This window comes from Notechis scutatus, chromosome 3, assembly GCF_049901735.1.
Source record: "Notechis scutatus isolate UNSWTSFEM ecotype Mainland chromosome 3, rNotScu1.2, whole genome shotgun sequence".
NCBI lineage: Eukaryota > Metazoa > Chordata > Lepidosauria > Squamata > Elapidae > Notechis > Notechis scutatus.
This window is the reverse complement of record NC_142011.1, coordinates 86,029,402-86,317,759: the sequence shown is the minus strand read 5'-3', so window position 1 is coordinate 86,317,759 and position 288,358 is coordinate 86,029,402. Positions and strand designations below refer to the sequence as shown.

The following is a 288,358-nucleotide window of genomic DNA, read 5'->3' as shown; positions in this document are numbered from 1 at the left end:
CAAAGCCTCAGACAAAAGCCCAAGTTCCCCCTGAAATCCAATTAGGTCCATATTAGGCTCCTGGTATAGACAAGATCAAATAGACCCATCCTCTCTGTGTTGGAGGAGTATAAAGGTAAATTATGGGGTGGGATGGCTCAGTGGTTAAATGGGAGCTGAGCTTGTCAGTTGAAAAGCTGATGGCCCAGATTTGAGTCCTAAGCCCGCACAATGGAGTGAGCTCCCATTATTTGCCCCCTCCTGCTCACCTAGCAGTTTCAAACCCTACAAATGTGAGTAGGTAAATAGGTACCACTTTGGTGGGAAGGTTACAGCATTCCATGTGCCTTGGCATATAATCATGCTGGCCACATGACCATGAAAAAATTATTTGGACAACTCTGGTTCCCTTAGGTAAAAAACAGAGATGAGCCTTTTGGACATGACTGGACAAGGAAAACCTTTACTTTCACCTTTAAATGTAAATTCTTGAGTCACCATCTGTCCATGACAAGGCACTGATGGTAATAGCCCAATTCCAGATGATGTCACCAGAGTGTTGAGTTTGCAACAAACCATTTAGGTCCATGGTTGGAATACTGAGTCTTTTGCCATATTTATTTATTTATTTTGTCAATTGCTTACAAGATAATAGGTATAAGTATAAACATAGTTATGAATACATGGATACATATAAGAAAAATAAAAGAAACAACAGGACAGGGACGATAGGCACGTTGGTACGCTTATGCACGCCCCCTACTATTTATTTATATTTCTACAGCTTCAGATTGTAATTTGCCTTTATTTTCATTCTGCATTGGGTGCTGCCCTTTGTTCTTTTATTCTTTTAAGATTTTGTGTTAAAGATTGTTATCCAGAAAAAGGTTGCCGCATATGAAGGTAATCTATTACGAAAAAAAGTAGTATTACCATAGCTAAGAAATAGTGACCAGATTTAAACAGCTTTTGTTATGATCATTATTTTTCAAAGCTCTTGCTGAATTAATTTTCAAGTAGAATAATTTTTCACATGATCATATAACATTGATCCATTGAAAATGTATCTTATTTTTCCAGCTTTTTCTGATAATAAATCAGGCAGTTTACAATTGGACTTGAATCAATTTTTTATATTCAACTTATGTACCCTACAAAATGTTGAAGAAAAAATCAACAGCAGGATTCTGTGTGAAATTTTGGAGATTTTTCCTAGTTTCTCCAAAATGTTCAATGAAAAGCACTAACAAGTTGAACACCATCAATACAAATGGGAGTATGTACTAGTTTGCTTACAGTCCTACCAAGGAAAAAAAATTAAAATATTGTGAAACAAATGGATTCTCACTGAAATTCAGAACTGGAGAATATTCTGCTGAATATTGTAGATAAACATCAGCATTCAGACACTGTTAAATTCACTGGTCTTTCATAAGTTGTGGAGCCCATAATAATGAAAACAAGCAACAGGAAATTGTTTAGGTTTTCTTGTCCATGGGGCCAAATCACGAATGTGTCATCGATGTATCTTAACCATAGTTTGGGTTTGAGGATGGCATTGGCCAGGGCTCTGGATTCGAATTCTTCCATGAACAGGTTTGCAATGACAGGTGACAGTGGTGATCCCATGGGGGCTCCTTCTATTTGTTTGTATCTTTGTCCTTTGTATATGAAATATGTGTTGGTTAAGCAGTGTTCTGTTAGTTCCATGAGGTGTTTAGCTGGTTGGTATTTATTTTTGATGATTTCAAGGGTCTCTTTTATCGGGACTTGAGTGAATAGTGAAACCACGTCAAAACTTACAAGCAGATCTTCTTGCTCCACGTGTAGATCTTTGATCATTTCCAAGAAGTGGTATGAGTTTTGTACATGAGAAGCTGCTGTTTCAGCATGGGGCTGTAGCTCTTTTGCTAGGTGTTTAGCTAGGTTTTGTAGTGGTGCTCCTCTGGAGCTGACTATGGGTCTGAGAGGTATGCCTTCTTTGTGTATTTTTGGGAGGCCGTATAGTTTGGGGCATCTGGAAGATTTCTCTCTGGGTATGATCGTGTGTTGGATCTCTTTGCTTATGTGGCTGGTTATAATTTTCTTCTTGGTTAATTTTTCCAGATATGTGGTTGGGTCTGTGTTTATGGGTTTGTATGTGGAGTCTTGGAGTAGGTCTGTCAATTTTGTTTCATAGTCTTTTCTGTCCATTACTACAGTGGCATTCCCTTTACCTGCTGGGAGGATGATTATGCTGCTGTCTCTTTTCAGGGTTTGTAGCGCTTTAATTTCATTTTGCTGCAAGTTGCTTTTGGGTGGTTTGCTTGTGCATAGGATGTTGGTAACTTGGTGTCTTATTTTATCAGCTTCATCTGTATTTAGTTTAGTTAGGCTGGATTCTACTGCACATATGATGGATTCTGTGGGGATTTTTTGGGGTGCTATAGCATAGTTGAATCCTTTGGTTAGGACTTCTGTTTCTGTTTTGGTGAGTTCTCTGTTGGAAACATTGTACACTAATTGTTTCAGGTGTTGTTGTGAGTTGTTGGGGGTTTTCTTGTCATGTTCTAATTTCTTTAATTTTTTCAAGAGCTTTTCCTGTTTGTTAGTGCTTGCAGATTCAGCTCTCCAAGTTGTGAGTTGTTTTATCTTGTCCCAAAGTAGAGGGTGGATTTTGCTGCTCAATTCCAGGTGTAGTGCTAGCAAATCTTTGTTTAACTGATCTAATTGGAATCTCTTACTGTGGAGCTCGTTCCTTAGTAGATTTGGCCCCATGGACAAGAAAACCTAAACAATTTCCTAACACACCTAAACAGCGCACACCCCAAAATCAAGTTCACCATGGAAACAGAAACAAACAAACAACTACCATTCCTAGATGTACTAATCTACAAAAAACAGATGGCACACTAGGACACACCATATACCAGAAGAAAACACACACCAACCGCTACCTCAACGCCCAATCCCACCACCACCCAGCAAGATAAACTCCGTGGCTAAAACACTAATTACTAGAACCAAACGCCTGGCAGACAAGACACACATTAAGACTGAACTATGCACCCTGACTAAAATATTGACAGCCAACGGCTTCCACAAAAGCAAAATCACCAACTTGATCCACAAAAACACACTGAGACATAATAGAGACCCAGAAGATGAACAGACCCATGGAACAGCTGTCCTGCCCTACATAAGAGGCACTACAGACAAAATTAGTAAGATACTATACAGACACCACATCAAGACTGCGTTCAAAACAGACAGAAAAATAGCAGCCATCCTCAGAAACCCCAAAGACAAAATTGACCTGGAAAACCAAGGCATATACGAAGTCCCCTGTGCATCATGCCCGGCCACATACATTGGACAGACCAATAGAAGAATAAGCACCCGCTTGATGAACACAAAAATGCAGTCAAAAAGCTGGAACACACTTCCTCACTAGTCCAACACATGGAAGCCACAGGTCATAGCATCAACTTCAATGGCACCAAAACCTTAGCCACCATAGAAAATTCCAGCCACAGAATCATCAGAGAAGCCATAGAGATTGAAAAAGACCAGAAAGCATGAACAGAAGAGATGATTCCACCAGGCTGTCAATCATTTGGAAGCCTGCACTCACAAACAAAAAATCTCCACACCACAAGCCAGGCAAACACCTGGGCACAAACAGATCCCCCTGATACCTCCAGCTCAAACACACCCCAACCAGGCACCCAGATGAAACCCAGCTTCCTAACTAATGATAGCCGTCCATTTACCCGAAGCCAAGCTGCACTAAAGGCCTCCAATAAAGTAACACAATGTTGCCAGCCAATCAAGATACAAAAAGAGCCAAAAAAACCAGACAGAAGATATTAGAAGCAGAACACAGCAAACTCCAAGACCTATAAACACAGACCAAGACTCTCAACCAATCAGGATGAAGAAAAAACCATTCTGGCACAGCAATATGCTGCCCCAAATTTAAATCTGAAACCACTGTAAAAGTCTAACTCACAGACGAACACAATACAAAAAGCCTGATGATGGCAGATGAGATTCTGCTGAAACGTTGCTACAACTTTAAAAGCACCACTACTATGACGTGGGAAAATACCTGAACAAAGCTGAAGGCCATACATGTAAGTACCCGCGAAAACTTAAGAATGTATGTATGTATGTATGTATGTATGTATGTATGTATGTATGTTGTGGTTCCGGGCTTGGATTCTGCTTCTGTGGAAGATTGGAGTTCAAGTGAGGAGGACATGGCAGAACTATATGAGCCGGCATTGCTCAGTGAAGGGAATAGTAACCAGGATGAGGAGATGGATGTGACAAAGGATGACAGACCTGACGTATTGGAATTGTCAGGACCTTTGACCTCCTCTGGTTCCTTATCTGATCATCAGCCGGGAATGGCTGACAGGGAAGTTTTGAGGGAGTCTTCCAGTGGAGATGAGAACTTGGAAGACTTATGGTTAAACGTCAGGAACAGACAACGTAAGAGGAGGCAAATCCAGCTGGAACGAAGGAGGAGGGCGAGCCAGTAATTAAGGAAATTAGCTCGTTACCTCAATGACTATAAAAGGACACAGCTGGGCTAGTACAATTTGCCAGGAACAAAGTGACTTATTGAGTGAGGACGTTACAGCAAGAAGCTCTGAGGCTTGAGATTATTTACCAGGACTGGTTTGCCGGACAGAGTAAAGATTTATTGCTGTGGACCGTGGATTAAAAGCAGCCGTTATCTTGTGAGACTTCATTCTGTTTGAACTCCTTTTGAAATGGCTGCTTTCTGTTTTGTTCGCTTTAATTTGAAGGGGAGTCATAACATTTTGGTTCCTGGCCACAAACAAACCATCTTTAAAGCAAGATGGATTCAAACCAACTGCAGCGTTTGGTAGAGCAACAACAACAGCAGATAAACCAGTTACTACAAAGCAATGTAACGCTTCAGAACCAGGTAACACAACTGCTGAATTATGTTTCCAGCTTACAAAGCCCTGCTGCTGCTCCCCTGCCCCTCCCTTGAGGAAAAGCCCAGTATCCATGCCGGAGAAATTTTCTGGGCAAACGGACATGTTCCCAGCATTTATGGGTCAGTGCCAATTGTTTATCTCTCTGAGGCCTGAAGACTTCCCAACTGACCGGGCTAAGGTAGGATTTATGATCAATTTATTAACTGGGCAGGCTGCCAAATGGGCTACTCCCTTGTTAGTTCAAGATAGCCCATTGTTGGACAATTTCCAGGGTTTTCTCCAACAAATGAGAGTAATGTTTGAGAACCCAGTTAAAATACAAACTGTGGCTAGAAGGTTATGGGACATTAATCAGGGGAAACGTCCCCTGCAGGAATACGTTGCAGAATTTCATTTGCTGTGTATGGACTCTAACTGGAACGAACTGCTCATATGGCTGCATTCCAGGAAGGCTTGTCTGATGCCATCAAGGATGAGCAGTCCATGCAGAGCGGGCTTCAACTTTGGATGCATTGATAATCCAGTGCTTACGTATTGAAGCTCGTTTACAGCAATGTGGGAGAAAACGCCCGTTGTGGAACCACCTGTGTTTTCTCGCGCACGCATCACGCCACCGAGAGTTTTCCAACCCACAGTTCAGGCTGAGGAGCCGATGGAGATAGGTGCACTCCGCCCGCTTAACGGCGCGAGAACGTTCGAGAAGGTTCCAGGAAGGCTTGTGCCTTTATTGCGGGGGTCCGGGACATTTTGCAAATTCCTGCACTCGGAGAGGGACTGCAGACCTGTGCCCGAAACCACTCCTGGCCCGTCGGAACGGAGTAGGCCCGACCTCGGGAAACCCTAGGTCGGGCACATCCTACACCCCATCCCAAATTGCCGAAGTAAATCCTGGCCCTCCTCGGCATTTACTTTTGGACACTCGTATATTTCTGCAGTCCCAGAAGGAGGGAATTCCCCGCTGCGCTGGTGGATTCAGGGGCTACAACCAGCTTTATGGACTGTGCTTTTGTTAAATATTTTGGAATTCCTTTGATTCCTGTGAATCCCCATTAAGGTGGAAACTGTAGATGGGTGTGAACTCAAGTCGGGACCCATTCGCTTCGCCACTCAGCCAGTGCGTATGCTTATTGGGGATCATGAGGAGGCGATAAGTTTTTATGTCACCTCGAACCTCCATCTCCCTTTGGTGCTCGGAGTATCCTGGCTGCGTTTGCACGATCTGTTGGTGGCTTGGGTGCAGAACGCCATTTCTTTTCCAAGCTTACAATGTGTGGACCACCTGAGGCATGTCTGCGCTGGCCAAGATATCGCCGCTCCTGCTGTCTCCATTCCTTCGGAGCTGTCGGACTTCTCCGATGTTTTCAGTGAACAGGAGGCAGACCGATTACCGCCACATCGTGCCTATGATTGTCCCGTGGACCTGATACCGACGCCCATTGCCAAAGGGGAGGTTATACTCCATGTCGGAGCCCGAGTTGGTTGCACTCCGAGAGTTTTTAGATAAAAACTTAGCTCGGGATTTATTTGACCCTCCTTGTCCCCTCTTTCGGCGCCCGTTCTTTTTGTTAAGAAGAAGTCAGGAGAACTTCGTCTCTGTTGTGATTATCAACGCCTGAACTCTATCACCGTGAGGAATAGCTATCCTTGCCGCTCATTCCGGAATTGGTTGCGGGAGGCTACTATCTTCACTAAACTCGATGTGCGTGGGGCCTACAACCTGGTTCGGATGCGCAAGGGGATGAGTGGAAGATGGCGTTTGGCACTCGTTATGGTCATTTCGAGTACACCGTCATGCCATTTGGTCTGACCAACGCTCCTGCTGTATTCCAGCATTTGATGAACGATATTTTCCGGGACATGCTGGATAGGTTTGTCGTGGTGTATTTGGACGACATTTTAATTTACTCTCGGTCCAGAGATCACCACCTTCAGCAGGTTCGCCAAGTGCTTCAGCGCCTTCGGGAGCATAAACTCTACGCTAAACTGGAGAAGTGTTTCTTTTTTCAGTCGCGATAGAGTTTTTAGGGCACATCATTTCTCCCAAGGGCATTGCTATGGACCCTAAAAAGGTTGAAGCATTATGTAGTTGGGAAGCCCTCGTCGAGTCAAGGACGTACAACGCCTGTTGGGATTCGCCAACTACTATCGGACTTTTTATCCCGGACTTTGCTAAAGTAATGGACCCCATAACTCAGCTCCTCCGTAAGAAGGTCCCGCTTGTGTGTGGGGCCCCGCAACAACAGGCTTTTGACATTTTAAAGAAAGCGTTTGTAGCTGAGCCGATATTGAGGCATCCTGATCCGAATCATCCATTTGTGGTCGAGACCGATGCCTCTAATGTCGCTATCAGAGCGGTACTGTTACAAGCTTCAAAGATGGCGCGCCTTTTCCCATGCGCATAGTATTCTAGGAAACTCACAGCTTCAGAGCGCAACTACACCATCCGGGAAAAGGAGTTGTTGGCCATTAAGGCTGCCTTTGAGACCTGGAGACATCATTTAGAGGGGGCTCGGCACAAGGTAGAGGTTCGGACGGATCATCGAAACTTGGAACATTTAACCACAGCTGAGAAATTGAATCAACGCCAGATTCGGTGGTCGTTGTTTTTCGCCAGGTTCAATTTCTCCGCACTTATGTTCCAAGTGGACAGAACCGGAGGGCAGATGCGTTGTCTCGGAAGCCTGAGTATATCTGTCCCGAGGATCCTCTTCCTCTACGAACGGTGTTATCACCAGAATCCTTGGCCGTACTGCAAGATCCAGTAGATTTGCGGGCTCGCCTACGGGAGGCGCAACGACTGGATGCGTGGACGCAGCAGAGACGGGGGGACGTTGGACCTGATTCTCCATGGTCCTTTGAAGAGGGCCTGCTCCGACATCGGGTTTATTATATGTACCTACCAGGTCGTTGAGAGCTCTCATCATGACACAATGTCATGATAACCCCGCTGCTGGCCATTTTGGATTTCATAAAACCTTGCATTTGGTCACCCGGACTTTTTGGTGGCCTCGGGTTCGTCACAATGTGTTCTCTTACATCGCTTCTTGCGTTCAGTGTAGGCAAGCGAAAGCGGCGTTGGGTGCACCCCTGACCTCCAACCATTGTCGACTCCGAGCAGACCATGGGGAGCGATCTCCATGGACTTTCTCATGCATTTACCATTCTCGTCGGGCTTCATGATGGTGCTCATGGTAGTTGATATGCTGACTAAAATGGCTCATTTCATCCCCTGTCGGAGATTGCCATCGTCCCGCACTACGGCCCAGCTATTTTTGCAGCATATCTTTCGTCTGCATGGACTGCTGGATAGAGTGGTTTCTGATCGTGGGGTTCAGTTTACTGCGCAATTTTGGAAACAGTTAATGGCGGCGCTACAAGTTCAGGTGTGCTTAGCGTCAGTGCACCATCCGGAAACTGATGGCCAGACTGAGAAGGTGATTGGTATTCTTACCCAATATTTGAGGTGTTTCGTTAATCAGCGACAAAGCGATTGGGCAAAATATCTCCCATTGGCAGAATTCGCTTTTAATAACTCGCAGCACACCTCCACTAGTGTCACGCCATTTTTCGCGAATGTGGGTTATCATCCACGCTTCTTCCCATTAATGATGATGGATTCCCCGGTTCCTGAGACCCAAGATTTTCTGGAGGAACTACAAGTGGTCCACCGTTTAGTAGTACAACAACTCGACAGGGCGAAAGACGACTATAAACGGTTTGCGAACCGATCACGTCGCGCAACGCCTCCGTTAGCTGTGGGTGACAAGGTGTGGTTATCCACAAAACACCTTGGATCGATCGCCCAATTAGGAAGTTGGACCATCGTTTCATCGGTCCCTTCCCGATTGAGGCGGTTATCAACCCTGTGGCATACCGTCTCACCTTACCACGCTCTATGCGTATTCACCCTGTTTTCCATCGCTCTCTTTTTGGTTCCTGACTCCCGGAGTGTCCTCTGTGTGCCCCCGCCGTACGACTTCCCCATCGACGCCCCATGAGGAGGCTGCTGTTGATGACACGGTGGTCAGCGTTACTGATTCGCGTTGGCTCAAGGGTCGCTTTTCAGTATTTAGTCGGGAGGAGAGTGGATGACTCGGAGATTTGCTCATGGACGGATGCATCTGCGGTTCATGCTCCAGACATGATTCGGGACTTTCATGAACGTTTCCTTCGAAACCGCATCCGGATCGTCAGACCCGGGGAAGGGCCCTGCGGTGAGGGATAGTGTTGTGGTTCTGGGCTTGGATTCTGCTTCTGTGGAAGATCGGAGTTCAAGTGAGGAGGACATGGCAGAACTATATGAGCCGGCATTGCTCAGTGAAGGGAATAGTAACCAGGATGAGGAGATGGATGTGACAAAGGATGACAAACCTGACGTATTGGAATTGTCAGGACCTTTGACCTCCTCTGGTTCCTTATCTGATCATCAGCTGGGAATGGCTGACAGGGAAGTTTTGAGGGAGTCTTCCAGTGGAGATGAGAACTTGGAAGACTTATGGTTAAACGTCAGGAACAGACGACGTATGAGGAGGCAAATCCAGCTGGAACGAAGGAGGAGGGCGAGCCAGTAATTAAGGAAATTAGCTCGTTACCTCAATGACTATAAAAGGACACAGCTGGGCTAGTACAATTTGCCAGGAACAAAGTGACTTATTGAGTGAGGACGTTACAGCAAGAAGCTCTGAGGCTTGAGATTATTTACCAGGACTGGTTTGCCGGACAGAGTAAAGATTTATTGCTGTGGACCGTGGATTAAAAGCAGCCGTTATCTTGTGAGACTTCATTCTGTTTGAACTCCTTTTGAAACAGCTGCTTTCTGTTTTGTTCGCTTTAATTTGAAGGGGAGTCATCATATATATATATATATATTATATAAACTTTATTATATAAACTTTTATTCTTTGCAATAAGTACATATTTATCAAGAAGATGCCAAGATCTGTTTCAGTGCTTATGTGAGTATAGGGACAGCTCTTGGCATAACCAGGGCTCTAAAAATGCTGTACCTTGGATTATTTGGAAAACTGTATTCACATTCAGCCAAGGTTAGTGCAGCTCCTCTTCATACCTCCTATGTGGAATTGAAGAAAGGAGAGAGCCGAGCATGCTTTGTTATATGTTGTGTGTTAAAAGTTGCCTGCAGAGGACAGCTATCTGATGCCTACTTTCAGCAAGAAGTCAATATAATAAAATGAGACTTATTTCCAAGCAAAGTTACTGTAAGGAATGGAGGTAACAAGGTACCAGGGAACCAATGTTTCTCAGACTAGGCAAAAACATTATGTAAACACTAAGCAGGTGATCCCCAATTTCAAGCCCTGTGAAAAACTGGTAGTCAAGTACCTATTGACTTGAAAAAGAGTGGGTGGAGAAAGGCCTAGGATTTGATTTGAAGTGTGCTTTCTTTCTCTTTCTTCATTATCCATCTTTCATTATCCATCATTATCCATTATCCATTATCCATCTTCATTATCCATCATTATCCAGCTTTGAGTTCTGTGTTCTGCAATAGGTAGAGCTTCTGTATACGTCCAATTTGTTTCTGCTTTTGATAAAGCAACTTATTTAGCTGTGTCATATTTGTGAGGTTGTGCTATCAGTATGGTCCTAAATATAGGGTTAAGTGGCTAGAAGGTTGAAATGTATTACAGTGCAATAACAGCAAAAGCCAGTGTCCTCAAATTCTCAGCATTGAGATTGCAGTAGGATTGCTTGGGCCTTGACATCAGAGTTAAATAACCCATCCCAGAGCCCATTCCAAATTGGGTTGCAGTCCAGATTTACCAGTTAGTGCAATATATGAACTCTCAATTCCTGGATAATATAGGGGGAAGAAATGGAGGTAGTGACAGATTTTATTTTCCTGGGCTCCAAGATCACCGCAGATGGGGATTGCAGCCAAGAAATTAAAAGACGCTTGCTCCTGAGGAGGAAAGCTATGGCAAATCTAGACAGCATACTAAAAAGCAGAGACATCACCTTGCCAACAAAATTGTGTATAGTCAAGGCTATGGTTTTCCCAGTTGCAATGTATGTCTGTGAACGTTGGACCATAAGAAAGGCTGAGTGCCAAAGAATTGAGGCCTTTGAACTGTGGTACTGGAGAAGACTCTTCCTTGGACTGCAAGGCAATCAAACTGGTCAGTCCTAGAGGAGATCAACCCTGAGTGCTCTTTAGAAGGCCAGATCCTGAAGATGTAACTCAAATACTTTGGTCACCTAATAAGAAAGAAGGACTCACTGGAGAAAAGCCTAATGCTGGGAAAGCAGGGGGGGGGATTCTACTTGGTTGGTCTGGTTCTATAGAACTGGTTGTTATGATTGTACCCAGTTCAGAGAACATGCAAATCACGCCACTGGCTGGCCCCACCCCTCCCCTCCTTGCCTACTCACTCCTTACCTGGCATATGCGCATCATCAAACTTGCCTGCGTTTGGTAAGTTGCTATTTTTCCTTTTTTTTCTCTGACCATCAGCTGTTCTGCTGTGCCGGGAGATTTAGATTAGCTAGAAAGCAGGAAATTGTTGGATTTCTTGCTTTCTAGTTAATCTAAAAGCAGAGCTGAACCTTCCTTAGGACTGAAGCTTCTTTTTTTTTAGTGCAGACTCAGGTAGCAGATTGCAGAATCATAGATCTCTAAGTGAATCTGTGATTCTGTGAGCAACTCAATCTGCCTGCCTGCTTTGCCTGATTTGGGGTAAAAGTTGCTCTTTTTTTATAAAAAATCAATATTTACATAAATATCTATAATATTTACATACCAGCCACACCCAAGCCATGCCTAGTCAGCAAGCCACACCCACCCAGTCACATGACCACCAAGCCACACCCACAAATTAGGCCATTTCCACAGGGTTGTTACCATGCCCTCAAAGGAAAAAGGAAAGGGGAGTGTAAAATGAAGCGCGTTCCGTATGAACTGTTGTTTTTCTCAAGTAGACTTCAAATGAGGGAGTATGCCCACATAACCGGTTGTTAAGAAATTTGAATCCCACCCCTGTGGGAAAGATTGAGGGCAATCTCACACATGTGAATGCACTCTGATTTTTGTGTTCTGCAGTAGGCAAAACATTTGCATATACAGGTGTTCTGTCTCCCCTTCCCTTTCCCCCAAAAAGTAAGGGATTATACACACACACAAACACAGACAGGCAAGCTGGCTCGAACTTTTCAAAGCAAATCCTCTGTAACTGATAACATTCTTGGCATCCCACTACGTCCTGCTTGTCCGAGCTGGCAGCAATTGTAAATCAAAGTCTTACTCACACAGAGGGAAATGGTTCTTTTACTTCACAAAGCACAAGGCAATCCACAAAACAATCGTTCTTCCAACATAGTCACGAATAAAGTCTAAAGTAAGTTAAACTTTGTCCCGTATAAAGTTTAAGGAGAAAGTACACCCACTTTTATCCCCTGTGGGGTGTGGCTCAGTGACTCAGCTCACTCTCTGACCCTCCCACACTTCCTACGTTGCTGCTCATGTTTCTCCCTACGACGCTGCTTGGGGTCGAGCCAAGACTCCTCCTCTTCACTCCCTGTCAGGGGCTGCTCCAACATGCCTTCCTCCTGATTCATCTCAGACTGTTTCTCTCGGTTTTCTGATGGAACCTGAGGCATTACCAGGGAGGAAGGCATTGGCAGGGAGGAAGGTCCTGGGGAGGAAGGCATTGCCAGTTCCTCCCCCTCATCTTCCAGGTCCTCTTCCTCTGACAGCATAGGCTCGGGAGTCGGGGCCACAACATACAGGTATATGACTTCTTTCTTGTCTGCAATAAACTAAGTTAACTAGCTATGCCTTGTTTGTGTCTTTTTGCTGTAAGCAAGTTCTAGAGAGTTGAGATTTATTGTCAACCCTGGTATGAATGCATACTGAGTTGTAAAACTATTATTCCTGAATTCTTGAGAATTAGCCTAATTGAACTCAATGAATTAACATAGAAAGCATTCTCAAATAGTTTCTGACGACCAGTTATTTCATTCTATGGCACCCAAAATGTTGTACACCTATCAGTGGAAGTATTTTTACCAGAATATGTATAAACTTAAGTAGAGGACCACATACTGATTTTAACATTTGCATTCAGATGCAATAGCACATCCTTGATTATGTAAGGAACAGACTATTCTACTCCCTGTGGGGCAAAATAAACAAAATGCAAAACCTCCCCCTCAGTTTTTCTAGAAATAAAGATGAACTGAATTCCTGTTTCACACTATGGAATCCAGATTAGATTATATTCAGGCATGGTGTGGAGAATAAATTGTGTGGTTTTTTTTTACTGTTCAGTTTTTTAAAGACTGAGAAAAATATGGCTGTCACCACCTATTTGTTATTATTTGCAAAACTCATATGCTGCTTCAGTCATGGTCTCTAAGTAGCTTATAGCTAGTACAATAATACTACCATAATAGGATAATAGCTAACAATGATCAAATCAGATAAGTTATCAATATCAAAAGATAAATATTTAACACAAATCTCTCAATAAAAACTTACCAGATAGCCAACATTTAATTCAAATGTCATTTATTCCCTGTAGCATCTTCAGAAGAACAATATTTTGACTGTTTATATAAATATTAATCGACGGGAAGCCAGACTAATTTGTGGAGGCATTTTCTGGCTCCATATCTATTTTCCAACGATGGGGACTCACAACATGCCTTCTCTACTGGCTTAAATCAAATGGCGAGATTCTATAGGGAGCAAGTAGTCTCATGATATTCAGGACTAAGCCATATAGAGCTTTTTAGGTAATAACATTGAATTGCAGTTGGAAGCAAATTAGCAGCTCCCATAATAAAACTGGCTAAAAGGGCTCTTACACATTAATAATCAGACACCTGCATTTTGTGCCAACTATAGTTTGCAAGCAGTCTTTAGATGGACAACAGATTGCAGTAATCCAGTTACGGGGAAAGAAAGGTATGAATAATCATTACTCCCAAATTTCATTTAAAGAGCATCTGTTGGGGGGGAAATTGGGGGATGGGAAGAGACACTTATCATGTTTTCTCTCTCCAAGTCCTGCCATAGATCATTTACAAAGATGACCAGTGAGGTTTTAATTCCTTATACAGGCTGTATAAGCTGAATCTTAGAGGAGCGTGGTGGCTCACAAGTTTAAAATGCTGGGTGATAATTGGCTTGCTCATGTTTGAGACCCATTGCTGCCATGGAGCAGGGTGAGCTCCCATCACACACTCCAGCTCCTGCCAACCCAGCAGTTTGAAAGTAGGGGAGCACAAGCAGATAAATAGGTACCACTTCCGTGGACAATTTCACAGAGACACAGAAGGACCCCTCAACTGGGCATCTCCCAGGCAACGGTGAGATCACCAACAAATCTTTTCACCACAGAAACCCTTCGATGCTTCCAACATGGAAGTATTAGTATTAGCTGAATCTTGTCTGAAAAGAGATCTAGATAATCTGTTTCATCTATAACAGGGTTAGCTTCACAGGCTGTGTTGTGTCTATGCAGGTTCGGACACATAGCAGCCCATCACAACCAGTGTGGGAAGAATATGTCATGCCCTTGGTAGAGTCGGACTCAGAGGGAGAGGAGGAACAGCCGACAGGGAGTGGAGGTGTGGCTCCGGAGGTTGTGGAGGAGGCTGGGGAAGGGCAGAGGCCGGATGGGCAGTCAGAGGAAGAACCAGACCCATCCCTTCTGCATCCTAGGACACGCAGGGAGGAATGGAGAAGGCAACAACTTGGCTTACGAGAGAGGAAGTGGCCATGATCCTCCTCATTGGTTGCAACTGGGAAGACTAGTATATAAGAGAGATGATTACAACACAGTGTTGCCAGAAGCAAAGTGTGTTTTATTTTGGTCTGAAGTTATTTTGGTTGGCATCCTTCCAACACAATGTGACTTGTTATCTCCTTGAATTTGATAAATACTTATCCTGTTCCGTTGTGGAAATTTCATCATTATAGTTTGTTTGGTTTTTTATTTCACCTCTATCTGCTCATTAAGTTTGGACTGCATTGCTTTCTTTTGAAGACTATTTTTGAGTACGTTTTATCTCCAACTGAGAATTATTGAACAGAGTGGGACCAAGTTGGAGGCATTAAAGGACATTTATTTATGTTTTGGATTTTGTTACATTTGTGTTACACTCCAGGTCATCACAGAATACTTTAAAGTGATTGGATACTGGAGTGGCAGGCAGCCGCTATATAAAGGCTGCCCGCCAGCCGTTATCGTTGTTGAGTTACTTAGTTGCTGAATTTACCTAATAAATGAATGTTGCGGATCCGTGGCTCAGGGTGCTTATTCTGATCTCGAACCCAACAGGCTGGCCACGCCCACTCCCAGTTTAGCAAAGGGAAAACAGTCTTGATATGTCAGCTGATGCTGCTGTGACGACCTGAGTTTGACTCCCCTGATCTATAGCATTTTGTAATGATTGTCCTCCCACAACTTTGTCCATTTCTTTCCTTAAAAGGAAAGTTGTCCATGTTAGCTAGTTCAAGCTGCTTGAAAAAAAGTCTTAAAAGCAATTTCATGCTTTTGAAAATCCGTAAGTGCTTTACTTGGGTAAGAAATAAAGTGCTTCTGAATCATTAAGGCAGTAGTTATAGTTAAAGTAAGCGTTTTATTTATTTATTGCCAAATTCTATCCCAATGAATTTGTTAGTTAGATTCATGTGGGGATTGGCATAAAGCAATTGAGCATTTTAGGAGATCATGGTATCGCAAAATTTGACATTTCCCAAATTAATATACATTTAGAAAGATTAATCATAGCATGAACCACCTGTTTTCAAACATCTGAATAGAATTTGGGGTTGAAATATTTAATTAAGATAAAAATACCAAGAACATAAACCAATTTATAGATAGGGTTCATTTCATTATTTTTATATTATCTTATCGCAGAAAGATATGATCACCGATCCATTCATAATATAAAAAACAAAGCCCTAGAAGATGCTGGCATGAATTGGCCATTAGTAAATAGAAATATTATTCTAAAGGGAGAGGATTCTTCTGAAAAAAGTAACCGAAGTAGTAGAGTTGGCTAGAATACGCTATTCAAAGGGCACCATGCAGTAAGGAAAGAGATCTTGTAAGCCTCTGACAAAATACAGAATGAAGTTATCAGCTTTTGATGGGTAAAGATAAAAACAATAACTTCACTTGGGATCCACACAGCAGCATTCACCTTTGACATTCTCACTCACTCTCTGTGAATGACAGTCTACTGATATCAACAGGAGTTCTTGACTCTGATATACTTTTGTCCTGATAACAACTGCAAAAGATCTCCCTAGTTTTGAAGAAAAAAAAAATTGGGCCGATAGTATCTTTTTTAAAAATTACTTCATAACTCTCTTAAAAATGAATACCGCTGTTCACTGAGTTTTTGTTTTTACATTTTTAAAACTGCGGTGAATATAGGCAAAAAGGTAGAATTGTCATCCTTTTTTTTACCTTAGTGGCATTTTATCTCATGAAACATATGCTCCTATTAAGTTGTTACCATAAGCATCTGACAGAAACCACAATTATGTAATGATAATATCATGAACCCAATGTGTCCTGTCCAGTGGTGGTATTCATTTTTTTTTTTTACTACCGGTTCTGTGGGCATGTCTTGGTGGGCATGGTGTGGCTTGGTGGGTGTGGTGTGGCTTGGTGAGCATGGCAGGAGGAGGATACTGTAAAATCCCCTCCCCACTCCTGAAGGAAGGTTACTGCAAAATCCCATTCCCTCCCCACCCCACTAACCTGCTTTCCAGCTCCGTTCTCCTGTGCAGGGCAACAAAAGAAGACCCAGCCAATCAGCTGGGACTCAGGAGGCAGAGAATAGATGGGGGTGGGGCCAATCAGAGGTGGTATTTGCCAGTTCTCCAAACTACTCAAAATTTCCGCTACCGGTTCATCAAAACTGATCAGAACTTGCTGAATACCACCTCTGGTCCTGTCTCACTGCTTGCAGAACTTCATGCTAGTTATTAGAATAATGTTATTGATGGAAGAGCATATTTGCAGTTCAGGGTTGAACTGTGCACTGATAATGTTACCTAGTTTGATAATAAACATTTTCAAGTTTGAGAGTAATATTAATTAACACCATTTCTCAATCCCACACTACCAATACTTTCACACAGAAAATGACATAAAAAAGGTGAATCATATAGGAAATAATATATAGGAAATAATGTACCCTATACTAAAGGAAAACTACAAATTCTTGAAGGCCCTATATTATTTGTTTCATATATCTAAGAGTCAAGTTGTTCATATAACTTTCAGTGGTGCTAATACTTACTTATGGATAAGTTGAGAATTTTAGGTGCCAAAATACAGCCCCAAATCAGGTTCAGCTTACCCTTGAATGGGCAAGTATAAGGCAATTTTTTTACCCAAGTATATGGTAATTTTTAATGTATCTGTATCTTCCAAATATACTTGTGGATAAGCCCATTACAGATAAGCCAACCTTTCATTTATTAATCAAAATACCATGAAAAATGTGGTTGGCTTATCTGTGGGTGGCTCATTTTTCATGGTATTTTTGTTAATAATTCAAGATTTGACTTATCTGCCAATGGGCTTATTTATAAGAATGTAAGATGTTTTAGTTACCATATCTATCCAATTTTCCCTATGTTCAAAGAATGTAAAGTGCAATATGCTAAACCTAAATTATAGCTCACTACTATTCAACAATTTCTTTTGCAGTCCTGCTTTTGTTCTATCTCTTTCTTTGAGTATAAGGTGATCTAAGAGTTATGATTGAAAAATGATTCACAATGATTCCAGAAATGTTCTGAGGAAAAAAAATATCCTCATGCAGAAAAAAATGGAATATTGTATTTGTAATAAATTTATTACATTTTATGTAAATATAAAATTTAATAAACATTAATACATTAAAATTCACAATCTCAATAGCCTTATAATAAAATTTCCTTCTGCTTAATTTGCCATGATTGGTTGGGAGTGATGGATACTGTAGTCCCACATATTAGAAGGACTAAGATTAGGAAAAATATTCAGTCTTATTGATTAATCTAAGGTTATCCATCAATCAAATGAGATATAATTTTGATATAACAAGGTAAATAGGTATGCACTATTACATATTTTACTTGCATAATAAACATAATAATGATATGCTTATAATAAGCCTAGTTCAAATGTTATATAAAATAGTTATATAAAAGGTTATTTTTGAATAACTTCCTATTTGGTGAAGAAATAAACCCACGTCAGTAAAAGAAGAAAAAGTAGATATATTTGAAATATTGATTATAAATAGCTTCTGAAAAAATGGTAATAAGGAATTCCTGGTTTTTGTATACATTATTCTCCTCCACATGAAAAGTTTGATTAATGTATACCTAAACTTTATTTCATGCTAATAGACTATAAAGTGCACCCTTTAAAAAAAAAAAAAAGACCAGTAATACAAGCGGTTTTAAAGAAATCCATTTATAATGTTGCATCTTCAGCAAGTAATTCTTGACCTGGAAAATCATTTTTGCTAAAAATGACTAATTTTGCCAATTTGATATTTTTGCTTTGAATGTGTTTTTACACCAGCAGGCTAATCTGTTCTAAAGCATGTGTACCAGATGGAGAATAGAAGTGTCAAATGTATAACAGTCTTGAAATCCTTCTGCAAAACATGTTTCAGCATTAGATTTTGTCTGTGTCTTCTGAAAATCATATCAACAATCTTGTGTTTAGAACTCAGAAACAAATCTCACCAAAAGTACCTCTATGTGTTCAATAACGTAAGTTGACTCTTTCTTCCTTCTTTTTCTTTCCTCTTAGTGCTTTTATATAGAGATTTGTGCAAACATTTTTTATTTATGCAATCTGTATGGATTAGAACATAACTTATCTTTTGGATTTGGCACTTTGAATTGTGCAGTGTAGATCAGGTTAAAAAGGAAATGTAAATTTAACATACAATGCAGGTAGAGATTTAGACTTTGAAACAAAACATATAATGAATTATGAGTATCCATGGAGAATGAATTCACAGATTGATGTGGAAATAGGAGAAAATAAAATTCTGAATGCATGAATACAAAATTGGCCCAGACTAATATCTATTGATTCATCTGAACTTCACCAATAACGCAATGCAATGCCTAAGACAATATTCAGCAAAATTAAAGCAATTCCTGTGCAATTACTAATTACTGGTAGGCCAGCGCAAAACTTTCAATTCCTTAATAACTGTTAATTCACTGGGGAAAATAAACACCACCCCATTTCTGTAATTAGCTATTTCTATATACCTCCAGCCACAACAATCTCTTGCATGCATAAAGGAACACATAGCCTTTTCCATAGATAGGCAGTCCCATATTAAGCATAAGTTTGGTTCCTAACTGTGTTTAGCCAAAATTTGTATGTAAGTTGGAACTTGTACTTACTGTACAAACAGATTGCCTATTACTAAAATTGGCAGATGGCGTTGTCCTTCCTCGAGCCAACAAACTGCTCAAGCCACGCAATGCTTTCAGGAAGCATTGAAAACTGCTGCAAACAGTTTTCATAGCTATATTAAGAACCACTTGTTCCGCAACCATTCAAAGTACTAATGGTGCTGTGCTGAATGAGGACAACTGATCCTCAAGGTTGTGGCCATCGCAATGTCCTATGGTCATGTGATTGCAATTCAGGAGCTTGCCAACTGGCTCACATTTATGACAATGACAGCTTCTCACAGTCATGTGATCATCATTTGTCACCTTTTCTGCTGATTCACCCACAAGCAAGGTCAACAGGGAAGCTGGAAGGAAGTTGCAAGTTGCTCCTGCTCCCAATGCTTTTTCTTCTGAGGAGCCTGTGGGTGACCTGGGGGTCTTGGACTCTGCCTGATTGGTTGTATTCTGTAGCATCCACCTGTGACACCTGCCTGCCTATACTCCATAGTGCCCGCCCACCCACCAGCCGCCCACTCCATCATGCTTTCCCATGGCACCCTTTCACTCTGCATCCCACAATACTTGCCTGCCCATTCTCCATAACGCCTGCCCACAGCACTCACTTGCCCATATTTTGTAGTGCTCACTCATGGCACCTACCTGGCCATATTCCATAGTGCCTGCTTATGGTGCTAGCCCACTGGCCGCCATTCTGTACTGCCCACATGACCGTATTCCATAGCACCTGTCAATGGCACATGTCCATCTGCATTCCATAGCAAATGCTTGTAGCATCTACCTGCCCTCAGTCTATAGCATCCGCCCATGGCACCTGCCTGCCTGCATAAATCCTGCCTGTGGCATCCACCCTGCCACACTTGTCTAGGTCTTCACTTAACAACTGTGCTGTTCTTACCTAATGACGACAAGCAAAACTGCCAGGACTGTCATCACTAAGTAGTGTGGTCACATGATGCTTTGCTTTATTTAGCAATAAGCATTCCAGTCCCAATGCCCATCATAACTTAAGGTCTATCTGTATATAGAAATGCACGTAACTGAATCGCAATGCAGCTTGGAGAGTTCATTTGGATAATTTGGATAAATGTGGGTTAATTGGGAAACTTGCTTAATCCATTCCTCACCCATCGTCTTCTGCAATATCCACCAACATTTAAGCTTCAAACACAGTTCATTGCATTCCCTGGTGAATGGAGAAAGAATTAAAAGGCAGATCCATAGTTTCTTTTGGGGTCTTTGCCTGTATAGGCCACTCACTACTTCCTGAGTGCAGGAATGGATGATGTTGTCACCTTCCCATTTCCATTCCACTGTAAATGAATCTAACACCATGTTTTCCAGCTCCTATTCACAATTGCTCCTTTCCAATCCAAAGTGAAAGTAAAAGATTTCCAGGTTTTTGTTCCACTCTAGTTGCAGCCCCAGCTTCCATTGGCTACTATGCTGTATCGTCTGCTCCCTTGCAACACCTAATTGCTGCCCTGGTCAATATTTTGGAGTCAACATTTGCTGTGTTTTTATAATCTTGCAGTTGATACAGTGATGGCCCATAATGTTAATGAATCACCATCAACTCTGGTAAGCTTGTGCTCCATTCAAACATTTCTTCTCCCAGTGGGGAACTATCCAGAGTACCAGTAGGTGAAGCATGTTCTCCTTGCTTTCTCATATCCTGCCCAAAATATTGCACAATATTCCATTTTTAAAAATATTTAAATTGCAATACTCTGTTTCTTTGAACTTTGTCTGAACTATTAGTTTTTCTTTATAAAAGTTTCTATGGTCCTATGGAGGGACGTAGGACTAAATGAACAACTGGTTCCCTATTGCGTTGATTACACACAGCAACATTGGCGCGATAAAGAAGGGGGGAGGAAAATAGAAAGGATCTGTATCAGGGCAAGTCTTTATTACCACCACAGATCAGCTTATACAGAATGAAATAACATTTTGTAAAGTAAAATTAGCACCTAACTGAGTCAATAACTGTTATTGGTCATTTGTGGGCAGAATCTACCCACAATGTAACAAAATAAGAGAGACAATGGCTTTTAGCCACCTGGACTTGACTAACAATGAGACTGCATTGTTCATGAATGTCCAGGGCTGCCCATGGACTATACTGTACTATTGTTAAAGAAATAAAATGGAAAGAAGGGTTGATGGCATCCATTTGTGCAAACCTCTGGGAAAGGTCTGTACAATGCAAAGGCACAGGTGTAGTGAGGAGGACACAATGCCTAAAAGGAAAGAGCAGGCACTGCTTCGGAAGGACCCAACCTATGAGACTTGCCTTTTCTACATAGATGGAAAGACTGTGCACCCAACTCCACTGCTTACCTATTGCAATCCAGGGTGAAATTTCTGAAGTTGCCTTAAGAAACAGCTAGGAAAAACATAGAAGACAATCAGTTTGACCAGCAGGGCAAAACTGCCTTAAGACATCTGGGCTATTTTGAAGAAAACCAAAACAACAATTTAACAATTGTTTTTTGGGAGAAGGAAAGGTGTCAGTGGGAGAATTATGACTAATTATGACTAACATAGAACTAGTTCCTTTGGGATTTTTTTTTCTCCTCACTTTTCTTTAATTTCAAAGACACCAAATCTTATGTGCAAAAGAACAAGCAGCAGCTCCTGTTTAAAGCCCCGTTTCTTTGTTTTTAAATGTTGTTCTCTGCCACAGAGCAAAGGAAAAGATAATAAAATAGCATTCATTAGCATATTTAACAATGACAATAAATCTATAAAATCGCTTGACACAATCTCTGGACAACTGCTGGAAATAACGATTTAAATAATTTAGGAATAAATTAAAAGACTAACAGACATTGTTGCTTCATATACACACTTTCCATAATGTTATCTTGCCTTGAATATATCTAAGAACTGGTTTAAATTGCCTTGTGGGTGTTGGCAGGGTATTTTTTCCTGTTTTTGTTTTTTGTAAAATCAACTTTTTCTCCCTTGTTTTATTGTTTAAATTAGTATTGTGAATTTGCTACAGTTTCTTCAATTCTTTTGGAGGAAAAGTTAAGACATCAATTTTATCTATCTATATAGAATTTTTTTTTCAAAAGTATATCTCACAAGTACAAAAAAACCCCAAACAAATGCAAACTATTAGAAAAAGTAAGAAAGTTATTGACAAAGATTCAGATGTTTTTGTACACTTTCAGCCACAGAAATCTATGCAGAACTCAAAGGAAAGAAATCTTGCAAATTACAATGTGAGAAAATAGAGGACAGAAGGACAAAGGCAATCCATGATCTGGACATATATTGGTTATTTGTAAGAACTATTTTCACTAAATCTACTGAAGTGTAAATCTTTTTGTAAAAAAAATCAATTATTTCAAAGATAGTTAACACATTTCACATTTGCAACTTTCAAAACAATTCAAACCATAGTTGTACATAGTTCATGAAAAAGTCAGAGTGCAGCAAGACAATATTCTTAGTTTATAGCTTCGATTATATACACTGCTCAAAAAAATAAAAGGAACACAAAAATAAGACATCCTAGATCTGAATGAATGAAGTATTCTTATTAAATACTTTGTTCATTACATAGTTGAATGTGCTGACAACAAAATCACACAAAAATTATCAATGGAAATCAAATATAGCAACCCATCGAGGTCTGGATTTGGAGTTACACTCAAAATTAAAGTGGAATAAAACACTACAGGCTGATCCAACTTTGATGTAATGTCCTTAAAACAGGTCAAAATGAGGCTCAGTAGAGTGTGTGGCCTCCATGTGCCTGTATGACCTCCCTACAACGCCTGGGCATGCTCCTGATGAGGTGGCGGATGGTCTCCTGAGAGATGTCCTCCCACATCTGGACTAAAGCATCCCCCAACTCCTGGACAGTCTGTGGTGCAATGTGGCATTGGTGGATGGAGCGAGACATGATGTCCCAGATGTGCTCAATTGGATTCAGGTCTGAGGAATGGGCGGGCCAGTCCATAGCATCAATGCCTTCGTCTTGCAGGAATTGCTGACAAACTCCAGCCACATGAGGTCTAGCATTGTCTTGCATTAGGAGGAACCCAGGGCCAACCGCACCAGCATATGGTCTCACAAGGGGTCTGAGGATCTCATCTCGGGACCTAATGGCAGTCAGGCTACCTCTGGCGAGCACATGGAGGGCTGTGTGGCCCCCTAAAATATGCCACCCCACACCATTACTGACCCACTGCCAAACCGGTCATGCTGGAGGATGTTGCAGGCAGCAGAACATTCTCCACGGTGTCTCCAGACCCTGTCACGTCTGTCACATGTGCTCAGTGTGAACCTGCTTTCATCTGTGAAGAGCACAGGACACCAATGGTGAATTTGCCAATCTTGGTGTTCTCTGGCAAATGCCAAACATCCTGCATGGTGTTGGGCTGTAAGCACAACCCCCACCTGTGGATGTCGGGCCCTCATACCACCCTCATGGAATCTGTTTCTAACCGTTTGAGCAGCCACATGCACATTTGTGGCCCGCTGGAGGTCATTTTGCATCATTTATTTAGTGTCTGTTCAAAGCTACAATAGCACTGAAAAATGTGACTTACAACCATTCTTCACACTTACAACTAATGCAACATCCTGATGGTTGGGTGATCAAAATTTGGGCACGTGGCAACAGACATGTATTTGTGACAATTGTGGTGCCCTGGAGTCACATTATCTCCAATGGCAACCTTCCCATCTGGCTACCAACAAACAATGTGGAAAGCCATCATACTATTCATTTAACAACTGGAGGGATTCCCTTAACAACTGTGCAGGGGTGGGATTTTACTGGTTCGGACTGGTTCAGGCAAACCCCCTATTCCGATGTTCAGCTCGCTCCGAACCGGTTCGCTGCAATGAGAAAGTGGGCTCGCCCGCCCACCCACCCCTGCTCTTTCCTGTGCTTTATGCCCTTTGTTTGCCGCACCTCAGCTGTTTTCTTCACAGATGCTGCAGTTGAATGTAAGTATGGGCTTGCCTTTTTAAAATGCAGAGTACGTGCGCGGAGCTTGCATTTGGTGCGAACGCACACGAAGCACGCATTCATGCACAAAGTGCATGATCACCGAACCAGTTGTTATACCGGTGAAATCCCACCCCTGCAACTGTGGCAAAAAAGGGCACAAAATTGTGCATGACTCACATAACAATGGTCTCACTTAGAAATTGAAGTGCTGATCCCAATTGTGGCTCTGTTTTGATGCACATAAACACCTGGAGGTTCCCTGGGTTCATGGGTCTTACCGCTAATGGAGAAACTGGAGTTGCATTTTGCATGGCTCTTCTTTACCACAATATGAATACAGGTTAAATTTTAAGTCAGGGATCACCAACCTTTTGGACCTCAGGGACCACCAAACTCATAATTTTAAATCCCGCGGACCAGAGACCCTGGGAAAATCCCCAAAAAAGTCTGCAGGAAAATTCCCCACCCCGTTTTCCTACCGATCAATCATTCTTTATTTGGGTTGGCAGGATACCATCTCCAGCTCCGTTCTTGGGGGGAGGGAGAGGGAGAGAGACTTTTGGCTTCATGCAAGGAAAGCAGCAGAAGCAGCAGAAGTCTTTCTTTCTCTCCCCCAAACTTCACCAGAAATGAGTCTTTGTGAGACTTGTTGTGCCAGCGCCGCCTCTTGGAACATGATGTCTTACAGGGTCCCAAAGACTCGTTACTGGCGGAGTTTAGGGGAGAGAAAGAAGACTTTTGTTGCTTTCCTTGTGTGCAGCCAAAAGCAGAAGAAGAAAGAAGCAGAAAGAAGCAGTCTGGTGGCCAGGCCAGGTGAGTAGGGCAAGTTCCCCCGCTCTGCCCTCCGCCCTTTCCCCCTTCCCCTCACTACCTCATGTTGTTTGCAATGCAAGCAATGCAAGCTTTGTGTTCCCGTGGGCTATGTGGGCAGTGCAGCCTTGTGTTCCCATGCAGCCTGGATTAATTGCTCGGGGGGTGACATTTCTCTGCAGACCACCAAAATGTTCTCACGGACCACCACTGGTCCCCAGCCCACTGGTTAGCGACCACTGTTTTAGGTGCCTTTCCACACATTGAGTGAATGATCCCCACTGGAGATTTTTATACTGTTTTTTTAAAGTTTATGTCACCTTAATTGATATCTCCAATGTATATGTACACATGAATGCAATTTTGTAAAGTGCCCAGAAACAACCTTCTTTTAATGATAATACATAAAATATTAAATAATAAAAATAGAATTGGACGCAAACATAGTCATGTTTACAATAGCCCCAGTGAAAGGAATGAAGTTCCTCTTGATTATATGGATCATGCACTGATTTAAATGGTTTAATCATAAGCATTACTCAGTCTGAATACAATAAATAATAATTTGATTTTCATATGACTAGGATAGCAACTAGAAATGGAAACTTCTTTCCTCTAGGAATAAAACCAAAATGGATATGTGAAAGGAGATCTTAAGTGATATTCATTTTCCTGAACCTAGATATGTGGCCATTCAAGATAGTCTCTTGTAAAGCTAGATGGCTAGACAGCTTTTATTTGGAAATTGCCTTTTGAATTGAAGGCAGTGGTTGCTTTTCTTTTTTTTTAATCCACTGGTAAGCAAGCCTGTCTGTATGCTGATCACAGTAATTGACAGCATTCAGGGGACAAAAGGATATTGGTTGCTGAACTTCTACTGTTATTCTTCCATCATAGCTAAAGAATGCATTTATGATATACCAATAACTCTGGCATTTTTCTCAGTCAAGGGTATAACTATAAAGGTACACTCTGTCAAGCAGGCTAGTAAAAGTTAAAGCTACAAATGTTTGCTTGGAACTACGCTCTAAAAGCATATGATACAAGAAACGTGTATCCCATTGCTCATTTCTGGGGTATTATTTTATCTGATATGAGCATGCAGTGACTTAATCCAGACTGGGATCACTGAGGATCAGAAGACTAATGCTTTCCTTTCCTTTGTTTTGTTTTGAATCAACCCACTTGGCAGAGACCTGGGTTTTTAAAAACTTTAGTGGCACCAAAAACAAACACATAAACACACATATATTTGGGGTGTGTGGATGCGATTGCTTTCTTTAAAGGGTAAGACTGGAGGCAAATATTTTGCCTTTTCTCATATATATCTTTTTTTTTTTCTAGATTGGGTCAGTGTTCATAATGAAGCAGAATGGAAAGTTACCAGAAAAGTATTCTTATAATTTGCAGAAGTTTCTTAGCTTATATTGCAAATATTATAGAAGTTGCTTAATATGATATTGTGAAAACCAGAAAATTGCTGAATCTAAGTCTAAGAATAATGACCTATGAACTAGATAGGTTCCTGTAAACAGCTAAATGGCAAGGGTGAGTATGGAAAATAACAGATGGTGTAAGATAAGTATTTATATGCTGAATTGTGCAAAATGGCTAATTAGACTTACTTCCCCCTTTTGTAGTACGCTGGGACTGGGAGCTGCATAAAAGTAACCCCTCAGGAATAGCTGGGGGTTCAGAATTTGCCATGCTAATGCTCTGAACCTTTTGCGCAAATAAACCTGTACTCTCCTACCCTTCGTGGTCTTGTGTCCTGATTTGGAAACAGGATCTGCTGCAACAATAACACAGGAAGTAAAAGCAATAATTAGGACTGTTAGGTTTGGAGAAAAATGGAGACCAGACATCTGACCAGTGACTTCAACTCTTTAATAACAGTAGATAGAACAGAACAGAGCAAGGCTATGGGCAGCAGCAACCCTTTTATAGGGTTGGCTGCTACCTTATTAACCAATAATATGTGCAACAAGTTCAACTAAAACCCCCAAACCCCCCCCCCCCCCCCACCCCCCCCCCCCCCAAAAACCAACCACAACCCCCCCAAAAAAACCAAAACACCCCCCGAAAAAACCCCCCACAACCAAAACCCACCCCCCCCCCCAAAACCCCCCAAAAAAAAAACCCAAAAAAACCCCCACCACCAAAAAAAAAAGACCCAAAAAACACCCCAAATACCCAATAAGAAGTGTCCTAATATGGGCCAATCAGGGATTTGTTATGGACCAATCCTTGTTCGTTTGTTTAAGGACCAATCAGGTGTGCAGGCTTTCAAAACCCGCTTTGCATTTGGGCTTAGTTACTTTTTTATTGATTCACAACAAGGACAACAAAGAATGAAAGTCTATATGACCACATTTAGCTCTAAGTTCCAGTGATTTCAGAAGGGATTGTTCCCAATAAATGCCTATTCCATGATTCCTACACTTTCAACTACATTTCAGTTATATTTTAGACTCAGAAGATCTATCTGCTAAGTACTGTACATGCATAATGCAGTTAAAGTGTTAATCAGTCCCAGAGAAATAAGAGACTTGTGTTCTAGGAAGGATACTCTGGCTACTTCTGTAATCTTTGAGGAATTTATTTATTTATTTAATATTTAGATTTTTATCTTGCCTTTATTACTTTATAAGTAATTTAATGCAGTGAACATATACAATTCTCCTTCCTCCTATTTTCCCCCATAACAACAATTGTGTTGGGTGCATTGGGCTGAGAGAGAGTGTCTGGCCCAAGGTCATCAACTTCCTCAAGCAGCAGTAGAATTCACAATCTCCTGATTTCTGGGCCAGCATCTTAACCACAACACGCAGAATTCAGCAGCTGTAAAATCGGGTCTCATGTTGCTAGGTGAATATAATGTAGCCTTGCTCACATTGAATAGAGTGGATATGCAGAAATAATCAGGAGATTATTATGTCAGAATAGAACCTCTGCATATAAAAATCATCAGAATCACCATAAACATTTGGTGACTTTTAAGAGAAACTTATAGGTATTTCTATAGATTTCTGTTCCAGACATTGAAGTTCATACATCTTCAAGCTACCAAAGTTGAGAAACACTGGTTTATAGGATGCATTTCCATTTTGGTCATTATGCCTCACCTATTTCTACTTTACCCCGCAACATGTATTGTATGTTTCATACACAAACATACAGGTAGTTCTCAACTTACAACCATTCATTGTGTGACTGTTCAAAGTCTCAGCAGTAAGAAAAGTGTCTTACAACTGGTTATCACTCTTATGGCCATTGCCGTATCCCACGGTCATGTGATCAAAATTTGGGCACTTGGCAACCGGCCTGTATTTACAATAGTAGCAGCATCCCAGGGTCACCATTTGTGACCTTCCCAACTGGCTTTTGACATAACAAAGTCAATGGGGAAAGCCAGGTTTGCTTAACAATCACATGATTCACTTAACAACTGAAATGATTCACTTAACATCTGTGGCAAAAAAAAAAAAGGTTATAAAATCAGGTACAATTCACTTAACAATCACCTTGCTTAGCGATGGAAATTCCATGGTCCAGTGGTGGTATTCTACCGGTTCATCTCAGTTCACTTGAACCGGTTGCTCCAAGGATCATCTGTGAGTGAACTGCTTCGCTCCGATGATCAGCTGATGGGTCCTCCCACTCTCTATACTGACCTCTCCTGCTTTTCAATCTCAGCTGCTTCAAGTGGCACAGCCGATTGTAAGCATTTCATTTAAACTCTTTTGCAGCAGAAGGTAAGTTGGAAATGCTGTGCACATGCTCACACCGAACCGGTAGGAAAAATTGTGGAAACCCACCACTGCCGTGGTCCCAACTTTGGTCATAAGTCAAGGACTATCTGTATGATGAACACCTATGAGAGAGAGAGCGCACGCGCAAAAGAGTTTAAATGAAATGCTTACAAGTTCTCATTAAGGACAATAGCATTTCTTTCTCCTTCAGCGTTACCAAATACTAATTATGGAGCATCATATTTATTCTGATGAGGGAATAAAATGGGCACATTCAAGGATGTCTCTTTACACTCAGCTTTTGACTAATGGCAGCATGTTTCCATTAGCAAAGGGACTTCTTGAGTGCAAGGAAACGAGTGCTGGGAATGGCTTTATAAAGTTGATTTATTTTGCACGGTGGCCTAAAATCCTCACGGCTGTTCATCAGTGATTCATAAACGCTGACTGATAATTGGTCTGGCAATAGTATTTAGCAAGCCATGGCATAGCTTATGTTGTGAACTGGAAAGATGACAAATAAGTGACCTTTCATAGGCTGTTACTGGTTGCTTTCTAGTGCAGTAACTCAAGGACAGAACACATGTTCTGCATGCACAGTCCCTGAGATCTCCAGAAGGCAGGGAAAGATTTCTGTTTAAAAGCCTGGTGAAGTTTTGTGAGTCAGTATCGGAAATAATAAAGTCTTGTATTCTGGCTTGAGGTAAAGCTGTGGCCTGCACTTTAATTGTAAGGCTTGGCCTAAGTATATTGGCAAAAGAGCAGATTTCTGCCCTCTATGGGGCTGTCTCGGAAGGAGCACACACATGTACACACACAAACACACCAAATTGCCACTCGGGCAGGGGTGGGATTCAAAATTTTTAACAAGTTCTGTGGCCGTGGCTTAGTTGGTGGGCCTGGCTTGGTGGTCATGTGACTGGCTGGGCGTGGCCAACTCAACATCACTCACATTGAAGCACGCATCTCCTCACCTGGCCTCTCATGACTGTGGAGATGCTGCAACAGTCGTAAGTGTGAAAAATGGTCCTAAGTCACTTTTTTCAGTGCCATTGTAACTTTGAATGGTCACTCCACACAAAGCAAAGTACCAGCAAAAAAGGAAAAACAACTCCAGAGAAGTTCCAGAGACAGGAAGTCTAGTCCTGCCAAGAATGTAATAAGGGTTAACAGAGAGGCAGTTTCTGTAAGCACCAGAATGTTTTCTACCTGCCTTCCTTACAGGATTAGACCAGTAATTTCTTCTAACAACTGGTTCTCCAAACTGCTCAGAATGTTAACAACCGGTTCTAGTGAATAGGAGCGAACTGGTAGAATCCCAGCCCTGCACTTGGGTGTCCCCCTTATAGTGACCAGCAGTCCCAATTAAGTTCATTGTAGCTATGAATAGGGCTGCCATTCTAGCCATTCCTCCTATTTGCCTAAAATGACAAGGTAAAAGAGCTTTTTATAAACCATCAAAAGCGGCATCAATTTAAACATTCTCATTTTGAAAACGTGAACCTATTTCATATTCTGCTCCTTTATTTTAATACATGAAAAACACCCACCTCTGGTAGTTGTCATCTGTGCTGAACTGCGGTAAGCTGCTTGACGTGTTAATATTCACTCACAGCCAGCCATACAGAGATCCTGGGAAGATGTCCAGAACACAGCATGTTTCTTGTATGATTGTGTGGCGAATTTGAGCTACTGGGCAGGGTTGAGCAGGACGGCCAAGCTCAGGGGCAGCTCCTTGAACACATGGGGCGTTTCCATCAGCCCTATGAATAGGGCAATGATGGCAAAACCTTTGACATGCATGTCAAAAGTGACATGTCTTGGCATTTTGAGTGACACACCAGTGTTCATCAATACCCAACAACAACAATTCTCAAAAGCACACCCTATTGTCGCACAATCTCCTGAAAATGAGGGGTTTTTTTTACTTTTTTTTGTAATTATCCAATGCTTCTTTACATAATACATAGAATCATACATGATTGGAATGTATTTTTTAAAATAAAGGAATATGTAAATATTTATTTCTCTTTTGTTTGGGGACAGGGCAGTGCCACACCGGCAGTGTCGAGTTAGGCACTCTGAATTTTTGACACAGTGAGCCCATAAAGTTCACCATGACTAAATGAAGATTTGGGAACCCTTTAGTGACTTCAAGGGAAGAATTGTGAATCCCTCAGATGTGCAAAACCTTTCCTCATAACAATTTGCAAGAGCTCTTCATTTCCAGCTGATGACTGGCATTTGAAGGCTTGTGTTTGCTGGAAGAACATAGTTGAGGGCTTACCTCATTGCTGGGTGACCATCCCTATTTATGAAGCGGTATGTCCCAAGCATTTGGGTCAGCGTCTATTTATTCTTGCTTATTGGTCAAGCTGGTGGGCAGTTGACTTTCTCCTCGCAGAGAAATAGGCCAATAAATAAAATGTTGTCCTTCTGCACAGATTAAAAAAAAAAAGCTAGCTGAAGAGCATGAGGTGAATTATTTGAATGATAAATGGTTTTCATTATTTAGGTGGAATGGCTGTTACATCTTATCACATTATGTACATTTATTACAAGTCATTATCTTAACAAGTTTTTTTTTAACCTAGTCTCCCATCATATTTAGAGGATCCTGGGCTAGTGAAATGGGCCTAATTAGGCAGATCATTTCTGACAATTCAGGAAGCAGCAAAAATGCATTTTTGTTGCAGATGGTGAGGCTGCAATCATCTACATTTATATTAAAATAACACATTGAACTCAGTCTGGCTTTCTCTCAAGGAAAGACAGACAGAGAGATCAAGGCATTGTTAAGAATTAAAGGCCACGCACATTTGGTGATTTATTAATTTGGAATTTAACTCTCCAATCTCATACTTTCTCAACATACTCTATTGTTAAAGGCATTGATTGCCCAATTAATTATTCTACAATGAAGACTCGTTTGATATTTTTCTTCAACCTTACTGTCTTCCTTCAGTGTGCTTCTTCCATTCATATTGCCTCAAATCACTTTGTTTCTCAGGCTTTGGCCTTTTGTTGACATTTTGTTTTTAAGCTGTTAACAACTGATTCTTTAGATTCATTCTTTGCCCCCTGTGACAGCCACTTGCATATGTTTTGCTGGAATCTGCAGCTTTCCTTCTAATTTTCTTCAGCTGGATCTCTACATTTTAAAGGAAACCTTCTTTAATATTTTATTGACTTTGTTATTTAACCATGCAAATATCCTCTTGGATTCGTTCATTTTCCCACATTCTATAAAAATCATTTTATTCAACCTAATTATTACATTTGTAAATAACTTCAGGACTATGAAAGGTTTTGAACTTCATGACTCTGTCCTTACACATTTTAAAAAATATTCTTATTTTTCAAAAATTCCTTCTTCTTATATTAAATACTAGTTTGCACTTCAAATTCTTGGTAATTTTCCACTCAAGTTTTGCTAAAAAAGTTTTTCAAAAGAGGGTTGATATAAACCACATGCCAATGAAAATAAAAATAAATGCAACAAAAGTGAAAACTAAAGAAGGAAAGCTGAAGGAAGTCAATTTTGCTTGTTTGTTACATACAATAATAAAGCTGAACTTGCTTTTTATTCATTTTTAGGCAATTCCACACCAGTACCATTTCTGCTCCCCAGAAGCTGTTTGGAAATGAATCACAATTATCTTTGTGTTTGCAAACCCATAAATGATGAAGACAGAAAATGCTCTAAATTACTGATGGTAATAATAGCATCGCCCTCTTCTCCATAGAAAGGTATAAGAAAGCAATCTAGTGCTTGGAAGAAACTGCTAGAATCTTCTTGTTACTTCTACTTGCTTACCTGAGCAGATAAAGGGGAACTGCAAAGCTTTCAAGCCAAAATTTTCCTTCTAAAACTGGCAGGAAGGCTGAAATCAGGGTAGAGGAGAAAGCCTCCTGCCCCAGCAGGGATAATGGCTCATTCCCAAATTCCATTAAGCTCCAGTAAGCTTTATGTCCTGGTTTAAGACTGAGCAGGCAACTGGCTCAGTTTACAAGTGGTTTATTGCCAAGTAATATTGCAATCAATTATTAAGGCGGACAGAGATTTGGCTGTGCTGTGCGGATGCGCAGACCCTCTGGGGGAATATTGGGAGCATACCTTGCTTGGTAGCTAGACATGGAGCACAGGGTTTAGTGTTCTGTCAATCTGTAGGATATAAATGGAGCACAAGTTCAGGGAAATAAGACACATTGCAAACACAGCCACAATAATCCAATAATCAAATGCCAAAGAACTTAGTCAGCCGATCTTATTTGAAGACATGAGGATCAAGAAGCAGAACAGGAAATAAGGAACCCAAATCTGCCAAGTAGTTTCCAATAGAAAGGTCATTGGCAATGGCTGTTCTTAAACAGCTCAGATGCAGGTATGAATCAGTTCCAGCCTTTGGCATCTTTCCTTCTTGAGCAGCTGAGCAGATCACTTTTTCTCAACTCTTAGAAATTGCTGGGGCTTGATACCTGGCCAAGATTTAGCCTCTCAACACCTGATTCCTCCTGCACATGTTGCTGCCGATTTATCTACAAAATGGGGGTGATAGAGTCTTGCAAGTCTGAAAGCACAATTCGTTCTCCCCCACTCCATTGCCTTTACTGCCTGAAAAGGAGGGCCTCTTCTGAGCCTCTTATTTTACCACTTTGCAACTGCAGTCTATATACTGTCTATTATCTGTTTTGGTGCAGTGGTTAGAGTGCAGTACAGCAGGCTACTTCTGCTGACTGCTGGCTGCGGACAATTTGGCAGTTCAATTCTCACAGTCTCAAGGTTGACTCAGCCTTCCCTCCTTCCGAGGTGGGTAAAATGGGGATCCAGATTGTTGGGGGCAATATGCTGACTTTGTAAACCGCTTAGAGAGCACTGTAAAGCACTGTAAAGCAGTATATAAGTCTAAGTGCTATTGTAATTCCTTGGAAGTGCCTCTTTGCCCATTTCTCAAAGCACCAAATGATCCATGTCATTACCCTAAGGACAGGGGTGTGATTCAACCGGTGTAACAACTAGTTTGGTGAGCACACACGCAAAGCATTTGCTACTGACCTCCTGCAATCCCTATGTGTTAAGCAGCTGACACGTGGCAGCTGAACTTGAAAACCAGGATATAAAGTACAGACTAGAGCCAGGGTGGGTCAGTGGGGCCAACCGCTGATCATTGGAGTGAACCAGTTCATTCCCAACTGATCCTCGGAACTACTGGTTCAGGTGAACCGGGGTGAATCGGTAGAATCCTACCTCTGCCTAAGAACCTCCTTCCATTCATGGCAGTGAGAGACCCTGTTAGTGGGTAGTTATAAGATTATCAGGGGAAGGGGAGAGGAAGACAAAGCAGTTATTACAGCATTATATTTCCTGACCTGTGTTGACATGTGTTGTGACTAATTCAACAGGATATGAATGCCATTCCTTACACTGCATTACTCTAGTTGCAGCGCAGGTCAGTTTAACTCAAATTGCCTCTATAAATATCTCAAGGTGAAATAAACTCAGAGTGAATCAGGACGAGCATTAAAAAAACAGAGTGATCTCTTTAGTGGCTCTCCTCTTTTACAAGGAATCATTTTAGAGCCAAGGAAACCTTTGCCAGCTTAGTTGCTTCCCTAATTGAACCAGTCCATGATGGTTATTTTCATGAATGCCCTACTGGAAAGTGTCATTATATGGCAGTATTTCAGCCCATAGAATAGAGCAAATGTTGGTGTGAAATACTGTTTATGGCTTCTGCCAGTACTTCAAAGTACACCAGTCAGGAGCATAAAGTCATAAAATAAAGATGTATGCTTTAATTTCCAGCCAGGATCTTGGTAGTCTATAAAATTGAAATACTCCACCATTATTGGAGTTTGCTTTACATCATTATCGTGTTCCCCTAATCCTGCCTGTGAAGTCTGAAGCCATGCTGATTTTTTAAAAATGGGGCAGGGGAGTGAAAAGTGCCTCCATGAAAAATGCCAAAATGATAGATAGTAATAGTTTGCCTGGAAGTAGACTCCTGAGTAGAAACTGGCCATTTTATTTTATTTTTTAATTTTTTTTTTGTAAAGGTAGCATTAGGGGTGGAAGAATTTATCTTGCAGTTCCAGAGAACAACATTTTAAGCCCTACGCACATTTCTCCATTAGATATGATGTAAGCAGTTAAGCAGTAGATGTAATAAGAGGCAGATTCTAACCCACTTTTAGTCACTGAAGCCCGCTGGATGACTTTGGGCCACTCATTTTCTGTTGCCATTCCACCTTTCTCATTAGGCCATTGTTGAGGAGAAAATAGGAGGCAGGAGTTCTATGCTTGTTGCTTTGAATTCTGAATGAAATCATGTGCATTCATTAGGTTAAGGAGAACTTTTTACTGGGGTTATAGTTCCCCCAACCTCACCAAGTAACTTCTGGTGCTCATTCATAGAATCACAGGACCTTGGAGGTTTTCAAGGCAGGAGATCTTATATCATCTCACACAAATGGCTGTCCAGTCTATTCTTTTTTTTTTTTTTTTTTGCAATTTTTTTTTATTTTAGTCTATTCTTCAAGACTTCCAGCAATGAAGCACCCACAACTCCAGGAGGCGAGCGGTTCCATTGATAGTTTCTTCTCACTGTCAGGAAATTTCTCCTTAGTTCTAGGTTGGATCTCTCTAACTAGCTTCCACCCATTGCTTCTTGTCCTGCCCTGATATGTTTTGGAGATTAATTACGATAACAATGATAACAGTGCTACATAAACTATATCTACTCCTAACCTGTCTATACCACCAGGGGTGGGATTCTACCAGTTCAGCCTGGTTCGGGCAAACCGGTAGCTCCGAGGATCATCTGTGAGTGAACCGCCCGCCCACCCCAGCTCTATTCTGACCTTTATTTCCTGGTTTTCAAGCTCAGCTACTTTGTATGACACAGCGATTGTCACACGTCAACTGTTTAACACACAGGGAGATTGCAGGATTGCAGGAGAAAGTCAGTAGCAAACCCTCTGCACCGAACCAGTTGTTACACCGGTTGAATCACATCCCTGTATACCACCAATAATGGATGGCATGTTGTTAAGGTCTCAATGAAGCAAAACAATATTGGAAGATCATACAGATTCAAGCAGGGTCCCTCAAGCAGGTGCTGAGAATTGAACCAAAAACATCTCAATTACTCATTCCAAATGCTGAAACCCAGAAAGGAAGTTTCCATACCCTGTCCGCTGTCACCAAGTCAACAAGAGCTACATTTAATGCTATAATTTTTGGCTATTGAATGACATGTGGGCAATATAATTTGCTTTTCTTTGCTAGGCATCAGGACAAGAAACTACAAAGCTGTTGGAAGCAAAAATGTGGACTCTTTCAGTGACAATCAAGAAATCATGAAATGCTATTATGTCATATTTCTTAATGCATGAAATTTAGAAAATAAAATTTGTGAAACCAAATATCACCAAACAGCAATCTATAGACCATAGATGTTTCATATACAGAAAAAGTCTCTACAGACATTGAATGAATTATATAGTTATATAATAATAAATAAATAAATTAATTAATTAATTTAATAGCGTCCTATCAAATTCTGTACCTGTCAACAGTGGTTTCCGCCAAGGCAGTGTTCTAGGACCAACTCTCTTCATACTCTACATAAATGACCTCTATGATCATATTAAGAGCAACTGCGTTCTCTTCGCTGACGATGTAAAGCTATTCAACACCACAGACAATACTGCTACCCTTCAAAAGGACCTCGACTATGCATCAGAATAGTCAAACAAATGGCAACTTCAAATCTCAACAAATAAATGCTCTGTCTTACATATTGGCAAAAAAAATCAGAAAATAAAATACAAGCTGAATAGTCAAGACCTTGTTGATGGTCCAAACTCTGTCAAGGATCTTGGAGTACTCATCTCTAATGATTTAAGTGCTAGAGCCCACTGTAACTACATAGCCAAAAAGGCATTAAGAGTTGTTAACCTAATCTTATGTAGCTTTTTCTCTGGTAATATTACACTAATAACTAGAGCATACAAAACATTTACTAGACCAATACTCGAATACAGCTTATCAGTCTGGAACCCACATTATGTATCTGATATTAACACAGTTGAGAAAATCCAGAAATATTTCACAAGAAGAGTTCTCCACGCCTCTACTCGTTGCAGAATACCTTATGCCACCAGACTCGAAATTTTAGACCTAGAAAACCTAGAACTATGCCGCCTTCGGTCCGATCTAAGTATAGTATATAAAATCATACATTGCAATGTCCTACCAGTCAATGAATATTTCAGCTTCAACCATAACAATACCAAATAATACATACAAACCCAAGGTAAACCGCACCCAACTTGATTGCAGGAAATACGACTTCAGCAACAGAGTGGTCAATGTCTGGAATACTCTACCCGACTCTGTGGTTTCTTCCCCAAACCCCAAAAACTTTAACTTTGGACTGTCTACTATTGACCTCACCCCTTTCCTAAGAGGTTTGTAGGGCGGCATAAGCGCACCAACGTGCCTACTGTCTCTGTCCTATGGTTTCTTTTATTTTTCTTATATGTATCCATGTATTCATAACTATGTTTTTACTTATACCTATTATCTTGTAAGCAATTGACAAACCAAATAAAATAAAAAATGAATTGCAACAACAGTTAAAAAATAATGAAAACAGATTTGAAACTAAAAAAGAAAATGTGCTACAAAAGCAGTAGAACAAGTTAACATAAACAACCATTTGGAACAAGTTAGCATAAACATCTATTTGGGTGCTGCCAAGGAACATTCTGAACAGTTCATTCAAAATAATGAAGTAGAACTACAGTTGTCTGAATACCAAAAAGTTAGAGAAATTGCATTAAAGAAATTGCATGACAAAGATTGCCTCCTTGGAAATTTACTCACAGAAATGATATTTTACATGATGTATGTATGATTGCTCAATCAATTATGGTAAAAACACCAAAGCAGACTAATCAGCTTATGTACAGCCTGATAAATGTAACAATGATAGAACTGGGTTATAATTTAAAAGCAATTCACCCAACCCAAAATCAATTTTGAAAATAAATTAGGAAACATTTATATGATTTGGATTGGCCACATAGTTGGATTAAAAATGTTTGGAAATTTGGGGAATTAATAGAAAATTGTAACAGAAAAAGATAAAAAAATAACACTGTCTGCAAACACATAAGAGCCTGGAAAAATCAAAACGAAAAGAATATTTTTTCAAGCAGACTTTTCAGTCCGACCACTATTTTTTTAATGTAGTTCTGATTCCATGGATGATAATTTTGAATAAAATGTCATTTGGAAATGAATTATCCAAAGAATGGACAAAAGTTTCACTTTTTCTCTACATGGTTAATTTGAAACTATAGGCAGAATTACCTAGAAAAAATACAGTTGCTTTTTTGATACAATTCAAATCTTTAGTGATGCATTAAAATGGAATTTGGATTAGATAAGTGTGTAGTGCTGGCAATAAAAAAGTAAAAAAATTGAATACTTAGGTGGAATTCAATATAGAATGGCAGAATCACATCCGATACCTGTACAATCAGCACAGGGGGCCCCCAAGGCTGTGTGCTTTCTCCACTCCTCTTCTTCCTATATACCAGTGACTGCATCTCAAACGATCCATCTGTTAAAATACTGAAGTTTGCTGATGACACAACAGTGATTGGTCTCATTTGAGACAACGATGAATCGGCATACAGACAGGAAGCTATAAAACTTGCCTCGTGGTGTAACTGGAACAATCTGGAACTGAACACACTCAAAACCGTAGAAATGGTGGTAGATTTTAGAAGAAACCCTCCCATCCTACCACCTCTTACAATACTAGACAACAAAGTATCAACAGTAGAGACCTTCAAATTTCTAAATTCTACTATATCACATGACCTAAAATGGACACCTAACATCAAAAAATGTCATCAAAAAAGCACAACAAAGAATGTTCTTTCTTTGCCAACTCAGAAAGCTCAAACTGCCCAAGAAGCTGCTGATATAGTTCTACAGAGGAATTACTGAGTCTATCATCTGCACCTCTATAACTGTCTGGTTTGGTTCTGCAACCTAACAAGACAGACACAGACTTCAGAAAGTAATTAGGACTGCAGAAAAAACAATTACTACCCACCTGCCTTCAATCGAGGACCTGTATACTGCATGAGTCAAAAAGAGGGCTGTGGAAATATTTACAGACACCTCACATCCTGGATATAAAACTGTTTCAACTCCTACCCTCAAAATGACACTATAGAGCACTGCACACCAGAACAACTAGACACAAGAACAGTTTTTTCCCTAAAACCATCACTCTGCTAAACAAATAATTCCCTCAACACTATTCAACTATTTACAAAGTGTGCACTACTATTACTGTTAACCTTCTCATCACTTCTTATCACCCATCCCCTCCCACTTGTGATTGCAGGACTGTAACTTTGTCGCTTGTATCTTTACAATTTATATTGACTATTTCCTAGTATGATTTGATTGCTGATTGTACCCTATGACTATCATACCTTATGATTCTTGATTCTTAACGAATGTATCTTTTATGTATATTGAGAGCATTTACACCAAGACAAATTCCTTGTGTGTCCAATCACACTTGGCCAATAAAGCTATTCTATTCTATTCTATTCTATTCTATTCTATTCTATTCTATTCTATTCTATTCTATTCTATTCTATTCTATTCTATTCTAAAATCCAAACATTGACAACGGAGCAAAGTACTGGGGTATTCTAGAAGCATACTCTATATTGCATGCCGAAGTGAAAAAAGCAAACCAACTGCAAATATGTAAAATTAGTTAGAAAATTTCCAAAATTGAAGATGACTGGCAGTAATACATTCAAAGCCATTAATATTTGGGCTATCCCAGTAATATGCTAGACAGCAGGTATTGTTGACAGGGCACAAGCTGAACTAGATGCTTTAGATTACAAGAATAAAAAAATGTATGAAAACACATCATGCAGTACACCCCATAAAATGGCAGAGAACATGCATATTTACTATGGAAGATTTGTGGACATACTTCGTTGCAAGTGAAGCAAACAGTGGAGGATGAAATCTGAGGACTAAACGATTACCTAAAAGCAAGCAAAGAGATTATGTTAATAAATGTCTGTAAAGAGAACATTATGAGTGTGACAGAATCAAGGGTGGCATACAAAACTGAACAGTTATCAACAGTGAGTGAAAATTGAGAAGATTAATCTCTACATGGTCAATACCTGAAAAAAATGAAGGCAAGGTGACTAGTAATAGAACTTGGGAATGGCTTCAGATTGCATCCATCAAGAAAGAAATGGAAGGATTGCTATTAGCAGCACAAGAGGAAAAAAAAACAGAAAGAAATGTGATTAAAATAAAAATTTAAAAATCCTGAAAACGATAGCAAAAATATGCAAAGAGAAAGTAATAATTGCTAAACATCTAATAAGATGCTAAAGCAAAATTACCAGGTAATAAGACATGATGGAATGGCAGAAATAATACACTGGAATTTATGTATGGATTTGATTGGTGTGATCATAATGTTAAAAAGGTGCTTCAGAATGTAAATATAGGATTTCTAAATCCATAAGGACTGATTGAGTCTGCAATACTCCACTTATTGAAGAAAAGCAAGTTTTATTTATAAACATGGCAATGCATGCATCTATATGTATTGCAGAGTAAGTCAAAAGGAACTAGGGAAGATTATAAAATATTGAGACTTAACAAATAAAATGCAGTGATTGTTAACAATTATGTAATTATTAGGAGCACTAAAAGCTAGCAATAAAATTGACAAAACAATTTAAAAATAATTATCACCTTACAACATTTAGTTTGCTCAGAACCATGTGAAGATTATGGTTATATTAGGACAATATTAAGGCTTTGGGATAAAACTTAAATCTACTCTAAATTAATAGCATTTGCTGAGTATTCTTCAAAAATAATAATTATCGGAACACTGGGTGTTACACCAAAAAATCTTGGATGGCACTTAGAAAATCTGCACATTTACAAAATTTCCATCTGAGAATTACAAAATCTCACAGTGCTTGGATCCATACATAAACTACAGGAATACATTATAATATCCTAGGTTTTTGGGAAGAACTTGATACGCATGAAGGCCAACACCAATAAAGAACTGGCAGCTGTGACTTCACATTGTTGTGAATAGATAATAATAAATAGTCTGGAGAGTGGACATTGCAGTTTTTCTGTATCTTGTACAGAGGTGGATTCATAAACTCTACAGATGCAGAGAGATAACTCAACAAGACGTCCATAACAAAGAACATTTATTGATTCATCAGGTGTCCTCATAACTCACCTTTGTGATGTTCTCTTTTTATGATCAATCCTTTGTATATCTGCCTTGTAGGTAAAAGATGGTTATCTCCTAACCCATCTCATAGCTGTAGAAAAGGCTACTATCAGTTCATGAGTCCAGGCAAGAATGGAGGGAAACATCCCCTAACCCAGGGGTCCCCAACCACCGGTGCGCGGACCGGTGCCGTCCGTGGAACAAGTCCTACCGGGCAGCTGGTTTGCTGGGCGCCGCCATCTTTTTGATGAAAAGTGCTTCCAGTGAGCTTTCCGGGTAGAAAGCTCACCGGAAGCACTTTTTCATCAAAAAGGATGGCGGCGCCAGCGCTCGATGAGCTTTCCGGGTAGAAATGGCTTTCTACCCGGAAAGCTCACGGAGGCGCGCCGCCATCTTTTTGATGAAAAAGTGCTTCCGGTGAGGTCACCGAAGCACTTTTTCATCAAAAAGATGGCGGCGCCAGCTAATGCCGGTACCGGGCCGCGCCATTAAAAGGTTAGGGATACCGGGCGGCATAAGAAAGGTTGGGGATCACTGCCCTAACCCATCTAGGGTCGATTTAGTGACCAATCAAGATTACAGATGTGGCCACGTGACATGAACTACATTTCCCAGGATACCTTTAACTACATTTACCATGATGCATTCCCTTAAGGGGACAGCTCATAATTCCTAAGTAACTATCCAATTCCCATAGACTGGCTGGGACAGCACAGCAGTACTTGGAAATAGTAGAAGAGAAGAGAAAGAACTGGAGAAAATCCAAAATCCAAACACCTGAAGACAGAAAAGGAAATATCAATACCTTCAAATAGAGATTGAAAGAATATGAAAAAAGAAAGAAATAGTGGTTGGTGCCATTGGTTCCTTACCAAAAGATCTGGAAAAGTACACAATAGAAATTGAAAGAATCTAAATTTATAACTTACAGAATGGTGTGTTATTTGAGACAGCACTTTTATCTTTAACCTGCCTAGATTCTTATGAAGAATCCATTTGCTGAAAATACCAAATTCTATCATAACTATGTGAAGAGCAATAACATTGATGATAATGGTGTGAGATAATTATACTACCCCACCAGCCTACATCTAATTGATTGATTAATACATCTCATTAATTAAAACCTCAGGAGTTTTGTACACTAATGCTACAAATTTACTCACAGTGTATGCTATATAGTATATTTAATAAGAGATACTAAACATAATATTAATCAGTACATCCAATAAATGCCTCGAGTAGGGATTCCACTAGAAAGTTTCTAATCTCTCTCTAAAACTTATAATATGCATGAAGAAGTCAATGGCCTCTGAACTAAATTGTCAAACCCTTTCAGAATCTTCCTAAATCTGCCTTGAGGATCCCAAGATGAAAGTCTTCAACCTTAGGTGACTTGAAAAATGGCAAAATTCTGGACTTATTTTAGGAAGGGAAGGGGGGAAAAAGCAGAAGAGCAAAACTGTCTCCTCCAGAAAGTTCCTAATTAAAACAAACAAGCAAGCAGACAGGCCTGCTGGGTTTCAGATGGGTCACTGCCTCTCTACCAAGTGAAGATTTTAACCACACCATTGTTGTTGTTTTTTTTATTTTAATGTTGGTAAGGGGAAGTATAGAAATTATTAGAAGACATGCTAGAAAGAAGGATTTTTTAAAAATCTGGTTTTTTAAATCTGATCCTTCCTTGTTACTATTGTGTTTTCCCCAGATGGCTGCATAGTCCACTTGTTTTTACACTGTGCTGTGTGCAAATCTATCAATGGAGGATGCCATGGCAGCCTTTGTTTGTCAGAAGGCTGTTGCAGAACCTGAAGATGATTAGGGCTAAAAGGAAGAGACTGGCTTTAAACTGTTAGCCCTTTGAGGAAGTCCAGATAAGAAGCGTATCAATAAATACTACCTCTACCTTTATGGTAAGGTTCTGTTAATGTAATCTTGCAAGTCAGTATTTCTCCCCTTCTTTCCATTTATTCTACAAAAAAAATAGGGAGGCTTGCTTCTGAAACGTTTCCCATGTTCCCTTTGGTTCTATGGACTGATATCACTGTTGCATGATGACTGTCTAATCTGCGCTTCTTCCTCCTGTCTCCCCAAAGTCATTCCACATGCTATTACAAAGATTACCCAACTGGCTTCCTGGTTATATTAATAAATTGGATATTTGTACTTTAATCAAGGATTGACATCACAGCAATGTTCCAAAATCTAAGGGGTCACCACAAAGAAGAGGGAGTCAACCTATTCTCTAAAACATCTGAGGCAGAGGCGGTATTCAACAGGTTCTAACCAGTTCTGGAGAATCGGTAGCAGAAATTTTGAGTAGTTCAGAGAACCAGCAAATACCACCTCTGACTGGCTCCGTGCCTATCTATTCTCTGCCTCCCGAGTCCCAGCTGATCGGCTGGGTCTTCTTTCGTTGCCCTGCACAGGAAAACAGAGCTGGAAAGCAGATTAGTGGGGTGGGGAGGGAATGGAGATTTTACAGTATTCTTCCCCTGCCATGCCCACCAAGCCACGCCCACAAAACTGGTAGTAAATATTTTTGAATCCCACTATTGATCTGAAGGCAGGACAAGAAGCAATGGATGGAAACTAAGGAGAGAACCAACCTAGAACTAAGGAGACATTTCCTAACAAAGCAATTAATCAGTGGAACAACTTGCCTCCAGAAGTTGTGGGAGCTGCAACACTGGAAGTTTTTAAGAAGAGATTGGACAACCATTTGTTTGAAATGCTATAGAGCTTCCTGCTTGAGTAGCAGGTAGGACTAGAAAACTTCCAGGGTCCCTTCCATCTGTTATTCTGTTAAATGAAATAAACATGAGAGCTAGGGGAGAAAACAGGACCCTTGCAGAAGAGATTATTGAGCAGGGAAAATCACGCAAACAGACCTACACTAAGAACATTAGGCATAAGTCCTGTGAGAGAATTATTTTGCTAGGCTTTCAAAATTCTTACTTTATTCTACTAGCAATAAAGATTTTTCCAGAAATTCAGGTTGTTCTGGTTTCCCAAGCTTGGCAAAGGCTTTACAAGGCTTGGCAACTACTTTTTAAGTGGCACTATCTCCTACCTCCTCATTCAAGGATAAATTCACAACTGCCTGAATACAACCACACATCACCTCCTGACAAGTCTTGACCAACCAGGAAAGATGTAGATAATAAAATAAACAGATGGTTGCATTTACAGCTCTGAGGGCTCTGTCCATTTTCTCAGGACCAACAGGCTCAAATTCTTCCCAGACAATTATGCCAAGTCATGCCTTAATCAGTATGTGTTATGTCTCACCTGTACCAACAAGGTGAGAAGTCCAAATTTCCAACTGAACACAAACAAGCAAGCAAGTCCAGTAATTACAGGGTTAAATTCCTTGAGCCGATAAAGTTCTTGGCAGTCTCACACAAGCTGTCTGCCAAGTCCAACAAGAAAGCAGGAATATAAATCAAAAACTGTCACCGCACACAGGATACTCCGAAGCTTCTCTCACTAAGTAACACGTTGTCCCGAACAAGTTCCCAGAGCGAACACACCCACTTTTATTCCCTGTGGGGCTTGTCAGTCCCTCATCTCAGTCCCCGATTCGTCCTTTCTTTCTGCATTGCAGCTCACACTTTTGCCTGCGCTGTTGCCTCGTATCAAGCCAGCATTCCTCAGCTTGATCCTCAGTCAGAGGCTCTGATACGCCCCCCTGGTTATCTGCCGACACCTGAGGCACAATCAGGGAGGAAGGTCTTGCTGAAGAGGAAAGTCCTGGGGAGGAAGGCAACTCCAAATCCTCTAACAAAGCAGGCTCAAACCTCAGAGCCTAATCCTCCTCTTCCTCATTGTCCAAGTCTTCGTCCTCTAACAGAGCAGGCTCAAACCTCTGAGCTACAACAAGTATGTATGTATATATGTGAAAATGTATACATCCAAATTTGTTCACAGGAAAGAAAGCCATTGGAATTTTGTTTCTGGTACAGAAATATGGAAAGAGCAAAGAATTCTCCAATAAGAGGAACCCCAAAGCCAGACGGAATAACTTGTAACTGTTGCCAAAGCATATAGGATTTTCTTGAGATGGCTAAAGGCAATTATACACTTCAGGCTAAGCAGCTGGTCTCCCATGCTTACCTCTGGCTCTTTCTTAAGTGAACTTCAAAAATTCCAGTCTAAATTGCAGTGGGTTGGCAACAGAACTGGGCTGGCACTAAGTATGGACAAGGGCCACTACAAGATATGATTGGTAATCCCTCTGCTTCCTGCCCTTCTTACTGATGCGGGGAATGGAAGCCTTGCTGCTGCTCTACTTATGCCTGTCACATGTATCTGTCTGTCTGTCTGTCTATCTGTCTGTATATGTATGTATGTGTGTACACACACACACACATTATATATATATATATATATATATATATATATATATATATATATATATATATATATATATATATATATATATATATATATATATATATATATATATGTTTTCTTAAGTTTTCGGGTACTTACATGTATGGTGTTCGGCTTGGTTGGGTATTTTCCCACGTCATTGTAGTTGTTCTTTTAAAGTTGTAGCAACGTTTCAGCAGAATCTCATCTGCCATCATCAGGCTTCTGTATTGTGTCCGTCTGTGAGTCAGACTTTTACAGTGGTTTCAGATTTGAATTTGGGGCAGCCTATTGCTGTGCCAGAATGGTTTTTCTTCATCCTGATTGGTTGGGAGTCTTGGTCTGTGTTTATTGGTCTCGGAGTTTGCTGTGTTCTGCTTGATTGGTGTCTCTAATATCTTCTGTCTGTTTTTTGGCTCTTTTTGTATCTTGATTGGCTGGCAGCATTGTGTTGCTTTAATGGAGGCCTTTAGTGCAGCTTGGCTTCGGTAAATGGACGGCTATCATTAGTTAGGAAGCTGGGTTTCATCTGGGTGCCTGGTTGGGATGTGTTTGAGCTGGAGGTATCAGGGGATCTGTTTGTGCCCAGGTGTTTGCCTGGCTTGTGGTGTGGAGATTTTTTGTTTGTGAGTGCAGGCTTCCAAATGATTGACAGCCTGGTGGAATCATCTCTTCTATTCATGCTTTCTGGTCTTTTTCAATCTCTATGGCTTCTCTGATGATTCTGTGATTAGGGTTTTCTATAGTGGCCAGGGTTTTGGTGCCATTGAAGTTGATGCTATGACCTGTGGCTTCCATGTGTTGGACTAGTGAGGAAGTGTGTTCCAGCTTTTTGACTGCATTTTTGTGTTCATCCAGGCGGGTGCTTATTCTTCTATTGGTCTGTCCAATGTATGTGGCCGGGCATGATGCACAGGGGACTTCGTATATGCCTTGGTTTTCCAGGTCAATTTTATCTTTGGGGTTGCTAAGGATGGCTGCTATTTTTCTGTCTGTTTTGAAGGCAGTCCTGATGTGATGTCTGTGTAGTACCTTACTAATTTTGTCTGTAGTACCTCTTATGTAGGGCAGGACAGCTGTTCCATAGGTCTGTTCATCTTCTGGGTCTCTATTATGTTTCAGTGTGTTTTTGTGGATCAAGCTGGTGATTTTGCTTTTGTGGAAGCCGTTGGCTGTCAGTACTTTAGTCAGGGTGCATAGTTCAGTCTTAATGTGTGTCTTGTCTGCCAGGCGTTTGGTTCTGGTAATTAGTGTTTTAGCCACGGAGTTTATCTGTGCTGGGTGGTGGTGGGATTGGGCGTTGAGGTAGCGGTTGGTGTGGGTTTTCTTCTGGTATATGGTGTGTCCTAGTGTGCCATCTGTTTTTTTGTAGATTAGTACATCTAGGAATGGTAGTTGTTTGTTTGTTTCTGTTTCCATGGTGAACTTGATTTTGGGGTGTGCGCTGTTTAGGTGTGTTAGGAAATTGTTTAGGTTTTCTTGTCCATGGGGCCAAATCACGAATGTGTCATCGATGTATCTTAACCATAGTTTGGGTTTGAGGATGGCATTGGCCAGGGCTCTGGATTCGAATTCTTCCATGAACAGGTTTGCAATGACAGGTGACAGTGGTGATCCCATGGGAGCTCCTTCTATTTGTTTGTATCTTTGTCCTTTGTATATGAAATATATGTATATATGTATGGTGTTTGGCTTGGTTCGGTATTTACAAGCGAACACCATACATGTAAATACCAGAAAACCTAAGAAAACAAATATATATATATATATATATATATATATATATATATATATATATATATATATATATATATATATATTTAAGTTTTAGTACTTACATGTATGGCATTCGGCTTTGTTCGGGTATTTTCCCACGTCATTGTAGTTGTTCTTTTAAAGTTGTAGCAACGTTTCAGCAGAATCTCATCTGCCATCATCAGGCTTCTGTATAGTGTTAGTCTGTGAGTCAGACTTTTACAGTGGTTTCAGATTTAAATTTGGGGCAGCCTATTGCTGTGCCAGAAGGGTTTTTTCTTCATCCTGATTGGTTGGGAGTCTTGGTCTGTGTTTATTGGTCTCGGAGTTTGCTGTGTTCTGCTTGATTGGTGTCTCTAATATCTTCTGTCTTTTTTTTGGCTCTTTTTGTATCTTGATTGGCTGGTTCCTATTTAATAGAAGATCTTTCCTTTTTAAATTAAATACTTAAAACTAACATTTCTTTCACATGACTACTTCTTGAAAGATGAAGATTAAACAGAGGCCCAGAATCAAATAGTCTCTATGAAAGAAATTCAGAGACGATGGTAAAAATGCAAGAAGATCAGGTCCCTCCCTCCCTCCCACAACAGCTAAAGACATGGGCCTTGGAGCTCAGTAAATCACAAAGAATTAGGGAGGGAAAGAGCTAATTAGAACATGTGTCACTCATGCAGTGACTAGCTGCTCCAGAGTCCCCTTGGCTACTTACTCTATTTGAAGGAAAGTGACTCTCTGTGCAAAGGGAATCAGCCACTTAGTTTATTCTTAAAAGGGGAAGAAGCTGGAATATACCTGGAAGAAAATCTAAATAATGTTGGCATGGTTTCATTTACCTCTGAAGGAAGATATGAGATGGAGCTCATCAATTCTTCTTAAGTGCATTGTGGATTTGCCATTCACGGAAATCAATTCTATGTTTTTAGAATTCTTGAACAGTAAGACTGTTTCATTGGCCCTGCAATACCGGTAGTTGCTTTCCTTGTGGATTATGATAATTCATCCCACATCATTGTCTGCAGCTGTGTCATTCTTGTCTAGAGTCTGTTGCTGGATGTGCTTCCCAACATGCATCTGCTCAGGGGTGGGATTCAATTTTTCAAACAACTGGTTCTGTGGGCATGGCTTAGTTGGTGGGTGTGGCTTGGTGATCATGTGACTGGGTGGGTGTGGCCAACTTGGCATCACTCATGTCAAGGGGTGCTTCTCCTAAATACCAATCATTAGATTTAGCTGCCCTAAATACCAATCATTAGATTAAAAATACCTGCAAGGCGGAGTTACAAATCAGGCAGGGTGCCAGAGCACCTTGAGTAATTAAAATAGTTAAAATGCAGTGATAACTATCAGCAGCCAACTCTTCTTATAAAATGAAACCCTTTAGCAGAGAGGTCATTTAAGATCTCCAGAAAAAGCACACTCAGGAAAGCAATTCTTAGATCCATTTGCACTACTTAAAGATATCAGCTGGTCTTACTCACCTCTCAAGATATCCTAAGGAAATCATCGAGATTTAAGGAAAGGTCATATGACCCCCAGAAAGGCAGTAAAAAAAATCAGTGCCAAGCTTGCATCCTGCCTCTTGGAAGTATACCCCAAAGGACAGTGCCAGATACCACTAAAGCAGTGAAGGAAGACCTCCTCCCCAGATAGAAAAAGAAACCATGAGGCAGGAAAAAATTCAAACACAATACAAATAATTAAATCACAACACTAGCTCTTGCTTGTTGAAGGTGAATAGGAAAATTATCCCATCAATAAACACAGGATTAAACCTTTACCAAAAAACAGTTTTAGACCAAAACTCAGAAAGGGTATGTAAACTGACGTTTGAATGTCAATCTTTCTAGCTAGCCTTGCTGAATGTCACTCATCTTGGTTCCCTGTCATTAAAAGCTTCTTTCTGACAGCTTTGCTTCATTATTCAATTATTTCTTCAAAGTACTGATTGTCCAGGGAAGTATTTCCTCCCAACAGCAGTGTAAAAATCTTAAAACAACCCTTCCCCTTTAAGAAAGTCAAGCCCCAGAAGCTCCGGAGACAGGAAGTCTAGACTTTCTGCCAAGAATGTAATAAGGGTGGGGAAAAAAAGGAGATTGCTTCTAAGGTTCTCCGAACTGCTTAGAAAGTTAACAAGGGGTTCTATAGAACTGGTCAGAACCGGTAGAATCCCACCCCTGCATCTGCTCCAGGTTATGTTTTATCTACCAGGAGACCCTCACATATGTGAAGTACAGTGTGTTTCTGACGGCGACGGTCCTCACAGGTTTTTCAGGGCCTTGTAAAATCCAGGTAGGATATCAATAAGATGACAATTGTTTGAGAGTAATGATAATGTAATCCATGTTCTAAATCATGTAATATCTCATTCCAAATATATCCATAATTCTACCTGTCATTCTGAGTATCTTAAAGAGCAACCAGTTCTAGTGTGTGTTCATCAACTCTTCTAGTACAGGCCTACCGGCAATGCTGAGAAAAGGTCTGGAATCAAAACCATAGATTAGAAAAGCTACTTACTATATGCTGATGATGGTGGTGAGATGTTCCTTCACTTTTCTGCCTGTTATTAACCAGAATATAATTTCCACAAATGCAGGTGAAATCTGTAATTTCCTCAAATGCATGTAAAATAAGCTTCCTGGATTCCTTCTTCCTGTTGTCCAAAGCTCTCCAAGACCATTATTTTATTTGACTGTGAGTGTGATTCTTATGGAAAGGAATTAATCAAATCAATATTCCCCTTTGGAGAAAGCTTTTCACATGGGTTGCTCTGAGCATCTCATATTCAGGCTTTGCATGGCATTGCTTTGTATCCTATTATTATTGATTAAATAAATAGATCCAGAGATTATCCAAAGTATACAACTTTTAAAGGATCAAAACATCTGCCCTCGGAAATATTTGGATTTTAGACTTTTGTTTGGAAGGTTGTCATAAACACCAACAAATGCAAAGCAGGGCTTTTAAAATGACTTTTGTTAGAGGCATATTCGCGAACTATTCATCTGTGCTAAATGCATTTTGCTTGAATTGTATGTCATGTTGCCAGAAAAGAGTTGTTTCCATGCCAACTCATTTGCAGCATGGGAAAAACAAGGGGAGGGGGAGAACAGGAGGGGGATAAAATCAAAGCTACTAACATCTGGAAGATGTCAGAACTGATAGAAGCTACTTTCCATGAAAGGCAAAAGACTGCAGGAAGCTTTGCCAAATAAATGCTGTGTATAGGCTAGCATACTGTACTGTAAACTTACCGCTCAACAGTGTATTACTGTTCCATTTTTGGCAATATATTAGCCCTAATCCTTGTGCCAAAGATAGATTTGCAATGAAAGGAATATAAATACCATCCATAATTCTCTCTCTCTCTCTCTCTCTCCCCTCCCTCTCATATTTTTACCTTAACATTATTGCCATAGTCACTGTATATAATGCTAAGTGATCTAGTAAAAGTGTTAAATGTCTCTCTTCCCACAGTATTTCTCCCTGTTCTCAATATTGCTTTTGTAAAGACCCATTTTTTCAACAAGTTTAAAGAGCAACAGAGCTTGAAACAATAAAACTTGGTTTCAGTCCAATATATTTTCTTCTCTTCGTTCTGCTCCTTTTCTGAGAACTCTCCCTGCATTTCTTGCTTATTTTCTTTCTTTCTTTCATCCAAGCAAGAAAATAGAGATTATGTAGCTATACCTAAATATTATGAAATACCCAAGACTGGAATTCTGTTACTTGTAAAGTTCACATATTTAATTTTAAGACTATTCAGGAGCCGTTGTACTCTTATGCTAATGGAAAGGAGTAGAAATTATCTCTCTTTTTTTTTTTTTTTGCTTCGGGGCACTAAAAGAGTTCTAATTTTCTCCACAACAATCTTACAACTTCATTTAATTTATATTTGTACCGGCACTGTTACTGCAAGAGAAAATGTTTTATAGTAGATGGCTGGATTCGGTGGCTGCATCTTCTCTCTTATTTTCCAATTGTAATAAATATACCCAATAAGCTGCAAATATATAGATTTATTTTCATTTTCTTAAACTTTTATAAAACATTCATCCTGTAGCCTGAGGGGAATTTTCCTAAAAGGAAATTAGATTTCTGGCATCTTGGATGGCAGAAAAACAAGCAAAAAAGAATTGAGACTTCTAAGTGCAACTACCTCTTTTTGTTGTTTAATACATTTGGAATAATATGTTCACCCATAACCCACTGGATAATGAGTATTACTCTATCCAATAAGCATTGAACTACACCAATCTTTGGTAGTGTTTTATTATTTGCTCCCATACATTAGCCCTTCAAAATAGTCCAGACAAGAAGCACAATTTTGAATCCTATCTTACGGTAAGTTTTAATTAAAAGAATCTTGCAAGAGTAAAAATATTTCTTCCCTGCTCTTCTTTTACTCTCTGGAAAACTAGGAAGGGTTCTCTGAGAAATGTTCCCCATTTCCCTTTTCCTTCTATGGGCTGAGATACCTTTTGCATGATGGTTTTCTAGGCTACAGTTCTTCTTCCTGTTTACCAAAGGCTTTCCCACATACCATAACAAATAGGAAGCCAAAGGAGCATATTAGATAAATTCAAAAGTATTTATGATGTAAGTGATAAGACTTACTATTACCAGATTTATATTAAACAAAATTGTATACATATATTCCTTCTTTGCATTTTTCCTATAACAACAATCCTGTGATGGGATGGGATGAGAAAGTGTAAATGGCCCAAAGTAATCCATGCTTCCATGCTTAAAAGAGACCCACAACTCATGGTCTTTGGTTTCTCATCCAGCATCTTAGCTACAGACATCAAATGGGCACAGCAAGTTCTAGATTCAGAATTCCAAGCATATTTATGCAGAATGACTCATGTGAAGGTATAACTCTGGGAGCTCCTGGCCTAAAATAAATGGCAATATTTGAGGATTTTCATATTAAAGATTTTTGCTTTCACCCTGCTTGACACTTTGGCAATTTAACTTCAGGCCAACCTAATCCTCCATTGTCCTCATGGAGACTTACATATAGCGTTTTGCAGGGGTGGGATTCAAATTTTTAACAACTGGTTCTGTGGGCGCAGCTTAGTTGGCAGGTGTGGCTTGGTGGTCATGTGACTGGGTGGATGTGGCTTCGTGGTCATGTTATTGGCTGGGCGTGGCCAACTCAATATCACTCACATCAAGGCACGCATCTCCTCACCTGGCCTCTCATGACTGTTGGGATGCTGCAACAGTCGCAAGTGTGAAAAATGGTCATAAGTCACTTTTTTCAGTGCCATTGTAACTTTGAATGGTCATTCCACACAAGCAAAGTACCAGCAAAGGAGGGGGGGGAAACTCCAGAGAAGTTCCAGAGACAGAAAGTCTAGTCCTGCCAAGAAGGTAATAAGGGTTAACGGAGAGGCAGTTTCTGTAAGCAACACCAGAATGTTTCCTTCCTGCCTTCCTTACAGGATTAGGCCAGTAATTTCTTCTAACAACCGGTTCTCTGAACTGCTTAGAATGTTAACAACCGGTTCTACCGAATAGGTACGAACTGGTAGAATCCTACCCCTGGTGTTTTGGCAGCAGTATAGCAGCGGCTCATATTTTCTTTTTTTCAGGATGCTTTGTCAACTTCTCAATGTAATCTACAGTGCTGGGATCTCTTTCTGGCCCAGTATTAATGAAATCTGATCCTGCTTACTGTTTTGAGGTCAGCTGAAGTCAGTGGTGTGCTATCACTTAGGTGTCTGGTGATGTAACATATGTCTGTATTATTGATAATTACATGCTGATGTGGCTGAGCAACCCAGCATTCCAATATTCTGAAAGGCTTCAGGAAACCATATGTGATCTAGTGACATCTCCTACACAATACAGATGAAGTCTGGCATTGGGGAAAGGTTAGGGCACATAGTTTCTACAAGCAGAAGGCATTGGGAGAGCAGAGGAGAGAAATCAGTACTATTATCAACCCTAAACTCCTTTCTGCAAATCCTAAAGTAGCCCAAAAATTATGATCCAACAATTGGCTCCATTTGCCATGAAAAATTGGAAGTACAGACAAATTCCACCCAAATAGTATTGTGGGTACAAATGGCACACATATAAGGGGCTGATTATTTCTGCTTGTACAGATAGTGACAAACTCTGAATGTAAAGATATAGTACAATCATTTGTATTTATGTACAAATGCAAATAGGATGAAAATTACTGAAAATTATTGAAGACATGGTATACTTTAATTAATCTAATGAATCTCTTTCTAATATCTCAGAACAGATCTATCCATAGGTACATACATCCTCAACCATAACAAGACATATTAAAGCCACAACACATGTCATTGAATTGTTCTGCAAATGACTTGATTATAAATTGCATCATGACATATGATGAAAATATATAAATCAGTTGACTGATGATATCATGATGGATGCATATTTTACTGTCCTTGCTGGAAATGCTTATCTGCTTACCTGTCCATCCCTCCCTCTCTCTTTCTGGAAAAACAAAGCAAAACAAATCAAAACTGCACTTGCAGTTTTAATTCAGAAGATGTGGGGAAAACAGTCCCAAAATTTTATGTTCCTTTTTTGCAGTATATATGTATTTACAGACAATAAAAATGACCATTTATGGAATCTGGAATAACACTTGCAAGTACCAATTTTTCATTGCATTTGGATACACACTATTAAACATTGATGCCCGAGTCAATTTTTCTATGTTATTATATTTTTTTACACTGTGGCAAAAATGGCATTTGCTTCTGTGAACAGGTGCATTTTATGTGTACCTTTTATTGCTAAAAATCAGCAGTACTTGAAAATCATGCTGCTGTTTGGATGTATGCATGCCTTTTTCCTCTTGTCCTAGTCAAAGATCAGTGTGTGCCAAGATAAGAGTCAATATTTCATATATTAAGGTCACTTATGCTTAATCTAGATTAATGCACACTGGCAGCATTGACTTTAGAAGTGATGTTGGCTTGGGCGCCCTTCCCAATGTACGCCACACGGGAAAAATACAGGATGAAAATTCTCTCTCATTACAATTCTAACATGCCAACACATATAAACAGAGACTAAAATAACACAAGGCTTTAACAAATTAACTGATGGATTATGTCCTTAGAAAGTGATTGACCAAATGAGATATGTCATTTTGAAGTGTGGCGTTGCCAAGAGACAACCTTACTCGATCAGCTCAATATGCCGCTGATTCTTCTCCTACAGACACCGAGTTAGAACAGGGCACCAACCCTTTCATCTATATTTTGGGGGCTGTAATGATGAACAATGTGATTGAGGCAAACCTTGTTTCAGCCCCAAAGATCATGAGATCCACCTTCATACTTTTATTGAATGAGGCCAGTTAAAAGTCAATCGTTAATAATACTGGGTAAATCTTAATCTTGGAAAGATATTGTTTTGCATCTGAGCCAAGATATGATAAAATGAGCTCTCAAGGTACCTTAATTCATGGTAATGTTAAGTATGTGCTAACAAATAGATTCTGAATCAGGATGTGCTTGCAATATTCCTTCTGGGATCTTCTCACCCATACCCCAGGATGAGGTTTCCAACATAAGGGAAAAAGAAATGGACACTACATTAAGGACTGTGCGGGGAAAGTACCACCTTCATGGTTCTGATTCAGGACTTGTTGGTTCCATCTCTTCTATAGAGGACCACAGATATGACCTTGGAGGAGTTAGCAAAACATGACTTAGGCTGGGGAAGGGAAAAGGCACTAGGAAGAAATTTAAAGTGAGGAAGGGAAGAGAATGCATGATCGGGACTTCAATATTCTGTTACAAGAAAAAGTTAAAGTAAAGGAGTCCCTGTAGATCCATTAGTCCAAGGGTCTTCAAACTTGGAAAGTTTAAAACATGTGGACTTCAACTCCCAGAATTCCTGAGCTAACATGACTGGAGGAGGAAAGCTGGGAGCTGAAGTCCACAAGTCTTAAAGCTGTCAAGTTTGAAGACCCCTGTGTTAGTCGTTGCAAACTGTAGGGGGCAGTGCTCATCTCTGTTTCAAGGCCGTTGAGCCAGCACTGTCCAAAGACATTTCTGCAGTTGTATGGCTAGCATGACATTATGGAGTGCTATTAGCTTCCCACCGAAGTGGTACCTATTTATTTACTTGCAGTTCCATGTTTTCTAACTGCTAGGTTGGCAGGAGGTGAGATGAGGATGGGAGCTCATCCCATCGTGTGGTGGTCAGGTCTCAAATCTGGGCTGCTGGCTTTCCAGCCAACAAGCCCAGTGTCTTAACTGCTGAGCCACCACACTGCCCCCTCTGTTACAAGAATCTATATCAAATTCAGTAGAGCTCTGACAGTTTTTGTGGAAGCTATTTCTTCACCTGGCCTCTGCCAAAGGGCTGGCATTTTCACTTTGAACAGATAATATGAATAGATAACCCTAACCCCATCACAGAAAATCCTTGATAATCTTTCCACTACACAGGCAAGAAAAATCAAGGGTAAGACCCAGGGATGGGATCTGACTGGTATAATTATTGGTTCTGTTGCTCTGCATTGCGTGCGCATGCACGCTTTGTGTGCGCAAATCATGCGAGTGCAATTTATGACCTGCTGAGCTGCCCGGACAGCTGAACATTTCCTGCTTTTTCAACTACAGCTGTGTCGCGCAAAGCAGCTGCGGTTGAAAAAGCAGGAAATAAAAGTCAGGTAAGAGCCTGGGCGGGCAGGTGCGCCAAAACAGTAGCAGACATAGAACCAGTTCTATGTATGCTCTCTGTCTGCTGCTCTTCAGAACTACCGGTTCTACAGAGGTGGACAGAACCGGTAGAATCCCACCCCTGGTAAGACCTAGTACTGCTACTTTGGTATTGTTCTTAAGATGAGATGATGTTTTAGTTTTAAAAACTAATCTTAAAACTTTATTGACTCAGAGGAATAGGAGTACTGCTCTGATTGGGAAGTTATGGCTTCTGAAATGGCCTTGGTGACAGGCCTCCCTGGCTTTTATGTTGTACGTTGTTCCACTTGACACTAATTAGTTATATATCATTAGTAGGTTTTGTATGGTCTGCTTTATTTACTCTTTTTTAAAAAAGAATTGTAAATACCTCACTGGTATCCCAGTAGTTCTTTAGAGTTAGAGTTGCTAAGTTTATAATATAAAATAGTCTACTGTTTTATGGTTTTGTATCTTTTAATCAGCTGATATCTTATTTTAAATTCATATTAATATTTTACAACTGAAAATAACAATAATGTGCCATGCTATGGCGAGGCAAGGCAAAATATTACATGGCTAGTAATTTAAAAACAAACAGGCAAAGCATATAACAACAAGACCTAGCAATTGCTAACAGCAGGGAAATTGAAGAAAGTGACAGAAGGGCAAATTCTGGCTGCACAAGATCAAACTCTAAGAATAAATGTGGGCAAAGCAAGAATTCAGAAGACAGCAATGGATAGAAAATGCTGCCTCTGCAAAACAAACAACAAACAAAACAAAACAAAAATCTGAAGAAGTAGTGGATCACCTGCAAGCAACCATTGTTGCTACTTTCTTATGCTGCTATTTCTAGTCAATCTATGTTGATTGGCTAGAAGTAGCAGCATAAGAAAGTAGCAACAATGGTGCATTGGAATAGCTGCAAGAAATATCATTTGCCTACAAGCAAGAACTGTTGAGACCACAAAATAAACGCAGCAATGGAAAATAAAAAATAAAAACCTAAAGTGCTGTTCAACTTTAGAATTCAGACAAGCAAGCATCTGCCACATGACATCCTAGTCTTAACAATTACATTGATAAGAAAGACAAAAAAAAGTCTGCATAGTGGATGTTGGAGACCGCAGACAACAGACTAGAAGGACTGAAGAAAATCACATAATACAAAGACCTGCAAATAGAAGTAGAACAACTGTGGCAAAGAAAGCAAAGACAGAACCAAAAGTAACCAAAATGGTCCACTAAAAAAAAAAATATCTAAAAAGTATAATTAGAGAAGTAATAGATGCTTTGAGTGCAATCCCACAATACCATTGGGATTGACAAAATCACCATCAGTCAATTGTTAAAGGCAACTTTACTTGGAACAGCTTACATCCTGCAATGATACTTTTAACACCATCAAATAATCACATCTGCTTCTCTCCAAGAACTTGATATGTGGATTAAAATGCCAAATCCAGCCTATACATCTGTGTTACCAGCCATAGTAATAATAACCAGATCTAGGAGTCCATGATTTCCTTGCATTGACTGGAATCTGGACATCTATTCTTAAAAGTTTGCCCCAGAACTTTTGAACGGAAATTGAACCAAAATAGTTAGTTTTACTATTAGTAAAAGAAGAAGTCTGCATTTGTTGAAGATGTCTGCATTTGTTGGATCACGAGATTAAAAAACACTATAAGCGTACTTTCTACAAACTTCTCAGGTATTTTTTTTACCAGGTAAAGGGATCTTTTTAACATATAAGTTCTTATGGTCTTTAATATATGATATAGTTAATAACGTTCCCGGAAATTTTAAAGGGTCCACTAAAAAAAAATCTGAAAAATATAATAGCGAAGTAATGTAAAATACTAGAATAATTATTATTCAAACGAGGAAAAGCTCTATGAGGTTCACAGGCACCATTCCTATTCTTCTCTGGATTATTATCTGGACCTAAGATAGTTAATATAGCTATGTGTCATGGAAATTATGATGATCTAGACCTTTGTTTCCACAGGACATATGCTTCAGGCATATCAAGTAGCATATAAGCTCCAACAAATACTAACTTTTTTTTTCTATCGTGAAGAGATGTCTGTTTTCTGATTTCCTTGCATGATAGCTTTCTGGTTAGCTGGACGTCCATTCAAACTGTCTGGGTGAGATCAGTATCTGTCTTTTTCCATTATTTTTGTGATCGGTGCAATGGAACTGCACTAATCCCTAGTGAAGTTAAGGAAAAACCAGGCTGTTGAGTGTAATCCTATACACATCAGGGTTTTTTTTTTTCCCCTGTGAGATGGACTATGTATCTTGGTTGTGTCATAAAAACATGCCAACAGGAAACAGACAACAACACAAGCAAAAATTCTTACTTTAAGATCCGAGGTTTATTGTTTCTAATAATTTGGAACATCAGAAATGAATAGATATAAAAGATATAATAGCAGATATATACTTAATAAGCCATTGCAATGGGGGTCCAATGGCATATAGCAGGTCCTGCAAGGACTGCCATAAATCAAAGGGCCAAAAGCAGTGGTGGGATTCAAATATTGCTGCCAACGGTTCAGTGGGCGTGGCTTGGTGGGCGCGCTTTGCATGCACGCATGTGCCAAATGCGCACTTTGCACAGGCGCAGAGGTGTTTGCACAGGCGCAGAGGCGTTCTAACTCATCTCCTGCAAGCCTGCACTATCCCGGTCGCTTCAGCAGCTGCTGCACGGCACTCTTCTCTGCCGTGCAAAGCAGCTGTGCTTAAATTCAGCAGATAAACATGAGTATGGGAGCCCAGGCGGGCAGGTGGGCCCAACAGCAGAGCGGTGAAGAGAACCGGTTCTGTCTCCGCTGCTTATCGCTCCTACCAGCTCTCCAGAACCAGGCAGAACCGGTCGAATACCACCACTGGCCCCAAGCTGATCTCCAACCCTATCCTTCATACTTTTCTTCTAACCACATATACACGCTTCACAACTTCACTAACTGTCCCTTTCTGTAAACACCATTACTTTCAGTTTCTCATTTCCAACAGTTTCATTCTTCCTGTTTTAAACTTATCCATCCAAGTGCATTGTTAAGTATGGAGAATAACGGAGACCAGACATCTGACCAGTGACTTCAACTCTTTAATAAAGTAATAGAACATAACAGAGCAACTCTATGGGTAGCAGTAACCCTTTTATAGGGTTAGCTGCTGCCTTATTAACCAATGAAAATGTGCAACGTTCAAACTACTAACCAATAAGAAAGGTCCCAAAAGTGGCCAATCAGGGACTAGTTCTGGCCCAATCCCAAGTTGTTGTATAAGGACCAATCAAGTGTGCAGGTTTTCAACCCCTAATTTGCATTTAGGTTATTCACTTTTATTGATTCACAACACCCCTCCCCCTTGGGTTCCGTTTGAGGAGCTGTAATAAAATCCTCAAGATAGGCAGGCCGTTTGGTCTGCCTGGATGATTCGAGGCTCCACGGGTTTTGTCTAATGTCCGGTTCGGTGGAGCGTTTGGATGACCTTTGTTAAATTCTCTTTCGCTGCACGCGATTCCGTGCTGCATTCACTGTGGTTGTCTCTGCTACTCCGTGTTTCTTCGGGGTTTTGCAGTTCGTTTTCCCCGTATTAAAGTTCCCTGAAAATGTCAACTCCCTCCCGCTTCACGTTCGGTGCTTCGCTGGGCTGTAGGGCTCCCGTTGACCTGCTATTAGTTGTATCCAAGTCAATTCCCTCGATACTTCCTCCCCTTGAGTTGGTGAACCGGGAAGTCATGGCCGCTGGGTGGTAATCTCGATCAGAGCTGGTCTATGTGGCGTTCCACACCCTCCCATCGTTTGTTAGCAGGCGGTAAGATCTAGGCCCGGTGAGGTGGGTAACGGTTGCGGGTATCCATAACGGGTCGCCGGAAAAGTTTTTGGCAAAGACTAAATACGCCTACCTTAAATTCCCGGCATTTGCTGCTGGAGCGAAAGGTTTTTCGGTGCGAAGCGGGGTGGAGCCGGTCAAGGTGCGATCGTATCTTCCGCCCCATAAGAAGTTCAGCGGGTGTTTTGTTGGTCACTCTGTGGGCGTGAAGTGCTGCAACAAGAGAATTCGATTGATTTTCTCGTCGATGTTGCCAAATTCCATTTTGTGGAGGGTCTTTTTACAAATTGTACCATGCGTTCTGCACGTCCATTCGCCGCAGGGTGCGCGGGCGAGGTTAGCGCATGGCGGATGCCCCGATCAGCAAGATATTGTTCAAAGGGCAATGCAGTGAACTGTGGGCCGTTGTCCGAGACCAACACGTCCGAAACCCGTGTGTGGCAAATAGTCTGTTTAATTTATTAATAACTGAGTCTGTCGTAGTTGTGTGCATTCGATGAATCTCGAGCCAGTTAGAATAGGTGTCGACAGTAATCAGGAAAGTGTGACCTTTGGTAGGCCCCGCAAAGTCAATATGAATACGGGACCACGGTCCCCTCAGCGTTCCCATTCGGTTGGGCTTGCTTTAGGTGGGCGTTGCTGGCGTCCTGGCAACGTTGGCACGTAGCGACCCAGGCCTCGATTCTTTTGTCGATTCCCGGCCACCAAGCATAGCTGCGTGCGAGTGATTTCATCCGCACAATACCGGATGTCCTTCATGCAATACCGCCAAAACAGTCTGTTGCAATTTGCCAGGGATTACGACTCGATCGCCCCACAAGATACAGCCTTTTTGGGAAAACAGCTCGGTTTGGCGGGCTTTGAAGAGCGCCCATTCAGGTGCTATTTGGTCCGTCGGCCACCCCGTTCAACCCAGCGTAGTATGTGTTGCAGAACTGGGTCACGTTTCGTTTCAAAAGCAATGTCTCTAGCCGTCAAGGGTGGTGCATGTAGAGCTTCGATCTGTAGTGTTGAGAGGGTTGGAGCTGGATCCACAACAGCGTCTGGGAGCGGTGTTCTGCTCAATGCATCGGCATGGAGAATCGATTTCCCGGGCGGTGTTGCAAGGTGTAGTTGTAGGCCGCCAGGAATTCAGACCAACGGGTCATTCTGGGGGACAATATATACGGGGTTGGTTTATTACCCACAATGATCCCCAGTAGCGGTTTATGATCAGTGATTATTGTAAACACACGGCCATAAACATATTCATGAAATCTTTTAACTGCAGCAACAATAGCTAAAGCTTCTTTGTCCAGCTGACTATAATTTCGTTCAGCTTTAGCTAAGGTTCGCGAAAAAACGCGATGGGGGCCTCCGCTCCATTTGGTAACACGTGGGCCAGAATTGCCCCAACCCCAAAGGTGATGCATCACACGTGATAGTGAGCGGCAGAGTCTCGTTGTACTGCATAAGTACTGAATCAGAAGTTAGCAATTTCTTTACTTGTTGGAAAGCATGTTGTTCCGTTGCCCCCAAACCCACGTTGCTTTTTTGTCTAATAGTCTATGCAATGGTTCAGCTACCGTTGCTTTGTGGGAGTAAAAGACATTATAGAAATTGATAAGTCCAAGGAACGCCTGTAGGTCTGCCTTGTTCCTTGGGTGGGTGCCTTTTTAATTGCTCGTAATTTGTCTTCGGTGGGATGAATTCCTTGGCTGTCCAGGAGGTATCCCAAAAATTCTACTTTTTCGGTACATAACTGGCATTTATCTTTTTTACTCTGAGGCCTGCATTTTGGAATCTTCGTAAAACCTCTCTGAGTCGTTTTTCTAGGATGTCTTTGTTAGGTGCGGCGATGAGTACATCGTCGAAATATGGGATAACGCCTTTTATCCCTTGTAACAACCTTTCCATTAAACTCTGGAAGATTCCAGGGCGGCGCTTACCCAATTGGAGCCGGTTGCATTTAAATGCGCCCCTATGTGTTACGATCGTTTGCGCCTCGGCTGTGGTTGGGTCTACAGGCAATTGTTGATACGCCTGGGCTAGATCTAGTTTGGCGAAAACTTTCCGCCGCCCAGGGAATGGAGTAAATGTTGCACTACCGGTACTGGATAAGCACTTTGCTGCAGTGCGTGGTTTAATGTGGCCCGGTAGTCTCCGCAAATTCTTAGAGACCCATCAGGCTTGATAGGCGTCACTATCGGGTTTCCCAACGGGCGTGGTCGGTGGGTTCCAGTACACCCTGCGCTATTAGTTTATCGAGTTGTTCGTCGATTTTAGGCTTCAAGGTGAACGGCACCCGGCGCGGCTTAAGGCGGATGGGTGCTATCTCAGGGTTCAAGTTAAACGAGATTGGGGTCCCCTTATACTTGCCTAGTCCGTTCGCAAAACGTCTTGGAATTCTTGCACGAGTGCTTCCTCCCAATCGGCGCTCTCGGCCTTGTGGACTCCGGCTACAGTGATCCCGAGCGGCCTGAACCATTGAAGGCCTAGAAGACTAGGCCTGTCTCGATCCACGACCGTTAGTGGTAGTGCGACGGTGCGGTCTTTGAATGAGACCTGGAATTTGCGGACCCGACAACGGGAATTCTGTTACCCTGATAGTCTTTGAGTATAACCCTTTGAGGGTTAAGGTCTTGGCGGCGGATCGTGGGAATGAGCTGTTGGAGCGTTTTCCACGACACCATCGAGAGGAAGATCCCGAGTCTACCTCCATCACGCAAGGTTTGTTTTCGATGGCGACCTTTACTCGGATTTTCCCGGCATCAAGGGATGTGCGTGGCCTATGGTGATTGTTTGGTGGGTCTCTTCCCGCCGGGTTTCTTCACGCCTGGTGGAAGTGGTGGGCGGTTTGTTTCTGTAGGAGTGGTTCAATTTTTCTCGGTGTGTGCGAAGAATCCGGAAGACTGGTATTCGGCCTGTCGGGGTTTGGAGTTCTGTTTGCTTCTGCAAACCTTTGCGATGTGACCTCGTCTCCCGCAATGGCGGCAGAGTGCGTCAAGGAATTTGCAGCCGGATCGTGGGTGATTGGCTCCACAGCCGGCACACGGTCGCAATGAGTGTTGTGTGGACTGGTCTCTCTCCGTTCAAGTCGGTTGACCTCTTCCTCATCGCTGTCGGACGGGGACTCTAGGTCTTCGTGGTGAGTTGATACCAGGTGTCTCTCCGAGCGGCGAAGTATCAGTGGCGAGTTTACATAGCGGTGCGTTGGTGCGGCGCATTTGGGCTGCCGACTTCTTGGTCGCCTCCGCTGCCGAGGCTTCTTTAAGGGCATCGGTGAGGCTGATGTCCCCCTTAGCCATAATTTTGCTCTGGATCACGCCGTCTTCTAGGCCCAGAACCAGGCGGTCCCGGAGGGCTTCTTCTAAGTCTGCGAACCCGCAGAGGCCTCCTAGGTTCCGGAGGTCCGCGATGTAATTGGCAAGGCTTTCGCCCTTCCGTTGGTCTCTCTGGTAATATTCGTGTCTTCTTACTAAGGTTGGCACGGTGGGCGCGTAGTGAGCCCGTAGTAGCGGCTCGAGGGCGTCCCAGTCCATTTCTTTTACCTCTGCTGGCTTGGCAAGCGACTTTGCCATTTTAAACACGGTTGGCCCACAATGAGTTAGAAAGATAGCTCTTTTTTGCCGGTTGTCGCATCTTTCAAATTGTTGGTCTCCAGAAACATCTGGAACCGATCCATGTAGGCCTCCCAGTCTTCGGTCTCTGGGTTGAATGGAGCGGGTGGTACGGCACCGCTGGCCATGTTGCCGTTGATGGTGCGTGTTCGACCACGTGCTCTGTTAGTTGCTCTGTAGGTTAGTCAGCTCTTCGGTCTCCGGATCCCATCCTCGTCGCCAGTGTTAAGTATGGAGAATAACGGAGACCAGACATCTGACCAGTGACTTCAACTCTTTAATAAAGTAATAAAACATAACAGAGCAACTCTATGGGCAGCAGTAACCCTTTTATAGGGTGAGCTGCTGCCCTATTAACCAATGAAAATGTGCAACAAGTTCAAACTACTAACCAATAAGAAAGGTCCCAAAAGTGGCCAATCAGGGACTAGTTCTGGCCCAATCCCAAGTTGTTGTATAAGGACCAATCAAGTGTGCAGGTTTTCAACCCCTAATTTGCATTTAGGTTATTCACTTTTATTGATTCACAACATGCATACTTTGCAAAAACATGTTTCATGGTTAGCAACGGCTCAGCAGGATTACAAATAGTTCTGGTACATTTTGAAACCATCCTAGCTGAAAACTTTGGTTCATATGTCTTTCTTCTGGGGCCTGCTATCATCCGTAGGACTTATTGAATCTAATAGATCAATAAGCCATATCTTTCATTCCCACAATTGTTGGATGCTGGCTCTTATTGTCGCACATTTTGTACCCCAGAAAAACAATCTGCAACAGTCATGTGCCCATTTACTTCTTTCTGTATTTCTTACTTTCTGTGTACTGATGGAGGCACAGGGAGAGACTTGGAAAACAGCTCGCTTTTCATTCACAGTATGTATTATTTTTGAAATATGAATATACTGCCTTGGCTAGGCAGGATATAGCAAATACTTGATAAGACTTGGGGATTGGGGGGGGGCACAGTAAAAGTGAGATGAGAAACTTTCCTCAGTTAAAAAAAATCAGTACTCTTAAGGTTGTTGCTAAAACAACTTAATGGATATCGTGGGAGTGTGGAAAACTTCACACACAAGCCCCAAGTAATTTATCTTTAAACAAGTGGAATATTTGTTGATGCCAAATCATGTTCCTATTGTTATAAAGACTTGATCACAATGCCAAATAGTATTGTTCAGCAAGGATTCAACAAGCAACAGCTTTGCTTCTGTTATGTAAAATAGGCATTATATAATTAGGATGCCTCGTCTTACAAAGTCTCTAAATCAACAGTAAATGCCGTGCACTCTCTAGCTGTAAATATGAACATATTGGCTCTGATTTCTCCAGAATGTTACATAATTACTTTGATCTTTATCATGAATTACTCTTCAGCTGAGTTTCATGTCCTGTGTTGTCTGGGTAGAGGTATTAGAGACCAAAATGAGAGGAGACAAGGGTTTTGTTTTCTGCGGGAACAGCTGCTCTGAATACCAAGCTTTTGTGGAAGAGATTGGAGCTCTTCAGCTCAGACCAGTGATGGGTGAGTGGAAGATATGTTAGAGGTATATAAAATCACTAATGGCTTGGAAAAGGCCCTTAGGAAACACCTGTTTACCCTTTTAAATAGCAAAAACAAATAAATAAAAAATACAAGCACCTGATGGTTTTCTCTAGCTACAATTTTTTTTAAAAAAATGGAATGATTTCCTATACATTCAAATTTGAAATTTTACACGTATAATTTTTGCCCCTGGGTGTTGTAATGGTCAAGCATGGAATAAAAGGTGTTTCAGACTATTTGTGACATATTTGTTTCTCATGGTTGAAAATTCCTACAAGATATGGAATCGTACAGTGGAACTGACGGTTTTTGGTCTGGTAAATAGAATAGCAATAGCACTTAGACTTATATCATGCTCCATAGTGCTTTACAACACTCACTGATTGGTTTACGATTTCAGCATATTGCTCCCAACAGTCTGGGTCCTCATTTTATTGACCTCAGAAGGATGGAAAGTTGAGTCAATCCTGAGCCCATCAGGATTGAACTCCAAATTGTGGGGAGAATTAGCCTGTAATACTGCATTCTAACCACTGTACCACCACGGCTCCAACTCTTTTTTTCTAGGTATAGCTTCTGTGCATATTATTTAATCTTTCAGAAGCCTGAGGGAATGGCAGGAATGGGGAAATCAGAAAATGATCGCCTCCCATTCAATTTGCGGGAGCCTAGGTTAGTACCTTTCCCTTTTCTCAAAAAGGTCTTCTCGTGAATGGAAGGTGAACTTTAAACCCCAGACTTCAAGGTTCTCCAAACCTCTATCTATCCCTTTCCTTCAAGACATAATTAAATGAAATCAAAATAGATTTTCCCTTTTCAGACCTGTGATATTCATAGAATTATGATAATCAGCATGTATATATATTCTTAGAACTCTAGATGTCGCTGACAAAAATCACCACAATTAGTGTCTACAAACAGGACCCATCTCCCTGTATATTGAGATATGAATTAATAAAACTCCATCCCTTTCTAATATACATATATATATATATATATATATATATATATATATATATATATATATATATATATATATATATATATATATATATATATATATAAAATAACCTGTCATCAAGCTGTCTTCTCCATTTGTCTTCATGATTCATCTATACACATTGGGCAACTGTCTATTTTGTCTATCTTGGTGATTTGAAAAATAGAAATGAAGGCACTAAAAGGAAGTGGCAAAAGAAGGCCAACCATGAAAGTCTATACAAGGACATTTTCCTCAACCTGGTGCTATCAGATTTGTTGGACTTTTACCTCCCTAACCTTGAGCTGTCATTGTCACATTGGGCATTACAAGCAGGGATTGTGGGAATAGATGTTCAACGCCTATGGGGAAGACTGATTCTAGAATCCATAAAGAACTGTGAAAAATTGACTGCAATCCTGCACCAGGATTCTGTGGGGAACCAGAATGTTTCAAAGGCGAATTTCATCATCTTGGTAGGAGACAATCCATCGATTGCCACAGATATAAAGCTTTAAAAGCAAGCTGAGATAAGATCATTGTATGATTAAACTTCAAATTGCTGAAAAGGGAATGATTATACCAAGGGTGTCAAACTTGTGGGCTGGATGCATCTATGCCCTGGCCCTGCCCACCCTTGTTTTAGCGAAGGGGGCAAAAATCACACTACGTCACATAATGATGACATGACAACGCAAGTTTGACACCCCTGGAATATACCAAACTTCCCTTGCATAAGTTTTTTTTTTTAAACTTGAAACAACTAATGTACTTTGAACCTTAGAAGGCTATTGTTTTGATGTACACTTATTTTACTATTGCTTGGCCCCAATTGCATTGCTTTGTGTTTTTAAATGGAAATGTAAATCCTAGAACAAGAGTCTTACAATACTACAATTCAAGAGCCAGAATTCTTAATCTGGAGTCCATGGATAGATTTCAAAGGATCTGTGAACTTGGATGGGAAAAAATTACGACTTTATTTTCACTAATCTCTAACTGAAATTTAGCTTTTCATTTAATACTGAAATAGGCTACATAGTAATTCATGGCCTCTAGCCTCAAAAATATTTGTTAACTTCAATAAATCTCACTATCTAAAATTATTGTATCTCAGAAAGAGCTATTGCCTTGATATAGATTTAATGGATTAGTAAAGAGTAATAAACATATATTTTAAAATTATTTTTTAAAATATTTTAATAAGTATATCAAATTTTATATTGCTACATAACTGGTTTCCTTTTGTAATAGAATCTATGCCTACATACTTTATTTTATGACAATAGAAAAAGAAATTGTAGTTCAAGGTTGAATTATTGGATCCTTGTGCTCTCTGAACCTGGTTGTTTTCTTGCAGACTTTTCATTACCCAACTAGATAACAATATCAATGCTACACCTGACTAGCATTGATGATGTTACCATTGGGTAATGAAACATCTGCAAGAAAACAACCAAGCTCAGAGAACACCAAGGATTCAGAGTTTATTTTATGTATATAGAAACTTTTTTTTTTCTGAGAAGGGATCTTGGGATTTCACCAGATTCTTAAAGGGGTCCATGGCATTGAAAGATTAGGAATCCCGGCTCTAGAGTAATCTAAACTTCTATGAGAATTTGTAATGTTGATTTCACTCCAGTGAGAAGATACAAGAATTATGTTCATACAGCACTGAAAGGATGTTCTGTTCTTGTTTTCTGGCAGTCAATGCTGGACATTGGTTTCACATTAGAGTCAAATCTTGGTACCAGTCATAGATCAGCATAGAGTAAAGGTACTTGAGTCTTTAAAAAAAAAAACTCTGTGCATGCTTGCTTGCAAAATTTGATCTGGCCATCAAGAACTATATATGGGGCCATTAACACTACGAAACAAAATCTACCACCAAGACACTGCAATAAAGAACTAAATGGAAAGTAGAATGGGAGAGTCATATTGCTACACTGTGCCAATTATATTACCACATTGTTTCTTTGCTACAAGACTGCTAAGAATCTACAAAAGCCTAGAGCCCAAGGGACCTGAACGTGTCTGGTGAAAATTGGAAATCAATAGGAGTCTATAATTGCAAGCAAACTGCATCATTTTCATGGAGGTGAAAGATGAGAGACATCATTGCATTACCAGAGATGTTGTTACACAAAAGTGAAATCTTCTTTATTCCTCATGAGCAGTACATCAGGATGATGTAAAAGAGAAAGGATGTGGGGTTTTTTTTTCCCCCTTTAAAGGACATCTTTAGCTAAATACACCAGTGCTCGTATTTACCATTGCAGAACAGAAAAGCGTAAAACAAATGTGCTAGCTTTGTGATTTTTTTTCCTAATGGATGTTTTGTATTTTTAAGAAACTAGATTCTACATGAGATGTGTTCTGGCTGATAGCATACCATCACAAATTCATCTGGTCACCTCCAATGAAATAACCAATGTCCACAGATAAAACACATACTTTTGGTGCACAAAGCTGACCTGAAAGCTGGATGTAAATTAAACAAAAGCTCCCAGGCAGGTTTATTGGATTTAGTTTCAGTACATTTTTAATCTGGATTTGAGGAAATGCTGTTCTTCTGAGAAGCTTATCAAAGTTTCACCATGAGAAAAATCAGTAAAGGCAAAGAAAAAAAATCACTCCCCAAATGCTGCCTGTCCCTCTGAAGCTACCCTTATCAACAAAAGGGGTAACAGAGAAAGGAAGGATATCCATTTTAGGGAGGAGGAGGAGGAGGAGGAGGAGGAGGAGGAGGAGGAGGAGGAGGAGGAGGAGGAGGAGGAGGAGGAGGAGGAGGAGGAGGAGGAGGAAGAGAAGGAGGAGGAGAGGAAGAAGAAGAAGGAGAAGGAGAAGGAGAAGGAGAAGGAGAAGGAGAAGGAGAAGGAGAAGGAAGAAGAAGAAGAAGAAGAAGAAGAAGAAGAAGAAGAAGAAGAAGAAGAAGAAGAAGAAGAAGAAGAAGAAGAAGAAGAAGAAGAAGAAGAAGAAGAAGAAGAAGAAGAAGAAGAAGAAGAAGAAGAAGAAGAGATTATGTAAAATGAAATTGAGGCATTTTCTAAAATGATTTCCATCATCACAGTTAACTCTCATTTCTTTTCCCTTGTGAGCCCAACTAATGTTCTGTATTATTTTGGAAATCGTTGCAGTGAACTTTGAGGAGCCCTTACTGCAGAAAGCTGTGAAATGGTAAACATACAGTACAATGTAAATAATAGAAAGGTTATGAATAGTTCTATCATTGCATTTTTTTCAAGTTTAAAACCTATGTTCTTCATAGCTGTCCTGATTATTTGCAGGGTCCACTCTTGCTCACTTTTTTTAATCTGTAGTGTTTTCCTGCAAGGGCAGGACCTGCTTTGTTGTTGCTGTTGTTGCTGTTGTTATTCAGCTCAACCAAGTTGTTCACCCACTGGTTGCAACAAGAATTGACCAACCGACTTGTCAACTGAGCCAGACATCGAGGGCTGAGAGAGAGAGAGAGTCATCTAGCTGGCTTGTCTCTTAACCACTAGATCAAACTGGCTCTTTTTTTTTTTTTTTACTGCCCTTGCTTAATTCTTATAATTACAGACAGTCAATGCCTGAAGCACAATGGGCTTTATTTTTTAGATGTGCAACCTGTTAAATACTACCAAGTCAGGGAAGTCTGATTTAAATCACTGACACATCTCCTGCGTCTTGAAGATTGCCACGAGATGCTTTCAATTGAAAGGTTACTTATTTATCCTTACCTTTGGACTTTCAGTCTATAGGAGCTCTCAAAAATTCTTCCTGCTTTTTCAAGAGACCCATTTTGCAATGGGTATAATTGGCACTTCTCATACTCTAAAGTCCTGGAGTGTTTTATCTCACACCTCATAAGAACTGCTGCTCAATGGCTTTAAAAAGAAAAAAGAATTGTTTGAGACTCATTTTTAATCACTGCACGGTAACTCTTATATATTATTTTATGATAGATTGAATGGCTTCCATTGCTCTTCCCTGCCTGGCTTTTGAGAATTTATGTTCATGTGTGCCATATTTAACTGTTAACTTATTAAGTGTCCTATATTTTAGTAGTCAAGAATTATTTTAATTATTTTAATCACATCATTTTAAGATACTATTTTTCATATGGGAAGTGCTTTAAATGTCTAATAAATAAATATAGATTTTAGAATAATTTTTATGGCCGACATAGCTTTAATCAATGTCATAAAGCAAGTTTTCTTGCTGAGTAGTTTTCTTTAAAGTCAATTTTAAATACTGCGGGTACCTCATGGACAGAATATTCTCTGATACTACATGAACATAATTGAGTAAGTGGCAAAACCTTTCTGTTGGCTGCTTGCTCCTGGCTTATCTCTGTGCTTTAGGGGATTATTTCAATGCTATTCTTGGTGACACAATAAAATTAACAGAACTTCAATATTTGCTTATTAAAATGCAGATGAGTACAAAGTTATGTTAGTAAACATGTTATTCATGCATCTTTCTCTATATGTCAGGGATAATTACTTATTAATGAAAACCTTGCATTAAGGATTCTTTTGTATTCTGAAGAAAGCTAAGGAAATATCAGAACTTTTTAAGTGAAGAAGAACTAGGCTCTTCATTTTTACCTAGTTTTAACATGACCCTCAAGAGCATTTTTCCTTCCTTCCTTCCTTCCTTCCTTCCTTCCTTCCTTCCTTCCTTCCTTCCTTCCTTCCTTATTTACTTATTTACTTCTTCCTTCTCACAGGGTTTAGCTTTTCCCTTAGAACAGTGTCTTTTTTCATTGATTAAATATCTTTTTTGTAGCTATTCTGCCCTATTTATACAATGAAGGTTATGAAAGAGAAAGATGCTGGTCCCTATTTAAAAAGAAATCAGATGTCACACTGACCAAAGCAAGCTTTGCAAGTTTTCTCCATAATGTATCAATTTGTTTTTTAAAAAAATTCATTCAAAGGACTTCCGGTTTGTCGGCTTCGCGAGCGGCAGGGATTCGCGACACAGAGCGATCCCTGCTGCGCTAGCTGTTTTGGTGATCCGATCCGGACGGGTTCGGAGCTAAGGCTGCCCTGCAGGGGCGGCTGAAGATAGGGGATCCGGAGGGGTTTGGGGTGTTGCAGACCCCCTCCCCAGCCGGCAGAACCCCTTTTCCCAAGACGGTGCAGCGGCGGTCCGTAATGGCCGCCACAAAGAAGCCAGCAGCTGGGAAAGAATGCGCAGGAGGAAGAGGAGAAAGTTTTTTTTAAAGTGAAAGTTTTTCTTGGTTGACCCAGGACTCTAAGACATATTTAACATAATTCCTGGAAATTATGGCTTTCTGAATGATACCTTCCAGAAGAGAAAATAAGCGGCAATTTTGAGGTGCTGAAAGGAAAGTTTACTCTCCTTCCCTACGGAATCAATAAGTGGATACTGAGAAACCTGTCTTTTCAGGTAAAAACTGGCTTTATGTGATAAGTGGGAAGGGAGAGGACAAAAATATATTTATATGTTAAGATTTTGTTGGAGGAGATGCCTTAAGGATCTGAAGACTGAAATGTATTGCAATAAGGCTTTAAGATACAGATTTGGACTTTCTTTTTTTTTGATTGATACTGTTAGTGTTTGGGGATTAACCCCTAGCAGAGTATTGCAGCAGTAGTCAAACCAGGAAGGGCCCCAGAGTATACACACACTGAACACAAACACTGTTTGTAGTTTAAATAGTTTTTAATCCATTTAGAGTTTAAAGCATTGTCATTCAGTCCAATAGTCATTCACTATATTTCCATCCAGTAAGACTCACTATTACAGTCCAAGTTAAGAGTCCTTACAATATCTTTATCAGCCGATAAAGATATCTTCTCCTCCTCCGGTGCCTCTCTCCAGAGGAACAAACGCTGGATATTCAGCAAGACGCTCAAACAGTAGAACAGTTGAATTCCGCAGTAAATCAGCAAACAGTAGCAGACAGTATCATCTCAGTCACAGGCACAGTTACAGTCACAGTAAGACACAGTTAGTCGCAGTAAGACACAGTTAGTCGCAGTAAGCTTTCCAGCTTCTAATGCTTCCTTATATTGTAACTTCTAACCGCACCCTTAATCGGCTAATTGCCTGCTGCATTGTGCTTAAAGTGATAAGCACTTAAACCATGATATCTAAGTTTTATATATTTATTCACCCAAACCATATTTGGTATCAATGTTATACCTAACATACTCCCCTTTTGGGTGAAATAAATATATAATACCTTTACAATCTAACCCCATAATTTTCACAACTCTCCTGGTGCTTATTGGCACCTTGGGCTTTAGTAAAATTATCAGCTAAATTGTCCTCCGACATACAGTACTCTAGCTGAATCATCTTACTTCTTACAGATTGTCTCACGTTTAGGTATCTTAGATCTGTATGCTTGCTCCTTGTTTTTACTCCAATATTTGTGGCCATTTGAATTGCTGCCTGATTATCTTCATGTATAATTATAGGATAATCTACAGTTATACCTATATCAATTAACATTTGTTTATACATTATTAATTCTGTACATAACAGTGATAAACAGGAGAATTCTGCCTCCATAGTAGACAAACTTATATGCTGTTGTCTTATTGACTTCCAGCCTATTAATGTCTTACCCAGCATTATGGCTGTTCCTGAAGTCGACTTTCTAGTGTCTCTTTCTGATGCAAAGCTAGCATCTGCATAAGCACTCAGAATTAAATCACCCTTTGGTTCTAAATACAATGAATAATTCATTGTCTTTTTAAGATATCTTAATATCCTCTTAGCTGCAATCCAGTGTCTTTCACATGGTGCAGAATTGAATCTAGCCAACTGATTCACACAGTACGATATATCTGGTCTAGACCAATTGCTAATATAAGACAAACTACCTATTAAAGATTGATAAATCACCTTATCAAACTCCGGGCTTTGTTCATCAGTGTTGCTAAACTCCTGACTCATTGGAGTCTTAGCCGGCTTACAAAGCTCCATCTTGTAATCTTTTAGCAATTTGCTTATCTTATCTTCCTGAGATATCTTAAAACCTTTCTGTGTTTTCTTTATATTCAAACCAAGATACTTCTTTATCTCCCCTAATTGCTTGATCTTTATTCTCTTTCCTAATGATGCTATTATTTTATTTGCTTCATCATTAGTTTCAGTAATCAATGCAATGTCATCTGTGAATAGTAATAATAATGATACTTTCCCATTTGTCTCCCTCTTAAACAGACATGGATCGGCTAAGCCAGCTTTAAATCCTATATTGTCTAGTTCCTTTACAATATACTGGTTCCATTCATAGCCTGATTGTTTTAGACCATAGAGGCTTTTCTTTAACAACCAACAATCATTATTATCCTTATTTTCACTTTTAATACCAACAGGTTTTTTCATATAAATAGTATGTTTTAATGGCGTGCAAGTAAGCAGTTTCCACATCTAGATGGTTAACTATATAGTTTTTACTAGCTGCCCACACTAAAGCTGCCCTCAAGGTTGCTGCCTTAAGACTAGGTGCAAACACCTCATCGTAGTCATTAGCATTCTGCCTAAAACCTTGGGCTACTAACCTTGCTTTATGGATTAAATTACCATCTTTATCTGTTTTTACCTTAAATATCCATTTGCAGCCAATGGACTTCTTACCTACAGGTAATTTGGCATTCTCATACACTTTCATATCTCTTAATGAATTCAGTTCCTTATTCATTGCTGCATACCAACTTTCTTTTTCCTTAGTAGGATACTTTTTAATTTCTTCAACAGAATTAGGAACTTGATTAATCTGGCACACTGTGTTAGCCTGGTACCTATCAGGCGGTCTAGATACACGTGTAGTTCTTCTGGGAATTACAGGGCTTACAGGAGGACTTTGTTGAACTACTACCTGTTCATCTTCCTCATCCTGTTCAGCTATTGAATCTGTTTCTTCCTTTATGGGCACAATTTCATCCTGTATTTGTCTCTTTACTTTATTTTTAAAGTTACAGGGATAACTAATGGGATTTCTATAGGATTCAATAATTACATCTTTATTGGCATCCTGTTCTAATTTCTCCCATCCTTCATGTTCTAGAAATTTGGCACTAGCACTACATAACACTTTAGATGTGCCTTTCTCCCAAAATCTATATGCCCTATGGTTTGCCTGATAACCAACAAAGAAAAATCTTTTAGCTCTATGTTGCCCTTTTTTTTCTGAGTTGTGCAGGAATATGCACCCATGCTGGTGCACCAAATGTGTGCAGGTAACTTAGGTCAGGTTTCCTGCCATGCCACCTGGTGAATGGTATTTCACCTGTTGTTGTATTAACAACGTTGTTCAATATGTTATTAGCACACATTGTAGCCTCCCCCACAAAGAATCAGGTAACCCAGAATCATTTAACATTGTTCTAACCATTGCCTGTAGTGTTTGACCTCTTCTTTCAATAAAAGCGTTATGTTCTGGCCTGTATGGAGCAGACTTCTTATGCTCTATTCCAGCTATCTTAAGTCTGTTCTGGAATTTGTTATTAATAAATTCCGTACCATTATCTGTCACCAGGGTTATCAGTTGCCGTTTAGACTTTCTTTCAGCAAACCTAAGCCAATTGAAAAAATGTTGATATGTTTCAGTTTTGCTTTTCATTAAATAGCAAAACCCATATCTAGAATAATGGTCCATAATGCTCAGTATATATCTAGCACCCCCCATACTGGGTTTCTTTGGACCTATGATGTCTGCAAATACCACTTCTAAAGGTTCTTTTGTTTTGAAACCATTTAGCCTATTTGCAGGCAATACTTTGCTCTTATCTTCACAGCAAACATTACAACGCAAATATTTATCACAAGGTTTTAACCTTATTCCTTCAGATAACTCAACTGTACGTTTTAGCATTTTAAAATTTACATGCCCCAAACGCCTATGCAATAAATGGATACATTCATTATGAGGCTTTGTATTATTAAATACAGTTTGTGCCTCCCCTTTCTTACTATTATCTAAGACATATAATGTTCCATTTAAAGCTGCAGTTACCCTTTTGTTATCTTTTTCAATTATGCAATTATTATCCTTAAAAGTAATTACATAACCTAATTTATCTAATACCCTTACTGAAAGCAAATTAAACTTTAGTTGCGGTACATACAACATTTTTATATCCTGGTTTATGCACGGACAATGTGCAAGACCTTCTCCTTTCGCTTTAAGATTCCAGCCGTTAGCAAGAGATATATGTTGAGAGCTTTTAGACATTTTTATAAATTTTGTCTTATCTCTTGTGATGCAGTGGGATGCGCCACTGTCAACCACCCATATATCATTCTTCACATCAGAGTTGCTAAACGTGGCTAGTTCAAATGCTTTCTTTGGCTTTTTTATATTCTGGCTTTTTCTCTTTTTGCAGAATCTTGCCAAATGTCCTCTGCCTCCACAATTAAAACACTTTTTAATTGTGTATGCCGTCGAAGATAAATTCTCTTCTTCCGGGTGCTTTACTTTACTTTGCTGGTTTCTTTCAAGCTTTGAAGATAATTTCTCTTCTTTCTTATCTTCTCTCAGCTCGTCACGCTCACGCCTTCTTCTGGCTTCTTCTAGTAGCCTGCCTGTTATGTCGGTTAATGAGAGGCTTTCTTTTGGCAATACCTCTAACGAAGTCACAAAGTCATCATAGCTTTGATCTAATGAAGATAATATGATGTAGACTTGTTGCAGTTCATTAAATATAAGCTCTTTTTCTTGCAATTCTTGAAAAATGCTCTTCATACAGTTTAAATGAACTAACATATCTCCATTCCTCTGAAGATGCGTTCGAAAAAGCTTCCGTGTAAGATTTATATGTGCTCCTACACTGTCCCGAACATAAATCTTCCTGAGGTTCTCCCAGCAGTTTGCAGCATTTTCTTCTCCACGAATATGGACAAGCTGCTGATCACAGAGAGTCAGTCCTATGATGCATAAAGCCTGCTCATTTTTCAGTTTAAAGTCTTGTAACTTTTCGTTATCATCATCATCAGCAGGATCCCAGCTACTCACATCTGGTGGGTTTGCTATAATGTCCCACAAACCTTCTCTGCGTAGAAGTAAACTACATTTCATTGACCATGAAACATAGTTTGTTCCATCCAGCCTGGATATCATGGACAGTTGTGACAAATTTACTTGTGCCATTACTCTTCAGATATTTTTGACTATTTTAAACTAATTAAAACAGTTTGTTTTTACAGTAATGTGCAACTCACACCAACTCTCTGCTATATCCTGGTTAGTTAGACTATGCTGCTGGGCCCATAACCAATGTTAGTGTTTGGGGATTAACCCCTAGCGAGTATTGCAGCAGTAGTCAAACCAGGAAGGGCCCCAGAGTATACACACACTGAACACAAACACTGTTTGTAGTTTAAATAGTTTTTAATCCATTTAGAGTTTAAAGCATTGTCATTCAGTCCAATAGTCATTCACTATATTTCCATCCAGTAAGACTCACTATTACAGTCCAAGTTAAGAGTCCTTACAATATCTTTATCAGCCGATAAAGATATCTTCTCTCCTCCGGTGCCTCTCTCCAGAGGAACAAACGCTGGATATTCAGCAAGACGCTCAAACAGTAGAACAGTTGAATTCCACAGTAAATCAGCAAACAGTAGCAGACAGTATCATCTCAGTCACAGGCACAGTTACAGTCACAGTAAGACACAGTTAGTCGCAGTAAGACACAGTTAGTCGCAGTAAGCTTTCCAGCTTCTAATGCTTCCTTTATATTGTAACTTCTAACCGCACCCTTAATCGGCTAATTGCCTGCTGCATTGTGCTTAAAGTGATAAGCACTTAAACCATGATATCTAAGTTTTATATATTTATTCACCCAAACCATATTTGCTATCAATGTTATACCTAACAGATACTACCCCAGGAAGAGAAAGTCAGAACTTTGTCTTGGCTTGGATTGATTGATGACTTTGGGATTGTTCTATTTTTTTTTTTTAAAAAAAAATCTTGGTTGTTGCAAGAAGAAAGAGGGGGAAAAAAGAGAAGAAAAGATTTATAATGGCTTTTTCTGTTGAGGAACTGAGAAAAGAATATGAGCAAACAAAAAAAAGATGACAAAGATGGTGTAAAAGAAGCCTTCCTTTTTTTAGAAATGGCGCTTGCTACCTATCAACAAACATTACAACAGATGGAGGCAGCAGCAGCAGAAGAAGAAGAAGAAGAAGAAGAAGCCATCTTTAATGAATTTCAAAATTTAACTAAGAAAGAAGGAAGAAAGAAAGGAAGGAAAATGAAGGACTTAAGATTTAAAAAAACACTCAAGAAAGAGAAAAATAAGATGCAAAATCAATATAATGCTAGAAAACAAAAGAAAAAAGGAAAACAATAGAGAAGGGAAGCTAACAAGGCAGAGGCTAGGAGAAGTGGGGTAGAAAGGCCTGGTGGGAGAAGAAAGAAAGGGAAAAGGTGGAGAAAAGCCACAAAGTTTTGAAATTAGATGGGAAAAGAGGAATCTTTTTTAGGGATAAAGGGTAAAGTATAATTTCTTTAAAAAAGATTTTGCAAGGTACATAAGATGGTATCGTAGCATCTGTATGAGAAATAGAAAATTAGAATGGTTTAAGAGTTAATAAGAGATTAAAATGTTGAAATGTTTAGTAATGATTGATTTTAAAACTTAATAAAATATTAAAGGGAATGTTTAGAATATTGAGTTTCAATTAAAGAGTTTAATATGACTATGGTATTGATGTTATTATAAAATTATATTGTAGCATTTGTCTTTGGAAAAGGCAATGGGAATGTTATAAGATTCAATATTTAGATCTACTATTTAACTATGTATTTAATCATTTTGGATTTATTATTTTTCTTTTATTAAAAAAAAAATTAGTAGATAGAATGTACCAAGCAGAATCAGATTGGGTATTAGGTGTTATTTTAAATGTTAATCTAATTAATTTAGGGGAAGATAGAAAGGCATCATACTCTGATTAGTGATTTCAGGAGAAATTCTTTTTTTTTTTTTCGTTATAAGGAATGAGACAAAGGGATAATAAAGAATGGACAAAAGATGCAAATATAATGACTCAAATTAAGATGGATTAATTAAGATAGAATTAAGAAGAGTGAAATGTGTGGAGAAGCTAATTTAGAAGATATAGAATGGTAAATAAAATAGGTAATGGCATGTAAGATGAGCATGAATATAATTGAAGTCCATGTAGAGAGAGTACCTGGGGCCAAGTTACTTTCCTAAAAGATTTTTATATGTTTGTGTGTTGTGTGTTTATGTTTTTGGGAGAATTAATAAAACCTTGCAGAAATATAGAATGAGAATAATGATTACCAAGTCAGAAAAAAATAGATGAAATAATAATAGTGAAATTGAATAAGAGTAAAGAGAAGCAAAGAGAAACTGGATAAGAGGTATTTGTATGCTCATATGGAAATGGTTTAAAATAGAATTATATTGTATAAAATAAGGTTTTATTTGACTTGTAAAATTTATAATGGAAAAAGGTTCAAGTATGTAATGGTTAATGATGATTTGTTTGTCTTTAAAATTAATAAAATTTGTTTAAAAAAAAATTCATTCAAGGAGTTTAACGCAGCATATATCGTGCTACCTTTCTCTGATTTTTTCCACCCCATAACAATTCCCTGCTGATTGAGATTAAAAAAAAAAAAAAAAGACTGTCCGAAAGCCAAAGCATGGGCTTAAACCTGGCTCTCTTTGTTGTCCAATCAACCATTTCATCACCTGATGCAATAATTAGTCAATAATTTTCTGAAGGATACATTTTCTTCTACTTTTAGACTTGTGCTTATATCAGGCATGAAGAAATAGGACCACATGTTAAGTTCCAGTTAAGCAGATTTACTTCTCATACCTATACATAGTCAACCAACAGTCAGCACTAAATTGGCGCTAGAGAAGAATCAGCTAAATTCAAGGTGGGTTGCAGAGGTGGTATTCAACCGGTTCGCACCTATTCGGGTGAACTGGTAGCGGTTATTTGGCATGGGTCGCCAAACCAGTGGTGACCCCTGGCTGGCCACACCCCCAACCCGGTCACCCGGTTGCTCACTTGCGATAGCTCTCCCAGCTTTCCGTTCCCCATATCCTCTTTCTCCCTGGGGGAAAGGAAGAAAGGCATGGACGCTGCAAGTATCGCTTTCCCTGTGTGAGTTAAAGTGTCTGGAGTGAGAAAGAGTGTGGTCTGATAGAGAGGGTGGGGGTGAATCGAGCCTTGGAGCACTTTTGCAACATAAAAGAAATGCATTTTGGAAGCAGCAGGTCCTTTAAAAACTTCTCCAAGGATTACCCATGGACTCTGCAAGTAACGCTTTCCCCATGAGAATTGGAGTGCGGTCTGACAGAGGGGGTGGGGGAATCCACTCCAGCCTTGGAGAAATTTAAAGGAGCTGCTTCCAAAATGCTTGTCTGTTAAGTGCTCTCTCTCTCTCTCTCTCTGTGTGTGTGTATGTGTATGAGAGAGGGGGGGAGGGGAGAGAAAGAAAGAAAAAAATAGGAAGAGAGAGAGATAAAACTCTGTGCTATTATTTTTAATTGTTCCATTATTTATCATGTGTTAATATTTTACACTGTCCCCACACCTAGAGTGATATTTCTGCCTTTCTTTTGCCCAGGGCTACCACATATTTTTCAGGGTTTACATGCATTCAATGTCAATAGTCCAGAGCATAAAATACACATGTGTTTAACAAGAGTTGAAAGGGACCTTGGAGGTCTTCTAGTCCAATCCACAGTTCAGGCAAGAAAACTGAGGATGCCAAACTTTGAGTAGAAATCCTGGGAAAGGTGTCAGAATAATACTTAGAAGGGACCTTGGGGTGAACCATATACCATTTCAGAGAAATGGCTGTCCAGTCTTTTCTCAAAAACTTCCAGTGATTGAGCACCCAGAACTTCTGGAGACAGGCAGTTCTACTGGTTAATTGTTCTCACAGTCAGGAAGTTTCTTCTTAGTTTTAGGTTGCTTCTCTCTGTTCAGTTTCCATCCATTGCTTCTTGTTTGCCTCCTGGTGCTTTGGAAAATACATTCCCCCCACCTTTCTTTGTGGCAGCCCCTTAAAAGCCTGTTGCCTATATCACACTCTTGAGTAAAGCATGTGAGCCATTTCCTCCTTTCAGTGGTCCATGAAAGTACATCTATAGTATGCAGATAATAAAGTCAAAAAAGGTGAACAACATTTTTACAGAACTATAGATAAGTTGAGGCTGGGTGACAAGGAATGGCTGGGAGGGGAGGGGCCAGGTGAGGCACCCCTTGATGTGAGTTGGCCACACCCACCCAGTCACATGACCACCAAGCCATGCCCACCCAGTCACATGACCACCAAGCCATGCCCACCCAGTCACATGACCACTAAGCCATACCCATCCAGTCACATGACCACCAAGCCACACCCACCAAATAAGCCACACCCACAGAACTGGTGGGTTGGACTTAGACCATCATGGAAACATAGCGATTCTAGGCAAATGATTCTCTTGGATCACTCCCAAGGTCTGCCTGTCCTTCTACATTTTTTCAATCATTAAAGAAGAAAAATCCATTTGGGAGTGAAACCAGTGAGTTACTGTTCTGAAATTCTTGGAAAGCTGATATAATTACATTCAGACATAGTTTGGTATAGGATATGAAAAAATAGATTAAGCTGCTTAGCCTACCCCAAGTCTTGCCTGAAATTCAATAAGCTGTTTAAGTGAGTGATTGTTATTGAAGATTTATTCATGGGCATACAAATATAAATATAAAAAGATGAAGAATGGAATGCTTCTAAATATCTCATTTTTAATGTGACAGAAGGATAAATTTGTTAAACTCATGGGAGGCAGGCTAATCATATTAACAGTAATTAATTTTAGTCTAATTTAAAGTTTAATTTTTGTCTTAGTTCCATTCACACGATTGTCCTTGTTTTTAGTGTACATATGCTGGCATGTTCTTCAAAGGTCAACACTGGCCTTTGAACCTCCCAAAACTTATGTGCTGCTGACTTAACTATGCACTTTATACCTAATTCAAATGAAGACACCTTTTTCAATAGTTGAAATCTGCTTTATCTATAAGTCAGACAAAATTATTCATAACTTTGTCACCTATACAGAGTATATCAGGAAAGTAACTTGTAATTACTTAAGATAAATTTTGAGAAAAGGTGGATGGGAGAATAAAGAATAGGGATTTTCTGTCAACATGTGCACAGAAGAAAATTCTATCTTTTTTTATATCCATCCATCTGGAAAATTAATAGGCTCAGTTGAACGAAAGAACATTCAGACACTCCCAACATTTATACAATCAAAGGTTCTTTGTCTGATCACAGAAAATTGTTGTAGCATTTGTTTTATATTTAAGTTAAGTCTCATAGTAATGCTTATACATGAGAGTTATAAATGAGCCAAGTGATATAAATCTAACCTGCTTGAAAAAACATATATTCTTTTGATATCAATAAGCTTACATATCCTATGAAACATTAGTAATTTATGTGGTATAGTAAGATAGATGCTCTCATCTATAAGGCAAATTACATTCATCCCAGCAATTTTTGTCTTATTTGGGCTTTAGAAATGGTATTTTTTAATATACACTTTACAATGCACCAGACTTTTAATGTTTCTTAGAAAATAGGGATATTCTGAGAATGCTGTGCTTTCCTTAATCTTTTTTTTATCAATCCAGTAGATTAACGAGTAGCCACCGATCTGTGAACGTGAAAATAAATCAAACCTAGAAGCAGATTTCCCAGCCAGTTGTTTTATTGTTTATTTCTTTTAGTGATATAAAAGCATTTTTATGAAGTTTTTAGGCTCTAATGAGGCCCTTTGATGTGGCCTCTAATAACAATAATCCTCTTTTGGCAACTAATTAAAGTAAATATAGAAGGGTAGTAGTATACTCGACATTCAGGGTAAAGTGTAGCTTGGCCTTTAATCTAGATAAAGTTATTGCAATAGTGATTAGCAACAAGCCAAACTTATGAAACGATTCCCTTCTACTATATGGAATTGTAACTATTTGTCTTTTTTCAGTCAATTGGTAATCAAATCAAGACCCATTCTAACATGAAGTAGCTTTAAGAAGAAGAAATATCTGGCTTTCTAAAAGGAAAATACTTTTTAACTTATCAAAACTTTAATTCCTTTAAAGTTTATGGTTAGGGCAAATGAAATGAGAAAACATGAAGGCTACTAAAGGAAAATTAAAGATACAGCATTTGCTCAGAACTAAAAGTAGAATGTATATTACATTATAAAAATGGATGTGGGGATATTGAGACATTTTGCAGGTGGATTCTTTTGGAATAGAAAGGGAGGATTAATGGCCTTTTTATCTGATAACCATCTAAGTAGCCCCAGGAAATATGTATTTGTATGTATTTGGAGTCTCCAATATCTGCTTTAATATCTATTAAAGTCTGCACTTTATCAAAGAAAGTTAGAAGACAAATCTAATTCCATAACAAATTCCTTTGGGAGGATTTTGGTGAAGCAGTCCAGGAAAGTAAGAATTATGGCAATCAACTATCTGTTAGGTATTATGATGGCTCCTTTACTGATTGTTGTAATGCTACAGTCATGGTTGACTTGTCCCTGTTATGGGCCTTAGGTGTATCCCTCCCTCCCTCCTTCCCTCCCACCTCTCTCCCCTTCTCCTTCTCCCTGTCCCCCTCTCCCTCATGATTTACCAAAATCTTATGGTATCTCTGGACACCTGCATAACTGGATAGAAGCATTCCTGTCAAACAGACAACAAATGGTCAAAATTGGGAGCGTCCTATCAAATTCTGTACCTGTCGTGGTGTCCCCCAAGGAAATGTTCTAGGACCAACTCTCTTCATACTCTACATAAATGACCTCTGTGATCATATTAAGAGCAACTGCATTCTCTTCGCTGACGATGTACAGCTATTCAACACCACAGAAAATAGTGCTACCCTTCAAAAAGACCTTGACTATGTATCAGAATGGTCAAACAAATGGCAACTTCAAATCTCAACAAATAAATGTGCTGTCTTACATATTGGCAAAAAAAAAAATCAGAAAATAAAATAGAGGCTGAATGGTCAAGACCTTGTTAATGATCCAAACTGTGTCAAGGATCTTGGAGTACTCATCTCTAATGATCTAAGTGCTAGAGGCCACTGTAACTACATAGCCAAAAAGGCATTAAGAGTTGTTAACCTAACCTAATGTAGCTTTTTCTCTGGTAACATTACATTAATAACTAGAGCATACAAAACATTTACTAGACCAATACTCGAATACAGCTCATCAATCTGGAACACACATTATGTATCTGATATTAACACAGTTGAGAAAGTCCAGAAATATTTCACAAGAAGAGTTCTCCACTCCTCTACTTGTTGCAGAATACTTTATGCCACCAGACTCGAAATTCTAGACCTAGAAAACCTAGAACTATGTATAAAATTATACATTGCAATGTCCTACCTGTCAATGAATACTTCAGCTTCAACCATAACAATATAAGAGCAAACAATAGATACAAACTCAAGGTAAACCGCACCCAACTTGATTGCAGGAAATACAACTTCAGCAACAGAGTGGTCAATGTCTGGAATACTCTACCTGACTCTGCGGTTTCTTCTCCAAACCCCAAAAACTTTAACCTTAGACTGTCTACTATTGACCTCACCCCTTTCCTAAGAGGTCTGTGGGGGGCGTGCATAAGTGCACCAACGTGCCTATCATCCCTGTCCTATTGTTTCTTTTATTTTTCTTATATGTATCTATGTATTCATAACTATGTTTTTACTTATACCTATTATCTTGTAAGCAATTGACAAACCAAATAAAATAAGGAATAAATGAATAAAATTTTCGATGGCTATGTTTTTGGCTGAGCATGATTTCAATGCATTTTTCTTGTTTCTTTTTATCTGTTTGTACATATGCACCTGTGGCCAGATTGTGAATTAGTAGGACAGATCAGGAACCCACCCACAACATAAATTTTGTACAGAGATGGTATTCAGCAGGTTCCGACCAGTTCTGGAGAACTGGTAGCAGAAATTTTGAGTAGTTCAGAGAATTGGCAAATACCACCTCTGACCAGCCCCACCCCCATCTATTCTCTGCCTCCTGGGTCCCAGCTGATCGGCTGGGTCTTCTTTTGTTGCCCTGCACAGGAGAACAGAGCTGGAAAGCAGGTTAGTGGGGCAGGGAGGGAATGGAGATTTTACAGTATCCTTCCCCTGCCATGCCCACCAAGCCATACCCACATAACTGGTAGAAAAAAGTTTTTGAATCCCACCACTGATTTTGTGTCAATACCTTTTGCCCATTATATTTAGAAGGCAGCAAGTGGGATTTGGGTAAGCTAAATAAACCAGTTGTACAGCTTAATTAATTAATCTGGAGACATTTTTTTTCAGCCTCTAATTCAGGAAAAGAGGTAGTGTGAACAGGTTCATCTAGGACAGATGGAAGAAAACACAAGCCAAAAATATGATGGGCAGGGTCAAATCACAAACAGAAAATTCAAAAAAGCAGAAATAAAACCTGCAAATGGGCCAGGGGCTCCATGATAAGAGAACTGATAGCCATGTCCTGGCATTCTTAGGTGAAACCTCTGTGAATTGTTCTTGGGTACTTGCAGCTTGGAGGAACCCCAAATCAAATGATCTTATTAGCAGCAGTTGCCATAATAGTTTTTAGAACACATTTCCTAGAGAATCACAGGTAGAGAATCACAAATGGTAATCAAAACAGATAGCATTCCCGGAAATAACAGTAGCAGCACAATACAGTTCCCTGACCCTGGAGCTTTCACCTTGCAGGAAAATAGCATAAGGATTTTTTTTGGACAGGGAGGGTGGGAAGTGTTAATAAACGGAAGAAAAGAAGATAGAAAAAGTGCCACCCATAAATGAGGGAGATGAAGATCAACAGGAAGGACATAGTGGTCAATGGTATTTCATTTTTTTTTTATTTAAAATTTTTTCAGATAGGTCTTTGTCTGTCTGTCTATCTCTCTCTCTCACTCCTATCTCTCTATCCTATCATCTGTCTATATCTATCACCTATCTATCTCTATCACCTGTCTCTATCTATCTATCTATCTATCTATCTATCTATCTATCTATCTATCTATCTATCTATCTATCTATCTATCTATCTATCTATCTATCTATCTATCTATCTATCTATCTATCTATCTATCTATCTATCTATCTATCTATCTATCTTATATAGCCACCCCGTCTCAACAAAAACAACTCTGATATAAAACAGGTGGCATGCAACAAATTTAAATTGATGAATAGATACACAGAACCACTTATTATTAATTATAAAAACATTTTAAAAATTATAAAGAAGAATAACGAGGGAAATAACAAGCGAAAGACATTAATAATGATAATGGAGCCACCTCATCAGTTCACCCATCCCTGTGATACTGGCATAATCAGGTCTTAAGGGGCTGTAGGAAGCTTAGAAGGGACGAGGGCAACCTCACCTCAGGGAGAATTCAGTTATCAAGTCCGTGGCCTGCAAAACTTTTGCAAACACAAAACAGGATGTCTGTTTATCCCCCTCTTCTATATACATGTTTGTGTGTAATGTGAGCACACATACAAAAGCCTACAAGTTGGGTGAGTGGTGCAGAAGCTCTACATTATAGTTTGTACAGATTCTAGTAAAAATGGCATAAGCTCCAAAGGTAAAGGTAAACGTTTCCTCTGACCAGTCGTGTCTGAGTCTAGGGTATGGTGCTTATCTCCATTTCCTAGCTGAGGGATCCAGTGTTGTCCAAAGATGCTTTTGTGGTCATGTGGCAGCGTTATATGCCAAAACACATAAAATGCTGTTACCTTCTCACCAAAGTGCTACCTATTTATCTATTCACATTTGCATGCTTCCGAACTGCTAGGTTGATGTGAGCTGGAGCAAGAGAGACAACTTCACCCCACTGTGCAGTGCTTGGGTCTTGAACCAAGCTGATAATCTCAGTGTCTTTAACCACTGAGCCATCACAACCGCTCTAGGAACTCTGATGTTGTGAAATAACTGGTAGCTCTAGCTCAGGGATCTTCAAACTTGACAGCCTTAAGACTTGTGGACTTCAACTCCCAGAATTCCTCCTCCAGTCAACATTAGCTCAGGAATTCTGGGAGTTGAAGTCCACAAGTCTTAAACTTGCCAAGTTTGAAGACCCTTGCTCTAGCTGGTTTCTCTAGCCAGAAGACCATTTTCTGGATATTATATGATACATTGAATAAATAGAACCTTAAATCCCACATCTTTCTGTAAAGAATGGCTTTATGGGATAAAATTAAGAGACGCTTGGCTGAGCCTTTTTGTGTTGTATTTGGCTGTTTTAACAGAGGAGTCAGGTATTGTGTCTTTTTACATAAAAATAAGCCCTACTCTTCAGTAGGCCTTAATTTTGAATGATAGCACATAGGTGCTTTTTTTGAAGGCATAATAGTTAAATTAGATTGCTACTGAATTCCTTGCAGATCTTTAGTTCAAAAATCAGAGGGACGACCTTTGTTTTCCATTCTTCCATTTAAAGTTGTATACAAATTCTCTTTATCTTTCCAAGCTTGCTTATTGATGGAAACATATCTTTCATTTTGACTCAAAGAGATACTTTTTTTTGCTCCCAGCCTGTTTACAAAGGCTCCTTGGAGGGAGGGTTGTATTTTCCCCAGGAATCCATTTTTATCATAATATAATTGGTAGCTTGGAAAAAAATGAAACACTCCAAGAGGAATGGTTCACAATTACTATCCTCACAATTGCTAACTATTCACACTGTATTATAGAGGTAGAATTAATCCATGTTACCTGCGGCCCCATCACCACAAGAGGCTATTTTTTTTTAAGCTGAAATGGACAATATCATCCTGTGTTCTTAATCCACCCATTACATATGTGACCTCCATCAGTCTCACATTCCTCTGTCTGCTTTCAACATACCATTTTCCTGCTTAGGTCGAGCCCTGGTGGCTCAGTGGTTAGAATGTGGCATTGCAGATTATCTCTGCCCACAGCCAGGAGTCTGATCCTGACTAGCTCAAGGTTGACTCAGCCTTCCATCCTTCTGAGTTTGGTAAAAGGAGGACCCAGATTGTTGGGGCAATATGCTGACATTATAAGCTGCTCAGCGAGTGCTGTAAACCACTATGGAGTGATAAATCAGTCGAAGGGGTATTGTTGTGGCCTGTTGGCCACTGCCCCATCCAGCAGCTGAATCAGATGAGGAGGCAGAGAGGGAGTTAGGTCCAGTATCAAGGCAATCTGAGAGCTATGAGGGGGAAGAGGGAATGGAGCTGTCAGAGATAGAGACAGAGGTGGAGCCTGGGCTGTCCATCAGCTCCCAGATGGAGAGTCAACAGCCACCAGGTCCAGAGGTGGCTGATGAGGAAGATGAGGAACAGCTGGGTCCCATGCCTGATGTGCAGATGCTCAGAACGCAGAGGAGAGGAGAGTAGGAGAAAGCTATGGACTGATCCTCAGGATAGAAGAACCACCACCGCTAGCTAAGCATCACCCTAATTCTGGGGATAAAAGGCAGGGTCCAGAGACAAATGGGTATGGCAGACAACTATTCATCTCATTTTCAGTCAGACACTGACAGTCCGAACTTCTGAATCCTGTCGGGAACTGTATCAGAATAGCAATAGCACTTAGACTTATATACCACTTTACAGTGCTTTACAGCCCTCTCTAAGCAGTTTACAGAGTCAGCATATTTCCACCAACAATCTGGCTCTTCATTTTACCCACCTCGGAAGGATGGAAGGCTGAGTCACCCTTCAGCCTGGTGAGATTTGAACTGCCAAATTGCAGGCAGCTGGCAGTCAGCAGAAGTAGCTTGCAGTACTGCACTCTAACCACTACATCACCATGGAATCCTTTCTCCGAATCTGCGGTGCTGAGAGTCGGGTGCACCTTCGGACCGTGTGTGTGTGTGTGTGTGTGTGTGTGTGTGTGTGTGTGTATCTCCACTGCTGGAAAAAGGAGAGTGTGTGAGTGTGTTTCCGCTGAAAAAAGAGCAAGCGCACCTTCCAGGGCATCTATTACGAGTGTGGTGAGAGAGAGGGACTCCTGGTGTGTTGGAGCCATTTCAGGGGGAAAGCTTTGCTTTCCACAGGCACTTAAAGATTTTGTTAGCCTGCTGTATGTGTGTGTGTGAGAGAGAGAGAGAGAGAGAAAGAGAGAGAGAGAGAGAGACTCTTTGGCAGGGTTGCTAGTGCTTCCAATAAAGGGAGCATTTAGTTAAAAACAGTGTGCTTGTCATGTTTGGGAGCCAGGTCAGAACAGCTATTGTTATGTCACCTTAAACCATTGTCAGTAGCGTATCTCACAATTCATCAACTGCTGGACAGCGTCAGGGATGCTCTTCCATGGTTGCCACACTCCAGCACTATTTTGAGCCTTGAGGAACAACCTGCTATTGTTTGACAATGGAACTTTTTAAAAACAATAATAATAATTGTCACTGTGGAATGTGAAAATGCTCCACATAAATCAATCAGTCAGTTGATTGATTTGTTGATTGAAAAATGGACTGGGAGCTAGTGGGGTGCAGCCAGACATGCCTAGTTTTAGTCATCTGTCAACGATTATAAGAGGGTTGAGTGCCTCCGCTTCCATATTTTTACTTTAAACAGGAATGTTTTAATAAATGACACATTAAAACCATCCATGAAACAAGCTGTTTTGTTATCTGTACTTACTGGTCAACAGAATCACCACCATTTGTTATACAGTTCTGCCAATGATGGACAAGCTTCTTAAATCTGTTGCGAAAGAACACTATTCATGTCTTGACAGTACTTTCCACCACTTCATTTGAGTCAGTCAAATGCCCACAAAAGTGTTCTTCCAATCTGGAAAAACATGGAAGTTGTAGGGAGTAAATCTGGACTGTGTGGTGAATGGAAGTCAGCCCCTCAAAGTAGGGTAGGTCAAGAGTCCAATTCCACAAGTCTGATTGGAAATGTCCTGCATTGATTCAGGTTATTGTAACAGAATCTTGAAAGCCTAATGGAGTTTGCCCACCCCTCCATCTTAAGCTTTACTGAATTAGAGAGGAATAAATATCTAGCTTCTTCCTCTGTTCCCCAGATTTGAAACATGCTTTGCAACGGTTATCTCTGTCTTGTTTCTTCAAGTTCATCTCCATGGCTTTCTATAAAGGGGTAAGATGGTGGAACTTGGCAGTTGCCTCTTGGGTTGCTCATGAGGTGGGAGGCCTAATGTTATCATGTTCCAGGAAAATATTCTTATTGTGCTTCTGATCTCTGCTTATTTGTTGTTTCAATGTATTTATTGAGTATTTCAACCCCCTTAATTTATCATTGTGCCATACCCATGAATATCTATATGAACTCCATCTGCATCTCCAAATATATGTATAATCATGAGTTTTCTTGCCAAAGTCTGATATTACATACATACATACATACATACATACATACATACATACATACATTCCCTACAGGTAATTTTTATAATGATATTTCATGGATAGGCACTTTGTTTCTGTATCATAATGGTGAGCCCATGTTTTCTGAGCTGTCACAATTCTGTAAACAAATTCCTTAGTTCCATTCTTGTAATGTGACAATTGCTGGCAAATTTCAACTTTTGAAGCTATTCACTTGGGCATGGGGTCTGGATGTTGGGTGAGACTGTCATTGTGATGTTTCAGTATGATTGTCAATTTAATGTTATTATATCAATTTGGCTAAATTGTGCTTTATTATGTTCGGGTTGTATTATTTTGTTATTTGGGGGGACGTTGTTGCTGATACTGAAGTAATATAACCCACACTTTCCTATGAATTGCCAGGCTTGACAACAATTTCCCTTTGACTGATTTGTGGATTGGCCTTAATCCATTTATCAATCTTTCCCATGTGAAACACATCAGTTGCTGTCACCATTTCATTCTTAATGGAACAAATCAATTCTTCCCAATTCACCATCTTTACATTTTTGGCTAATCGATATCCAGTACTCATGCTAACATAGGTGTCACCATAAACAACTTGCATTTGATGGCAAATTTCACTTGGAGGGATTCCTTCAGCAGTCAAAAATTCAAGCGCAACATGTGACTTAATATGCACCGACAAGTACTCACTGGAGGCTTCCATTTCACCAACAATAGCAACACAATAATTTTGAACAGTAACTTCCTTGCAATTGAATTGAATGAACAGATCCTAAAGAATATGTCAGAAGTTCTATTGCACCATTTGTTTTGTTTTGTTTTTATAGATGTTATTGTTTTTTTAGACAAACATAGACAAACAAAACATAAAAACATCAAGCCATCTTCCATATATATACATACAGTGTGTCGGTTGGTTTACAAATTGTTTTGTGCTTCCACTTCGTAGTCTTCAATTACAATTACATTGTATATATATTCTCATATTGTCAATCAAATATTAAATACATTAATATCATTGTTAATCAATCATTTGACTATACTATTGTTCATTCATGTTTTAGGAGATAATCCATATTTTACTTAATTTGTTTTATGACAGTTCATATTATCATCTCAAATCTATCCTACAATCATTTTGTAGATATAATAAAAAATACATCTTTATATATTCATTATTTTCTAAAAAATCTACATATTTCATTACCATGTTCTATTGTCTAACCATTGATAGAATAGATCCCAATTTTATAAAATTGTTTATCATCTTGTTCTCTGTTTTCAAATGTCAATCTACTCATTTCAGCACATTCCAATATTTTCTTAATAATTTCCTCCTGTGATGGTATTTTCTCATTTTTCCAGTTTTTGGCAAATACAATCCTAGCCGCTGTTAATACATTTACAATCAGATATTTCAATTCTTTCTTCTTTACCATATATTTCAGGTAAAATTCCCAATAAAAATATCTCTGGTTTCAAGTCTATATGCTTTTTTGTCATTTTTTTCCAACCATGTGTGGATTTTAGTCCAATATTTTTTGGCATCTGCACAAGTCCACCACATATGGTAATATGAGCCAGGTACCTGATGACATTTCCAACATTTTTCAGATTTGTTCCTGAACATTCTTGCTATTCTTATTTTAAAACAAATTTTATTAATTTTAAAGACAAACAAACCATCATTAACCATTAATACATGAACCTCTTTCCATTATAAATTTTACAAGTCAAATAAAACATTATTTTATACAATATAGTTCTGTTTTAAACCATTTCCATATGAGCATACAAATATCTCTTATCCAATTTCTCTTTATTACTCTTTACTCTTATCCAATTTCACTACTATTATTTTTCTCTATATTTATCCAATTTATAATTATCATCTATTTCTCTCTGACTTGATTACCATTATTCTCATTCTATATTCCTGCAAGGTTTTATTAATTCTCCCACATACATAAACACACAAAACACAAAAATATAAAAGATCTTTTAGGAAAGTAACTTGGCCCCAGAAACCTCTCTCTACATGGACTTCAATTATATTCATGCTCATCTTACATGCCATTACCTATTTTATTTACCATTCTATATCTTCTAAATTAGCTTCTCCACACATTTCACTCTTCTTAATTCTATCTTATTTAATTCATTTTAATTTGAGTCATTATATTTGTATCTTTTGTCCATTCTTTATTATCCATTTATCTCATTCCCTATAGTAAAAAGAAAAAGAGTTTCTCCTGAAATCACTAATCAGAGTATGATGCCTTTCTATCATCCCCTAAATTAACGTTTAAAATAACACCTAATACCCAATCTGATTCTGCTTGGTAAATTCTATCTACTAATTTTTTAAAAAGAAAGATAATAAATCCAAAATGATTAAATACATTACTAAACATTTCAATATTTTAATCTCTTATTAACTCTTAAACCATTCTAATTTTCTATTTCTAATACAAATGCTACAATACCATCTTATGTACCTTGCAGAATCTTTTTTTTTAAACAAATTATACATTACCCTTTGTCCCTAAAAAAATATCCTCTTTTCCCATCTGGTTTCAAAGCTTTGTGGCTTTTCTCCACCTTTTCCCTTTCTTTCTTCTCCCACCAGGCCTTTCTACCCCACTCTCCTAGCCTCTGCCTTGTTAGCTTCCCTTCTCTGTTGTTTTCCTTTTTTCTTTTGTTTTCTAGCATTATATTGATTTTGCATCTTGTTTTTCTCTTTCTTGGATGTTTTTTTAAATCTTAAGTCCTTCATTTTCCTTCCTCTCTTTCTCCTCTCTTTCTTAATTAAATTTTGAGATTCATCAAAGATGGCTTCTTCTTCTTCTTCTTCTTCTTCTTCTTCTTCTTCTTCTTCTTCTTCTTCTTCTTCTTTCTTCTTCTTCTTCTTCTTCTTCTTCTTCTTCTTCTTCTTCTTCTTCTTCTTCTTCCTCCTCCTCCTCCTCCTCCTCCATCTGTTGTTGTGTTTGTTGATAAATAGCAAGCGCCATTTCTAAAAAGAGAAAAGCTTCCTTTACAGCGTCCTTGCCCTCTCTTTTTGTTTGCTCATATTCTTTTCTCAGTTCCTCAACGGAAAAAGCCATTATAAATCTTTTCTTTTCTTTTTTTCCTCTTCCTTCTTACAACAACCAAGATGTTTCAAAAGTTAGAACAGTCCCAAAATCCCAAAGTCACCACTCAGTCCAAGCCAAAACAAAGTTCTCACTTTCTCTTCCTGGGGTAATATCAATCAAAAAAAAAAAGGACCAAATCTGTATTTTAAAGCCTTATTACAATAAATTTCAGTCTTCAAATCCTTAAGGCATCTCCTCCAACAAGATCTTTATATATATATATATATATATATATATATATATATATATATATATATATATATATATATATATATATATATATATATATTGTCCTCTCCCTTCCCACTTATCACAGAAGGCAAGTTTTAACTTTCTATAAAAAACAAGTTTCTCAATATCCATTTGTTGATTCCATAGGGAAGGAGAGTAAACTTTCCTTTCAGCACCTCAAAATTGCCGCTTATATTCTCTTCTGGAAAGTATCATTCAGAAAGCCATAATTTTCAGGATGTTAAATATGTCTTAAAGTCCTGGGTCAGCCAAGAAAAACTTTCACTTTAAAAACTTTCTCCTCTTCCTCCTGCACATTCTTACCCAGCTGCCGGCTTCTTTGTGGCGGCCATTACGGACCGCCGCTGCACTGTCTTGAGAAAAGGGGGTTTTGCCGGGGAGGGGGTCTGCAACACCCCCAAACCCCTCTCCGGATCCCCCTGTCTTCAACCGCCCCTGCAGGGCAGCCTTAGCCTCCAAACCTGTCTGGATCAGAGGCACCAAAACGGCTAGCGCAGCAGGGATCGCGCAGTATCGCGAATCCCTGCCGCTAGCGAAGCCGACAAACCGGAAGTCCTCAACATTCTTGCTATTCTTGTTGGGGGAAGATGCCACCTGTAAAACATCTTATACAAATTTTCTTTGTATGCTGTTGACATTGTCATTTTATAATTTTGAGACCACAATTGTTGCCATTTCTCTGGATCAATCCCATATCCAAAATTCTTCCCCCAAGCAATCATTGTTTCTTTAACTTGTTCTTCTTCTAGTTTAATTTCTAATAAATATCCATACAAATTTTTAATCACCTTTTCATCAGTACCTGTCAAAATCTTATCTAAATCAGTCAGTTTATCATAGAAACCTTCTGTTTTAGAATCTTTATCATACCTTGAATGTATTTGCGCATATGAAAACCAATTCATCTTTATACCTTGTTCCTCTAATTTAAGTTCACCCTTTAAGATTTAAGTTCACCCTTTTCATTCAATATTTCACCATATCTAACTGTTTGTTCCTTTTTATATATTATAGGATAGGAAAATGCTTCAATAGTCGATATCCAGACTGGAATTTTCAAATAACATTGCCTTTTAGTCTTGTTGACCACTTAAAAAAGAGTGGAGGCATTATTTTTCATTCAACACACAGACACACAGATTCATATATATGAGAGAGAGTCTGTGTAATAGGCTTAGGTTATAGGCCCTTAAGCCATGGAAGCTGATCATGAGACTTTGGGCTAGTAGTTTTTTTGAGCGCTAGATTAAGAAGTTGAAAAACATCTATCTAGTATCTACCAACCTGCACTGGAAGAGAGAGAGAGAGAAGATGGTGGTTTAATTATTGTCATCAAGCATAGGCAGTCAAAAAGCTGTCCACTCAGTTTTTATTGTATGTATTAACAACTTAATTTTTAATCTAGGTTCAGTTCAAAAGTTTGTTCAAACAGAATATTTGTTTAAAAAGAAAACCTATAGCACTCTTATTATTCAATATGCATAATCTATAAATAAACATACTCTTGTATTCTATAAATGAAAAATTGCCTTCTGAAGGTATCCTGTCTTCTGAAGCTAAATCCAAAAACTTATTTTTCTTTTTTCCTCTAAATTTAATAATAAGATTATGATGGAATACTTTCCAAGCTTCTGTCTTCTTTACCCTAGAGGAAACAGCAGTATAACTTAACATTGCCTCAAATATTCAATATTAATTTATCTAATCAAATAGATTTTCCGCTTCAAGTAAGATGGATCAGAGCCAAATTTGCTTTGAGCTTCACACTATAGCTCTACACATTTATATTTCATTCAGATGGTTGGATTGAAATATATCTAAGTCTTTACTGTTTCAGAAATTTTATATTATTCTCTTAACGCTCCAGTTCTTCACAAAGCCATGCAACTTGATCTTATGTACATTTGTTGTATCTAAAAAGTTAGTGTGCTTTTTTCTCTAATTTCTTAGATGACAAGAAAGTAGGGTAATAACTGAATGGACAATGTCTGTTGATAAAAGTGTGTGTGTGTGTGTGTGTGTCTGTGTGTGTGTCTGTGTTTCATTTTACCGAGTCCATAGCTGGAGTTGCTTTGCTTGCTCTTGAAGACCTCAGTGAAATAGAACCCTCGCCTTTCTATGCAGTTGGTGTCAGACACAAAGAATTGAGACCAAAATTAAATTAAATTCCAATTAAGATGATTTATTGATCAGACTTATTCACAAGAAACTAGTCAGCTAACGGTCAGTGGTAAATTGGTGCTAGATAAAAGTTATCAGAATTCCAGAGAGATTGGGCTTAGACCATTTGTGGGAATGCAGTGTTTCTAGGCTGATTACTCATTTAACTTTGCCTGCTTTTCTCCTACATTGGCTGCATAATCAAACTCTATTATGAAGATGACTATGAAAAGTTGCTTAATCAGAAATGATTCTTTTTTATAAATTTAAGTCTATTAAACATCTTCTATGTAACAATCTTTCAGATCCTTAATATATTATTTTGTATCTCTGTTCATCTTTTCTCTTCTCAAGGATACTGTGCATATTTGTTTTCCATGCCACCATTTTCATTTCCACGTTCATAATTTTTTAAAGAAAGACTTATGGAATACTAGTGATGGTAGTTGGGCAACTGGAATGAACTTCATGAGATAATTATTTCAGGGAGCAGTCCTCTTGGGCTTCTTTTCTGTCAGGAAAGTTGGTATGCAAATGGTCCCTGGATCTTCAACCAGAGTGAAGCCAAAGTCTCCTATCTTTCCATGCTAGGACAGTCTGCCTGTTTTTTATCTGTCTCCTTCCCATCCCAGAATTTTCCAGAAGTGAAAGCATGATCCATGCTTAGGTTGCAATCTTCTTCTATGCATGGGGTTCCATATGGATATCTATGCAGTACATATTTATCCTTTTGCTGGACAGTGCAGTCGCATGAAATGGAAATGTATTAGATTCAGTGCTGGGCCTATTAGATGGATTGAGATTACATATAGTTTGTCGTCTATTTTGAAATAGAAAATCATTCTGTGGAAGAAAGCTATTATATGTTTTGAGAATGATGGATCAGGGTTCGCCTGTTTTTTAAAAACTTTTTTTAGGTTGTCCCAAGTGAAAACCCAAGCAAGCAAGCAATAAATAACATCTTTCTTCATCCATCTAGTCTGTTCTTAAGATACTACCATCATGATTTAATTAATGTTCTGATATTCTCATCATGATATGCAAAGTTATCCAGCTCTTATTTTATGAATCTGTTCTTCAGCTAAGAGTTATTACAGATTTATTTAAAGTTCTGTTTTTTTTCTCTAGAGAAAAGACTGGTTACATAACAGCAAGAAGTGTTAATATCTTGTTAAAACTCTGGTGGAGGGTGATTTTGCACATCTATGGAGGCCTTGACCTAAAGCTATGAAGGGTTCAGTCAGCTACAGTTATCCTTCTATTTTTCTTCCATGTTGAGAAGAAAGAAAGTGTCAAAAAAACCTCTGATCATTTATTAGAAATTGGTCTTGGACTATTTCTTTAATGCTAGCCTCTAGTTTCTCTTCACAAGGTCATTTGCATAATGTGTTATTATGTCTAAATGGAAAACTAAATGTCTCCATGTGGTCTTTAAAATGACAAGTACTTGTCAGCTTCATACAATATTCAAAAGTAATAGATCCAAATCACAACAGCTCGTATGGAGATGTTAAAACAACTTGTTGTCTATCCTTCCTTGACAAATTTATGCTTTAGTATGGAATTGTCAATTAGAGTTTTCATGTGTTAAACACTTCAGTTCAACTGTGTACAAATTTAGTGTAGCTTTTATTCTGTCATGCTTTGAGAGAAATTACTATTCACACAACAGGCTTCTACTGTTCCCACTCCCTTCCCCTCAAACAATATAGCTCAGGGAATAATCTTGAGATGACCTTGGCAACACACACTGAAGAACTTCTGCCTTAATTATTCTGGGAAACACAAATTCCTCTTGACAATGGCTCCAAGCATAGTGAAAAAAAGAATGTGACCAAGTTTCCATATTAAACAGCATCTGATCTGAGATTTCCAACACAAACAGATCTTTTGATGGCAAGGGTCTCTTCTGAAAAGGGAAAGAGCTTTGTCAAGCATTCCAAGGAGCCTTAACAGGCATTCCTGAAGGAGACTATGAGTCTGTGTGCATTGTATATGATTAGAGCTACATCCATTGGTTTAGTCTACTGCTTTTGTTTATTCAACTATCCTATACGCCCAAGTATTTGGATGGAACAAGCTCCTGTGCATACCTACCTGCCAAGTGCCTCAGACTGGCCAAGATAGCTATGTGTGGAGGTTGTTCTGCCCCAGATTTTGCTTTTTTTTTTTTACTTAACAGAGAGAAAGGAAAGCAACTGATTTGGTTGACACCAAGCTGGAGCAAGCTATCTTGAAACATTATGCATCCAACTCAAGTGACAAAGAGCTTTCTTTTCCAAAGGGGAGACAAAGTCTTCAGGAAAAGAAGGACATGTCAGCAACTCTGCTTGCCATAAGATATCCTAAGATGGCAAACTCTTTTGAGTTTTGGTTTATTCAGTGGCCTTCCTTATCCCTGTCAAGGAGATATCTCGCTTAATGACTGCATCACTCAATGACCGAGATTCCAATCTTCACTGTAGTTATAAATCAAGGACTACCTGTATAAAAACCTTTCTAATGGCACAATCAAAAGCCAAGATACAGAGGTATGGAGATCTATGCTTGATTCCTAAATATGTTCTCCTGGTTTCAATATAATTTCTTGAGAAAAATATCTTAAAATCTGGGAAAAATCATTAAAAGGATAAAAGCAAACCTTATAAAATTATGTATTCTGTCTGTATTTTATCATAAATGGGCGAAGACTTCTTTGAACGTCTAAGTCAGATCTAGCGAATAATGTTAACCAAGGCTGCCCACTAAGTTCCAATGGAACCTTCCCATATCTGAACCCTGAATTCTGACTATATTTTCAGGACATGTTAAATTAGAGCCTTAAACTTCCATGTTCTCCTTCCCTAAGTGTCTTCCATTTCAAAGCCATTGAGAAAGGGTTGTTCAGATACTTTATTTTCAGTTAGCCATATCATCTTGCATAGGTTGTATGAGCATTAAACTGTCACTAATTTAACATATGGGTAGTTTTAAGAAACGAGTGCAAGGAACTATACTTTGAAACTAGCTTATTTTAAATTGACTCCATGGTGATCACAGTTTGCTAGTTCAGTCAGTACAACTGGTTGTTGTTGGTCAAAGTGCTGACCATGAATGTTCTTCCTGCTGTGCCAAAGGAAGGGAATGATTGGGATGAGTGCATGAACTGAAAACAAGCATAGTCTTATTCCATTGTTTACATGTTGTTCTAAACTTGTTGTTTGGAGTAGTCAATACTGAGACTAAAGGTTGATGGGGCTATTCAAGGGGTTGCTATAGTTGTTGTTATCTGTATTACTTTTTATTAAATTATGTTCATATGGAGGGGTGGTCATTGAGTTTGAGACCACTATTTTTTATTCTGGTGCTTTTGAGGGATATAATCATACTGGTTCAGAATTCTCACTGTGTAATTCAACTATATCTAGGAGAAAACCTTGGGTATAACTCTGTATAGATTCTCAGTCATCCAAGTCCTGGCTGTCCCGAAGGTGCTTTTTCAGGAAGCAACTGAACTTTCTTGTTTTTTCTTTTGAGGATGTTTTGCTTCTCATCCAAGAAGCTTCTTCAGCTCTGACAGGATAGTGAGGAATGGAAGGATTTATATTCCTTGCAGACAGCTGGTAATCTGCATCCTTTTAGTGGGTGGTTGAAGCACTTGGAGGTTTATCTGTGTCCTTAGGGTCACCTGAGTAGTGCTTCTGCTTCCTGTCAGAGCTGAAGAAGCTTCTTGGATGAGAAGTGAAATGTCTTCAAAAGAAAAAACAAGGAAGTCCAGTTGCCTCCTGAAAAAGCACCTTTGGGACTTGGGTATAAGTCTATACTCATCTATTTTGTGTGTGTTTTTATTTCAACATCACCATCACCATGCCAGTGATACAAGCACCAGGCATTTGGCCATTGAATTAAGGTGGCATGATATGCAGAACTTTCTAAGAATTGCAAAATGGAGAAGGTTCCACAGACAGGCTATGAGCTGTGGGTTGTTTGTTTAGTTCAGTGAAAAAATCAGGTCAAGATGTTTTCTTTGTTTTCTTTTTCCTTTTATTTCCTAAGTTTCAATTCTGAAATTAAGCTGAGGATAAATAAGGTGTAATCACTAAATCTCACCTGAGACAAAGTGATCCTATTCACATGAATAATTGAACGATCACTTATAATAGGTGTCTTGTGACTTTGTCACAATTAATAAATGAGATGTAAAGACCTCTGATTCTGAGCCAAGGGAGCAGGATATATTTGGAGTGAATCTGTGGCTAGCTGTAGCATAATTTTTGATGAAATTGTATTAACGATGGAAAACTTTATATATTATAGTGGCAAATACATTTTGTGCTGCAGAGTGTCTATTAAATAGTCTGATAGGCTGCAGATATATTAAAGCAATGCACAGCATCACAACCTGTACTTTGTTTATTTCAGGAGATGTTTATCTATCGATCATCTATCTATTCTACATGTCTATCCATCCATACATCCATCCTCAAGAAAACTTAAGCATCTATGTGCACAGTGATTTTTAGAGGCAGCCTCCCATGTATCAGAATGAGAATAAACCCCACAGTGGATGACCTAGCAAAAATAAAAAAAAACATCCAATGCAACATTTAGTAATGTATCCTTGAAAAATCCTATATTTAATTATTTAACAAGATGGCAGGCTTCATGTTAAACATAAAAGGAACTGGACAATGTCATTTTTTTTTACCACCCTTCCACCATCAAACTTGTGTGTACCCCCATAGAGAGAGAATACTATACATCCTTATTATCAACTTTTAGTTTAATTGGCTTGCAGACAAGTGGATTTTAAGAAAGAAGTAAGAAAATAACTTCTTATTCTGGCTACAGAAAACTTATTCAACAAAAGTGCGCTTGTGGAATATACAGTAGATTTTGCACTCTGGGGACGCCTGCTGAGTTTCATCAAGTTAGCATGTCTAGTTGTATTATAAGGGAGACTGACCTTCCAACCAACTTGGTAGGGAACAATTATGACATATTGCTGAGTGAACTACACACTATGATTAAACTAATTGGAAGTATTCTGTATCTGTCCTTACACTGAAACGGGTTTTGATTACCATTTGTGCATTTTAATAGTGAGGTATCTTTTTACACAGTAGAATGATATAAGGGCAGATTTATCCTATCCATATGAAATAGATTTTTCTTTTCTCTCTCCCCCCCCCCCCAGCCCCCATGCAATATACATCTAATCATTAAGACCATACATTGCCTCAGCACAATCCCAGATCCATACTGGGTTGTTTATACTGAGCTCAGTTGGGACAGAACACGTGTTTCCATTTGCTGTGTCCTCTGTTCAAAGTTTTCCACAAAAGTTCACCTCCAACATGTAGTTGAGGAACAGATTATGTTTTATTGAAAGAAAGGCACTTGTTGCCATTAAGATATAAAGATTTTATTTTCTTTTTTTCTTTACAAAAATGCTACCTTTGGGCATTTCTTAGCGTTATAAAACCCTTTAATGGAGAGGAGAAGAAAAGGGGAGTATTGAATTCAGTGACTGACAGGTCTGCTCTCAAATCTTTGTGAATAATCTTTTGTCTAATCACAGTATCTTGAGGATAAGGTGGAGAGAACGTGATAGAGAATACTTCCTTAATAATTTCCTCATATCATTGTTTCCAACACCTCATCTTTAAAAGTTGAAAGAGACTTTGTGGCTGTCTTGTCAACCTGACTGGTTTAAACACGATATTTTCTTTTATGGAAGAAGATGAATTAGTTAATCTCTTTGCAAAAAAAAAAAAAAAAAAAAAACAAGAAACCCCTCTTCTTTAACATACCTGCTTAAAATTTGACAACCGATGTATGAGAAATTTCTTCACTGTTCAGCTCATCATTACTGCAAATTTCATTCCATACTTTTGCAACTTTTAAAAAAAGTGAAGGTGTGTTGTTGTTGTTGTTTCAAAAAAAAGAAACAGAATTGAAAGACGTGTACCAAAGGCCTCAAAGGCCCTGTACCAAGTTATATGACATTTAGTGTGGGATCTCTATTTACAATGTTAAAATATATCTGTCAGTCTGGTCAAATTTCTGGTCACAAATCTGCTCATCGTGTACTCCCCCCCCACCCTCATGTTAGAAAATTGATGGGGGTGGGTGGGCAGATTTTCTGAAAACATTTTTTTGGGGGGGGGGATTTGGGTCTTTTTGAATGAGCTACCATCCAAGACTGCAGAATATAGATTTGGAACGTCGATTGTGCTATGCTCCGAAGGGTCCACTTTTCAGAGAAGTCAACATTCTGTGCCCATCCCTAAGAATGATGACTGTATCAGCATGGCATCAGTGCATAGCTAGCCTTTAGTACAACAGATTTATTTTAGAAGTTGTAGCCTCTGCCTCAGAAAATTGAGGACCATCCTGAGACCCTCTATCTATATCAGTGATGGCTAACCTTTTCGTTGTCGTTGTGCGTGCATGCTCACGCTCGTGTGCCTGCATCTATAATGCAATGCACATGCCCCCCGCCCCCCTGTGCATGAACACCCCCCCCCATGCCCTGCACCTCTATGCATGCACGTGCAACTCCCTGCATGCGCCCAGTGCCCAGGGGTGGGATTCTACAGGTTCGACCTATTCGCTAGAACCGGTTGTTAACATTCTAAGCAGTTCGGAGAACCGGTTGTTAGCAGAAATTACTGGCCTAATCCTGTAAGGAAGGCAGGAAGAAAACATTCTGGTGTTGCTTACAGAAACTGCCTCTCCGTTAACTCTTATTACATTCTTGCCAGGACTAGACTTCCTGTCTCAGGAACCTCTCTAGAGTTTTTTCCCCCTCCTTTGCTGGTACTTTGCTTGTGCGGAGTGACCATTCAAAGTTACAATGGCACTGAAAAAAGTGACTTATGACCGTTTTTCACACTTACGACTGTTGCAGCATCCCCACAGTCATGAGAGGCCAGGCGAGGAGATGCGTGCCTCGATGTGAGTGATGTTGAGTTGGCCACGTCCAGCCAGTCACATGACCACCAAGCCACGCCCACCAACTAAGCCACGCCCACAGAACTGATTGTTAAATATTTGAATCCCACCCCTGCCCGTTCCTCTCTGTATGCACACGCATCTCCCACGTGCGCCCCACCCCCTGCGCATACATGGCAGATACCCACCAATCAGCTGGCTGGTAGGAGGTGTGGACCTAACCTGGGGCGATGGCTCATGTGCCGGCAGAGGTGGCTCTGTGTACCACTTCCGGCACATGTGTCATAGGTTCACCATCACAAATCTATATCATGGGGATACTGCTAAAAAGGTTCTCCATGTTGCTCTCAAATGTATAACTATTGATTGTGAGGAACGGTGTCTTCCCTTCATGGAGCCTTATCCTTGCCTCCCCACAATGGTGGTAAATCAGGGTTTAAAGCACATTGTTCCACTCCATTGTATGGATGATAAGATAGTAAAACCTCCATAATTGATCATCTCCCGACGTTGACCACCTTGTTAAGTAAACCTAATAGGCCGGATACGCACTATATGTATAGAATATAGAAAGCCAACCTTTCTATACTGACCACCTCTGTGAGATGTATCTTGACCTTGACACGCGGTATTAATTTACTCTCTATAACTTGAGTCCAGTTGAGTCCATTCTGCATGAAGGGCAAGAAAAGTAAAAGACAGAATTGGTAGCGATGGGTTTATTTCAAGAAGGATATCAAAGAATACAATATTTTTGACTTTGATTCGGCAGTAAAGATAATGACATCTTTACAGATGAGTGTGGACTCTTTTTCAAGGTGATGCCTGACAGGAGCCTCGGTATGAGGGGTGACAAATGTAAGAGTGGAAAACTTTCTAGAGTCACTTCTGTACTGGTAAAACCCCAGATGGTATTGTACTGGTAAAACCCCAGATGGTCAAATTATCACTAATTATTTTATGTCCCCTAATCAAGATTCATGGGAATTTGCTTTTATATCAGTAGATGCACTTCCTTAATAACTACTCATATTGTTGTTTCCAAATAAATGCCACTTTATAAGTCGAAAGAGACTTCGTGGCTATCTTGTCAACCTGATTACTTTAAACACTGTATTTTTTTCATGGAAGCGCCTATCTGAAAGCCTATGTATTTTTTAAATAAAATCATATTTATTAAGAGATGCATCCTATTCATTTCAGTGGCATTTCTTTCTGGGTAATTGTACTCAAGAATCCAATGATGCAACCCTAACTTTCACCTCAATAGTAGCAGCCAGATATGAGCATGCATATTGCTAGATTCATAGTTTTTCACTCAGAAGATGTTTGTCTCCTGATACAGAATTTCACGTTTCCAATATCTGAGAAGCAATAAAATGGCAGCTTATGATGCAGGAGAAAGGATACTTGTCCCTTTAAAAGACAGATGAGGTGGCTTATATTAGCTCTCTTCTATGTAAATAATAATGTGGAATCCTTGGTGCTCTCTGAATAACTCATGAGATTGGTTGGTTTTTATTTGTATTTTTTTGTTTTGCCTTTAGTACGCATATTGTATGCATCTTACTCAAGTTTTTTCCCCCTCATGCTTACTGTATACAATTTAGTTTATAGTTTTATTTCTGTCCCTGTTTTCCGACACTTCTGAGAATATCAATCAATTCTAGTTCAAAAAAGACAACTTCTCTCTTAGTGAATTAAACTACTAAACATGTGCAAAGATCCATTTTTGAGGTTCTGAATTATTTTCACTACATTACTTTTGATCAGAATATAGAAAGACATCTTCTGGAAGAGTCATACAATTCTTCTTTGTGTAAAGTTTTTTAAATGATGCTTTTTGACATATTTTATTTTATTTATTTATTTTTGTCAATTGCTTACAAAATGATAGGTAGAAGTAAAAACATAGTTATGAATACATGGATCCATATAAGAAAAAAAAATAAAAATAAAAGAAACAATCGGACAGGGACGGTAGGCACCTGGCTGTACAGACCTCTTAGGCACCTGGCTGTTCAAATGATTCTCTCAAAATATTATAATGAGTTCTTAAACAATAATATAATCATGTGTTTGTCACTGCTATTTCATTTCCCCCCTTTTTGCCAAGCACACACTTATACACACAGACTTATATACACAATGAGAAAGCCCATATTCAATACTTTTTCAGTCAGAAAAATGTAATCAAAGTAGTGTCAGTGAGGTCAATGGAGCAGGAATAATAGATACGTATCATGACCCTGAGTGGGAGTGGGGGAAAAAGAGAAACCACGTGAAGTTCCATATAGCAGAGGATGTTTAAATTTTAAGACAAAAGAATTTGGTTATTTTGAGTATTGGCCCTCAAACTTTGTAATGGGTTGAATGGATCTAACCAAGTTATGGTAGATCTTTAATGTAAATTAAGAAGGTAGTGCAAATGTCTAGATTTTGCTGGGTGTTTTTTTCCAGGCATGTTCTTCCTCAAGGAAGGAAAATGGCTCTCTACCCAGACAGGCACTTCAGAGGTGGTATTCAGCAGGTTCTGACCAGTTCTGGAGAACCGGTAGGGGAAATTTTGAGTAGTTCAAAGAACCGGTAGTAACCTTCCCCCAGGAGTGGGGAGGGAATGGAGATTTTGCAGTATCTTCCCCTGCCACACCCACCAAGCCATGCCACGCCCACCAAGCCACGCCCACAGAACTGGTAGTAAAAAAGTTTTTAATCCCACCACTGAGGCACTTGTCATTTTAGTTGTTTTTGTCCTGTGTTCCTGCTGGCTTGACTGTAAACCAATAAAATCCTTCCCCGACTGAGATCCTTTGGGGAAATTATGCAAAGGATTTAGTCCGGACTGCCGGCTGTCATATTCCTTCTGCTGCCATACCTCCCACCATCCTTTTCTACCAGAAAAGTAATGGCCATGTTATCATTAGAATCATGTAGGTGAGATGGGTGGTACAGAAATTTAATAGATAGATATAGATAGATATAGATTAGATAGATAGATAGATAGATAGATAGATAGATAGATAGATAGATAGATAGACCGATGATAGATAGATAGATAGATAGATAGATAGACCGATGATAGATAGATAGATAGATAGATAGATAGATAGATAGATAGATAGATAGACAGATGATAGATAGATAGATAGATAGATAGATAGATAGATAGATAGATAGATAGATAGATAGAGATAGAGATAGATAGATAGATAGATAGATAGATAGATAGATAGATAGATAGATAGATAGATAGATAGATAGATATAGAATTTCCTTCTTGTGGGCAGATCTCCCTGGACAGATATGCTTTTATACAAGTGTGTTTGGCTATATGTATACATGTCTCTCTCTGTCTCTCTCTGTCTCTCTCTCTCTCTCTGTGTGTGTGTACGGACATACGTGCCTACTATATAGGCATTTAAAAAAAATAAAGGTAGTGATCGCTGCCCAGTACTTTGATGGAATTGTGTCCTAGTAGAAACAACCCAGCAGAGAAAGATAAATTGGGACAGTGGTGAGGATCTTCAACTTCCTTGCCTTCTGTATAGAAGTACAATGTAAGTAGTGAGACGGAACCATTGTTGGAATGCCCAGATGATTTAATAATTTCAGATGCATCCTGTGGTTTAGACAAGTTGCCGGCCTTGGTCAAGATTGTATACTTGGTTAAAGTGGGGATGGAACTCAGTATCCTTTAGAAAAATATTCTGATAGGTATTAGAAACCTATAATCCTGATTGACTAGTTGGCCCTTAAACTATTCAGTATCACCTCTCTCTCTCTCTCTGAATTCAGGAGACACACACTTCCTTTTGTCTGTTTTGGGGAAATAATTCTGCTTTCTCTAAGTGAGAGATAGAAAAGAGATTGGGTGGCACATAAAATATTACTGATGGAGTCTGGAAAGCTGCTGATTCCATCCAATTTTCTTCCTCTGGTTCTGTTTGACTAAACTTTTGATTGACTTCATATTCTCTATTACCTAAACTTTCTGTGGAAGCATGTTGTAAATGTGTGTGTGTGTATGCCTGTGTGTGTGCGCGTGTGTGTGTGTGTGTGTGTGTGCAGATCCACGTACACACAGACAATCAATAGTGAATGAGCAATATATTTTTTGAGGTTCTTCTTGTAAGGCTCTGAGGATTCTAAGGATTCTTCTATAAATCACTGCAATAGAATTTCTGTTGTTCTCAGGACACTTATGAGTTCCATTCAATAACATCTCCGCTAAGTCCCAGTGATGGTGGATATGTCAAGATAAAAGGCATTTCTGCTGTGTGGACAATCTAAAGCTAATAGTAATATTCCTACGAAAGTAGAAGTGTATAGAAGTGGCACAAAACAAGTGCAATTTGAAATAAATGAATTGGGCTTTATTTTTTAATAAGTTAAGTCATGCAATTATGTGATACCTTATTTCTGGGTATAATTAGCATGATTGTATGTGCAGATTAAGTAATAATGCATGCAAATAATTGTAATTAACTGTTTTATGGGTAAATATTCAATTATTCAATTTCTGTGCTCAATCACAGTAATTTAGTGCACAAATTAAGAATGCAATTGTGTGCACAAGTTCAGTGCATACTTGTGTGCTTAATAATCAAGCTCATGTGAGACAGGTTTTCTTATTTCTCCTGTGCAACTTGAGGACCCTACAGCTAGATCTTGTTACCTTTTGCTAATCTCGGCACATCTGCAGCTAGAAATGCTGCAAAGCTGTTTATTAGTGTTTGTAATTTTTTTTTATTCCACATTATGTGTTGCTAATATTTGTATGACATCTGTAAAGGCATAAGAGTCTTCAATGGAGAGAGGATTGGTTTGTATGTTGAAGGCTTGTTTTACATCCAAGGTAGCCTGAAGGAAGAATTCATAATTTCTCCTGCTAACTTGGGGTGCTTACTTGGTTTAAATTGGGACTGCTTCACAATTGTTCACTGTGATGAAGAAACAATCCTAATTTGGCCCTATTGGTCTCCAACCAGGTGAAATGTGTTTTTTTAAAAAACTACTTTCTCAGACAACTGTCACTGCTTTGTGTGCTATTATTCTGTGCAGACAGATCTCAATTTAGTTTTTACTGCAGTGCACATTTTTAAAGGCTTTTGGCTAATGTAAAGGAAGATGCTCCCCTGAAGCTGTTTTTTGAAGCAGCATGGAAAACTTCTAAAACTCAGTTACTAATGAGTGAAGCTGGACTCAGACCAAAAAACATCCTAGTTACCAAGTAAGCAAAGCATTCAAGATTCCATGGGATTTGAAATCTGTAATTTCCCATAATGTATGTTCTCGGACATGTTTTCTTTTTCTAGACATAAATTGATCTTCAATTCAGCCTTCAGACTTCCAGGTCTCCTGTTTTTATTTTTATTTTTTTTCTTCAGAGTATGTACCCACATACGAGCAAAACAGAAAATAAAACTTCCAAAATAGGATAATGTTTTAAATAACAAGCATAATTGGAATGACTTTCCACCACTAATATGGGGACTGTATTTGAGGTGGAGAGATAAATAGCTAATTAGCAACAATAAAACCTTGGATGTTCTTCTCTGTACCCCTATCCCTTTTGCTGATTTCATAGAGCTTGCAGCTGCCTTAAGGGCAGTTTTTTCCAGCCATTTTATTGTTCTGTAAGATTTATGTTCACTCTCCTCCCCCACCCCCTACCTCCTCCAATCTGTTTGTTTCAATATTTCTTTCCCCTGATTTTGTGTTCCTGGAGATAATTTTGATTTCTTTTCTTTCTCTGTTTGAAAGATAATAATCTCTCAAGGGCATGCCTGCGTAACTGCTTATCATGCATACAATGAACAACCGAATGCATTGACAAAGCCCGCATTTCCCTCAGGTTAAAGATGCCCTCTGCTATAATAAAAAAAGGATCAACCTGGTGATCACATCTGACCCCATGCCCCACCTCTTTCTTATTGCGACAGATTCAGTCAGACAAGTTGTTTCTCGAGACAGACAAGACATGACCTTGTGGGGACTCCCGAGAATTCAGAACAAGCTGGAATTCTAAGTAATTTATCTGGTGTTAACAATATTACTTCAGATGCCCCAGAAACTTCTTCAGAGAACAGTGGATTTGGCCACAAGTGTTTGCTTTATTATCACCAAAGATCAGCAAAAATCAACCGTGATGGATGTGTGGGATAGGCAGCAACATCGAAGACATTTTAAGAATAAAGGATGCATGTATTTAAAAGGAATCCATAATTATTGAAGCAATCTTATGTACTATAAGCTTATACCCAGGGGTGTCAAACTCTTCTTCGGTCTGATTTAAGCATGGTATATAAAATCATACATTGCAATGTCCTACCTGTCAATGAATACTTCAGCTTCAACCATAACAACACAAGAGCACACAATAGATACAAACTCAAGGTTAACCGCACCAAACTTGATTGCAGGAAATACGACTTCAGCAACAGAGTGGTCAATGTCTGGAATACTCTACCTGACTCTGTGGTTTCTTCCCCAAACCCCAAAAACTTTAACCTTAGACTGTCTACTATTGACCTCACCCCTTTCCTAAGAGGTCTGTAGGGGCGTGCATAAGCGCACCAATGTGCCTACCGTCCCTGTCCTATTGTTTCTCTTACTCTTCTTTTATTTTTCTTATATGTACCCCTTTCATGTATTCACAACTATGTATACACTTATACTTATTATCTTGTAAACAATTGGCAAATCAAATAAATAAATAAATAAAATAAACATGTCATCATGGTGATGTCACATCAGTGGTGGGATTCAATTTTTTTTTTTTACTACCGGTTCTGTGGGTATGGCTTGGTGGGCGTGGCAGGGGAAGGATACTGCCCTGGCTTATACCTTCGTGGTGAGATATTTATCTTTGAATAGAGTTAACACAAATGCAACTACTATTTGCTAATGGAATAGAATCTAACTAATAGAATCATGAAATCCTTAAATTGGAATGGGGGCTAAACTCTTTTGTTCTGTCTAGGAATCAAATTACAGTAATGGCATTATCATTTGTGTGTTCTTACCAGGTGGATGCAGAGGTTAGTGGAAACATGGGACTTGTATATAGGCCTCTGATTACATAGTAATTGCATTATATGACATATCAAGAGAGAAAAATAGGAATCTCTCAGCACAGAATCAAGCCCAAGGGATTTAGCATCAATGAAAAGGTCAGGTTCTTGCTTCAAGGGATTTGAAGAGACAAAGAGAATTAGCATCATATAGCTATCCTGTTCCTAGTTTAAGCAGAAGCAGCAAATAATAATGGGGAAAGACTTTTAAGAAAGGATATAATTATTTGGCAGCTAATGACACCATAATTGGAAGACTGATGGTGACAAACATGGCAAGTTTTCTTTTCCAAACTGGACAAGAAAGAACCTCATGCTGGAGTTTAGGAAAATGTTATCTGTTGTATTTTTACCGTGCCACGTTGGGAGTTGCAAGCAACTCCCAACAGATTGCATCATAAAATGAAACAAACAGTTCCTGGAGATGACTGCAGAGATAAAATGTATGAATTCTGCTCGTGCATCATCCATGTGAAGGGATTCAACAAGATTAAAGGCTGAGAGTGACACTGATGTCCCACCTCCGTGTTTACAAATCTGGCTTTTCCCTTTTGGCTTCAATGGGTGAGTGAAAGTTGGAACTGCTTCCTTTTCCAAATCAGCCTCAAACTACTTCTTTTCGGCAAGGGGAAAAGTATATTCCACTGTGTTTTTAGTATTATGCCCTTTCCTGGACCAACAATCCCTACTCATGGTCACTTATGCCCTAGTCACCTCTTGTCTTGGCTATTGCAATGCGCTCTACATGGGGCTGCCCCTGAAAAGCATCCAGAAGCTCCAGTTGATGCAAAATGCAGTGGCCTGCATGGTTTTGTGCAGCCCTCGGTGTGCACATGTATCATCTCTCCTGCAGGAACTCCATTGGTTGCCAATTTGCTTCAGGGTGCAATTTAAGGTGCTGGTTGTCACCTTTCAAGCCCTTCATGGCTTGGGACCAGGTTATCTGGGGGACCATCTCTTGTTGGTCACATCTACTCGACCCACTAGAGCAGGGAGGCAAGGAATGTTGCAGGTCCCATCCCCTAAGGAGATAAATCTGGCAGGACCCAGAAGAAGGGCCTTCTCTGTGGTGGCTCCCTCTCTCTGGAACATCACCCCCGCCCCCCAGAAATTAGACTGCCCCCCTCTAACACTCTTTTGAAGGCCCTGAAGACTTGGTTCAGCCAGCAGGCCTGGGGAACCCAGAGCAGGATGGAGCCCATTAAACAGCTAGTAAGAATGTGTGCTATCACCTGGGTGGTGGGTGAAGGGTTATTATTTCATTATTTTTCTTTTTCCTTTTTATTATTTTTATTATTGTTTCTTTTATACAGTGTTTTTAATGTCCTTATAAGCTGCCTTGAGTCACCCTGTCCGAGTAGGCGGCAATATACATTTTCTAAATAAATAACTTAAGAATTTAATTTTACATACATGCATTCGTCATCTGTTCATAAACTCAAATTTTAGTTGATAAGTGTATAACAACGCATTGATTCATTCTGCAAGTGGATATGCTCCATTTTCACAGGAATGGCCACTGGAGACCCTGGAAATCTAATAAAGGAGTGTCAAACTCAATTTCATTGAGGGCCACATCAGGATTGTGTTTGACCTCAGGGGGAGGGGGCCAGATGTGCAGCCCTCTCGATCTCTGTTTTCAGCTGCCACGGCTTCCTCCAACACACTATCAGACACCACCAGGTTATAGAACAGTGCCTGGTCAGCCTGGGCCAGGCTGAGGCACCGTGGACTGATCCTTCACTGTTTCGAGGGTGGGACCAGGCCAGATCTAAGCACTCCATGCAGAGGTGGTATTCAGCAGATTCTGACCAGTTCTGGAGAACCGGTAGGGGAAATTTTGAGTAGTTCTGAGAACTGGAAAATTCCACCTCTAACTGGCCCCACCCCCATCTATTCTCTGCCTCTTGAGTCCCAGCTGATTGGCTGGGTCTTCTTTTGTTGCCCTGCACCGGAGAACGGAGTTAGAAAGCAGGTTAGTGGGGTTGGGAGGGAATGGGATTTTGCAGTATCCTTCCCCTGGAGTGGGGTGGGAATGGAGATTTTACAGTATCCTCCCCCTGCCATGCCTACCAAGCCACGCCCACCAAGCCATGCCACACCCACCAAGTCAAGCCATGCCCACCAAACCATGCCCACAGAACTGGTAGTAAAAACATTTGAATCCCACCACTGACCCCATGGGCTGGATTTGGCCTATAGGCCTTGAGTTTGACACCTCTGATCTAGCATGTCCAAACTAGACTGGAAAAAAACTCATGTTTTAGTCAATGACTTAATTTTATGAATCTGTCACTCATTCACTTTCAGTATTTCCTTAGAAAAACAAAAACTAACATTTGAGGCTGAATAACCTTTTCAACCAATTGTAAGGTTTTTTTAAAAAAATGATTACTTTTGATTTTTAAAACATTTTTTACTTTGTTGATTTACTTACTACTTAATAAGTACAAAAGTTGCATCTCTCTCCCATGGCCACATTTTTCTTTATTTTCATTACTGTACTGCATTTGCTCATTTGTTTGCAGATATTAGTCACAGTACTTAATGGACATGATGCTGCTGCTTCCACAGAATTTGCTTAGGTCAGGGGTGAATGGGATCAATGTACAATTAAGATGAACAGCATGGATCTTAGATTTCCCGCTGAACTGGTACCTTCCCACAGGAGCATTCACAGTATCCTAAGAGTAGATAAAAACAGGCAAGATGGAAGAAGTAGTGGGACAGTGCAAGCCCCTTTCCTTTTGAATGAGCATGAAATGTCATGACTCCACATTTACCACCTGACCTGTTTTGACTCTCTCTGTAGGCCTTGTTTCCTCTTCCTCTTTCTGCGGGGTGCATATTCCTTGCTAAGGAGATATGTAATGGTGACCAAACATTTGGAAATTAAACAAGTTCAGAGACAAACCACCACCAATATAGGTCAGGCTAGGCTAGGCTAGGCTGGGCTGGGCTGGGCTGGGCTGGGCTGGGCTAGAGTAGAGTAGAGTAGAGTAGAGTAGAGTGGAGTGGAGTGGAGTGGAGTGGAGTGGAATGGAATAATAGAATAGAATAGAATAGAATAGAATAGAATAGAATAGAATAGAATAGAATAGAATAGAATAGAATAGAATAGCAGAGTTGGAAGGGAACCTTGGAGATCTTCTAGTCCAACCCACTACTTAGGCAGGAAAGCATTTCAGACAAATGGTTGTCTAATCTCTTCTTAAAAACTTCCACTGTTAAAGCATGTACAACTTCTGAAGGCAAGTTGTTCCACTTATTAATTGTTCTGTCAGGAAATTTCTCCTTAGTTCTAAGTTGCTTCTCTCCTTGATTAGTTTCCACCCAATGCTTCTTGTCCTGCCCTCAGGTGCTTTGGAGAATAGCTTGACACACTCTTCTTTGTGGCAGCCCCTAAGATATTGGAACACTGCTATCATGTCACCCTAGTCCTTCTTTTCATCAAATTAGACATATACATACCCAGTTCCAGCAACTGTTCTTTATGTGTTTTAGCCTTGAGTCCCCTAATCATCTTTGTTGCTCTTTACTGCACTCTTTCTAGAATCTCAACATCTTTTTTACATCGTGGCGACCAAAACTGGATGCAGTATTCCAAGTGTGGCCTTAGCAAGGCATTATAAAGTGGTATTAACACTTCATGTGATCTTGATTCTAGCCCTCTGTTGATGCAGCCTGGAATTATGTTGGCTTTTTTAGTGGCTGCAGAACACTGCTGGCTAATATTGAAACGATTGTCCACTAGGAGTCCAAGATCCCTCTCACAGTTATTACTATGGAGCAAGGTACCACATATATTGTACCTGTGCATTTTGTTTTTCTTGCCTAAATGTAGAACCTTACTTTTTTTCACCATTGAATTTTATTTTGTTAGGTAGATATTTTGTTAGAAATCTACCACCCAAGCTACAAATACTGTACGTTCCACCCATTTCTAGGTATATAATTGACAGCAGGCACAATCTGAATGATCCACCCAGGCATCTGATAAATCAGTTGATCTCTAGAGCACAAGGGTCCTGGGTAGAATTACTCCTGAGAAATCTATCTGCTGATTTAATTTGTTTGTTTGATTTCTTGGGGGGGGGGGGATATTTTATTTGTTTGTTTCTAGGGAGCTCCATAAGTCTGTAAACAGATGCTTAGGATGACCCCGAAGGAAGACAAAGAAGAATACAATTTGATGTGTACAAACTCAGGTTTAGGATAACAGGATGATGGTAGGTGCACTAAAGCAAATTATTTTTCTGCCCCGATTGCACTTGTCCTCTTAAAATAGAGAAAGAGCTATCTGAGGAAGGATGAGCCAGACGAATTGCTATATGGGCCACAGTGGGTTGGTAGCTAGCACATTGCAAATAAAATCACTTGCATTCACTGGAAGCTGGCTGGAGTATCTGAAGATGCTCTAAAGGTAACATCTTGAGATATTATCTTGGAAAAATCTGAACCCATTAATTCTGAGGAAGTTGATTGGATCCCTGCTCTTATTGACTTCTATGTGAAGCATTGATTAGTTAGTTTCTGTATTCAGTGCAAAATGCTGGTAATCATTTTCAAAATCCTGCATGGTTTGGGGCATGAGTCTCTGCACTATCTTTTACCCTAAACATAATTTGTTGCCTAAGGTATGCTTGTAAAGAGTATTTGTTGCGGGTCCCTGGTCTTTGTAACGTATGATTAGGAGGGCAAACAATACAATACCTATGGGAGCCCCGCTTCTGTAGATCACTCTCCCCTATAATAGAAGATTGATACTGTCATTCTTAAATTTTAGAAAACTGTTTAAAACCTAGTTATTCCAGAAAAGATTCAGTACAGTTGAGTGAATATAGCCATTGGTATCAGCCTGGTTATTGCAATGAGAGATAGACTATTCAGAGGTCGTTATATTGCTTTATTGATATTATTTGTTGAGAATGTAGTGGTTTTATTAACTTGGTTTTCATGTTCTTAGCCATGACAGTATGCCGCTGATTGTTCTAAGCCATTGCTGTATGGCACGAAAAGTCATATGAATCAAGCGACTTAAAAACATTTGGGTGAATGAATGAATGAATGAATGAATGAATGAATGAATGGCATATATACAAGCCAATCTGCCATGATTTCTGTTGCAAGGGACTTAAAGAGCAACAAAAGAACATGGCATGTTTAATTTTATTAAACAGTGTTACATCTGGAAAAATAATAATAAAAACCAGTAAATTAAAACATTATGTTATATTTCAATAAGGATAGATTATTTTCATACAATGAATAATTAAAATTTGATTATTGGAACTAATAGAGAGCAAAGTCAGAATCAGTCTCTCCAAAAAAAGAAAACCTCTAAAGTTTGGCAGATCTGACATTCTGAGGGATGACTGTATCAACCCTATAAGATAGGCCAGACAAAGAAGATCTGGTTGGTAGGTTAGTAATATTTTTATTGTAATAACTATAGTAACAGTTTTCAGCTACTAGAAAGAGATAGAAAAGCACTGATTTTGGTTCTTAATGGTCTTTCCTAATACACATCTCAGGGACGCGGTGGCTCAGTGGCTAAGACGCTGAGCTTGTCAATCTGAAAGGTCGGCAGTTCGGTGGTTCAAATCCCTAGCACCAGGTAACAGAGTGAGCTCCCGTTACTTGTCCCAGCTTCTGCCAACCTAGCAGTTCAAAACCATGTAAAAATGCAAGTAGAAGAATAGGGACCACTTTGGTGGGAAAGTAACAGCGTTCTGTGCACCTTCAACCTTTAGTCATTCCAGCCACATGACCATGGAGATATCTTTGGACAGCGCTGGCTCTTCGGCTTTGTAACGGAGATGAGCACCGCCCCCTAGAATTGGAAACAACTAGCACGTATGTCTGAGGGGAACCTTTAACTTAATACATATAGTGCTAGACTTAACAACAGTTCACAACCTTCAGACAAGCAAAGTCAATGGGGAAGGCAGATTTGCTTAACAACTGCTTAACTAATTTAACAACTGCAGTGATTCACTTAACAACTGTGGCAAGAAATTTCCTAACATGGAACAAAACTCACTTAACTATTGTGTCACTTAGCAACACAAATTTTGGGCTCAATTGTGATCATAAATTGAGGACTGCCTGTTGAGAGAATAACAAAGGCATTTCTGATAAAATAATGGCCTCATGGATACACGTTTTAGATCTTGATTTTCCATTTTCTGTATGAACCATAGTAGATTAGTACTGAATAGCACAGCCTGCTAGGAAAGTCTAGTCAGTAGTATAATTAAATTATTGCATGTTTCAATTTGAAAACATCAATCTATGTGATAAGATAACAAATACTTTAGGAAAAAAATTACCCATTTGGCTAGGAAACTTGTTATTTTCTTCAGATAATGCAGCTGCAAAATATGCATTTCAATCTTTTGGCTCACAGCCTTTTACCCAGGTGTGAACCGTCCTAATATATACTGTGAGTGACTGTTAGCTACCTGCATTAGAGTATTTGACAACGGAATGCAGAAGTGATCACAGCATCCCTCCTTCCTTCCTCTAGCAGCGTTTTGTAGCATTCAGCTGTCAAACTGCATTTTACAGACAGAAAAGATGGGGACTGAAAGATCAAGGGGAAAATGTGGGTGTATGAAAGCTAAAATGTAAGAGAACATAATCGAAAACACAATAGAATATATTTATTGCTTACAGAGTTTGGATGTTCTGCCTGGGCAACTCAACTTGCCATTTCCATCACTGTGGGCGTTCAAGTGATTTTGGAAGTTTCTAAGCTCTTCTAATAAAAGAAAAGGATATGTGTGTGTTATTTGTGATTTTAAAGTATGGCTTTCTTGAGCCAGTGAAATTGTTTCAGTTCCATTTCCTGGAAATTTTCCAGACTATTTCTTAGTTTACTTAGGGTTCCAGCAGGGTAGCTTCCAATTATGCTGGGCTACAATCTCAGAGCATTTAGTCTGTGTGCTGGTAATTCTGGTAAATTGTGGTCCCAATTACCAGATGCATCCCAGATGCTTTGTTCATTGTCCACAGTGAGAAGAGCGGAGCAAGGATACAAAAGGCTTAGGAGAAATACACAAAAGGAGAATGAAAAAGAAAAAAATCAGACTCAACAAGAGGGGTTGAAAAACGAGACAGACAGAACCAGAAGTGTAATATATTCTAAAGCAAACATCCATTAATATGCCGAAAACATAATACATATATATTACAAGTCAGGGGCCTTGGTGCTCTCTGAGTTTGTTTGTTTACAAATATTTCATTACCCAATCAGGTTATATCAAAGTGATAGAAGGCCATGGGGTTTGCTTTATGAGTGTTGGTAGGAGTGATTTTGGTAGTTCCTTGATTAGGCTGTTGTTTAGTGCTTGATTGTTTCTGTTTTTATTTGTTTATTTGTATCCACCTTTATTATTTTTACAAATAAGTCTGCAAACATAGCCAACACACCTTCCTCCTCCTATTATCCCCACAACAATCCTATTAGGGGAGTTGGGCTGAGAGTGATTGACATAAGGTCACCCATCTGGCTTTCATGCCTATGGTGGGACCAAAATTCACTGATGCTAGACTGATGCCTTAACCATACATTGGCTCATAGTTTCTTGATTGGGGTATTGGATACTGCTTGATTGCTGGTCTAGTATTACCCTTAAGCTCTGCTTATCTGGATGTTGATTGCTGGTGAGGAGGTGTTTTGGTTTGTTTGTTTGATTCATTCTTAGCTTTTTGATTGTCTCTTTTGAATGGCATGTAGGTGCTATTTATCTCTATGTGACTGTTGATGGCTGATTTGTCTGAGTGTCAGCGTTCCAGGAATTTTCTAGCGTTTTTGGCTTTAGCTTGGTCTAGGATGCTCACAGTTTTCCATTTGAAATTATGATGTCCATCCATACGTTCTGAAATTAAGAGGTTTCACCTTGTCTTTAGATTGTTAATTGATGTTCGTGCATAAGCTCTTCTAGTCTTCTGCCTGTTTGTCCTATAGTCCTTGCATACCAGGGCTCTTCTGATGATATTATTCTACTCCAAGATATTGCAAACAGTGCTTTACACTATACATGTCGTGTGTGACAGTAATATCTGCTTTTCTTTAATGAATTACAAGTACAGGATTAGGACTGAGGTTAGAGGTTTTAACTGAGGAAGAAAAGGCATAATTCAAAGAAAAGTTCCTAGGTGATTATAAAGTTGTTGGAAAAGTCCCCACTGACGCTCCTAATTTGTCTCTAATTAATTCAACTTAGGTGATGAGGGAGATTTCTACTTTGTGGTTCTCTCCCTGTGTGCTGTAATCCAAGTACAAATCCCCCCTCCCCGCGTGCTAATAATTCATTAAGAACAAAAATGAAGCTACAGCTATCTGCTACATACTCAACATGTCCAATATGTTAGCATCATGGTCATTTAGGTATGTGCTCCTTGTTTATTTACTGAAGCTTTTAACCTGTGTCTTATGATTAACAATTTCAAAAGCACTAACTATAATCATTATTTGGATTTAATGTTTATATCTCTGCTACATCAATGATAGGAAAGGTTGGGGATGATAACCACACTAGAACTTTTATGGACAACATTCAAAAAGGAGTGCAACCAGCGATGTGTGTCAGAGTATATTCATGAACTGGAATAGAGCATGGTAACAAGGTCAGCTAATGAATAAGCATAGCAACTAAGTCAGCCAATGAGGACTGTTTGGAAACTGAAACTAGAAGTAGTCTAAGTATGGCTCTATATTAAGCTCTGCAGCTCTGAAGCTATGTTAAGCTCAGAGTCTGTCTATTGAAATGAAACTGCTTCTCTCCTCTGCTGTGTATCTTGCTTGCCTGCTGAACTAAAGTGAAACTGGTGTCTGTTTCTGAGCTCCTGAGTTGCTGCTGAAGTTGAGTAGCTGCTCTGCACTTGCAACATGTTTACTTCTGTTTGAGTTTGCTCCGTGTTGGAGAAATCTACAACTGGCTTGTAAAATTTACTTAATATGTTTATAAAGACATTAAATGAAGTATCAGCCATCTGTGTTTATTTTTCTGGCGCTGAATTTACGCTGCAAAACTTTGAACCATGTGGATAGAGCAAAATAAAGGAACATAGGAATGGATATTAAATTAATAAAATATATGAATACCTTAATTTAGTGTTGTGCCATAGCCAATGGCATGTTTCAAAGAGGTATGAAAGATGGATAGGAAAATCTTGACAGACTAGACAGCCCAGTATTTTTTCTTAACTGGTCAAAAAGATTTTTGGGAGTTTAATTTTATTTAAAGTTCTACTATAAAATCTTAAATGCATTTCATAGAATCATAGAATCTTAGAATTTAAGAGTTACAAGTATTCTTAGACAGTACTTAGTCCAATCCACTGTCCAGTGTAAGAATCCAGTACTTGAGCATCCCTGAAATGTGGCCATCCACGCTCTCTTTAAATACAGGTAATCCTCGAGTTATGACAGTTGATTTAGCAACCATTCAAAGTTATGACATAACACCCCCCCCCCCAAAGTATTTATAACACAGTCTCGAAGTTACAAATGTTGAAGCACCACAGCAGTCATTTACACTTACAAATGAAGGCAGAGGCACTGTAATATTCACCCTGTCTATTCCCCACTGCCTGGTCAGGCCTGTGGAGTATGTGATGGCAGCCAAAAAAGCTAATGCAATCCTAAATTGCTTTAATAGAGGGATACAATCAAGATCAAGGGAGGTACTAATACCACTCTATAAAGCCGTAGTAAGACCACACCTAGACTACTACATCCGGTTTTGGTCACCACACTATAAAAAAGATGTTGAGATTCTATAAAAAGTGCAGAGAAGAGCAACCAGGATGATTAGAGGACTGGAGACTAAAACATATGAAGAACGGTTACAGGAACTGGGCAGGGCTAGTCTAGTGAAGAGAAGGATGAGGGGAGACATAATAGCAGTCTTCCAATATTTGAGGGGCTGCCACAGAGAGGAAGGGGTCAATCTATTTTCTAACGCACCCGAAAGCCAGACAAGGAACAATGGATGGAAACTGAACAAGGAGAGATTTAACCTGGAAATAGACACTTTCTGACAGTGAACCAATGGAACAGCTTGTCTTCAGAAGTTGTGGGGGCTTCACCACTGGAAACTTTCAAGAAGAGAGTGGACTGCCATCTGTCAAAAATGGTGTAGGATCTGCTTGGGTGGGGCTTTGGACTAGATGGCCTACAAGGTCCCTTCCAACTCTGTTAATCTGTATAATCTGTATCACTCACTTACTTGTGACGACCTAGCTAGCTGTCGGTTCCTTTGCCTGCTTCGGTGCATTCGCAGAGAACAGAGGCCTAAAGTAGTGTGAGAGTATGGAAGATCAGTAGTGTGAGATCTTGCACTACTGATCTCGCGTAATCTCACACTACAGTACTTTAGGCCTCTGTTCTCTGTGAACCAAGGCCTGCACAAAATCCACGGCAAAAGGCTTTGCAAACAGAGGGTAGGCCTCTCCGTGTGCAAAGCCCTTTGCTGCAGATCTCATGCAGGTCTCGGTTTGCGGAGAACAGAGGCCTAAAGTACAGTGACAGCTCAGCCTCCAGAAGCTTCCAGTCTTGGCATGTAAAGCATTTGCAAGCCGACAAAACTTTGGAGCAGTGAAACTGCATTGCTTCAGGCCTACTCATGGGCTTGCAAACACTTTTCACGCTAAGAAAGGAAGCGGGCAAAGAAACCACCGCAGAGAGGCCGGAGAGGAGACAGCTCGCTAGATCTTCACAGGGTAAGTGACCCAGTGCTGCAAGTTGGCGGGGAGCAATTGTGGGTTGGGGGAGGCCTTGGGTAGTCTGAAGCAGGTGACCTGTTTCATTGCTAGGCTCCCCTATGACCTTCCCCATCCTGAGATACCTTCTGTGCACTTAACGACCTACACATTCAATTAGCGAATGTGTGGGCGAAAGCAGGGGCATGATTCACTCCCACGAATCCTTGGATTTACGAATGTAACTGGCCAGCTCCATTACATTCTTAATTCAAAAATTGCCTGTAGTTTGTTTTATGTTATTTATTCAATTTAATAAATCATCTCATTATTCAAAGTTCCAGCAAAAAAACATATCCACAATCTCCTGATGAAGTCTGTTCCACGGTTGAACAACTCAAAGACTTACAATCTTTTTCTGATGTTCTATCACAATCGTTACAGCCTGGTAACTGAAACAGATTTTTTCCCCAAAAAAATCCTATCTTCTGCAACAGCTCTGAATAATTCTGCCACATCTTCTAGGGATCAGACCTTTGAATACCTGAAGACAGCTAGCATGCATCCCTGAAACCTTCTCCAAGTTAAATAAACGTAACATCTTCTATGTTTTCTTGTAGATGTTTTCTTTCAGACTCTTTTAGCATTGGGTACTTCTCTGGACAAACTCCCATTGGCTAATGTCTTTCCTAAATGTAATGCCAAAGAGTAGGAAACAATATTCTAGGTGTGATTTGACCAGTGCAGAATAAAGGAAATGATGGCTTCTTTTCATTTTGACACTACCATTGTTGATACAAGCTTAGGTCTTTATTTGCTTTTTATTTTTGCCAGCTGTATTCCATTGTTGGCTCATGTTCACCTTGAGATCCACCAAGGCATGCATATTCCTTTTTCATTCACAGCTGTCCAGTATGATTCCCTCCAGAGGTGGTATTCAGCCAATTCTGACAGGTTCTGGAGAACCGGTAGCGGAAATTTTGAGTAGTTTAAAGAGCCAGTAAATTTTACCTCTGACTGGCCCCGTCCCCATCTATTCTCTGCCTCCCGAGTCCCAGCTGATTGGCTGCGTCTTCTTTTGTTGCCCTGCACAGGAGAATAAAGCTGGAAAGCAGGTTAGTGGAGTGGGGAAGGAATGGGGATTTTACAGTATCCTTCCCCTGCCAGGCCCACCAAGCCATACCCAGAGAACTGGTAATAAAAATTTTTGAATGCCACTACTGATTCCCTCGTCCTATTATCAGGCTTTACCTAAACATAAGGCTGAGCATTTATTCCTATTGAAATCCATCTTTCCAGCTTGTCAAGATCTCCTGAATCTTGATAATGTATTTGTTTCCTCCACCTCCCACTGCCATCTTCGTGTCATCTGCAAATTTGACGCTCATATGTTCTGACTGCTGTCATCCAAGTCATTTATAAGGTGTGGAACAGTGCATGGTCTAGAAAAAAAAAAGCCCTGTGGTTCTCTACTTGACTTTTTCACCTTGATGTAGAATGGCATACAAGAGGTAGAAAAGCACACATTAATTCATGGTATGATTATTCAACCGTTTTGTTCAACAATTATTCTTTTCTCTATCGATCTAATGGTAGTACTGGTGGTCCTTGAGTTATGATGCCAATTGGAAGATTTTGTTGCAATGTGGTTGTAAAGCATGACATTGCCTTGATTGCATCACTTGGCAGTACCGGTTGCTTTTGTTAAGCAAGAACTGTATGGGACATCAATGAGGGAATGGTGAGACGTGATTGGACTGTTGGGAAGAGGCAGACAAGCAGGAGAAGAAGCGGTGGGATTGATTTGAAATCTCCCGCAGGTTTCCCCATTGACTTTATTTGTGGGAAGCCAGCATGAGAGGTCACCAATGGTGATCAGGACTGTGGGGCACTGCAACCATTAAAATTGTGAGCCCGTCGCCAAGTGCCTGAATTGCAATCATGTGACAGTGGGGACATGGTGAGGTCCACAGCTTTGTCACTCCCCCTCGTTTAGCACTGTGGTAACTTTGAGCTGTTGCTGAAGGAATGATCATAACCCAAGGACTATCTGGCTAGTTCAACCCACATTTTGCCATTTGTCTTCCTATGTTGTGATTTGCCGGCAGCCTGTGCAGACGGCAGTGGAATCAGACAGTGGGGAAGAATGGGGACCAGTCCGGGAGTCTGGGGAGGACTCAGAGGACTTGGATGAGGGTCCTGTGTCCGATGCAGAGATGTGGGCAGGACTATCTGGGATGGTATGCTGACTCTGGAGCCTTTGGAATCTGGCAGCAGTGAGGCAGAGGAACAAGAGGAGCCTGTTCCCAGTGCACGTATGCGCAGAGCTGCTAGAAGGCAAAAGCAGCTGTGACAAAAGGGGTGACTCGGGAGTAAGGCTGGGAAGTGATTGCCCCTCCCATAAGTTATAAAGGACAGGCAAAGGTGACAAAACCTTTGCAGGAAGCAAAGTCATTTATTCTGTTTGGATTAATCCTTGAAGCTCTGTGTGGACTTTGTACTTCAGTTGGTTTTTTATAGTTCATTTGGCTTTTTTGTTGTTGGCAGCAATTCAAAGGTAAGAAAGGTGGGTGCTTATCTTGAGGGACTGTTTGGGACTCATTACAGGCTGGGAATGAACATAATTCCCAGCGGTGAAATAAAACTAGAGTTGTTCTAACTAAATGTGTGCTTAATTACGGACTCAGGAAGCCTTGGTCAGAACATCCTATCTCACAGAAGGCATTATCGGATGCTCTGTGGAAGTGGAAGTGCATGATGTTCCCCTCATTCCTGCGGTCAACTAAACTTATCACTTGTTAATAATGTGGCAGGACAAGGCAGGGCAGGACAAGAAGCAATCAAGAAGAGAAGCAATGTAGAACTAAGAAGAAATTTCCTGACAGTTAGAACAATTAACCAGTGGAACAACTTGCTGCCAGAAGTGAATTCTCCAACACTGGAAGTTTTTAAAAGGAGATTGGATGGACACCATCTGTCTGAAATGGTATAGGATCAGTGGTGGTATGCTGCTGGTTCACACTGGTTCTAGCAATCAGGTAGTGTCAGTCAGCAGTTGGCCCTGCCCATCCACCCCCGCCCTTTCCTGTCCTATATTCAGGGGTGGGATTCTACCTATTCGCTAGAACCGGTTGTTAACATTCTAAGCAGTTCGGAGAACCAGTTGTTAGAAGAAATTACTGGCCTAATCCTGTAAGGAAGGCAGGAAAGAAACATTCTGGTGTTGCTTACAGAAACTGCCTCTCCGTTAACCCTTATTACATTCTTGCCAGGACTAGACTTCCTGTTTCAGGAACTTCTCTGCAGTTTTTTCCCCTCCTTTGTTGGTACTTTGCTTGTGTGGAGTGACCATTCAAAGTTACAGTGGCACTGAAAAAAGTGACTTATGACCATTTTTCACACTTACGACTGTTGCAGCATCCCCACAGTCATGAAAGGCCAGGCGAGAAGATGCGTGCCTCGATGTGAATGATATTGAGTTGGCCATGCCCAGCCAATAACATGACCACCAAGCCATGTCCACCCAGTCACATAACCACCAAGGCATGCCCACCAACTAAGCCACACCCACAGAACCGGTTGTTAAAAAATTTGAATCCCACCCCTATATAGGATCAGTGGTGGTATGCTGCCGGTTCACACCAGTTCTAGCAATCAGGTAGTGCCGGTCAGCAGTTGGCCCCGCCCATCCAACCCCGCCCTTTCCTGTCCTATATTTCCTTTGTTTGTAGCTCAGCTGATAGGCACGGCAGAGCGGATTGCCACGCCTCAGCTGTTTTACTCACCAGCACTGACGGTAAGTTTTCATGCTTAAAATTGCCCATTTTAGAACACTCTGCATACGAAGTGCATGCCCACAGAACCGGTAGTAAAATATTTTGAATTTCACCACTGTATAGGATTTTCCACCTGAGCAGGAGTTGGACTAGAAGACCTCCAAGATCCCTTCCAACTCTGCCATTCAATTCTATGTCCCCCCCCCAAAAAAAAATAAGGGAGATTGGTAGAATTTGCATGAATTATTCTTAATAAACCTATTCTACCTCCTGCCAGGCAATTTTTGAGAATTTTCAAGTGATCACAAACTGCTTTTTAAATTTGTACCAGAAGGTTGCATGGTATTTGGCATTAAGCAAATCAGTCTATTATTATGCAGGTCTTCTTTTTTCCCATGTTTTGGAGACAGGTATGATATTTGTCTTTTTCTACTCTTCTGGCACTAAACTTATTCTCCAGGAATTCTGAAAGATCACAGAAAGAGACTTTGAGATGACTTTATGTCCAGGATATTATATGTTGGTTGACTATCTAACCTTTTTAAAATATGTGCAGACACTTTCCAGCTCAGCTTCCAGTGCAATTTCACTGGCCATGTACAGTCATGTATTGTCGTTCCTATTCTATAAGTCTTCTGTTGTAATTTAATATTATTGTGAATACAAGGGATGATTCTGCACGTTTCTATGCTTTACCCCTTAGGGAAATATGTACCCTCATGTTCAGTGCCGCATTGTCTCTTCAGAGATCCTTGGAGGCTTTTCAAATTTAAGTTTATATTTGATTAAGACAGTACTTTGGTTGTTTGACTCTTTTTTAAAATATGTAATTGTTTCTGTCTGGTTATCATGGTAGATACTGGATGAATGGTTCTAATAACTTTAGGAATTTTAAATAACTTGGCCATTGAGCCTTATTTCACGTACTTCAAGCTTACTGAAATTAAGTAAGTTTTTCAAGAAGTGGAATTGTTCTGTTATTTACATTCGATGTTTCACTTATTCTGATTATCTTCTGGAAACATGTAAAAAGATTTGTTTTAGAATATTTGCATGTGTGTTTATGTGAAATGGCCTAGGGCGATGCTGTTTCCTCCATAGGTTTTAATATTTGGTCTTTGTTTTTACTGCTAATGCTATGAATATAGTGAAATGCTGATGGCTGTTTCCCAACCATTTGTCTCATTTTGTAGAACCCATCTAGTTGGATCTATAAAACATCATAATCGCTAAAACAATTTGCAAGTTTTATAAAAGAGGTTTCCAGAATATGCAGAATGCCTGGATACTGTAAGGTAAACCGCATGGTAAACTTATGTAAAGCTTGTTACATAAAAAGTGATTTGGGAATTGTTGGAAGAAATGTCCATCTGGGTTCAGTTCCAAGTGGGGAAAAAGACATTGGAAACGTGGAGGCTGCTTGGAAAGATGGTGGACAGAATCACATGCCTTGGAACTCCTGAGCGAAAAGGGAAGAGATGCTGAAAGTCCCTGGGTTTGTGCCCTCTGTTGGGATTTGAATTTGAGCTTGTATTCTGATTGGTTGTCAGACTCCTATGGGACCATGCAGGGGCAACTCTGTAGGCTGTCCTGAGTCTCACCCAGGCTTGGTCGAGCCTAGCTGGATGATGATGTAATGAAAGGGCTTTGGGATTCCTATTATGGGTCTGCCTGAAGGTGGTAGATCTTTGTAGAATAGACTGGCCCAGGCCTTAATGGCCCATTAGCAAAGGTGGTGGGAGGCTGAGTTTCTGCCTCTTTGAGTTTCTACTTCTCTTTTAGGGGAAATATTCTGCCTTTTTAATATATCCTAAAAATTTTCATTTCTCTAGGAGAGGGGTGGGTTTTAACTTCCAACAGTATTATTTAGGAAGTATAAAGATAAAGTGATACATAGTTGTGCATCCCCATTTATCTTTGCAGCTTGAGATACTCTTATCAATCAATGAAGATATACTCCTAAATATAATTAACCATAACTATTTCATAGTAACAAAAAAAGCCAATATTTTCATAGTAACAAAAAAAGCCAATATTTTCACAAAGTTCCACAGATACCAGATTATCAACCAGTAAAATATTAGAGTTATTCTAAATGCATTTATATTCAGAATAATATTGGACTTGATATTTTTACACCATTTCCACATATCAGGGTAAGAGTCTTTGGCTGTTATTGAAAGGACCCAAGGTACCACCTGCCTCTAACAACAATATATGTTCAATTCCTACTTCTCAAATACCTTGAATGTCATTGGATGACTTATTAAGTTGGTGAAAAGTTTCAACAACACATTTGATATTAAATAAGATAAGGAACATCCTTGATGAGTTCCACGTAGCATCTTAATGATAAGGGAAATGGTTCCATTGGTAATTGCATAAGTAGAGAGATTAATTTTATAAATCATAAATCCATAAAACAAAATGGGATGAAAATCCATTGCTTTCCATTGCTTTTCCCAAAAGCTTGCTATTTGTTTTGTTGTCCTTTTCACCTTGTATTATTATTATATTATTATAAAATATAAATAAATAGATTATATTATTTGTGTACAGTGGTATTTATGCAGTGTTGACTAGAGATTATTAACGCTGAGTCTGATGTTTAGATAACCTAAATCTTTAAAAATAAAGAAAAAGAAAGTAAGTTTGAGTCAATATTAACTCAGATTTCTAAATCTTAAAGTTGATAAGTATAAGGTTGGTTAAATTTTATATCTAAAGCTGAATGTGGTAACAACAACTACAAAATCATTTCTATGTAATGAAGGTTCTGTTTTAAGCTTAATATGTAATATTATGAACAACTACAAAATCATTTCTATGTAATGAAGGTTCTGTTTTAAGCTTAATATGTAATACTAAGGTCTCCATTATATTGTTACTTGTTGTTATTTATATGTTATGTATATAAACAACAAAACTTTAAAAAATCTATTTCATATATAACCTTCCATTTCTTGCACCTCTATTAATTTGCAGTGTTTATAAGCATTTTCACTCCCTTTGGAACCTTACTATGTTTATTATACTTGCCATGCTCCATAATATTGTATGTATTGTATGGGAACCATGCTTGCTTGAATTTGGTTTAACTGCTGTCGTGAATTTTGGTTTAACTGCTGTTTGCCAACACTGCATATAATCCAACTTTCAGTTTCCAATCAGATATCATCAGAATTGTATCTTTTATCTAAGGGGAAAAATTATTTTTGTTGCTGTGAGCATGTATCTCAGCAAATAATGACATTTCTTATTGATATAATCTGGGATTATATCTGGTTTAAAAATGTGATTTTATTTCAAATTTAATATCCAAAATTTTCTGCATTGTATTTTGTATTTTTTTTCAATGGTGCTTGAATTTTTTTTTATATGCCCACTAGACAATAGTAAAATGTCCCTTCTGTGTTATGGCATTTCCAACATTTATTATCTATCTTGAAGATTATTGATGGAGATGTCTACTGTATTTTATTTTAAGTTGTAGCTTGGAATAATTTTTTATAGATTTGGTCCATAACTCTTCCCATTGTTTTGTTGTGACTCTTTCTTTAAAATTTTGTACCCATTTTATCATAGTTTTTTTTAATTGGTTCTATCTCTGTGTTATATCTGAGTAACATTTTTTATGTACCCTAACAGATGGCATTGGTTTTGTTTACGCATTTCAAATTCTGTCATTTTTCTTAATGTCCCTCCTTCATTCTTAAGATAGATTTTATCCTTTCAACCATTTGTGAATACATCAACCATGGTATATTCCAGCCTTCACTGAATAATTATTGCTGTATCTTTCTCTGTTCATTGAGTCTGAGTGGACCATGTCTGAATATATAGTTACTTTTTTTTTACTGCAATTATCTCAAACTTGGTAGGCATTTGAAAGCAAAGAGTGAAATTGTTAGGGTTATTATTCCATTACAGAATTCTATGCTTTTTCCAAAGTTTGTTAATACAGGTGGTCCTCACTTAACGATGATAATGGACTGGCAGTACTGTTGCTAGTTGATGCACTCATAAAATATGACAATGCAAGACTGTGCCAATTTACAACAGTGGTTGTGGCAGCCCCAGTTGCCGTTGTTAAATGAATTCTGTTTAGTTGCAGCATCCCACAGTCACAGGGTTCGCCATTTACGATCTTCATGTCAAAGTAACTATCAAAATCTTGGCATCTTCAGTTAATAAGGATATTGGACAACAGCTTAATTATTGGATCTCATGGGATCCTTTCCCATTTTCAAAAATAATCATTATGTAAATTTCAGAACATGATAAGGGCAAGGCCCTCATCTCAAAAGATATTGCTAACAATACAGAAGCCAGGATTTCTTTATACCAGGGGTGTCAAACTCACAGCTCGCGGGCTGGATGCATCATGTGCTGGCCACACCCATGCCCAGGGTAGCGAAGGGGAAAAGTTGTGAGATGTCATGTTATACCGCTTGTGACGATGTGAGTTTAACACCCCTACTTTATACTGTCCATGCCACTGAGTGCGGATCCGATCCAGTCCCGATGGTTTATATAATATCAAATATCCCTTGCAAAGTTAGAGTTGCAGCTGAACCCCTTGAATGGACATACAAAATTTTAGGAAAATTTATGGTGCTTGAGGAACCATCCATCTTAATATTCTGCATTTGCAGAATACATTCAAACAGTGAGTGTGAGTGGGATGTACATTTTAGAAGGAATGAATGAATGAATGAATGAATGAATGAATGAATGAATGAATGAATGAGGGAATGAACAGAACTCATATATCATTGAGGCAAATCTATTTCATGAATTTCCCATTACTGTCCCAGGCTACTTTTACATTTTGCAACTTCCTTTGCATATCAATTTTTTAACCTTTCTCAGGTATTCAGCATTTAAAAATGGGAACACTTCAAGTAGCAGATAATAAAAATAATAAATTCTAACATTTATATAGGAATGCAATAGCTTTTTCTATGAAAATGGTTCTGAGATTGGGATCACCATAACTTTTATCTCCTATTACAAACTTCAGATCTACAGGAGGGACATTACTGAAGTGTCACAGCTTTTGGAGGCTTATCACAGGTCCTCTGTGGTCCTTTCCACAGGCTATGAAACATTTGTCTCTATTTTTAACTTTTTGTGCCCCTTTTTGGTTTTAGTATTTATATGAATCAGAACACAGGCCCAAGAAGACAGAAGGCAAAGTCGGTGTGGACTGGTGGGTTGAGGGGAGGGGGAGAGGGGATGGTTCCACGTGAGCAGAGAGCAAACATGTGCAGCTCCATTTGCGCAAGTGGTGGGCATGTACGCCCTCAGCTCGCAAAAACGAAGTGTGCACTCACGTGCTTGCCCCTTATTTGTTCAAGTGTGGATGCGCATGCTAGCTCTCCACTTCCATAGCCCAGTTCGAAACAGCTCAAGACCCAGTAGAGGCCATGGGGTAGGGGACCCCTAAAACAGAGAAATTATGTCAGGGGCAATTGGTTATATAATACTTAGCACTTCTTGATTCTTTGGAACATCTAATGAATTGCAGTTCCTCTCTCTGGACATTTTCTGTAGAACATTTAACACGTTAATTATCCGGCTAATATTTACTTCTGTCCGCAAACTACTTACGCTCTTCCAACAAAAATTCTCTTATATTTTTTCACTATTGGAACTTGTTTGTTTCCCCAATCATGGTATCCTGCCAGAACTGCTAAAGTATATATGGTAAAGTATAGAGGTGGTATTCAGCAGGTTCTGACCAGTTCTGGAGAACCGGTAGCAGAAATTTTGAATAGTTCAGAGAACCAACAAATACCACCTCTGACTGGAGATATACAGTATCCTTCCCCTGCCATGCCCACCAAGCCACACCCACAGAACCAGTAGTAAAAAATAATAATAATCCAACCACTGGTAAAGTGGTAGGATTCTCTGAGCTTAGTTGTTTTCTTGCAGATGTTTTATGACCAAGCTAAGTAATATCATCAATGCTAATAAGGAAGGAGTTACGTATTTTGGTCGTGAAATGGCTGCAAGAAAACCATCAAGCTCAGAGACTCCACAGTTCAACCCCAAACTACAAATATTTTCTTCTATTAGTTACACCTTCACTTGCTCTCAGTAGAGATACAGCAGAATAATCAGGACTACAGGTTGGGATTTACCATTGTGTAAATCTGCTTCTTTGTCTGGGATTAGATATATTTTTTCTTTTGAAGTAGGAGGTATGTTCACATCAGAGAAGTATATGCCATAGGAAGGTATTCCTTAGAATGACAGGTAATGTTTACACTTATCCTGAATATTATCAGAGAACTCATTCCCTTAAAAACAATTCTTTTGATTCCAAATGGTATCTTCCATGTACCAGAAGAGATTAAGAAAGTGCTTGGGGAAAAACAGGTTATTTCTCCTCTAAATCCTTAGAGAAAAATAAAATTACATCAAGAAAACCTAAACTGCTCAAAAAGAACTAAATTAAACAAGTAGACAAGATTCAATTTTGTATTGGGATGGTGGACAGAAAAACAAGAGGAAGAAAAAAAAGCTTTAATTGGCCTTCCATTCCCTGCAGTTGTGAATTCTAGTGTTTTCTTAAATGTTCTAAAAGAGAAACTTTTTACTTGTGAGAATAGAACAAGTGTTCAATTCTAAATCCAAATCTCAATCAGCTATTAGATACTTATATTGATTATACGAACTGACACTTCACAGCTTGAAACATGCCAGTGTTGCAGTTTTTTATGGGGGAAGTAGACTCCAATCCTTCCTAATCTTTACTTATGACAGCCCTTTGTCTTAACAGCGAAGACTCATCTTTAGAAATCTCACTGGAGGTGGGGGGGGGGGGAGATTGGGTGGCCCCCTGCCTGCACGGATGATCTTCCTGTGGCTTTCAATTCTATAATTCTACCTTAAGTAATTTAAGTGTAAGGCTCAACACAGATAATTAATACAAAATGTTCATTAGGGTACTAGCTGGAAGAAATAATAATTTGCACCTGTAAATTAATCATTTAATTAATTGGTTAAAAGCAAGAGGGATAATTGATTAAAGATCTTTAATCGGGCGATGGTTATACTTAGAAGGTGAGCAGTAAGTCCTAAACACACACACTTGCAATGGAGCTTCGCTGACTTCAGTGGAATTATGCTTCCATTGAGTATGTATACAATGAAATTTTAAATTCATAAACTGTTGGTAAACTGAGTTGTGAGGTAACTTGTGGGTCACCTTGTCTGGCGATTCCTCAAACTACCATATCTGAAAACATGTTGCAAAATCTGGTCCAGGGCCTCCTTATCTCTTCGTCATAATCTCTTAACTACTCACATTTATTGGCCATCCCAGTAAATCGTTTCAGATGCATTAATGACATTATCTGGTTAACACTAGCAAATCCCAGCCTTATCATAAGCATGCCATTAAATTAAGAATTATGGTAGGTTCCAAAACCATAGTGAAAAGAGAGAAAGAAGAACCAATCTGGGCAAGAAAAATAGCCTTTGAAATTGTTGTAGGGCTTTGTATTTTAGTAGTTCATTAATACCTTGTAATGGCCCGTAAACATGGGTGTATTTTGCAAGCTGCATTGAAATCCATAACTTAAATTGATCCACAGAGTGGAATATATAGTTGCATTTTAATTTATATTCATTCATCTCTTATTTCCCAAAACATCAGGCTGCTAAACTAAGGAACTTGTGTGTAAATTGGAGCCTATTTGCTGTTAACAGATTGGATAACAAAAAGGCTTATTTTTTTAAATAGTAAACACGTTCCTTTGATAACATTTTTTCTTTTGCTTATCAGAACTGTTCTGTGGAAATAGTAAAATGATGTGATAAAATTCTGAGGTAATAAAGTGGAGTATACATTTCAAACCACAATGGTGAGCATTACATTTTTAATATTTTCCAAGATGAAATTCTCTTTCTGTTAAAAACAAAGAATAAAAAGCCCAATATATTGGAAATTTTTGGGTATTGGTATAACCTTCTATACAATTTAGATAGTCTTTCTTTATGTAGGGATCATGGGAAAGTATAAACAAGTGTAATTAATAAGTAAAGTTCTTATTTCAGTTTTGCTTCATTCAAAGTGTCCATATAGACATGGCCACAGACATATTTCTTTGGACCTGAAAAAAGATGTGGCTGCTTTAATGAAATGAATAATTTAATCAGCATATCTTAGAGCAGCCACATCTTTTTTAAAAAAATATTTTGTCTGAGTAGTGAATGGACAGGCAAGTCATGTCTGAATTTTTAATCAACACGTAAACTGATTGAAGCATATCTTGGGATCACTTGTCAAGGAGATTACTCTAACCTTTTTCCTTTTCTGGTAGATTATAGCAATTTTCATGAAACAGAAGCTGGGAACCAAGGCTGGGAAGAGAAATGGGGTTTGTTTATTTCCTTATCGACCTACGAATTAATTGATCAGAATCCCAAGGGATCGGGAAGGAAGTCCAAAAATATGCCTAATGTTTTTAAAAAATGATATGCTAAAACATTTTATCCTGCAAGTCATTCTATAGATACTTGTGGTTTTTTATGGAGACACACATTTGTTTCAATAATTCATCAAAGTAGCAAAGTTCCTTAAATATATATTAATGCATCTTGGTTTACTAGTGCTTCATTTATCTAAATAAATACCCTCCCATTTAATGAAGAGAAATGAATAATCTGGACAAAAGAGGAAAACTTTTTGGAGACTTAAAGGATTACTGTAAAAGGAAGATTAAATAAACTTATTCTCCAGTTAAAAACTAGATTGGGTTGCAAATTTCTAGGTGACCATTGGATGGAAACACAAAACATGATTTGGTGTTCAGGATTTTTGCAGTCCAGATCAAATAGCCCTAAGTATTAATATTTCTGAGAGAAAATTATAAAGCTTAATATGTTTGGAGAAGTTGAGGAAATAATTTCAGAGTCTCTTGGAGAACATGCTCTCTCTGTGTGTGTATAGATAGATGATAGATAGATAGATAGATAGATAGATAGATAGATAGATAGATAGATAGATAGATAGGGGTGGGGAGATATGAAGCTTTAATTCTATGGAAATGGACTAAAACAATCCCAATGGCAGAGGCATCCAGAACAAGCCACAATGCCATTAAGTGCATTTGGAAGTTGTTTATGTAACAGTATCAGGATGTGACTTATCTGCCTTTCCCCTCCTAGGGATACCCTTATGTAATTGTAGCCTTAAGGCTGGAAGAATTCAGAAATAAAGGATGTGAACTACTCACTACATATAAACAAAGGCTGAGTAAATATTCAATTAAGAAAAATTATGCAGGGCTAATCAAAGTACTGTAATTCTGAGGTCCTTTTACATTGCTATTCTAGCATTTGTTCTTTTTGCTTCCAATATATATTGTTCAGTCCTGGGTTCTCAGCTGGTCCAAAAGTGTTAGGGGTGATAGCAAATGTTTTCTAGCTTAAACATGTTGCTTCTATACAAGTTAATCCTTTGACTCTGTTAAATTAAAACCTCTAATATCTTTTTAGCAAGATGAAATGGAGGGAAAGGTATTTTCTCTAGATTGACAATTACAGTCTAAAATACTGTTTACTTCTCTTCAAAGAATACAGAATATTAAGATTAGCTCATCAGATGGAAGAATTTTTTTAATGGCTCTCAAAATTTATCCATTATTCATTTTCAAAGTTCCTCATGCCAGAGGGAATCCACTTTTGTGGGGTTTATTCCCAGCACAAGGAAAATAGCTTTTCTCCTCTATTTGCCTCAGATACAGGTAGTCCTCGACTTATAACCGTAATTACATCTGGAATTCCGGTAGTAAGTCATTGCAGTTATTAATTGGAATGGGTTGCAGTTATTATGGGTCATTACATAACCAGATCTGAATTTACAATACTTTTTTGTGGTGGTTGTTAAGCAGACATTGAGGTCATTAAACAAATTCTTTATAACCAATGGACTTTTTTTTTTCAGTAAAGGCTGGAACCCAGCAATAACATTGAAAATTGCTGGTGTGTGTGTGTGTGTGTGTGTGAGAGTGAGAGAGAGAGAGAGAGAGAGAGAGAGACAGAGAGACAGAGAGACAGAGAGAGACAGAGAGAACAAAATTTTGGGAGGTCCTTTGTAAGTTCGAATTATTGCTAAGCAACCAGTTGTAAGTTGAGGACTATCACTACTCAGTCCCATTTGTGTCCAAAATCTGGGACCATTACTCCCATAGGATTGAAATTTCAAAATCTTCATCTTATTTGCATTGGGAAACTTGTGACCACCGCAGCACTGTATAGCACCAATCTTCCAAAGTTGCCACACTGCCATGATCAACTGCAGTCACATATTTTTTTTACTTCAAAAAACTTAATAAAGCCATTAAAAAAATCTACATCCAAAAACAGCTTTTGCTAAAATTAACAACATCTGAACTCCAAATTTAGCAAACCTAACTGCTGTTGAATTGGTCACATCAGTGAGCACATGCCCTAAAAAGAATAAAGATCTGTTTGAGAAATCAGTGAATCACAGCATGCTAAATAATCTTATGTTGATTATGCCATAAAACACTTAGAGTTGCTCCAATATTTCTGACGAACTATGTTGGCTTGAAGATCATAGATCACATACAGTATATTTGGGTTGAAAATGTGTGTATCATATATACTTTGAGGATTTTCACCTTTAATTCTGTGGGAATGGAAGAAAAGAATCCTAATGGCACAGGCATTCAGAACATGCCACAATGCCATTATGTGCATTGTGAAACTGTCTATGTCAGGGGTGTCAAAGTCAAGGCCCATGGGCCATATCTGGCCCACAGGGTGCTTAGACCCCCACACGGTGGGGTCTCCCTGGAAACAGCAATGAAAACAGAGCTCATGAGGGTTGCAGGAGGCTGTTGCAGCCAAAAATGGGGGCGTGGATGGCCCTCGTGAGCTTCACCTTTGCTGGCAGAGGGTTGCAGGAGGCCGTTGCAGCTGAAAACAGAGCTTGGGAGCCTGTTTTCACTGGCAGAATGCCAGGCCATCACAGGCGCCCCTGACACGAGTGACAGTGAACTGGCCGTGCCCATCCTGGCCACACCCACCCCAGTCCACTGAGATCAAATACAACCCTGATATGGCCCTCAGTGAAATTGAATTTGACACCCCTGGTCTATATAATAGTATCCAAATGTAGGACTGAGTCCAGGTTGTTAGGGATAACATTGTTTTACCCTAACTGTTTTGGGTAAAGATAATAAAATGATGAATCATGGTTTGTCAGATAAAGTGTATGTGACTTTAAGCTAAAAGAATGTAATTAAGGGTGCAGCTGTAAAAGTACTATATAAGCAGCAAGGCACTCTCTGGCTCTTACTGGCTGGCTTATTGAAGACTGCATTCTTGCTGGATCGGGGAGGAGAAGAAGTGTTGGATTACTTTGAAGATATTTCTCAACGAGAGAAGATAAGTTTTGGACAGATTTATTATATGTGTACTGACACTGGCTATTCGACACGGACTTTGCAATTAGAGTATCCTCGACAAGACTTGACTGAATTTGGTATATGACTAATGGACTGTTTATAATGACTATGCTATAATTCTTAAATGGAATAAATTATAATTTTGATAGCACAAGCGTATCTGTATTTTTACTGCGTGTTAACTAAAAAACTTATCTCACACATTTACCTGTCTTCCTATCTGACTTCGCTGTACATTCTGTTTAGTTTGTTTTCCTTAACACCCGTTGGGGAATCCAGGCTTAACACAGGTGATTGTAGATTAAAAGAGCAGGATAATCATTTGTGGCATAATGATCAAATCTCAGCAGACTCACTTGGATCATGAGCTTCTGCAGTAAAAACTCTTGAAAAGCAGTAAATGGCTGGCATAACCGGGAAACTTGCATCTGGGTGGTTAACCACAATGCCCCTATATGTAGCCTAGAGAGAGTTCAGTTTGGAATGTCACAACATTAGCCTGTAAACAATACAGAGATCTGACAATTCATCCATATGACACTGATGAAGCTTTTTGAAGATATCTTCCAGGGACATTTTTCAGTTCCTTGATGGGCATCATTGTAGTTTGTCTGTTTTTGTTGGGTTAACATCTTGCTTCTGCCAGACTCAAGCTAAGTTAGACCATAAACACACCACCTCTATAAACTGTAAGCATCATCAGAGAAGCAACGAAATTGTATGCTTTCGGACATCTTAGAACTACTTAGAACTAAGAACTTAGTTAGAACTTATTTAGAACTAAGGAGAAATTTCCTGACAGTTAGAACAATTAATCAGTGGAACAACTTTCCTCCAGAAGTTATGAATGCTCCAACACTGGAAGTTTTTAAAAAGATGTTGGATAACCATTTGTCTGAAGTGTGTAGGGTTTCCTGCCTAGGCAGGGGGTTGGACTAGACCTCCAAGATCCCTTCCAACTCTGTTATTCTGTTCTATTCTGTTCTCTTCAACTCTACTCTACTCCACTCTATTTAAACCTTCAAGCTGTCATTATGCCAGTTATCAAGCGCCCAAATGTGATTCTGGGGATGTTGCTACAGTTGTGCGAGGATCGGTCTTTTAAGTTACTTTTTTTATTGTCATAGCTTCAAATAGTCATTAAATGAATGATCATATGTTGAGGACTACCTTCATTACAACAGGAATGGCAAGACTTTGGTCCCTGCTGGTTAGGAATTCTCAGAGCTGTAAATTGAGCATAATAAGGGTGTCAAATTAGGGAAGGTTGTATTCGTTTCTTATTTTGTTAGTATTGTTGTCACAGTCTTCCTTTCTACTAGCTATGCATTTAACTTGATAATAATGTGAAATAAAATTATCCAAATAAGTTTCTATAATATTTGAGATAACTGCAAATGCAATCATTTCCAGTGGAGTGGCTTTCACACATTCAAATTCATCAAGTTATTCATATAGATATAGAAACTCTTTCGTAGTGTTCCCTTGGTAGAGTTTGAGATGTTAGGCAGACTTTTGAATTATAATCTAAATATAGAGATTCTTGTTAAAATTACATGGAGTTGAAATTCAAAGAATTTCCATTTGAAGGCAATTTGGTTGAATCTTATCTTCAGCCAAATCACTAGATCAAATTGTTGAATCAATTCTGTGTTTATAAGTTGTCATGCATGCAACTAAACACGTAACAAGAATTCAACCATTCAAATTGAATCCATAATTGAATCAGTGATCTGAAACTTACTGATGATTCAAACTGGATCACAGATGATTTGGACATCCCCAATATTTACCTGTATTGGAAATAAACTTCTTTTTAAAATGGTTTTTGAGAGAATCCCATAAATGATTTTACCCCCAGGCACCTTGTGAGTTTGGATGCATCTTTCTTGAATTCTTAACTGTAGTAAAAATATATAAATGAACAAAAATACCGTAGTTATTACTTACCATAGAAACCTGCAGCACTGTCCAGGCCTAGGCTGCTGAATCAGAAAGTAAAATGTTGTCTAAAGAGGCTGGATAGTTAATTAGATTTTAAAGATTTTCTTCGTGGACAAGATCTTGACCTTTTTAAAGAATAGAACATGAATGAATGAAAGAACACCCTTGCCTGAAGTTTCAGAAGTTGCGTGTTAGATGTGAATATTTAATGTCATGTTTATCAGAAAAAAAAAAACTACTATGAGTATCTCCTGTTATTTGGTTTAGCCCAGTGATGTCCATGGTATTGGTCATTGGCTTCAAAATCATTGGCTTCAAAATCATTGGCACGATTGGGTTATTAAGGCCCAGTTCCTTTTTTTAAACATGCATGACATATTTTGCACATGTGTAAAAAAAAAAAAAGTCAGAACTAGAATCAAACAGTTACATCTGCTATTTTGAAGCCTGTGGCCATTATTGAGGACAGCCTAGTTTAGCCAGAGAAATGTTTTCAATTTTTACCTGTGGCTTTCTGTTACAGATGTGTGCCTCTGTACGAAATGATAGTGCAAACGTTTTTCCCTAAACACTACCAATATTTGTTTTGCTAATTATTCAAACTGAACTTTGTGTGAGTAAACAACACTTTGAAACCTGGAAACCTTACAATAGCTAAAAGCCTTCTAATTATCAAGGATAATAGATGTTTAACTTTTTACAGCTCTTCACTTCATTTTTTCCCCTAATAAATTCTTTTCGGTTAGCATCAATGCTGTGTATAAGTTTTGAACAAATATGAATAGCATTTTTATCACGAGGGATTTTTGTTTTATGATTGATATGTCTGAGAAGAATCTTAATTGGGATGCTTCCTTATCTTATTTTATTCTATGCCAATGCAATTTTTTCTCCATTGTTGCCTAGAGTCCCTAGTAATATAGTAATCAGACATATGTGAGAGAACCCCAAATCCTAAAATACTTTCTCAGCTTATTTTTAACTGAGTTTTACTACCTTGAAATAAACATTTTGATTCATCTAATTGTTTACAAAGTAAACTTTATTTTGGATAAACTTCACATTTGGAATCTAAATTGCCTCACAATCCCTTCCCCCCACTTGTCTGACTACATCACCAAAAATGCATTAAATAATAAATGATGGTTTGTAAACCAGAAAAACTGAATTCATACAAAGGTTATGACAAAGACATAACCAAACAAATTGTAATTTATGATATGATTTAATGAGTGTGTTCATTAGAATTAAATGTGAAAACATGTTCCATTCTTGTAATATTCTGCTGTTTTCTGGAACAGGCCAAGCAAAGAATTCTGGGTGGTTTAGCTCTAGAATAATGGTCCACATAATTGAATTGTCCAATGGATTATTCATTGAGACTGCTGAAGTCATTCTTTGCTAATAAGATGTTCCAACTGATCATAGGAAATGTCCAGTGAGGTATTGTTGATAACAGTTTTTACACCGGGGTTGCTTTTATTCACTTTGGCTAATATAGCAACAATTATATTTACTTTTCTAGATTTCTCCAAAATCAACCCTCTTCTAGTAATTACACATTTTATTTATAAAACTGTAATTGAAACAGGATGTATGCATAGCTTCAGACTCAGAATCTGAGTCCAGAGCCTGATAAAATGGATTCTTCTATTTTCAGAGCAATTCTGAAACTTCTCATAACATAATTTTGTTTTTAGTCACTTTCTATTCAGCTGTCTGTCTGTTCCTCTTGAAAATGTTGACAGTGAACAATATATTGAGGCTGTAGTTAAGAGCTTGCTGTTTCACAGCCGTTTCTGTGAAAGTCTGACTCACAGATGAACACAATACAGAAACCTGATGATGGCAGATGAGATTCTGCTGAAACGTTGCTACAACTTTAAAAGCACAACTATAATGACGTGGGAAAATACCCGAACAAAGCTGAATACCATACATATAAATACCCGTGAAAACTTAAGAAAATATATGTATCAGAAGTTTCATGTACTTGTTTAACTTCTTTTTTTAAAAAAAATTGCAGTGCCAGGGGCTTCTTTTGTTTTGTTTTGTTTTGTTTTGCAAGACATAAAAATAGAGCTGGAGGCTATATGCAGCCCATGGCAACAGAGCAAATATTCAATGTTAGGAAACTATTTTTTTTTCTTGGAGCCAGTATAGTTGAAACGGCATAAAAACAAATGAAAAGTTTTAATAGAAGCTGTAACAGTAAGTTTAAATGAGCACTGTGGGTAAGATAACTGCATCAGATGGTGTTATGAATTAAAAGTCTAAATTGTATCCTGTCATTTTCACTCCTGATCTATACCTCTCTGGGGTATAACTTGAGAACTTCAGTTTTGCGTAATGTTCTCTTTGGATAAGCGAAGTTTTGACTTCAGTGTTATATCAGCAATACAGTCAGTGGTGGGATTCAAATAATTTAATAACTGGTTCTCTTTGAAAATGGCTGAAAACTTCTCCAAAAAACAGCTAAAAGTAGCCTGGAAAATGGCCTGAAAACAGTCAAAAAGTACCTCCCAAAAAACAGCCCCCAAAACTGACATTTTGGGGGCATTTTTGGCCTGTTTTTGGGCTGTTTTTTTGCCTTTTTTGAGCCATTTTCAGGCCATTTTCGGCCATTTTTAAGGTGAAAAATGGCCCCCAAACAGCCTGGAAAATGGCCTGAAAATGCCTGAAAAACAGCCAAAAATGGGTCAAAAATGCCCCCCAAAACCAGCCTGAAAACAGCTGGAAAAAAGGCGGAGGCGGGGTCAGCCAGTGGTGGGATTAGCCGGTTCATCAAACTGGGCAGTATTTTAAGAACCAATTGGACCGAACCATTCTGAACCAGCTAAATCCCACCTCTGAATACATTAGTTATAAACACGTTGCAGATTAAAGGATATTCTGAGGGTTACATCAGATGCTCAAAATACTTGTATTATTATTATTAGCATAGTTACAGTTCATATTTAATCTTCCTTGCTCAAAAGCAAGAACCATTGAGTTCAGTGCTGCAGACTCACCTAATTTTAAGGCCCACGAATAAGAGAGAACTTACTTTTAAATAAATGATTTAGCAAATCTCTTTAGGATTTAAGTCTTTGAAATAAAGTCTTTATCTGAGATGTGTTATTGTATATGCATTTCCCTCCAAAAAGATTATTTGTAATTTATCTGTATACGACTTGGGCCATACTTTACATTACGTTATAATGTGGTTTAGTTGCTTTGGGGTTATTGTCGTGTGAATCCTGCCATTTATTGATAAAATGTCTAACAGTGCAGTCATATAGCTACTGACTTGGAACTAACTTCTTGGGAACTAACTTATTTCTGATCGATGTGCATAGGATTGCTTTGTATAAAATCAGCAAGTGCTATCTAAAAATAAAAAGAACCTCTGCCCATCAGTCTAAAAATAACAGTACAATGAATTATGGATGAAGTCAAGAGAAGGAAAGCCCCAAAGAAGAAATGCCAATCCCTTGAAATACAGAGCACAACCTACTTACTTCCTAGTTCCTCAGTCTCTACTATGTTGTAGATAAAAACTTTGCTTTCAACTTTCAACTTGCTCCATTTTCATTGTTGCTATGCTGCAGTTTCTTGGGTGCCTGAGCCTGAATCATTCTTAAATTCAAACAATTCTGTTTTATTTGAATTTAGTAAATACTAAATTACTTATGTTTGGATTCACATCATAACAAAAGAGGAAATACTGATATTACATTATTTATTACATTTAGATTATTCTTTTCCGCTACAGTGCAATTCAAAGTATCCAAATGGAATCTGGACAATGTACAGTAAAACCAAACAAAATAGAAAACACGATAGAATAAAGATAAAAAAAGAAAGGAATAAAGAACAAGAACAGTGCAGCAAATAATTAAACATAGATTATACTGAGAGTATTTACACCAAGACAAATTCCTTGTGTGTCCAACCACACTTGGCCAATAAAGAATTCTATATCTATATTAAAAATGCTACTGTGTTTAAAAAGCCAATAAAATGAAAATATATCAATAAAGAAGCATTGTCTATGTGCAGATGTTATCTTCTTAAACCTTCCGGTTTGGGAAGCTTTAGCCATATAAGAATGAAATCTGGATCTGGATCTGGATTGAAATATGGTTATTCCAGGCAGAAGTGGCATGGGAAAAGAATAAGAACAAGAAAAGGCCAACACTTAGGGCTTTGTGATGACAAGTATGGATACTTGGGAACAGCAGCAGCAGCAAATGAAGGGAATTAAGATGCTGGATATATCAGGGAATGGGTGAGTCGGTGATATTTATTTATTTATTTATTTGATTTGTCAATCACTTACAAGATAATAGGTATAAGTAAAAACATAGTTATGAATACATAGATACATATAAGAAAAATAAAAGAAACAATAGGACAGGGACGATAAGCACATAGAGTATTCCAGACATTGACCACTCTGTTGCTGAAGTTGTATTTCCTGCAATCAAGTTGGGTGTGGTTTAGCTTGAGTTTGTATCTATTGTTCGCTCTTATATTGTTATGGTTGAAGCTGAAGTATTCATTGACAGGTAGGACATTGCAATGTATAATTTTATATACCATACTTAGATCAGACCGAAGACGGCATAATTCAAGGTTTTCTAGGTCTAGAATTTCAAGTCTGGTGGCATAAGGTATTTTACAACGAGTAGAGGAGTGGAGAACTCTTCTTGTAAAATATTTCTGGACTTTCTCAACTGTGCTAATATCAGATACGTAATGTGGGTTCCAGACTGATGAGCTGTATTCGAGTATTGGTCTAGCAAATGTTTTGTATGCTCCAGTTAGTAGTGTGATATAACCAGAGAAAAGGCTATGTAGGATTAGGTTAACAACTCTTAATGCCTTTTTGGCGATGTAGTTACAGTGGGCTCTAGCATTTAGATCATTAGAGATGAGTATTCCAAGGTCCTTTACAGAGCTTGGATCATCAACAAGGTCTTGACTGTTCAGCTTGTATTTTATTTTCTGATTTTGTTTGCCAATATGTAAGACAGAGCATTTATTTGTTGAGATTTGAAGTTGCCATTTGTTTGACCATTCTGATACATAGTTGAGATCTTTTTGAAGAATAGTAGTATTGTCTGTGGTATTGAACAGCTTTACATCATCAGAGAAGAGAACGCAGTTGCTCTTAATATGATCACAGAGGTCATTTATGTAGAGTATGAAGAGAGTTGGTCCTAGAACACTGCCTTGGGGGACAACACTATTGACAAGTACAGAATCTGATAGGACACTCCCAATTTTGACCATTTGTTGTCTGTTTGACAGGAATGCTTCTATCCAGTTATGCAGTTGTCCAGAGATACCATAATATTTTAGTTTTAGGAGTAGTTTGTCGTGTACCACTGAATCAAAGGCTTTACAGAAGTCTATGTAGATTGCATCTATTGGTTTGCCCTGATTGAGTTGTGTAGTCCATATATTTTTGCAGTGTAAGAGTTGCAGATTACAGGAGAGTTTTTTTCTGAAACCAAATTGTTTATTGGAAAGTAGGTTGTTTGTCTCTAAGTGGACGATAATGGATTGGTTAATAATTGATTCCATGACTTTACAGGTGACGCAGCATAAGGAGATTGGTCTGTAATTTTCAACTAGGCTGGGGTCTCCCTTTTTGAAGATGGGGATGACCGTGGCTTGTGACCATAGATTAGGCAAGGAGCTGGTCCTGAAAGACTTTTCAAAGATTATGCTTAGAGGTTTGGCTATGGCAGTGGGTAGCTTTTTTAAGAAATAGGCACATATTCTGTCCGGTCCAATAGATAGAGATGGTTTTAGATTGCGTAGTGCTTTTTCAACATTGTCTTCTGTAGAATTGATATGTAGATCATTGTAGTTTTCTGTGGTTCGGCTAGGAAATACTGGGCATGATCCATTGCTGTTTACAAATACTGAGCCAAAGAATGTGTTAAAGATGTTGGCTTTAATGGTGTTGTCGTTGCAGTCTTTACCATTAGGTCCTATCAGGGTTGGGATGGACTTTGAGTCTTTTAGTTTGTTGTTTACAAAATTATAAAAAGCACGGGTGGAATTGGTGTGTAGAAGGTTTTCCTCTTGTTTAATGTGATAATTGGTGCATTCAGTCTTTATCTGGTGGCATATTTTTTTGTATCGGCTTTTGAAGTTGGCAACATGACCAGATTTGTTTTTCCACCAAAGTGATCTCTTTTTGGATTGAAGCTTCCTTATTGTTATGGGTAATCTATTTTTTTCTGGTTTTTGGAGTTGTTATTGGTACATATAGTTTGATGACTCTTTTGACTTCAAGTAAAAATATGTTGTAATGGTCTTCAACAGTATTGATCCAGTGAATAGAAATTGCCAATCAAGGGATGAGAGATCGTTGTCTATAAGATCATAGTTGCCTTTTTTGAAGTTATAATTGGGGATTATGTCGTTGTGATGATTTTTGTGTGGGCGTATGTTGAGACAAAAGTCAATCATATTGTGGTCACTGTTGGAAAAGGGTTCTTTAATTTTTATTCCATAAGTTGAATTCAAACTATTGCAGAATATGAGATCGAGGCAGTTGTTTAGTCTAGTATTGTTGGTTACTAGTTGTTCCAGTTCCAGATTTGTTACAGCATTGTAGAAGGTTGCGTGTAGGGTTCAGTTGTACATTCGTTTAGGGTCCAGTCAATATGAGGTAGATTGAAGTCACCAAGAAAGATGAAAGCGTGTGGGAAGGATGTTGCCCATGTTAGTAGTGAATTTAGCTTGTTTACATGTTCAATGTCATAATCAGGTGCTCTGTAACATAGTAAGAATTGAAATGTGATATTTAAGGATAGTTCACAGATGATAGTCTCAGGAAGAGCAAGCTCCTGGGTAACTTGGATGTTTATATGCCATACATCAGCAGCACTGACAGCAGAAAGAAGACATAGGATGGAAGGAATGTGGTGATAACATTAGGGAGGGGGTGTACCAATGGAATATTATGCACTGGAAAATTTGGTGGTAGAAGATTTCTGCAGGGAGATGTTCCAGAGAATAGGGGCTATGACACATAAGGCATGTCTCCTAATTTCTGCCAGATGACATTCCTTGGTTGATGGGATCGTAACATACCCAACTTGCTGGTCCAAGTTGAACAGGTAGAAGAAATTCCTGGGAGAGGTAGCTCAGTGTCATGGCCTCAGATTCTGATTCTGATGTTGAAGAAGTTGCTCCAGCTTAGCCTCTGGAACGTCAGCCTCATGAAGCATTAAGCTGGACATCACATGTGGCTGATCAATCATAAGCACCACCTGTGCAGCTGGACCTGTCTGGTGAGGATGACTTAAGAACTCCTGGTCCCCTCATCAAAAGGAGAGTAGAACAGAGGTAGTCTATTAGGCTACTTACCAAGCAACAGAGTAAGCATTCTGATTAGTGACATCAGGCTGCAGCTTATTAAAAAAAAAAAAAGACTTGCTTCACCTCTATTCTCTTGTTGGAAACAATGCCTGACTTGTGCGTGTCTTCCATGAGTGAATTCTACTCTTGAACGTTAGACCTTGAACTGGCTGACAACCTTGATCCAGCCTTTGAAATTTGGACTGACTTGGGATAATGCTTCCACATATGCCTTTTTCAATACAAGCTTCACGGGCAAGCCTTTGCTTTGTTTGACATTCCTAGCTGTAAAGCTCACTCAATTGTCTGAAAATAAAATTGGTAATTTCCCAAGAAACCATCTGTGCATCTGTGGCTGAAACCTGAAGCAGGACACTGTGGCTCCTAGTTATGGAGGGGTTTAAATGTGACAACCAGCACCTTAAATTGCACCCAGAAGCACAGTGGCAACCACTGTAGCTCATGTAACAGTAGTGCAATGTGTATCAAATATCTGACAAATTTATTACCCATGCAGCTGCATTCTGCGGTAGCTGAAACCTCTGAACACTTTTTCAAAGGCAGCCCAATGTAGAGTGCATTGCAGTAATCCAGAGGGAGATGGTGCTGAGAAGTCAAGAATATCAAGGATGGGCACACAGTCCCTATCCTGCTCTTTTCAGAGGTCATCTAAGAGTACAATCAAAGCTGTCTCTGTTCCATAACCTGCTCTGAACTTTACTGAAAGAGATCCCAATAAGGCAAAATACAAATAAAATAAAATATATCTATACTTAGAAATCAGGGTTTTCAATTCAAACCCACTGCTCTTCTCTAGCACATCAATCCTAAGAAGTTTAAATTCAAATAAATCTTTCTGTGCTACCTTCTTGTTAAGTGGTTATAGGACTGCAGATTACAGCAATGTGTGGTTTTTTTTAATGGCCAGTGAGGGGACTCTAAAGTGGCTTGAAGTTCCAAGTTATATTCTTACAGCAGCACACATTTCATCACTTTATCATTTTCTTTGCTACTGTCAGCTTGGAAGCCATTTTTCTTTGAGGCTTCTGGGTTGCACATTTGAAAATGAAAATTTGTTCACACTATTTGTCTATCGCTAAGTCCTCCCCAGTGTAGTGTTCAAGGGATGTTACATGGTGGTTCAGTTTTGCAGAAATCTAATATAATAAATGAGAGATCATAAAAAGAATACTTGCTGTAAGATGTTGTGGCTATAGAATCTTCACAACTTCCTGAATTTTCTCCATAGTCCTTGGTATGCCTTGGGTGTAAATAGTATGAACCAGGGGTGGGATTCTACCAGTTTGGGAGAACCGGATATTAAATTTGCATCTGGTTCGCTGAACTGGTATTTGAACCGACCATCTGGCCCTGCCCGCCCCTCCCCTCCCCGGAGTCTCCACGCGGTCCATTTTTGATGCAGGCAAGTGCAGGGTCTGTGCAGAGGCTCTGGGAGGGGGAAAACATGCTTTCCAGAAGTACCAGAAGTCTGGAAATGGGCCTGTTTCCAGATTCTGGAGGGCCTCCAGAGCCCGGGGGAGGCTGTTTTCACCCTCCCAGAGGCCCGAGAGAAGCCTCTGGACCCTTGGGAAGGTAAAAAACCGGCCTCCCGGAAGTTCCGGTAGGCCACACCCACCATGGCCACACCCACCCAGCAACTGGGCAGCGAACCGATTGCTGGGATTTTTGAATCCCACCCCTGGTATGAACATATGTAGTACTAGATTTTAAAAAACCTCAACAATAATTCTATTGTATCTCCAGGGTTCTGTGAAAATGTGGTGAGATTCTCTGAGGTACTAATAACAAACAAAACAACTTAACAAGTACGCATCTCATTTCCTATCACTAAAATTTTGTCTCTTGATCAGAGTTCTGAGATTTCTTTCTTAAACTCACAGATTTAATGGCCTGAAAAAAGTTGAAAATCTTTCCATAATGTATTGATTTTACAGCACCGTCTGTAAAAATCAGTGCTGATTTAACAGGTTGGTGCTGATTTAATGAAGTGCTGGTGCAGATGCTAGCCCAGAAACAAATTTATACATTTGATTGTATTTATGGTGAGAAACACTCTGAAATCTTCCTCCATCTCCAACAGTAGAGAAAGCCTTTTAGATTTATTTTGCTGAAATGTTGCTCTTCAGTGAGGCTAGCAAAAATGTCTTCAATTTCAGCAAGTAGTATTGCTTGGCATGTAATTGTGGATGAATGCTACCTTTTAAATCATCACAAATCCTGACCATACCAGAATTTTAACTAGAAGAACCACAGCTTCACACCAGTTCAGTTTTTGCAAACAGTGTAACATATGGAACTGAACATGCTTTATGAAACTTGGGAGTGACACTCTTTCTTGTAACACTCTTGTAACTCTTTTACCAAAGCTGTGCTTGAGTGCTGTTCACCTGTTTCCAAAATATGTTTCTGATCAGTGTATCCCTGACAGATATTCCACTGTGATCTTTTTGCCGGTAATCATTTTAACTGTATTTCTAGTGGCTTTGGTTTAGCATTATTAAAACGCTCCTCAAATTCATGCTGCTAGTAATTGTGAAAGCAAAACCAGCATTCTATTGCATTGGTAAGATTTCGCTGTTCTGTTTTTGGTATGAGCCCCCTTGCAGGTCTTATTTTCATGCAAGAGATTAGATACCCCTGTTTTAGTAATACATTCTTCAATCTACAGTAGTTTCTCAACCTGGGCGATTCAATTGCTGGCTGGGGAATTCTGAAAGTTGGGTTCCCTTCATCTCAGAATTGCCAAAGTTGAGAAACGCTGATTTACAGCATTTTTTTATTTATTTATTTTATTTATTTATTTGATTTGCCAATTGTTTACAAGATAATAAGTATAAGTGTATACATAGTTGTGAATACATGAAATGGGTACATATAAGAAAAATAAAAGAAGAATAAGAGAAACAATAGGACAGGGACGGTAGGCACGTTGGTGCGCTTATGCACGCCCCCTACAGACCTCTTAGGAAAGGGGTGAGGTCAATAGTAGACAGTCTAAGGTTAAAGTTTTTGGGGTTTGGGGAAGAAACTACAGAGTCGGGTAGAGTATTCCAGACATTGACCACTCTATTGCTGAAGTCGTATTTCCTGCAATCAAGTTTGGTGCGGTTAACTTTGAGTTTGTATCTATTGTGTGCTCTTGTGTTGTTATGGTTGAAGCTGAAGTATTCATTGACAGGTAGGACATTGCAATGTATGATTTTATATATCATGCTTAAATCAGACCGAAGACGGCGTAATTCAAGGTTTTCTAGTTCTAGAATTTCAAGTCTGGTGGCATAAGGTATTCTACAACGAGTAGAAGAGTGGAGAACTCTTCTTGTGAAATATTTCTGGACTTTCTCAATTGTGCTAATATCAGATACGTAATGAGGGTTCCAGACTGATGAACTGTATTCGAGTATTGGTCTAGCAAATGTTTTGTATGCTCTGGTTAGTAGTGTGATATTACCAGAGAAAAAGCTACGTAGGATTAGGTTAACAACTCTTAATGCCTTTTTGGCTATGTAGTTGCAGTGGGCTCTAGCACTTAGATCATTAGAGGTGAGTATTCCAAGGTCCTTTACAGAGCTTGAGTCATCAACAAGATCTTGACTATTCAGCTTGTATTTTATTTTCTGATTTTTTTTGCCAATATGTAAGACAGAGCATTTATTTGTTGAGATTTGAAGTTGCCATTTGTTTGACCATTCTGATACATAGTCGAGATCTTTTTGTAGGGTAGCAGTATTGTCTGTGGTATTGAACAGCTTTACATCATCAGCGAAAAGAACACAATTGCTCTTAATATGATCACAGAGGTCATTTATGTAGAGTATGAAGAGAGTTGGTCCTAGAACACTGCCTTGGGGGACACCACTATTGACAGGTACAGAATTTGATAGGACGCTCCCAATTTTGACCATTTGTTGTCTGTTTGCCAGGAATGCTTCTATCCAGTTATGCAGTTGTCCAGAGATACCATAGGATTTTATTTTTAGGAGTAGTTTGTCGTGTACCACTGAATCAAAGGCTTTACAGAAGTCTATGTAGATTGCGTCTATTGCTTTGCCCTGGTCGAGTTGTGTTGTCCATATGTTTTTGCAGTATAAGAGTTGCAGATTACAGGATAGTTTTTTTCTGATATACTACATTTACTACAGCACTCCTTTCAAAGTAATGGCTTGGTAGTTTATCTCAGCAAAGAGTTTGCTTTTCCTTTAACAATAGGTTCTCCGGATATATTTCATAGAAAATATTGTGTCGTTTCCAGCTAACAAAGAAAAGACTCTGGAGTCACAAGCTTGAACCTTTTATAAGAACCACTGTAACTCTCAGGAGCCTCCAAGAGCAAAACACCTACAGGCAGCCCCAGGCAATCAAACCACAACCCCAGATCACAGGCATGCCTAATCAACCAACAACTACCCAGCACACTACAGTAAGGTAAGTTAAACAGAGAGTTACTGTAACACTTGTAGAAAACAAGGCTAGAATTTGAACAACACATTAGAACTTTAATTGTACTGCCTTAATGCTGCCTTGACTCTTACCTAGTAAATATATATATAGAAGTCATACTGTAGGAAGCACCCCCTCAAATGAAATATTTTGGGGAATATTGAAAGAGGCAGAATATTATATTTCCCCAAAGGAGAAAAAAAAATCTTAACAAAGGCAGAAAGCAGCTCCAACAGCCTCCAGCAGATGCCTGAAGTCTTTAGAGGTGGATATTTTGTGCCCATTAAGAAATCCACGCCAGCCTATTCACAAACAAAACACCCTCAGCTCCATCTGATGGGATTAAAATTGACACCCACCCACCCAAATTATAAGAACAGGACATGACCTTTAGGACATAATATGATTAACGCATCACCATTAGAATAGCAAAAGACACCAGGCTCACTACATTGCACAACCCCCTAGGACCATCCCAGAACCCTATAAAAATCCATATCCTCATCAAATCAATTTTTCAGCTGTCCCAGAACTACATGCTGTTGTTGGTTCTGCTCATCAATAAACAGAGTCCTTCTTTCCAAATAGCCTCCATTTTATTTCCAGCACCTTTCTCCCGGCTTAGAACCAGATCAGATTTTTCTTCCAACAATACATCATACCTTTTATGCAGCTGGAAGAAATTCCTATTTGCATTGTTAGAAAGCTAAATAAACTAAACCAAGAAAAACAGAATAGTTCTCAATTCTCAGCCCATATGAGGATGGCCCCTTACTTTCAATCCTGTCAGTACTACACAGTTAATCAACCAATTACATAGCTATTACATTCAATAATGCAGCACGCAGGGTTATTGTTTTAACCACACAGAGTCCAAACCTGAGTTGCAGTAGATAAGGGGTGTCAAACTCGTGTTGGCACATGACGTATCATGATTTCCCCCCTTTCGCTAAACTGGGGGTGAGGGTGGCCAGCGCATGATGCATCTGGCCTGCGGGCTGCAAGTTTGACATCCCTGCAGTAGAAAGTGGACATTTTGTTTTCCTTATAACCAGGACAAAATTTATAATTTGTTGTATGAAATAAATCTACCCTTCCAATTTCTAGATAAAGATGGGACTCTGGATTTAATCAGACATGCTCTTTTTCTGTTCTATTTTATAATCAATGCTGAATCTCTATGTTGGACAATGGTGACTTCACCTCCTTCCTGTCACCACAGTTTGGGCCACTGTGTTTTTTGTTTTTAAACAGTTTGAACTGTTCTTTTTTAAAAAACAGAAAGAAACAGCCAGGCAAGCTCTGCAAAGCTGGTGGGTTGTTAATCACAGTGGCTACACTCTAAAAAACAGATTGGCCTCCATTTTGCTAGGTGATCTGGTTCCAGATCTCTTGGTAAGTAAATTTTCCCTGGTTAAGTGTGTGATGCAAATACCTTCATTGGGTTTTGTATAACCCATAAACCAGCTGAGCACATGCTTGTTACAACTTTCTTCACACACCCTTTTCCCTCCAATCTGGCTTCTTTTCACTAGGTCAGTATTTCTTCCCGTGATCACCAATGAATCATTTCAATGAGTAAAAGTATCCGTCATGCCCACATGGGCAGAGGAATTGACAGGATTGTATTTCAAAGTAAGGAATCAGGCAGAGCTTTAGTTGTCAAACATGAAGCAATTTCAACAGCTATTAGCTGGATTCACACTTCTCGCTAAGCCATAATGCAGTTTATTTTTGGTGTGGTGTATGAACTCAATTATTGTGCCTTGTGACTTAATAGGCTGGGCAAATAAAGTCAGTTCTGGTTTATTCTCATTTAACTACGTGTGATGAGAAGCCAATCCCTTGTTGAATCTACAAAATATAACAAATTGTAGCTTTGTCAAGGTATGAATCCAGCTCTTTTTTTTTTAGTTACCCTTAAAAAACACAAATTCTGAATTAATTTTTCATTTCCTATTTAAAAGGTAAAAACTTCCTTCAGTAGAGTTGACTCCTAATGGTTACATGGATATATCCATGCAGTTTTCTTGGCAGCATTTCAATCTAATACCTATTCTTTCCCAATGCCTTTTGCATATGCCATCAGGACCAGAAAAAATTGCAAGGGACATCAACATCTGCTGGATAAAGAAAATCCAAGCTGTCTTCTTTGGCAGCCGTTCCTGGGACAGTGTTAATTCTAAAAGCTGCAGGAGGCCAGAGATTCAAACTGAATAGCAATCAGAACATCTGAATATAGAAAGGGGGATGGGGGGAGAGAGCAGTAATAATTATTTCTACATGGTAATTCTTTTTTCTCTATTCTAAAAACCTTTTTTAAGTAATCTTTGCTCAGAAATGCCATTTAGCACAGGGAAACTTATTCCTGGCTAGAAATGTGAAGGCCTAAAGAAGTTTTTTTTAAAAAAGCAGCAAAATCCTTTTTCTGATATTTTTTGCTTTCTCTGAGCACCTGGGGAAAAATGGATATTTCCTGGTAGTTTCTTTTTAAAACGTAACAGCTGAAAGAAATTGGCCTATATTTGGAGATATTCATTCTAAATCAAATAAACGTGAAAGAATAAAGAAAGTTGCTTCAATAGATTGCAGACCTTTGGTTTTTCAGACACATAATGCAAATGATAAAATAAGGGTCAAAGAATTTGAAATGTACTAATTAGAAAGCATAGTAATTATGTATTCGTGAATGATACTAAAAAAATGTGTATATTGCATTTTCCCTTTGAAATCCAGTTTCCCTCCCAAATAATGTTTTTCTTCATGGCTTCCAAATTCCTGGAAATGTTATATCTGTATTCATAAGGTAAGCATAAGATTACCAACCAAAATATGTTAAAATATTAGCAAAGCTAATTTCACTGCATATGAACTACATATTAAGCCAGCTTGGTCTACCAGCTGGGTGACCCTGGATCAATCACTCTCTCTCAATCGAACACACCTCACAGGGTTATTGTGAGGAAAATAGGAAAGCTTATTAGATATGTTTGCCGCATTGAGTTATTTATAAAAATAGTGGTGGGAAAAAAAAATCTACAAAACTAGCAACCTCTTTTCTTAGTAGATTCCTTTGTATTTTTACTTGTTTTTCTTTCTGTATCAACATCTTTTCCCACATTCTGAAAGGACTCAGTAACGTGCACTGCACACTTCTACGGTGGCACATATCACTTTTGTCTCCATTATTTTGTCATTTTTATTTGCCAATATACAGCATGCATCTATGACTGGAACTAAGTACTAAAGTTATAATGTGGTTTATTTTGTATTAATATATTAGTTTAGCCATTATGAGTTAGACACTATTCTGTCTCATTGAACAAATATTACTTAGCGGAATGTGTGAACCCAGCTATAAATTGTGAACTATGAAAAGAATCCTGAAGATGTTGTGCACATAAACCATACCAATACAACCTCTAACAAAGTGACCAGGTACAGATAATATGGTAGACTTCTACCTTACTGGTTTGTATAGTATGTTTGCACATAGGTTTTCTGGTTTGTTTATATAATCTTGCATGACTTATGGAACTAGGTCACAAAGTGCTTGGGTGTATATTGTTAGCCACAATGTGGTCTATTTACTTTTGGCTTAAGTATGATGCACTTTAAGTATGATGATAAACTTGGTTGTTGTCTATAGTTCAGGATATTGGATCACTCCAGCCAATTGTGCTGTTCAAAGTAAATTACCATTAAGCAATCCATGGCTCACTGCAAGAGGCAGCTCATTGCTTTCCTATGGTCCCCAATAGTAAGTGACGATGAATCAATAAAAAGAGAGCCAATGAAAATTGGTCCCCTGAAGCATCCACATTAAAATACAAATATAGGTAGCTCTTGACTTGCAACCATTCATTTAATGACCATTCAAAGTTACAACAGCCCTGAAAAGAGTGACCTATGACTGTTTTTTCCCCATACAGCCATTGCAGCATCACTTTAGTAATGTGATCAAAATTCTGCTTTGGCAACTGGTATGTACTCATACCAGGATCATGTGGTCACATTATGTGATATTCCGACAAGCAAAATCAATGAGGAAGCCAGATTCACTTAAGAACCACGTTACTAACTTAACATCTAGTGATTCACTTAACTGTGGCAAGTTATTGGGCAAAACTCAAGAACTGTCTTACTCAGCAATGGAAAATTTGGGTTCAACTGTGGTCGCAAATCAAGAACTATCTGTAGCAACATGTAAATATTTACAGAATAATGGTAAATAGATGTCAAGTTACTGCTAGTCCACACATGCTGATTGTGATCTTGCATAATCAGCCCCAAAATAAAGCCCTGGTTAGGAGAAACAATGAAAACAGGACTTAACCGTGTTGTTCCTAGCCTCTTTACCATTTGGGTACTCAAATTTGCCCTAGAAGTTGTGGTAATGGTTTGGACACATTTATAAAATTAAATATTCAATTTTGGAGTAACTGATATACAATTGTGTTTGAAATGCCTCTAAAGAGATATATGGGAAGGCATATACAAATGCAACCACAATGATTATCTCATGCCTTAAAAGAACTCCCATGTTTTTAAAAGGCAAATTCAGGGACTTTTGAAACATTCAGTGTTCCCTGCATTTTCCAAACTTTTACTTAGTAGAGTCTGAGCAATACTGCAAAAACCTTTACCGGCTTGGGTCACAAAAATGCTAATGAAATAAGAAATAAGAAACTGTATGTTTGAATGAAGATGTCGTTGGAGTCTAGCAAAATTTTGTGGATATTTACTCAATATTTACTACACCAAAGGCGGGGGGGGGGGAGAGAAGGCCCAGTGAAATGGTTTCTCAGATCAAAATGAGTTACTCTGAAAAGCATCTTCCTATGTAAATAAATATAATTCGGAAGAAGATCCTGAATAAATGCCTTTGCCTCAATATTATAATGACCGAAACGCAGAATCCAAGGACCACCTTACCCTCCCCTCGGGTATGCACATACCATTTCCCTTGTCTTTACACCTTCCTAATCTTTTGAGGGCAAAAAAACCCTCAAACCCTCAGTTTTGTGGACTGAGCATGCCCGAGCCAACTGCGCGCATGCTCATTGAGAACAAAAGAACGCCGATTTGATGGGGAGCAGAACCTAATAGAGCTCGGCAACCTTCGGTGTTTTCCGTTGGGGCCCGGCCGCCATTTTCTCGCTCCCTCTCTATACTCGTTAGCTGCGCGGCTCCCTGCCCTGGTCGCCAGCGCTTTGTCCTGTTCGGCGATGGACGGGTGAGTGAGGGAGTGAATGAGGGACGACGGCCGGGAATAAGAAAGGGAGGAGGAGTTGTGTCGCCGCCGCCACTTCTCCCGCCTTGTCTTTGCATCGTATCTGACGGGGGAGCTGGCAGCGCATCCCTTGTTGTGCTAGGCTCTTCCTCAGCCCCTTCATCCTCGGCCGGCTGGTTCGCGGTGTGCGAGCCAGGAGGTTTCGGGATGAGAGGAAAAAGGGGTGTGTGTGGTTTGTTTTTTTATATGGGGGGAGGGAAGGTGGACGGGAAGACGGCTTTCCCCCCCCCTCCTCCTCCCCCCCGACCGCCTCTGGTTTCTCTCAGGGATTTGGGCCCGCGGCAGCAACTGAGGCGCTGACATGAGGCATCATCCTATGGCTGCTCTCCTGAGATGCCGGGTTATCCAAGTGGGGGGTGAGGGAAACCAGAACAAGGCCTTCAATGCTGAAGGAGTGGATTTAACACACTTTCCGATTCTTTTGTCCCCGTCCTCACCCCCCCGAGCGGCCCTCTTTTTCAATCGGGCTTGGAGAAAGCTCGTGCCCCACCAGTCCCTGGCCCGCTTTTGTAGCCACCCCTCTTCCCCTCCCCTCAGACGAGGGACCGGAGAGCAGCAGGAGGCGGACGCCTTCCTCTTTTGTTCCCCCCTTAGAGCTGCTTTGCGGCCTTCTCTCTCCCCCCCCCCCCTCCGAGACAGAAAAGATGCCTCTTTGTATGCGTGGAAAGAGACCGCCTGTCAGAGCCGAAGGGAGGAAACGGCTGTGGGGTGTCCGCCATATGGAAACAACACACACCAGGGCGCTCTTATTGGCGGGATCAGATATTTGGGTGGGTAAAGTCTGCAGCCGCAGGCTCACGACCAGGCCCTCTTATTTTATTGGAAGCCAAGCGGCTCCCAATCATAGGCATCAAGAAAGATGGATTTTTTATCACCCTTATAATTCTGCAGTATTTAAATTTGCTTTGGGAATACAGCTGTATACCATTTTAAGCAGGAGGAGGTGGGAGTATTCGAATATGGGCCTTAGGGAAGTTCCTGGTTGAGAGCTGTCCGTCATTTGAAATTGGTTCAAATTAGGTACCTATATTATTACTACACACAATAATATGAAATCACACCTGCCAGTTCTTTAGCTGGTGTTGGCCTTCATACATGTCAAGTTCTACCCAAGAATCTAGTCCTAATTTATTGGCAGTATGGCCTTTTGTAATTGACAGATGGAAATTTTATTAATGTACAGGTTTCCTAAGTACCTTCTAATATTTTTTTGGTATGTTACCCTGTGTGCAAATAACAATTGGGACCATCAAGGCCAGTTTTTTGCCATAATCATTCAAGTTCAAGTTCAGCTCTTGATACTCCAATTCTTTGTCTTTTATCCTGCTATATCCCTAGTACTGCAACATTAATCCACACTTTCTTTTTTTCAACCACAGTTATTTCTGGTGTGTTATGAGCCAAGATTTTATCAGTTTGTATTCAGAAATGACACAAAATTCATTTTCTACTATTTTTTCAGCTGTAAACTTCATCAATTTTTCATTACTGGCAGATCATTTTTTTTACAGATGTTCCAGTTTGAAACATCTATTTTGGTGACTTGTGTTGTATATAATCAGTTTGTGTGATCTTAATGAGCTGAGTGTATGATCTACTGTTAATTCTGCCTCCTTGCACAGTCTGTCTTTCGAATCATTTGATGATATTTCAATTCTGGCCTTGATTGCATTAGTTTGAATAGCTTGCTTTTGAGCAGCCAAAATCAAGCCTTCAGTTTCTTATTTTAATGTGCCAGTTGTAAGCCATTGCCAGATTTTATCTTTTTCCATTTTCCTCTTGATCTTTTGTAGAAATTAACCATGTACTGCAATGCTTTTCCTTGCCAGCATTCTATTCTGTTTGAAATAATTGTATATTATTTCAATATACATGTTTTATTTCCTATACATACAATAAGTTCCAATTTTGAACTTGGTTCGATGCTTGTTTGCTATCTTTTATATAAGATATGGTTTTTTTCTTTGAAAGTTTATTTGACTTGAAGTAAACCTCTGCTTCCATTTCTGTATGGCACATATAATCTATTAATATTACTATGGGGATGTAATACATAGTGAATAGTCATTAACTTTCTTGCTGTTCAGTCCAAGCTGTTCAGTTCAACTTGTGTCCAGTTAATAATTCAAGCAGTGTATTGTATCATAGGTATGGACCATTTATTGGTGGCTTTGATGGTATTCCCACTGTTCAGTTTTTTCTTTAGTACTTTTCTCAGTCTTTGGATATATTCTTTACTTATCACATTGTTAACTTGTCCCATCTTTGATATTATCCAACTGTAAAATGCTCAGATAATTGTAGGTTTCATTCTGATGGCTCCTGATGGCTGGAGTATTCATTTTATGTGTTTCAGTTCCATTACTGTTCGTGTTTTTATCCCAATTTATTGCTATTGTAGCACATATCTCTAGGCCAAATCTCATTGCTATATTTTGTGCTGAATATTCTTAGTCTACAGGTAGACCGTGCCTTATAATCACAATTGAGTGCAACATTTCTATTGTTAAGCAAGACAGTTGTTAAGTGAGTTTTGCCCCATTTTATGACCCTTCTTGCCACAATTTTTAAGTGAATCATTGCAGTTGTTAAGTTAGTAACATGATTGTTAAGTGAATCTGGCTTCCCCTTTGACTGTGTTTGTTGGAAGATCGTAAACTGTGACTACATGATCTCTAGACACTGCAACTGTCATAAATATAAGCTAGTTATTTGTTTATGAGTCATTTATTTAATAAGTAAATATGAGCCAGTTGCCAAGCATTGAAATTTTAATCACATGACCTTAGGGATGCTGTGAAAAATGGTCATAAGTCACTTTTTTCACTGCAATTGTAACTTTGGTCACTAAACAAATGGTTGTAGGTTGAAGACTACTCGTACAGGTGAAACTCAAAAAATTAGAATATCGTGCAAAAGTTCATTTATTTCAGTAATGCAACTTAAAAGGTAAAACTAATATGAGATAGACTCATTACCTGCAAAGCAAGATAGTTCAAGCCATGATTTGTCATAATTGTGATGATGATGGCTTACAGCTCATGAAAATCCCAAATCCACAATATCAGAAAATTAGAATATTACATGCAATCAATAAAACAAGGATTGTACATAGAACAATATCGGACCTCTGAAAAGTAAGCATGCATATGTATTCAGTACTTGATTTGGGCCCCTTTTGCAGCAATTACTGCCTCAATGCGGCGTGGCATGGAAGCTATCAGCCTGTGGCACTGCTGAGGTGTTATGGAAGACCAGGATGCTTCAATAGCGGCCTTCAGCTCTTCTGCATTGTTCGGTCTCATGTCTCTCATCTTTCTCTTGGCAATGCCCCCTAGATTCTCTATGGGGTTCAGGTCAGGCGAGTTTGCTGATCAATAAAGCACAATAATCCCATGGTCATTGAACCAGGTTTTGGTGCTTTTGGCAGTGTGGGCAGATGCCAAGTCCTGCTGAAAAATGAAGTCAGCATCCCCATAAAGCTCGTCTGCGGAAGGAAGCATGAAGTGCTCCAAAATCTCCTGGTAGACGGCTGCATTGAACCTGGACTTAATGAAGCACAGTGGACTAACACCAGCAGATGACATGGCTCTCCAAATCAACACAGACTGTGGAAACTTCACACTGGACTTCAAACATCTTGCAGTGTGTGCCTCTCCATTCTTCCTCCAGACTCTGGGTCCTTGGTTTCCAAATGAGGTGCAAAAGTTGCTCTCATCAGAAAAGAGGACTTTGGACCACTGAGCAACAGACCAGTTCTGTTTTTCTTTAGCCCAGGTAAGACGCTTGTGACATTGTTCAGGAGTGGCTTGACAAGAGGAATACGACATTTGAAGCCCATGTCCAGGATCCGTCTGTGTGTGGTGGCACTTGATGCACTGACTCCAGCCTCAGTCCACTCCTTGTGAAAGTCCCCAACACTTTTGAATGGCCTTTTTCTGACAATCCTCCCCAGGCTGCGGTCATCCCTGTTGCTTGTGCACCTTTCTGTTCCACACTTTTCCCTTTCACATAACTTTCTATTAATGTGCTTTGATACAGCACTTTGGGAACATCCAACTTCTTTTTCAATTACCTTTTGAGGCTTTCCCTCCTTATGGAGGGTGTCAATGATGGTTTTCTGCACAACTGTCAGGTCAGCAGTTTTTCCCATGATTATGATTCCTACTGAACCAGACTGAGAGACTGTTTAAAGGCTCAGGAACCCTTTGCAGGTGTTATGGCTTAATTAGCTGATTAGAGTGGGACACTTTTAGCCTAGAATATTGAACCTTTTCACAATATTCTAATTTTCTGAGATTGTGGATTTGGGTTTTTCATGAGCTGTAAGCCATAATCATCTCAATTATGACACATCACGACTTAAACTATCTTGCTTTGCATGTAATGAGTCTATCTCATATATTAGTTTCACCTTTTAAGTTGCATTACTGAAATAAATGAACTTTTGCATGATATTCTAATTTTTCAAGTTTCACCTGTATTTGTCAGTGACTGGATTTTGATTTCTGATTTTCCATAAAGTTTCAAATCATCCATATAAAGCAAATGTGAGGTTTTGTTAGCATTTTTGTAATATGGTAGCCAATATTTGTTTTCTTCAAATATTGTAGCAATGACAAATACTAAAGATGATACTAAGTCACCCTCAAAGATGTCTCTCTTAATGTAGACAAGCCCACATATTTCATTTCCAACCAACAATTCTGTCTTCCACTGCTTCATTATTTTTTCTATAAGCATTCTAATGGCTTTATTATTTGCAAACATTTGATAATTCATCTATGTGGTAATGAATCAAATGGCCTTTTTTATAATAAATCCAGACCACATGTAAATTCGTCTTCACCTTTTTGTAATTCTTCAAAACCATTTTACCAATTAGAAGTTGATCTTTTGTACCTCTGCTTTTCCTTTTATTTCCTTTTGTTTTATTGGAAGGATGTTATTTTCTTCTAAATAATATTGGATATTGTCCACTACTAGGCCGGTGATTAAACATTGTAGGAAAGCATATTTTTGTCGTATAGTTTACTAGTATTGTCCCTTTTGCTGGGTATTTTTGAATCGGGTATGTTTTGCCAGAATTGCTGATGTCTCCTTTGTGCAATATTTCATTAATATATTTAGCTATAATTTGATCTAAGTTACTTAGATATTTGAGCCAAAAGCCATGCAATTGATAATTTCCAAGAGATGTCCAGTTCTTAATTTTTAATCATTTCTGCTGTAATTATTAGTTCTTTCAATTTTCTTTCACTAAATTCATCTTCAGATTCTTTTATCCATCCAGCCTTTTTGTTACAGTCTATTGGGGTTTACCATAGATCTTTCCACTGGATTGTTTCATTTTTGTTTGGTTTTCTATGTTTAGAATTTCTACTGCCATTTATTCTTAGAATTCCTCTCTGTTTGGATCTTACCGTCCCATAATAACTTGACCTGCTCATTTTTCAAAACCTTCTCAAGTTTGATGGTACCAGTAGTTTTTACTACATTTAAATCCAAACCTCTGGCAATTCAGTCATGACACTGCTTGTAATTTGTAAAATTTTGCTCCTGCTGCAGCCACTGATTAAAAGGTCAGTTGTTTCATATGTTTTGCTACAAAGGTGACATTTGCCATTGTTTGTTGCATGTTGTATTTTCGCCATAATGCAGTTAGTTGATAAAGTTTGTTCTTGAGCCTTTAAAATAAAGCCTTCAGTTTCTTTCTGTAACAGTCTTGATTTTAACCAACTCCATATAGACTTTTGAATCTATTTTCTTCAAGTATTGACCATGTATTGCCTTGCTCTTCCAATTAACAAATTGGTTTTCAATGGTTTCTTTTCTATATTCAGTCTTCATCTTTGTTGTTTTCGAGAGCTTTCCTTGACTGACTTCCTTCAGTAAGGCTTTCTGGCTTTCTTAATGTAGTCATTCAGGCCATACTTTTCTTTCTCCAGTTTGCTTCACTTGTAGGAATTCTATACTCAACTCTTGCCAAATATATTTGATCAATGTTACTTTTGGGGTACAAGGTTTGTGCATTGTCATTTTTTTTTGGCTTCCAATCCAAGTTATCAAATTCCATTTGGGTTCAATCAGTTATTCTTGCTGTATATAGAATAACGGATTGCCCAGGTATAGATTGCTTCAATGATAATCCCACCATTCAGCTTTGATTTCATTTTTTTTTCAAAATAATATGTTGTAAAAGAAAGCAAAAATAGTAGCAATAGTGATAGGCAATCTCAAAACATGTATAGCATCACTTGAACACCATCAATCAATTGCAAAAAAACAGTTTTATTTGGGACAGCTTACATCTGCGGTGATAACCTTCACACCATCAGACAACATCTACATATCCCAGGCCCTTGGTGGATAAAAATGCCAAATCCAGTCTAAATATGCAACTGTGTGACTAACTGCAATAGTTACAATGAGCTAAAGTGATATGTTCTAGTTTTGTAACTTTTGTTCAGTCCATTCTTGATAATGTTTTATATAGTTATTACATATAAAGCTTAGTAGGCTTTGGATATCTGGGAGACAGCCTATTTCCAATAACAAGAATGGGCTCACTCTCAAGTTCTCTGCATTAAACATTGTCATCTTGTGGGATCTAGGAAGCGGTTCTTTTCTGTTGTGGCTCCCACCTTCTGGAACAACATATCTCCTCCTCCCTCTCCCATGACAACTGAACTTTCCTAGAGTTCTGGAAAGCGTTGTCCCAGGCCAGGCTTGATTCTTGTGGTTTAGTTTTGTTCATTTTATGGTTCATCAAATTATTTTACTTTGGACTGGTGTGTCTGATATTATGTTTTAGCTGTTTTCCCCTGTAGTACTGTATACTGCCTGAAATCCACCAGAGTTGGACAGCCAACACACACACACACACACACATATATACATACACATACACCACACACACACACATATATCTATCTATATATGTTTTCTTAAGTTTTCGCGCGTACTTACATGTATGGTATTCAGCTTTGTTCGAGTATTTTCCCACGTCACTGTAGTTGTGCTTTTAAAGGTTAAACGTTGCTACAACTTTAAAAGCACAACTACAATGACGTGGGAAAATACCCGAACAAAGCTGAATACCATACATATGTATGTATGTATGGTATTCAGCTTTGTTCGGGTATTTTCTCACGTCATTATAGTTGTGCTTTTAAAGACGTGGGAAATGACGTGGGAAAATACCCGAACAAAGCTGAATACCATACATGTAAGTACCCGTGAAAACTTAAGAATATATATATATACACACACACACACACACATATGTATATTTGTTTTCTTAAGTTTTCGCGGGTACTTACATGTATTCAGCTTTGTTCAGGTATTATGCTTTAAAGTTGTAGCAACGTTTCAGCAGAATCTCATCTGCCATCATGAGGCTTCTGTATAGTTGATGGCAGATGAGATTCTGCCGAAATGTTGCTACAACTTTAAAAGCACAACTATAATGACATGGGAAAATACCCGAACAAAGCTGAATACCATACATGTAAGTACCCGCGAAAACTTAAGAATATATATAATGTTAACTTAATTTCCTTCATCATGGACTTAGTTTGTTAGACTTCTAGTGCATGCTGGTAAATAAATTTAGCAAATTGCCTTTATAATATGGTATTATGATTATTGCTTGACATGCTGTTGATGATCGGCTTGGTAACAATGACATCATTGCTCAGATGCGTTTTCTAAGATAATTCAATGTAATTTTATAATCACTATGGGGTTTTGAGAAGTATCCAAGCATGATTGTGGTGATTTTCATAAAATGAAATCTTATTCAAAAACTGATTCTTTGATAGCTATACTGTATGGCACTTATCAAAACCCCATCTTGGAGTCAAATATATCTCCCTTAAGTATATGATGAACAGTTCATCATATATGGCTCCCTTAAGCCATTTGATGAACCTCAGTTTAATTGTTTGCAAATTGATTATATAAATAATAATGTTCTCAAACCCACACCCCAGATTTTTAAAGGGATGTGGGATGTGTAATTTCATATAAACTTAATTTAAGGGAACTCAAGATGTTAGGTTTTACAGTATAATTACAGTGTTTAAAATATATTAGTTTCAACCCCTTTGCATATCATAATTCCATTTTATGTGTTGGTGGCATATGGGGTATTCTTTATTCTGATGCTATTCACTGTGCCATGAATCAAAACACTTTAAGCTGGAATTTTAATACAATGAGTATAAAAAATAACTTGGTCTGCTTACCTGCACTTCACTTCTGAATTAACTACAGGTAGGTTTATAAGGACACCTAACACAAACAATATGACTCTGGGTAGATATAATGGGCTGTGGGGAAGAACATTGGGAGTGAGAAGGACCAGCCACAGCCTAGATCAGGGGTAGGGAAACTTGGCTCTTTTATCACTTATGGACTTCAACTCCCAGAATTCCTGAGTGAGCCATAAAAGGTTCCCCATCCCTGCAGGAAAAATAGTGACTGACCATCACAACAGAATAACTAAAGAGGGATCAATTCAACTGGTCCCTAATGCCTGGAAGAAAAACCAAGTCTTAAATGCAAGCAGAGTTGGGGCGGGTCACACATCAACTGGAAGATTGTTCAGAGAACAAGAGCAATTACAAAAAAGGCTGTAGATACATTCATATTTAAAAAAAGGAACCTAGAGCATGCCTTCCCCATGTAAGCATGTGGGACAGGCAGATTTTCTTGGGAGAAGGCAGCAGCTCAAATTTTGTCAGTGTACCAATTTCATTTGTATGGTAACGACTCTATATAACTAATCTTATGTCCAATCTGCTGTGGAGGAAGGGGACCATCACAACAGATTTTGAGAAACTCTGTAGAAAGTTCTGGGGAAAGAGCAGAGAAGAAGAAATCTGTTTCTTATTCAACACATCATTTACCTTAATATGACAGTGCTGCTTTGAATTAGCAACATGGATGGCATATAAATTTAATGTGATAATATAAATATACTAATATGAAAATGAAAATATATTCTCAATTTTCCTTAGTTTTTAAATAAAAAGGAAGTTAAATAGCAAATTTAATACTTGATTTTATGAAAAATATTTGCCTTGGTAGAGAAAAATACATTTTCTCTTCTAAAATCTGATTTTTTTTTCTTTCCAGCATTGTTACTGATGTTGCAGTTGGTGTGAAGGTATGTAATCAATTTAAATAATAATGTTGAATAATGAAAGCATTGGTCTAAAATATTTATTTTTAAATTTGTTTAATTTTATCTTGGTGACTGGTTGTCATTCTTTTATCTAGTAGCTTCAAGCAACCTAGAAGTTAGTAGAAAACCCCCAAATTATTTATCAGAAACTAAATGTAATTGCAATCAACTATAACATGAATTAAAACATTGAATAGCTTTCAGGAAATGAGATAATTGATACGGAATTTTCTCACTTCTAATCTAGGGTTTTAATAGTACTGGGGAAAAAGAATCCCAATTTAAGGAATATTAGCAATATTATCAAGGCCTTCTGTTTTTATTATTCTTAGAGGCCTTGTCTAGACATAGCCTTTGCAATTTTTATATCTCAAGTAATGGAATGGTGCTATAAATATGTATACTCCTTCGCCTGCACAATTTTTCTTGTCCTGTGCTTTTAATACTTTACAGTTCAGACATCTGTTGGTTTACACATTGCATTAAATCAAGATTTGTCATTTTTGGTTTTGATGTGGACTGTAAATCTATGTATGTTTTGTAAATCATGATTTATGCCTGAAAGTGTGTGGACACATGCCCCAAATAATCTTATTCACTAAACAGCTTGGCATACTATTTTTTGGACTTAATTTTGGCTTGCTTTTCCTTTTTCCTTGTCTTGATTGGTTAATTTAACTTTGGACTTTGTATCCTCTGCAAACTGTTGGTAGATGTTTCTTTCAAAATTTAACTCTGAGTAAGTTAGGATCAAATCCAAGAAACTGTATCACAAGCATGCATATTCTCCATTTTTGAAGACACTTGTTCCTTAAATCAGAGTTTGAAAGAGAAGCCAAATTGTAAAGATTTTTGCTAATAATACTATAATATTAATATTAGGAAGGGTTTTTGGTATCTAAATAAATGGAGTATAATGTAACAACATACTGTTGGAAGAAATATCCTTTTGGGTTCAGTTCCAAGTGGGGAGAAAGACACTGGAAACATGGAGGCTGTTTGGAAAGATGGTTTAATGGTGGACAGGACCACATGGCTTGGAGGTCCAAAGTGAAAAGGACGATCACATGCTTCAAGATGTTGGGTGAAGGAAAAAAAGGGGGCAAGATGCTGAGAGACCCTTAGTTATATACCCTCTGTTGGACCCCACCTTAGTGTTTCCTGTTCCTATGTAAGAAATGTATCCCATTGGCTGTCAGATTCCCAGGGGCGGGGATCTTAGCTAACTTTGTAGGCTTTGTCTGGACCACATGGCTCTACCTGAGTGCTGGCTAATGCAATCTTTCCAGGCCAGGTGGTGAGATGGGTAGAGGCCTTTGTTATGTAGAATACTCTGGCGCAGGCCTTAATGACCCGCCCATTAACAAAGGTGGGGGGTGAGCTTCTGCCTCTCTTGAGTTTCTACTTCCCTTTTAAAGGAAATATTCTGCCTTGTGTATGCAGCTACTTTTACAATACAGATAATACAAACATGCTGGACAATTTTCCCTCCCTCCAGACAGAAGTCCATGACGTTCAGAACTTGGTGGGTCAGCCACTCTCAAATACAATCCTTACATGAGTACATTAGACTGATTACAATAAAAGTGATGTAAGAAAGAAAACATTACAATGAATTTCACATTACAATGAATTTCTACCCTCCCCCATAATCTTTCTAACTGTCTTCTGGGGATTGAAAATAGTCTTTTAGTCTTTTACTGATCCATCTCAGGGTTTTTTCCTTCATGTCTCTGAGTGGCATAGGCTTGGCTTAGTGGTAAGGGTGGTCAGGCTTGGGAAGGTCAGCCCCACTCTGGTTTCAATGGAGGCTGGATCCAAACCCAATTACTGGCTCCAATGAATGGAATGTCTCTAGGGGGCAGCATCTTGTTTCCACATGTGGAAGGGCTGAAAGACAAAGAACAAGGGTCCCCTCCCCCCTTTGCTGGTAATTCTACCGGGAAAGGCATTGTAAAAGGATTAGAGATTTGGGTGGGAGGGTAGATAGCTTGCAGGCATAGTTTGAGGAGGAAAAAACAACAACACGTCAGTATTGCAGGTACTAAACAGATACATCAATTTCAACAAAATGGAGACACAACAGATGAGAAAGGAAAAAACTGGATTCACATGTTTCAAGAAAAAGATGATCAGGTAAGATCATTTAAACACATAGTAAATGCAAGGATGAAACTTTTCTTGTAAGTGAACTTAAAACATTAGCTAATAACCTTGGATTTTTCTTAAAAGCACAGAGAGGAAAGAAAATTGAACTCTGTTCTTCATCCAGTCTAGTTGGCCAGACCGAACTAGGCAAATGCGTTTTCTTTTCAATACTTCCAATTTTTTCCTAACAATTTAAAATTCACATCTGAATTTTAAGGGATCAGAGACACTTAACAGTTGCAATTACCTCAACGACACACAAAGTCTTACACACACACACACACACACACACACACACACACACACAAGGACAAAAAGAGGAAAACAAAACACTGAGGTTTACACACACACCGATCATTCCCACAATAAATCTCTCAGTTAAATTGGGGAAGGCACAAATCTTAAGGAACAAACCATGTGGAGACAAAGAAACAAACAAACAAACAAAAATCTCATGTGATCCTGTTTATATAGTGCCCTTTTCTTTCTTTTTCCTTTTTAAGTACCTTTATTTAGCCAAATTTGTCTTCCTCTGTCATCTCAGCAAAGCCCATTTTGTACATATCCTTTTAGCTTTTTTTTTCATACCAACTAGGACTGGCATCTGCCGTTCATCCCAAGTCTCCAATAACTCTCCCAGGGGGTTTTCCATTCAGGACCCTCGAACTACAGCTTCCCTTGTTTCCCCTTCAGATGTGGGATTTCACACTTTGGCTTAGTCGGGTCAGTCGGCTATCAGTTTGCAAACAAAAAGGTGTCTGGGGGAGACTTTGGTTCCCTTTACAAAGTATGTGCACTCCCCTCAGAAGGAATTCTCAGGCCACGGTTTTTGGACCTGGGGAAAAAATAGTCTGTGAGGACTTACTATCCCCAAAAAAGACAGTCCGGGAGAACTTTCTGCCCCCCGCAGACAAGTACTGGCACTCCTATTCCGGCTCAGGTTCTCGGATTTGGAAGAGCTCAAATCTGGGAGGACTTGCTGCTCTTCTGCAGGCAAGTACTGGCGCTCCTATTCACAACTTCACAACTTCCTAACTGCCTAAATTCACAATTACCTAAAATCATGGAATTTGCTTTTGGGATACACTGGACAAAAAAAAAAAATTCTTCTCTCCCTTCAATCATAATCCGCTTGGCTTTTCCCTCTTATATACAGAAGGTCCCACCCTCTGATGCCCACCCTTGCTTTTTCTGTCCTGTTGGTCATGGCTCTGTGGAGTGCGGCTAGAGGTCAAACAGAGAAATGAGATCCAGCTGCTCTCCAAGGGTGAAGACACACCCACACACTCACACTCACTCACTCACTCACTCACTCTTCCTCCTTTCCTAACAAAAGGTCCTGTGCTCTGGGAAACCCCCCATGCTCTCCAGACTCTTGGTCTTTCTGCAGTTAGGAAATGCACAGAGGAAGCAAAATCCAGTTGTGTTTGGGAGAAAGGCCCTCTCACTCAAGCACATGCAGACATACACACATTTCCCATGCTTTCAATTTAGAATTTAGAGGTACTCACCTTCCTTCCAAGCAGCCTTTGAGATCAACACTCAAAACCCCTTTAAAACCTTTTTTTCCCCAAATGTCCAAGGTCCAGGAAAACTTACCCCAGACTCAATGGGTCTGTTGCTGGCAATGGAATCTTAACTGGGCCTGGTCCATTGGTTAGGTTAGCTTGGAGTCCCATCTGCTGGGTGCCAAATTGTTGGAAGAAATATCCTTCTGGGTTCAGTTCTAAGTGGGAGAAAAGACACTGGAAACATGGTGACTGCTTGGAAAGATGGTTTAATGGTATACAGGACCACATGGCTTAGAGCTCCAAAGTGAAAAGGATGATCACATGCTTCAAGATGTTGGGTGAAGGAAAAAAAGGGGGCAAGATGCTGAGAGACCCTTAGTTATATACCCTCTGTTGGACCCCACCTTAGTGTTTCCTGTTCCTGTGTAAGAAATGTATCCCATTGGCTGTCAGACTCCCAGGGGCGGGGATCTTAGCTAACTTTGTAGGCCTTGTCTGGACCACATGGCTCTACCTGAGTGCTGGCTGATGCAATCTTTCCAGGCCAGGTGGTGAGATGGGTAGAGGCCTTTGTTATGTAGAATACTCTGGCGCAGGCCTTAATGACCCGCCCATTAACAAAGGTGGGGGGGGTGAGCTTCTGCCTCTCTTGAGTTTCTACTTTTAGGGGAAATATTCTGCCTTTTTAATATTTCCAAGGATATTTCATTTGTCTAGGAAGAGGGGTGGGTGCAAATTTCCTACAATACAGTAGGAATTCGTAACGAAAATTCGTAACTGTTGAATACCTTCTAATGAGACATAAATTGTTGGATTAGGTTCATACAGCATACAAAATCACAAATAAGTAAGTCACATTTTTATTTTATATGATATATGCACATACCTGTGTAAGTAGGGGCATTCTTGGAGCATAAAGTATAATTAGAATGCAGATAATAACTTTTGTAATGTTATTTACCTTGAATTAAGGGATTACAGGGTCATAAAAAGGGAGTTTTTTTAAAAAAATTGGACTAATTTTGATTAAAAAAATATTATCCTTAAACAATGTGTCTCAAAAATTAGAGCTTAGGCTGTAATAAGTAAAATTAAGGCTTTCTATATTGTATGAAAAAAGTAGCCTTCACACATTGCTTTCTTTTTCAATTACATTACATGCATATCCATTTCTGATCTCCCCTTTAAGCCAACTTTGTTTCAGAAGAGACAGATGAGAAACGGTTGTTATCTTAGAGAAATTGTAATCCTGGTCTACATATAACATAACCCTAATTTAAATAAAAGTTTGATTTCCACAGAATACTGAGCCAAAATGCTTCATTGTTTTCTGAAACAAATCATATTGGTGTGATTTACCTATAAAGGTAAACCATATTACATTATGAGTTCCTGAGAAAAAAAGCATCACATTATGCTAATATTTGTTGTAGACTAAAGTATTACATGAGGTGCTAGATTTTTGAAATGAAAATCTTGGTTTTCTGAGGGATTATTTCATATTCAGAAGTCTCGAACTGGAAATAGAAACATTCATTGGGAAATCTATATATAAGAGAATGTTTGTAGCTCAGGGTTGAACTGGGGGGAATATCATCAGTACTCCAGTATTGCCTAGTTTGATAATGAAACATCTGTAAGACAACAACCAAACTCAGAGAACACCAAGGACCCCTACAAATCTATATATCTAAATAACTCTGTAGAACTTATTGGACACTTGTACAAGTGTACAAGTACACAAGTACAAGTACAAATGAAAGAATTGTCCATTTTGCCATGTTCAGACAGTTGTGACTAGATAGTTTATTTTGTCAACATCATCACTAATATTCATATACTGGTAATGAAAGATAGCCAATTTACTCCATAAGCAACAGAGTAATTACAAAATTAACAGTAACTGTTAATTGTAAATCATTTAACATACATACAGAGTAATAATACTAAAAGAAAGCAAAACATTTTGGCTCCTTTGAAACTAATAAAGAAGTGAATTAATTGAATAATTCTAAATTGTTAAATAAGCAATCAAACTAAAAACAAGGTTTTTGGGGCCATGTATCTGTTATGGGTGGCTGTAGCACCTTTCTTCAAGGAAAATCATTTAGTTTAATCACCTTTATGAACTCCTTTAAGCAGAACCATTGGAAGAGTTTTCTGTGCTCCGAATGAGTTAAATAAATGTAAAACATATTTTACATTAATCTATGAAGTTTTCAGAGAATTGTGGCAGTAGTTCTTTAAGGATATAAATAAACAGGGGTGTTTGTAAAAAGGAATCAGTGTCATAATGGTGGATGCAATGAGGCAGTGAAAGTCTCAGTCCTTTTTATATTTATGGATGTATTGAAGCACAGAAACAGGGTTTCAAAAATACTTTGACTTTCTTGACACCCTGGTCTCATCCCCAAGACTGATGTGAGTATGGTAAATATAATCATCTAGCATAAATAATCTCTTAATCCTTTTGGCTCTTTTTGGAATGAGGCAAACTCCTTGAACTGACTATATATCTGATGTGACAAAGTCCGATAATAGGGGATGGTTGGATTGGTGTTGGTTACAGGCTTGCTATTGTCACATTTAGCCTATAATTGTTACCAATCTCTTGCCCCTCTTTTCCCATAATAAATTATCCAAGTTCTACCTTACAAGTGCATGCCAAGTTTTCCTTATTTATAGTGTATGAATGGTAGTTGATTATATGCTTTATATCATATTCTCCAATGTTAAGTATTGTACAAATATGCAGAGATTCCATGTAATCATTGCTATGGATGAGCCAGACACCTTTTAAAATCAATATTTGACTTTCATATTGATCTCAAGTTTACTTTCTATTCAAATTAGTTGAAAACTGGAAAACACAAACTGCTTAATTTTAATATTATTTTTGTGGCATTGGAAAGAGTGGCAAGGAAAAAGGCTACAGGAAGTATATACTAAAGGAGAATCAGTGACTCAACTATATTGGAAGAAGATTATTTAAATGGTTTCCAAAAATCTTGGAAAGTTGTACTACAAAATTTTTTACACTGTTCTTAAAAGGCATTTTAAGAGGCGGTTGTAACTGTCAATATAACCTTGGAATTGAGGCTAACAAAAACAGTTTTACAGTTTTCTGTAAACCTAAGTGAAGGTTATCAAATATTCCTATCTTAAATTGTGGGTAAACCTTCAGGATTTATTAAAAATAGTTTCAAACCAGTTGTTGCATTCACATGAGGAAATATGCTCATGTATGGAGCCTATATGGAAACTGTTACATCTCTGATCCTACTACTATTTCTGATTCTTATTCTATGCTTTGCAGAATTAATTACCCTGGAAAGGAGTGTGCATATTTAACAAAAGTAATTCATTCAAGATAAAACAATTTTGCTACTGTCTAATAATGGTGTATCATGTCAGGGAAAGTATATGAATCACTTTTTCAACAATTTTTTGTCTCCTGTTAAATTAAGTAGCTATAGCTTGTGGGGAAGGATGCTTTTGGATATGTCTTTATTGCATGATGTGCAAATGGAACCAATAAGTTGCTATGCCTGTTGTTTAGCTAAGGTGGTGTTTATTTTTATGAACATGTTAAAAACAATGCAATAAAGTAGGTGGAAATACGAGTAGTGCAGAATATGGCAGTTAAATGGGAATGAATACTAACATTATCCCAGCACTATCAATTAAGAATAATACAGGTAGTCCTCAACTTACGGTCACAATTTCAATCACTAAGCATGGTCATTAAGCAAGTCTCATGTGACTGGATCCATTTTACTTCAGTTAAGTGAATCACACAAATCCAGCTCCCCCAATTGTCTTCGCTTGTCAAAAGTTGACTGGGTAGGTCACAAATCATGATCACATAAGACATTGCAACCAGCACAAATCGCTAAATACCCAAATTGCAATCAGGTGACCATGAAATTGATGTGATAATCATAATTGAAGGAATGGGTTATAAATCACTTTTTCTAAGGCCATAGTTATAAGCTGAGGACTACCTATAAAGGAAGAACCCTTTTATTTCAGTATTTAGCGTTACATATTGGCCAACAGATTCTTTTGGAAGCTCATAAGCATGAACAAGAAAATGATAACCATGTGACTTTACAGCTATGATTCATTATACAGCTATTAATTTAACTATTAATAATCCTAATCTTATCCTTTTCTGTTTCTTGATGTTTTCAGTGTTTTATTTTTAATGTTGCAAACAGTTTGTAAATGTCCCAGAATTACTGAGAGTCAGGCAGTATATAAATTTAAATAATATTAATAATAAAAATCCTCCAGTGTCTTGATAGTTATCACCATGTTTTATGGCATCAACTTCTATAGTTTAATGGTGCATTTGGTAAAGAAATACTTCTTTTATCTGTTTCCACCTATATTTTGTTTTAACTGGTTGTTTCTTGAAGAGAGGGAGTTCTTTATTCATATTGTTTATACAAATGCATGATGTTATATCACAGTATGATGTCTTCCTTCTTTACTTTAGCTCCCAGATCAAAACACTAAAATGCTGTAGTCATTTCTGGAAGGGAAAGCTGTTCTAACCTCCCAATCAGTTTGTATAACCAGTGCTTCATCTGGTCTTAGTTTGCTTTTGAAGACTTATTTATTTATTTTTCTGTATCCTGCCTTTATTATTTTTGCAAATAACTCAAGGCAGTGAACATATCCAACACACCCTTCTCCTCCTCTTCCTATTTTCCCCACAGTAAAAGCCCTGTGAGGTGGGTTGGACCAAGAGGGCAATGACTGGCCCTTAGTTACTCAGCCGGTTTTTATGGCCAAGGCAGGACATGAATTCACAGCTCCTATTTTTTATCTGGTTCCTTAACTATTAGACTTTTTTCTTGATCTTTGCAGCTTTAAATTGGAAATATGGAACCTATGGGTTAAATTTGATCTCATTTCTGGACCCATTCAAAATCTCTGCAAAATGATAGTTTTTAAAACTTTCCCCATTTTCCTTTGCCATGAAAATCAAAGGAAGATGAAGATACAGTGGTGCTTAAAAGTTTCTGAAACCTTTTGAATTTTCAATATTTTGCATAAATATTATCTAAAATGTGAGCAGTTCTCCATACAAAGCCTAAAACTAGATAAAAAGAACCCAATTAAAAATTGAATCAAAAATATACTTGTTCATTTACTTATTGAAGAAAATGATCCAAAACCACATATTTGCGTAGTGCAAACGTATGTGAAACTCTGTAATTACTTAATTTTTTTCTGAAGGAGATGTTAGAGTCATGTGTTTCAATCAATGGGGTGATAATTGAATATGAGTACTGTATGAGTATACTGTTCCATAATGCTACAGCACTCTGAGCAGTTTACAAATGCCAGCATATTGCCCCCATCCATTTGTGTCTTCATTTTACCAACCTTGGAAGGATGGGTCAACTTTGAGCTGGTCAGGATCTAACTCCTATGTGGCATGGCTCAAATAGAGGAAATGTCTATGGACTATGAAAAATAGTTATTAATGTTCACCAGTTTAGAAAAGGTTACAAAACTAACAAAAGGTTACAAAACTCCAAAAGAGTTTGAACTCCATCAGTATCCAAATGGAACATTGCTGCCCATCTATAGTTTATGAAAGTCCACTTGGATAAGCCTAAAAGCTATTGGAAGAATGTTCTGTGGATGGATGAAACCAAAATAAAACTCTTGGACTTGAATGAAAAGCTTGGCAAAAGGCAAGCACTGCATTCTAGCAGTAAAACTTTATCCCATCTGTGAAACATGGTGGCATTGTCCTGCTTTGGGCCTTTTTTGCTGTCTTTGGACCAGGACAGCTTGCCCTCATTGATAGAGCTATAAATTCTGAATTGTATCAGCAAGTTCTACAGGAAAGCGTCAGGGTGTCTGTCTGTGAATTGATGTTCAAGAGAAACTGGGTCATTCAAGACAACTAAAAACACATGTCATACAACTAAAGAATGGTTAAAGCAGAAGAAAGTCATTTTCAACATTTTCCTCAATAAATCAGTGAATAAGTATGTTCTTGACTCATTGGTTTAATTTGGTTCTCTGTCTAATTTTAGGATCAGTGTGATGAACAGATCACCTTTTAGGACATATTTATGCAGAAATATTGAAAAATATTGAAATACTGAAAATTCAAAAGGGTTTGCAAACTTAAAAACACCATATATCTACAACTTAAAGGGCCTTCACTACTTTAGGAAATACCACTCTGATAATTTAGTTGCTTCTCATTTTTCAAATGGGATGTTTGTAATTTAGATCTCTCACCTGATATTTTCATGGGGATTTGGATAAGTAACTTTTGTTTTAGTCTCACCTGAAGAGATTATTGTAACTGAATAAAAATAGATGTAAATAAGATAATATATTTTAAAAGGATACCAGAAAGTTTAGTGAAAATAATAACTCTCTAAATAGTTTCCTTGCTTTAGATTTTCACATTATTAATAGCAATTTTCTATTTTTTGATGGCAAACTTATTGTTTCTTTCTTTCTTAGAGAGGATCTGACGAACTTCTTTCAGGCAGTGTACTCAATAGCCCGAACTCTAATATGAGCAGCATAGTAGTTACTGGTAAGTGATGCATTTTAAAGGATCATTGTTATTTTAATATCAAAATATATCCATCTTGCAGAATAGATTAAAATATATGGCAGAAAGAATGTTCATGATGCCTTTTGAATAATGACGCATTAAACTTTAAAAACAAAACAAAGCCGAGTTTCCGGTTTGTCGGCTTCAGAGCGGTAGGGATTCGCGAAGCTGCGCGATCCCTGCCGCGCTAGCCGTTTTGGGGCTCCGACCCGGACGGGTGCGGAGCAAGGCTGCCCTGCAGGGGTAGCTGAAGGTAAGGGGATCCGGAGGAAGGGTTTGGGGGTGTTGCAGACCCCTCCCTGGCCGGCAGAACCCCCTTTTACCAGGACGGTGCAGCGGCGGTCCGTAATGGCCGCCACAAAGAAGTTGACAGCCGGGCAAGTATGCGCAGGAGGAAGAAGAGAAAGTTATTGAAAGTGAAAGTTCTTCTTGGTTGACCCAGGGCTTTGAGATTTATCTAATTTAATTCCTGGAAAAGATGGTTTTTTGATGATTTTTTCCACAAGAGAAAAAAAAAGCGGCTATTTTGAGGTGCTGAAGGGAAGTTTACTCTCCCTCCCGAGGAATTAAGCCGGAAGGGAGAGGATAAAGAAAATATATAAATTTGGATCTTGTTGGAGGAGATGCCTTGAAGACTTGAGGACAGAAATATAATCTTAATAAGGCTTTAAAATATAGATTTGGACTCTTTTTTTTTTACTTGTTTGATACCACCCTGGAAGAGGAAGGGGGAATTTTGGCTTGCTTGGATTTATTGAGGATTGTGGATTTTGGGATTGTTTTGCCTTTCTCTCGGAATATTTGGTTGGTGTAAGAAGGAAGAGGAATAAAGAAAAGAAAAGATTTATTTATAATGGCTTTCCTTTTTGAAGACCTGAGGGATGAATATGAGCAAACAAAAGCAGCCTGTAAAGATGGCATGGAAAAAGCTTTTCTATTTCTAGAAATGGCGCTGGTCAATTACCAACAGACAATGGAACAGATGGAAACGGAAGAAGAACAACAAGGAAGAGACGAAGACGCCATCTTCATTGAATCCCAAAACTTATCTAAGGAAGAAGGAAGGAAGAGAGCAAGGAAAATGAAGGACTTAAGATTTAAAAAAACATTTGAGAAAGAGAAAAATATGATGCAAAATAAATATAATGATAACAAACAAGAGAAAAAGGGAACACAACAGAGAAGGGATCCCAGCAAGGCAGAGGTTAGAAGAAGAAGGGGGTAGGAAGATTTGGTGGGGGAAGAAAGAAAGGGGAAAGGCGGAGAAAAGCCTCAAAGCTTTAAAATTGGATGGGAGAAGAGGATTTTTTTAGAGACAAAGGATGAAATATAAATTTCTGTAAGAAAGATTCTGCTAAGGTACAGAAGATGGTATTGTAACATTTATATTTGAAATAGTAAATTAGAATGGTTTAAGATTTAATAAGAAATTAAAATGTTGAAGTTTAAAATTGAAATGTTGAAGTTTTTAATAATGATTGATTTAATAATGATTGATTTTTGAAATGTAATAAAATATCGAAGGAAAGGAGGATACAATGTATTTAAACATTTTTGGTGGATAGAATGTACCAAGCAGAACCAAATTGGGTATTTGTTATGTTGAATTTTAATTTTACTAACTTAGGGGAGGATAGAAAGGCATCATACTCTGATTAGTGATTTCAGGAGAAATTCTTTTTATTATAAGAAGAGATAGAGGGATAATGAATGGGCAAAAGATACAAATTTAATGATTTAATTAAGATGGATTAAATAAGATAGAATTGTGAAGAGTGATATGCGCTATTATTTTAGCCCATGCAAAGAGAGGTAACTGGGGCCAAGGTACTTTACTAAAAGATTTTTTATGTTTGTTTGTGTTTGTTTGTGTTTTATGAGAATATTGGGGAAATTATTGTAGAAAGACAGGGAAAGATTTAATATGTAATGATTTGTTTGTTGTTGAAACTTTTAATAAAACTTGTTTTAAAAAAAAAACAAAAAAAACAAAACAAAGCCAGCAATAAATGCCTGAACTAAACTCGTATGATGTGCGTGTTTGTGTACATATGTGTATAAATAAATAAATTGGACAAATCTTTCATTCTGCATGTTTTATGGCAGGATAACAAATGGAAAAAAATGACTTATGACTGTTTTTCACACTTAAGATCATTGCAGCATTCCCATGGTCATGTGATCAAAAGTCAGATGCTTGGTATAACTGACTCATATTTATAACAGTTGCCATGTCCCAGTGTCATGTGATCACCTTTTAAAACACTCCAACAAGCAAAGTCAGTGGGGAAGCCAGATTCATTTAACAGTCCTTTTACAAATTTAATAACTGCAGTGATTCACTTAACAACTGTCAAGAACTGTCATAAAATGGGATAAATTTCACTGAATTGTTTCACTTAGAAATTTTGGGCTCAGTTGCAGTTGTAAGTCAAGAATTACCTGTATTGCAGAAAATTAATATTGAAATTTACCTATTTTCCTTCACCCTCTCCAAACCTGTTAGTCTTCTGTCCTTTTTACTGCAATATTTCTGTTCTATTTTTTCTGCCACATCCAAGAATATACTAAATGTGCAATTAAAAAAAAGCCTTATACTATGCCCTTGAATAATTATGTAAGTTTTGCAAATAATGTTAAAAGGACAAATGCCCAGCCTTTTCAAATACTCAAATAATCTCTTGCTTGATCATCTAGCAACTATATAATTAATGTGTTGAAATCTTAGTGTTTTCCTTAATTATGCATTAATTTCCTTAATTATACATTAAGGTATCTTTTCATTTTATTTAGTGCTTCTATTTATCCTACATTTGACAGGTAGTATTAGAATTTCTTTTAGTTTTTAAGTTATCCTTGGACTTTTTACCGGGAAAGTAATGTACAAATGAACTGAAACTACCGGTAGAATATAATAAAATTAGGAGAGAAGGTATTCTGGGATGGCATACTTACAATAAGTAGGTAATCTGATTGGTCAGTGATCTGCACAGGGATACTTGTTTAATTCTGGTTGTATATGTTGGGATTATGTGGTTTTCTTCTTCTTCTTTGTGCTTTCAAGTCAGGCATGACTCCTGGAGACTGCCTAGACAAGGCCCTGTAATTTTCCTGTCAAGATTTCAAAAGTGGTTTGCATTGCCTGCTTCCTAAGACTGAGAGAGTGTGACTGGCCTGAGGTCACCCAGTTGGCGTCATACCTAAGGCAGAACGAGAATTCATGGTTTCTCACCTGTTTAAGCCCTACACCAAACTGCCTCTCTAATATGCTAGCATTAGATGCCGTTAAAGTTGTATATTAATAGGACATATTTTAGATTTTAGATTTTGAGATATTTCAGGAATGTACACAAAATACTCTATAAAATAGAAGTTGAGTTCTTTTTGATATTTACTTGCAGTTTCTGTCATCCACTTAATATTAAATTACATGATTTTGTTCTCCCCTATTTTTCCTGAATGTTTTTCTCTCTCCATTCTGAGTCAGATATACTGTATATCTTTCTTACCTGCTCTTGGAAATTTGCATTAAGCTCCCTAGTTTTCCCAAGATCTCCTCTGGCTTTTGCCAAGTCTCAGCTTGAGGAACCATAGTGTATCTTCAGTTAGTAGACAGTGGGATGACCAGATTAACTATAGTATGAGTTGGATTTAGGCAAAAGAATATACAGTCACAGATCATGAATGGCAGTGTCATTAGGATGTGGTGAAGAATGCAGTTCTACCTAATGCCCCAGAAATTTGGTCACAATACTTTAAAAATTGCAGCTCATCTCCCTGACTGCAGGCAACAGTGCATATTGGCATAGGTAGTAAAGGCACAGGCAATCTATGTTGTCTACCTGCCAGTTTCCATGTTGTAGATATATCATTAAAAATAATGTCTAATCTGAAAGTATTAAACTTCATTTCAAAATCAAATCCATATATTTTATTTAACAAATTTAGAGGCTATCCATCTCCCTTTCAGTGCAACTGTGGGCAAGCTCCCAGAACTTAGTTATTTTAGACCATTGAAACAGATATTTAACGAACTGTTATTCTGTTTGCATCTCTACTAACACAATGATTTACTTATTCCTTTTCTTTATTAATTTGTTAAAAGGTATTCTTATATTCTCAATTATTGGAAAAATAATTGAAATTGCATCTTTTTCAAAGGTGTCTTTGGAATTGAGGAAACCCACAAAATGTACAATTGTACTCATACAGTGTATGAGTTTTTAAAAATATTTCCTGGATATGTACACATGCAAAATGTAAAGGATCTTGGGAATTGCATTCATTTTTAGAGCATATATCCTGTCTCAAAGGATACATTTTAATATTATCAATTAGCATCCAGATAAATCTCGTAATGCATCTCACACCCATTCAGTAATTTTTATTTATTTATTTATTATTACTTAAAAATAGTGCTTGAAATAAGAATACTTAACAATGGAGGAATTCGATACATATATAAAAATGATAATTATTTTATTTTATTCAGGAAAATTTAATTGTGTGATTCTTTTTTTATTTTTTATTTTAAAAAAGAAAAAAAATTCATAAAAATTCATAAAATTGCAACAAATCAAATTATTTCTATAAAATAACCTTACTGATTTTGCTGTTGGTTCATTCTTTATAGAAATATGTTCTCATAATAGCAAAGAATAAAAATCATTTTCTGTTCATTCTTATTTGGTATTTTCATTAGAACTTGTCTTCATGCAATCAAGCCACTGGACATATTCCAAAATGTATGATTAAACAGGAACATCTTTGAAAGCTAGGTATCTTCAAGACCAAGTTGAAATATTTAGCTTTCTCCCTAAACTTGTAAGAGAAATGGGAAGGGAAGTATCACCTCAGTCCCAATAAAATCAATTTCTTCTTAAGACAACAAGTTTTATCAGTTATCACTAATAGATTATAACTGAATCTAGGGCATGGGTGTCAAACTTGACTGCATCATGTGATGCATCATGATGTTTTTTGCCTTTGCAGAACTGGGTTGGGCATGGCCTGCACATGACATATCCGGCCCGCGGGCCACCAGTTGGACAGGCCTGATCTAGGTCATTAATTCTGAGGTTCTTAACTTGATCCCTGTTTGATCCTTTTTGTTTATGAAATTTATGCATCACCCACCTCACTATTCAGTGATTGTGGGCAGCTAACACCATCATAAAAACAATAACATAAAAACATTAAAATGTGAGAAACATTAAAATTTACAGAAACTGGGTAAAACTAGGAACCAGTACATGAGCAGGATCAAAGTGGGATATTTTTTCTTAGTTCACTAGCCATATTCGGAGTGGGCAGCCCCCATCAGGGTCCCAAGCTGCTCAGTGAAGCTAGGTTTTGAGGCCCTTTCAGAAGCCCAAAAGGGTGGGGACAGATCTCGCCTCCAATGGCATGATGTTCCAAAGGGCAGAAGGCACAGAAAAAAAGGGCAGCCAAAGTTTCTTCACCGGATCTGCAGCATGACCCTTCTGCTAGAGTGAGTGAGGTGGGCCAATCCCATTGGGTTGAGAGTTTCCTCAGGTAGCCTGATCCTATGTCATGAAGGTCTTTTAAAGGTGATAACCAACATCTTGAATTGAACCTGGAAACAGACTAGCCGCCAATGCACTAATGTTAGATGGCCATCCCAGGTGCCTCTAGAACTGTCTGTACAGTTGCCTTCTGTGCTAGCCATAAATTCCAAGTACTGTTTTCTTAAAGAGTAACACTGTGTCGAGTACATTGCAGTAGTCCAAATCCAACATGATCAGGGCATGAGTGCAGGGCCTCACAATCCAGGATATTGTGCAACTGGAGCACAAGTTCTAGTTAGGAAAACTCCGAAGTTGCGCACAGGGTCTATCTGGGCCAGTATCCCATCAAGACTAAATATGTTAAACACCCAGATCTTTGAGGCTTCACACACTCAATCATACTAGAGTTCAGTTGAAGCTGATAATCCCCCATCCAGATCTTCACAGCCTCCAGGCACCATGACAGCAAGACTTGGATCATCAGGGTTGGAAATGCAAAGTTGAATATCATCAGTATACTGTCTTCTTATGCTGTCTTCCTGCATTAAGACTAGTCAGATTTTGTATAAAGTTACACATGTGTAGATGGAATCCTACCAAAGAGCATGTCAATCCCAAAAGTTTAAACATTTTTAAAATAGATAATAGGTTATATTTCACATTAAATCCTATTTAGGAAATGTAAGCTTTTATGGATTAGAAGCAGATCTTCTCTTTTTCTAACAAACTCAATGTGAGGAAAAGATTTGGAATGAGTTTGATAGTAAGAGAGTTCTTGAGCGAGGGGATTGTATAGCTTCAATGTTTATATCTTTTTTTGAATCATATATAGGAAAGAAGAAGCTCTATGTCAGTTTCCTCTAGTGGATTAAATATTGCATGTTTCGGCTCTTACCTGATCTTTATTTCCTGATTTTTCAACTTCAGCTGCTGAACGAGGCATAGCTGCAGTTTTTTAAAAAAAAAAACTGGAAAAGAGGGCTGTTTCAAAGGCTGCTTCTCTGCACATAGCATGCTGATGACCATTTACAGGCGCCCAGCTCACAGCCTGCAGGGAAGCTCGTAAATCCCGAACCAGTAGTTAACCCTGTCGTATCCCACCCCTGCTTTAAAGGTGTGTGGCAGATCAGACTACAGGCTTATCAAGTCCAACATTCTGTTTCCTGCTGTGGTCAGTAAGATAACTGTGGGTGGTTCACAGCAAAACATGGGAGTAATACCTATTCTTCCACAGTTTAAATTTATAGGCATGCTGCTTTCTAGAGATAGCTTACATGCAGCTATGAAGATTAATACTATAACTGATGATACTTAATCATTACACATTTGTTTTATTTCTTTTTAAATGTGCATTAATTCTGCACAAATTTTAAAACCAGGTTATGGACAGGATTCTGGTTTTTATGGCAGCATGTTTATTTCAGCAATCAGATTATTTTTGAGAAACATGCATACACACAAACTAGTGGTTGTCTATAGCATGACAATTTTTGTCCCATTTTCTAATCAAAATACTTATTTCTTGTTGGTGTTTTTCTTTAGAATCACCAGTAGTTTCTAGCAGCTATCGTTTTATTATAGATTTATAACAATTTTGCATCACTCATTAAGATGATTCTGGGTTATTTACAATAAAACACTGTCATAAAACATCCCACTAAAATAACCATCATTTGACATAAAAACCACGGTGTTGAAATAATTAAAAGTTATCCAATGAGTGCTAAATGCTGTTTTGAAAAGGGTTTCCATAAAGGTGATTCAGAATTCTGCTATAGTTGATGGTATAATTAATTGCCACCAGCTCTGAGGAGACCTAGCATGGCATACCTTCCCATCTAGTGTGTCCAGATAAGGGGACTAGGCAGAAGTTGAGAGATGGCCTTTTCAAGGAAGAGCACACCACTGTCTTTTTCACAGCAATGGCATCACACTTTTCTTCAGAGAAATGTTAACCCTCTCCTAAATCCAGCAAATATGTCCTGCCTGGTTCTCCATAAGGGCATTTATCCAAATCATAGGTGATAGAATTCATATTACAGAATATCCACTTCTTGCATTTAAAAGCTCAAAACAAGGTAATATTTGTCTCCTTCACCCTACCTGATTCTGCCCAAATGGCATCAAGACACAAATGTATAATTTGTGTAGGTTTCTGTAGAGAAAGCTGCAGAATTATTTGAATGATTTGCAAATATCTTCTCCCTTCATTCTTGCTCTGGAGTATCAGAGTAATCCTGAAGAGGGCTTCAAATGAAAATTTGGATACACAGGAAGAGTGGAGGAATACTTTACTGCATTTATCACTATTATGTAGGCTTAAACCTGCATTTTAAATCTTATGCCAGTCTTGGCAGCTTTTCATTCTATCTCCTATAGGTCTCCTGCAAAGCATGGGGTTGCTCAAGAACTGTGACAGGGACAAAGCCTCATAGGAATAATCTTATTCAGTGCTCCAGTTGTCTCTCTACAGAAACTGATCAACTACAGGATGAAACTATCCACCAAATTGTCAGGAAATTACCTGAATGCCTTCAGAAAAACATCAGCATTTATTTGCTAGAATACATCCTGACCAAAAATGATCTGACAATAGCAGATACATGTCATATGTAGATCCCACCTCACTGAAATAGAAACTAAATCCAGTCCTTGCCTGTTTTCAGAAGTTATAGTTGAGTTTACCTACACAGGTAACATGGTTAGAAGTAAGTCTGTAGAAATTAAAGAAGAGGATCTTCATGAACACCATTCCCAGAGTGATGGGGGAAGAAATGTGACTCAGCCCAAAAACAATCCCAAAGAGATGAAGAAATAGCTCAGATTGATACTTCTTTAATTTGTCATGAGTATTGGTGTAGGTGTGTAAAGCATAATCAGGCTTGCAAGATTCTGTTTCTATAACTACTATAATAAAGTAACCTTCTTTGCTCATACTTTCACAGTCTGATATAGATAATGGGGCTGATAGACCATAAAATTGCAAATCAACCCAAAGCCAATTCTTAAGGATGGAGATTAAAATTCACCAGAACCAGAAGCCTAGGAGATGGCATGTAATAGAATGTGAAAGTGATCTTGAGAGATTGTGAAAAGAACCATAACCAAGGGAACAGTGAGATAAGAGACAGCTAAGCTTGCAGAAGAAATATAACCATGGCAAATAATCTCAGAAGGACCCTTTAGGCCCTTACAGAAACTAGAGACTGTAACAGCAATGGGGAAGAAATTTATTTTGAGACTTGGCAAGATTCTGTTAATGTAACCTTATAAAAGAGTAGAATTTATTCATCTGAGTATGGTTCTTGTCTGGACTATCTCACAAGGCTGAACTCACAATCCAAAAATGTGGTCCATGATCTTCTGCAGGTCATTTTGTACACCAGGTTTAACTCATGTTTTACAATCTGTTTTCTCATCCAGTTATTTCCAGAGTAGCATTGTCCAAATTCTCATAACTTCCTGTCCTTCCTATCTGTAGCATTGTCACTTGTACAAAACCTGCAACATGGAAGGTCAAATCTTGAGATCATGAAATCAAATAAATAAAAATTGCTCTCTGGATTGAACACTAAACTATCATCAGTAATTTGGTCATCTAGGTACAAGGCTGGAGCAATGGATTAAAAGAAGGCATATGCACTGTGGGACTATTTTTAATGGTCTACTGAATTCCCCCCTTCTCCCTGATGTATGCCCAACATTGCTAAATATGGTCACTACTATCCGGATCCAGTATCATTTTTCAACACACTAGCATCCAATTTGGCATCTGATACCATTTTATCCTACAAGTTTAGTGGCAGTATGTATAGTACATTTGCAAACCCTTTAAGTCCAACCTATGCCACCATTGCATAGACAGTGCATCCACAATCCCATAGACAATCATTACATCCTAATTATGATCATGTTCTTTTTCTTAGTACATAAATCAAATAATCTCTTGAAAGTATACATTTGAATGTTGAGCAAAATCCTTAAACATCTGGTACAATCTAAGTGTCTGACTAAAGTAACTGGTGTATTATGTTATCACTGTTCAGAATGAAATAAGATTTTCATGGATTTAAATTATGTTTCCTGGCAACTTTTAAGTTTATATATTTTTATATTTTGTAATATATATTTTTATATTTTGGCTGAATTGTTCCAGATTTTTCAAATTAAAATAGAACACCAATTTCACATTTATAGCCAAAGTACTTTCCCCTGTTTAATTAGTAGAATAGGCCAATAAATGGTAGTGATTCATGCAAAAACTCAGTAGGAGCTTTTATTTTTTAAAAAAATGCAATTATGTTGTGTGGAGTTTGGGCTGAGGTGGTCTAACTCGCACTCCAAACAGGGATGAAGCATAACTTCATATTCTGTGGAGCAGTCAGTGAAAGCTGATTATAAGAAAACGGATATATAGCTGTAAATTATAAAGAAATCCTACAGGCAGCATCTCCTGCCAATGGGATGGGTAGATAATTTTGAGAGGTATACACTATGTTCATGACACATCAATGCGACTCAACACATGAGAATTGTTTGATAATCCAAATACAGAAAATAATCATCACTCATTATAAACTGATTTTTTGCTTTAGATTATTAGTATGGAAACTATGCAAGTATGTCTTCCCCTTTTCTGTATGCTGTCATGCTAGAGTTTTCTGATTTGTTTTGGTCTGCTTGGTAATTTATTAGATGTAGTTTTTATTTTTTTCAACATTTAATTGAAAGATTTCAAATTCACTGTTTATATACTAATTTGAAAACGTGCGTATACTTAGTGTATTTTTCTCTGAATTTATAATTAAATTTTGGATATGAAATTAATTCAAAAATGTCTTACAGCCAATGGTAACGACAACAAGAAATTCAAGGGTGAAGATAAAATGGATGGGACTCCTTCTCGTGTTCTTCATATCAGGAAATTACCAGGAGAAGTGACAGAAACAGAAGTTATTGCTTTGGGCTTACCTTTTGGTAAGGTAACCAACATTCTCATGCTAAAAGGAAAAAATCAGGTATTTTCTCTTTTTGTGTTATTTTTTTCAGTGTACCAAGTTTTTTTTCCATCCCAAGACATTTAAGTTTTACACTTACTGTGCATGTATTTCATCAGAATGTACCAATTATGGAAACTTTTTAATCCACTGAGACATGGAAAAGTATTTTAGGTGCAAGATCAAATACGACGTGACAGCAAAGCAAATTTTATGCATTTGCTTTGTGAAGAATGGAGGTGTGGGGAAGCAAATCTTTAAAATGTTGTTCAGGTAACATAGATCTCAGGCTAAATAGTTTTTTTTATAGAGGACCGTGTCTCTTTCCATGAATGTTTTAAAATGGGAGCAACATAGCGCCATGTGATTCAGATGCAATCAATTCTAGATTGACTTAGCAAGTTGTATCAAACCTACCTTGAGCTGGGTGAAACTTGAAATAATCAGGAAATAATGGTGTGCATAAAGGAGAAAAAAGACAAAACTTGTTTTGAGCTTTACATCCAAACAAAACTCTAGATACTTTTTTTCAGATAGAGCAAACATTTTCTATAAAAATAGAAAATAATAGGAACTTGGAAAGAAAGCCCTATTCCTTCATTTTTGTACCAAAAAATTAGATCGGATGATTTGATATACAGGCTGACTTTTACTTTTCATCCAACAGGCAATGAGAAAAGTTTGCAATGAGAGTGATTAAAACATAAAATAATAACCCAATAGGCAACAACGGAACCAACAGCTTAAACACTGTTATTCTCCTCCATGCTGCATCGAGAGCCCAGGATGGGTTGACTCCTTCCTATGACGTCATTTAGCTGAGTCTGTACTAAGATATAAAAGCCAGCCCCTGGAAGAGACCCCAGCTTTTGACTCAGCTCCTTTCAGTCAGTAGCTGTGTCTCTGAAAGCTTCTGTTAGATAACACCAGCGATCTTCAGTGCCGTTTTTCCTCGTTTCAAGCAGCTCCCAGGATCTGGGCAGCTGTTCTTCTAGGAGAGCAGGGCTCTCTCTCTCTCTCTCCTGCAACGTTGGGAGCAGCATTGCCAGAGTGCTGTTCAGGCAAGTTGGGCAGCGTCTGTAGACCTCCCCCACGCCTGAGGTTTGAGCGGTCGTAAAAAGTGATCGGCAAACCAATAACAGCTTCAGCCAGCTGAGGTTCTGTAGATAGCACTCACTAACGATCTTCAGTACCTTTTTTCCTCACTTCAGCAGCTCCCAGGATCTGGGCAGCTGCTCTTCCAGGAGAGCAGGGCTCTCTCTCTCCTGCAGCGTTGGGAGTAGCGTTGCCAGAGTGCTGTTCAGGCAAGTTGGGCAGCGTCTGTAGACCTCCCCCACGCCTGCGGTTTGAGCAGTCGTACAAAGCGATCGGCAAACCGATACCAGTGTCAGCCAGCTGATCGTGTGGCCAGCGGCTGCCCTTTCCTTTGCTGACTTCACTCGGGGCTCTTTATAGCCTGAGGAGCGATTCTTCGATCTCGGAGCCTGTTTCCCATAGTCAGCGGCCATCTTGGATTGAAGCCTTCCACCACGAGGTGAGTGGCCATTTTGTAAGCCCAGGGGCCAATTTATACCCTAAGGGGCTTAATACAAAAAATTTACAAACAGTTTCTTTCCATTGTAAGAGCCTTTATTCTTCAAATGGAGAAAGATAAGGGTCAGGCAGTGTTCCCCCCAGTGGAACAGTCTCTTAAACCCAACAAGAGAAGGCAATGCACCCAATCAGTCCAGACGGAGGTGGCTGCTAAAATGAGAGCTAAGGCTCTAGCCCCTAAGAAGGCAACTCAGGCTGAGTTGAGGGCAGAAAAGCGTAGACATGCAGCCCTAGAGAGGCAGTTCAACAGAACTATTCAACAAGGGAGTGCAACTACAGCAGGTTTCAGGTGATACCCGTGGGCCCCAGCCAAGCCCTCCCAGGGGAGGAGAAGTTATCTATGAGCTTTTCCATCCTCCATCCTGGTCTCCTGAGGCCTTTGCAGTACAATATGATCCTCAGGTTCTAAGCAGATCTGGGCCTTATTTCCAACAGGCTTCTGGGCCCTATGCTCCTCCCCCTCCCTCCAGGCCTCTAACGTTTTCTCAATCTAGGCCTGAAGCCACCTTCACTCCCACAGCAGCGGCCTTCGGCCTTCTGCCTCTACCTTTGAGCATAGACCAGAGGATATCCAAGATGTTGTCTCTTTGGCCATTAGGCAGGGATTGGCTGAACGCTTCAAGCAAATCCTTCGACCTCCAGAAAGGGTTCAGGCCCTTCTCCCTTCTCAATCTAAAAGTTCCTTGCCTCATCACCCTGATTTACACAGGCCCCAGGACCTCAGGGTCCATTCTTCTCTACCAGAATGGGAGGAGGTTGATGAGGAGGGAAGGGCTTCACCATCTGAACACAGTTACTCCTCTCGTTCAGAACGTGAAGAGGGGAGACCTTTGACCAAAATCTTTCAGAGGGAGAGGACTCTCGCCCAGAGCAGACATCCTCTGCATTGGTCTTCAATCCTCTCTCTTCAGGCCATTACTCAGCAAGGCCTTGGTCACTGCCAAGCTGTTGCCAGAGGAAGTGGCTCCCGAGCCACAAGGAATTCCCTCTAGCCAGGGAGACTCACTCTTCTCCAAGCCTGTAGTGCATGCAGGGGTTTTGCCTTCTCCCACTTTGTTACTGGACATGGTCCTCGCCCATCTTCTCTGGATAAGTGTTTCTACAACGTCAGCGCAACCCTGGACAATACCCTGGCAGTGCCTTCTGTTGACATTCTGGTTCTGGCCTTGCTCTCATCTACTGGCACTCTCACCTGGGCATCCATACGGTGGCTGCACCAACTCCAGATTAGATTGCCTACATCTGACCTTCGGTCTCACCAAGGCTTTAATAAGATTATCGCAGCGGCGGAATTCACTGCAGATGCCACTCTCAATTCTGCCAAATTTGCATCTAGGGCCATGGCATCTTCAGTAGCAGCAAGAAGACTGTTATGGCTCAGAAATTGGCAGGCGGAGTCACACCGTAAATGGAAGCTGGCTTCAGTTCCATTTGCAGGCGATAAGCTTTTTGGCGATGCTCTGGAGCCTTATCTCATCGAAACCAGAGATAAACATAAAATTCTCTCTTCCTCTGGGAAGAGAGCCCATTATCACCCAGCTCCTTATACTGGTAAACAGCCCTTTCGGGAGGGTGGGGGGTCGTTCCTTCCGTCACTCTAAGTAATCCCTCGTTCTCCCCACCCATCAGAAGTCGCCTAGCCTTCTTTGCCTCCAAATGGGAGGAGTCACGGCGGATGCCTGCGTGCTCAGCACTATTAGGTCAGGATTACAATTGGACTTCCTAATGCCACCCCCCCAAAATTTTTTGATCTGTCCTGTCTCTCGGGACATTTCAAGGCAAGACCTCATGAATCAGGCCTTTCAATTCCTTCTTGAAATCCGAGCTATTCAAACCTGTTCCCCCCTCTCAACAGGGAGGTGGGCTTACTCTCGCCTTTTCATCGTTCCCAAAGCCTCGGGGGGGGGGGGGTAGTGAACCATCCTGGATCTAAAATTTCTCAACCAATTGGTAAAATACAGGCAATTTAAAATGCACACTCTGCATTCTATTTTAGAGAGTGTTCGGGAAGGCGATCTCCTCTCTTCCATTGATCTCATGGAGGCTTCCTCCACATCCCCATTTGGCCTCATCATTGCCAGTTTCTCCGTTTTTGTTATCAGAATACCCATTACCAGTATCAAGCACTTCCCTTCGGCCTCTCATCGGCTTCAAGGGTCTTCACGAAGGTTCTGGCAGCATTGATGGCATCTCTGCTTTCTGTTCCAGTGAGGATCCAATGCTACTTGGACACCATTTTGATTCTGTCTTCTTCTATCCATGCAGCCCGTTGGGATCTGCAAATTACCCTGTCATATCTCCAGAGCCATGGATTTTTTCACTCCCGTCCACTCCAATGGTTCCTGCTTCCCTACCAACGGGCAGGAACCAGCCATTCATCTATCAAGGTCCCACTCCCCCCACAAATCCAGAGATCTCTCAATTGGTGGTGTTCCCCGTTAATCTGGAAGGGACTCCTTTCAGGGTCCCAGACAGGCTAGTGATAACCACCGATGCCAGCCTTCTGGGTTGGGGTTCCCATATGCAGGGCCAGATAGCTCAGGACCTTGGTCCAGGTCAGAGCAGGCCCTTCCCATAAATTGGCTAGAGCTCAGAGCCATTTTTCTAGCTCTCAAGCATTTCAGGCACTCAGTGACTGGCTCTCATGTTTTAGTCCTTATGGACAACATGGCCGCCATGGCTCATGTCAACCGGCTGGGGGGGGGGGACGAGGTCCAGAGCCCTCATGGGAGAGGCTCTACAGTTGGGGTTATGGGCAGAGAAACACCTGTTGTCGATCTCGGCGGACCCCTTCTCCGGGATCAACAACTCCCAGGCCGACTGGCTCAGCAGGAGCCTAGTCGACCAGGCAGAATGGTCCATTCCTCCGTCTCTATTCAGGTCCTTTCCCTCAGATTCGGAACGCTGGAGGTGGATCTCTTCTCCACTCCTCAAATCGCCCAGGTCACCAGATTCTTCACCAGGTTTTCTTGCCAGGGAGCGGAGGGGACCAATGCCCTTCGGTGCAGATGGCCCAAAAGTCTCCTCTATCCCTTTCCCCCGCTCCCCATCATTCCGGCAGTAATTCGGAAGATGTTGGAGGAACGAGCGGAACTCTTCCTCCTGGCACCCTATTGGCCAAGGACGCCCTGGTTTGTGGACCTGGTCAACCTGTTGGCGGCTTCTCCTTGGAGGATCCCAGCCCATCTAATCTCCCTTCATCAGGGGATTCTGCTCCACCCGGAGCCCCAGTGGCTCAAGCTGACCATGTGGCACTTGAGCGGCAGCGGCTAGAGGTGGCTGATCTTCCTGAAAGGGTCATCATCACTATCCTGGCATCTCACAAACCTTCCACAAGGTGCATCTATGATGCCACCTGGAAGGCCCTTTCCCGATGGCGCCTTAGGGAGGGTCTCTCTCTCTCCTGCTTTAGCCCAGTTGGCAGAGGTTCTTAGATTCCTTCAGCATGATCTGGAGAAAGGTTTGGCACCCAAAACCTTACGCAGGCAGGTTGAGGCCCTCTCCTTGGTTCTTTCATGGGGTTCGCTTCCTTCCTTATCCCATCACCCTTCAGTCAGGAGGTTTTTGAAAGGGGCTTCCAACCTGTACCCACCAGTGGTTCATAGGTATCCTTCCTGGGATCTTCATGTGGTCCTTAATGCCCTTACAAAGCCCCCCTTTGAACCCCTTAGAACATTGTCTCTCCGTTTCCTGACTCTGAAGGTAGTGTTCCCCGTTTCCATCACTTCAGCCAGGCGGGTATCCGAGCTCGCTGCTCTTTCCATCAGACAGGACCTTTGTTCCTTTCACGATGATAGGGTTGTCCTCAGTCTGGACCCCTCATTTATTCCAAGGGTTAACACCTGTTCCACAGGTCCCAGGACATTATGTTGCCTGGCTTCTGCCCCCTCCCGCACCATGACTTAGAGCAGCAGTGGCACACGCTAGATGTAGGTAGGGCTCTTAGAATATCCATTAAGCGTACTTCCTCCTTCAGGAAGTTGCAAGCCATTTTGTTTCCTTTTCCCTTCTCACTTGGGGCACAAGGCCTCTTCTCCTACTATTAGCAGGTGGGTCAGATCTTGCATTGAGCAGGCCTACAAAGCTGCGGCCCTTCCGGTTCCTTGAGGTCTGATGGCGCACTCTGCCAGAAACATGGCCAGTTCGGCTGCCTGGGCGACCCAAGCACCCTTGGAGGAGATCTGTCGTGCGGCCACGTGGACATCTCCGTCTCCTTTCATCAGATACTACCATCTGGATGTCTTTGCCTCGGCAACTGCAACTTCGGCAGATGGGTGCTTCAATGAGTGGTTCAACAGTCGGTGTGATAAGCCGGACGAGGACCCGCCTGTGGACATGCAAACTTTGGTATGTCCCATCCTGGGCTCTCGATGCAGCATGGAGGAGAATGGGCATTGGTAGAAGTTACCGTGAACGCCCTTTCTATCCATGCTGCGAGAGAGAGCCCAGCCCCTCCCTTGATTCATCCGGTGAGGGTAAGTCATATTTCTGTATTCATTTGTGCTTTCAGAGACACCTTTCAGTCTGTCAAGTATCTTCGCCAAAGCTGGGGTCTCTTCCGGGGGCTGGCTTTTATATCTTAGTGCAGACTCAGCTAAATGACGTCATAGGAAGGAGTCAACCCATCCTGGGCTCTCTCGCAGCATAGATAGAAAGGGCGTTCAGGGTAACTTCTACCAACGCCCATTTTCCACAGCCTGCCTATACACAGCTGCTGAAATCTAGAAAAAAATAGCATGATTCACTTCAATCTGTGAACAATAATGACAAGTGCAACAAAAGTATTTTTAATGGCTTCTCTCATAATTCATTGGCTCAGTGCATTCCTCTCCATTTGACAGTCTACAAACAGAACTCAACCCATGCAGCAAAAGCAACCTACTCTTTGAAGTTAACTTGCTGCCTGAAGACTAAACATCAGCAAGAGTATGCATATAGCACACAACATGACTCAACAAATAAACGAAAGCTACAAAGTTTTAGCAAAACTTTCTAATAAACATTGCATGGAAGAGACCTTTCCATTTGCGTAAAGACTGTCAGTGAAAGAAAGTACAGAACAGAATGCATTTGTAGGAACAAAAAAGCATAAACAGACTTTCCAGTAGCTAAAAAAATTAAAGAAAAAAAACAACACTAAATTTATCCCCATCTTGCGTCATACACTTGATCATTGATACTGTCATCTGCCACTTAAAGGTAAAGGTTCCCTCACACATATGTGCTAGTCGTTTCCAGTTCTAGGAGGTGGTGCTCATCTTCGTTACAAAGCCGAAGAGCCAGCGCTTTCCGAAAACGTCTCCGTGGTCATGTGGCCAGTATGACTAAATGCTGAAGGCGCACGGATGCGTCTTAAGTATGGGTTAAAATAATGTCATTTCCTCCTCACCCTCTTCCTCTTCCTTTTGTCTCCTAGTCTGGGCCAGCAATAACACAGATGCAGCTACAGTTATTTTGATAGTTATGCTGGGGAAAATATATTTAATTTATAATTAAATTATATACTTATACAAATTATATAACTATAAAATTATAATTTAATGCATAAATGAGGTGATATCTTCAGGATTTCAGAATATGAATATTTGAAATGAGCTTATTCTGAAGGAAGATATTCTGAAATCACAGTTTTATTCTGTGATCAGAACAGTTAAAAACCATATTTTGGATTTAAAAGTTTACAAGCTTGGAATGTTTTAACTTCATTACAAGTGGAAGCACCACAAATAGCTGTTATTGAGTGATATATATTTTTATGTTTTTAATGTAATAAAAATTCAATAAAGTTTATTAAAAAAAAACAAGTGGTCGTTGCACCCATTATAAAAAATAAAAGTTACATATAATGGCTGGGTGTGGGAAACACAAAACATAACTTTTTAACTTTTTGTTACATTGAAATTATATTTAGAAGATGTATTTAAAATTTAAAAATCAAGAATATAGACATTATTAATTTAATCATGTTTCTGTGCCTGTTTAGATTGTGCCTTTCAATCTTTTTGGTTCCTTAGAAGTTTTTGTTGTTGTTCTGAATGTCAGCAATCTCATTAATACTCTCAAGCTTAAGTTTGCTTCATGTAAACATTCTTGAACTAAAATCACAGCTATGATTTTATGATTACAGGTATAATGATCTAAGAAATGCTGATCGTAAGGGAGAGCATAAATCAAATCAAATCTTTATTATATTGGTAGACCATCAAAAAGGGAGAGCATATATATAGCATGTTATAGAAGCCAGGGATGGGGGCATATATTGACTCAGTGCATGTATATGCAAATATGAACCACATATGGCTCTTTATAAGTTGTACACTCTAAATCCTTTAATCTAAATTCTAAATAATTTCGGTAAATAGTTTAAATATTTTACCAGATTATGATTCTGAAACTAGGTAAGTGGGTGTATAGACGAATGGATGGACTGATGGATGTGATAGTAATTTCTTTTATATATAGTTATGTATATATATTTTTCTAGGCTTTTTTAGAGCTGGCAACAGAAGAAGCTGCTATTACTATGGTAAATTATTATTCTGCCGTGACACCACATCTTCGCAATCAACCTATATATATTCAGTATTCAAATCATAAAGAATTAAAGACTGATAATACACTTAATCAGGTAACGTTATTATAGTTTTTAATGATGTGACTAATCTGTATATGTAATTACCAGTATAGTTTTTCTGTATTTATAACATGTTTAAGAATATTGGGAATTTATATATATAAAAGCGAAATAGCACTCACGCATCATCTCCAGAACCGGAATGCCTACAAACTTGAAATTTGGCACGTATGTTCCTCTTGACTTCTAGGTGCTCACTAAGAAAGGATTTTTTGAAATGAGCATCAAAGCATTAGTATTTCATATATTATTATTAACACACTCTGATGCTAAGGAGTTCTACTCCCACCTGAAAAGAAATTTGTTCCAAATGCAAAACACAAGCAGAGGAGAGGAATTTCAGTTTTAGTTTCAAAGCAGCAAGCAGCTTTAGTACAGAACAGTTGAGCTAAGCAATGCCCAGGCTCCTTGCTGTCTCATTCTTGCTCACACAGTAAATACTGTTTCAGTTTCCAAACAGCCCTCAACTCTCTCACACACTGACAGGACGCTAGCCAGATGAATACCGATGGATGCTGGTAGACAGAGGCACAATTCCGTCCCCCCTTATTTTCCAACCCAAAAACTAAGCCCGATCACACAGTTTTGTAGCGAAGCACGGGTATAGAGCTAGTTATTTTATAGTTATGTAGTAAATATGGCATTTATTAGTAGGATCTAAGCATGTTTATCATCAATAATCTTTCTGGCCCAAGAACTCAAGTTAACCTGTAAAAAAATTGTTACTTTGTTAAATAGATAATGTGGAACTGTGTTTCTGGTATGTTTAAATAATTCATCCAAGTTTTGAAACTCAGTTTCACCTAGTATGATCTGCTCTTCTAATAAATGAACTTATTAAAAGACATTCATATTCGCTGTGGGAATAATTGAGTACATAGTTACTTGATTTTGAAGGTATTTAAAATGTATTATTTTAAATCAAGACACTATTCATGCTTCAAAGTAAAACTACAGTTCTGCAGGTACTAACTTCATGGACATTTTAAGTATATGATATTTCTTTTCTCATGAAGGAATGTAAAAACAGCACTGACTCATGCTATATCAAATGGTAATAACTTCTTTGTTTTTTTCTATTACTTTATCATTCTGAACAATGGTTTAACTAGCATTAAGAGTTTTTCTATTCCAATCTTCTCTATTAATCCTAGCCTAGAGACTTTTCTCATTTGAAATATAGAAGCAAATGTGTTTTCAATTGGATTTTTTTCCCATAACAGCTATGTCGATGACAATAAACTGGTTCAATAGTGAGGGTGCCTCAGTGAATGGCAGCATCTAGCTGACCTTGGGTTATGTCAGAAACTAAGCAGGGTCATCCCAATTAGTACTTTGATGGGGCATTGCCTGAGAATTTCAAGGCTATATGATAGATGATGAAATTTAAAAAAATGTCTTGGAAGACGTTACTGACAAATCAAAAATGCTACATTGATATAACCATCAGCAATTCATTTTAAAAAGTGTTCAGAAGCTGTTTAAAAATTGCAAAATAATTTTAATTAAGGGGAAAATGCTCGGTTCTTGATTATCTAGATTCTATTCATTAAAGACTGATTGGATTACATTTTTTACCCAAATAGAAATGTGCTAAATTAATGCTGAAATGTATTTAAAAGATGCTTCAGTTGAAAAAAAATATAATTACCTTATTTATATAGGGTAAAATATTATGCCTAAATCCTGCAACTGGTTTTAAATTTGAGGGTTGGCTGCTGGTGTAGGAAATATATATTTTACACTATAGCTTTACACTTTTATATCAGCTCTTCTCACCTGAGATGCAATATATTGATTCAATAGTATCATAGTACTATCAATGTGCTAATTATTTTCATAGATGTAGTATCATCAGCAGCTATTTTGTCTTTTGCATGGAGGAGCCTAAACTTTACAGTCATTTGCTGCTGAAGCTAAAGTTAACATCTCCTTGTTACAATTTAATAGGAGAGTTAAAATCATTTATTTACCCAGATCAATCAGTCTTTCAGTTGAGGTTTACAAATTTTTATTCCACATGGTTATTTGTAAAGTGCCTAAAGCCATAAATAGGAATGGAGTTCGTATGATTTTTTTAAAAAAATACATGATATTGGCATGACATTGTAATCAGATATTTATGTCCCTATAGTTAAACCAAAATTAGATTAGATCTAACATTTTCTAACAAGATTTATTATTCTTGTCTTTGTTGATATGGTGGTAACTACAGTTTTCCTCAGTGAGATGTTTATATTACCTGAATTTCATATAAAAAGGCCAAGTTTTAAGATTCCAACTTTTTTAAAAGTAAGAATCCAGAAAACAATTATATGCCTCAACCCTCCAAAGTTAATATCCTCAGGTTGGATAAGCCAAAATGTAGGACCAGATGGTATCATGTCTGCATCTATCTCTGATGGTTAAAACTGTCACATCCATATAATTGTAAATGCAAATTACTTATATGAGAAATGCATTCCAAATTAGTATCAGCAATCCTTCAGCTGGTTTGCACAGCAGGATACCTGGGGTCCATGCACAAAAGGCTCTTTATCACACAAATTATCCACTAGCCAGCATTAGGGCATATGCAACAATGGAAACAAGTAATATTTTTTGTTATTTAGTCATGCTCATCATCATGTCATGCCACCTGCACTCTAGCTGTCAAACACCATCATTTAATTGTCTGCAGCTCTCAGGAATACCAGAAGAGCCAGAATGTCTTTGAATTGACAACATTCAGATCTATCAGCTGTGTTTATATAATGTGCTGATCCCTAGGTAACTGAACCATGATCTAATGAATGATCCCAATTCATTAGACACAGAACCAAAAATTAACTACACAGTGAGACACAGGTTATTTAAACATATTTTGTCCTAGTGCATTTGGCAAACAAAATCTTTGTATCACTATATCATAACCTAATGCCTTGAGAAGATTGCAGCCTATAAGAAATTTAATTAGAGATCTTAGAAAATATCCATGGATCTTCCAGGGTAGACATTTATGTTTAAATTTTCCATCAATTTGGAGTTTATTAATCACAGTCAAATAATGAGTGTCCATGATAAATAAATTACTGGCTTCAATAATTGAGACTAAACCTGTACAAAAATGAGGCCTAGTGAATAAATCCTGCTTCTGCTGAACTCAGAGTTATAAACACATGGTTGTAATAGAGGCCATAGAATCATGAGCTTTTCCTGAGGAAATTTAATAATAGAATTAAAATTTCCTAAAATTCAGCAGTGGGTTGCATGACACATTTATGCAATCTCTGTCAGCTTCAAGTTCCCAACCAAATATATTGAACAAAACGCCATTCCTTTCATTTAACTAAATTGGCATTACATAGATCAGGCTAGTCTATTTTTCTTGATATTGATTCAGAGATTCTTAAAGCTTTTCCATTAATCTTGGCATTTACTAATCATACCTTCAAAACAAAGGTGAGCCGTCAGTGTCACCAGGAATGTCTAGAAGGGTGAATGAAAAAAAGACATACAATTCATTTTTCCTCAGTTTGAAAATCTGCCTTTCCCTACCATAAAAGTCATTGTCCATAATCAAGTGTATGACAAACATTTACTATACTTACCTGCAAAATAAGTGAAGAATTTTAGGTGCCCAAATACATCCCCCAAATTGCAACTTGCTTAACCATAGATGATCTTGTATAGGGGAGAGGGTAATAATTTTTAAAACACCTGTATATCTCGTATACACTTGTGCATAAACAAATCCCCATATAAGATGACCATCAATTTTATTAACCAAAATATCATGAAAATGAATAATCTGTGAAAATTAAAAATACAGATATTTTGATAGCTGATAACCATGGGTGGCATATTTTTCATGATATTTTGGTTCAAAATGTGAAGAGTCACTTATTCACAGACTTACACATTACTATAATATGGTATCCTTTCTTTTTCCACCAAACCATTTGTTCCCCTAACCACATTCTATCTTAATACATCTTAAAGCTCTTAAAATACCAATTTGTTAAGGTAAATGTAAGTCTAGCATTCCCAGTGTATTGCACATGGACACCAGTGCACTTTACTTGTATGCCAGTCTGCTCCAGACTCCTTAAATTTTAAACAAAACTAAGTGGGAAACATGTTATGAGGAAATTATTTTCAATACTATTTAATTTATTGTAGGTTATTTCATTTAATAAATTTATTAAGTTTATTATAGCTGCCCATTAGCTGACAAAATCCAGAAAACGAAATACATTTGGAAGCACAGATTAAAACAGCCATAGAAATATGACAGGACCCCCATATATCTATCTATCTGTCTGTCTGTCTGTCTGTCTGTCTATCTATCTATCTATCTATCTATCTATCTATCTATCTATCTATCTATCTATCTATCATCCTATCTATCTATCTATCTATCTATCTATCTATCTATCTATCTATCTATCTATCTAAATCTTAGGCCTGGAAGCTTTAGATCTTTATTGCCCCAAGGTGTTACTGGAAAGTAAAACAAATGAGTGACTACAGTCTACTATATCCTGAAGTAATTAAGTCCAGGGGGAGGGGATGAAGTAAAGTCAAGCTTGGATAGTAGGAATATTACAGACTAGAAAGGTTGAGGAAACAATCAATTTTATGAATATCTATGACGTATTTTAAAAAATTATCATTACTTCCATTTTGTGTATTGCACATTCCAACCGTTGCCTTGTTAACCATGCTATTTTCTTACAGTAAAAGGACATCACAAAAACTGAGTTACTTTCTTACTCATCTAACTTACTTAGCAGTTCCTACGTTGTGAGAGATACCCCACCCTCCATTGTTATTTTCCAGTATAGTTCCGGTTTGCAACACGCTGCTCAAAGTTTTGCTTCTTTCCAAATCTTTCCTCCTCTGCTGCTGCTTTCTTCCAAGACCAAGCTGTTGTGGCTAGACATTTTAGAGCCTATTTATGTATATTTCTGCTACTATGCATTACTAAACTTTCAGCAAATATGAAGGCTGTCCAATTAAACTAACACCCTTCCCTATCTTTTAGTACTGAAGAGCATGGGAATTAAGGATTTTTGGTGAATATAATAATTATAGTTCCATATGAATATGTCTTCACATCTCATATTTTTTAAAAAAAATTAATCCAAAATTAAGCATTCACTATTTGAGTTATTTTATCCTATGCCATTTTAGTGCTAACAAGAATGTAGAACTGGAAGAAGAACAAGAATATAAATTTATGATTCCTATCTATATTTTAATAAGAGAGGTGATAGATATTTTGAGCTATAGTCAGGTTCTATAGCCAGTTGGCTCTTTTTATTTATATTTCCATTATATTTGAAAACCAATTTTTTTCCTTGTAAGTCATTGGGAATAGTAACGGGTTTTATAATTGGGTTAGATAAATTTGGATATTCAGATTGCATACTAAACCAGAAAACTGGAAGTGATTTTTTTATTGAAGACTACTTTCAATGCCTTGTCTAAATAAGCACATCACACAAATTAAAAAGCTAAAGGCTTCACCTTGATAGATGGCTGCATTGATTAATTCAACATTCCTGTTTTCTGTTTCCAGCACCTGATTATATGTTTTGAATATTTGTATAAACACAGTATTGATTTCTTCTACAAAAGAAAGGGCACAATTAATGAGACTGGGGCAAGTATCAGATTATTGTCTGATAAGCCCTTTGCATCCCAATTCTTATTTCTAAAGAAATCCCTAGATTTTGTTCTGAACATTAAAAAATTGTCACATTTTGATACAAATAAACAGGCAGCAACCACTATCTACTTCACTTGCACCGATGATGTTATCTAATTGGGTAATGAAACATCTGCAAGCAAACAACCAAGCTCAGAGAGCTTCAAAAACTCTACAGCTCAACCCATAGCTACAGACATTCTTTTCTACATGAATTTAATTGTCAAAATAGCTATCAAAACTAGAATTGCTTGATCACACAACATGTAGCTTACCCCCCCAAAAAAAAAAAAAAAAAAAAGCCAGTTTGGTGCAATAGTTAAGGAAACAGAAGAAACAGGACCCCGTTTAGGCATAAAAGCTGGCTGGGTGACTTCACAAGTCTCTCAGCCCTTTTCACTTTATAAGGTTGCTTTTATGGAGAAAATAGGAGGAGGAAAGAAGTATTATGTAAGTTTGCTGCCTTGAATTACTTATATAATAAAGGAACATTTAAAAAAAAATCTAATAAAATAAGTTTTAAAAATTGCTTGAAATTACATATATATTATTGGCAAATATTTGGATAATAAGGCTTCGGATGAAGCATTAATCCTAAATTATTATCAGTTGCTGAGTATATTATATAACAATAATAATATATACAGTATTCAGAGTGTTGAGCATTGAGTCAGCTCACGGTTATGTACGAAGGACCACTATAGAAGAGTAACATTTAATTAGTATAAGAGAGAGAAAAATTAAGAATTGAGGCTGGCCAAGTTTGAGAGCTGAGAACACGAATGGTACCTACAACAGTGTTGCTTTGCCACCCAAAACAGCTCTGTTAATGAAGAGGAGAGCTGAAGGAAACAAAATATACTTGTGCCAATATCTGAGTCACAGAGCTCATCATAGAATTCAACTACTACTGTTGTTCATATGCGAAAATGAGAGTTAAGGGATGCAACCCCAGAAGTAGAAGAAAAGCCATCAAATCTGCAAATCACTTTGAAATATAAAGCACTTTGAAGGCATGTCATTCAGTTGCTGGTTTGAAATAGACCTTCACTTTGATCTGCTTTGTTGAGATAATGGAAGTATTATTGAATTGAACTTCATTTCTTTCGTTTCTTTGAACCTTTGCATATTATAATAAATTTTAGAGTTCTATTAATTTGTAATTGTTCTAGATTTTGTTTTTTTAGTGACTTCATGCATTGTTACCTTTTGTTTAGAATTCTTTTTTTAATAAGGAGATTAAAATTAATGTGATTTTTTTTTTTACCAAGTAGTTTATCTGGTAAAAAATGAAGTATATTCATAAGATTATTGTCAAAAATATTCGAATAAAAAAACAGATTTAACAAATAAAATTCTGTACTAAAGAATTTTCTTACAAGAAAATAGATTACTAAAAATTAAAAAGAAAATTATTTATAGATTTTGAGAGTATTCTACCAAAAATGGCAGTGCTTTGCTCGTTTTTTTCTAGTTTCTTTACAAAATAGGTTGCAGAACAGTGGGTCTCATGCCCAGGGGAAGAAATACAAACATCAAACATTCATGCTTGTAAATCTGCAATATGTCCTAGATTTTTTCCCCCCTACTTACTAGTAGCTAACCCTTTGGTATAGTTCTAATTTATTGTTTTTGAAGCAACCAGACTTAATGCATAATTCACTTTTAGCTTCTCTTCAGCTAATGTGGATGGTGATATTTCTTTGGTTAGAACTAGCCAGTTAAGAGTTGCTTATTGTGATTACTATATTTTTCAACATGGTTTTAGGCAATTACTGAATATATTGATCTCTAAACTTAGTCCACATGCATTTTTCCCTTTTTCTTTGCATATAGCGAGCTCAAGCTGTCCTACAAGCAGTAACTGCTGTACAGACAACAAATACTCCCATAAGCGGAACTACAGTTAGCGAGAGTGCAGTCACTCCAGCTCAGAGTCCAGTTCTTAGAATAATTATTGACAACATGTATTACCCAGTAACCCTTGATGTTCTTCACCAAGTAAGTCAAAAATTATGAGTAATTTTCATTCTTTTTTTTACATGCTTCAATGGCCAGAAAATGATGGTGCTGATGTGATAATGATGATGATTCCCAGCTTTGTGGCAAGCAAGCTATGGCATGCTCTATTTCTTTCACAGACCAATATTAAGGGAGAGGAAGCAAGATCAGGGCTTTTCCTCCTATCTGAGACAGATGGTTCCAGTGGAAGTACAACAAATAATCTGTGATGTGACATAAAGGAAAAGTCAAACGGCACACTCTGTAGAAATGAAGGAATGATGTTTCACCTCATTTTGTACCCAGTACAGGGCTGTTCAGAGAGCTCAGCTCAACCTTTCTACTACTTCAATACAATTGTGTTTCCTCTATCAGTTTGAAGTTTAGCAAATATGTTGATGTTGGCCTTTTAATAAAGCATGGTATGATGTATGTATATGTTTGTTGAATATATGAATATTCATTTACTTTTCCCCCCTCAAACAGATATTCTCTAAATTTGGTGCAGTCTTGAAAATAATTACTTTCACAAAAAACAACCAGTTTCAAGCATTGTTACAATATGGTGACCCTGTAAATGCCCAGCAAGCAAAGCTTGTAAGTATGATTTCAAATACTTCCCTTTAGCCAATATGAATAAGTATAGTATATATGTTTCCATTGACAGTACTTTTGCAAAATGTTGCTTTGTTGGGTAGAATGGACACAATTTTAAATTATAAATAAATCATCCTATATAGACTTTTTGGTGACGTCTTAATTATTATATTGGATCAAAACAAATAGTGTACTGTTTTCAAAGCAGCTTTTATGTCTCTCATATCAAGGTAAGCCACTATTTTGTCTTGTTGAAGAACAGTTGATGAAATGTTATGAACAATTTATCATAGTCCTTAGTTTGAATATATCTATTACAGTGTGCTTTGTGTGGATTCTGCATGGACTATTTAAGGTACTCTATGTGGGGGCCACCCTTGAAAATTACTCACAAGTTACATTTCATCCAGAATGCAGTATAGGAATAATAATGACCATATCCAATCTTTTCCATGTAGCACCACTCCTTTGTACTGTTCTGGCTTTTGGATGTGTAATTCAAAATGAAATTTGTCACCCATGAAGCCCTTTCTGTTTTAGGGTCTGAATTCTTATTGAGTTGACTATTTTCAGTTGATTCTGCTCGTCCTGTAAGCTCAGCCAAGGTTAACTTGCTTAGGTGTGGTTGGTAAAGCAATCTTATCTTATAGGACTCGGACAGACCTTCTCTATAGGTAAAGCTCCTCTCTGAAAGAACATTCCCTCTTAAGTTTGACTATCCTGTACTTCCACAAAGCCTTGGAAACTGACTATTTCTGCAATCCCTGGAGCCTTGTGGCTTGTGATTCTACTAGACATATAAAGTTTATGTGTCTTTTACAATTCTATAATGAATTTTGCTATATTGTCACCAGGGTACTTTATAGTTTTTTAAATGTTATTTTTATTTTTACATTTTATAAGCCTTCTAGTGACTGTGACTGAACAACCTATTGTATTTGATAAAATCAATAAAATAGACTTCAGTTGCAACTGCAGATTATCCTTGTTTACCCACCACTCATTCAGTGACCATTTGTAGTTAAAATAGTGCTGAAAAATAACTTTATGATCCATGTACGACCCTTGCAGAACCCATCAGTCATGTGATCACCATTACAATCAGTACATGTCCTGTGCCTAATATGTGGAGGTTTTTTTTTTACTTTTTCTCCTCTTGAAGAACAGAAAGTTTGAAGAAGAAGGGATTGCAGAAGAATAACCTGTTTGTTCTTTTGCACATTGAAAATTGCAAAAGAATCCTGGATTTCGTTGGCAATCCAGGATTGGAAGTCATGGGCGAGTACACAAACTGCATACAATACTCTTGGAAATCTTTCCAGTCTCTCCACTCTATAAAATGGGGGAGGGGAAGAAAAAGCAAGTGATTTCTGCATTCGAAATAGTAGAGGAGCAGCTGAGAGAACCAAAAACTGAAGGTGTGAAACTGAGTAGTCTTGTCTCTTTCTGGTCAGAAAACAGAGTCATGGTCTTATGATTTCCCAGTTAGCAATCATTTCACTTAATAGCAGAGATGTCTGTAATAATTAGGGTTGTTAAGTGAGGACTACCTGTATATGGTTTACTTGCTTCTACAAAGGGAGGAAAAAAGGAACAATCAGGAGGAAAAACAGCTCAATCATTATGCACATTAATTTTTAATCAAATTTTATGGTTTACTGTGACATACCGCTTTGTTCAAGTAACTAGATTTTTTGTTATTTTTTTTTCTGTTTTGAAAAGAAGACACCAATGGAGATTATTAAAAAGATTATGTATTTTGTGAAATTCAGTGTCTGTTCAGTTACAGTGGTGCTGAACGGAGGGTAGTTACATTTGGTTCTCAAAGTTATGGCTCTAGAATAGAGCTGGAAGTCAGAATAGAGCTGGAAGTCAGTCAGTCAGATGATCAAATTTTGGGTGCAGTCCTCACCCACCTGTTTCCCCCTTTTGGATTCCCTGCACTCTGCCTCCCCTATTGTCCCCCCTTGACCTTTGCCATCTTCTTTGCAGCACCTCCCTATCTCTGCCTTTTGAGCCATTTGCACTCGTTACAAGGCCTTGCAAAGGGTCAGCTGCTTCAGTGGAGCATCCCTCAGTGGTGAGAGAAAGAAGATGGCGAAGACCAGCTGGAGGTGATGAGGGTGATAGGCAGGAGGGGAAAGTTGAAGTGGGGAAGGGGGTTAAAGCAGAGTTGAGTGCAGCACAGCAGGAGAAACATGAGATCCTCACCTAAAGGCACACTCCTTGCCTAATGACCACAAGCAGAACTGCCATTGCTAAGAGGTGCAGTCACAGGATATTTTTGGCTGATGACTCCTTCACTTAGCAATAGAAATCTTGGTCCCAATCAGGATTGTTAAATGAAGATACTCTAACGTTAGGAAATAATGTAATAGGCTATATTTAAGATGACTGGAGAAAAGACATTGCTTTGAATTTTGCATGCTTATACAGTATGCTACTTCTCCAAAAGTTAAATAATGAAAATTAAAAGTCTTAATACAGATTTCAAGAGAGGATTTTATAATTCCAATTTACATCTGTGGTAATAGCAGTGATTCTTGAATAATACTTTCTCATTTTTAAATTATTTCATAACATAATGAATAACTCTGGAGTACTATATACAACATAGTAAAAATTAAATGATTGGGATAACTACTTGTACTGGACAATCTTTTAACTGATTCAAATGTAACAGGAAAATAACTTTTGAATGATATACATGTAAGATCTAGGGATGGCAAATTCAGATGCAGCCAATCGAATGCTAGCCCAGTTTGTTACATAATAAGGAACAGATGGAAATTGTTTTTCCTTCCAAAAAAGAGAAGCTTCAAGCTTTTGACATACTTTGGATTGGGGTGGGGGGGGGAAGCAAAATAATTTGGATTTTGATACCCCTAGAAATAATGTTTACATTTTACCATAGCCATTACTATAAACAATAGCTTCATTTATTTTTTGCAATTAACTTTTCAGAGATAATTCATATTAGAGTGCCTCTTTGTGCCACTTTCATTTCTAGGATTTGCTGGTGAAATCCTAAGAATATATTTTATATTACACATGGATTTACCATCAATCAGTAGACTATTATCTTTGGTACAATATTGCAGTAATATATATGATTTTTGTAAACCTCCAAGAGATATTGCAGATTGTGGAGGATGCAAATTTAATAAATAATATTTCCACCAAACCTGAAAAATAAAGAGTAATGCCTGTATCCACAGAATGTTGGTTAGTCCATTGATTACAGTGTTTTAAAAATTTGAAAGTGTACTTTTTAACTAATTAATGAAGACAGAGGTACAGAAAGAAAAACTTAGATATAATGTCAAAAAAATAAATATAAGATGGCCTCCAGAATATAAAATAAGCTGTCCAGAGGCACCATGAGTAGGTTGGGTGGCCATATATATTTTCTTAATAAATAAAATAAAATTGAAATAACCAACACTTGACAGGGGTCAGTTTTTAAAAAAGTATAATGTAGGTGAAAAATCATCAAATGTGTTCACTGTTTCTTGCTTCTAAATGTTAATAGCAAAAATTCTTTTAATTCCTTATAGTCTATATAAGGAATCAGAATGTGGCCTTCAGAGATATTTAAAATGTAATAAGGAAAGCTTAAAAAAGGATTTTCTAAAAAGTCTGATGAAAATAACTTTGTTGTCAACTTCCTGCTATAAAGTACTGGTTATTTTTAGCATGTTACTCAGGTGGCAAAGGTGAATATTGACACCAATTATTCTATATTTCCCTCACAATGACTCCCTTCTTCCATTATTATATTAGTTTATGAGAGTATGTGTGTGTTTATATCATAAATTACTCTTTAAAAATTACATTTCAAAGAAGCATTTATCATTAGCTTGTATGAGCTACCAAAACAAATAGATTAGTTTCATTTTCTAAAATTAGATCAGACTATAATAAAAGCATCTCATATTAAACTTTGTGTATCTATAGGGAACAAAAATGTGGATGTCACGAATAGATTTGCCTTTTTTCACTTCAATTTTCCTGTGAGGTTTGAGTGAGGTGGATAATGGGTGTTTCTGATTTTCATATTTGTCACAGTGAGGCTGGAAAAGCCTCTCTGTGTGGGGAGGGATAAAGGACAAAAATTTATGTCAGAAGACTCCTGGTTCCTATGACTTTTAATTCAGAATTGTTGGAAACACTTTCTTAATTTCTTGTGAGTAAATATGCATGCAGCATTTTAACCTTGGGAAGAAATGTTATTCATTGTCTTCAAGAGTGTTTTACCATTATGCATATCTGTGTTAAATGGTATTTTATTGTCTTCAAATAGACAGATTATTTGAATGTGTCATCTCTTCTGTTTTATAATTTGTTGAAGAATAGATTTTAAGGTTTTTAGTATATCCATTGTATAGCTATGTATATATGAGAGCCACTTGTGACTTTTCTGAGACAACAGGACCAATTTGGATGGTCCAATTCTGGTGTCTAATGGAATTTAATTGTTTCCAGCAGTATTTAGGAAACTAATTATATCTCATCTCCGGCAGATGGTTCATTCATATATATATATATATATATATATATATATATATATATATATATATATATATATATATATATATATATATATATATATATATATATATATATATAAAAATCAAGATGGTAATGCATTATTCCTATCAATATCAGCTCCAACCTTTTGATATTACTAAAATTGAAATGTGCTCAAGGGATCTCAAGGGAACAAATAGTGGTGATGATAAGATTTTTCCTTCTTCACACTTCTCCAATGTCTCTTAACTTTCTCTCATCTTCAACATTGTTTTGGCTATAACACAATCAATAAAGTACGGTATGTTGTATACACTCACACATACACACTTCAATAGAAAACCAATACATAGCTGGAGAGCAAACTCAGACCATCAAGCCAAGGTTGTAAGCCTGGAATAGTGCTGTTTTTCCATTTTAACAAAATAATTTATGCTATCCATGATCAATAAATACAGTTGAACATCATTTTTAAATCCCATTCCTCTTCCCTAAACCAGGGGTCCCCAACCACCGGTCCGCGGACCGGTACCAGTCCGTGGAACAAGTCCTACCGGGCCGCTGGTTTGCTGGGCGCCGCCATCTGTTTTTGATGAAAAAGTGCTTCCGGTGAGCTTTTCCGGGTAGAAAGCTCACCGGGCACTTTTTCATCAAAAGATGCGGCGCCGCTTCAGTGAGCTTTTCCGGGTAGAAAGCCATTTCTGCAGAAAAGCTCACGGCTTCAGGCGCCGCTCATCTTTTTGATGAAAAAGTGCTTCGGTGACCTCACGGGAAGCACTTTTCATCAAAAAGATGGCGCCAACTAATGCGGGTACCGGGCCGCGCCATAAAAAGTTGGGGAAACCGGCCCTAAACCATATAACTGAGCCCTGGTGGGGCAGTGGTTAGAATGCAGCATTTCAGGCTAACTGCCCACAGGCTGGAGTTTGATCCTGATGGGGCTTGAGGTTGAGTCAGCCTTCCATCCTTCCAAGGTTGGTCAAATAACAAATAACAAATCAGAGTTGGAAGGGACCTTGTAGGTCATCTAGTCCAAACCCCCCACCCACCCAATCAGGAGACATTGCACCATTTCTGACAAATGGCAGTCCAATCTCTTCTTGAAAGTCAAGTGATGATGCTCCCACAACTTCCGAGGTCAGAAAGTTTCTCCTTATTTCCAGGTTAAATCTCTCCTTGTTCAGTTTCCATCCCTTATTCCTTGTCTGGCCTACAGGTGCTTTAAAAAATATCTTGACCCCTTCCTCTCTGTGGCAGCCCCTTAAATATTGGAACACTGCTATCATGTCTCCCCTGGTCTTCTCTTCACTAGAGTAGCCATGTAACCGTTCTTCATGTGTTTTAGTCTCCAGTCCCCTAATCATACTGGTTGCTCTTCTCTCTACTTTTTGTAGAGTCTCAACATCTTCTTCTAATGTGGTGACCAAAACTGGACAGTACTCTAGGTGTGGTCTTACTAAGGCTTTATAGAGTGGTATTAGTACCTTACTTGATCTTGATTGCATCCCTCTGTTAATGCAATTTAGGATTACATTAGCTTTTTTGGCTACTGCTGCACACTGCTGGCTCATATTTAGCTGGTTTTCCACTAAGATTCCAAGATCCCTCTCATAGTTACTGCTATTGAGCCTGGTTTCACCCAGTCTGTATGTGTACTTTTGGTTTTTCTTGCCAAAGTATAGGACTTTACTTTTCTCTACATTGAATTTCATTTTGTTAGATACCGCCCAGTGTTCTAGTCTGTTAAGATCCATCTGGATCTTGAGCCTATCTTCTTGGGTGTTAGCTATTCCTGCCAGCTTAGTATCATCTGCAAATTTGGTAAGTTCCCCTTCTATTCTCTCATCTAAGTTGTTACTGGACTTAATTCTTACAAACAGAGAAGAAGTGATAGAGGGAGTTGAAACTGCAGGAACCTTGGGTGAGAGTGACCATGTCATACTAGAATTCAACATAACACAAACACAAGCAACAGAACATAATGACACCAGAGTCTTGGATTTTAAAAGAGCTGATTTTAATAAACTCAGAGAGACCTTGGAAAAGATTCCATGGATGAAAATTCTAAAGGGGAAAACAACTCAAGAATCTTGGGAAACTCTGAAAAGTACAATCATAGAAGCCCAGACCAGCACAATACCACTGTCCTGAATGAGTGGTATTTTGACCAGTCCCTAAAGCTCCATCCATCCCAGCATCCCACAATTATTTGATTATGATCTGAATGCTTGGCAACTCACAATTAAGACAGTCGCAGCATGCCATGTTTATGCAATCGCCATTCATAACCTCCTCCACTTGATGTCACAGTTTACAACCTGCATTACTTAGTGATGGAAATTCCACTCCCAATTACTATTGTTAACCAGGGACTACTTGATTTCCAATATTGTATACTTTGCTTTTCTGTAATCCTGTAGCCCTCTTGGCATGGGCCATGGCTCCCGTTGTATATTTTTCATTTGTGGCCTGCTTAAAATGCCCTAGGGCCAGGGGTGGGATGCTACCAGTTCAGTCCGGTTCTATAGAACCGGTAGCTTAGAAGAGCAGCAGACACCCAACCGGCTGTTTGGCCCAGCCACCCGCCTGGGCTCTTGGCTGTCCTTTATTTCCTGCTTTTTCAACCTCAGCTGCTTTGTGCGGCACAGCTGAGGTTGAAAAAGCAGGAAAGGAGTTTAAAACGCTGTGCACCCGTGCACAGCATTTGTCAGCTGTCCGGGCGGCACAGCTGGGGTTTTTGGGAAATGGTCTACACATGCACGCAAAACGCACTCTTACCAGGGGTGGGATTCTACCTGCCAAAGAACTGGCAAATCGCACCACTGACTGGCCCCATCCCCTGACTCCTTACCTGGCATGCGCGCCATCAAACTTGCCTGCTAAATTGTTATTTTTCCTCCCCCCCCACCCAACCATCAGCAGTTCTGCTGTGCCGGGAGATTTAGATTAGCTAGAAAGCAGGAAACCATTGGATTTCTTGCTTTCTAGCTAATCTTTAGATCTTAAAATCAGAGCTGAACCTTCCTTAGGACTGAAGCTTCTATTTGTCAGTGCAGACTCAGGTAGCCGATGGCAGATAGAGAGATAGATCTCTGAAAGAATCTGTGATTCTGTGAGCAACTCAATCTGCCTGCCTGCTTTGCCTGCTTTTGGGTAAAAGTTGCTCTTTTTTATAAAAAAAACAATCAATATTTACATACATGGTGTGTTGTAAGTTAATTTTGTGAGTTTGCTTGCTAGCAAATTTTATGTGACAGACTCAGCTAGCCGATGGCAGAAAGATAGATCTCTGAATGAATCTGTGATTCTATGAACAACTCAATCTGCTTGCCTGCTTTGCCTGATTTTGGGTAAAAGTTGCTCTTTTTTTTAATAAAAAATTCAATATTTACACAAATATTTATAATATTTACATACAAGCCATGCCCAACCAGTCACATGACCACCAAGCCATGCCCAGTCAGCAAGTCATGCCAAGCCAGTCACATGACCACCAAGCCACACCCACAAATTAGGCCACACCCACAGAACCAGTTGTTAAGAAATTTGAATCCCTAGGGCCCCCAGTGGGTCATATGGCCAATGGTTAAGAACCAGTCTAGAATATTGATATCCCTGTTAGCCCATGAATATAAAAAGTGGAGGATTTTCAAGCTGGAGCTATCTCAGAATGGAATAATATTATGGTTGGTTGCCTATTCAGCCAGATGTTTAGACTGGATGGATATCTGGGTTGTATGTTGTGCAGACCTGCTTTAATAGATCTATGAAAATCTGTAAAGATCAGAGATTTATCTGTGATTTTGATTTTCTTAAATAATCTTAGATTAATTATGATTAATTATGCTAAAGAAAACATGCTTGTAACTAAGTCATATTCTTTATATCACATTATTATTGATAGAAATGCAGTGCAGTTGTGAAATTGATGACCTAGGAGCAGGGAAACCCAGTCTAACTTTCACAGTGCGCACACACTGCATGTATGTGTTTGGGGCAAGGGGAAGAGATCCGCCTAGGAAACAATCAGACAAGAGAGGCAGGAGGTCCCAGTGGCTTAATGGTCAGAGGAAGTAATTTAAGAAGGACCCTTTTAAGAAGTTAAGAATGGCGGTGGAAAATGTGTACTTTCAGACTTGACACTTTCTGTTAGTGTAGCTTTATAATAAAGTAGAATTAGCTCATCTAGTTGCATTTTCTGTCTGATTTATCTGGGAGAGCTAACTGATACTCACTCTTTCCCAGACTAATTTTGAATATTTATTTATGACAGTTGCAGTGTCCCAGGGTCATGTGATCATCTTTTGCAACTTTCTGATAAGCAGTCAATGGGGAAGCCAAATTCACTTAACGACCATGTTACTAACTTAAAAATTACAGTGATTTACTTAACATTTGTGGAAGAAAGATTTTAAAATGTGTGAAAACTCACCTGTCTCACTTATCAACAGAAATGTTGGGCTTAACTGTGGTTGTAAGTCGAGGACTACCAGTATGAGTGTAATAAGGTTGAATACTTTATAATTTATTTTGGATCTAGAAATATGTAATCCAGGATATATTTTTAATTATTGCTGATTAAATGTTCTGACAACTGTATTCATTTTTAATTACTCTAGGCCTACCAAAGACTATCCAGGTATTTTATATGGGCATTCATACTTTCTTCTATTCTAATGGTGGATTAGTTAATGGCTAAAATTTTAATCAAATTTTAGATCATCTATAAGGTTGTCATGCTACTCCAACTAAGCATAATTCTTGTACGTGGAAAATATTACAAGCTTGTTTATAAAGTTTAATTGGATAAATTATTATGACTTTAAATCCCTCATAATAAAAATATCATTTTTGCTCATTTTTGACCTGTTTTCGTGTCTTGACCTTTAGTTCATTTGTTAGATAATTGCAGTATAGTTTCTGTTGTAAGATACAATCAAGTTCTAATAACATTAACAATTAACTCCTAAGGGGGGAAAAAAGTGTGATTCATCTAAAATAATATTTAAATACACCAGGATTAAAAGAAATTTATAAAACAGATGAAACAAGGCTTCAGATATCTTTTTACTATTGTTCTTTGCAAAATTCTGAGGGTTGTCAGGGCTGCTGTCCCAGAAATAGGTAGTAGGTAGTCTCTACTTGGGAAGCTACCAGTAGGTCTTAGGGATCAGTTGGGATTGCTGTTGTTGTCCAACCTCCCTACTGTTTTTCTGCCTGTGCTGCTTGATGCATTCTCTGGGTTGCCATCTGCAGTCTCCAGGCTTATGGCCATAGGGATTTCAACATATCTTCCCTGGGTACGGATTCAAAGACATTTTTTAACCAGCAACTTAATTTATAGCAGGCTTGACTCATTGGGGTAAGATGCAGAGGTGTCACATAGTAGACCTGGTTTTTGCTTGGAGTGGTGGTGATATGATTTGGAATTGTAGGACATCACGACCAAGGACGGATCTACATCTTTCTTAATGAAGACCATACAACCCCAAATTCAGCTACTCTGATATTATCCATTTATTTATATCCATAAATGGCTAAATTTATTTTTTGGTTCTGATATATTAAAATAACTGTTATTTTCTGAATATTTGGGATAGTGTAGAATACCAATTTACATTGTTTCTCTGGCATTTTTATTTCTACGTACCATCTGACCTTTCAAAAGTTTAAATTGTCTTCAAGCATTCTGAATTGATTATTCTTTTTATCTATAGTTTTCCATTTCCAATTCTAAGAAGCTGGTTAGATTTTAAAATGTGTTTAATTTAATAATACCAAAGTCATTGTTCAACAAAAATACTCGTTTTGCACCAGATGCTAAACAATTCAAAATAAATTCTTCATTGCTTTGCTTTATCTTTAGGAGCTTCCCTGTCATTCCAAGACATCTTAATTTGATATCTCTAAAAATACTATGCATCATTTGAAACCAGAAAATTTATCTATCTAATAAATGGAGCGTAGCTGAAGTCACCTATTATTACTATAGTTGCTCCCGTTTCAGTTGCTTTTCAAGATCAAAATATGTATATTCCCACAATATTACTTTGGGGTTAGTCATATATATTTTGATCTTAAAAGGCAATATTTTTTATCAGTCAAAGAATGCAGCAATATGTGTTATTAGGGCAGAGATTGTGATATCTTATAATAATATATTGTAATATAGTAGTGAATTCACTAGTAAACCAAACTGTTGGTAAATATTTTTTTCTTGTTAGCTTGTATTTTAATTTTTAAGTGTCTTTAAGATTAAGATCATTTGTTAGAAAAAATAAAGATGAAAATAAAGTAATTAAAATATATGTTGAACTTAGCTTTAGGGAATCTTAATGGACTGCTACATTCCATGTCTTTAACTGCCATTTTAGGAGTTATGGTTTTTTCTATTTGTTAAGGGATGGGAATCTATTGCTAGGTTTTATAAAAATATATTTATAAAATACAAAATGTTTTATAGTTATAGTGTACAAAATGTTTTATAGTTTTAATTTTCTTAAACTACAGTATAGTGACAACTATAGGATAATATGGAATTTAACTTGTGTGTTGTCTTATTTTCTCCTTTTGGGGCAAATGATAAGATATCTATCCATCTATCTGTTACAATAAAATTACATTCCCAGCCAGTCTTTTTTGGTATTTATAAATTTGGTAGTAATAGAAAAGAAGAGAATCTATCATGAGCGGTAGCAGCTCCTGTGATATTCTCTGTTTTTATTTGGGTTCTGAAACTGCTCCAACTATTTGGTTATTCTATCCTGATTTCCTAAACTTCTAACAATAAGTCTGTAAAATGTTATGGGTAAGGTAGTTACATCAGTAGATCTGTATAAATAATTTATAATTTATTTTCAGATAGTTAACGTGTTTTAATCTTGTTTTTAGCCAGCTCCAAGTGGCGAGATTGCTAGAAATACTGAAGCACATATTTCTTTCTTTAGTAGCAATTAACTTTGCTTCTGTCTACTTATCCTAGAAACCAAGTTGGCTCCTCATGAAATCTTTCATTCTAACTTCTACCAAACATTTAAAAATGACATTGGAATTTACCATGTATTGTTTGATGTCTCTGGAAAATGAGAGTAAAATAATTATTAAGATAGTCTTTTATACTAAATTGGGAGGAAAAGGTATTAAAAGAGGATGTGGAAAAATTCCACGAGAACAAACTCTAGTAACACCATATAATGCAGATTGGAAAAAGAATTGCTGAAAACAGTCTGGTAAAGCTGCAATTATACCAGTTGGAACTTCAAATCACAAGAGCAAATGTCACTTGCCAGTTTGGAGGCAAAGACAGCAAGGTCTAGTTGATACAAACATGTTTAAATATTTTGAGATTAATTTCAGTGGATGTTTAATTTTCTTTTATAAATTTTGCTGTATCATCTTATTCCATATTTCTGATTTTCCAGGCATTAGATGGTCAGAATATTTATAATGCTTGCTGTACCTTACGGATTGATTTTTCCAAATTGGTCAACTTGAATGTAAAGTATAATAATGATAAAAGTAGAGATTACACTCGTCCTGACCTTCCATCTGGTGATGGTCAACCAGCTTTGGATCCAGCAATTGCTGCTGCATTTGCAAAGGAGACTTCACTTCTAGGTATGATTTTGTTTGTTCCTCTTCTTAGTTGTTTGTATTGTATATACAGTAGTGCTTTATAAGCTAGATGCCATTTGTGGTTTATGTACACACACATACACACAAACACATGAATGAGCTTATTGAATAAATTGGTTCCTAAGAATAACATTATTTGATTACTGTTCTCACCGCTTTTTCTTTTCTTTCTTAAGCAATTACTTATTTATATCATTTCAAGTCTTTTCAATCTGAGTACCTGCTTCTGATATTCAGGTAATAAGTTTCCCATTTTGGAAGGTAGTTTTATTAATATTGCATTAATTTAATGCATCATACAAATCCGTTGAAATGAATGTTAATACATATCCTATTCTACATGGTCCCTTGTATTTTCATTGACCAATCTATGTATGATTTTAAAAATATAGGATAAAATAAGTACTCACTTTTGAATTAAATTATCTAATTTACTGAAAATCAAAACGAGTAATACTAAAGACAGCTTTTCTTAGAAAAGAAAGTATTCTAGATTTCCTTCTTCCTTAATTCTTGATAGATTAGTGAAACAGGCTGAAAATGAAATTTGAAAAGCATTAATATTCTGCAGTAGTTTTGTTTAAAAATGCACATGTTTTAGTAGTACCTAATTTACATTAATATTTGTTGGGGAGTGGATTGTAGAGTCTAAACCAGCAATATCAGTGATCAATCATGATATAATTCCTAAATCATGAATCATAGCATTAGGAATTACAAATTCCTAAATCATACAAATGCTCCATTCTACATTTGTCATGTTCCACCCCCAAAATGATACATCATGTTTTAGAAAATACAGTATTCAGACAAATTGAATGCATCTAGAGAAGGGCAGCAAGCATGTGTGAATAGGGAATCACAAACTAAATTTTATAAGAAACGATGAAGGGAACTGAAAACCTCCAGCTTTAAGAAAAGAATACTAAGATGGAATATAATAGCACTCGTTAAGAATTTGAAGGGATGTCACATAGAAGACAACCACCGCCTGTTGTCTGTCATTCCACAGTATAGTACATAGCAAAGCAAATTCTAATTGCATGTTAAGAAAAATATCCTGGGAGTAAGAATAATTCGACAAAGAGTCAGTTATTTAGAGAGATAATAGGCTGTCTTTTTGTGGTTGTGTTCAAGTGGTAGCATAGCCATATATTAAAAACTTATTCATTTTAATTCCTGCACTCAATGAAAGGTTTAATTCAATAGTCTAAATTGTCATTTTCAATTCAGAATCTCTGATCTATATAATAAAATCATATTATCGCAGTGATATAATCCAGAGATGATACAGATGATGCTGTATTGCTGACGTAGGGCATATCAACGGAGATAGTACACATTCTGAATGAGGAACTACGTACATCAATAAATAATATTAGCAATTTTATGGTAAATTATATCAAAGGTTTTATATTGGGGATCAAAAAGGTCTTACAGACCTTGCAACTATTTTAGAGCATGCAAGTGAAAATAAAAATTTAAGTTCACTCTGACTCTTATCAAATTAGCAAACAAATTTTAGGCTCTCCAGTTAAATATTGGCATAACAAATCTAATAGAATAGATTATTTTCAGTTGATGTGATATAGGGCAAATTCATTGGTCACAAAAATAAAGAAAAAAAATCTTAGTGCTTCCTTTCCTTTTCCTTTCTGTCCTTTGAAACTGTTGTTCCTGGCATTGATGACATAACCATTTGGGGGAAAAAAGTTTTCATTCTAAAGATGTATATCATTTACTGATATGAACAGGGCCTTATATAATTGAACAGATTATTCCAGCAGAAATCGTTTCCAGTCCAGCAGTCTGAAGAAATGTGAAAGATTTATGTGGGAGACCTAAGTACCTTTAAGTATAAGCTTCTTGTCTAGCTTATAATTAAAACTATTAAATAAAAAGAATAAAAATTAACACTAGATAGTTATATCAACTATTAAACATACTGAAATGGCTGGTGCGATTTTCTCCTACAATTTTAACAGAATTTATCAGGTAAGTTTCTGTTGAGATGGGACTCCAGATATAAGATGTCATAATGAAAAAGCTTTCTGTCTGATCAACAACCACAGAACATCGTAATAGAAAGTAATAACATTTGTACAGGACTGTGTGTAATTTGACAATTCCTTCAGGTAGTTAAGCAAATGCTTCAGGTACCATGACAGCACTTCAAAATGAATTTGCAATCAGCCAGTTCTAGTCTTGCATTGTTGACTAGACTGCTTTTTGTATTATTGTTTTCCAAAAAGATTTTGAAGTTTTGTGTTCCTGCAAGAGATGAGAGCTATTACTTGTTTCCCTCTTCCTTTTGCTTCTCTGTCAGTTGTATATATGGTTGGGATAGGAGAATCTCATTGCTTACAATCATTCAAATTCGGTCAGTATCTTCACTGGAGCAGTAAATTGTATTGTCAAAAGGCAATTAAATATACTTTTTGCTTTGTGCTGATAAATATTGCTTCAAGGGAAAACACAGTAAACTGTGAGTATGGCTATAGGTTATTCTGCATGAAATATAATTATATTTATTGCATTTATTTGTCAAAACCTGTTTAATATAAAAGCAAAAATGGTCTTTTGATGAGTATGTCAGTATACATGAGTCCTGTACATTGATCTTTCCAACCACCTGAGATTTGGCATTAATGATACTGAAGTAAATAAAGAAATGGTTAGAGGCTGTGTTATCCATATCTGCTGTTTTCTAATATAAAATTTGGGGCCAAAACAAAAGCATCACTGTCCTTGCAGAACTTAATTTTTTGAGAGTTGTAATGCATGTAAGGTGTATGTAGCTCATACTATTTCTGGTTTTCAGTTTAAAACTAAATGTTACCCCATGGTCTTTGTTCATGTATATTTCTATGATCTGTTCTTTCATTTACTGTAAATTGGATACAATTTCAATATGCTTTAATGTTTTTGTAGGGAAAAAAATCTCTTCAACAAATAGAAAAGCTTTCTGATGTTTTGTTAGGAAGAGTTCTTGATTCCTTTACTGACGTACATTTTGTACTTTATGGAAGAAAATTGCATGGAGGAAAACTGACTGTGTGAAACTGTACTACTTCTCTGCTTGTAACTTAAGAGCAATAACAATTTGATAGTGCCGTAATTTAGTCTTGAGGGGAAAAGGTGTTTAAAAGTTTGCACATTCAGAACTAAACGTAAAATCTTTGCAAGGTGCATTTGGATACTTTTATCACTAGAAATCCCCATTTGTATGGAAATAAATAAGCTTCTTCTGGTCAAACTGTTATAAGAATCCATATAATGCAGGTAATATTTAGTTGAGAAAAAGAATACTATTGAATCTGCCTGAATCAGTGATTTGGAAATTATAAATGTAGGACAAGAATATATTTTCCATTAGGACTATAGAATTAGAGGATAAATAAGCATTTGATCTATTAGTGTAGACAAATAAATTATGCCATTTTTCTGATGAGTTGAGATTCTTCTGTGTAATTAGGCAAAAGAAATTCACATGGCTTAGTAATAAAAAATTAGAGAGATAGTAAAAGTCATTTAACAATTGACATTTATTTCCACAGGAGGATAGAACTGTACCATTAGGGGTTGAATTACAAAAGTAGCTAAAGATTATAGTCTTGAACAAGTAACAAAAAACTCATTAATTATCACTTAACCAGCTATTTTAATAACGCCTCCTTCCCAATACATTCAACATCGACTATATGCAATTGTTGCCACAATTTTTCATGACACTTTATGACCTATTAGGTTTTAAATTTGTTAATCTGTTTTCTTCAATGACGTTTATTATCTAAGTCTCTGCTGAAATCTGCCCAAGATCCTATTTAGAGATAGAAGGGCATTCTGAAGAAGCTTAACCCTCCCGTCTAATTTTGGAGATGGGATTGTTTTATGTTAATCTAGTAAATTGCTATGTGGACTTGAGCTGGAAAAGTTCTGTTGCAGGACCAGAGCTTTTGTTGATGTGGGTTTAGATTTAGGTGAGGATAGATAACAAAACCCACCCCCAGAAACAGTGATAACTTAAGGTCAGCATGTTCTCGCTTCATAAATACTGTCTGTATGTAAGTGAGCCAATACAATGTGCAGAAAGCAGAGAGCCTGCCCATAAATTGGGGCAGGGACAGAAACTTTTTTCATCACTTTATATGCTTTGAACTACAGGCAGTCCTCGACTTACGACCACAATTGAGCCCAACATTTCTTTTGCTAAGTGAAATAGTTGTTCAGTGAATTTTGCCCCATTATATTACATTTCTTGCCACAGTTGTTAAGTGAACCACTGCAGTTGTTAAGTTAGTAACGTGCTTGTTAAGTGAATCTGGCATCCCCATTGACTTTGCTTGTCAGAAGATCGCAACAAAAGGTGGTCACATGACCCCAAGACACTGCAACTATCATAAATATGAATCAGTTGCCAAGCATCTGGATTTTTATTACATGGCCATGGAGATGCTCTAACAGTCATAAGTGTTAAAAACAGTCATAAGTCACTTGTTTCAGTGCTGTTGTAATTTCAAATGGTCACTAAATGAACTGTTGTAAGTCGAAAACTATCTGTAATGTCTATGAAACAACAAACTGAATCTCAAGTTTTTAGGACAGAAAGTTAAGAGTCTCCAGTATATAATCCCTAGGAGTCACATACCTACTGAATATATTTACTAAAAAGGAAATTTGGTATTTTTGCCCTGTGGAAATCCCAGTCAACTTAATATTACGTTAAGCTGATGAAGAAGAGTCTTTGCTTTACACATGAGATCATTTAGCTTTTAAGATTAGTATCCACTAGTGTGCCCAAAAGCAAAAAGGGAACAGGGATATTTAGGTAGATATTACTAATTTCTTAATGAATTCCTAACATAATATCTTTAGCAAGAAAACATTGACATTGTTAGCTTCCTCATGTTTTCCAGAATATACAAAATAGTGATCTCCTAAGTATAGCCATGTTTCAATAATAGGTAAAGTTGTTAACTCTCATTTTGAATAGAAAAGTATTTTATTGATCAAGTGTTGCATGCAGAAAGTGAATTCCATTATCTGTTTCTTGACAGAGAGGAAGGACTGGTTATTATGGCACTGCAGTGTTAAAGTTTTTATATCACCTTTTCCCCAAAGAATTTTCCAGCAGTTACACAAGTGGCATTTGAGGGAGCTAGCTTTCATTCAGGTTTAGTTGGATTGCTGAAAGAAATGTTCTATAAAGACAAAGCCCCAAATCAGGTGGTATCGTTTTAGAATTGTCATATGCTTGTGAGGAAGAAAAATAACAATCCTATTTCTAGTTAACAATGAATCCATATTTCATTAAAGCTAGTTGCTTGTCAAATGTGCTGCTATGAGTAAAAGTGTAGAGGTCTCATTGTAGTATCTCTTCTAATACTTTAAGCAGGGGTGGGATTTAAATTTTTAACAACCGGTTCTGTGGGTGTGACTTAGGTGGTGGGCGTGGCTTGGTGGTCATATGACTGGGTGGACATGGCTTGTTGGTCATGTTATTGGCTGGGTGTGGCCAACTCAATATCACTCACATCGAGGCATGCATCTCATCGCCTGGCCTCTCATGACTGTGGGGATGCTGCAACAGTCGTAAGTGTGAAAAAGGGTCATAAGTCACTTTTTTCAGTGCCATTGTAACTTTGAATGGTCACTCCACACAAGCAAAGTACCAGCAAAGGAGGGGGGGGGAAACTCCAGAAACATTCCTGAGACAGGAAGTCTAGTCCTGCCAAGAATGTAATATGGGTTAACGGAGAGGCAGTTTCTGTAAGCAACACCAGAATGTTTCCTTCCTGCCTCCTTACAGGATTAGGCCAGTAATTCTAACAACTGGTTCTCCGAACTGCTTAGAATGTTAACAACCGGTTCTTGTGAATAGGTGTGAACTGGTAGAATCCCACCCCTGACTTTAAGTCTATGAAATAAGGAGTTTGGAAACCTTCTGTTCACAGTTTTTATATTATTGCTTCTGACCAATGTGAAGATTTTGCTTGCATTCTTGAGCTTTTTTCAGGTGTAATATGATTTTAGCATCTTTTTTCAACAGGTCTACTCTTGGATCATTTTCTACCCTTACAGTATCCTCACTGAAGAATTATGTGAACATTTGTTACTTCTTTCTTCATCCCATTTGATCTCCAAGTATTGGAGTTTAATGTTTGTATTACTTGTCAAAATGGCATTTTTGAAATAGGGTTTTTTGTTAGGTTAACTTACTTTTGTTTACTTTAGTCTGAACCAGAGTTATTTATAGGATGCAATAGACCAGCTTTGCAAATGTATATATTCCCAAGAAACACGGCCCAGACAGTTTCATCATTCATCCTAGAGACTGCTTACTTATTCCATGAACTTTCTGAAAATACAATGATATATAATAGATGTCCAAGAGAAATTACAGATTTTATTGAGTGTTCAACAATGACATTTTGATATATTTACTTTATTTTTATTCTTTCATCCAAGCATTATATCTAAAATCATGGTAGGCTACTGAATCTCATATTGTTCACTGACCAAAGCAAGAACCTGGGCTATGTTGTGATCATGACATATTTAATAAAGACAGTAATATGTCACTGGATTTTAGTATTCTGTATCAGTGAAGGACTTGTGTAATTTGTTACATGTAAACCTCTGATTCAATATTTATCTTGTATTATTAGTTGAATAACTATTTCTGCAATTATAGTCTTGGACCTCCAATCACTGAATTATATGGCCCATTTAATAGTATGTAAATCTGCTATGGATAGATGGATCAATCAATTGATGGATGGGGAGGGAGGGAAAGGGAGGGGGAGAGAGATGGATTTATAAAGAAATGTTGCTTATGAATCTACCAATGTTCAGAAATTCTATTATGATTCCAAAATTCATTAATTATGGATTCTTTCTGATCTTTATACTAAGTGTGCATATTTCCTTTTTGTTTTTGTGCATAGTCTTTCAGCAGTAATCATATGTAAGGATAGCTTTCCATGGCTCTTTTCTAATTGCCTGTCCATTAATCCCAGCGAGAAGAAAAATCTGATGGTCAAATACTAAGTTTTTAAAATTCTTTGCATCATTATGTATATTTGAACCCAAAATGTTGTGGCTTTTTTTACAAGTCCACCACACGTGATATAATGACCTTTTGTGTTATCCACATTTCCAGTATAATTTTGAACTACCTTTATATATTCTACATAATTTTCCTGAAGTCATGTACCAGTCATTCAATAAACTGATCTTTACTTTGTTAAGACAAATACTGTATGACAAAAAGTAGATTTTATACCTTTTAACCACATATTTTCCCACAGTTTATCAATACGCTATGTCCAAAGTTCTTTATCATGCACTCTTTCACATATTCTTTTGTTTTACAGTTGAATAAAAGTTTATAAATTTTAGCAATTACATGTTCATCTTTTTACAGAATTTAACTACAAATTCTGCCTTCTGTTTATTAGTTCCAAATGCCATATCTACCTTAAATCTTTCTCTTAATTGTACATACAAAAACCATAGAAAACTAAATCCCTGTACAGGTATCTCTTCTTTTAATTAATCTTATATTCTCCATGCTCTTGTTAGCCTCTTTGCTGTTCTTTTTTTCTCCTAAAAAAATGCTTCTTGTGCTGAGATCCCTGAAGACATTTTTGGGCACAGTCTGGATTTATATCTATTCCACATTCTCTGTGTGGTGGTTCTAATATATTCTTAAGATCTACATTAACCTTAAGTTTATCATACCATAAAAGAATCCCATGCCATCCAAATCTCAGATTGTGCTCTTCTAATTTTAAAATTATCTTATATCTCAGGAGAACTTACTCTCATCCAAATCAAATAGCACGTTGCAAAATACAAACTCAAGTTAGGCAATTCCACTCCTTGTTCCTTTGCATCTGTGCTGCCCCATTCCACACATACACAGCAAGAGTTCTATAAAGGTGTTTATTCAAGCCCCCGTCCCTCAAACAGGTCCTCAGAAAGCATCCACGATGTGCAGGTTCGGATTCCAAACTCAGCATGGCAAGAGTCACTGGGTAAACAGAGTCCATCTGTTTACACATAAAGTCCAGCAAAACAATCCACAAGTCAGATGGGTCAGGATACATGGCACGAACACACAAGGCATGGAACTGGGCAAATTGCTGCAGCAGCACTCAAGTCCTTGTGGTGAGATTAAGTAGGCGACAGTAGTACGGGCGGCCCTTCATGAGGAGCAAGGTTGCCTCCTCACAAGTAATCTAGCTGACTGGCATTGTACCTGTTTCCTTTCTGCCCTACATATCCTTGGATCAGAAGGAAGTGTGTACTCCTCCTCATTGCTAATGGGTGGCACCTGCTCCTGGTCCTCACCTGGAGTCTCCTGGCCATCTCGCTTCCTCACCTGGAGCCTCCTGGCCATCTCGCTGGCTCGCTTAGCCCCAGCCCGTTGCTCATCCGATCCACCCAGCTGAGGTTTCTCCATCAGGCTAGCACTCTCCAAGCCCTGATCCGGACCATCACTGAGTTCCATGTTGTCCTCTGCTGACTCAAATTCATCCTCCCTCTCCAAACTCGTGTCTGGAGATGGGTCCAGGGGCCGATCCATGTCAGCATCTTGGAGTATTTTATATTTAACTTTTGTTTTTGTTTTTTTCCATTGCCATACAAACTTGGATAGATCTTTCTGCCATTGCTAAAATGATAAGATGTCAGAATATATAGTTTTTGAAACAAAAACATCACTCTTGGCAAAGGATTCATCTTTATAACAGGAATTTTATAAACCAAAATTACAAAAATGATAATTGTAATGTTATCTTATTAAAAATATCTTAGCATCCATATGGAAGCTTGTATCATAATTTGAGGAAGAAGGTGTTGCTTTTAAATTGGGAGAGGGAGTAGGCTATGGTACTCCATCTAGTAATACTCATTAGTGCACCTAGTCCATTATCATCAGACAATGATATTTGCATGTAGTTTTTTCACTCAATACCAAAGGATACGCAGCACAGGGACATTTTTATGTTAATCTCTGAAATATTGAATCATGGTTTTACAAGGCAGTAATACAGATTGATTTCATACTTAGGACAGATAATTGTGAATAAACTATTCTGGAGAAATATTGTCATGGCATATGGTTTGCAACCCTTAGATAGAAGGTTTTTCTTTAGAAGGCATTGTGCCAGGGTGATTGTGTCCATTGCAGAGTTTGATGCTTATATGCTGTGTGCTTTCTATCACTTCTGGTAGCTAATTTGCAGTATATTAGGGGCAGTTTGCAGATTAAAAAAATAACTTTATTAAATTATGAGGAATGGTGAAATACAAAATGTGTACTCCTTTTAGTAAAGTCTTTTCCCTTTGTTACTTTTTTCCTATATAATATATAGGTAAAAATGCTTCAAACCCAAATCGATTAGAGGGGTTTTTTTTCCTCCCCTTTGCTAGAAGGGATTTTTTAAAAAAAAGCCTTAACCCGGAATTTATTGTAAAAGAAATAACATCATTTGCTTCGATTTATATTAGTCAGTTGAAGAGCATGCTGGCTGGATGATTCTGCAAGTTGAAGTCCACACATCTTATAGATGCCAAGGTTGAGAACACTGCGAGAGTCTCTTTATCATAAAGTATTGGTTTCAGCAATGGGAGCATTAATTAGACTATATTAGAGCGACTTGTGTGTGTTTCGTAAAATATGCTTTATTTTAAAATTAGGGCTTCCTGTTGCAGCTGTTCCAGGAGCGCTGAGTCCATTGGGAATTCCAAATGCTGCGGCGGCAGCGGCGGCGGCGGCAGCTGGCCGTGTGGGTATGCCTGGAGTTTCAACTGGTGGCAATACAGTCCTTTTGGTTAGCAATTTAAATGAAGAGGTTAGTGTATCTACTCTCTCTTCAGCATTCTTCTTTTCTTTAATCATGCTTCATTCTTTTTCAAATTCTTATGTACCCTTCTTATTTTGAGCTTGCTTCCATATCTTAAGGTTGACTTTTTATTTATTCATGTTACTTCAGATTGCATTATGGCTGGATTCCAATATATTCTATAGTGTTAAATACTTTTGATTTTGGAGGTAGCTATCCCTTTTAAAATAACACTTTCCTACTTGGCTACCTATTTAAAAAAAACTAGAAGAGTAAACACTGCATGTTCTGGATATTTTTTAGCTTATTTTTGTAACTGTTAGTGTGCTTCATTTTGAAATATAGAGTTTAATAAAACTGCTATTTTGCTGTTATAATTTTTCCTTTGCTTATTCATTTCATGCTTATACATCTCTGCTCTTTTTGTTGTATTAATGTATGTGAACAACTCTAACAAATTTTTCTTTGAAGGTTCCTCCCAACGATCTTGATGCAGCACTTCAATCTCTCTTAGTAATTTTTCTTTTCTTTTGCAGTTGCTATTCATTTTGTCTCCTTTTTAGAAAACCTTTGTTTTATTATTTCCTTAACTCTGAAGTCTGAGTTACTTTTAGTTTTGCATTTTATTGCCTTGGATCTTTACTTTGACTTGCTGTGGAAGCTGGTATGAAATGTGGGATAGTTTGTATCGGTTTGTCTACTTTGACTATGTGTTCCATTTGACTGGCCTCTGTTTTAATATTGAACCATTATACTTCTCTCATTTTTGTCATTCACAGTCTTGCGTGTTAAAATGCTTGAATCAGAGTGCCATTTGAACGACTTCTCCCTGCATTTCATAACCAGACATGCTTATGCAGTTAAAGTTTAAGAGGATTTTTTTTCTTTTAAGTTTCTATTGCATGTTTTTTCATGTTCTATAGAAATGTAATTTACTGTATGATATGGATGTACTTTACCCATATTTTGTCTTGGGTGACTACATTTTACTCAGTTTTTCTTGTACAATACATAAACCAACCATTTTCTGACCAAATTCCTGCATTTCCTATGTACTGACCTATATTTTATTTTTTTTTGTTCCCCACTTCCTTATTTTTCTTCTGCATTGCTGTTTCCCTTCCCCATTTCATCCTTCTCCCTGTGTGCTCACCTACCCTTTCCCTGTCTCTTCCCAAATTCCCATACCCTCCCTTCCCCTATCCTTTGCATTCCTTGTCTACACCCCTGTCTCCATCCCCTATGTTCATGCTTCTGTGCTTGAACAAAATGTTCCTCGGACCAACTTGCCCCAATTAACCGCCTTGAACCATGATCCATGACCACCTCACCATTCTGCGGGAACCACCCTTCGTTATGGATGATCTGTTCATCTCCGCTCTTCCTCGACTCTTCTCTCTTCTTGTCTTATGCTGCTTGCTCTTCTCTCCTTCTAAAGATGGTTACGCCCCAAAGTCTGTTTACCCTCTTCGGTATGTTATCGTTAGCACTATACTTTTATTATTGATTTAATTATTTGTTTCACCTTAATTCTTATTTATAGCTAGCAGTTTGGCTTAAAGTTGAACAGTAAATCTTTTGCTATTTTTCTTTTGCTATTTTTAAATTCCATAGATGCAAACTTTTCTTTTAATGCATGTGATTTTATTTTGCATGGTCTTTTATTTAAAACCATTCTCATAGCTTTGAGGGTGTATCAAAAATGTCTTCCTTTTTTCAAAATCCACCTATTCAAAATCTTGTTCTTCTTATTCATTTGTGTGAATGCTGGAAGAAGTGAAAGATCTGTCCGAATGTTTCATTGATATTTCAAAGTATTCTATTTAGCTATATTTAAAATACTATTTCTTTTGGGTTACTTTTCTAATCCTAAAAAGGTGTTTATGGGGATGTACAACGAGTGAAGATTTTATACAATAAGAAAGACAGTGCTCTTATACAGATGGCTGATGGGAACCAGTCACAGCTTGGTGAGATTAACATGTTTTTTTTTCTTCCATTTCGTCCTTGGTTTTCAGTGTTTCTTAAAATTATTTAGGAAACTGTTCATATTTTAAGTTTATAAAACCACAGGATTTCTGTAGGGGTGAATAAAGTCTGTAAAGTTGCCTAATATATTCCAAAGATAGATAATTGTTTTCTGAACATGAGGCTATTCAATTGGACAATAATTTACTTCGTGGGTGCAGCTACAGAATTTTTTCTGGATTATTATTTTTTAGTTCTCAACCCTCTGTACCTGTGAGATAATTTATTAATTACAAAGTTGCACCTGTAATGGGTGGGTAGTAAATAACAGAATATTGCAGATTCATGTGCTTTTGCGTTGCATTAAAAATATTTTTATCTTTAAGGAAGGGAATGAAACTAATGAGGGTAATTCATTAACTTGCCTGCTTATGTTAAATATAATCTTATTTATAAGAAGTGGAAGGAGAGTAAATTTTTATATATGTGGCACGTTATATAATTCTTTTAGATCCTGCTCCAACTTACAAAAATGCACCATTGTTTATTGTTTGAATAAAACAAAGTTCTGCTGAAACATATCTTTTTAGATTTGTATCATAAAATTGATCTGCCTAATTATTAGTAGTAATTAAATCATCTGATTTGTATATTAAATAAGCCATTATTTTCCTTTTGCTTTACTGAATACACAGTGATGTGAATGAAACTTAAAAATTAGTTTTAATTTTAAGTAGACATTCATTGAAATTCAATAGTAATTCAACAAAAAGAGTTCTAGACAGCCCTGGAAAATTTGGAATGGAAAATGACAGAGATGTTAACCTTCTTGCCTATAGAGTCTTGCTTATTCAATGCCCTTTCCAAATGGGAAGGTCAGGGTTCTTTATTAATCTTTTTTCAGTACCAGGCATTTTAAGGCATTCCTTTTTTCCAAGGATTTCTATACTATGCTATTCAGATTAGACATCTACTATGCCCCAGAATAGTAAATACTAAATTTATTTTATTTTAGATTTCATGGGCAAACTAGACACATGATAAATAAACAAACAAATAAGACATATGTTAAATAAATTAAATAAATAAATTTAAATATGCTTTATTTCTCATGCTATTTTTTATTCTTTAGATTGTTTTTTCTGTTTTGTTTTTTAAGTTTAGAAAACTCTTTTCTGTAAAACCCCCAGTATTTCAAATAACTTCCAAATTGAGCATATGAAAAAAAAACTACATCTTTTTTCATGTCTTCATTTAATAAAACAAATTGCCATCAGAGGCTTTTTTAAAAACACTATATTAAAAAGTTATATTTTTAAATTGATATAAGGACTGAAGTATTTATTTATTTATTTTATTTATTTTATTTATTTGATTTTTCAAGTTTCATAATGAAGCCATCTTAATGAAAAATAACAGGACAGAAAAATGTATGGCAAGGGTGAAAAGGGTCATGGGACGTCAAGGTTTTTGAGCCATCTCTAATGGGCAGAAAATGTATGGCAATGGCAAGATTATTCGTGTCACTCTTTCCAAACATCAAACAGTTCAGCTACCTCGAGAAGGTCTGGATGACCAAGGATTAACAAAGGATTTTGGCAATTCACCTCTTCATCGTTTCAAGAAGCCTGGTTCAAAAAACTTTCAAAATATTTTTCCCCCATCTGCAACTCTTCATTTATCTAATATTCCGTAAGTCTTGGCTAGCAAATTCCTTGAAAAATTCATGTAAAAGCCAAATGTAGCTTTTAATTCTTTTCTGTCTCTCTTCTCTCTCTTACTTCTTTTTGTAGACCGTCAGTATCGGAAGATGACCTGCGCATGTTGTTTGGTAATACTGGAGGCACTGTGAAAGCATTTAAATTTTTTCAGTAAGCACATTTTCTTTGAAATTTCATTTAAAATGAGGGAGCAGCTGTTTTTGGTAAGAATAGGTTTTATATTAAAACTTTCTTGTATTGTTTTTGTATCTAATTTCATTGCTTTGTTCCAGAAGAGATCACAAGATGGCCCTTCTTCAGATGTCAACAGTAGAAGAAGCTATCCAGGCTTTGATTGATCTGCATAATTACAATCTTGGAGAAAATCATCATCTGAGAGTTTCTTTTTCCAAATCAACCATTTGAAGTGAGATATCAAAATAATAAGGTTGTGTCACATTGTTTAGTGTTGTCATCTATGACTGTTCGGGAAAGCGGGGACCAGAGATGGACATCTGTTTTTCATGCTGTTATCATTCCTTGATTGTTTATGTAAAAAAGAAATGAAAAAGGATTTGCAAGGAAGAAGCAGTGATATTATCTGCTGGTTTTGCATATGTTTATGAAACCATTTTGTTTAAAGGGGATTCTGAGGAAATCCCATAGTTTTTCAACTTAGTTAACATACGTGCCTTAAAGAAGGAAAACTTAGAGTTGCATTTACTAGTTAAAAATTTGGTTGTTTGGGGCACATTATATGGGAATTAATAGGTGCAGTCCAGTGAACGTTAGGCTTGCATTTATTCCATTGAAATCCAAGAATTAGAACATTGATTTCAGGAGGAATTTGTTGCACCTAACTTCTGCAGGATTATGCCAAATATGTATTAGGCAAGAGTGTGTAAAAAGGGTTAAGCTTTTTTTTTCTGTTTGGGATTTATCAGTTTGCCATGAAACATTTTTAAAACAAAATCAGTTGCTCTTTTCGAAGAGAAATGCAGCGTATTATTTTTTTCTCTCAGTAAAAATGGCCTTTGTATTTCAGATTTAGTTTAGTTGAAAATATAGGATTTAGTCAGAACTACAAAGATGCAAAGAGTTAATTTCTTTAAAAGTCTGAAAGTGATTTTTCTGTTTTTTTTTTTGTTAGTTCCTGTGGCTTTTAGCCTCAGTGAAAAAAAGAGTTGTATAAAGTCTTAACCTTTTTGTAAACACACTCTGGGGCGAATCATATAAATGTTGGCACTAAGTAATGTCTTGTTTGTGGCTGAATATTTTTTGTAGATGTTTTTTGAAGTTGACATAACTTACATGCATTTAAATATATATTGCCATTTTTAGTTAGTAATTACAATTTGAAATATGGTTGTGGATTTCTGAGCATGTTCAGACTGGTCTAGCTAGTTCAGGAGTTGGTGCATGTATTTCAAGGATGAAGAAAATGTATTGCAAACTTTTGCAGAAAGATTAATAATTTTTTGGCAGTTTTCTTTATAAAAAAAAACAAAAAACTGACAACCAGGTGGGACCAAAGTTTATGTGCCTTTAGTCTTAATTTACCTTGCATTGTAATATTCAGTTTTAATAAATCTCTTCAAAATATTTTATATCTAGAAATGGATCTGCCTTTACTATAAACATGGCTCAGAATCTACAGGAAAAAATAATTCATTTGGAAACAGTTCCTCTATCAATCTGGGCTGTTTTACTGATTCTGTTCAAATGACCAATACTTTTTGCAATTGATGTATTTAGTTCCAAAAGTCATAGATTATGTTATCTATGTAGAAAAAGGTCATGTATATTTTCTATTAGTTGAGTTTTTACATCTTTAGAAATGTAATATTTCAGTATAGTTTGAAAGCGGCACAATTAAAAATTAATTTTCTAACAAAGTTGGGAGGTTTGATGGTTGTTTAATTTCTTCTTATGTGTACGCTGCTTGCCTCTGTAGCATGCTCAATAAACACTTCTGTAGCTCTGTATTCACCTCTTCTGTCTTTCTCTGCTGCCTTTTCTCTCTTTTCTTCTTTTTTCCCCACTTCCACTGTGCTTTTGAATTCATGTTTATTCTCTGCCAGGGTGGGAAAAGCATAATAATCTGATTTTTTTTAACTTCTGTATATAAAAACCAAATGCTGTGGAAAGAAATAATACTTTGGACAGCATACATACTTTATACATTTGGAAGTTTAACCACTTCACTTATAGAAATGGATATTAAACATTTCCCACCCTGTTATATAATCTTTAGCTTTAAAGACATAACTTTTTATCGTAGCTTGTAAGTTCTATCTTTTTTGTTTTTAAAATAGATTTATGCACTAATTAACTTTTCAGATTTGTCATGCTTCTGCTGCAGTTTCATCTTCCATTTTCTGTGTCTGCTAAAAAAGCCTTTCCACTAATCACAGGTATTACGTGGGTTAAACAAAACTGTCAAATTGCTCAATGGAGGGAGGGGAAAGAGGAGAGAAAAAAACAGACAAACCTTGTCAACTGCTAAATACAACTAAAAGGTGCTGAATATGTTATCCTACTAGTTTTACACTAGTTCAGATTCTAATCATATATCTATCTACAATTATTTTTCCGAGAACTATATTTAACAATTTATTTTAAAGCTTGATTTTTGCCTTTTTATCTGATCTAAATCTCAATATCCAATCATGTGTGATTGGGATGTATAAATTTCACTTGGGTCTAGCTTACAATTTTATACTAAAATGAAACAAATTCATGTTTACATAACAGCATATCAGTGACTTGTTTGAAGCTCTTCAGGAAACTTAAACTAATAATTTAAATTCAAACATTTTAATGAATCATTTTACATGAACTCAAAGACAATATCAAGGACTTTTAAACATAATTATTCCCTAGGTACATGCCAGAACTCATTCACTTGTGTAGGAAGATATAATCCCAATTATTAACTTAACCAGTCTTCATATATGCCTGTGAACAGAATTTGAGGAACCGTGGGGGAGATTACCTTCACCAGAAATGATGCAATATTTGCAGTTAAATATCTGCATTAAAAGTGTTGTGTACTTCAATTTTTTACCTTTCAAAAAAAGATTAGGTGATTTATAATAAAAAGCAGGCATTAATGTAAGCTGTACATGATGTTCAAAGAATGTAGTATAAAAGGCTTCTTTTGTCATTTAACGTATTTGGAAAAGCAGCTCTCTCACATGACAAGATGCTTTGCATTATTCAGTAGACTGGATTGCTTATAGGAGAAAAGACGAGTGGTATACTGCAGAGTCACTTAGCTTTGCAAAATGGATGTGGATGTGGAGTGAACCCATGGCATTCATTCTGCAGTATTCCTATTAGGCACACTCTCTGCAAAAGTGCCCAAGACTGTAAAATCTGGAGATGGATTTCTGAAGTAAAAAGCCTACAGTACATACAATTTCTGTTACCTTCCACTTTTTATTCCTGCTGTTTCAGCAGTTTTACTGGACTGTGTTCTTTTATTTAAAAAAATATAGATTTTAAAATTATATTTATCTTCCTTGAAACATAAAAATAAAATAGATAAGCATCTGAAACTAGGATTTTGGAAATTTAACAGAAGACTTAAATGTGCCAAGAATGCCCCTCTCAGGGAGTTCCTGATTCATCTTGCTAAAAATTTTGCTTTCAGAAGGTTTAAACAAAAAGCATAAGAGAATCAACTCTGGTTTCATTTATTCTAAGCAATAGGAAAAACCCCTAATAAAGGAAATGGAAGTAGCTGGAACAGTTGAAGGAAAATTAAAACTGAATATGGCTCAACATATTATGTAATATATAAGATGATGTGCCCTGAACTGATGGAGTTCCTAAAAAATTACCAATTGCAGTACAAATCACTTCAATGAAGAGGGGGCAAAATGAAGACAGTAGAAAACGTTTAAGGTGTAATAAAAGCTTTGAAATCAAAGGGTGTATAGAAGAAGAAAGGTCAACAAATCATTAAGGGAAAGTGTATACAGGAAGCCAAGAATTATAGAAAATAATGATACAATAGTTACAGTCCAGCAGTTGTCAGTGGATGCCAAGAACAATGGTAACATAACAAAATGTCATCAGAAATGTTTAGAATATAATTAAAAATAGTAAGTATAATAATAAGCCAGTATATCAGTTGCTTGATAAAAACAGTGTAACACTGATAGGTAACAAAGAAAAGCTAGATCTATTGCTTACTAAATTTGCACATGTTACAAAATCGAATGGGGATAGTAAAGCAAAAGTAAAAATGTGTTGGAGATAAGGACTGAATGAGCTTAATAGAGAAAAGGCAAAGTTATTCAGCACTAGGGTTGGTCTATGCCACAGCTGAATACTGCACCCCTGTTTGGCTTAATAGCTGTCACACTAGGACGATCGATGCTAGACTAAATGATACAATGAGGATCATAAGTGGCTGCATAAAATCTTCTACTTGCTGGCTCCCCGTCTCGAGCCACATTGCTCCACCAGCTCTACAAAAGCAGGAAGCCTTAGTGAAGGAGTACAGCAAAATTTTGAGAAACCCACTTCTTCCTGTGCATGCCGATCTTCCTCATCTATCAATTGGTAGGCTTAAATCCAGGAAGCCCTCTCTGACACTTGCTCAACAACTGTCTAACAACTTTGATATCAACACACAGTGGAAAGCCAAATGGGCTGCTGAACGGCCAGATAGAGGCAGTTACATAGATGATCCTACACAAAAGGTGCCAGGTTTTGACCTTCCTCGCCACCATTGGTCAACTCTGAACAGGATCCTTACCCAACATGGTGTGTGCCAGGACTCATTGTTTAAGTGGGGTTTTGTCTGTACCCCTCAGTGTGAGTGTGGTGCTCCTCAACAAAATATCCATCACATTGTGTCTGAATGTCCACCGGCCCAATGTCTGATTTTTTTCAACTTAGACCATCTTGTCTTAGAGTGGCTAGGTGGACTGGACATTAACATTTGAACCACTATAAGTCCATGTATTTCCCATATGCTAAATAAATAATATTCATTTAGACATATGGTTACACAAAAGGGGGATATCTGACTGGACAAGACTACTTTGTGGAAAAGATGTTGAAAGGTAATTGATTAAAAATTAAGTAGGCGTCATCAGTTGTAATGCTGCCAATTGAAAATTTAGCAGAATGAACAATATTCCCAAATTACAGGAAATCATAGTTCCACTTTATTTTCCATTGGTAGACATCAGCTCAAGTAAGTATTATAGCAGTTCTGGCAGTTTAAGAATTCAAACATTGGAACTTAATTCATAGAAGGAAAGTTGAGAACAATTGGGGTGAGGGAAACAAAGCCACGTGAAGAGAGATTGAACAAACTGAGCATGTTGAATTTTGAGAGGCCTAAAAAAGGAATATAATACCAGTCTTCAAATATCTGAGAAAATACCACACAGGATGTCAAAATCTATTCTCAGTCATTCCAGAGTGCAGAACATGAAATTTTACATTGGATGTGCTTCATTGAAAAAAACTACAACAGATGATTTTGTTTCATTGGAAGTTGTGGTTTGACCTTAGAAAAAAGAACTGTTTTGGAACTTGGGGAAAAAACCTTCATTCCCTCCCTTTTCTTCTATTGACAACAAGCATAAATAGGATGTCAGTTCATGCTCCCTTCCACCAACCACTGAATCTTTGGAGAAATCAGCCCTTATTTTATTTTTAATAATATAACATTTTATAATATAGAAATTGCATGGAAACAGGTGCCTACGACATTTGACATGCTCATGAGCAATAACTGATAAAAGAAAATGTGAAGTGGGATCCGCTTTTTAACTTTTTAATTTCTATCATCCTTTCAGGTACCTTCAGAAGTGCAGTCAGGCAGAAAGTGAATTTTAATTAGCCCACAAATCTGTTAAAACCTCATAATCTTTTAATGTACATTGCCTAAACCTTATATTCAAAAGGCCAGATTATCTCAACCTGAATATTTACATGGAGATTCCACCTGAAAATTTATATCATATCCATTGTTTTACTCTTTAGCTTGGCTGTTTGATTGCCTAAAATAGGTCTGCAGTTCCTATTTAATAGAATGAGAAAATGAGTAAAAGAAAGAAATGTTTCTGTCCAAGAGAGAGACTGTATTACGAAAGTACCCAGTGTCTTCCAATTCATTTATATTCTAAAATATTGAGAAAACGAACACGCAGGGATAATTTCTCATCAAAATAAGGTGGGGGTGGTATTTGAATTCCCAAAGGGATAGAACTACTAAACGGACAAGCCAATATGCTTGAATGTGTCTTTCTTGTACATTGAACCATGGACTAAATAACTGCATGAGCATTTTTAAATTTTACCATTTCATCTGAAGATGCAGTTTGAAGGACAAGAGATATTCTACCCGGCAACCATTGTCCATTCTGTGCAGATGTTGGTGTTGGCTGTCCAAAACTGGAGAAGCAAAAGCTTTACTCTGTCTTTCTAAGCTAACAAAATGAACCTTTCTTTTCCACTGGTCATATCAATACACTAGTCCAGTGGTGACTAACCTTTTTGGATTCCTGTGCCAAAAATTATGCGCGCACTTGTGCCCGCGCGCTCACATGCCAGCACCCAGAAGGCAATGTGTGTGCAATCTCCCACCACCACCCCCTTACCTGCAGTGCACCTCCCAGCTGATTTTTGGCCCATTTGAGGCCTTTTTTGGCCTCCCAGAGGCTTGAGGACAGCTTCTGCAGCCTTTGCAGGCCGAAAAATAGGCCCATTTCGTCACTTCCGGTATTACAGGAAGTGACAAAACGGGCCTATTTTTCATCCTGCAAAGGCTGCAGAAGCTGTCCTTGAGCCTCTGGGAGGCCGAAAAAGGCCTCGAACAGGACGAAAATCAGCTGCGAAGCACGCACATATGCAGCGAGTTAAGTTTGCCTGCAGCTCACGTGCCGGCACAAATGGCTTTGCGTGCCACCTGTGGCATGTGTGCCATAGATTCACCATCACAGCACTAGTCGGTGTAGAATCTCAATAGCTTGGAATCAGAATCTGTTGCTGGGAATGAAATCTCCATCAGATGGCGCTAATGCTTGCTGTGCGTTTAAGGACTATGGTCAATGTATAAGTCATTAAGTTTGAATCCCCAGAGCTTTTTGAATGCCACTTCTCCTGTAGTTCATCTAACGAACAAATTGCAGAACTTAGTCTATTAAGGCAAACTGATGCCAAGAAAGGCTGAAGTGTAGAATCTGCCTTGACCACGTTTCTCCATTCCTAGGGAATGAGGAGGCATATTGAGTGTCTTGCCATGTGGGGTAGGGGAAGTCCCACTACATAAGGCCTGCCAGGGCAATCAAATGCAATTTGATTCACGCTTGATATGTTTCATTCACACACTCAATATTTATTTTATGTATTTATTGGAATTTGTCAAAGAAAAATGAGAACAAGAATAAGAGAATAAAAATACTATGACAGATGATAGGCGCGTTAGTGCCGCCTCTGCTGACCACTTAAGTTTGAAGTAAGGTCTACAGATATCAATTTGTGACTGGAACTAAAAATTTGTAGCTAAGACAAGCGAATCAGGGAATTCCAGACTTCGACAACTCTATTACAGAAATATGTGCCTATATCTGTACTAATGCATGGTCTGATTCCTCTTGGTTACCATTAGTATCCATTTTGGATTCCAATAGAGTACCACAAGAGGCAGATCCTTTTCCTCCTGACTTTTACTTTCAGCCTCCTGGATTGCTAACAGAGAGCAGAAACCTAAATGAGTGCCATTTAGCACTACATGCTGCTAAGAGCCCTTCCCCAAATACCAAGCCATTCTTCCACCTCACCAACATAATAACTGGGCTCACCACAGCTGCTGCAGGAAGGCTAGGCCAGTTATTGCATTCAGTAGTCATTAATTGCAAGAGACTAGATCATAATGTTCTAATAATAATATTAGAACATAATGTTCTAATAAACAGAACAAAATACTTAAAACAACGCTTTATTTCACAGACATGATATTATTCCGATTAAAATCGGAATCCCGATTTTTTGGCGGGCGGGCGGGCGGCAACGCAAGCAGCGGGCAGTGCGAGCGGAGCCCGGGCGGCGGCGGGCGGTGCGAGCGGCGGGCGGTGCGAGCGGAGCCCGGGCGGCGGGCGGCGCAAGCTGAGCCCGGGGGCGGGCGGCGCGAGCGGGCGGGGGCGGCGCGAGTGGCAGGCGGTGGGGGGTCTCTTTTGGCCAGCCCCGATTTTTTTTTCAGAGGGGAATATGCCTGATTTCATCTTCAAAATAAAATATTTAAAAGGTGGATTTTGGATCACAGAACACTCAAAATGGTTTCATATTGTAATTATTTTGCACATCTTGGAGTTGCTCCCCATCACTTGATAAATCTAAACAGATTGTAGACAGTTACACTTTAAGAAATGTGGATTACATGGTGGAGAATTGGACTCATTGGCCTAAATAATCTCTTTTGACACTGATTCTATCAGTCAAATGTACTCATACTGAATACACAAATAAAAGGTTACTAAATGTAACTTATTACATACATAGCTACCAATCACAGTATTCCCCTTTCATAGTGTAATCTGACTTAAACCTTCACAGTCCTTTCTATACAATGATATCCTTACAAGGCACCCTGTCTTCCTCCAAATCCATGCACTGATTCACACATTACATTCTGCATCTCTTTTTCACAATCTTGTCACTCCATCCCAAAACAACTTACATTTATTTTGCAATTTGATCCTTATTGTTCTTTATTCACCGTCTTATTCTTCACCCGATCCGTTCTTGTTTTACCATCCAGGCTTACTATTCCATTCCCACTATATTCAAGTTTCCTTTCTTCCAGCAATTTTCTCTTCTTTCAACATTACTATGCAATGGACTATGTACTGTCTTCTATCTTTCTCCAACTTCCCATCTTTAGCAACCATTGGAGCAAGATATACATTACTTATCCCACCTCATTATTAGAGTTAGAAACCAATAGTGTATTTTCTTTAGCATTTTGGCTATTGACATTCAGTGACTCCTTTCTAAATTTTGTTCATTATAAATTCATTCCAAATAATTCAAAATAAATAAGAATTGTATCCTAGTGTTGTCAGGTGACATGCAAATGATATGAATATTACTTGCAATGCCAGGTGAGCCTTTTAAAAATGTAAATAACTTCAGATATCTTGGCTTTAGTTGATGAAGAGCAAATGTAATGCTAAATGATTTATTAGGATCATTTTTACTGATTAGTAATTGCATCACACTTTTAATCTTTGAATTGCACATTATTTGGATGATTCTCCAACCGCCCCCCCCCCTTTCCCTAGCAACAGCTTTCTGAACATCCATCTTATTTCTGATTAGCACTCAAAAGTTATTAACTGTGTGTCTTTGCCATCTTCTAAAAATCTAATTGGTAGATTCCTACTTTTCATGCTTTCATAAATTTCCTCCCAGAGATGGCTTCATATTTGGCCTCAAGTGTAGGTCATTTTCTTGACATTGAAGTTACTGAGATACATACTGTATCAATGTGACTTTCCTTCTCTGAAGGTAAAGTTGCTTTCTCCCAATTATTTTTCATGATTTCAATCTTACAAATTAGTTACCTTCTTTTTAAAATCAATAACCTAAGTAACTATTCACCACCACTTACATGGGATGCACGCTTTTGTTGTGCATTTCATATTAGGCTGTTGCTGCAAAATAACTCCTGTAAGAACTAGCATTATAGTGTGCATTTCCTTTTCATTCCTCCTTTGGCATGTGTAGAAATGCAAATTTTAATACTGTAGTAAAGATGAAAGTAGATAAAATTTTCCCTTTCAGAAGCTTCCATGTGTTATATATAGTATTTTGCCCTTTCATTCACTTTTAAAATAAAATTAAAGGATGCTATACTCAGTGGAACTGATTAATTGAACAAATTTTTTAAATGTAAGGTTTTAAAAATCCAACAGAAGAACTACAGAAGAATCTCTTTTCAAAATAATTGCTAAAGGTAAGTAAATTATTTGTTTGCCGTACACAGTTCTTCCAATGAAATTCCACATCATTGTCATGACCTTTCAGAACATTATTACTTGCAATGCCAGGTGAGCCTTTTAAAAATGTAAATAACTTCAGATATCTTGGCTTTTGTTGATGAAGAGCAGCAGGAATTTTTGCAATTATTGCAAGCCATTGAAAATAGTAACTTAGAGCACAGTATTTTAGTATGTAGCCTAGAATTGATTCCATTTTTGTACTTGGATGATATGAGCTGGAATCACCTTATTGCTTGCATGAAATCTTAACAGCTTTCACTGAACAAAGGAAAGAACCTTATTCCATCCTGTGGAAATTAGATAGACTTTATAGTACTTCCTATTCTGGAAAAAATACATATTTTTAGCATTAATAAAAACAGTAAATACCGAAGATGCATTTGCTAGAGACTTTCAAGAAGAGATTGGACTGCCATTTGTCAGAAATGGTGTAGGGTCTCCCGCTTGGGCGGGGGGTTGGACTAGATGACCTATAAAGTCCCTTCCAACTCTGATTATCTGCTATCTGTCTGTTATCTGCTTTAGGAAGTTACCGTAAAATGCTTTAGATGTTAAAACAACTTGAAAGAAGTTTGAACATTGAAGAAAAAAATATGCTGGATCAGACCAAAGGCTTACCTAACCCAGAATTTTGTTCCCACATAGCCAACTGGTTTAATTATTTTTTCTCCTTAAACAAAAAGAAATAGGTTCCTACAACAGACAAGTTTTGCTATAAAATACTCATTAATTTATTGCATATATATGCCACCTGAATCTGGGCAGTTTACAAATGGAAATTTAATGATGGGAAGAGCTGATTTCTGCCTGGTGGCAATAGGCAAAACCTATAAAAGTTTGAACAAGTCTCTTCACAGTTAGCTTAATTCTTTCCTTTTGGTATAAAAAATGCTACATTGTTCTAAATTGTTCCTTTGGAGTATCATCACATATGAGCATCACTCTGAATATATTAGCTATTTTGTTAATTTTCTTCAAAAGAGAGACAGCCAAAATTGGGTTTTTTTTATGGATATCTCATAGGCAATGATTTATTCAAGTGAACAAGCTCTGATCACTTACTGATAAAAATAAATGATAATTATTAATGGAATTTACTATTCATTCTTTGCTTGCATAGAAAAGTCTTGTTTTGTCTTGGTTATACATTATTGTTATTATTTCATTATTGTAATGAGCAGTAAAAATTCTGCAGGTTATGGCTTGGCAGTCCAAATTGCATTCTAGTAATCCTGTACATATTGTAAACTTATGCAGAACCTAAAGCAACACTAAATGTAGCTTGGAGAGGACAAAAGGCTGCTAATTAACACTTTGAGAAGAAAAAAATGCATAGCTCATTGTACATGAGTACACTTAATTAATGTGAAAAGAGTACAGTGTGAGTATGCATAATATCTTTATAGTTGTATACAGAAGACAATATCCAACAAGCACTAATGCCATTCTTCCACATTTTTAGTAGCTGAAGTATCTTGTGTTGTATTGCTTGCAGCTTAAACAAGCAAATTATGTTTGTCAACTTGGTGGAAAGATACATCTCAGAGACATATGTTAAGTACGCAAGGCTGTCCCCTTCCAAGCACTTTCTTCAATAGTAAATTTCCTCCCTATCCAGACAACATCCCTCATATTACATGAATTTTCTCAGTTGCAATGACAAAATACAGTTTATGAATTGGACAGAGAAGGATCTAAGATCATGCATAACTCCAATAGCAGAAATTAAAGCAGTGATACCTCCCATTTTATGTCTAGAGGAAGTAAAATAAACAACCTGAGGTGGAGAGTCAGTTTGATTTGATGTCTGTGACATCTTACAGATTAGCAAGGTAATTGTTGCCAAATTTGAAGACCTAGTTTTAAGGTGACAGTTATCTTGGCCTGAGGATCCCCAAAGTCATGATTCACTGTTTAATCTCCAGCACCCAGAAGTGTTATTATGAACCCTATCAGTTCATCTTATACCTACTCAGGAGATCCAGGAGTCAATGACATTCCACATGGCTCTAAGAAAAACTCAGTTTTGGAACAGGTACTTCAAGCTGAGCATTTTGACGCCATTGAGAAAATCAGGATAAGATGTAGCACCTGTTTTGTACCTGCCACCGCTATCGCCTCAAGCCTATTTCCCTGCTTCCAAGATTATAACCATACCATATTATTAGATGGAATGAAGCACAGTGCAAACGTCATATCTGATATTCCACTTGCAATTCTCCCTGTATTATCCCTCATATTACAATTAATGCAATTCTTTTAAAAATGTCCTGAAATTTCTCAGAAGTCGTCTTCTAAAGAGCATTCTGCTTTTCTATCTTACTTTCAGTATGCTTGAGCATTTCAAATTTCTAGTACTGATGTTTTTGAGCTTTCATAACTAGAGATAGTGGAAGATGCTACTGCTGCTAGTGTTGTTTTCTGCTACACAGCTTTGTAGCCTTCCTGGCTGTCCAGATTTTTAAAAAGTCCATGGAGGCAGTTACTTTGTGATGCCACCCCTTAATAAATTAATATAGCTACAACAATTACAATATTAAAAATCTGCCTTTCTCTTTCAATGTGTGGAACAGATGAAAGAACACAGTAAGATACTTTTTTGGAGCTGCCAATTGTAATCCCGATCTTTGCCTTTTGAGGCTGTGAATTATCATTGATCCCAATTAATGCCTAATTCAGAGAATGCCCCAAACCTGGTATTCCCTGAGAAATGCTAAGTGGGCTCATCCTGGCCTATTTCATTTCTGAGCCCAAAGAAGTGTAGGTAGGTATGGCCATGTAAGAAGGCTGAGGGAATGAGCTTGAAGAGAAAGGAGGAAAGCATAAGATTATGTTATGATAACCTTAAAATAAAGTAGGCCTGGAATGCTTCCTGATGTAGTCTACCTTGAGGAGCTGACAAGTCCCTGCTGGAGCATCATTATAAAGCATCATTTCCAGGGATGGGATTCTACCAGTTCTCACCTATTCGCTAGAACCTGTTGTTAACTTTCTAAGCAGTTCAGAGAACCAGTTGCTGGAAGAAATCTTCTTTAGTTTTTTTCCCACTTTACAGGGCTAATCCTGTAAGGAAGGCAGGAGGGAAACATACTGGTCTTGTTGCTTACAGAAACTGCCTCTCCGTTAACCCTTATTACATTCTTGGCAGTATGCCTAGACTTCCTGTCTCCAGAGCTTCTCTGGATTTTTTTCTCCTTTGCGGGTACTTTGCTTGACTTTCTTAAAGGAGAAGGGTTGTTTTAAGCTTTTACACTGCTATTGGGAGGAAATACTCCCCTGTTGGAGTTCTTCCAGCTGGGATGCAATGATTAGTACTTTGAAGAAATAATTGAATAACAAAGCAGAGCTGCTGGAAAGAAGCTTTTAATGACAAGGAACCAAGATGAGTGACATTCATGGCTAGCTAGAAAGATTGACATTCAAACGTGAGTTTACATGCCCTTTCTGAATTTTGGTCTAAAACTGGTTTTTGGTGAAATTTAATTCTGTCCTTTATGACATTTAATCCTGTGTTTATTGATGGGATAATTTTCCCTATTCAGCTTTGTTTGGAAGAAAAAAAGTTAATCTCTGTTCCTGAAAAGAAACTGGGTTGAGAAATCTGGCTAGTTTCTGTGTCTATTTGTTCTGGTAATTGGTTTAACAAGCAACAGCTATTGTTGTGATTTAATTATTTGTATTGTGTTTGAATTTTTTCCTGCCTCATGGTTTCCTTTTTTATCTGGGGAAGGGAGGTCTTCCTTCACTGCTTTAGAGGTATCTGACACTGTCCTTTTGGTGTGTACTTCCAAGAGGCAGGATGCAAGTTTGGAACTGATTTTTTTAATGCCTTTCTGGGAGACGTGATCTTTCCTTAAATCTGGATGATTTCCTTAGGATATCTTGTGAGGTGAGTGAGATCAGCTGGTGTCTTTAAGTGGTGTGAATGGATCTCAGGATTGCTTCTCCTGGGTGTGCTCTTTCTGGAGAGCTTAAATGACCTCTCTGCTAAAGGGTTTCACTTTATCAGCAAGAGTTGGCTGCTGATAGTTATCACTGCATTTTAACTATTTTAATTCCTCAAGGTGCTCTGGCACCCTGCCTGATTTGTAACTCCGGCTTGCAGGTCTTTTTAATCTAATGATTGGTTTTTAGGACAGCTTTTTGCAAGCAAAGAAGCTTTTTGTATTTTTGTACAAGTAATCCTTGACTTACAACAATTCATTTAGTGACCATTCAAAGTTACAATGGCACTGAAAAAAGTGCCTTATGACCGTTTTTCACACTTACAACCACTGCAGGATCCCCACTGTCATGAGAGGCCAGGTGAGGAGAAACACCCCTCGATATGATAGATGTCAAGTTGGCCACGCCCAGCCAGTCACATGACCATCAAGCCACACCCACCAACTAAGCCACACCCACAGAACCACTTGTTACAAAATTTGAATCCCATCCCTGATCATTTCCAAATTGCAATCAAAAGGAAACAACATCTATGCTTTCTCTTTTAATACAAATTCAAGTAATACATTCCCCTAATACATTAGGGGAAATACATCTCCCCTAATAATAGTGCAGTAGTTCTTTTACCTTCAAAAAATGATCCATAAAAATCATGAAAGTTGATACAGATTTGGAGATACCGGAAGAAAAACTGCCACTGAAAGTTTCATCTTTTCATTCACAGAATCACAAATATTGCTATCTTAGATTATTTCCCCTGGCTACCATTTTCTATACACACAAAGTTGGTTTCACACCTATCCTGCTCACAAATCCAGTCTTGAGTGATCTTGCTCAGTAAAAATCAGCTAATCTTGCTATTTATATTTAGAGGGTAACCAATATTTGCTTGGCAATCCACTTATCTAATAAGAAATAGTATTTAGAATGCAAAGGCACTTGCCACTGACATCAGAAAATGTCAAGTTCATCAGGCACGTTAAAGAAAAGAAAGAGAAAACTGTATTAAATACAAATGACAAGTTAAATCATCTGTGGAAGCTGCCTTGTGTGGCTTTAAAGTTTCAAATTTAATATAGATAGCAAATAGCAACCAAATAACTTTTTCATTGATTGTGCAGAATTGTGTAGACTTTATTCCCTAGAAGAGGGATTGGAAGGACAAATAGAGGAAAGGAAAATAGAAGCAATATATTTAAACAACAACAACAATTTGGCGTTAGCTTTCAGTCATCCACCTTCCTTTTTAACCATAAAACTGTTGCCATTCTGTAAACAAATGCAGCCAAAATCCTCAACTCTGATAGCAAATACACTGACCAGATATAAATTGTAAACATTCGTTTCTGAAGTGAGACATTGTAATAGAATGTCAAAGCCTTTGAATCAATTAAAAAAATAATGCAGCCTAAAACAATCATGAAAATAGTAATAATTGTCAAACTATATCCAGTGAATACAGAGCTGCCTTTTGCACCTGCTTAAGTCAACTTTGTCTTATAAGTAAACTCATACATTCGTGCTAGCCCAATAAAATCTCGAGTTTTGATGTGAACGCAGAGTTTAAAATTCTGCAGAAGGATGACACTGGACAGATCTTCCACACATCCATGGGTATGCTGATCCTTTTTTTTCCCTTTTCCCCAACAGACTGCTTTAAATTATGTGGCTGTTAGATGTTTGCACCACTGAGTAAAGTGTGCTTCAGTTTTCAAGTATTATAGATTATAAGTAGCAGCTGCATCTCCTTTGACTATCAGAGAAGTGTGTGTTGCTGCTAAGCATGAAAATAATAAAAAAGGAAAGAAATACATTAACCCAGAAATGGTTTGAATTCTAAATATTGCTAGAAAGTCAGTGGTCCTGTTTCAATTTTGAGTAGGAGAAGGGATTTACAGGCAGAATATTAACAATGAAGTTTGTTCGGTATCAGTGGTGGAATTATTTTGCTACTGGTTCGGTGAGTGCATGAGTGCCAAACACATGCTTCGTGCTCACGCAGAGAGTTTGCTACTGACCTTCTCCTGCAATCCTGCACTCTCCCTGTGTGTTAAACAGCTGACGTGCAGCAATCCACTGTGCTGTGTGAAGCAGCTGAGCTTGAAAACCAGGAAATAAAGGTCAGTATGGAACCTATAATGCGGGCAGGTGGGCCCAGCAGCTGATAGTCAGAGTGAACTGGTTCACTCACAGATGATCCTTGGAGCCACCGATTCGGCTGAACCGGGCTGAACCGGTAGAATACCATCACTGTTTGGTATGTCATTGTTCACCATGCACCTATAAGCAGATGCAGAAATTCTTATGAAAGAAACAGAATTCAGAAAAGCCACTGAATTGGCAGTAAGAGTATGCAGTGTTAAATGAAGTAAAAACCACTGACCTTTCAACATCTCTTTCTGTCCTTCTCACTTTGCCGTGGTATATGAATCATTCTTATACCATAGGTATTACAGACATTGCCTTGCAATTTTTCTGATTTCTCTGGGTCACTAAACGAACTGTTGTAAATTGAGAACTACCTGAACTTAAAGGACTGCTATGAAGATGGAGCAGGATTGCCTAGGATTATTTCAGAAGGTATGGATTGAAATGGAAAGAAAATAGATTTTGGTTGGACATCAGGAAAAAAAGTTCCCAAGAGTAAGAATTGTCCTGGACTGTTCCTAGGTGGTGGGGTCTCCTTATAGGAGGCAGAATTGTTGGAAATGCTATATTGATGAATTTGAACTAAATGGATTCCAATATCTCTTCCATCCCTTCTATTTTATTGCTCTGACTTTTGTGTTTGGAAATTCACTGTTTTCATGATTAACCACTAGTAGTATTTCTGACACTGATGCTAAAGCATTATTCATTCCCGTTTCTGTTCATTTCCACCACCAGTATCGTGTGCAATTGGGTCCATACACTATTCCAAGCTATTTAATCTATCTTCTGTAGTTCATTTTCCTTTCATTAATAAAACAATGACCTCTGCAAATAAAAATCAAATCAGTGTGAAAGTCTCATTTGATCACAGTTATTGTTAATGGTTACTTTGAAAATGAGTTCTTATTCCAAGTGCCTGATTAATGGATCTAAGAATTAATCAATTACAGATTCCTGATTATTTTTGCCAGGGAGTTAATAGACCATTGATTTACCTAGTGTTGGGTGCATAAGAAGGGTGTGCAGATACATTGGTTCACCCCAAGCAAGGGCACTACAAGAATGCAAATAGTATATATCAGCTTGTGTGAATCTTAGAGCCACTGGAGTGTTACTACTATATTGTCTTGCCATCTCACAGGAGTACTTGATATACAAAATATTTGAAGTGCACATTTTAATTATTACAGTTTGACTTAATAGGTAGGGAATGCATTTTAATTTATGAATGTGATTATGAGCTATTTGCTTGCTTACAGGAACCAGAAGGTGCCTCAGACCAGGCCAGATTTATTTATAAACCTAGGAGGTGCATTGATCTGAAGGGATAAAGAAAAAAGCATTAAGGTTGATTTTGGAACATGATGACTGCATTATTCTTAATTTTAATCAGATAATTTTATGTATTATATATTAAAGATTGAAGAAGGCACTGTCTGGCACAAAAGACTAGGTCCACACATGAAGGTTCAGTCTAACTTATTTATTGCTCAAACCTATGCACAGGAATCTTCTCAACTAATGGTCAGCAGCTGAGTTTGAGTATAGTTTCATAAAGATCAATGGCAGTCAAGGAGGTTGGATTTTATTTGTTTATGGCTACATAGTGATTCTAGGCTGACCCCTCATTTTACCCCTCTCTTGGCTCTACCAGTCCTACTTCTACAGGCACTGATTTTAAGGTAGCATTCAACCAGCATTTAGCACAACACATCTATGCAGTGCTAGGCTAAAGAAGTCCCATAGTAAAATGAAATTATTGTGAAAATGGCCTCACTACAATTGACTACTTCCAAAAAGTTCATGATGGTTTAACCTAAGACTTTTTGGGAATGGGGCGGGAGGGGAATCTCAGGAACAAAATTATACCTAGGATAAAAAAAAGGTATAATCTTGCTAACTTCAGCCTTACATTGAAACTAAAAATCTGAATCCAATAGACTGCACTGCATTAGATTGTCTCTGAAACTTGTAGTCATTGTCTGACACAGAATCTCCAGTTAGTGTTATCTACTTTTCACTATTAAGTCTTAACATGTCTATCCACAGGTACTCCTAGAAAACCCCATGTTGATTCAAGCTAGCTGGGTCTCCCTCATCTTAGTTTAAAATGGTTGACGTCTCATGAATATGCAGACTCTCATTCACTCTAGAAATGAATATGCTGCATATAGGCTAGGAAGAAGTTAAATACCACCTCTTAGCTCCCTCAAGAGCTTACATCAAGCTATGGGGGAATCAAAACCCTTGCTTGAACAAGCCTAATAATACAATGGGGCAGTTACCCACAGCACCTCTTCCCTTTTAGCCAGAAAGTGGAGTTGGGGGCTCAAGGACAGGGAGGACCAAAAGCAAAAACAGTTCCTTAGCCTCATCTTTTCTGTTTAAAAAGTTTGATTTGAGATGTGTATGAGACAGATCACCTGAAGATATGACAAAAAAGGAGTTTCATGAAATGAAAAAGGGATTACTGGAAGTCATGAGTTACCATAGATCCAGGATATCAAAAACAAAAGCACCCCACCTTGATGATTCAGAAAGGCAGAGGCTCCAGGTCAAGGGAGAGGTAAATCCAGGGGAGGGATTCTACCAGTTCGCACCTATTCGCTAGAACCGGTTGTTAACATTCTAAGCAGTTCGGAGAACCGGTTGTTAGAAGAAATTACTGGCCTAATCCTGTAAGGAAGGCATGAAGGAAACATTCTGGTGTTGCTTACAGAAACTGCCTCTCCATTAACCCTTATTACATTCTTGTCAGGACTAGACTTCCTGTCTCAGGAACTTCTCTGGAGGTTTTTTTTCTCCTCCTTTGCTGGTACTTTGCTTATGTGGAGTGACCATTCAAAGTTACAATGGCACTGAAAAAAGTGACATGACCCTTTTTCACACTTATGACTGTTGTAGCATCCCCACAGTCATGAGAGGCCAGGCGAGGAGATGCGTGCCTCGATGTGAGTGATATTGAGTTGGCCATGCCCAGCACCAATAACATGACCAGCAAGCCACGCCCACCCAGTCACATGACCACCAAGCCACACCCACCAACTAAGCTACGCCCACAGAACCGGTTAAAAAAATGTGAATCCCATCCCTGGGTAAATCCCATGGGTCTATGGTAGAGAACAGGTTTCTCTGGGACTAGAGGTGAGAGAAGAGCAGCCTTGGAGCTCTGAAGACTCAGGAAGTCCTTGGAGAAAACCACACTCAGAACACTGAAGAATGCTTCTCCAGATCTACTGAAAGATCAAACTGTCACGTCTGCAAAAAGAGCCACGCTACTTTCTGCGAAGAATAGCGGTAAAGCTATACAAAGCTTGAAAAATCACGTGTCCCAAGGAATAGTGAAATTTCAGAGACTGATTCTAAACCAATGCACAACGACAGAAATGTGAAGTCAAAAGGCCTTGTCACAATGGGAAGTCTTTCTGTTCATTTCACTTTATGTTTTCTTCTCCCCACCCTCCCATGGGCACAATCAGAGAACCTTAAACTCTCCTTAAGCAGAGCTTGGAGTTTTATAGCTTCACGTAGGAGCTTTCTTGCAACCTAGAAAACAGACCTTCTCTTACGTTGTGCATGTGAATTTCAATGCTGAATTCCCAACCCTGGCGGGGGGAGTGGGGGGACACAACAGCAAGTTGCATGGGTTGTCACCAGGGGTGGAATTCAAAAAATTTCCCTACTGGCTCTGTGGGTGTGGCTTGGTATAATAGTAATAGCAACCAGGGTGATATTTTTACCGATTTAAATTGTCCCTACCACCTCTCCCGAGTTGGGAGAGGTGGTTGAATTTCACCCCTGGTTGGCACCAGTGACTCAACTCTAGTGTTATAAACCACAAAGATCAGACAATATACACTTAACCATTTATTTATTTATTTATTTATTTATTTATTTGATTCATTGATTGATTTATATTGCCGCCTATTCGCCCATGGTGACTCAAGGCGGCTTACACAATGTAAAATCATATTTAAAACAAAAAAACAAAAATAAAAACAATAAGAACTAACAAAAAGAATCCAATAAATTAGTAAAGTACAATAGAACAAAATTGGGGAAAACAAAACAAAACAAAAACCAACTCCCACCCCTCCACCCCGATTTAATGGAGGTGCTGAATGTACAACACCCCAGGGGTTGAATGGAGGCATTAAAATGTGCTCCCTCCTATCCCACCAACCTACTAATTCACTTTGTCCCTTTCCTCTTCCATTTTGGCCTTCCAGAAGGCCATCAAGACCTGTCTTTTTTGCACAGGTGCTGGGATAGAATTAGGATACAGGTAGGCACCATTCACTTAATGACCACCTTGCTTAGCAACAGAAGTTCCAACCTTAATCGTGATAATGAGATGAGGATTACCTGTATCTGAAGTTGCTGAAGGGCATCCCAAGGGAGTGACCACAGTATTGTTTTGTTTTGGGGTTTTGTTTGTGTGTGTGTGTGGTTTATAATTTTATAATTATTAGTGTTATTTTTTGCAAGCTGTCCAAAGTTGCATTGAAAAGGAGAAGCCATACAAATATTTTAAATAAATAAATAGGTGCCTATAGGGATTACTGGACTCTGTTTTAAATGACCTGGTGCAGTTGTTACATATGAATGCTGGCTGAGGAATTCTGGCAGTTGAAGCCCAGAGTCATCTCAAAGTTGTTCTGGTCTGAGAAACAGCTAAGTGAATGCTGCATATTTAGAAGGGTGGACACTAATCCTCTAATTTAGAGATTAAATCATGTAGATTGGTTCAGCATTCAAGAAAAAGTTGCAGGAATTTTCAATAGGCTATGAGTTATGAAAACATAAAACATAAATATCCATTTGAAGCCTGTCTTCTTAATTTTGCAAGGTGAAACCATGTTCTACCTTTGTCCCTTGTTTTGCTATACAATGTAAATCTAGCTTTTTAAAAAAAGAAATAAGTGTGGGCTGGAGACATTATTGCAATAGAAACTAGTTTAAGGAAGTATTTTGATGCTAATTAGAGGTTTTCCCTACCTGCCCACCTGTATCTTTTCAGTTCTTTTTGTCAGAATAAAGCAGAGCTCACCCAGGTTCAGGAATGCAAGCGTATTAAAAATCTTCACCTTCAGACACAAGATTTTCTTAGCAATCTCCAAATCCCCAAAGACCTATGTAGAAATCTCAGATAGCAGGTAATTTTCGAGAAAGAAAGACGTGTAGTTCCACTTTTATACATTCTGCTAAATTTGGACTTACCATTTTTTCTCCCTAACTCAAAGAGTGATTTAGTCTTCCTTAATTCACTTGAGAGATAAGAGATTCGGGAATTGAATGCAGGCTTTTAAAGTACAGTGCCTTCAGCTGGTAATATGTTGATGTTAGTAAAATACTTATACATCTAAGGAAAGGAATTCAATATTCTGTCTTGAAGCTTTTGCAGTAGAATATTATTTATTCAGGCTTGATGGAGACAAAATGCTGAATAGAAATCACAAGATTTGGTTCAGATTCTGAGTTGGCCAGTAGATATAATATATACTGAGAGTGGGAGCTGTGGTGTCATGAAAGTAAACAATAAACAATACCAGTGATATAGACATTACTAGGTTATGAAACTTATCAGGCATGACCTGTGCCTAATCCCATCAGGAAAGGCCACTTGCTAGCCTTAATGTTAGTGATTAACATAACCCTCCTCTTGATTGCATTGGCCTTTGATCACTCTACAGTTTGATTTTATTAAAATCCTATATTTTGAACCAAATCCTATTTCATTTGAATCCCTAAAGTCAAAATAAAGTTTTACTTTACTAAAGTATTCAAAATCAACATCTTAAATTCTGGGGGGTGGGGGGGGGAGGGAAATGTTTTCAAGCTACAAGTCTGTTTTTCTATCATTTCTGAAAACTAAACACACATACACACATATACACACACACAATTTTCCCAAAAACAGGACCAACCCCAAAAATAAGCCCTATCCCGATGTTTCCGCCTTCACCTAATATAAGCCCTACTCCAAAAATAAGCCCTAGTGAAGGGGGTGGGCATGACCAGCATAAGCAGCAAGTGTGTGTGGGCCAACAGTGTCTGGCAGTAGCTGCAGCCCACACAGCAGAGGTGAGTTGAATACCTATGCAAGCAGCAAGCAGAAGCAGAGGTGGGGGGAGGCAGGCAATATGGATGTGCCACACAGGCCACAGGAAAGCCAAGTGGTGGTGGGCCAAAACAGTGGATGGCCACAGGAGGTTCACCTTCACATCTCTTGGCTTGCCTTCAGCCCACACAGCCTGGCAGGATCACCTGCCTTCCGCTCTGTGCCTTCTGCTCTGCGTAGGCCCCGAGCGTGCTGACCACGGGAGTGGCTGGCTGCAGCTGCTGATGGATACCATTGGTCCCCACATGTTTGCCAAAGATTCTACAAGGTTTTTACACCATTGAAGATGCTCTCCAGCACTTGGAGTAATTCAAAGAATTGTTTCTCAAGGTACATTCTCTATGGAAAGAAAGCCCTTGGCCACAAGTTGCAATAAAGAGTTGGTTTGTTCCACTCGCTTTGATTGTCATAAAAGGAGTTCCAATTGTGACAAAACTCACAAGCAATAGAGAAAAACTGAGGCAAAAATAAGAGAGACAGAGGATTGGGGGAGGCATTGTTTTCCTTAAGTTCATCAAAATAATTGTTGATGAAGTCAGGTATAAGCAGACTTTCTGAAGCTAAGCTCTAAGCTAAACGCTAAACTATAAATGTTTGTATTACAGATACTGGGGAAGCACATGTACTGTTCTTGGATGTTCAGAGTCATAGCAACATCAGCCTAGCAATAGCAATAGCACTTAGACTTATATACTGCTTCACAGCTCTTTATAGCCCTCTTGAATGGTTTTCAGAGTCAGCATATTGCCCCCAACAATCTGGGTCCTCATTTTACCAACCTCAGAAGGATGGAAGGCTGAGTCAACCTTGAGCTGGTGAGAATCAAACTGCTGGCAGCCAGCAATCAGCAGAAGCAACCTGCAGTACTGCATTCTAACCACAGTAGCTGAGGGGGGAACAATCTCTTAGACTTGCAGGGGTGTCAAACTGGCAGCCCACGGGCCAAATACATCATGCACAGGCCATGCCCACCCCAGCTCCGTGAAGGGAAAAATATCATGATACATCATGTGATGGCAACATGACACTGAATTTGACACCTGTGTCTTCATTCCCATGAGGTCTTAATTCTGCATTCCCATGAGGTCTTAATCATTAGACCCATTTATCTCTTCCAAAGTGAGATGAAGTAAATTAACACGGTTGCTTCATCTTTGGAAGCAGGAAGAGAACTTCTTTGGTTGGTTGGTTGGTTGGTTGGTTGGTTGGTTGGTTGGTTGGTTGGTTGGTTGGTTGGTTGGTTGGTTGGTTGACTGACTGTCTGACTGATTGAGATGGCTGCCCACCTTGCAAATGTCACTCCAGGAAGCCAATAACACATAATTAAAAACAATATAAAAACAGTATCAGTAAATGCACAAAAATCTACAATGATCATCAAGAGCAAAACCAATAACACTCAGCATTAACAGTAACATCTCAAGGGACATCTAATCTCCTGATGTGCATGACTTACAGCAAAACTAGATCTTCAGCAATTCTCAAAAGGCTAACATGGTCAGGAGTAATTTGATCTTAGGGAGGGGCATGTAGTCTTCCAGAGGACCAATGGTATGATGGAAAGGGCCAGCTTCCTATTGTCCCCTTAGATAGCATTTTTTAAATTGTCAGGATCTGAAAACTGTCCCTCCTCTTGGACCTGATGGGAAGGACAGAAAAGTGGTCTTGCAAATTACCATATAACAGAGTGGTCAATGTCTGGAATACTCTACCTGACTGTGGTTTCTTCCCTAAACCCCAAAACCTTTAACCTTAGACTGTCTACTATTGACTCTTTCCTAAGAGGTCTGTAGGGGGGCGTGCAAAAGCGCACCAACATGCCTACCATCCCTGTCCTATTGTTTCTTTTATTTTTCTTATATGTACCCATTTCATGTATTCATAACTATATATATACTTATACCTATTATATTGTAAGCAATTGACAAACCAAAATAAATAAATGAATAAAAGTATTGCAACCCCATTTAGAACTAAAAAATGAAAACAACTTTGGATTCAGGGGGCTCTAAAATACAAAGCCATTAAATCTTGCCAGGATTGAGCTGAAGCTTGTTCTTCCCCATCCAGATTTCTCCACAGCTTCTAGATCAGGGGTGTCCAACCTTGGCAACTTTAAGACTTGTGGACTTCAACTCCCAGAATTCCTCAGACAGCAAAGCTGGCTGAGGAATTCTGGGAGTTGAAGTCCACAAGTCTTAAAGTTGCTAAGGTTGGACACCCCTGTTCTAGATACTATGACAGAACCTCCATGGCGTCATTTGGTTGGCCTAGAGCAGAAATGGTGATACTTCCCTTTGTGCTGTTGGGTGATCTCTTCCAAGGTTTAATGTAGATGTAGATAATAGGACTTGGGGGGGGAGCATTGAGCCATATTATGGTTTTGCAGATGATTTCAAAGAGATGATTAGCCCTGAAGCAAAGCACCTCCTTGAACTTTTGTCCAGCTATATGAGTTAACCTTGTTTTCTAAAGTCACCCAGAGCTGATAGAATGGATTCCAAAATTATCTTAGAATGAGTGCTTGCTGCCGAAGCACATTTGAGAAATGGGGAGGGAGGGAGGGAGGGAGGGAAAGGGAAAGAGAGAGAGATTTTCAATCAGCTTTCCAAATGTGTGTTAATGTGTCTTTGAGAAAGATCATTTATTACAAGTGCAATGCTTTCATATACTTTACAATGCAGTGCCATACTAATGACCATTACATACCCAGGTGTTCATATTTGCATTGCACCTAAAGTTTGAATAACTCATGAAGTTTTTTCTTAAAGTACAGAAAAAGATCATTAAACATTTTGATTTAAGCAGCCGAGAACTTAACTTCATGAAATGCTGGGGAGAAAATATTTGATCACTATGGGATCATGGGAATTGTGGGTATGAAACAGCTACAGACTGTGGTCCAAAATATATGCAGAAGAAGAAAAAGCAGAAGCTGAGGAGGCTATAAATATTCAGCCTTGAGAGCGATGTAATTATCCAACCTTATTCACATCTAGAATGTACCTCTTTAGCTTAAAATTAGCATCAATCGCTTGGAATTCTTAAACATGCAATTAAGGAATTACCATATTATTAGGGAATAGTTATGTTGCTCCAAGTTTACTCTTGGCATTAAGATGCCGGCACATACACAATATCCCTATTTTTTTTTTTTTAAAAAAAGGAACAAAGGAAGGCTTTACTACATTTAGGGGCGTCTGTGTGCCATCCTTGACTCTGGGAAAAAAAGATATCAGACTTCTGAAGGAGTCAAATGCCTTATCCTCCAAATCTTTCAAGGTTCCCTCTAACCCTTGGGACAGGAAATACTTTCTCTCTCTGTTATGTCTATGTACTTATTAATAAAACATTAAAATACAAAGAATGTTTAGAAAGTCGAATATCAAAATAGAAAGAAAAAGAAGGGGGGAAAAGTAACAAAAAAGTCTACCACACTTAAATTCAAAGAAAAAGCAAAGTAAGAAACGGGGGAAAATCAAAATCAAATAAAAATGAAATTGCATTCTCTCCTTTCCTTACATTTATATCCACAATCCGAGTACAATTTTAAGACTTAAAGTTGGCAGCTAATATTTGTCATTGTTTCTAATTTCTATTTGAGTTCTTAAAAAATGTCCACATATCATGTCTTGCTATGTAATATATTGTATGCTTTTTTTCAATACATTTTTTATTTTTATTTCTTTAAATACATCTTTGGGTGAACAGTATGGTTCCAGGTCTAAATATAGAAATAAGAATTTACTATAGGATTGTTATTTAAGATATATAATTGTTTAAGGAATATACAAGAAAACCAATAAGATAGCATGGGGAAGGAAATGCCATATGGAACCTGATGGAGAACATATATGTATATAGTATATGGTAATAGATAACATGATTATATTGTTATTAGAATATATAATTTGTTCAATGAAAAAAAGATGGAAAGTATGATTCATGTAGTGTAATGAGATTAGAAAATTAATATGAAAAAGGGGATAAATACTGGATAATATAAATTAAGATGAGTTTAGGAATGATTAATTGAATGATATAATTTGATAAAATTTGCAAATATGATGATTACAAGAATATGTATAAAATGATATTAAGAATATAGAGATTTATATAAAGTAACATATGAAAATAATGAATGAAAAATTAGTAATAGGTAATAATATGAAATCAGATAAGAAAGTTAATAGTTGGAATATGTAATTATGGTCATGTTTGCTTTAAAATGGTAATATGTTGTATGTAAGGGTGTTATTCTTGCTTGAAGTTGGCCAGGCTTTTAGATAACAGACAGCTAGACTGGGGCAAATACAGTACTGATCCCTGAAGAAGGGCAAGATTTGATTTTACCTAGAAACTATAGACGAGTATCATTATTGAACAATGATTATTAAATATTCACAATGATGTTATCTGAAAAGGATGAAAAACGCTTTACAAGAGTTTATCCACAAAGATCAAGGTGGAGTTTTACCCAAGAGACAATATTCAAAATGTTCTTAATATATTAAGGTACTTGGAGGAACTGAATGAAAAACCAGCTGCTTTAAAATGTCTTCATGCAGATAAAGCTTTTGACAATTTAAATTGGACTTTTCTGTTTAAAATTTTTAAAGGTATGGATTTGGGAAAGAACTTTATTAGAGGGGTAAAATAGATGTATATTTTCCAAAATGTGACAATATTTTGTGATTGCAGGAATTGACTAAGCCCTGTGAAAAACAAAAAAGGAATAAGGCAAGGATGCCCACATTCACCACTGTTATTCATTCTGGGCCTTAAAGTTTTGAATAAAGACATAAAACAAGAGGAGAGAATTGCTGAGGTGAAAGTTAAAAAAGAAGCGCATAAACAAGACCCTTTGCTAATGACTTGGTTTTAATTCTGGAGGACTCTCTATAAGGGATTGGATGTATTAATGGCAAAAGTAAGAGAATTTAGGGCATTGGCTGGATTTAAAATTAATAAGGAGAAAGCAAAGATGTTGCTAAAGAACATGAAGATGGAAAATCAAAACGAACTATCTTCAAAAAGTGAGTTTCAGATTAGGCAAAAAAGGAAACATTTTGGTATTATTATAATTAGCATGAATTTGTATGTGATTTCAAAATAATTATCATGTATGTATGTATGCATTTATCTATTTATCTATCTATTTATCTATCTATCTATCTTATCTCTACTTATTTATTAATTAAATTTATTTGCCACCTATCTTGCCATAGAGGTTCTTTAGGTGGCTTACAACAGTAAAAAGAAAAAAGAAAGAAATGGAAAGAGTGTAAACAAAGTAAAATGCTAGAACAATAAAATAAATAATGAAAAAGAACACAATGAGAGTAGATCAATATGATAATAAAAAGATGGACAGGTGGCGAGCAAAGGAGGGGGTGGAGTTAACAATCCGTCCAACAGCTACCTCCATCTGGATCAGTGGTGGGATTCAATTTTTTTTTTACTACTTTTTTCTGTGGGTATGGCTTGGTGGGCGTGGCAGGGGAAGGATACTGTAAAATCTCCTGTCAGCGGTGGTATTTGCTGGTTCTCCGAACTACTCAAAATTTCCGCTATTGGTTCTCCAGAACTGATCAGAACCTGCTCAATACCACCTCTGATCTGGATCCTAAGCCAATTGGCAAAGTCAGGTCTTCAAGTTCTTGTGGAAGGATAGGAGAGTTGGGGCAGATCTTACATACAAGATAAGCGGTTTCAAAGGGTGGGTGCTGCAACAGAGAAGACTTCTGTGAAAAACTACAACTATCACTGGTAAGAATTACTGTAGTTGGAAAGAACGTATTACCTAGATTCCTGTTTTTCTTTCAGACAGTATCTGTACTGAGAAATGATGCCCCATTTAAACAATGGAAAAAAAAGACATAACTAGAATTATTGGGCATAGACGGAAATCAAGAGTTAAAGGTAAAATTCCCCAAGGTGCAAAAGAAAAAGGAAGAGTGGGGTTGTCTGATTTTAAATTGTACTTTGGTGCCTGCTGTTTGGTTTGAATGAAGAAATGGCTGTGGTTAAGAAACAAGACACTCTCAGAATTATAAATATATAGTCTGAGGTTTGGGTGGCATTTTTTTTAATGGCATGATAAAATTAAAGAAAATGTAGCTTTTAAAAATCATTACATCAGGAATGTCATATTTTGAAAATGGAACGGATATAGACTCAGATTATACCTGAGAATACAGCTGTTGACCTCACTCCAAGAAACATTTAATAGAAAACGTGTGTGTCTGTGTGTGTGTGTGTGTGTGTGTGTGTATATGGTATTCAGCTTTGTTTGGGTATTTTCCCACGCCAAAACAATTGTTGCCAGCCAATCAAGACAAAAAAAAAGCTACAAAACAGACAGAAGATATTAGAAACACCAATCAAGCAGAACACAGCAAAATCCAAGACCAATAAACACAGACCAAGACTCCCAACCAATCAGGATGAAGAAAAAACCATTCTGGCACAGCAGTAGGCTAGCACCAAATTTAAAACAGAAATGGCTGTGAAAGTCTGACTCACAGACGAACACTATACAGAAGCTTGATGATGGCAGATGCGATTCTGCTGAAACGTTGCTACAACTTTAAAAGCACAACTATAATGACGTGGGAAAATACCCAAACAAAGCTGAATACCATACATGTAAGTACCCGCGAAAACTTCAGAAAACAAATATCAGACCTCTACGAGGAGGAAATAAACAGCCAGACCAAAACCTATGAGAAGCTGGAAGTTAAAAGAGCAGGAATACTATGTGACCTCAAATTCCTACACAGCTGCAGAGACAACAATGCAACACCAACCTGCTTCAAATTAACATTTCATCACAGCATAGCACAGCAGCTACTAAACGTATCCTGAAAAGAACTGAAATGGCTCTACCCGGGAACGAGCTCCATAGAAAGAGATTCCAATTGGATCAGTTAAACAAAGATTTTCTAACACTACAGCTGGAATTGAGCAGCAAAATCCACCCTCTACTTTGGGACAAGATAAAACAACTTACAACTTGGAGAGCTGAAACTGAAACCACTTACAAAAATGACAAACTATTGAAGAAACTAAAGAAATTAGAACATGACAAGAAAGCCCCCAACAACTCCCAACAACACCTGAAACAATTAGTATATAACGTTTCCAACAGAGAACTCACCAAAACAGAAACAGATGTCCTAACCAAAGGATTCAATTATGCTATAGCACCCAAAAAAATCCCCACAGAATCCATCATATGTGGAGTAGAATCCAGCCTAATTAAATTAAATACAGATGAAGCTGATAGAATAAGACACCAAGTTACTAACATCCTATACACAAGCAAACCACCCAAAAGCAACTTGCACAAAGAGGAACTAAAAGCCCTGCAAACCCTAAGGAACAACTGCAGCATAATCATACTTCCAGCAGATAAAGGTAATGCCACAGTAGTAATGGATAGAAAAGACTACGAAACAAAATTGACAGATCTACTCCAAGACTCCACATACAAACCCATAAACATGGACCCAACCACATATCTGGAAAAAATAACCAAGAAGAAAATTATAACCAGCCACATGAGCAAAGAGATCCAACAGACGATCATCCCAAGAGAAAAATCTTCCAGATGCCCCAAACTATATGGCCTCCCAAAAATACACAAAGAAGGCATACCTCTCAAACCCATAGTCAGCTACAGAGGAGCACCACTACAAAACCTAGCTAAACACTTAGCAAAGCAGCTACAGCCCCATGCTGAAGCAGCAGCTTCACCTGTACAAAACTCATACCACCTCTTGGAAATGATCAAAAATCTACATGTGGAACAAGAAGATCTGCTTGTAAGTTTCAACGTGGTTTCGCTATTCACTCAAGTCCCGATAAAAGAAACTCTTGAAATCATCAAAAATAAATACCAACTAGCTAAACACCTCATGGAACTAGCAGAACACTGCTTAACCAACACATATTTCATATACAAAGGACAAAGATACAAGCAAATTGAAGGATCCCCTATGGGATCACCACTGTCACCCGTCATTGCAAACCTGTTCATGGAAGAATTCGAATCCAGAGCCCTAGCTAATGCCACCCACAAACCCAAACTATGGTTAAGATACATCGATGACACACTTGTGATTTGGCCCCATGGAAAAGAAAACCTAAACAATTTCCTAACACACCTAAACAGCGCACACCCCAAAATCAAATGCACCATGGAAACGGAAACAAACATACAACTACCATTCCTAGATGTACTAATCTACAAAAAATAGATGGCACACTAGGACACACCATATACCAGAAGAAAACACACACCAACCGCTACCTCAATGCCCAATCCCACCACCACCCAGCACAGATAAACTCTGTGGCCAAAACACTAATTGCCAGAACCAAACGCCTGGCAGACAAGACACACATAAAGACTGAACTATGCACCCTGACTAAAGTACTGACAGCTAACGGCTTCCACAAAAGCAAAATCACTGGCTTGATCCACAAAAACACACTGAGACATAATGGAGACCAAGAAGATGAACAGACCTATGGAACAGCTGTCCTGCCCTACATAAGAGGTACTACAGACAAAATCAGTAAGATACTACACAGGCATCACATCAAGACTGCCTTCAAAACAGACAGAAAAATAGCAGCCATCCTAAGAAACCCCAAAGATAAAATTGACCTGGAAAACCAAGGCATGTATGAAGTCCCCTGTGCATCATGCCCTGCCACATACATTGGACAGACCAATAGAAGAATAAGTACCCGCCTGGATGAACACAAAAATGCAGTAAAAAAGCTGGAACACACTTCCTCAGTAGTCCAACACATGAAAGCAACAGGTCATAGCATCGACTTCAATGGCACCAAAACCGTAGCCACTATAGAAAACCCCAGCTACAGAATTATCAGAGAAGCCATAGAAATTGAAAAAAGACCTGAAAGCATGAATAGAAGAGATGATTCCACCAGACCGTCAATTATTTGGAAGCCTGCACTCACAAACAAAAAAATCTCCACACCACAAGCCAGGCAAACACCTAGGCACAAACAGATTCCCCCCTGATACCTCCAACTGAAATACACCCCAACCAGCCACCCAGATGAAACCTAGCTTCCTAATAAATGATGGCTGTCCATTTACTCGGAGCCAAGCAGCACTAAAAGCCTCCAATACAGGAACACAATGTTGCCAGCCAATCAAGACAAAAAAAAGCCACAAAACAGACAGAAGATATTAGAAACACCAATCAAGCAGAACACAGCAAACTCCAAGACCAATAAACACAGACCAAGACTCCCAACCAATCAGGATGAAGAAAAAACCATTCCGGCACAGCAGTAAGTTGTGCCGAAACGTTGCTACAACTTTAAAAGCACCACTATAATGACGTGGGAAAATACCCGAACAAAGCTGAATACCAAACATGTATGTATGTATGTATGTATGTATGTATGTATGTATGTATGTATGTATGTATGCAGGTCTTGGTGTGTTCGGGTCTTTTCCTGTGTAAAATTGAAAGTATCTTGGTGACATTTCAATGAGGTCCCACTCACCATCTTCAGGCTGGTGCTTTAGGCTTCGTGCTTGTGCAAGCAAAGCATGATCTGAGCTGCCGTCTCTCTATAAATACTGGTGGGGAGGTTGGCTGTGTTGTCATTTCTTGATTGGTTGATGGAGTTGCACGAAGCCGAAAGCACCAGCCTGAAGATGGCGAGTGGGATCTTGTTGAAACGTCACCAAGATACTCTCAAGCTTACATGGGAAAAGACCCGAACACGCCAAGACCTGCATACCTGTATCCGTGAAAATCTATGAAAACATATATATTAAATATTAAATAAATAAATAAATATATTAAAACATATATATTAAATAAAAAATTGTGTGCTTCTGGATTTTTGTCTCTAAACTTCCATTGAGATCAATGTGTCCATGCACTAGAAGACTTTTCCTGGAAGCTTTCATCTTCTTTTCCCCTTCAGTATATTTATCTAAATTCAGATCTAGCACTTCTTTCATATGTCCCACAATTAGTATTTCTGCCTCTGCCTCTTCTATTAAAATATAAAACAAAATATCATAGAACTGTTCTTTGTTTAGCATGCAGATGGATACAAATGTTAACTTTCCCCCCTATTTTTTCTTAATTTCAAGATTAGAATCCTTCAGTCTTTGTTCTTTAGCTGTTCTAATACTTTCAGAGTGGCAATTTGAGATAGATTATTGTTTCTTTGCTTGCTTGTTTTATTTTTCGAAGCACTATTCTTGACCTATCTATTTGTGTTTAGTAAATTTGTGCAGTCTGTTTTATCTGCCTCTTCTAAACAAACAATATCAGTGTTATGTGTTCAGAGCTTATTAAAATTGCCACTAAAAATAGAATTAAATCAGAACCAGAATGAATAAAGCAACATTAATCACATTAAATGAAAATGGACCTGATTTATTCTTAGCCACCTCCTCTGTATTATTTCTTCATCAATGGTAGGGACTTCATCTTTCTAGATTCTGATTGAAAGGGTATCCTTTGCCCAAACAATAAGCATATCATGTCAACATACTGGTTAAGAATGAACATTTACTCAGGTCGTTATTTTGTGTCTTCGGAAATAGCCAGATGCATCCTGGGTGTTCATAACATTCTTTCAAAGTTGCTCCTCAGAACTTGATTTGATAGCACCCTGTCTTCAATTACAGAGATGGAATACAACCATCACAGCAAGGCACTATTGACAGCTTATCTTCTAGGGATCTAATTTCTTTTGTCACCTGTCCCATTTGATGGCAATGGATTGCATCACAGGTTAATTGTGAGTTATAGGAGTACCTGGTTTTACTGGTCCTGAATTTTCCTGCTTTTAGCTTCAGGAGAGACTCTGAGCTCTAATATTGTGCAGAGAGGGATGAAATCGTTTCTCTATTGACATTTTGCACAACATGCCTGACTTTATATGTTTCAATCATGTTCTCCATTTCTTTCTAATCTAAAAAGCTCCAAATGCTTTGGTCTTCCATTGAAGAAGAATTTCTTTGGTGCCTTAAACATCTTGGTTTTGCTTTCAATTTCTACAATAATGTTCTTGGAGCGATGACCAAAACTGTATAAAATATTATATAGCACGCTTGCATCTTCAGTTTATAAATGGACATTACTATGTTGGCAGTTTTATTTTCAATTCCTTTGCCAATGACTCTACTGTACAATTTTTTTTAACAATTGTCATATAAGTTGACATTTATATTCAGTTGTTCACTAGAAATCTAAAATCCTTTTTCTAGTTAATCACTGATAGCTTAGAATATCCTTTTAATATATATGGAGTTTGGAATATTTTCTCAAACTCACACACTTTACACTCATGTTCCCATGTTTAATTGTGAAGATTGTCCATTAATTCCTATTCTCTATTTCCTGTTATTGAGTAAGATACTAATCCATGAGAGAATCTTATTTATTTTTTTTGTCATGGTTGCTGGTTGTTCTAGAGCAGGGTGTCAAACTCGTGTCGTCCCGGCAGCTTCACGTGATGTATCGGAACTTTCCCCTCCTTTGCTAAACTGAGCGGAGGCATGGCCCACACGTGACACATCAGACCCGTGGGCCGTGAGTTTGACAACCCTGTTCTAGAGAGTTTGTGGTAATGAGTTTTATGAAAGGCTTTTTGAAAATCAAGGAAATAGTACTGAAGCCAGCTTGTATCAACTCACAAGAGTCAACTGTTAAATTTTCTTGGAGACCTAACATGCCAAACAGCTGTTTGATGGCTCATGCAGCAATTCAGTGTCAGCCATGAAACTGGCAGAATTGGCTATTATACATTGATCAGCACACCACTGTATATAATTCATAAAGGACTTCTATCTATATGTTTGCTGAAACCCTAAAAAAGTGTAGATGTTTAAGCATGAGTTAGCCCCTACCCCACAAATACTCCAGACAAGAAGCATAATAATGAGTATTACTTCTGTCATTATTGTACGGTTAAATTAACAGAATCTTGCAAGACTGGATGCATTTCTCTCTCCTCTCCTTTTATTCTCTGGAAAACTACAAAGTTCTCTTCTGAAATGTTTCCCATGCTCTCTCTGCTTCTATAGGCTGAGATATTTTTATGTGCCCGTTGATCCAGTCTATGGCTCTTCTTCCTGTAACCCAAGGTCATTCTCACATACCATTACAGTAGGGTTAGGGTTAAGAAATTGTTATTAGCACCCTACCAATCAGTTGATATTATAATTGACTTCCTCCCTCCCTCCCTCCCTCCCTCCATGTTGCTTTGGGTAAAATAGCAATAACATTGATATAGAATAGAATAGAATTCTTTATTGTCCAAGTGTGGTTGGACACACAAGGAATTTGTCTTGGTGCAAATACTCTCAGTATACATAAAAGAAAAGATATATTCGTCAAGAATCATAAGGTACAATACTTGCCAGCTCCTTGCCGGGTCACCAAGAACTCCCTCTCTGCTGTATTTCCAACAGAGATTGGGAAAACCATTTCTTGGCAATTTTCCAGGCATCAACAAGTTCGACCGTGCTTGGGGCACATCTGCCTCCTGCAGTTCCTGACTGGCAACCTATGACTCATGCTGAGATTACCGAGCTTATCTCTGAACTCAAGTCAGGCAAAGCCCCTGGCCCTGATGCTATACCCCCTGATCTGCTAAAATCCAATCCCAAGTGGTGGATTCCTCTCTTAGCAAGACTCTTCATGCATATCAATACCTCTGGCAAGATCCCTACCTCCTGGAGCTTAGCAATTATTGTTCCAGTTTTTAAATGAGGATATAGGAACAATCCAGCCGACTATCGCCCCATAAGCCTGCTCTCCATCATTGGGAAACTGTATGCTAAATATCTCCAATGTAGACTCCTCACCTGGGTTGAGGAGTCCAATATTATTGGTGCTGAACAAATTGGGTTTAAAGTGGGCTGTGCCACACTGGACCACTGCTTTGTCTTAGCGCACCTGGTCGATAAATATACTACCATACCAGGTGGCAATTTTTTTACTGCTTTTATCAACCTAAAGTCAGCGTTTAACTCAGTCCCTAGGGGACTGTTGTGGTCAAAACTGCTCAAAAGTTCTATCGATAGACGTCTTCTGTTCCTAATTAGATCCTTGTACAACCAAACCTCTAGTCAGGTCAGGTGTGGTCTGCAGGGAGCACTTTCAAATCCTATCCCGATTAAGAATGGAGTAAGGTAGGGTTGTGTTCTGGCTCCTATTTTGTTTAATTTATTCTTATCTGACTTGGCCTTTCACATTGGACGTATTGAGTCCAACCCCCCAAAGTTGTCAACTACAAAGATCTCGCTTTTCCTTTATGCTGACGATGTGGCTCTCCTTTCATTGTCAAGACCAGGTCTGAAAAGATTACTTTCTGCATTCGGGTCCTACTGTGCTGAGAACCACTTGCCTATTAATTATGACAAATCCAAAGTATTGGTGTTCTCTAGAGCCCGGAAATTGTATAACTGGGCTATCAATGGTAATGCTGTTAAGCAGGTTTTCCATTTTAAGTATTTAGGTATTCAATTTCAGAACACTGGTGCTTGGACTAGACATCGAACCCAGGTGCTGAATTCGGCCTCCTGTAGTCACCAGCAGATTTTAAGATTTTTTTATACCCAAGGAGGCCAGTTTATTCCTTCTGCTCTGCATATTTACAAAGCCAAAACTTTGGCTCAAACTCTTTACGGAATTCCCATATGGATACAGGGCTTCAAGGATTGTATTGAAAGAACCCAGGCTGTCTTTTTTAGAAAACCTCTGGGTCTTCCTCCTTGTGTTGGTTTTACTGCGATGTACCTGGAACTGGGCACTCGATCAGTAGAATGTATGGCATGGATTAACACCTTTAAATGGAGGTTTCGGGTGCTCCTTCTGGCAGTTCCCAGTAGCTACCTCTCCCTGGCATTTGCTGACTCTCATATTTCTCATTGGGAGAGGGAGCTGATGAAGAAATTACACCTGCTAGGTTTTATGGGGGATGCCCTGGGAGATTATGGCCTTAAGGACACCCAATTTAGGGTAGTCCAATGGCTTGTGGACATTGACTTGCAATATCTACGAGCCAGAGCTAACAAAACTTGCTCCCCTCTGATCTTCAGCCAATTTAATAATTATAGACTGAGGATGGCTTCCTATTTTTACACTCTAACCATTCCCAAGTATAGAAGAGCTTTCTCCCTAGCTCGCTTTAATGTTCTGCCCTCAGCACTACTGGATGGGCAATTGAAGAGGCTCCCGATTAACAAGCGGCTATGCCCCTGTGACAGAGCTGAGGTTGAATCTGTGGAGCATGTCCTTTTATATTGCCCTATGTATAACACAGGCAGATCTAAGTCTCTCCTTGAAACAGACCCTTCTAGACCCAATGTTAGTAATTTGTTCTTATATTGTCTAGGGGATGGCTTCTCATATATCACTTCTTTGGTTTCCAATTTTTTTTTTAAGAGCTGTAACCATCAGAGGAGAATGTTGTAATTCCCCTTAGTCAAGTTTTTGGTGACCAATTGTTCATGATTAATTTTCCCATGTTCTTCTTTTGTTGTACTTGTGTTTTGGTCTGTGACTCCAAATAAAGTATTATTATTATTATTATTATTATTATTATTATTATTATTATTATTATTATTATTATTATTATTATTATTATTATTATTTACAACACTTAGTGATAGTCATAGGGTACAATAAGCAATCAAATCATACTGGGAAACAGTCAATATAAATCGTAAGGATACAAGTGACAAAGTTACAGTCATACAGTCACAAGTGGGAGGGGATGGGTGATAAGGAGTGATGAGAAGATTAACAGTAATAGTGGTGCAGGCTTTGTAATAGTTGAACAGTGTTGAGGGAATTATTTGTTTAGCAGAGTGATGGCTTTCGGGGAAAAACTATCCTTGTGTCTAGTTGTTCTGTTGTGAAGTGCTCTATAGCAGTGGTTCCCAAAGTGGGTGGTACCGCCCCCTGGGAGGCAGTGGGATGCCTTAGGGGGTACTAAGAGGCAAGGGGGCCAGCAGGGGGGTGCTAAGAGGTGGCAGGGGGCGCTGGAGGTGAGTGGCAGGGCACAATTCAGGGGTGAGAAAAAATGCCGCTGCCGCCGCATTCGAAGCAAGACCCCACAGGATCATCCCATTGACTTGCACACTCTGGTGCAAGGAGCTCCACCCATGAACCCAGAGTGGCTCTGCACTCCACCCAGAGTGGCTTTGCTCTCCTTTTCAAACATCCCACCACCGTGTTTGGGGTGGCGCCCCGAATGCAGTATTGGGAATAGGAGAGCAAAGCCTTTTCAAACATCCCACCGCCATGTTCGGGGTGGCGAGTTGGCACCCCGAACGCAGTGTTGGGGATAGGAGAGCAAAGCCAGAGTGGCTTTGCTCTCCTTTTCAAACATCCTCCCGCCACCATGTTCCACCCCATTGAGCCCCTTGGACCAGAGGCACCTGCCCAAGCAAGTCCGAACGGAGCGGTGCACGAAGTCAATGGGGTGAGTCTGAGAGAGGGAAAGAGAGAGGGAAGAGAAAGAGAGAGAGAGAGAGAGAAGGAAGAAGAGAAAGAGAAAAGGGAAAGAAAGAAAAAGGGACAAAGAAAGAAGGTGGATGGAAGGGACAGAAAGAAAAAGAAAGAAAAGGGGACAAGGAAAGAGGGGGGGATGGAAGGAAGGGACAGAAAGAAAAAGAAATAAAGAAGGAGGGAGGGAGGAGAAAGATAATGAGATATCTATTCTAGTCCAATCACCTGCTCCAGCAGGGTTAGAAGGGAGTGTGTGCATGTGTGTTCTCCTTGTAATTTACCAATACGTTTTGGTTTTGCCTTCTTCAGAATTGGCACTGTAATATATTGGGGAAAAGTAATTTTTTAGGGTGGAGATCTGGTCCAATGGATCCTGTTTAAAGCCACAACAAAATGTGAGAGCTTCCTGATAGTCTTGGCCATGTTTCGTCCACAAAACCTTTAATTAATAGAAGCCAAAGATGTTTCAATGTGCTGGCAAAGATGCTGGCAAAGATGTTTCAATGTGGAAAAGGGCCTCTAAACTAGGCCTCATTTCAATCTGATGCATCAGGTCTCTCTCTGTCTCTCTGTCTCTCTCTCTCTCCCTCTCCCTCTCCCTCTCCCTCTCACCCTGACCCTCCCCCCCTCCGTCCCTCCTTGCCCCCCCTTCTTTGTCCCTTTTTCTTTCTTTCCCTTTTCTCTTTCTTTTCTTCCTTCTCTCTTTTCTGTCTCTCTCTTTCCCTCTGCCAGGCTCACCCCATTGATTTGGTGCACCGCTCCGCTCGGACTTGCTTGGGCAGGTCCCTCCAGTGCAGCAGGCTCAATGGGGTGGACCTGCGGGACCGGCACCTAGAACGCGGCAGTGCTGGCACATTTGAAAAGTAGAGCAAAGCCAGAGGTCGGTAATTTTTGCTGCAAAGAATCACAAAAGCTTCTGGGTTGTGCCCAAGAAGGGACACACATGTCAATGCAATTCAGCAACATAAAATAAAGAAATACAAATAAAACAAATCAACAAGAATCGGCAAAGCATCTCTGATTAGATTTTATTCACTACTAGAATCTAATCAGAGATGCTTTGCCGATTCTAGTCCAATGACCTGCTCCAGCAGGGTTGGAAGGGAGTGTGTGTGCATGGCTGTCAAAACTCCAAAAACAGGTCAAGTAGCTCTGGGGAGGCCAGTCATAAGAACACTTGCTAAGCAACCGGCCATTAAGTGAGGACCACTTGTATTTGTTTTGCCAATCACCAAACCACACACACCCAGTCATGTGACCAGCAAGCCACACCCACCCAATCACGTGACCAGCAAACCACACCCTCAAATTAGGCCATGCCCACAGAAATTTGAATCCCGCCCCTGGGTGGGGGGGCATTGAGGATGAGTTTGTAGCACCAAGAGGGCGGTGGACTGGAAAAGTTTGGGAACCACTGCTCTATAGCGTCATTTGAGGGAAGGAGTTGAATCAGTTTATGTCCAGGATGTGAGGGGTCTGTAAATATTTTCACAGCCCTCTTTTTGACTTGTGCAGTGTGCAGGTCCTCGATTGAAGGCAGGTTGGTAGTAATTATTTTTTTACTCCAAATTTAATTCTCCAAATAGCTTGATTGCACAGTAAAACAACAACAGCACAGTACTTCTTTAACTAGGAAAAATGGCCTCTGGAACCTGTAAGGGAGAATGAAGCTCATTCACCATCTTTTCTCTGTTTAGCACAATCCTTTAACATGCCAAGAACCCCAAATGCAGAAATTTTGGAATGCCATCATCCACAATTTTATATGAATAGATACATACTGTCAAGGAACTGTGAAAAAAAACCCCAAATATTTTATTTCTTTATAGATGAAGAAATGGTATATGTTTTTGTTTAACTGGCAGTAGTGATGTAGCACAGCTGGCCTTCATTAGACTGCTGGAGGGCTGATGGTTTTCTGCACATAAACAAGCCTGTTCTTCTAATATCCTGATTTCTAAGAAGATTGTAAATGAACAGTCCAGAGCAATATCTCCCAGGCTTTTAATTGGAATTGGAAAGTTTTGCAGATGGAACTGTTCATCATCTGGAACTGTCTTCATATTTACAGAAACGGTTGTTTTTCTTCGTTTGTTTGAAGATTTTCTTTTCAGGAACTCATTCTGCCAAACTAGTCTAAAACTTCCTTATCATCCAGTTAACTCTTTTCAGAAATTGAAATCACATTAACTCTTTTTCAAGCCTTGGAGATAGTTGCTGATTTTGGAGGGGGGGAAATGCATTTCACATTTTTTTAAAAGAATCATAGGAACTCGGTGGGTTGTTTTGCCAACAAGGTCTATAACTTTGTCTTCATTCTTTGAATTCTGCTTCTGAAACAGTTTGTTCAGATGCAGAAGACATAGGCTTTATATCCTCCGCTGCAAAGATAGATCAAATAATTCATTGAATTTCTCTGCAATTTCCTTACCACCATTTAGGTCATCTTTAGGTCATCTTTGCAATTTCCTTACTCTCCTTTGGGTCATTTTTATCCCATGACTCATTGGTTACACCACCTCTGTGTTCAGTGGCCTGCTTTAAATATAGTTAAAAATCCTTTTAAAAAAAAAACCATCATTCATGCTTTATTTAGCTTTGTTTTTGCATCCTTGTCAGTTTGCTTGCATTTTTTTTTTTTTTTTTTGCAAAAAGGTATATCTCTCATTCTTTCAGTCTCTGGCAAAATTTCTATTCACTGTTTTTAGCTTTGTTTTATGCCATCCACAATCGCTTTTGATTGATTGATTGATTGATTGATTGATTTAATTTAATTTTATTTTTATTTGTCAATTGCTTACAAGATATTAGGTATAAGTAAAAACATAGTTATGAATACATGGATACATATAAGAAAAATAAATATATATATAAAGGAAACAATAGGACAGGGATGGTAGGCACGTTGGTGCGCTTATGCACACCCCCTACAGACCTCTTAGGAAAGCGGTGAGGCTAATAGTAGACAGTCTAAGGTTAAAGTTTTGGGGGTTTGGAGAAAAAAACCACAGAGTCAGGTAGAGTATTCCAGACATTGACCACTCTGTTGCTGAAGGCGTATTTCCTGCAATCAAGTTTGGTGCGATTAACCTTGAGTTTGTATCTATTGTTTGCTCTAGTGTTGTTATGGTTGAAACTGAAGTATTCGTTGACAGGTAGGACATTGCAATGTATGATTTTATATACTACACTTAGATCGGACTGAAGGCAGCGTAGTTCTAAGTTCTCTAGGTTCTCTAGGTCTAGAATTTCGAATGGTGGCATAAGGTATTCTGCAACGAGTAGAGGAGTGGAGAACTCTTCTTGTGAAATATTTCTGGACTTTCTCAACTGTGTTAATATCAGATAAGTAATGTGGGCTCCAGACTGATGAGCCGTATTGGAGTATTGATCTAGCAAATGTTTTGTATGCTCTAGTTATTAGTGTAATATTACCAGAGAAAAAGCTACGTAAGATTAGGTTAACAACTCTTAATGCCTTTTTGGCTATGTAGTTACTCTAGCTCTAGCACTTAGGTCATTTGAGATGAGTACTCCAAGATCCTTGACAGAGTTTGGATCATCAACAAGATCTTGACTATTCAGCCTCTATTTTATTTTCTGATTTTTTTTTTTGCCAATATGTAGGACAGAGCATTTATTTGTTGAGATTTGAAGTTGCCATTTGTTTGACCATTCTGATACATAGTCAAGGTCTTTTTGAAGGGTAGCAGTATTGTCTGTGCTGCTGAATAGCTTTACATCATCAGTGAAGAGAACGCAGTTGCTCTTGATATGATCACAGAGGTCATTTATGTAGAGTATGAAGAGAATTGGTCCTAGAACACTGCCTTGGGGGACACCACTGTTGACAGGTACAAATTTGATAGGACTGTCCCAATTTTGACCATTTGTTGTCTGTTTGACAGGAATGCTTCTATCCAGTTATGCAGGTGTCCAGAGATACCATAAGATTTTAGTTTTAGGAGTAGTTTGTCATGTACTACTGAATCAAAGGCTTTACAGAAGTCTATGTAGATTGCATCTATTGTTTTGCCCTGATCGAGTTGTGTAGTCCATATGTTTTTGCAGTGTAAGAGTTGCAGATTACATGATAGCTTTTTCCTAAAATCAAATTGTTTATTAGAGAGTAGGTTGTTTGTTTCTAAGTGGAGGATAATGGATTGGTTAATAATTGATTCCATGACTTTACAAGTGACGCAGCATAAAGAGATTGGTCTCTAATTTTGAACTAGGTTGGGGTCTCCCTTTTTGAAGATAGGGATGACCGTGGCTTGTGACCATAGTTTTGGCAAGGAGCTGGTCCTGAAAGATTTTCCAAAGGTTATGCTTAGAGGTTCGGCTATGGCAGTGAGTAGCTTTTTTAAGAAATAGGCACATATTCCATTTGGTCCAATAGATAGACTTGGTTTTAGATTGCACAGTGCTTTTTCAACAATGTCTTCTGTAAAATCGATATGTATTAGATCATTGTAGTTGTCTGTGGTTTGACTAGGAAATATTGGGCATGATCCATTGCTGTTTACAAATACTGAGCCAAAGAATGTGTTAAAGAGGTTGGCTTTAATAGTGTCGTCGTTGCAGTCTTTACCATTAGGTCCTTTCAGGGGTGGGATGGACCTTAAGTCTTTTAGTTTGTTGTTTATAAAATTGTAGAAAACGCGGGTGGAATTGGTGCATAGAAGGTTCTTCTTGTTTAATGTGATAATTGGTGCATTCAGTTTTTATCTGGTGGCATAAATTTTTGTATCGGCTTTTGAAGTTGGCAACATGACCAGATTTGTTTTTCTGCCAAAGTGATTTCTTTTTGGATTGAAGCTTCCTTATTGTTTTGAGTAATTTGTTTTTTCTGGTTTTGGGAGTTGTTAATGGTACATATAGTTTGATGACTCTTTTGACTTCAAGTAAAATACGTTGTAATGGTCTTCTACAGTATTGCATCCAGAGAATAGAAATTGCCAATCAAGGGATGAAAGATCATTGTTTATAAGATCATAGTTGCCTTTTTTGAAGTTATAATTGGGGATTCCGTCGTTGTGATGATTTTTGTGTGGGCGTATGTTGAGACAAAAGTCAATCATATTGTGGTCACTGTTGGAAAAGGGTTCTTTAATTTTTATTCCATAAGTTGAATTCAAACTATTGCAGAAGATGAGATCGAGGCAGTTGTTAAGTCTAGTGTTGTTGGCTACTAGTTGTTCTAGTCCCAGATTTGTTACTGCATTGTAGAAGGTTGCATGTGTGGGTTCAGTTGTACATTTGTTAAGGGTCCAGTTAATATGAGGTAGATTGAAGTCACCAAGAAAGATAAAAGCGTGTGGGCAGGATGCTGCCCATGTTAGTAGTGTATTTAGCTTGTTTGTATGTTCAATGTCATAATCTGCTCTGCAACATAGTAAGAACCAAAATGTGATATTTAAGGACAGTTCACAGACGATGGTCTCAGGAAGAGCAAGCTCTTGGGTAACTTGGATGTTTTTTAGATGTAGGGACTTTTTATAGAAGATAGCAACACCACCTCCTCTACGGATTTCATGATCTGATCCATAAACATGATAGTCTCTTACTGTGGTAATGGAGTCAGGGATAGATGTGTTGAGCCATGTTTCACAGATAAATATAATGTCGAATTTAGCCGTATTAAGTAAGAGGAGAAATTCAGGTATTTTATTTACAAGGCTTATTGCATTGAGTAGCTTGCATTTAAGGCCAGTTGTGGTTGGAATAGAGGTAGTTAGGGGTGTGAGTGCCTAGTTTTGAGTGATGTTGGATTGGATGGGGTGGGGTTGGATGCGGAGTTGTGGGTTGTGTGACTTTCTTTTGATGCAATCAGCTCTGTAGTCAATGTATAGGTCCTTTTCTCCATTGTCTGGATGGTTTTTGAGTTCTGCACAGGAGCGGATTCTTTGCAGTATGGATAAGTCTGGTCTTGAGTGAAGTTTTTTGTGGTTGGGATTGGTTTTTGCAATGGCATTTATTGTATGAATGAATATGCGTTTGCTGGACTCATTTTTGCATACAACTCTACAAAATTTTGGGGCCACAGAGCTGTCATTATATTTGTACCCATAGCCATCTCTGGTTATTTCAATGATATCTTCAGGAAAGATGTTTGTTGTATTAGAGTTGCTTATGATATCACGAACTTTGGTGATGTCATCTGATTCGTTGGTGTCTTTGAGACCAAATAAGATGGCATTTGGACGTTTCTGTTCATGTTCCATGGTGTCTCTGATGAGTAAGAAGATATTATTTGTGGAATTATTTGAAAGGATAATTGTTTGTGGCTGTGGTTTGGTGGTTACTTTTGGTTGTAGTTGTGATTGTAGTTGAGGTAGTGGTTGTGGTTGTTGTGAGATTTGATTTTGAGCTGATAGGTACTCACTTATTTGTGCTGTATTTTTTTTCCAAGAGAAATTAGGCTTGCTTGTATAGTTGTTTCAAAACGTGTTGCTAAGCATTTTTCTGTTGGGTGAATGAGTGATTCTATGCTTTCAACTCTGTCAGGTAGGGTACTCAGTTTGTTTAGCTTAGGAGAACATGATGGACATAGAAAAAAGAATGTATCTGAATTTTTAACTGTATGAGCTAGGTTTTTGTTTGCGTTTAAGCAGGCAGGGTGGGCTAGATTATTGCATAGGCGGCATTTGATGTAAATTTCGCTTTCATTGATGGTTTCAAGACATTTGAAACATGTGCAGGAGTCTGGGAGGTCATTGGTAGCAATATTTTTCTTTTGTTTTGGTTTGGAGTTTTTGGCTGGCATGGTCAATGGCAATAGTACAGTAATCAATTACAATAGCTAGTTAATGTGATAGGTAGGCAGTTACTTAATGAATGTTGGTAATTAATAAATGTTAATTGATATGTTAGAGAACAAATCAAAAGTAAGGTTGCTTATTACTAAAAATCAATCAATCAATCAATTGGTTATTCAAATCACTCTAATCAAATTTTGCTAAGCAACAAACAGCCTAATTTATTACAGTAATTACTAAACACACTGGTCAATTAAATTCACTAAATCACTGATTTTACTAATCAGATATTCAGTAATTACACTATACGCACTAAACATTCAATCATACTAAGCAAAAAACAATAAATCAATTGATCATTTGATAAAAATTAATTATTTTAAAGAAATTGATTTTTTGAGATAATGAAAGTAAGTAGTATGAAGTCGTATTGAGAGTTGGTAAGTAAAGGGTTAATGCTTTGCTTTGTTTTGCTTAGCTGTTGCTGATATCTGAGAATAGGTTTATAACCCTTTATAAACTGGCAGGAGGTCTCTTTTCCTGGGCTGTTCGAAAACAATCAATGAGCAAAGGTTTACACTCTCTTTCTTGTTTTGTAGACTGAGTTTTTGAGATAGTAAAGATGCAAAGATGTTGAAGGGGGGAATCTCTGGCCCCTCACTGGGAGGCAACAGGAAACTTTTTGTTTTGTTTTCCCTTGACGAATGAGATTTCTGCCCCCCTCCTAGTTAATTTAAATACACTTTCAACATTTGTTGCTTTTAAGAGAAAGAGAAAGAAAGATAGTCTTGCACTGGCAATTTGAACAGTTTATATTTTTACTATGTAGACTCAGATTTGTATTGAGCATTCGCTCCTGGCTTCAATATACTTCTACTTATATCACAGGAAATAAAATTGCTTCCAATCTTCACAGGAGTTCGGTTATAACAATACTTCCCTACTTATTGAAAGTTCAAAGTTACTGTCCTTTTAAAGAGAAAGTCCGGATTTGCAATTTGGTGAAGAAGGAAGAGGGAAGGAGGGGCAGCAGGGGCGAAGCACTCTGTTTCACACCCTGGCTGCAAACGTCTGAAGACTGACTCATAGCTCCCGGTGCTCACCGCCCTGCAAGGATGGGATGAATCTCACCGTCTCACCGCCGTGCAAGGATGATCGTTGAGCCTCCCGGTACTGGCGAGCCCCACCGCCTTACCTTCTAACAAGGATGGGTTGAGTCGCAGATCGTTGAGCGCTTTTGAATAGAGCGCTCCTGAATTTAATGCCCACCAAGGAATGAGTTCTTTTCTGGCGTGCTGGTCAAGGATGGGAGGAATCAGAGATCTGTCTCATTAATCATTAAAAGCTCTTTAGTTTGGTATCATATTTCTTGAGTTGAGGTGCACTTTCTAGATATTTTCTTCGTTACAGTTCCTCATTTAACATTTTTTTATTGAGTTATAAGATAAAACAAGATACAAAATATAAATGTAAATAGGAAAGCAGTGGGGAGGAAGAGGGGGAAGAAAAGTGAGGCAGGATTAAGAAAAAGAAAGAAGTGTCTTCCAACTCTCTCTGTTGTAGTAAAATAAGGCATTAACATCAAACCACAACTTTTTGTTTTTTCTTCTTCATTACAGTTCTTAAATAATAAAAAAGAACTTAGTACATTTTATTCCCTCTGAAACATTCTTTCTACCATCATATTATTTGCAGTCAGATATGAATGTTTGGGACATTTTGAGCAAATATTCCCATTTCCATGTTAAATGCAATAACATTATGGTCAATATTTTCAAGTTTTTCAATGATATCCAGAGAAAATGCTACTTACCTAGGATTAAACCCAAGATGATTTTCCATCTGGTTGACTGCTGATGAAATATTCTAGGACATAGAATTTTGCCGGTTTGACATGACATGAACATGTATTTTCACTGTCTGTATACGGGTGATTGAGCTAACCGCTCAGAGTGTTCCTCTTTAAATGCCTATGTGGTTTCATCTTTCATCAGAAGACAGTCAAGAGAATAATAGTATGTCTCCAATACTAATTTTCTTTCTTTCTTGAGCTATATGGTTAACTCCAGTAGTTTGATGTCATTTCACCCCTTAATTTAAACCAAGGAAGAAATGAATAATCCGATTGTGCTTTACTGATTATACTGTAAGTCTATCTTCAGTTTTCTTCACATCTCACCTTTTAAAACGCCCTACTGGGGCTGTGACAAGTCCTTCAGCATCATTTCACAAAGGAGCAGTAGTAAGTATTGAGTGTGAACTTGCAACATTATGCCTTACTCATCTGTTGCTCTGCCAATTTGATGACTACATCTATTAATTTACCGGAAATAGTTTGTTCTTTGGTTGAATAGTAAAAGCTACAGCATAATGATTAGGGAGTAAAACACAGGCACTGAGATTATTCATTCACAGCAGGAAGTGGATGCACAACTGAGAAGGTATATAGGTCATCCTGTAATAGTCTTTTCCACCTTGCTAATATATATATGTATCATGTATTATTTCCAAAACTCTCAGTATTCTAAGTTATGTGATTGATGAAGATCATCATGATCATCATTGTATAAAAAGCAAACGAAAACTTGCAAAAGCACATATAACTACCAAATGTCAAACAAGCAGCAGATGGCAGCATGACAAGAGAACTGATGTCTACAAGAAGCAGCAAGAATTAAAAACAAAAACAAAATTTCTGACCTTAGTACATATTAATGGAGGGTTTGATTTGGCCTGTCTGCATCAGGAAACTAATATATGCCTCTGATCTTTTGAATATAACCCTGCATCCAGAATAGTAGACTTTGATTCTCATATTCATTTTTTTTTCTCACGAACAATCTAATCCCTGCATTCTGCAGAACCTTTGAATCCAGGGATTGGTCTACACAGTGTGGTCAAGAAATCAAGATGGCGCTGCAACTGTGCGATCAAAGTTCCAGCTGGGTTTTGTGGATGTTGCACGTCCCAATTGCCATCTTGACTTTTTACTATATCCCATAGGGACCTGCCCAGAATTATCTTTTTTGCCCCAAACTTCACAAATTAATTAGGGATACCTGGGAATTGAAATTGAACATGTTTGGAAGGCAGGTTGTGAAAAAAAAAAAAAAGGTCTGGACTAAACCCAGGTTTGAGTGAATATGGTTGTATTTAAATATTTATCCTCCAAATGGATAGGGCCAAGATAACACACACACACACACACACACACACACACACAAACGTGTATATATGGGTATGGGTATTCATTTACATATTTAGTAATTTTATATGTATTGAATTAAGCAACAATATTTAGAGGATCACCAAGGCCAACCCAAAGACTTTCAGAGGAATACCTGCTTAATTTGATCCACCCACATTAAAGGTATGACCAAAAAGGCAAATGGGGATTGTAAGGATGGTTCTCCCTATATGAAGATCTATCACAGGTCTCTGGTTGTCTGAAGTTCTCCATGGCGCAAGATCAGGGGTGAAATTCAACCACCTCGGGAGAGGTGGTACGGACAATTTGAATCGGTTCAAAGAAGTGGTAGGGACGATTTGAATCGGTTGGCCCCGCCCACGCCCACCCGCCTTCTTCCTTTTAGAGGCTGAGTCCCACCAAGCCATGCCCACAGAGCCGATAGGGAAAAAATTTGAATTTCACCCCTGGGCAAGACACAGGGTATGAGATTATCCTAGGAATGGTTCTACATATTTTCTTCTCATTTGGATGAAGCTCTCTTTCTAGCTGTTTTCTATGCTACGTTTATAGACCCAGGGGGGAAAATTGTAAGCACCAATCTCATTTTAAAAATTAATAATAATAAAAAAAAAACCAGCCATAATTGTTCTAAAAACAATTACATTATAGAGGATGGGGAAGGGAGGTAAGAAGGATTTTGCCTTCTTTTCAATCAGGATAATTCTGGGTTTTTTGTTTTTTGTTTTTGTTTTCAGCACCAAATTATACTTCATACTTGCATCCTTCAGGGTTTCACTGTTAAGAACACGACTGCTGCTCCTACATTGGCTAGCTTATCTCTAACCTGCAGGGCTCTGTGTATGAAGAGTTAGTAATAACATTTATTTTATGCTATACATTGATGGAAAGTAATTCTTTTGGGGAAAAAATTGAGAGACCAGGGTGGGGTTCTGCAAAAAAACAAAACAAAACCCAAACCCAAAGATGGTTGTGTTTTTTTATTTCTTCCAATGTTTTTAAAACAGGTCAACTAGGGCAGTGGCCCCCAACTTTTTTTGTCCTACGGCCCAGTACCGGCATCACAAAATGATCCACGGACTGGTACCGGCATCAGTGCGCACGACCAAGGCATGGCGAGCCGAGCCGAGCGACCGGCCAGCCAGCCATTCCCCGCTTCTCCCCGCCACCTTCAACTCCTCCTTTGTACCTTTGTCGATGGGCTTTTCGGGCTCTTTCTTAATCTCCTCCTAATGCGAGACTCCACCGCCATCGGGACGGCTCTTCATTCGAAGCCGCTCCCCCCTCAACGAAACTAAGGTGCGAGGATTCCTCCAGCACCCAAACGCCACTTTCCAATCGACGAGCGACAAGGTCACCCGGAAGCACTTTCTCAAGCGCTGTCGAAACAAGATGGCGGCGCCCACTTCTTTGCAGCCCGATAAAAAATGATCCACGGATTGGTACCGGTCCGGGGCCTGGTGGTTGGGGACCACTGAACTAGGGTATTCAGTTTTTTAAATAATCCATAAATTCAGATTTATATTTTTCAGTGCTTTCCATTTTAAATGCTATAGAAATCTAGCACAATTCTTGAGGAAACATTTCAACATTGCAGTGATGGATCTCATCAATCATGAAGTGTCAGCCTCAAAAACCATTGGAGCTGAATGTTGAGTATTAAACTAGACAGGAGTGTTTTAACGAAATTAGCATGATCAATATTGATTAGTATTTCAATGTTAGTGTCTTTCCATTTGCTGATATAAGCTGTCTTAGCTTATTCCTAGTTCTTGCATATGTCAAAAGACAATAGCCGACATTTTTCTCTTCAAATAACTGCTGTATACATGGAATAATTAAGACCTACACATTTGGTGCAGGAGACAGTGAATGTTGAAATCCACCTTATAAAAGAATAAGGTTAAATACATTTCTGTGAAAACAGTGTTTTGCTCAAGCACAATTCAAAGCTCCGAATTGCAAGTGGATTAACACTTTTCTAAATGCAGTCCCAAAGCCACAGCTCTAGAATCGTTCTGGAAGTAGTAAAACCAATCCAATACACCTGCAGATCATTTCTATGTGAGTCCAAAAGCTTCTGAGATTGTGATGGTTGATATTTCTCCCCAAAGGCCCTCTGGACTATGAGACAAAGCTAGAGATGACCCTACTGTGAATAGAAGAACATTTGCTGCTCTGCAAGAGCTCAGTTGTGGCTCTTGTTCTAACAAAGATTATCTGTGCATTTTGGAAGTGCCATCCTTCTTGGTAGAACCTTCTAAAACCTTCTTGATTCTAAAAAAAACAGGCAGAAAAAGTAGAAAGATGGATCCTGAAGCAGAATAGAAGAGGAAGAGCAACTGTTGACTGGGAGAAATGGACCATCTTATCTGCTAACATTTTAAAATCAGAAACAGAGGCATGAGTTTGAATATCAGGTTGCACAAAGCACTCTTTCTCTGCCCCCTTCATAGTATTATTTGTGTCTCTAAAACAGGGGTGTCAAACTCGTGGTCATGTACTGGCCACCCACACCCCCATTTTAGCAAAAGGGGGAAAGCTATGATACGTCATATGATGAAAACATGATGCTTTGAGTTTGATACCCCTGCTCTAAAGCCTTAAAGCAGATAGAGCCTTTGCACAAGTCCAATCAAGCCAGATATCCACAGTTATTTCTTTGTGTTTTATTTATTCTTCCCAAGGGGTTGCAGCCCAATACGAGAAAGACTCTGCAGGCCTTTGACAGGGCCAAAGTTAAAATGGGTGGAGCTCCAGAACTAAAGCTTCCAAAACAAGTGATAGCATTGGTTAAATACATCTCCCCCCCCCCCGCATTATCAGCTCAAAAACAACAAGTTCTGCTGGAAAATAGCAATAGACTTATATACCACTTCATGATACTTTACAGTCCTCTCTAAGTGAGAACAGAGTCAGCATATTTCCCCCAACAATTTGGGTCCACATTGTACCCACTCCGGAAGAATGGATGGCTGAGTCAACCTTGAGCCAGTGAGAATCAAACTGCTGGCAGTCAGCAGAATTAGCCTGCAATACTGCATTCTAACCACTACACCACCACGGAAAAGCTGGATAGTAGGCTGTGCGTTCCTGGACATATCATGATGTTGCAACACTCCACCTGTTTTGTACTTGTGTTATAACTCTGCATGCCAGAAAGTAAAGGATGGAGCTTGTATTGTGATGTCAGAACACGTTTCATCATTTGCATTAAATTTTCATGGCTCCATATCCGTACCTGTTCAGAAATAAATCTCATTAAATTCAAGTCAGTTTATTTTCAGGAAAGCATATATCTATCTAAACATTCATCCATGCCAGAAGAGAATCCCTTCATTTCCATTTTTACCCTGGGCCAGAGCCAACTATGAAAGTATTTTATTTATTTGTGTATGAGTATCGTTGTAGGCACAATCTAGTGCTATGTCCATCTGAAGTGAGCCCAAATGAGTTCAACAAGGTTCATTCCCAGCAAGAGCATTGAAGGCTGTGGATAATTCAGAGACCAACCCAGTACTGACTTCCTATAACAACTTCTGTAAAAAAGAAAATATTTTCATTGCCCTGCAATCTTCCTAACTGTATAAACAAAACATCATCAGAAAAACACATTTATGATGTGTACTTCACATTGTATGTGTGATGACCCAGAGTGTAACACAAAAGTAACAAACTCCAAAACATAAATAAATGTCCTTTAATGCCTCCAACTTGGCCCCACTGTTCAATAATTCTCAGTTGAGGATAAAACGTACTCAAAAATAGTCTTCAAAAGAAAACAATACAGTCTGAACTTAATGAGCAGATAGAGGTGAAAAAAACAACGAAAACAAACTACAATGAAGGAATTTCCACAACGGACCAGGATAAGTAATTACAAATTTCAAGGAGATAACAAGGCACAGTCTGTTGGAAGGACGTCAACCAAGATAACTTCAGCCCAAAATAACACATGCTTTTCTTCTGGCAATGCTGTGCTTTAATTGTCTCTCTTATATACTAATCTCCCCAGCTGCAACTAATGAGGGAGATCATGGCCACTTCCTCTCTCTTAAGCCAAGTTGTTTCCTTCTCCGTTCCTCCCTGCGTGTCCTAGGATGCAGAGGGGATGGGCCTGGTTCTTCCTCTGACTGCCCAGCTGGCCTCTGCCCTTCCCCAGCCTCCTCCACAACCTCCGGAGCCCCACCTCCACTCCCTGTCGGCTGTTCCTCCTCTCCCTCAGAGTCTGACTCTAACAAGGGCATGACAGTATGCATCAGGACTTTACCCTAAATAGCTAGGCTAGATATCCCCTTCCTAGTGAGGGCCACATAGGATGGACTTTGTAATATTTGAAATATCGGGTTTGTAGTACTGTTGCTCTGGCAAACTGACAGTAGCAATTGCTCAAGCCAATTATTGCTGTAGATCGGGAACGAACATTTTTTAGGTCCTACTAGATGTGGCATTCACTTTGGTCAGGATAAGCATGCCCAAAAGAAGAGTCCTCTGAGCAGTACAAAGTTCAGCACAAAGCAACTCAAAGAAAGGTTATTGGTTTCAGGTCTGGGGAGGGGTGTCTGATATTTTTCCAGGATGAGGCCTTTTTGCAGGACCACACCTAGAAAAGCATGATGGCCCTGGGAGTTTTGTAATGCCTGAAAGGTATAAATAGTGTGGAAAGAGCCGGCCTAGCCACGGAGGAGAGTGAGAGAGTTGTCAGTGATGCTACTTTTTGAGTGCAGGAATGATGCCCGAGGTATGGTCTTCTCTTTCACCCCTGTGTTATAAGATTCAACCAGGGAAGCCAGACGATCTGCTGCCTCCAATACAACTAAATGTCCTATCACAATTCAAATTACTTCTTTCGTTCTCACAGGGGTAAAGGAACCTGCGAGATCGTTGCAAAACCATTCAGCCTCGGCTAGGAAAAATAGATTTTTTCCAAACTCTTTTCTTTTATTAACTCAGTCAATAGACTTACAGGCAGGAGGAGGTAGTTAATATAACAATGTTTTTTTTCACTGTTTGTAAGGTTGTGCGTATCTGGCTTCTGAACTTTTCTAGGTTATTTATGTATGCTGTTTAGGGAACACCCAGCCCAGAAGTGATATCCTACCTGCTCCACTACCGGTTTGATGATCGCGTGCACGCACCTAACGTGCGCATGCAGCTTTCCACACACCAGCTGAGGCCTGCAGCCCCAATCATCTGAGAGGATAAAGAAGAGAAAAGCACAGGTGAGGGTGGGAGGGCTGATCCTTTGCTTTTCTCTTCTTTATCCTCTCAGCTGATCATTGGAGGCTTTTTTTTTTTTACTACCGGTTTGGATGAACCGGGCCAAACCGGTACCATACCACCACGGACCTGACTTAAAGCTTTCCAGAAAGGATCCTGCCTAGACTCCTTGAAGAAGAACCCACATAAACAGTCACCGAAAATATTGTGAACCTTGAGTGGTATTTTTTAATACAATGATATCTATTTATACTAAATCACTTTTCCCTCTCTAGTTCTTCATTTGATTTCCACTTGTATCATTAGGGGTAGGACTGCCTGTGTATCAGCTCATCTGATGCCGCTATGATATATTGGAGTTACAAGCCTGAATATTCCCACAGGTTTCCAGAGGATCTTTCAAGACATTGGTCCTGTCAGCTCAGTACAAGGTTTGCCTAAGGCACTTTGTGCCAAGTGACACCTGAAGCACACCAAATCAAAGAACAGGGTACTCCCAAGTCTGCTCAGAATGGTTTTAAAGGAATATTTTATTTCAGAAGGAAAGATCAAACCATTTCAGCCAGTGCTATTATTCAACTGTCTGCTCTTTGTATATACTAGGACTTACCAGATCTATACTGCAAAAATATAGACAGCCACTAGATGGCAATAAAGATATATGGAAAAGGTCTGCTTCCCTCTGGTGGTCATCCATGTTTTTTGCAATCTTAAACTGCTACTGTAGATCTCATCTGTACAGCCAATTCTTATCAGTTCCTAGACCTTTGTGGATAATACATGATTTGCCTTCTTAAACTCCCCTCTTTTTAAAAACGTGGGGCAATCACTCAGACTGCTCAGAAGGAATTACAAGGGTGGACTGTGTAAATAAATGTAGAACTGATCTTGGGGAAGGTAGGCGAAAGCTGTTAAGAGCAAAAGGAAAGAGCAAACTGTTGGGGAGAACTTGCAGATAAGTTTACCCAATCTTGAGGTAGAAGCAGGGGTCGATTGCTGGGGGTTTGCAGGAATTCGGGAAAGCCCCTAGCTAAGATTCTGTGCAGTTTGGAGAACCTCCATATCCCACTCCTGGCTGGCCCCACCCAGTCCACCCAGCCCCACCCGGCCCATTTTGGATGCAGGTAAGTGCAGGGCGCGTGTGGAGGCTCAGGGAGGGCAAAAAACGGGTCTCCCAGATGTCCAGGAAGGCTGGAAATAGGCTCATTTCTGGCTTCCAGCCAGCCTCTGGATAGCAAAAATGCCCCCCCCCCCGGCAGGAGGCTGACTAGGCCACACCCACCATGGCCACGCCTACCCAGCAACCAGGCAGAGAACCCATGACTAAAATTTTTGATGCCCACCCCTGGGTAGAAGGTAGTATGAAAAAGAAACTCAAAAGAAACTCACCTTGGATTTGTTTAGTATCAGGTGGGACAGAGAGAATCTTGCAGAGGCTTTCAAGATTTTGTCATTCTATCTTAAGAACATTCCAGGAATCCCTGCCATGCCTTTTCTTTGACTGGGCCTACCTCCAAGACATCAATCCTGGAAGCCTCACTATGGTCTCATTAGAGAGACATTAAACCTGATTTAATTTCTATTGGAACCCAAGGTCTACCCGTGTTTGTTTTCTCTTGCAAACTGCCTTTTGAATTATTTTTTTGTGCTTTAAATTACATTCAGAAACCATGCTTCCCTAAGTATGAGTTTCAAGGTTCAACAAGTATTGCCTGACAACATAGACTAAGTAAAAGCAACACAGATAAAAAATTAAATATATCAGGTATGGCTTCCAAAAAGAAAGAAGGAGATGAAAATATAGATTTTTCAAACAAGGTAACTTCCTTTTAAAGTGTCTATGGAGATTCTCAGTCATTGGGGTCATGGCTGTCCCAAAGGTGTTTTTTCAAGAGGCAACTGGGCTTTCTGGTTATACTTTGAAGATGTTTCGCTTCTCATCCAAGAAGCTTCTTCAGCGCTGACTGGATTTAAATCCTTCCATTCCCCACCATCCAGTCAGCGCTGAAGAAGCTGCTTGGATGAGAAGCGGAGCATCTTCAAAGAAAAACAAGAAAGTCCAGTTGCCTCTTGAAAAAATTGGGATTCCTGTTAAAGTCTAATCACCAAGCTCTCAACTCTCTGCAAGACGAACATCTGGCAAGCTCAAACCCTCTTCCTTGCCTTTTTCTTCTGCTGCCCCTTTCCCCCACCCAAATCTCCCCCTTCCCACCAGGGAAAGATACGTGTCAGCGAGGATCTGGCAGCACTGAAAGAGATGAAAACTATATTAAGTGAAATAAATAAAGAATGTTGTGGTTGGAGACCCAAAGGCGATGGGGCATTTGAAGTGTTTGAGTTTGCCAGTCTCTCTCTCTCTCTCTCTCTCTCTCTCTCTGTGTGTGTGTGTGTGTGTATGTGTGTGTGTACTTGTGTCAGAAGAGGGGGTTATCTCTTCTGGCCCTTTATTGCAGCACAACATGGAATTGGTTTCATTAACCAGCCTGATTGCTAGGAGAGGCTGAACTCAGGCAGAGATGGTAGTCTATGCTTCCTGTAATTTTCCTTCCATGCAGACTACGGAATTGTTAAAAGGCTATTTTTAGGAGGCGCTGGAGTACAGTGACCCGTGGTTGCTCCTTTTGCAATGAAGAGAAGAGGGGAGGGGGCGTGAGCAGATCTCACTTCAAAGAATATAAAAACGAGAATCACTCTCAAGTTTTTGAATGTGCTTGAAAATTATTTGCCTTCTGCAGACAGAGGTGATTTTATTTGGAAGGGAGTCTGAAACCTACAAAGTTACAAGGCACAGTATCACATTCACATAAACTTTAAACCCCAAAAACTTTAACCTTAGACTGTCTACTATTGACCTCATCCCCTTCCTAAGAGGCCTGTAGGGGGTGTGCATAAGCGCACCAATTGTGCCTACTTTCCCTGTCCTATTGTTTCTTTTTATTTTTCTTATAAGTATCTATCTCATGTATTCAAAACTATGTTTATTCTTATACCTGTATCTTGTAAGCGATTGACTAATCAAATAAATGCTACTAATACTAATCTTTTTCAAGCTACTGGCCAAAGTATTAAGTTGGATGGTAAAAATTTTTTTAAAAAACCCACACCTTGTTAAAAACACACACACACGCCATGCCATTTTTGGGCAGTGAGATCAGACACGCATTTAAATTGCTTTGTCTCCTTCTTTTTAATGTAATGCTTTGTTATCCCAAATGAAACCCAGTAAAGAGTTGATAACCATCAAGAATACCCTTTTCACCTTGGCAGATGACAAAAAAAGCTCACCTAATTTCCATTTGTCAATTCTCATGGTTCTTTAAGGGAAGCCACACTCATGTCTTGGGTGCTGCCTTGAGACAATTTGAATTATGAGCAAAAATTAGTTCACAATAATGCAAACAATATGTTATGAATAGTGGTCTTAAGAAGGATTATTCTGCCTGATGATGGAGCTAGCATGGCTTTAAAATTGGGATGTTGTGGACAATTGACTTGGAAGATTGACCCACACTAAGAATATATTGTTGAATAAACATGCATAGGAGTTTCTTTATAATTTAAGATCTAATATTAACTGTGAATGCCAGAGGCTAGAAATTTTCTGTATATAAAGCAAATATTCTCCTACTAAGCTAAACAATTCATTGGTAAGGTAAAAGCCTCTTCCATCATGCATACTCTCCTCCTCCTCCTTTCTTGCTCTTAATTGCAAGCCATGCTTGACATACTAGTCTCCCAAATAATTTCCTAGTTTAGATGACTGTTTATTATATAAATCATGTAGGGCACTTCATGGGGCATTTTGATAAATAAAGTAATTTATGTCAAAACTCTTCCTAAACATTGAGACATAAAATGCTGCAAAATTCTTCCTGCTGTTGACCCTCTTGAGCTTACTAAGAGGCTGGCCTCTCAAGAATTACATATAGTCACTTAGTGGCTGCTTGAAACTTTGAACAAAGATCCATGAAAACCATTTCAGCAGCTTACGGTAGTTGAAGAACTTAATTTATTACTCAGTTTGTCTCAACAGTAAAGGCAAGGAAAGAGGTACGGTTTTCTTCTGCTTACCATTCTTTCTTTTCTTTCCATTTGCATCCAACAATCTGGACATACTGCAAGCAGATTTTAGGATAAGTGATGCTATATTCCAATTTTATTAAGAGGGCTAAGTGAAATAAACTAAAAGTGGCTATTTCAAAACATAAGAGAATTGGTGATGTGATTATGAGCGTGTGTTTAACCCATGTGTGTGTCTAACCCAAGAAACAACAAGATTACAACTATTGCAATTAGTGGATATGTAGTAAATATCATGTTATTAATGTAGAAGTTCCTACCACAGAGTTATTGGCGGAAGTCATAGGCAAGTTTTATAACAAATTGCTAAAACTGTTAAATGCAATATCCCAGGAAGGATTTGCTACTAATAATGGATAATTGGAATGCAGAAGTTGGAAAAGTGGAGGAACAGGAAGATTTTAATTAAATTGAATCAATTATGCAGGACACAGGTTAATAGAGTTTGAAAACAGAATTGCTAACACCTGTTTTGAGCAGCATAATCACAGACTCTATGCATGGATATCACCAGATGCAACTCTTCAGAATCAAACTGGTCATATAGCAAGAGACAGAAGATGGAGGAATGCAATTAATTCAGCAAGGACACTTCAAGATGCAGACTGTAGAACCAGCTAGGAATTATTGGTGTTGAATATATATGAGTTAAACTTTAAAAATTAAAGTCTCTCCAGCAAGATCTGACCTGTAGGCCATACAGTCAGAATATAAGGTCAACATAAAAATTAGAAGTAGTGCACTTACTGTATACAAAAGAGAAGTTGAGATGCTGAGGGAGGAGATAAAAAAAAAACTAAGAAACCAACCTTTCAAAGAGGAAAAGATCCATACAGCTTTCGACCAAGCTACAAGATGGAGGATGAAAGATGCACAGGAAGTAAGCACCACTTCCCAGCATCCACAAGAAAGGATAAACAGAGATGTGTCAATCCAGAATGCTAACAAATAGAAGGAAATACCAAAAGAAAAGAGAAATGAAAGTCTTTTCAGTAGATCAAAGAAATCACAAGGAAATTTAAATCAGGTAAGACCATTCAAGATTAATCAAAGGAGAGATTTAAGAGAAGTCAGTGAGGTTAAAGGAGGATGGAATAGGGGTGTCAAACTCGATTTCATTGAAGGCTGCATCAGGGCTGTGTTTGACCTTGGAGGGCCAGGGTGGGCGTGACCAGGGTGGGGGTGGCCAGGGTGGGCATGGGTAGTTTGATGTCACTCGTGTCAGGGGCGCCTGTGGCAGCCTGAGCGCTCTGCCATCGAAAATGGGCTCCCGATCTCCGTTTTCAGCTGCGACGGCTTCCTGCAACCAGCAGCCCCCCTGAGCTCATTTTCACTGGCACAGGCACCGCGGGCCAGTCCTTTGCTGTTTCTAGAGCAGCCCCACAGACCAGATCTAAGCACCCCATGAGTTTGACACTCCTGGCCTAGAATGACAGATGCATTTGTGGAAAGAGAATACATTGAGGATTTCCCCCCATGTACTAGAGGCAATAGACAAGCACTAGATGTAGATAAAAATAAAATTGAATTGTATAAAGCTGCAGGAGGAGAAACAATTCATGCTAACAACTCTGCACCAACAAATACAGAACAAGACTTGCTGGTTGTCATGCCCCTGGTGGAGACTGACTTTGAGGGAGAGGAGGAACGAACATCCGACAGAGAGTGTGGCTCCGGAGATTTTGGAGGAGGCTGGGGAAGGGCAGAGGCCAACTAGGCAATCAGAGGAGGACCCAGGCCCATCCCCGCTCCATCCTAGAGCACACAGGGAGGAGAGGATAAGGGAGAGACATGGACTACGGGGGAGGAGAAGGCCTTGATCCTCTTCATGGGCTTCAGCTGTGACAACTGGATAAGAGGACAGACATGCGTACGGGCAGTGCTGGAAACAAAGTGTGGAAATATCTCTAGTTTATTGTTCCTCTCTGAGTTTAGCGTCCTTCCCAGTGTGTGTTCTATATCTGTGGATGTCTTCAAGCCCTTATCTTGTCTGGTTTGTGTTGTTTTTTTACTCTTTATAATGTATAGGCATTTTTAGTTTAAACGGCATTTCCTCCTTCTTGTAACTGCTCGTGTGGGAGTTTTTTGTTTCCAGTCAAGGATATTCGGAGCTTGGAAGCAAAGTGAAGGAATAAAAGGGGCTTTATCTGTTTTTTGTGACTGTGTTTATTTTGTATCCCACCCTGGGTCATCATACTGATCCAGAGACTGCCAGTTACCAAACTATTGTACTAATTCTTCATGTATGCAAAGATGTGCTTCCAATCTTATGAAGAAGAATAGAACCACACGTGGAGACGGGGAATATTGAATGAATAGGGTAGGTTTCCAAAAGAAAGAGATACAAATCAAGCGGCCATGTAAGATGGACAATGGAAAGAGAGAGAAAAGGAGAACGTGAGATTTTAAGAAGGAAGTTTATTTCTGCTTTATTGACTGTAGCCAGGCCAGAACAGCTGATAATTCTCCTGAATTATTTTTATAGTGAATAACAAGCTACTACAAGAACTGAATGTGCTGAAACAGAAAGAATCACAATAGAAATGGAATGAGGCAAGAATGCATATTGTCCTCATATCCGTTGAATGTAAACAATGAATATAATATAATATAAGAATGACAGCTGGATTCAAAAGTGAAGGCTGAAGGCTGAAATGATAACAATTTGAGAGATACAGACAATATCACCACTACCGTTGCAATGGCACTGAACTATTTACTGTTTTCCAAGCATAATTCCATGAGTATACAGGCAGCCCTCGACTTAACAACAGTTCATTTAGTGACTGATCAAAGCTACAATGGCGCTGAGAAAAGTGACTTATGACCATTTTTCACACTTAAAACTGTTGCAGCATCCCCATGGTCATGTGATCAAAATTCAGATGCTTGGCAACTGACTCATATTTACGATGGGTGTGATGGTCCTGGGTTTGAGGGATTAACTTTTGTGATCTTTTGACAGGCAAAGTCCAGGGGGAAGCCAGATTCACTGAACAACTGTGCTACTAACTTAGCAACTGCAGTGATCCATTTAACCACTGTGCCAAGAAAGGTCATAAAATGGGGCACAATTCACATAACAAACGCCTCACTTCACAACAGAAAAAAATTGTTCAATTGTGGTCGTAAGTTGAGGACTAGCTGTACCTTGCAATACAGGTAACATAAGCAAAAGACTAAACCTTGCCCTAAACTGAATCTTGAGAACATACAAGACGATAGAAGGAGAAGATGAAAAGGATGGTAGATAATATAGAATCTTTACATTAATGCAGCTAGATCATATAATAAGTGACAGTATCTGTCGCAGCTGTATTTTTTGCCTTGTGTACATTTGTGGCTGCCTTACTATCTTCATGTACATAGTGAAGGCAAGGCAGCTGGAGTCAGGGGTGGGCTTCAACAAATTTAGCAATGGGTTCTCTGCCTGGTTTCTGGGTGGGCGTGGCCTTGGTGGGCATGGTCTAGTCGGCCTCCCGTACCATGGGAGGGCATTTTTGCCCTCCCCGGGCTCTGGAAGCTTTCCTTGAGCCTCCGGGAGGGCGAAAATGGCCCCACAGACTCCAGAGGCTCTCTGGAAGCCAGAAACAGGCCCGTTTCTGGCCTTCCTGAATTTCCTGGAGGCCCATTTTTCGCCCTCCCCGAGCCTCCGCGTTCACCCCGCACTTACCTGCATCCAAAACAGGCCATATGGGGACTCCTGGGAGGGGCAGAGTGGGTGGGCGGGGCCAGCCAGGAATGGGATTTGGGGGTTCCCTGAACTGCACAGAATCTTAGCTAGGGGCTCTCCCGAACCCCTGCGAACCCCCATCAGCCCATCCCTGGCTGGAATATATCCAGAAAGTGCATTGGTTTGGGTGAGATCAGCAAGTTAATGGGATTTTCTTCAGTGTGTTCATTGGAAACAAATAGGGTTGCTTTCTGACTATTTCTACTAATTGGGTTTCTGTGTATGTGTCTCCCTGCCTGACTAATGTTCATTTACATGTGGGCAGTGGGTGTTTATATGAGTATATCTCAATAAATGAGAATATTTTTAGCTCAGGGTTGAAATGAGTGAGTTTTGGTGGTCTCTGAGCTTGGTTGTTTTCTTTCAGACATTTGAATACTCAAACTAGATGGCATCATCAGTGCTCTGGTGATGTTACCTAGCTGGGTAATGAAATGTCTTCATTTCTCTTTCTGTGTCTGGATGATTCTTTTGATAAAGCCAATGAAAAGGAAAGCTGGAATACATCAAAACAAATAGCAGAACATTAGTGGATTTGAAACTGCCCAGAGGAAGTAGAAAAGAGCAAACTCATAACTTAGTTTTTTAGTCTGTAGTTTAGATTAGTTTTATTACAACTATAGCAATCATTTTGTGAGAGTAACCCACAACATGCTCCAAATGAGCCCAAAACGTTGCATTGACGACATGTACCTTTGTGATATCAATCAGAAAACTCAGGTAGGACATGACCAGGCTAAGCCCAAGAGACAAGGGACAAATGCATCCTAAGTCATGGGTCCTTGCATGCCTGTAAGAGATCTTAGTCCAGCCCACCTTGAATACCTTCTTAATTCCCACTCATTTCCCTTGGCGGTTAGTAGTTCAGATTCTTGTACAGAACTTAAGCTTGCGATAAATCTTTATATTCATTTGAACTGCCTGAATCTCCTGATTTCCCTGATGCTGGACAACTCTCACATGACTTGTTCCACATTAGCATGGATAAGTACATCTCTACAGGTGAGCAAGGGAAAGGTGGTGGGGATATATTTAATAGGAAGAAGTAGCTGAAAAAATTAGAACTTTATGAAAAAAAGTTTGTCAGATTTGATAAAGACAGACGCTTACCTCAGGCATCAGACCTGAGAAAAGCAGAGCTGTCTATCGCATAACCTTCTCTTGTCCACTAAGATAGCCTGCTTCTTTCAGATAAAATGGAGAACCTGCTCCATTTTCAGTTTTCGGGGAGGAGGGGAATCAATGCCAATCCTATTTATAGTTGGAATGAGAGGGGGCACCAAGTTGCCTTTTTATTTCAGACAGCGAAATATTTTTGGCTGGCTGGCCCTATAATGGACAGAAAGCAAAGGATTAAATGTGTCTTTATTATCTTAGGGTCAAACTCTAGAGTGGAGGGAGGCATGCTGCTGAATTTAGTACATTGGTTAAAAGTGT

At 38.5% G+C, this 288,358-nt stretch overlaps 1 protein-coding gene and 1 long non-coding RNA gene across 10 annotated transcripts; one reads left to right on the top strand and one right to left on the bottom strand.

The window, feature by feature from the left end:
• Nucleotides 1-23,829: 23,829 nt before the first annotated feature.
• On the bottom strand, nucleotides 23,830-33,052 carry LOC148131271 (uncharacterized). Of its 2 annotated transcripts, none has more exons than XR_015748657.1 (4): nucleotides 32,708-33,052; nucleotides 31,178-31,326; nucleotides 30,441-30,653; nucleotides 23,830-26,927 (listed from the first exon to the last, which is right to left on the bottom strand). It is a non-coding gene; the product is annotated as an uncharacterized LOC148131271 (long non-coding RNA). The 2 variants fall into 2 exon arrangements; XR_015748656.1 differs by having other exon boundaries at nucleotides 30,441-30,522.
• Nucleotides 33,053-49,532: 16,480 nt separating this feature from the next.
• On the top strand, nucleotides 49,533-228,042 carry PTBP2 (polypyrimidine tract binding protein 2). Of its 8 annotated transcripts, XM_087960635.1 has the most exons (15): nucleotides 49,533-49,643; nucleotides 148,494-148,666; nucleotides 163,116-163,146; nucleotides 173,325-173,400; nucleotides 183,795-183,967; nucleotides 192,024-192,167; nucleotides 199,702-199,866; nucleotides 200,353-200,463; nucleotides 212,415-212,610; nucleotides 222,334-222,488; nucleotides 223,918-223,951; nucleotides 224,357-224,449; nucleotides 225,923-226,139; nucleotides 226,241-226,318; nucleotides 226,441-228,042. In XM_087960635.1, exons 2-15 carry the CDS (start codon nucleotides 148,626-148,628, stop codon nucleotides 226,571-226,573), a joined length of 1,647 nt encoding a protein of 548 aa, XP_087816761.1. In that variant the 5' UTR covers nucleotides 49,533-49,643; nucleotides 148,494-148,625; the 3' UTR covers nucleotides 226,574-228,042. The 8 variants fall into 8 exon arrangements, with proteins under 8 accessions (XP_087816761.1, XP_087816756.1, XP_087816757.1 ...); XM_087960630.1 differs by lacking the exon at nucleotides 49,533-49,643 and having other exon boundaries at nucleotides 148,515-148,666; nucleotides 222,349-222,488; XM_087960631.1 differs by lacking the exon at nucleotides 49,533-49,643 and having other exon boundaries at nucleotides 148,517-148,666; nucleotides 222,349-222,488; nucleotides 226,444-228,042.
• Nucleotides 228,043-288,358: the final 60,316 nt, after the last annotated feature.

Excerpts from the sequence above, each read along its gene's own strand:
- PTBP2 (XM_087960635.1), top strand. The coding sequence starts at position 148,626 with ATGCCTAATCAACCAACAACTACCCAGCACACTACAGTAAG. Across the intron at positions 192,168-199,701 it reads CTGATAATACACTTAATCAG|CGAGCTCAAGCTGTCCTACA; the intron begins GTAACGTTATTA and ends CTTTGCATATAG. Across the intron at positions 226,319-226,440 it reads AAAGCATTTAAATTTTTTCA|AAGAGATCACAAGATGGCCC; the intron begins GTAAGCACATTT and ends GCTTTGTTCCAG.